This window comes from Rosa rugosa, chromosome 3 (assembly GCF_958449725.1).
Source record: "Rosa rugosa chromosome 3, drRosRugo1.1, whole genome shotgun sequence".
In the NCBI taxonomy this organism is placed as follows: Eukaryota; Viridiplantae; Streptophyta; class Magnoliopsida; order Rosales; family Rosaceae; genus Rosa; species Rosa rugosa.
The window spans coordinates 12,652,321-12,911,363 of NC_084822.1; the positions used below are offsets into that span (position 1 = coordinate 12,652,321).

Genomic DNA, 259,043 nt, shown 5'->3' on the forward strand with positions numbered 1-259,043 from the left:
CTTTCCTAATTAAAAGACAATTAGGGTAGAATCTTTGCTGGAGATGTTTTTGCCGTTGGTACTGCATATATTTGAGAAAGATACACGGCAGAGGGTGGGTATCTAGAGAGGCAAGAATATTGATAGAGTCTTGCATGTTTGCTTGAGTTTGAGTTTTCACAAAGTGTCAATACGCTTGGTCCATGTATAAGTGTTATTGATCATGCTTTCATATGCATAAAACTCTCTTGAGATCAGTAGAGAGACGGTGAAGAAAGAAGAACAAGATTTGAAGATCGTTCAAGTGAAGGAGTTCTAGAAGGAAGACAAACTTTGTATTAGATTTTGTGTGAATCTTATAGCCGAGCTAGTGCTATTCAAAGTTTGTAAAAGAACATATCCTTTTCAATATGATGATCTTTATTTTGGGTTCTCAAGAGTAAGAGCCCCGCAGTGTTTTTAATCTCATACTTGAGGTTTTCACTGCGTAACCAAAATCTGGTGTTCAGTTTGTTATTTTGGTTTCTGCTGCCCAGTAAGGATTGATCAGTGCACTGCAATCCTCGTTTTCCAGAAATCATATTCTGTCCTTATATTTTCATATACCATGCATGTAATATCTGGATATATTTCTCTGTTAGTACTTCCTATATTTCACAGAAAAAAAAAAAAGGAAAAGAAAAAAATTTCTATTAATTTATTCATCTTTAATGTGCATGGCCTGGCAGATATTTAGTTCTGGCTAATATGCTGATGGAGTCCGAGGTTAATCCATTTGATGGTCAAGAAGCAAAGCTGTGAGTTGTGAAAAGACTCATTTTCCTTCAAGTGTCTGTAGTTTTTTTTAATTTTCATTCTGCTGTTCTGACTATTTATGTTCAACAGGTATAAAAATGATCCTGAGATCTTGGCAATGACAAATCTTATAGCAGCATATCAACGAAATGAGATCTTGGAGTTTTCTCAAATTCTTAAGGTGTAGTAATTGTACCGGGTGCCGAGTTGTCCTCTGTTTGTGTGTGAAGTTTCGCTCTTCCTTTCTGCAAGCTTCTCTCAATTTAGTTTCTACTTTTATTTTCTTCAGAGTAATAGGAGGACAATTATGGATGATCCATTCATTCGAAACTATATTGAAGATTTGTTGAAGAATGCCAGAATTCAAATTCTGCTTAGACTAATGCAGCCATACACACGGATCCGAATTCCCTTCATATCAAAGGTGAACCCAGATTTTATACTTTGTACTTGTAGAAATGCAGTGTTGTGCTTGTTTAAATATTAATTACATGTATTCAGTAAAAATAAGTCACACAATAAGGCTATGCCCAATAATGATTATAAGATGCGCTCAATGTATCTCAAATCAATTCCTTTTCATGACGAATACAAAATTTCCCACTCCCTACTTGCACACCTAATATTGAGTTAAAATCTAACAAAACTTTGGACGAATCCTTCCACCACTTGGCCACCTCCATACAAGGTCATCTGCAATACAAAAAAGCATTCACAGAATCAGTAGAGTGCTTGAAGGTATACCAAAATTTGAACTTGCAGGAAATCCAATGAGTAGTGCACCAATGACTTAATTTATAAGTTTCACCCTAGAAATAATGACTTCCAGTTTAGTTTCACTCTATATCAGCTTAAATTTTCCCATCAAACTCAATGCTGCAGCACAACTTAAAAGGGAAAAGAAGAAAGAAATGGCTACTTGCAGTGCTGAAAATGCTTCAACAAATTACAATAATTTTTACCCAAACAACATTCTAAATCATTTTAGTTCTGATGAAGGATGTGGGGAAATGAAATACTGTTACAAAAGAATTTCCTCCACAGAGTGCAAATCAACTATACTATCTAGCAAACCATCACATACAGTTAGAATTTATATCAAGTCCTACTGGCATTATTATACCTACCAAAGCAATGCTAGAAGAATGACTGCACAAAAGCATTACGTAAGTGTGTAATAATTAAGACAAAACACTGATAGTACGACAGAGCTTAAGACACATACAATGACAGAAAACAATTTTCCAGAAACAGGATCAAAGCACAGCTCGGAGGAGTCGGAGCTCATTATCTGCTGTTTCAACAACTCATCTTAGTGATAGTGAAGTTGCCATTCAAATATCCACAATTAATTCCACCCACAATTTCATATCTCGGATTTTGCAAAGTCTAGAGGAGGATGGGCTTGAAATACTGAATGCTTCTTCCTTTGAGTCCTCTGGAGGGAGGGTCTCCTATAATTTATACCTCCAGGTACTCTAGTTTTTGTTTTTTCTACTCTCATTTATTTGTTTATTCAAACTAATAAGTAATCCAGCATTTACATTTTTCATATTTACATTGCCTACAGGTAGATATGTTCTATAGGTTGGAATGTGAGAATTTAAGTGAGAAGCTCATGCCCTTGTATGCATGAGAGAAAGTAATTCCAGAGGACTTTCTGATGAATTAATGTGTTATCACATACCATATTGGTGCTTCGTCTATCCACAATGAAGTGAAACAAGCACTTATGCAGAGAGAAGTTCATCCTCTACAATACCAACCATTAGCCATGGCATGGATTCACTGATTCAGGGAGAGAACTATGACCTATTAAGCTATACTAAGAAGAGGATGAAGTTTAGTAGTAGAGCTTGGAAGTAATGTATTTGTGCATTATGTGAAGTGGAACAATGTAGATAAAGACAACTCATTAGTCTTTCCTCTTTCAAACGTCATAACCCTAATGCTTCATAAAAAGAGTAAGTTAAAAAAAAAAAGGGACAAACATCATAACCCTAAAATCTATTCCTTGTATGACAAGATGGTGAAACAAGTGACAAATTAAAGCCTAATGGGAAAGAAAAACAGAATTCTTACAAACAAAGTTCAAAATTTGAAGAAGCTAGATATACTACTTGGCGACTGGCGATTCTTGTGAATCTCACAGAAGGAGAGGGCTAGAAAAGGGGAGGCAAGAGGCTCTCCATCTCTAGGAAGATTGTGTCCAGGATCTGGTAATCCAATCACTTCTTCTATATGAAACACTATGAGACGACAAAAATGGGCATTGACTTGATGATCAATGAGGACGATATCTAACTTTGCAATGACTTTATATAGAGAATTGTTGATTATATAGAGAATTGATCAACAAGTCAATAACCATTTTTGTCTCATAATGCATCATATCGAAATGAGCAATGTGATCTACATGACACGAAAATTGATCAACTGCGGTGCACATAACCAAGTTTTTAGTGTCATTATCATCAAGCATATCCTCTTTCTTGCCTTCAATCAGTACCAATACCATGCATGACGCAGTCTGTTAACAATGCTGACACTGAATCTAGGATCTTGACATTAGCCTTGGCTAATCTAGAAGTCTCTGGATAGCATTGTAAAGCTTCGCTAGTTTTTCTCACAAGTCCAATGCCGAGTTCCATTGGTTGCTGGTGAAAGTAGCAGCAAATCAGCACTACATATTTGATTTATGCTGACAGTGAATATAATTACAAGCCAAGACCTATATAGTAACACCCATTTAAACTCACATAGTGATATGAATTACTTGATTCTCTATTTGGAATGATAAGGGGTCATTGTTTTCTTCTTTGTTCCAGTTCTGTTGCTGAATTCGATAATTTATCAGGGTGGCATGGTAAGGTTTATGGGCTAACTAGAAGACATTTGCAATACACACTGTAAGGACTACTTTACTTCCCCAAAGTTCCAATCACACATTCCATAGAAGAACAAACAAAAAAGGAGCTTCTTAGGTATAGCCCTATAGCTTATCGGCCCATGTAAACTGAACCGAAAACTCATCAAAACAACACTAATCATCATATTCTTTCCATTCATCCCAGCAAATACGAATAAAGCAATAAACTATAATCATCAAATTCATTCTTCACTTCCTAAACAAAAAGCATACCCATTTAAGCTCAAAAACAACTGTGATGTGAAACTATAACCCAAATTGAGTCAACAGAGGTAACAACAGTAATTGCAATACAGCAATGGTAAAACAGAGTGTGGTAATAAATAAAATTTAACCTGAAATCCTAAGCGACGGTGAGGGATTGTTGCTTGGAGGGCTCGAAGGGCTTGTTATCGATGAAGTCTTCGATGTTGTAAACGACGGTGATGTAGAGAGTACAACTAGGGCACCGAGCGATCTCTTCTCCCAATTTCAGGTCTTCCTTGGTGATCTGGAACAAGTCTCCGCATGGGCACGGGTATGTGTACGCCTGGAGCTCGTCATTCCACTCCATATCTTCGATCTCCACGTCGTCGTACGACATCGTTTAGGCTTCGGCGAGACGGACAGAGTTTGACTGACCTCTCTGAATATATAGCTCGAGTTTTGGACCTTTTGCTAGGTAAAGTATCTTTTTAACTGTTTGGTAATTTCAGTACACGGTTTTAACCGTTTCAGAAAGACAGAAACCTGAAAAAGAAATAGAAATAAAATTTACAAAATGGTCACTCAGCTTTTGAAATTCAAGACTTTAACCTACTCATTTTTGCAAAATAGCATTTTTAGCTCTTAACTATGGTTTTTGTTTTTTTGTACAAGGGAGGCAAATGCCCAACAAAAAATTAAAAAAAGAAAACTGCTCAACCATTGTGGTTGTTATAAACTTGCCAGCTCTAGCAACACCCATGGTATCATCAAACATATCTTCAACTACTAATGAAGGAGGAGAGGTGAAGGCACAAATACAAGTAAGGATATCGGCAACAAAAAAAATGCCTGATATGGAAAGTATCAAATTGGTCCATCAGATACTTGCAGCTCACAAGAATGGTACCAAGAGGGTGCAACTCAATAGCATCTAATTAGAAAAGCTGAACTAAGGGGGGTGTATTGTATTTGGATTTGTGCAGACTTTTTTTAAATGACAGACTTTTTGAAAAGTCCACAGACTCTTTAAAAAGTTGATAGACTGTTATGGATTTCTTAAAACCATTGATTTTAGCAATAGACTTTTATTGATTCATGAAAATCTATATATTTTATTATGAATGACTTCTACAGATTTCCTAAGATGTACAAAATATTAAAAAAAAAACAAACAAACAAACAAACAAAAACAAAAAACAAAAAAAATTAAAACAAATGCAGCTCAAACACAAAACAAAGTAATAACTTGTTGTCTCTTCAATGCTCCAGTATCTTCTAATAGAAATTGGCTCAAATAAATGATTGTTAGTCTGTCTAGCGAGTTTGTTCTTATTCCTAATCTCCCAACAACATAAATATACAATATAGATCACTTGATGTTTATGGTTAATTATTCTCATCAATTTTGTTTTCACCGATTAACATATATTGTAGCAATATTGGTCAATGTCTTGATCTATAATCAATCAATTGAAATTCAATTGTTCAACCTTTTTTTGAACCATAATATAAATTCAAATTAATGAGAATAATTATTTAATAAGATAAAATTTAGTATGGTTCAAGGTCTTAGGGTTAGACCACAATATTTGAGTTTTAGGGTTTCATAAATCATTTTTATTGCTATTAGGGTTCAAAGTACCACAATTGAACAAAAAAAAAAACAAAAATCACATTCAACAACTACAATGAACATGTTGGGTATCAAAAAAGGTTGATATCATAAAAGGGGAAATTCTACAATATGTTAACGTATGACATGCATACAATTGCCTTAAAGTGGTAAAATGAGTCCTCAAAATAGTAATATTAGTCCTCAAAGTAGTAACATGAGTCCTTAAAGTTGTAAATTTTCTTAGCTACCACATGAGTTCTCAAGTGATAAAATGAGTCCTTAAAGTGGTAAAATGAGTTCTCAAAGTAATAAAAAAAGTTGATGTATGAGAAACAATAACATACCATAGCCTTACCCTCATAAAAGATTAGAGAAAAGACAAAAAATTAAGAAAGAGAGATGATGAAGGACAAACTTCTTCGTGCGTGGAGAGAAAAACTTTGATAGACCTTTTTTTTTTTTTTTTTGAAGAGAAAACTTTGATAGACTTTTTGAAATCTTTGGTCTGGAGGCTGGAAAATTATTGGAGTTTGGTATGTATAGTTAACACTACAAAGTCCATGATTATCCATGATTTTCTAATTCCATAAGTATGAATGATATTTTGAATACCTCTGTACTTTTATTCATTTTTAAAAGTCCTAATTGAATACCCCTAGATTTTGGTGGAACTTCATCCTAATTGAATACCTCAAGACTTTCATGGACTGTTAAAAGTCTATATTGAATACACCCAGACTTTTAAATTCCATAGATTTCTTTAAAAGTTCCACTAATTCCATATACAATACACCCCCCTAAACTTGCAAAATCAAATTCAATCTCCAAATAAAAAATTTGGACCATTCATTTGTGCGTGTCATCCTTGCACGTAGGCCATGCTAATATTTCATTATAATTTTATCAAATTTCCCCAAAGGGACAACTTAGACTCTATTTTACAAGTTGGTCATATTATATATTTTTTTCTAATATATAAGCGTTGGCTTTTAACGGCTCAATCACATAACATTTTGTTAAGAAAAATTTTTTGTTTTTGTTTTTTTGGCTAGTACAATCAGCAAGGATGTCTTTCCCATCTCCAAAACCTAACCGTCGGGGCTTTGTTTTTATCCCATGGCGACCGAGGCCGGCCTCCCCTCTAAGTGGACATTTTCTCTCCACACTCTATGGTTTGTCATCAGCCCTTCAAAGTCGTTTCTTTTCGATGAATACTCAACCAAGCCAACCTTCCTGGTGGATTGGATCGATCGATCCAAAACTTTTGAATTCTCAGCGATATCGATGTGAAGGTCTGGCTAGAATTGTGGAGGATGCAATGAAGATGGTGGCGCAGCATATGGTAGCAGAAACAACCACTGATTTGGGTCGGGTCTGATCACCTAGAGCAAGGCTTAAAGCCTTAGAGTTTGGTATACAAGGCTTGCCGTGCAGGCGGTGTTTGAATTTGGGATCAAAACTACAGAGGCGGCAGGGATCCAATCTGCCAACGTGGTGATGGTCTGGTTTGCAAGCGTCGAGGCGAGCGACATAGGGGCATGTCATCTTCGATCGGGGCCACGATACGCTTCTAATTCCCAGAGGAGAAATGTGTGAGTCTTGGCGATCTCGTGTGCAAGAGCACAGCCGGTGGTCGCCTGTAGCTAATGGCAGGCAGTGTGCAAGGGGTGGAGGAGGCATTAGTAGCGACTGGGATAGGTGCAGAAAAGGAGGCGTTTGGATCATTATGGAGACCCAACTCCAATTGGAGGCCCAATCAAACTTGGGTGCCCAAATCAGTTAGGTGGGCCATATTACGTGGGTGGCCCAAATCAACTCTGAAGCTTAGATCAGCTTGGAAGTATTGGGTGTCCAAAATATTTGGGAATCTTTCTTGGATTAGAGCCCATTTGTAGACCAAAATGAGGAGACCTAATTCTCGAGGGTTTCGTATTTGGGAGCCCGGTGGTCTGATCCAACAAACTATGTTTATACCCGACACATATGGTACTAGGGTCGTTTGGAGTATAGGCTTGAGAAAATTTAAGTTTTATTTGAACTTTGCCTATTTACGATGTTTTCTTTTCATAGTGTATAGGCTCGCTTTGAATAAGTGAGTACTAGTTGTCTAATGAGTGGTGCTAGCATACCATGTCCTAGACTTGCCCATGATGGCAAGGGAAGGTATGTATCCGTGCCATTCTAGCTTGATATTGAATGAGAATTGATTGTTGATTAAAACAAAAACAAAAATTGTTAAGAAGAAAATTAAACAAATGATCAAAACCATAAGTGATTAAAATAACACACACACATACATATATTTTCTTTTAACATGAAAGGTGATAGTCTATCGAAAAAAACATAAAAATTGATATGTCATGGCATAATTCTCACTAAAATTGAAAGAGTCAAAAGAAGACTAGCTGCTGATCCTTCTTGCCCTATTTATCATGAACATCCTGAAACTCTTGTTCACATATATAGAGATTGTGCATTTGCTAAGAATGTTTGGAATGGTGTTCTATGCCTGAATACTATGGTAAGGACTATGCAATTAGGATGCATGAATGGTTTGCTACTAACACTCACTGCAATAGATCTTGCTATGATGGACGACTAAAGTGGTGTGGTGTATGTGTTTATACATGCTGGTACATATGGAAATGGCGCAACATGACAATTTTTGATGGTAGCTACTACCCTCCTTTAGTCTCTAGTAAAATCATATTAGATTCGGCTAAAGATTGGAAGTATGCTAATGTTGGTTATGTTATCAATCCTAGCAAAACTATTACATTGGTATCTTGGTCTAAACCTCCTGACCACTCTTTTAAACTTAATGTTGATGGAGCTAGAGGACAAAAGGGACAAATTGGTGCAGGAAGGGTTTTGAGGGATCACAATGGTTCTTAGATCTTTGGCTTTTCTGATAGTCTTGGTAATGGAACTGTTTTACGGGCAAAGGCTTGGGGGCTCTTTTTTTTTTTGAAACGAAGGCTTGCGGGGGCTCTTACTTGGTCTACAATTGGCTAGTAAAAATCATTGCCAGCATCTTATTGCTGAATGTAACTTCGAGGTTTTAGTGAATTTGATCAACAGTGAGGTTAATGACTTGCATCCTCTTAAGTCGGTTTTCTGCAGCTTTTAATTTTTGCAGAGACAGTTCTTGAGTTGTGACATTCAACATGTTTATCGAGAAATAAACTTGGTTGCTGATTTGCTTTCTAAAGATGGTGTTGGTGCTGATCTTGAAGTGCATTTCATGGAGCAACCTCCTCCGCAAATTATCAATGTGTTGCTTGATGATTTGTGTGCAAGTCCTAGATCTAGGACCGTAATTTTTGATCTTTATTTGTTGTTTTTTCGGGCTTTTCGGCCCCATCCATCCAAAAAAAAAAAAAAGGTGATATTTTTAAAAATGAAATATTGAAATGAGTTATGAGGGATTAAGGGTCTTTTATTTATTTATTTATTTATTTTTAGCGTGAGAATGATAAATTTATGATAGTATATATATATACAAAAAATTATTTTGATCTTTGAATTTCGTATTTGCCGGAAAACAAAAGCAAAGCTACTAGAAAGCAGAAGACAAACAGTAAGGCCAGAGAGAGAGAGAGTGATTACAGAGAGAGATTAGAGAGCAGAGCAAAGAAGAAAGAGAATGAGAGATGGTCAAGCAATCAGAGCGTGATGATGCAAGGCCTCCACCACCAACAGCAGCAACTAGCCGCCCTTCTCTCCGTCGCCCTTCCCAAGGACGATTCCTCTTCCCCCTCTAAACCCGACGACGATGACTCCGCTCGAGTCGCCGCCCTCAACTCCCTCCACCGCGCCATTCTCTACCCTCCCAACTCCCTCCTCGTCACTCACTCCGCCTCTTTCCTCGCCCAGGGCTTCTCTCAGCTTCTCTCCGATAAGTAAGTAAACCCCTTCCCCTTCTTCAATTTCACTCTCTCTTAGGGTTTACTCTATATCGTTCATTCTTGCTTTATTTATCTGTTAATCCTAAATTAGTGATGCTGCTGGTGTTTTGGTTACTGTGTTGAAATTGGAACTATGTAGCTTCATACTATACCTCAATTTATATTTAGGATTAGATTTTAAAATGGCTATGCTTTCGATTCGAATCATGCAAAATTCATGTGTTTACGATTGTGAACACATTTGAAAGCTATGTAGTCTAGCCGGAATTATTTTTGTTTATGTTGTTTGTTTGGAAAATTGGATTGTAGATGTTATGGGGTGAGGCAAGAGGCTGCGGTGGCCTACGGTGCTCTTTGTGCTGTGGTTTGTTCAATTCCTATAACTTCAAATGGAAGACAGAACCATGTTATGCTTGGGAGCTTGGTTGACCGCTTCATTGGTTGGGCGCTGCCGTTGCTTAGCAATATCAGCGCCGGAGATGGGACCGCAGAATTGGCATTGGACGGCCTGCGAGAGTTTCTTAACGTTGGGGATGTTGGCGGCATCGAGAGATATGCTTTGTCAATTCTTAAAGCGTGCCAAGTTCTTCTTGAGGATGAGAGAACCTCCTTGAGACTGTTGCACCGCCTTCTCGGTGTTTTGACTTTGATTTCATTGAAGTTTTCTAGATACTTCCAACCTCATTTTCTTGACATTGTTGATCTGCTTCTCGGGTGGGCGTTGGTACCGGACCTTGCCGAATCGGATAGAATAATTATAATGGATAGTTTCTTACAGTTTCAGAATCATTGGGTGGGTAGTTTGCAGTTTTCTCTGGGATTGCTGTCGAAGTTTGTAGGAGACATGGATGTTTTGATTCAGGATGTAAGTCATGGAACCCAACAACAATTCCGAAGGCTGCTCGCATTACTTTCATGCTTTTCAACAGTATTGCAGTCCACTGCTTCTGGGTTGCTGGAAATGAATCTACTTGAACAAATTACTGAACCCCTTAACAGAATTATTCCTCGGTTGTTGGGATGTTTATCTATGGTTGGAAGGAAATTTGGGTGGTTGGAATGGATTGGGGATTCATGGAAGTGTCTGACTCTGCTGGCAGAAATTTTTTGTGAAAGATTTTCCACCTTTTATGCACTTGCAGTTGATATTTTATTTCAAAGTTTGGAAGTGGACAATAGTAACCAAGCAGTGGGAACTGGAAGAATTACCTCCTTCCAAGTTCATGGAGTTTTAAAAACTAATCTCCAATTATTATCTTTGCAGAAGTCTGGGCTTCTCCCAATCTCTGTGCAGAAAATACTGCAATTTGATGCTCCAATCTCTCAGTTGCGTTTGCATCCTAATCACTTGGTAACAGGCAGTTCGGCTGCCACTTATATATTCTTGCTTCAACATGGGAATAATGAAGTTGTTGAACAAGCACTGACTTCATTAACAGAGGAGCTGGAGTTATTAAAAGGGATGCTGGAGAATGCCCTGGGCCATGACGATGGGGTTCTTGCATGTTCTAAAACATATTCAAAACGTGAATTGTTTGCATTGATTAAATTTGATTTGAAGGTTCTTCTGTCATGTGTTTTCTTCAGTGGGGGTAATAGTTATAGTTTAATTGGCCAACCAGACATTGCAACCCTATATCTTATGAGGTCAGAAAAGTTGGTAGAGTTTATTATTGAGAAATTTAATCCTTTTGACTTGCCTATTATGGAATATGTGGATTTGCAAGTCAGTGTTTTGAAGACGTTTGACAGGTTAACAGTAGTTAAATTCTTAAGTACCTGCTCTTTGTCATATCAGAGTAGTGGAAAATCATCCATGGATGTAACCTCTGATAAATTACTTAATAGTGAGTCTTTGACGAATGAACATTCGGTTGTGGTTGTTGAGAATCTGAGAAAGTACAGTCTGTTTTTTGTGAAAGCTCTCCATGTCTCTTCTCCTCTTACAGTTAAAGTAACTGCGCTGGATTGGGTACAAAGATTTTGTGAGAATGTCATTGCTTTTAATGAGAAATCAGACACAGAAACTCGTTTCTATGAAGTGTATGGTAATGATAGAATTATTGGGAACATGCTTTACTCAATTCTGGATGCTGCATCTGATAGGGAACCAAAAGTGAGGTCACATGTTGCAATAGTATTGGAGCTGTTACTACAGGCAAGGCTTGTACATCCTGTTTACTTTTATAGTATGGCTGAAGTGGTGTTGGGTAAACTCGGTGATCCTGATAATGATATAAAAAATGCATTTGTTAGACTGCTTGCTATTGTTGTACCTACTACATTGTATGCATGTGGGCTTCATGATTATGGGACATCTTCTTCATCTAGGGCTGGTGCTGTTCAGGTAGGCAACAGTTCTAACATGCAGTGGAAGCAAGTGTTTTCCTTGAAGCAGCTCCCTCAGCAACTTCACTCACAACAACTGGTGACCATATTGAGTTACATATCCCAAAGATGGAAGGTGCCTCTTTCTTCTTGGATCCAACGGCTTATTCATTGCTGCAGAAGTTCAAAAGACCTTCTTGCACGTCAACTCGAGGAAACAGGAAATGTTGCTACTGGTGTGTGGTTGGACATTAAAGTGGATGATGGTTTTCTTGAAAAACATTGCTCAGTAAATAATCTGGCTGGTGCTTGGTGGGCTGTCCAAGAAGCTGCTAGATATTGTATTTCCACACGGCTTCGGACTAACCTAGGTGGGCCAACCCAGACTTTTGCAGCATTAGAGCGAATGCTTTTGGACGTTGCACACCTATTACAGTATGATAGTGAACAGACTGATGGGAACTTGAGTATGATAGGGTCTTCTGGTGCTCATTTGTTACCAATGAGGTTACTATTCGATTTTGTTGAGGCTCTAAAGAAAAATGTATACAATGCATATGAGGGGTCTGCTGTTTTACCTCCTGCTACTCGGTCAAGTTCCTTATTCTTTCGAGCTAATAAGAAAGTATGTGAGGAGTGGTTCTCTCGTATATGTGAGCCAATGATGAATGCTGGTTTAGCTCTACAATGCCATGATGCTACAATTCACTATTGCGCGCTGCGTTTACAGGAGCTCCGGAATCTTGTGGCTTCAGCTTTAAATGACAAGTCTAGGGTACAAGTAACTGAGCACCTCCATAATATCAAGGGTAGATTGTCTGCAGACATATTGAGGGTTTTACGGCACATGGCATTGGCTCTGTGTAAGACTCATGAATCAGAGGCTTTAGTTGGTCTGGAAAAATGGGTTTCGTTGACGTTCTTTCCCTTTCTTGTAGAGGAAAACCAGTCCAGTAACAGTAGGATGTCTGGACCCATTACATGGGTTACTGGGCTTGTGTATGAGGCAGAAGGTAAATATGAAAAGGCTGCTGCTCACTTTACCCACTTGCTACAGACTGAGGAGTCACTGAGTTCCTTGGGTTCTGATGGTGTACAATTTGTCATTGCACGTATCATTGAGTGTTATACTTCTGTTTGTGATTGGAAATCATTAGAATCCTGGTTACTGGAGTTGCAGACACTTCGTGCCAAGCATGCTGGGAAGAGTTATTGCGGTGCGCTAACGACAACTGGCAATGAAATTAATGCAATTCATGCCTTGGCACAGTATGATGAGGGTGAATATCAGGCAGCATGGGCATGCCTTGGTTTGACACCTAAAAGTAGCAGTGAGCTCGCACTTGATCCCAAATTGGCCTTGCAAAGAAGTGAGCAGATGCTCTTACAGGCAATGCTTTTTCAGAATGGTGAAAAGGAAGATAAGGTGCCACATGAGTTGGAGAAGGCCAGGTCGATGCTGGAGGAAACATTGTCTGTTCTGCCGCTAGATGGGTTAGAAGAGGTGGCCGCACATGCGACTCAGTTGCACTGCATCTTTGCATTTGAGGAATTTTACAAGATTAAAGGTAGCCAAGATAAACCCAGGCAGCGTCAATCTGTGTTAAGTTCATATGTCCAATTTATGCAGCCAGAAATAGGCAGAGTTCATCAAGACTGTGACCCTTGGTTAAAAGTTCTTCGAGTTTATCAAACCATTTCTCCTGTTTCTCCAGCTACTCTAAAGCTCTGTATGAACTTGTTAAGTTTGGCCCGCAAACGAGGAAACTTACTGTTGGCAAATCGTTTAAACAGCTATCTCAAAGATCGCATATCGAGCTGCTCTGGGGAAAGACACCAGGATTTCCTCATCTCGAAACTGCAGTATGAGGGTATCCTGCTAATGCATGCTGAAAACAACTTGGAGGATGCTTTGACCAACCTATGGTCTTTTGTGAGTCCTATCATGATTTCTTCACCATCTATCGAATTTGATGCTGACAATGGTATTCTGAAAGCCAAGGCATGCTTGAAACTCTCAAACTGGCTTAAACAGAAGTACTCAGATTCGAGGCTAGATGGGATTATTGTTAAGATGCGATCAGATTTTGATATGGCCTATTCCTCATCTCCCAGCAAAGGGGGACCCTCATTTGTCGATGAGATTTTAATCTCTAAACCACCCCTAGGTCCTATTGTTGAGGAGTTTGTTGGTACAGCTACAAAGTTGTCTACTCATCTTTGCCCCACTATGGGCAAATCCTGGATTTCTTATGCCTCCTGGTGTTTCAGTCAAGCCAGAGAATCTCTTTTAACCCCACATGAAAATACTCTTTGCTCATGCTCATTTTCTCCTTCTCTTGTTAATGAAGTTCTACCTGAGAGATTCAACCTAACTGAAGGTGAGATCATAAAAGTAAAATCTTTGATTTTACAGCTCTTCCAGAATAAGGATGATGGGGGTTTCACTGCTGAACAGGGAGAGTTGAGCTTTTCTATTGATTCTGCTGCACCAAGAAATGACAACACTGTGATGGCATTGGTTCTGCAAGTAGTGAATATTATTGAAACTGTTTCTAGGGCACCTGGTGTTGAAGACTCAAGTGAAGATTGCCTTTCTGCTGCTCTAGCTTCTCAGTTGAAGATCTGCTTCCTTCATGCCAATATTGGCTTAAATGAAAACGACATAATTTCTGTTGTCAATGATTTAGTAGCTGTGTGGTGGTCTTTGAGGAGGAGGAGAGTGTCCCTCTTTGGCCACGCAGCTCAAGGATTTATACAGTATCTTTCATATTCATCTGCCAAAATTTGCAATAGTGGTTTGGTTGACTCTGGTCCTGAACGTATGAAACAAAAAACTGGCAGCTATACTCTTAGGGCCACATTGTATGTCCTGCATATTCTTCTCAATTATGGAGCTGAGTTGAAAGATATACTTGAACCTGCTCTTTCAACAGTTCCTTTGTCACCGTGGCAGGTAAGCTGCTCTTCCCTAGTTTATTTCCAGCCTGCTAATTAACATGAGGATGATTTGATCTCTCTCTGATTCCAATCGTCACTTCTAGGAGGTCACCCCCCAATTGTTTGCTCGGTTAAGTTCTCATCCTGAGCAAGTGGTACGGAAGCAGTTGGAGGGCTTATTGATGATGCTGGCCAAACAATCTCCTTGGTCCATCGTCTACCCGACATTAGTTGATGTGAATGCTTACGAAGAGAAGCCTTCGGAGGAGCTCCAACACATACTTGGTTGTTTGGTAACGAACTTCCTTTCAAGATTAGTGCGTCAGAATATTTCTAACATAAAATTATCTATGTTTGTATGTATATTATGTGGGTTTTGGTAAGCATTCAAAATCCAAGAGTGTCTTTTGTTAAATAAATATTGAAAGGAAGCAGTCATAAAATTTTATTAACAATACATATGAAGAGAATTTCTCTCACATGGCATGTGGGTCCATGAAAAAGTAAGACATCGAAAACATTGTTTTTAATTAATCAGGTTTTAATTAGTCGACTTTTTGAAAACTCTGATCTTGACACAATACAAAAGAAAAAAAAAAAGAATAAGATTTTTTTTTCAACAAAAAAATTGTTTAAAGAATGGCAATTTGCATGCGCGTAGCTCATTTTCAGGGGCTAGTTCACATTAGATCTGAAATTTTGAGGACAAAGTCATCATTAGGAACAGAAAAGGCACACGATAACTACTGAATAAATAACGACATTGTAATTACTATATTCTAATGCTTCTGTATGCATTAGATGTTCTAGTCATATTATGTATGTTTTTTTTTTTTTTTTGTGTAAAAATTATGTGAGTTATATTTGTAAATCATGTTAATTGTGCGAAACTTTATTCACTCAGATTCCAAATCATCACTTGCTTGAACATGAAATATAAGATGTTTTAAGCATGATCATGTTACATGCAGAGTGAACTATACCCAAGACTGATTCAGGATGTCCAGCTCGTGATAAATGAGCTAGGAAATGTTACTGTTCTTTGGGAGGAGCTATGGCTCAGCACACTCCAAGATCTTCACACAGGTATGTTTGACCTTGCTTATATGAGGCCTTGTTTGCAATATAGTTTTTGGGTGATGTATAAAATTCTGAGAGAAGGTGAAATCTTCTCTTGTCAAGCTTATGTAATTTGTATACGAAGTTATATATCAGTGACTAATATGCAGGCCTTAATCACAAATGAGCTGCCTAGATGCATGTTAGGTTCTGATTCCTCAGTATTTGTCCACTAGACAACACCATTTTTGCACCATATTTAAATTTTTTTTTGGTCTTAATTTGCTTTCAGATGTGACGAGGCGCATAAATGTACTAAAGGAGGAAGCTGCACGAATTGCAGAAAATATCACTCTTAGCCAGAGTGAGAAGAACAAGATAAATGCCGCGAAATACTCAGCCATGATGGCTCCTATTGTTGTGGCCTTAGAACGTCGTCTATCTTCCACATCTCGGAAACCTGAAACACCTCATGAGGTATGGTTCCATGAGGAATATAAAGATCGGTTGAAATCGGCCATCACAGCCTTCAAGACACCTCCAGCATCTGCTACAGCACTTGGAGATGCATGGCGTCCATTTGATATTATTGCTGCCTCCTTGGCATCTTATCAAAGGAAGTCATCAATTTGTTTAAGAGAAGTCGCACCACAATTGGCTCTACTATCATCGTCTGATGTTCCAATGCCTGGTCTTGAAAAGCAAGATACAGTCTCTGAATCTGACAGAGGTCTCAGTGCTAATCTTCAAGGAATTGTTACCATTGCTTCTTTCTCTGAGGACGTGGCTATCATATCAACAAAGACTAAGCCTAAGAAACTTGTTATTCTTGGTTCTGATGGTCAAAAGTACACATATCTTTTGAAGGGAAGGGAAGATCTCCGGCTTGATGCCAGAATCATGCAGCTCTTGCAAGCTATCAACGGTTTTCTGCATTCCTCAGTCGCAACTCATAGTCACTTTCTTGGTATTCGCTATTATTCTGTGACTCCAATTAGTGGCCGGGCTGGTCTTATCCAGTGGGTGGGTAATGTGATTAGTATATACAGTGTCTTTAAGTCTTGGCAAAACCGCACCCAACTAGCGCAGCTCTCAGCAGTAGGTGGTGACAATTCAAAAGGCTCTGTTCCTCCAGCTGTTCCCCGACCTAGTGACATGTTCTATGGTAAAATCATACCAGCACTCAAAGAGAAAGGTATAAGGAGAGTAATTTCACGAAGAGACTGGCCTCATGAGGTGAAGCGTAAAGTTCTCATGGATCTTATGAAGGAGACTCCTAGACAGCTTCTTTATCAAGAACTCTGGTGTGCTAGTGAAGGATTTAAATCCTTTAGCTCGAAACAGAAAAGGTAACTACAAATCCCAAGAAACTGTTCAATGTTTTGTTTAGGTAATAACACCATTGCATTAGTTTATATAGTTAGCAAAGCTTAAGAACCTGCTTTGCATCTATTACATGCATTGTCATAGGAACTTCCAGTTGTTCTTTGAATATGATGCTTTAATGTAGTCTTTTTATACGTTGAACTGTCAAGTCACTGACAAAAAAGTAAGCTTAAGAACCTGCTTCGCATCTATTACATGCATTGTCATAGGAACTTCCAGTTGTTCTTTGAATATGATGCTTTAAAGTATAGTCTTTTTATACGTTGAACTGTTGAGTCACTGACAAAAAAGTGTTGTCCATGGTCTCATCTTCTCTCTCTTAATTCAATTAAATATAATTTTATATAATGGAATCATGAGAGTTATATGATCATTGATGGAGTGCACAATCTTTGAGGAGATCCCTCGCAAGTCATGAGCAGTTCCTTGATAATTTATGTGGATTCTCTAAAATTAGACTTATTTGTAGCTGTGCTCTGCGCTAATTTCCTTGTCGGTTTGCTTGTTTGGGCTTTTAGCCTTCATTTGTCGGGAAAAAGTAAAATTGAACCTCACAATTGGGACCTCACACTGGTCACCAATACATTGTTTACTGAACACTAGGTTTAAGTTATATTTTGTGGTGTTGAATTAGTAATTCAATTTGAAAGGTGAGCTAAGTACCACAAAAGTGTTAATATGTTCTAGTTTCATGATCATCTTCCTTTTTCATTTTGTTTTATTTTAGTAGGTGATGTGATTTTCATTGTGATCTATGGTATAGATCACATTCCATTATTTGTTTAATATTTATTTATCTATTTTTAGGAATTAATGTTGTAAACAAATTAATGTTACTTGTACTTTAAATTGTAGGTTTTCTGGAAGTGTTGCTGCCATGAGCATGGTGGGTCACATTCTTGGCCTTGGGGATAGACACTTGGATAATATCCTCATGGATTTCTGTAGTGGTGATATGGTACATATTGATTACAATGTTTGTTTTGATAAAGGGCAAAGACTAAAAATTCCAGAAATTGTACCCTTCCGCCTTACACAAACCATTGAAGCTGCATTAGGGATGACTGGAATAGAAGGTACCTTTAGGTCAAACTGTGAATCGGTTATTGGTGTTTTGAGGAAGAACAAAGACATACTTTTGATGTTACTAGAAGTGTTTGTTTGGGACCCTCTGGTGGAATGGACACGGGGAGATTTTCATGATGATGCTGCAATTGGCGGTGAAGAAAGGAAGGGCATGGAGTTGGCTGTCAGTCTGAGTTTATTTGCATCTCGTGTGCAGGAAATTCGTGTCCCGTTACAGGTATGTTTTCAGTCTAAGAGTAAAGCTTCTATATGCCTTCGTTATGGTCTTAGTTCTGATAATGTTTGTTGGTTTACCACTATTGTTACAATTACCTGCAATTTGGATAGTTTCTGTTGTACTCATAACACTCCCGTCATATGTGGGTCTATCATCTTTTCACAGCCTATATCAAACAAGGATAAAGCTATGGTATGTTAACATTTCTCATACATCAACTATTTTTACCCCTTTAAGGACTCATGTTACTACTTTGAGGACTAATATTACTATTTTGAGGACTCATATGGTAAACTAAGAAAATTTGCCACTTTAAGGACTCATGTTACCACTTTGAGGACTAATATTACTATATTGAGGACTCATGTGGTAACTAAGAAAATTTACCACTTTAAGGACTCATGTTACTATTTTAAGGACTAATATTACTATTTTGAGGACTCATTTTACCACTTTTAAGGCAATTGTATGCATGTCATACGTTAACACATTGTAGAATTTTCCATCAAACGAAACTTATATTGGGGTCTTGTAATTGTTGGTATTCGAACTTAGGATGTCTCAGCCTGGGATTTGAACTCAGCATTGACTTTTGTTCTTTATTATTATTATTATTATTATTTTTTAACCCTGATCGCTTGGGATTTCAAGATGGCTGGAAACCCATCTTGACCATACCTAGAATTTGAACTTAGTACATTATATTTATATGTGTCCGTGTGTATTTCTTTTATCATATATCTGAAAATGTACTGAAGTTCTAGTCTTTTCTTTCGAATCTATTTCAGAATCGGACAAATTTATCTGTTTTTATTCTCTCTGTCCATAACACCAGTCCTTTGATTAAAGTCCATTTGTATGCATAGATTTGGAACTTCTTTGATTATGTCATTTATGTTTTGCGTCTTTTAATTGTAACCAGGAACATCATGATCTTTTACTGTCTACTCTACCAGCTGTTGAATCTGCTCTTGAGGTATGGTCCTTGATATTTGTCTCTCCTTTTTTTTTTTTTGTGTGTGTGTTTGGGGGGGAGGGGAAAAGAGAGAAAAGGGGGGGGGGGGGGGGGGGGTAATTACTTACTTTCTTTTATATTTTGCTGACTTGTCCTTTTTTTTTTTTTTTTTTTTTTTTCACTTTTGGGAAATGTTTTACCAGAGGTTTGCCAATGTTCTAAACCAATATGAACTCGCGTCTACACTCTTTTATCGAGCTGATCAAGAGAGATCTAACCTAATTCTGCATGAGACAACTGCAAAGTCCATTGTTTCCGACGCAACTAGTAATTCAGAGAAAATCCGTGCCTTGTTTGAAATTCAGGCTCGAGAATTTGCGCAAGCGAAAGCCTTGGTTGCTGAGAAATCTCAAGAGGCAGCAACCTGGATGGAACAACATGGAAGGATCCTTGATGCTTTACGTAGCAATTTACTTCAAGAAATTAATGCCTTCTTAAAGCTTAGTAGTATGCAAGAAAATTTGTCTCTAACATCAGCAGTTCTGGTGGCTGGGGTTCCACTGACCATTGTTCCTGAGCCTACACAAGCACAGTGCTATGATATTGATAGGGAGGTTGCTCAACTAGTATCTGAATTAGATGATGGACTCTCTTCTGCCACAGCCGCTCTTGAAGTATATTCTTTGGCTTTGCAAAGAATTTTGCCACTAAATTACATTACAACAAGTGCAGTTCATGGTTGGTCACAGATTTTGCAGCTGTCTGTTGGTGCTCTTTCCTCCGATATACTCTCTCTTGCTAGAAGACAGGGTTCTGAGCTTATTTCCAAATATGGGGACAATTTTGATTCTATCAAACAGAGACATGATGATCTGTGCCGTAGAGTAGAGAAGTATTCCCTAGAGATAGAGAAGCTGGAAGCAGAGTGTGCTGAGCTAGTGCACTCAATTGGCTCAGAGACTGAATCACAGGCAAAGGACCGACTTTTGTCTGCTTTTATGAAATACATGCAATCTGCTGGTATTGCAAAGAAAGAAGATGCTATTTCCTCCATCCAATTTGGGCAATCAAAATATGATGGGAATGGTACAAAAGATGCTAGATTGCATGGGGAGCTGAATGAGAAAAGGGAGAAAGTCCTATTTGTTTTAAATACAGCTGCCAGTTATCTGTATAATGAGATTAAGCTCAAGGTGCTCAACATATTCAGCGACTCAACTGAAAGAAGAACTACTGCCAATCAGATTAATTATGAATTTGAAACTATTTTCTCTGGATTTGAAGAGCAAGTAGAGAAATGCATACTTTTAGCAGGGTTTGTTAATGAGTTACAGCAATTGATTGGTAGAGATTTTCTTACTGGTGACACAGACAAAGGCCATCCAGGCTATGGTTCTGATAGAAATTGGGCTGCCATTTTTAAAACCATTTTACTTTCCTTCAAAAGCTTAATTGGGCAAATGACTGAAGCTGTTCTTCCAGATGTAATAAGATCTGCAGTTTCACTGAATCCAGAAGTCATGGATGCATTTGGATTGATCTCACAAATTCGGGGTTCAATTGATACGGTACTAGAGCAATTTATTGAGGTAGAGATGGAGAGGGCATCTTTAGTTGAACTGGAACAGAACTACTTTGTTAGGGTTGGCCTCATAACTGAGCAGCAGCTGGCTCTTGAAGAAGCTGCTATGAAAGGTAGGGATCATCTCTCATGGGAAGAGGCGGAGGAGCTTGCCTCCCAAGAAGAAGCCTGTAGGGCGCAGCTAGACCAACTCCATCAAACTTGGAACCAGAGGGATTTGCGCACGACTGCCCTCATAAGAAGAGAAACTGATATAAAGAATGCCCTGACTACTTCTGCGCACCATTTTCAGTCTCTAGTTGGTGTCAAAGATGAAAGAGAGCTGCATGCCTCAAAAAGCAAGGTGCTACTTGCCCTGCTTGTTAAGCCTTTTTCTGAGTTGGAAGCAATTGATAAAGTATTGTCATCAATTGGAGGTTCTTATACTTCGCATTCAAATGAGGTTCCTAATTTAACAGATTTACTGACTTCAGGGTATCCAATATCTGAATACGTTTGGAAGCTTGGAAGCTTATTGCATCTCCATTCTTTCTTTGTTTGGAAAATTGGTGTTATTGATTCGTTTCTTGATTCATGCATGAATGATGTAGCTTCATATATGGATCAGACTTTAGGGTTTGACCAGCTCTTCAATGTTGTTAAGAGAAAGCTTGAAATGCAACTTCAAGAACATCTTCGTAGATACCTGAAAGAACGAGTTGGTCCTAGTTTATTGGCTAGCTTAGATAAAGAAATCGAACGTCTGAAGCAACTGACTGAGGTTACAAAGGAGGTTGCTCTTGATCAAGTGCAAAAAGACGTTGGGGCCCTGGAAAAGGTTCAACTTATGCTCGAGGAATTCTGCAATGCACATGAAACTACCAGAGCAGCAAGGGTAGCTGTATCTGTAATGAAAAGGCAGGTGAATGAACTCAGAGAAGCTCTTTGCAAGACTGGCCTGGAGATTGCTCAGATGGAATGGATGCATGATGCTGCTTTGACTCCTTCATACAGTAGCAGGGTCATGTTTCAGAAATTTCTTGGTGGTGATGATAGCTTACATCCTATTGTCTTGAACCTTAACAGGCCTAATATGCTGGAAAGTTTACAGTCTTCTGTGTCAAAGATAGCCAGGTCTATAGAGTCACTCCAAGCTTGTGAACGAAGTTCCCTTACAGCTGAAGGGCAGCTTGAGAGAGCAATGGGATGGGCCTGTGGTGGCCCAAATTCCAGTGCAACTGGAAATGGTTCAAGCAAGACTTCTGGAATTCCTCCTGAATTTCATGACCATCTCACGAGGCGGCGACAACTACTATGGCAAGGTAGAGAAAAGGCATCGGATATAATAAAAATTTGTATGTCTGTACTGGAGTTTGAGGCATCACGAGATGGCCTTTTCTGGTCTCCGGGAGAGATCTACACGGCCAGGTCTGGTGGTGATTGTAGAACGTGGCAGCAAGCTTACTTGAATGCACTAAAAAGATTGGATATCACTTACCACTCTTTTGCTCGTGAGTTTGTAATATTAAAGTGATTATTTTTGGCACCTATTTGATGTCCATATGAGTTGTGAAAGTATAAACTCTTGTTTCATGTATTAGGCACTGAACAAGAATGGAAGCTTGCACAGAGCACAATGGAAACTGCTTCCAGTGGATTGTCTTCTGCAACCAACGAACTTAATATTGCATCTCTCAAAGCAAAGTCAGCTTCAGGTCATACCTTCTCTTTCATACATGCTAAATATCTTCCACTTACATTAGTAGTAGATATTTCTTATGAAAATAAATGAATACATATTGTTATAATTCTATCATGTTCACAATCGACACACGGACAGACAGACAGGCAGACACAAAACCATCAGTATTATGTATCTATAAATCATCTGATATGCTGGTTTTATACTCGACAGGTGATTTACAGAGCACGGTTCTTGCAATGAGGGATTGTGCATGTGAAGCCAGTGTTGCACTGATGGCATATGCTGGTGTTTCAAATCGTCATTCTACTTTAACTTCTGAATGCGGTTTTATGCTTGAAGAGGTAAAGTTTACAAGTTACATCCTTTGAAGTTTTATTATTAAATATTAATACAACTTAATTGGTATTTGTTCTAATATACGCATCTGGGACAAATATTCTATATGAATATTGTTTCTTTTACCCATGTGGTCTTTGGTTCAAACATCCTCATGGTACCTATCTTGCTATTTGCTAGGGTTTCTTCACTTCCTTGTCTCATAAAGATTTGTAGGGTTTGGCAGGTTGCCTCAATTTCAACCCCTGGTCTGCGAAACGGATTCTGGGATCAAAAAATTAATAAAAATATGAATGTCCTTTCTTTTAGCATATTTATTTGTCCCTAAGACACAGGCGATTAACAGGTTGCTTACTAACTTCATAATATATATAAATGAAACAGCATTGTACATCTCTAGTATGAACCCTTCTATCAATTTAAGTCGTGGTCCTTTGTTTTCTTCTGCGATTATGATTTCTTAAGGGCTGCTATCCAATGTGACTTAATTTCCTTTGTATTTTTATTAACTCTCCCGTTGTGAGGGATGGTTTCTTATATGGCTAATACTTTTACATTCATCAGGTCCTTGCAATAACTGAAGATCTACATGATGTTCACGGTCTAGGAAAGGAGGCTGCTGCAGTTCATCGTTCTCTTGTGGAAGACCTTTCGAAGGTTTCCCTCGTCCCATATTTAATGTTTTAACATCTTAATTATCTATGTTTTTTTTTTTTTTTTGGGTTTTTATTTTTCTTTGGTATTTGCTGATTGTAGTTTTATTTGTTCCTGGTGTTCAGGATGATAAATGTTTCTACATTGTATGATTTACTACTTATGTTGATAACCACCTTTGTTAGTAATTTTCTGTATAATGCACGCACTGATATATTTTTCGTACTTTGTACTTTTGAATGGTACATTAAATTTTCCGTACTTTTGATTAAAAAAGTAATATATTTGTATTATAACCAATTTTTTACTTTTTTTTCTTCCATATTTTACACGTCATCGCACAAATGATATTAAATTAATATTTTAGAATTTAAAATTTGTTGATAAATTAATTGAAAATGCTTTGCGGAACTTTTCAGTGAACTGTTAAATGACATTGTCTGAATAATACACGTATTTTTTCTGTATTATACATATCCCGTAGTTTACTAACTATGATAACCGCTATATAAGCTGTTTGTTTACATCTTGGGCAGGCAAATGCAATTCTTCTTCCACTGGAAACAGTATTGTCCAAAGATGTAGCTGCTATGACTGATGCTATATGTAGGGAAAGAGAGACCAAGATGGAAATATCTCCGATTCATGGACAAGCCATATACCAGTCCTATTCTCTAAAAATCAGGGAGGCTTGCCAGACCTTAGATCCCTTGGTGCCCTCACTTACTTCATCTGTGAAGGGGCTCTATTCTATGTTGACCAGGCTTGCACGAACTGCAAGTCTCCATGCTGGGAATCTTCATAAAGTATAGTCACAGTCTTGTCAGAAATTATATATTGACATCAAGGAGAATAGATTGTTTATCTAAAAACAAACTCTTTTTCTTTTATCTCTTATAGGCTCTTGAAGGACTAGGAGAAAGCCAGGAAGTAGAATCGCCAGTAACTGATGTATCAAGGCCAGATCTTGCTGCTGATGCTACTGGGTTTGATGACAAGGAGAGAGAGAACCTCTCCATGTCAAATGGTGAGAGCACCAAAGATTTTGTTGGCATTGGACTTCCTTTGGAAGATAAAGGATGGTTATCTCCACCAGATAGTATCTGCAGTAGTAGTACAGATTCTGGCATTTCCTTGCCTGAAATGAGTCTTCCAGGTAGCTTCATTGATCAAGAAGATATAAAGCAACAGCTTTTGCACGGACCTAGTAGCAGAGATCAAAATACCACCCCTTACTCTCAAGCTGATAGCCAAGAAATGTTGGATTCTCCGCACAGATCAAAATTTACGGACGCAGATAACGCTCATATTGGTTCGTTCAAGTCAGCACCAAGTGACCTAAATGAATATCCACTGGCTCCAGCATCACCAAGTGATGAACCTGTCAGTGTCTGTCCTGATACTTCACATCCTTCAAATGAGAACAGAGAGGTGGTGTTTGGGGGTAAAGATGAAATATCCTCACTGAACAAGATTATAATTAAGGACGAAACTCGTGATGCTACACATGCTTCTAGTCGAGTGGGCAGGGGTGAGCATGCTTATCCCATTAAATCTTTTACCTGCACCGTGTTTGTTTTTCCTTTTCTCCTTAGTGTGTATATTTGCTGTTTCTATCTAGCCCTTGCTCACCAAAAGTGCCTACCTTGGTTATATTTTCCTCACTTTTTTTTTTTTTTTTTTTTTCATTTTTTTATATATTTGGAATTAAAAACACAATTAAATGGATAATTAAGTAGAAAAGATGATTATGGAGTATTGGATGACAGCGAGTGCTAGACTAGTAAGCGCATTACAAGATTAAAAATATTCGTCAATGAGTTGAGGGGAAGGAAGAGGACAGTAGTTCTTTCTGTTGTCTGGTTGAGGAACCTTCAGCTTCATGATAAGGAGCAAATATAATCCCAATGTTCCAGTGCAATTAGCCATTCAAGGGGTAGAAGGGGAAATAATTTAACAAGGGGTGCAACAGTAGACCACTTTGTTTATGAAGGCTAACTTTCCTTGTCCAGCTCTTCTATGCTTACATTTTGTTCTTCCCTCCATGTAACAAATTGTGGAATACTTGATTTAAATCAAGATTCCATCTCCCAGGACGTGAAATTAGTTGTGAAAACTTTTTGAAATGTAAATTTTACATTAACAGGTGTATGACTTATACAGAGCAAAAGGTATTCCGCTGAGAAAATAGAAAATGAGGATGGGGGAGTGCTAGTTCTCTTGTAATGGGACATGATGAATATAAATTTATTTTTTGGACAAAGAGTAAATATTCTGTGTCAACTTCTAATCTATGAAGATACATAATTGCTCTCAAGTCGCGCTTGCCATACCTTATCTGTGTATATTTTGGTCTTTTTACTAGGTAAAAACCCTTATGCAATGTCAATCTTGAGACGAGTTGAGTTGAAACTAGATGGTCGAGATATATCTGACAACAGGTAACTTCTTCTTCTGGAGATCTTATTATGTTAGATTGGTTGTAATAATTGATATGACTGTGGACCTTTGTGTATTCTCAGAGAAATTAGTATCTCCGAACAAGTGGACTATCTACTTAAGCAAGCCACTAGTGTAGACAATCTTTGCAACATGTATGAAGGTTGGACACCATGGATTTGAACTTGTGAAGCTGCTGCCTTCTATATGTACGAGGCGTATTAATTTAGAATAGGGTTGGTTAATCCGTTTTTGCCTTGCAAAATCAGAGAATTGAGAATGGAGCCTCTTACGCTGGGCAAGGCATTAGTTGCTTCAGCAATCCCATCTCTTTTGGCTTCACATCTCCTGATCATTTGAATGCGCAATAGTGATTATTTCGTAAGAAATTGGCCGTCAATGTCTAATAGCTGCAGTTGTTGGTGATATCTGGTTCATTAAACCTTGCCCTTTCTAGAATGGCCAGCTGTGTCTTTGGTGGAGGATAACTTAAAATTTTTCAAGTGTTATCTCCCTCTAAATTGTGGTACCTTGGGTGAGATTATGCATGTGGCATGAGAAGCTGTCTCGTGTGGAACTCGTGTTATTTGTATTTGGTGGTTGCTAAGCTGTCTTCCCTGCTTTAATGCCCTATAAAGATGGAACAACTTCGCAGACACCATTGTGGCAGACTGGCAGGAGAATGCCATGTGAAGCACTTTGAAGAAGATTTCAGATTTTAGCAGCAAGCTGGCCTGGTGCAACACCGTTGTTCGTCTGTGTCAATTGTCAGTATCACGAGAAGCACTGCTACTCCCAACAAGGAGTCTGTATCACAAATTAGTACCAGTGAGTGATTACTCTTTGTCCTCGTCTACTATGCCTAATTGCCTAGTTGTATTTTCTGGCATTGCTCTTCAGTGTTCAATGGGTAATACATCTTTAGCCAAGTTGTCCCGTTCTTTTTGGCAATTACTGATCTGAGGATGTCTTCCTCATTTTGTAGGCAATCAGCTCACTTTTGCACAGGTTGCATTTGGTTTAGAAGATCTTACCTCACACGCAGGAATATCAAAAGTATCAAACATCCACAATATAGGAAATTCTTAATTTCGTCAACGGCTTGTCGACCAGCTCTTCCTTTTTGGTCTGGGAATCTCTTTGTTTGATACTGGCCGGGGAAGTTCAACATCTTTGCCCTTTTTACTCTGGTATAGTAAGTTAAGAATGTAGCTCTTATTAAAGAGAGATCAATTGCTAAATAAGGTTCTCTGATAAACTAGCCAGATATTGGCATTCAGTCCTACTCTGATATACCCTTTCACAATTAAGTTAATGGTACAAAAACGGATTTCAGCTGCTCCTATGCTACTTAATATATAAACTTTCCATACTAGTGTATTTTTCTCTCCTCCAATATAGATTTACTGTTGTCCCTAATTATCTACAGTAGTTCAAACTGCAAAATAAAAATAGACGAATATAAGAATTTTCGGTCCAATTTATTACTACTGATATTTTAGTCTCAAGTATGTCCTAGGTAAATTGGTAAATCCAATCCAATCCTTTTTATTTTAGTCTTCGACTGGAGGGCAGTGAAGAAGTGAAGTATAACTTTCTTGGTAATGACTAATGGCCACTGTTTTCTATCCATCCATTCTTAAAAATTGGTAACAGCGTAATACCACTAGCTTGCTGTGGTTTTGGACTTTTTAACTTTGGATAAGAATCAAGAAACTAGACACATCACGAAACCGACCAATGTGGCTGCTTGTTTCTATCAAAGCCAACAGTATTTCTTCTTCAAGCGTGCCTGTACTGTGTGCATGCTTCTTATATAATTATCGAGGATAACTACTTCCTATCTTCAAAACAATCCAAGTTTCAGAACAATATCTCACTCTCTAATTTCAGAAGTACTTGAAGTTGAAGATTTCTCTATCTTTGATCTACACTTGTTGAAGATTTCGAGTTATGTCTGCGCTGGTGGATATATGGAGTAATGAGACCAAGGAGCAGAGCCAGAAGGATCAAACCCTTTCGTCAAATGCATCGGCCTCATCAAGCACTGATGTTGGGGTTAACCAAGTGAAAGGAGGGATGAGCTCGTCAACCTTGTTAGCTCCTGTTTTCGGCCGAGTCGTGCGTGCCAACTCACTTTTGACACGCTATTCGTCTGAAGCCTCAGTTTCCATGCTTGTGGAGTGGTTTAGCCCTTGAAGATGTGTAGTTTTGTTTTTTTTTTTTTGTTTTTCCTCTTTATTTTTGCTTCTTATCTCTCTCTTTGCTTAACTTTGAAATCAATAACAGTGCTAAGGTTGTAACAATAAAAGTACATATGATAAGTTTAAGAGCTCATAGAACGTCTCAGTGTAATATTGTCGAATTGTTGACTTGAGCAAAGCAGTCTGAACCATGTAAGTAAGCCAACACTACGGCAGAATCTAACAATCCAATTACGCTAGCTAATTACTGGTATTATACAACTTCACTTGACAGAAAACAAAATATCAAAAGCGTGCAGGATACCTCTGGTACTCTGGTAGACAGGAGAGATCCTCTCCTAACCTCTTCTGTTTAAGATAGGGACCTAAATCACCTAATAGTTTGCAGCCATTCTTGACCAACTAATGTCAACGCTCATATAGTTTGCAGCCATTCACACTGAAGTTTCCTCTGATATATGTGTGTGTGTGTGACTCACAATACCATCCTAAATTTTTCTAATTCAGCCTCCTCACTCAATCCTCAATCAAACAACATGAATCTGAGCAAACCTCAATTCGGAGCCTCTTCCTCTTCCTCTTCCTCCTTGTCTTCTTCTTCCACCCATTTGTTCACACACGATGTCTTTGTGAGCTTCAGAGGTGCGGATACGCGCAACAATTTCACAGGCCATTTGTACCGCAATTTGGTTCAGGAGGGAATTAACACCTTCATTGATAATGACCTTACAAGAGGAGAAGATATATCAAAGGAGCTTCTCGAAGTAATTGAAGGATCAAGGATTTCCATTGTTGTATTTTCTGCCAACTATGCATCTTCAAAGTGGTGCTTGGATGAACTTGTCAAGATCTTTCAATGTAAAGAATCCAAGCACCAAATCGTTTACCCAATATTCTACAAGGTAGATCCGTCGGAAATACGACACCAGAAGGACCAGGTTGGTGATGCAATTGCTCACCTTAGCAAATACAAGGATAACTTAAAGAAGGTGGAAAGTTGGAAGGCAGCTCTTACACAAGCAGCAACTTTGTCTGGGTGGCACATCTTGGATGGAGGGTACGTATGTTCAATCTCAAGCATCTCAACTTTATAATGCAAATTTTAACATTCCACCATTATTTGTTACTTAGTTAACAGATTGCATAATGTTTAATCTTACCCATGCATCAATAGTTTCACTAACTAATGGGCTACAATTAGAGTATAACCTTGAATATGATTTAGTCCGTCATTGATCCATCTCCTAACAAACTGAACATGTAGGAAAGTTTAAACTAAATGTTTCATATGCTTTTACATTTACAGGAATGAAGCGAATGTCATTGATGAAATTGTTAAAGAGATATTAACCAAAATAATGAAATGCACCCCTTTAGATGTGGCAACATATCCTGTTGGAATAGAATCTCGTGTAGAAGACATACTTAAGCACTTAAATGTTGCGGAAGACGATCCTCACATGATAGGGATATGGGGAATTGGTGGAATAGGAAAGACAACACTTGCAAAAGCTGTATACAATTCAATTAGCCATAAGTTTGAACATAGTTGTTTCCTGGTAAATATTAGAGAAGAATCATTTTCACATGGAGGTCTTGTCAAGCTACAAAACCATTTTCTTTCTAAGATTATAGAGAGGAATCCACCTAATGTGACCAATGTTGATGAAGGAATCATTGTGCTGAAGCAAAAACTAAGCAAGAAAAGGGTTCTCTTAGTTCTTGATGATGTGGACCGCTTGGATCAGTTAAGAAAACTTGCTGGAGGGTGTGATTGGTTTGGTCCAAGAAGTAGAATTATAATAACAACAAGAGATAAGAATTGCCTAAGGGCTCATAAAGTCAATTCAATATATGAGGTCAAGGAATTAAATGATGAAGAAGCTTTAGAGCTCTTCAATTTCAATGCCTTCAAAGGAAATATACGTATGGATGATTTCTTTGACCTTGCAACTAGTGTAATACGTTATGCTAAAGGGATTCCGTTAGCTTTGGAAGTTTTGGGATCAGATCTATGTAGTAAAAATAAGGATGAGTGGAAAGATGCATTAGAGTATTACAACAAATATCCTAACCAAGAGATTCAACAAGCTCTCAAAAGAAGTTACAAGGCATTGGAGGATCGGATGAAGGAAGTTTTTCTTCATATTGCATGTTTCTTTAAAGGTTATAAACAAAGCTATGTGATAAATGTCCTACAAAGTTGTGACCTCAATCCTATGTATGGTCTCAAAGTGATCGCAGAAAAGGCCTTAATAAAAATTGAGAAAGACAATAGGATTTGGATGCATGACCTTATAGAAGACATGGGAAAAGAAATTGTTCGACAAGAGTCTCTTGATGAGAAAGGACAACGCAGTAGATTGTGGCTATATGAGGATATTCACGAAGTCCTTGAGGAAAACAAAGTAAGTGATATTTATTTAGCTTTATGATATTTAATACATCTTTGCTTATAGAGAAGTTTTAAATACACACCCCTAATTATTTAATACACACTCCATACTCAATACACCACCCATTTAATTACTCATTCTAATATTCTACTAAATACACAACCCAAAGTACCTAAAATATCCTTAATCTCAAAAATCATAAAATATTCCCATTTAATTATAGAGTCGTGACCACTTACCCGATTTTAGACTAAAAATAAAATAAAATAAAATTAAGATTTATGCAAGCACAACTGCATAAATACTCTATATCTCTCAAATCAAATTTGAATTTCATTCCACCAGATACTGAGAGCCTTGACTTAGTCTCTTGTACATCTCAATTAAGTGTCCAACCAGTGCTTACAAGAAATAGAGAAAGAAAGGGACTAAGATAGTTGAGAATTGCTTCAATCTTCAATGGAGTGGTCGTACAGTGTAGTGGGATTGTTCTGCATATTTTTGTTTTTGTTTTTTTTTTTTTTTTTTTTGTGTCTTTAGGATCGTATAGTCTTTCTCATATATATATATATATATATATATATATATATATATATATATATATATATATATAAAATAAAGAAGGAAGAGATCGAGGAAAGCATATGATCATTTGAGAAGGATGGAGGTCTGCATGCAATATATCAATGATGGTTTGTTTTTATTTATTTTTAAGTTAAAAGAAAAAAAAAAGTTTTTCTAACTTTTAAGGGCAGAATTGGAATTTTAAGGATAAAAAATAAAATGTAGGGTGAACTGAGCATTTGGTAGGGTGGCAATAGCCACACCCTATAAAATAATAGGGATGTGTATTAAGTGATTAAGGATGTGTATTTAAAATTTCTCTTCTACCTCCATGGTGACTTGAACCCATGACTTCGTCATTAGGTAGTGGGTGCTCTAACCACTGAGCTAACACCACTTCTCTTGCTTATAAAATCTTGAAGAATTATGTGAATCTATCTATATTATTATTAAGAGAATAAAGTTTGTTAGTCAAAACAGAAGTTTTTTTTTTACTGATATATCCTTCAAATATTAAAAAAGTTGAAGAAAGTTTAAATATCCAAGGATAAAGTTGTAAATTACAAAGGAAAAAAATTAAGAAAAATATAAAAATAAGCATTATCCATTTGCTCTCCATAATTGTCACCCACTAACTTCAAATATTTCCCATAAGTATTCAACTGTTAAAAATTCATTTCATTATTTTAAAATGCATTTTTTTTTTCAAAATTAAATGTGTGTTTTCCTTCTAGTATTTATTATGAGAAGAACTTGCTTCATTTGACCTAATTGCTATTTCATATTAGGGAACGGATAAAATTAAAGGCATTCTGTTGAGAAGAGATTACTCCGACTACCACTATTCACAAAAGATATGGTTGAACGGCGAAAGCTTCACAAACTTGAAAAATCTTCAAATATTTATAGTCGATGATTGGGAACTTCATGGAAAGAGCTTCCATTATATCCCCGACCAGTTCAAAGTACTTCATGGAGAAAGCGTGGATTATCTCCCCAACCAGTTAAGGGTCCTTGACTGGAAGGGTTGTTTATTACGATCGTTGCCAACGAATTTTAATCCGAGGGCACTCCGTATGCTGCACATGGGTGGGCCCTGCACGACCCCACTAGTGAACGAGGGATTGAAGGTTTCGATCACTTTTTTACACTCACATATTTTGCTGCATTTTAATTACTCATCATTTCAACCTTTTTTTTTTTGCAAATTTGATTTTTGGGTTCTCTTTCTCCCAAACAGAATCTGCGATATTTGAAATCTATCAAATTGTGGGGCTGTCAATCCTGTCACGGTTTAACAAGAATTCTCGACTTGTCTGGATTAACAAGCTTAGAGTGTTTGGAGCTATTTAATTATGATGATTTGGTTGAAGTTCATCCTTCGGTTGGCCGTCTCGATAAGCTCGTCATTTTGAAACTCATCGATTGTAAAAAGCTGCAGATGTTTCAAGAGAGGATCAACATGAAATCTTTGGAAACTCTGGTTCTCTCTGGTTGCCCTAATCTTAAGTTCTTCCCTGAAATTGAGGGAGACATGAAGTCTTTGGCAACTCTGGATCTTAGTGAGACTGCCATCAAAGAGTTACCTTGCTCGGTTGGCAATCTCACTGGCCTTAAATCCTTGTCTCTATCTAACTGTGAAGAACTTACTAATGTACCATCGAGCATTTTCTATGAATTGCAACGTCTGGAGGATCTTGATCTACAGTTCTGCTCTAACCTCGTTACATTTCCAACAAAGTCAGAATCACTTCCTCCTCCACCGGTCTTTTCAACTAACCTCACTTCCAGATTACAAGTTCATCTGAACGGTTGCAACCAGCTTGAAGAAATTTTAGAATTTCCACGAGAAATAGATGGCTTATTTGTGAGTTGGTGTGGGTCATTGGAAAGAATTTCAAACTTGTCAAAAATTTTGGAGGGTAAAGATTCAAAAATGTTCGGTGAGTTGGACTTGACTGGCTGCCGGAAACTCTGCGACAATCTGGCTCGTGGAGTAATATCAGAGGTTGAAGACAAGAAGAGAAAGAAGAGGGCAGAGGCAGACGAATGGATGAGAGAGGCAGATAAATTGACGGCTCTGTTGACTCTTTTTTTCTCTTGTCCGAAATCTGAAGAATTCCATGTAGAATTTCCCTCACGTGCTCCGATTCCAAACTGGTTCACCTGCCGTCAGGATGTGAAGTGGGATGTGAATGGTAAAGTTATAAATAAAGAGCATGAGTTTTGCATTGATATTCCTCAAAACTCCAGTTGGGACAACAAAGGGTTGGCTCTCTGTATTCTATCGCTGTTTGTTAAGGGCACTCATTTTGTTTACATCAATGGAGTAAAGTTTGATGAGAAAGACATGAATGAGGAGTGTGTGTGGGTGCATTATATTCCATTGGTTACAGTAATAAGGTGGTTGAGTGAGTGTGGGATGGCGCCACCTGATATGTTTCGAGTTATGTTTCGATTTGAAGATAAACTAGTTTCAGACACAATGCCTTTGGGGGGAAGCTGGGGAGTTCACCTGATCGAAGATTTGGAAGGAGAAGGTCGATGATAGTCCAGCTGACTTCCGGTAGGTTCATTATCTTTTTCTTTTTGTGTGTTTTGAGTCTTCTTTTATAGCCTACTATCATTCTCAGAATCAAAATCATATTGGAATCATAAACGCACTCTGTTGTCCAGGTATATGCTGATTCTGCTACCACTGAGGATGACATTGACACACCCAAGTTACAAAACACTTACCTAGGAAGAACTACTCCTTTAAAAACATGATGCTCGATCATCATCATACAATGTTAAGGTACTTATTCCCTGTCTTTGAGATAATGGCACATACATATATGTGGTGTATATATATTATATAGTGTTTCTAGTTCTGAACTTGCCATGTGTAGTAGAACTAGTCTTGGTTAAACACTAAAACTTTTCTGAATTCCCTCGACGTACGTACTTCGTTCAGGAGTTCAATTTAGAGGAAATGATCGAGTGAGTCTTTGGAATCAAACCTCTAGAGCTTGATCAATGGAGTTGATAAGATCTTCACCGAGGGTCTGTATGTCGATCTGAATTCCTTGTCTGTTCGAGCACACATTGATCAATATTTCAGAAATAAAAGGAGAGGTACGCAAAATGCCTTACACTTGAACTGATCTTTTGGTTGAAATCACGTTTTAGCTTGGCTTAATTTAGATCTGCTAGTAACATCCAATAAGTGGGCTGCTTAAGTGCTTATAAATTGGTAATTGGACCTACTCTGCACTCTGTTTGTAGCCTTTGATTTTTGATTGTTTCATTTTTTGTAGGTAAAAATCCTTACGAATCTGCTACCAACACGGATTCTGCACCGTACATCTGCATACGAATGTGAGCACACTATTATTCTTTGTTCTACACTGTTATTCTTTATTCTGTTGTAGTGTGTTATAGCAATTCTTTCTTCCACAGTTACTGTAGGTCTTTGATAGTATATATGTTCAGCAAGATTGTCCGGTCCTTTTGGCAATCGTTGATTTTTTCTGTCTACCTCATTGTGTAGGCAATCAGTTTGATTCTACACAGCTCGTGTCTCAGAGCGACCATGATCCTACCTTTGCAGTAGGAATACCAAAGCTACACGACTACTTTAAATACTCAATGTAGCCCAAACCTCCAACACAAATTATCCCAACTGGTGCATGGTTAACATTGACAGGATGTTACAGCTTTTTCTCTGAAAGAATTGGTACATGAGAATTATCATGGACTTCAGCAATTGGATCGAAGGTTTTGCTGTAAGCCTTGCTCTTGATACAATCATGAAAGCTGAAGTCGGGGGTTTATTCAAGGGTCTTCTTATTCCAGCTTCGTTAACTGCAAAGAGCCTATTCTGTTACACTAGCTGGGACATCTCAGTGACTCATGTCTAGCTACAAGGAAGTTGATGAAACAACAGATCACTTACCAAGTTCGATCATCCTTCCCATCTATTTGGAACTTTTGGCTAAAGATGTATAATGGATTTGTAAAGACAGGGGCTATGCAAATGCAGTGCTTGCTTCTTTCGTGGTTAGGTGCCAGATTTCAAAAGAAAGAGAAATGCACCCTATGTAGTTGAATTTGATAGCTTTGTGTGCAACATGAACTTTTTTTTGGTATGGGGAACTGATTCTTTTCCCCTTCTTCCAATTTTTTTTATTGTAGCTATTTTTGTGGTATATGGGGGGAAATGTTGAGAATGCTAGAGATAGATTAAATAAAGTAAACATAGTAGATAGTATCTTGTTGGAAATCCTCTAACTCTTACGACTAAAGTGCTCCACAAAACCCGGAATCGCTTTTGGTTTAGGGTTGCAACTTTTCTTCTTGTCCGGCGGCGTGCTTGGGCGGCGTTGGCTTGCCTCGCTTGCTCGACGCGACTGCCGGACGGGAATTTGAAAACTAGTGGTCCGGCAGTTTCTTGGAGAGGGATTACGGCTCGAGTCCGGCGCTGGCTGTTTTTGGCGACGAGTACCGGAAGACATCTTGGGCTCAGTGGGCGGCGGGGCAACGCGGGTCGAGGGTCGATGAGGCACCTCCTGGTTCTCCATGATCGGCCGCATGGTGGAGGAGTTGGACGGTGGCAGCGACGTCCGGAATCGGGCTGCTCTGGACTGGTTTCGACGTGGTTCGGTCCGGCTTCGACCTGGGTTGAGGCAGCGAGGCTGGGGCTTACGGTGCTGCGGCGAGGCTGGAGTCAGTGGCAGTGGCGAGGGCTGGTGCCGATTGCGGTGGCGGGATCTGGTTTCGGGTGGCCGCAGTCGTCCATTGGAGACTGCAGATGGACGATGGGCTTGGGTCAAGCTTTCATTGTTGGGCCTGAGCTGGGGTCTTCTTCTTGGGCTGTTGGGCTGTGATTTCAGGTTTTTTAACCTTGGTCTAGAACCCTAGGTTTGTACTCTCTACGTTTGTTAGGGAATTACGCACTTTCGTGCCTCTAGCATATCCTCTAGAGTGGTAACGACGGAGGATTCTCGAGCTAAGGTTAGGGCAATGGAAACTCTAGGTTTCCCGGTCCTCTTCTGTGCCTAGTATTTGCTTTCTAGGGTCTAGTGCTATGTAAGTTAGTTTCTCTAATTGTACACCAATTGAGGTCTCTAGGCGATTAGAGTTGTTATAACAAGAAGCTTAGATAGTTTTGGGTTTTGGGCATCTAGCTAGGTACTGGAATAAGTGAGCGCATTTGTCTACAGTGAGGGTCACTTGTCATTTGCTTGGCAGCTTGTGCCATCTAGAACTGTTGGTATGAGACAGCTTGTGATGTATGTGCCTTCTGGCCATGGATAAGTCAATGAAATTATCTATTTCTCTCAAAATCTTGTTGGAAATCCTATTTGGTAATTAGCACCGTCTCTCTAAGCCATTGAAGTTGAAGTTAAAACAGCCAGCTGAAAAGAATTACCACAAGCCGTATTCAGATGCATATATTTGTAATATCATTTGCTTCATGCGGTTTTACAACTTTATTGTGGTTACGGCAATACAAGAAAGAAAGTTCACGAAAACTGACCAATGTGGCTCTGCTTGTTTCTATCAAAAGCTCACAAAGATATACATATCAAGTATTAGTATCGTCACAGACCCTACAAAGTTTCCTGTCTTTCAAAATATCCCACCTCCAAAACTTCAAAATATCCTTCTTCCTAATAATAAAAAAAAAAGAATCCCTTCAAAATATCCCCCAGTCTAATTTCAGAAGCATTTCAGTTTAATTGTTTAAGACATTTTTTTTTTTTTTACTAAGCTAAAATAAGGAAAAGAACAAGAAAGAGAGGCCTCTAGGGGTAGAGGGGAGACCAAAATCAAAACCTCTCATGTGAAACAGATTGGTAAATGGCCAAATGAAAGCCAATGCTAAGAAGGAAATCAAAGTTTCCACAATTTATGCTTCAAAGTTTTTTTTTTTTTGGAGAAATGATAACTTCATTAAGGGACAAGCCCGAGGAACCCAGAAAGAAACCAAAGGCCCCGAAAAATACAGCCTGGAAAGGAAAGGCTCCCTTTCCTCTAAATCACACAAGAGATAGAATCAGAAAGAGGAGCCCAGAAGGCAACGCAAGGAAAAACAGAAAGAGGAACCCAGAAAACACCGAAAGGAAAACACAGCAACAACAAAACCAAGCCAAACAAACAAAAACACATCAGACCAGGCTTCACGCCCTCGGTGGGCACGGGAGCCCGTCGTTCCTCAGGACAAGGGACAAAGAAGGTGGTGGCCTGTCGGCCCATCTGTTAAGACCCACCCTCAACATGGCAAGCGAGGCTGCATTGTGCGCAGCCATATTCGCTTCACGGGGAATCCATTCCCAGGTAACAGCTTCAAAGTACTCACTTCTCTTGTGAATTTCATCAATTATTGGGAAAATTTTCCAGCTCTTGTAATTAGATGCAGAATTAAGTTCAGATATCACAAACTGTGAGTCTGACTGCACTCTCACCCTCTTTAGATTACTCTCTGATGCCAAGATCACTCCCAGCCTGACTGCTTGAGCTTCTGCAATCTCCGCAGATCCGCAAAGCACTCTCTCAGAGGCTCCTCCAATCGAAATGCCCGTCTCATCTCTGATAATCACACCCAGACCACCAATGTTTGGGTGGACCCAGGCCGCATCACAGTTGACCGCCACAAAGCCTGGAGGAGGGGGTATCCAGGTTTGACAAGCATCACGGGTCTCAGAGTTGCTAGGAGTATGAGTAGCAGTGGTGTGCTCCCAGTACTCAAACGCCAGCTTGCTGCCGAACCGGATCACTTGAAAGGGACATGGCACTTTTTGTTGGTAGATCAGTTCGCATCTAGCCCTCCAGATTGCCCAGCAGGTGCAGCTAACTATAGTAAGTAGCCAATTCTTCTCTCTAGCAGTAGCAGTAGTTTTCAGTAATGTTAACAACCAAGTATCAAACTTTGTGATCCTTTGTTTATCAATTCTAATGCCCACTGGCGAGCCAAACCACACTTCCTTAACCCAATTACAGAGCAGCAGTGTATGCTCTATGGTTGAATCATAATTCTAATACAATCGATGAATTGACTTGAAAAAAAAAAATTATACATTGACAAAAGCGTGCATCTCTTAAACATTTGCGAGCTATTTGCTCTATACACTTGCAATAAGAAATGATCGCCAATAGAGAACAATCGGCCAAAGATGAAGCCAATCAGATTGGCAATGTATCAAATTGAACAAACAATCGAATCCTAACAATATTTAGGGGCTTTGACACAAAACCAAAAAAAAAAAAAAAAAAAAAGTGTGCAGAAGAAAAATCTCCCAACATAAAGCTGAAATGTCAATAAAATCTTATGGACAAGAAGTTTTGATTAGTTCTACAGAAAATATCTTGTCAAAAAGTCTGATATTTTTTTCTTAAATGATGGGGACTTCCGTTCATATCAAAATTTAGCTTACAAAATTCAATTCTATATACATTATTTGGACCACACCCACTCTCGATCCATTTCTCATTTCTCGGCATCTTATAGTTTTGCTCTTTACTCAACTTACTATTTGAAAGTGAACTTGATCGGTTAAATATTTGGATGACAATGTTTTCGGTATATTCATGTTTTTAGTATAAATTGTTTTCCAAATAATATTTTACTTTAAAAAGATACCGTCTCTAAAGGAGACGGTAACTAAAAACAGTTTTCAATAAAATAAATGGTCCTCTCAGTAAAGTATATAAGTGCATCTCCAACAGATTTCCTATAATTTCCCTATTATAGGGAAGCAAAAATTAAAATCTCCAAAAAAAATTATGCTCCAACTCCAACAGATTCTCTATTTTACAGATTCCATAATTCTTCCATAAAATTTTACAGATTGCTGTAAATATAGGGAATTCTGTTTTCTCTCTCATCACTATCTCTATTTTAGGGATAATTATAGAGAATCTATTGGAGCAAAACAACTAAATTTTTCCCTATAGGGAAGTTGTTGGAGTTGCTCTAACAATTTGGTGACTAAATCCTCAAAATGGTAAGGGTAATCACATGCATTAGTGCTCACATAGTTACCTATTATTCTCTGATTCCGGACTATCACGAGGCAGTGCCGTGTAATAGTCCGGGCCAATAAAACTGGCTTATTTACATGGAGACCATTGCAATGGTGAAAAAAATATTATATTAAAAGACCAATCAACATCTTTCATTTTATATGTGGACCAATAATATTAGCCTGGACTACGTACATAATAGATGGTGGTACAGGATTATACAATAATCTTCCTACCAAATGCTCAAGAATTTTGTGAGGATGACTGAATGGTACATGATTTACATCCATGTATTATAGAAAATTCCACTTTGACCAAAAAACCTTTACAATTTTATGTAGCAATTTATGTTTAGAAATAATTGAAACCATTGAACAGCAGCAGTAAGGCCGAGTCGTCCACAGTTTGTCCACAATCTAACAAAACAAAGCCAGTCCCCACACGTAAATCAATGACTCGAATATCCCAATTAAATTCATATGCTGTGTGCTACGACCCGCAGATCCAAGAGGCTGCCTATGCGACACACTGATTTTGTTGTATCCTCCTTTAAACCACATGCAGCAGTTGCCGTTGCTGAAAGCAAAACCACTAGCTAGCTAGCAAGAAAAGAAAGCCTCATCATCCCCATCTCTATAAGAACCCATTTGCCTCTTAACTTGCTTTTCCTCATTAAGCGCTTAAGAGTAAGAGAGAGTTACATACCCCGAGAAAGATTCAAAGAGATTAGTATTCTGAGTTATAATGTCTGCAGTGGTGGAGGTATGGGTGAGCGAGCTGGGGAAGCTGAAGGAGAAGGTTGGGGCCAAGAAGCGGTTTCTGTGGTCGTCGAAAAAGGTGAAACACGCTGAAGGAGGAGATGAGGGTACGGTTGATCAGCAACAACAACCAGCTGTAGCTGCTGCAGCTCATGAAGGTGCGGAGATGGAGACTACGGTTAGAAAAGAGAGGAGGAACTCTTCTACGCTTTCTGAGGCCACTGTTTGTATGCTCATGGACCGTTTTGTTCCTTGGTGATATTAGGCTTTTGTGTGTTGTATCTGGTTAATCTAGTCTAGAATATGTACATTTTCTGTGATATTATTTTTGTTTTATGAATCATCAATTTGTCACTTCTCTGGTTCTGAAATTTAGTAGTCGAATTGTTTTAGTAGTATCAAAATAAAGTTCGGTGAAATGGATCGATGCACAAAATTCATCGTGGCCACACCTGCAAACTTTTGTCCATATCAACAAAAACGTATCCTCACCTCGAAAACTAGAACATATCATATGTCCATGAATGGTTGAAAGAAGAAGAGGAAGAGGCTCTTAATTGGGTAGTCATTTTTGCGAAGTAATGATGGGTAACAAATTTAGTTATTATATATGATCACTGGCCAAAAGAAAGACTTGGATGTTATTGGCCTCACCATGATGATGGGAATCTACGAAGAAAGTCCCTGCAATGTTCAGTGTGAATCTATATTCTGTAGTCTAAAATTTTGGGAATAATAAAGATCAAACAACACAAAGGTCAACATATGGGGGCAAATAACAAGTTAACAAGTTCCTTGGAGCTGTTTCTGCAACTGGAAAGATGCTCACGAATCATACCTCTTTCGATCGCTTTTCCCATTTCTTTTTCTTTTTCTTTCTCGTTTGGGATTTGGCTGGATGTGCTAAAGATAATGATTAATCAACCATAACTCGTTAGCACAGTGAGACGTGAACAACAGCGTATCTACAGTGGAAGTGGGCCTAAAACCAAAAAGTCGAAGTAATCAAACATTAGTACTGCAAATGTGTTCATCTCTGGGATTTGCAAAACAGTCGGAATTACTTTTCACGTTCCATTTTCGCTGCATGACACACAAAGTTTAACTTCATATGTACTCTTTCAGATCAGCCCTTTTGAAACAGTGCGATGCAAATGATTTCTTGTGTTAAATCTATCAGCATCCACATAACTTCAGGGTAGTAAAATTGAAAATAGAAAAGAATCTGGCCTCTATATTCTTCTTATATATCTGTATACATTTATGCATATAAACAATTTGCACAACAGTAATTAACGCAAGGCCTCACTTAGAAGCCACATTTTTGCTCAGACATTTAAACTGTAGAACTGGCATCAATGCTAGCCGAAGAGAACTCATTAATTAATCTGGGTACCTCTTCCTCACATCTTAGAATCTCACTAGCATATCTGAGAGCTTCATCTACAGTATCAGGCTCTAATGCAGTAACTTGGGAGACAAACAACTTTCTATCTGTTTGGGTATGAAATAGTCTTTTGAACTTCATTGCAATATACTGAAAGGCTCGATGAGCCAGTGTAGGATTATTACTGTTATTATTACTACTGTTGGGATTATGACTGGTTGCTGGATTGAAGTCATTAAACCATTCGCATCGAGTGAGAGAGACTTGGTCAATCTTTTCTTCGAGCAGATCAAACTTGTTGAGTATCAGAAGGAAGTGTTTCTGATCAAAAGCCGGATGAGTTGCAATACTTTCAAACAGCTGCTTACTTGCCATCATCTTGTTTATGGATACCCCACTAGCATCTTCACAAAACTCATCGTAGTCTGTCAAAGCAACACAAAATATGACCATATCAACATCTTCAAACATCTCCAGCAACTTGCAACTTCCTCCAAGGCTATGCACTCTAATGAGCTGATACCTGTGATGAATAAGTGTACCAAAAATGTCAAAGCATATTTTGATACCCTTCCAAAGGATTCCAAGTAATATTGCAGAAGAGAAAGAGGTAGATGTCCACGCAGATGCATGAGAAAGAGCCCTTTCTATTGCTAAGGAAGCTTCAATACCAAAGAAGAATGCCTCAATATTGCTTTCTTTTTTCTTTTCTTTTTTTTTCTCAGATAAAACTAAGGACTGGGCAATATGAGGCAAAGCACGTCAGCAGTAAATCTCATCAGCAACATTGACCAAGAGGTTTGCCCACTCAATGAACAAAAATAGTTTGCTCAAACATGTATTATAATGCATGAATCAGCAACACTAACCTTTGCGAAGGATTAAGCTGATAGATAGAGTCCAGATCGCTACGTTGAGATGATCTAGTCAATGAAAATTCCATGGTATTAAGGCTGTTGGACGAGGTAATTCCCTCTGCGTACAAGATGTCCATGTCTGAGGGCTCATAATCGGTCCTTGAAATTTCTACAGCCTGTCAGAACCATAGTTAATTCAGTACAAAGAATATTGTATAACGATCACAAGTTATCCACATTCCATTTCCATATATAATGAATGAATATTTTACTATTCTGGGTTCTGGAATGGGTGAAAGAATTACCTGGAATCAGAAACGAAATGAAACACATTCCCATTAAACTGTTTATTAATTGTTAGGAATGAATCTACAGTAGTTTGATTACAGAATATTCTGGTGAAATATATAAATCATATCTTCCTAAGATGTTGGTGTGGTCTGGAATTATTCAATAAAAATAAAAGTCAGTGTAGTTTTGGTATAATTATGAGCTTCTGGTGCGTCAAATAATTGGAAAGTTTGATGCTTAAAGGTCAAAGAGATTAAAGAGGACACAAAAGGAAAAATTAGAGCACAGGCAGATTAGACTTTAGAATGTGAACTGGCTAAAGCTAGAGGAATCACAGAGCGTGATCTCACCCGATTAAGAAAATATGTAGCTTGTCTGGGTAGCATTTCTAATTCATTCCTCCGGTTGTATGTGGCTTGAATAGCTGGATCATTCCACAACTCCTCAACAAACGGTGCATATTCACGAGTAGCCGCAGGAAATATGGCTTCCAAAGTACCTGATATCATATTCTTTAGTAGCCAATCTGCAAAAGATTTCAGTCTCGGGCCAATGGTATACGTTGTTTTACTGTCCAGCTGGCTTGTAATTCCTGTTGTCAACCAAACAATTTCAGACACGACTATTCAGTGAAAATACTGATGGCAATAAAATTATACACATGGTAACAATCTTAAAGCTGTTTAATGTCTTATTTGTAAGCCAAACTCCCAAAAGAGAAATGTAATAATGATCAAATAATGAAAACAAACATCAACTTTACAGGAAATCAATTTGTAACCCACCAGAAGCACTAGGTATCAAAAGGAGCAAGATATGTTATTCCAATACAATATGGTATTGAGCCTTTATAAAAAATCTGGAAAACCATCAATTGAACAGTACTAGCCAAAATAACAATAACAAGAAAAACTTGGTATTCGTTTCAAAAAAGAAAAACTTGGTATTCACAAAGCTAGGGAATCAGTTGACCCTATAAATTCTTATTGCATTTCTTCAACTGGTCAGGCCTAATAATCCCCTATTTTTCAACAGGAAAACAATTATCTAAAAGGATACTTCATATAACGGGAAACAAAAACAAAAAAAGACAAAAAATGAATATCAAAACAAAACAGAAATAATTTGTTTTCAACTAGTATAATGGAGAGAAAGTATGAGACAGATTACTGTGAAACTATGGAGTCGAAGGGTTTAGGAGATCATTGGTCACAGTAAATTGGATGTACAGATTCACAAAGGGTTTAGTAAGAAGTAAGAACTATAAAAATGTGTCCAGTATAAAAAGTGGAAAACTACAGAAAAATCAGACAGCATCATATTCACCATCTTCCGGAACCAAATTTGAATTTTAGACTTGATCGCACATTTGTACCTATCCTGGTCACTGGTCAACGTTTATTTTAAACTTTTGTAAATGACGGATATATAAATGCTAGTTTTTTTTTTTTTTCATTTACCAACAAAATTAAATTTGGTTCGATCTTTGAAAGAAATAAGAGTATAAGGCATATTTAGTGCATAAAATGCTATCCCTATTCCATAATACTGTCATTATTGATTGACGGGCAAAATGACAGATAATGTGAACTCATTGGAGTGAAGAAATAAGGTGGAATCAACTTTATTGTACCTGAAGGACCAGGTTCATCTCGAAGCTCTCCTTTTCTGTTTTCAACCAAACTTTCTTCTTCAAACCATTCACGCCCCTCAAGCAGTATACCAAGATAACTGTACAATCTGCTTTGGATCATGAACTTAATATTTTGGCGCTCATCTTCACAAAAAGGAACATTATACAAAAACTTTGCCTACAATAAGCAGGTACTTTGGGTTAAAAGAGTTCCAGCAACTAACTAAAAATATACAATTTATTGGATTACAAGTAGCACTGTTTTACGTTGAACATTACATAACCACTTAGTGTGGTAGTACCATATTATGAGTATCACACTTTTCTTTCCAATAGTTTGTAGATTGAAATAGAAAAGCGAAAAGTAGAGAAGAGTTTGTTTCTATTACAAACAGGCCTCAGACTGCTTTGTAAAAGAAAAATAATCTGCTCTCTATATCCCTCCGGTAAAAGAAGAACGAATTCATGTTTAGTGTAGTTCTTTGTTCCTCTTATATGCATGCATTAGATAAAAAGTTAGTTTGTGGTATTGTTTGACTTGGTTATCTATGTGCAACTTTTCACTTGATGGTTACTAAAAAAGTTCTGAGCAAAAGCTGACTGCTACTGATACGATGGATTGAGAGAACTACATTGATATTACATAGTACTGCAAAAGAAAAAAAACATGCATACTACGTACATACTACATTGATACATCCACATATAAGCATGTGTGTGTGTTCTTCAACTTCCTACAAGTACATAGATATTGACCATCAATTAGCAACATGTTTCGTGAACACATATAAAGCAATGCCAATACTAGTTTGTAATCAACTTCCAGAGTTGATTTTCTCTCATCTAAGCTTTTCCACCACAAATAAGTGTGTCAATCAAGCTATGCAACAGGAAAAACACGAATTAAGATATGAACTTAACACCATTTAGAGAGGTAATCACGTTCCCTAAACATACACTTTACCTGTTTAAATATAGTGCTTGAGCCAGATTTATGATACCCAACTAAAACAAGTTTGTCGAGCAGTTTCTCTTCAATAAAGTTTCTGTCTTCTTCCGCAGGAGGAGGAATTGTAGGTTCAGAAGGAATTGGTAGAGACAAGATAGTACAAACCAGCTTTATTTTCTGTAAGGAAATACTTCACAGTTAACAGGTGTTTGATGCATAAATTTGACTTCTTAATACAAAAAAATTCATTGCATATATAAATGCATACATACCGTGTCCCATATCTTTCCTTTGACGTTATTCATTCCCTCTTCCTGATAGGATCCATCTGCATTCACCCAGTAGTTGAGTTTTCCTTCACATGGCACTCCTGCCATCTGCATGAATCAAACAAATAACATCAAGGGAATGTAAGTTTTCAAAGCATGTTATACTAATGAAACTTGAACAAGTTGAGTATAATAACCTGCAGCATGAAGACCTCTAACTTGGTGATCACTCGACCGTTTATCATTATTTTTGTGTCCCCATTACTAGCATTTTCCCTTAAATGGCCCCCAACATTCAGCTGGGGGCTTATAACTTGGCAAGGCCTACGCCCAACCTGTTCAATCAAATCAGCACCAATTATCCCATTGTGATCCAAGTTGCAACAATATAGAGGTCTAATAACAACAACATGACACAAGAAATAAAAATCATGAGCTGAGTTCAAATTTTACCTTTCCCCAAAAGCCAGATACATTATCATACCAATAAGATCCTGGTTTTAGATTTTTTGGAGGGTTTCTGCAACCTTGCAATCTAGAGAGCTCTTCTTGTGTAAGAGGCTCGTCGTTCACGAAGACAAGATTGCCTGGCAGTTGATTTGCTTGGCATGATATCTCAGCTTTCATGACCACTTCCACTTGCGCCTTAGTCAGAAGCCGCCAGAGCATCCTAGAAGACTTGCCAATACTCCCTCGCCTCGACTCATCAATCCCAAACCGAATGCAAGTAACACATTTCCTTCCTTCCGGCATTGACCCCATTGCCCTCAGCACACAATCAAAGCAATACTTTGCACCACAAACAATGCACACCTCCTTCTCAGTGAACTTGTTCCCTCTCCCACATCGATAGCACGACCCCTTCTTCCCATTCCTCTCCACCCTCGGCCTCACTTGCAAACTCTCATCCCCATCAGAGGCATTGAACTCCGCTTCCTGCACAACTATGTCATTTGAATCCGGATCGCGAAACGTCACAGTCGATGGCCTTTTCACATGGTGAGGAACAATCTCATCCACACCAGCTTCCTCTCTGCCAGAGAAAACCTCAGAGGAAACACTTCTTGAGCTCAACCCAGAGTCTGTTGATCCCCAATCACCTTCTCCACCATCCTCACCCAACTCCACCTCCCCCTCCAACTTTCCACAACCCAATTCTCCAGAGCTCCCAACTTCACTACACACACCCTTCTCTTCACCTGAATCAAGAACCGCCTTTACTTCATCCCCAAGTTTAGACTCTACTCTGACCTTCCTGCTCTGACTGGACTTCGCAATGGGCTGGATGATCGGCAGCGACAGATTGTGCAACAGCGCCGGTGAAGAAACCGGAGCAGCAGTCGGGATTCGGTGAATGTCAATCGGAAACGCATGTGGGATTTCATAACCCACCGGAGGACCTTGGTACTCCACTGCAAACGAGTATTCCAACTCCGCGCTCAAATCTTCGTAACTCTCGACATCAAAATCAGCACCTTTTGAAGCCAAAGCAGCACTCAGCTTCCTCATAACCGCAGCAGCCATACTGTAGTTGCCAAGCTTTCACCTCAATCCCGAAAACACCGAAAACCTCACAAACCCATGAACCTAAAAAACAGCGGTTCCACAGAACCCAGAAACCAAGACCGAAACTTTCCACAGACCCAACAGAGAGAAAACACACCCAGTTGGTCAGCTTGTCCAAAGCAATGAGACAAAATAGGAGAAACACGAGGCTTGTTTCAAAACGCGGACTGGGGAGAAGACTTGGGGGACTTGCCATTTTCTAACTAGGAATTGCTCTCTGAGAGGGACGAGAAGCTAATTGCGCACTATAAAATCAACGCGGAATGAGTCTTCGGCGCCGGGATGTTATTCTCTGGAAATCGACGTACCGAAGTAATGTATGACTCTGACTCGTTCGTGCCCAAGGGAGCTCTGTTTTGGAGCATTCGAGGGTATTATGGTCATAAGAGGACTATAGAGAGGTGAGGGTTGTTGGTGCTTACATAGAATTGGGTGCAGTGCAGTGTTGCAGTTTGTTTTGTGCATTGAATTTTGGTGGGGTTGACGCTTTGAACTCCGATGGGCTGATATTTTCTCGGTCAAATGGAAATTTGATCGGATGTTTTCAACGACGATGACAAATATTTTTTTTTTTTTATATGGAAGGAAATATAATATTATTCACTCCATTTTTATTGTGATTGCACCAAGCAAAAAAAGGATTTGTTCAGAAAAACAAGTAACTGAAATGCTTATGTCATGTGATTAAATAATTATGAACTCTTTAACTTTTTTTTTGATTGAAAGATGTCAGCCCATTATATTGATTCAGCAAGCAGTATAAAAACGAAACACTACTATGGGGTCGACAGAAAGAATCGTTTCTCAGAGTACCCTGAGACTCCTATTCTAAAACAAGAACAAGAACCCAATATACCCCCAGTACACCCACCTTTTAGAAAGTTCACGCACCATTATTTCTAACAAAGACCAAAAGAACTCCGAAGCAAGGATAAAAAACCCTCAGAGACCATGATCTTTGCGACCTAGCAAAAATTAAATATTTTCCGGACGAGGAGGAGCAGCCTCCTCATCCATTCCTGCTCCCTTATCCAGTGTGTCAATCCCATCAGGAGTTGTTACCTTCGCTACGCGTGCAGTCTCAACCACCTCAGCAGAGTTACTAAGACTCTTCCATTTACGAGATTTTCTCTCCTTCAGGTCTGGTTCCAAAGGTCGAGCAGTTTTTGGCTTATTCTTGCTGCCTCGGGGACGGCCCAATTTCTTCTTCTTTGGAGAGATAATAAGCTGGCCATTCTTATGTTGCAACACCAGAGTTATATTCTCATCCACTTTGAGTGCTGGAGCTGGAAGTGATAATAACCTCTTGCCAGCATTGAGCAAGTCATAACTTGCCCTTCTCTTTGAACCCACTACTGCCAAACTTGACGATCCCAGGTCCAAATCCGACTTCAACAAACCTTTCTTTGCTTTAGTCAAAGTCTGCGCAGGGAGCACCATGGCTTTAGAAACCTCAGGCACTAAGGTTTTCCAATTCTTGAACCATCCGACCCCACCATTCTCAACCATTCCAATTGGTGGACAGATTTCAACTCCAACAATCATGGAGCCATGCACCCCTTCACTTCCATGTGACGCATGGCCTCCCACAATTCCATGCAACATGGAATCTTGGAGCACACCACCTATCCCCGCTTCCTCCTGTTGCAACACGATCTCCATGCCCTTTCCAGTATCATCAGGACTTAGCAACTGCTCCACCATTGGAGCTAAAACCGGTTCCTGATGCATGTCGTCCACTGCCAGAGACAGCCCAGCCATCGCCGCCTCCGGTGGCCCATTCTGCAGTTCTGCTTTCTCTTTCACCAAAAAGCCATCGCATCCCCTCGCATCATGCTCAAAATATCCACAGTCCCTGCAGAAACCCTTAACTTTCTCATAAATGAGGGTGATCTCAGGCTGCACCAAGGGAGAGAACTCAAAAAGCATCCATGTTCGTACCCTCCGACGGATGTCCAACACCAGGCGGATCCGTTGTTCCTCCTCCCTCCGACGGAGGGCCGACTGATCAAATTTGATAACTGGGCCAACAGCAGAGCCAATGAGATTTAGGGCGTTCTTGTTGCGAAGTGCCACCGGCAAACCCTTTACTGCAACCCAGATCTCCATCTCCCACAAGGGAACAGTCTCCACCAAGCCAACCCCATCATATGCACCTAGCAACAACATCGTATTCCTGTAGAACCACGGCCCTCCGTGCAATGCCCTGTTACGATCCGCTTCATGGTTGAATTGAAACATAAACCGATCTCCAGCATCATGGACAGAGAGTCCCGATTTGATGCGCCAGATCGAAGAAATAGTTCCCTTGAAACCGGGGAAACGAGACTTTGGACCAAGCAAGCGTCCAACCATATACCAACGATTGTCCTGCAACGCCTCCGTCCCCGCCGCACCTAGCGACACCCTAGCAGAGTCAGCCGGAGCAGCCAAAGCACCGGTACAAATCTGAGCCATGGAGACCCAGGCAATAGTTTGAGATTTTGGTCGAAGAAAGTTTCTACGAAAACCCTAGTAGAGCGAGCGGCTAGGTCTAAAGTGCTTAGTGCTAGTCCAATTTGATTTAACTCAACCCAAGTTAGTTTTATCCGAAATCATCTTTAGGGGTTCAAAAGACAAGTAATTAACCCGAGAAAAACCTTTTCTTGTGAATTACTGAACAGATTATGAACTCTTTAACTTAGTTTTGTCTTATTCTGAGAAGACTTGTCAATGGACTAAATTCAGGAGGAACCTAAATTCTGATTTGTTTAATAACAAAATTCAACCCAACTCGATCCGATAATCTGTCAGATTGTTAATAGTCAAATCTAAATTTGTATCCGGAAGATTAACAAATATATGATTCATTCATCATTTTTTTTTTGAAAGGAAGTTTCATTGAACAAATCAACGAGTACACTCGTTTAGAATTGCATCCCTAATACAATCGGGAGCATAATCCAACCACATTTGGTTGACACTATTACAAGCTAAACTAGCTAGTTTGTGAGCTACCTGATTTGCTTCGCGTGAAGCAAATTGAACTTGAAATTCCACCTGAGCGCGCAAAAATTCCTTTACATCCTCAATCAGAAACCCATGCATAGAGAGATCTCCTTCCTCTTGGTTCAATGCGGCAGCCAACATAGAGCAATCTGTTTCTGTAGATACCTCTACTAGCAAGCTAGTTTTGCTACTTCACCAAGCATAAGTAACTCTCTCTTAGCGGGCCCACAAGCCATGGTGGGGCCCAACCGAGACATACACCTTGTAGCTCTATGTTCAAACTACGCTACGGTATCCGGAAGTGGCAAATCCGTCGCCGGGAAGCCACCTTCCCAGCCTTGCCAAGTTGCCTCCATAATAGGCCTTTCTAGACTAGTAGTGATTTTAGTCATCCCACATCTAAGAAAATGTAAAGGAGATGGCTTCCTTCACCTATAAAAGGAATGCCTCCTCCTACTTAAACACAATCCCATTACATACTCATGTAATCCTCTTGGGCCGCAAGGCCCAACACACATAGTTAAGCTTTCAAGTGGACGTAATCTTTCGCCTTAGCGGGAGACGAACCACTATACTTCTTGTGTGTGTGTGTGTCTCTCTCTCTCTCTCTCTTTATTTATCGTTAATTAGACTCCTCGGTCACAAACATTAACAGTTTCGAAGATGACCCGGTTATAGTTCAAATCTATAGCCATTTTGATTCATCATATTCATATGTACTTATTATCAAAATAATAAATATATAAAGTATATCTTAATATGCAATAACAAAATTTAACTATAACAAAATTTTCAAATGATTTTACGACAGACTGAGTTATTAACAAATCGGATTAACCTAAATTCATATTTAATATTTTAAGTTAGCAGATTAACAGATCGAATGATCATATCCAAATCCGTTAAACTAATGATAGCAAACCCGAACAGCATAAGGATTAAAACTCAGTCCATTATCAAGTCTAACCATGAATGAATGAGACATAAAAAGGGAAATATAGACCTAACGGATTACTGCAACTAACACTTGCATCAAGCATTGCCTTACCTATGTCCATGTCATGCAAACCGCTAAAACTTAAAAGAAGCGTACCAAACCCATAAAGTAACATTAATAACAATTATAGTCATATTTACACAAACTCACCAAAAATTCTTTAACGAGGCCCGATAAAGTATCATTTCATTATCTCGCACTACTTGCTTTATTTTCAACGGCGAATACATATTGTTGATAAAATCATATACTACAAGATACTATCACACAAATTCCTCTTTTTATTTTTTGTAGAACAATTATCATATGTTAAAAAGAAATAGTAAAAGAGTTGCTTATTATAAACTCCAAATGCATTCAATTTGCACAAACGTCATGGATCTGCTAATTTGCATTATTGCTTGTCTTTATTGATAACCCTTCTTGGTTTTTCCGTAGTAGATTATAACCATGCACCGCGCCGCACGGCTTGACAAGTTTTGTGAAATTTCATGCCCTGTCCGACGGCACGCCCTCGCGGCGTTGTCGTCAGACGGGCCAGAGGGGACCGTTGGTACGTGGCTCGGCCGGTGGAGACGCTGCAGGGGAAGGAAGATTCTGACCAAATTGGCTGGAGGGGCTGACGGGGAAGGGCGACGAAGGGTGAATGGCCGACAAAAGAGGCGGGGGTCGTTTCACCCCAGAGTGGTGCGCAGACTGCTCGTAGGGTGGTTCGAGTGGTTTTTGCCGGATTGGAGGTCACTGGGTGGTGATTACAGTGTGGCGGCGTGGCGGGGATTCACCATGCTCCGATCGGGTCGATTGGATCCGATCTGGGTTGCGCGGTTCGCATCTGTTCTAGAGGTGGGCAGCGTTCCTCACTGGCGCGCCGGAGATGATGGGAGATTTGTGGGACGGCAAGCGTTTTGGGGCGAAGGAGATGGCGGTGGTCTTGCCAGTGGAGGGAAGGTAAGGGTCTTGCCGTCGGGATGGAGGAGTCAAGCCTTCTGCAGCGGTCAAACTTGGCTTGGGCCCAGGACCCATGGTATTTTTATTTTATTTGTTATTTTGTTGTTAGAAATGGCTTCTTGCCGGCAATAAGTCTCTACAATCTTTTGATAGGGCGACGTGGGTTTTGTCCCGGTATGCACACTCAGTGTGCCTTATCTGGCCTAGCGAGGCGGCGAGCTATTTGCTTGATCAAATGGACGCAACCTCCTAGTGGCAGGATGAAATTAAGTGCCGCCGGATTTATTTCCGTGCGGCAACATAGTGGGAAAGCAATGTTATTTGTAATGTTGCTTCGTTGATATAGAGTTATCTTTCTGGTATGTCACTGCTATATCAAAGCAAATAGAGTAGCTATTCGTGCACTCTTTGTTAATCGGTGCTTGTTAGAATACATAGATTTTGTGGAGAGTCCTGGTATTATTTTAGGATGTTCTCTTTATGCTTATTGTAATCTGGGGTTCAGGCTCTACGTCCTCCCCCCTTGTATTCTGCAATTTCATTAATCAAGACTTGAGGGCAGCAGCATCAACCCTATTTCAAATAAATAAATAAATAATAATAATAATAATAAAGAAAGACCCAACTGGACCAACAAAGACAAACATAAATAGGCGACCCCATAAACATAGCTACCTAAGCAACAACCCAACATTGAGTAGAAGGCAGTTGTGAAGATCTACATCACCGTGAAGATCAGCACCGCCACGAAGAGCTAAACTTGGGGAGATATAAAGAGTTCCGAACAAAGTAGACCCAACTTTCTTTGTTTGAGATACAGAAATAAGAACCAAAGATCTCAAACCTTCTCCGCAATGGAGAACAACTTTTGCCAATAAGAAACATACAGAAACCAGAAACAGAGAAAGATAAAGTGAGATCCATAAAGGGATTGAAAAGACAGACACCCAAAGAATGTTCAATCTCTTGATGCACCACCGAACCAGGATACGTGTGCAGTAGCGGGCAAACCCCACTTAGAACAGAGCTCCTAGGAGCAAATATACAAACCATGACAAAAGGATAAAGATAATAGTCGCCAAAAACAGCCACCCAGGGACGATAACCAGTTTGAAGGAAGGAAAAGGATAGATATGGAGAAAAAGAGGTTGTGGTCAAGAGCTTTCAAAACGATAAGAAAAAAGAATAAACATAAAGGGAAAAACGAACAAGAGAAAACTGAGACATGGAACCTCATATCATAGACAAGCTCATGGCAAAATCGCTCATGGGCTTGGGTGGGGAAGAGTGCCACCGACTCTCAATTTGGGGGAGAGAAAACCTGATGCGATGGGTTTGGCGGAAGAGAAATATTCAAAAGCTTCTATTTGAAAAAGGACTCGCACAAATTCCTCTTGAAAATCATTATATTATTATAATGCATCCCTGAATCCCTGATGCATCATGAATTTTCTTCTAGAAACACGAATCATGAAGTCTTGCGTATAATGCAATCAAATTAAAACAACCTACATAATGGGCTTGACAATTGTCATCTTATGCTTGGCAACACCCGTTGACAATCCAAGTCTATAAGACCCTTACAAATATGAGTATGTGACTGCTGACATCCAATCCAAGTCCAAGCTCTATTTTGGGAATTGATTATACGCATTTCTATGTATGTAATTGTATCTAAAATACTAGAAATAAGTTAATTCTCAAGTCAATTATTATGTGATTAATCTATTTTTATTTATTTTGCAGAAAATAAGCGGAGTTGTGGAAATTGAGATAAAATGGCTCAAAATAATAAATTGGAGTATTCCGACAAAAGGACAAAATAGTAGAGCACTGGTCAACCATGGTCAATGAAAATAGTAGATTAATTCATTAATCAAGTGGCTTAATTGCCTAAATTAATTAACCTAACTATTGACAACATGGTTATGGGGGGAGTCATGGGCACACGATGCGTAATGGTACCTAGGCTCTGAATGGACACCCTTTCGCCAAGATACCAGGCAGGACCAGCCGGGCCGTGCAATAAGATTCGACACCTTGTGAAGGGAACTGTGTTTTGGACATATAGTGGCCAATTTTTCTCATCCTTCCCCCAAGGGTGCATGCAAACCTACGGAGTTACATGAAAGGATATAAATAGATGTACCGTATGGTGTAGGCAGTAGCCAATGAAGCATGAAATAAAAAACTTGTGAACCATGCCTCGAGTTTTACAGATAAAATATAAGAACCTGGTCCCATTGAAGCAGCCTTAGTAGTTCCCTCAAGTAAGTTAGTCTCTGACCGCTATTAGTGACATACTCAGATCGAGACCAATTTATTGCAACTGGCCAACTATGAAACGCACGTCCTGGCCGGAGGGAAGCGAATGGGAGAATGTACTCACAAGCCCAAATCTGAAAGGAAAACAAAATGACATATTACAGTCAAGTCGAATGACTGAAAGGAACAGACATAAAGGCAAGTGCTACTAAAATGGAAGGCTGCAGTTGAAACATTCTAATCCTGTGAAAGTACTCGGTATGTTACCTCCCAAGCTCACCAGTACCCACAGAGTCTGTGACACCTGGCCCTGCTGATTGCATCCATATTCCTGTACAGACAGGACAGTCCGGCTCCCCCCCAGTTGTACAATTTAATTTCGGCAATGTTTTTAACACAGGGCTGGTAGTAGAGGTTGAAGGTGTTTGCTTTACTTGCACAGGTAATGTGTGCCCTACATACTTCAGTGCAACTCAAGCTTGGGCTGGCAATTTTTGCAAGCCTTTCTCCGAATAACTCCATCAGTTGGATTCCCCGGGTGTGGGCTTCCATGTCGTACTCCAGTGGACGCCCACATACTTGAACACCTGTAATTGCACTGAAATCATTTGGGATCATCGTCATCTCTCGATGTTGTCGAAATGGAAGGTGTGCGTTGTATCCCACCATCTTTCTACAAGAGCTGTGATAATCCGTCGCTCGCTCCTACACTTGGTTGTAAGAGTGAGGAGGAATTCGCCCAACCCAGTGCTCCTAATCTTCAATTTGACGGAATCAGCCAACCGTAAATACCACCATGCAACTAGACGTGGGTTGCCGCATCCCTTCGAATCTGCAAAGCTTCGCTGGTAACAATAATCGCGAACCGAGGTCAGACTTTTGAAGGTCTGGTCCAATGTATTGGGTTAAGGTAAACCCATGTATGTAGGTACAATCATTTCTCATGCTACCCCCATATATTGGGGGAGAATGAAACATGTAATCGTAAATTAAACGTGGAACTGGCATACGGACACAGGCGTAATTTGGAATTTGAAATATGTAACTAATGAAGCTGAGGTTGTAGTTACCGTATAGGATAAATGGTTATTGACATCGACGTGGACGACCGGGGAAGAAGGATTCCGGTCGGCTAGGTTGTAACATGGGACGGCGGGAATTGGAAAGGCTTCAATCGGGTCATGTCCTGAGACAGCTGATTACGCCACATCGGTCGTCCTGATGTATATAGGTGATGGAGTTGATATATCAGTGTCGTTGGTTGTAGCCCTCCACTTGAAACGGGTGAATGTCATTTCACAAGAATAGGGACAGAAAATTGGTGATACCTGATAGGAAAAGGTCAGGGGAGATTTGTAATAACAGTGGGTGACTGCAGGGGACCTCCAAGCTCACATCGCGTATCGGATAAGCGGACGAGGAGGAAGATAAAACAGGGTACGACGCCGTTTCGCAGTTACATTATAGGATTGCGGTTTGTGTTAGACAAGGTCATACAACTTACTATATGAAACGACATACGACGAAGGAGTAGGTGTTTTACGCGTGCGGGCCCCGCGGGGGGGGGGGGGGGGAGGGGAGTTTGGTTGGGTGTGGAAGGAAGGAAGATATAAATGGATTTGGAGATGCATTTAAGTCAAACGTACAGTTCCCCCTGTGAAATCCATAATTTTCAATTCGGACATTAGGCAACGACTTCCCAACAAACTTCAGTTTGGAGGTGCATATCGGAACTTATGTTCCTGCTGTGGTTACAATTGGTAAGTTGTCGTAGATAAACACATTGCATCAACTATCCGCTATCGTAACAATTACCCCACCATCACCAATAAATGTTGACTCCCGTCATGTATTGTGAGCCCCGGAAAAATTGTCGAGCTAAGTTGAGATCGTTAAGAAAGTAATTTACGATCTCGGTAATTATTAAAGATGCTCGAGATTATTTTTCAAAACTTTCTCTAAAGTGAAATTCTTGGTTTAAGAATGTTATAATAAAGTACACGACACGACGAGTTCGTGGTAATTTTGGGGGAATTTCTGGGACACCGGAAGCATTTATTATGAATTTCCGAAGTTTGAGAAATATGGAAATTCATTTAAATAAAAAGAAATTATCATGGTGCGATCTTGGCCGTTAGTTATACCACCGATTGATCACAGCCGTCGAAATTAAGTTGGAGCAGCCTATAAAGAGGCCTTGGCTCGGTTGGACGACCAGAAGGATCGAGATAGAAGCTCGAAGCTTCTGACCCGAAACGGAGTCGCCGACCCGAGAAAGAAACCCGACAAAAGTGGCGTCGTCCGGCCACCGATCGACGACTGACGACCGCCATCTTCTTCGCCTCGCCGTCGCCAACATCCTCCTATCCTTGGATCGTCCATGCAACGATCGTGAACGGAGAGTCGAAGGAGAGAAGCAGCGCCTGCTCCACCGGTTCTGTGGTGTTTTCCGGTGACTCCGACCACCGATCGACTTGCATGAGGTATGAAAAAAATCCTCTCGTCGTGCTCTACCTGTTGGTGTAACTAGTTTCTGAATTAGGCTGAGTTTAATGATCTGTGTTTTCTGGGTTGGTATCTGACGCCGCCGCAATTGTCGTCGCGGGCAATCGTTCTGGGTTTCTCGATTCATTTCCGGCATCCTTGAGTACGAACTCGCCCCTGGTCGAACTTAATCCATGTTGCTTGTCGAATTTGGAGCTTCGAGGCGGAATTGTTCTTTGTTGCGAATTGCAGAATTCGTGAACTTGGTTTGGATTTTAAGCACCAAGCTGAGTTGATAGAGGTAAATTCAGAAACTTGATATGTGGATTGGTGCTTGATTACTTTGTGATGAGGAAATTAGCCTCGGCCTTGTTTTGGTTAAGGTAGATTGGAAGTCTCACTTTGAAATTTTGAACTTTGATAATTGTTGTGCTAAAAACGCAGAGCTTGTGAATTGAGGAAAAGAAGAGCAAGGAGAGGAATTCTGGTTTACCGTGTTCTTCCATGGAGAAGCTTTTCTACTGAATTGGGGCTTCTGTTATTAAGTAGAGTTTATATCAAGGTGGGTAGGTCCTCTTTGAAGATCTGTGAACCAAACTGTGTGAAATGGGTGATTTGGTTGCACTAGTTTTCTGTACGTTTTGTATTGGTAATGATCAAGTCATGAATATATCCTGCTGGGTGAGACAAATGATTAGAAACTTGAGTTGAGTTCTCACAGGTTTGTGGTAGTTGGACAGTGTGTTAAAGCATGTTGAAATTGATTTATGAAGCTTGGAAAATAGTTTAAGGTAAATAGGTGTCCATAGTAATTTGAGTAGAATTACTATGTGACGAGAACATTAAGTGAATTGAAGTTGAGATGTTAAAGGATTTAGGAGGTGAAGGTAAATGCATAGAAATTGTTTATATAACAATTGCAAGTGATGTGTTCGGTAATTGTCCCAATTAGTGAGTTGGTCGTGATTGGTCAAACCTTGGTCAATCCTGGTCAAACTAGGAAAGTGGTCGGACAATTAAAGTGTCGATTGTTTCCTTAAATCTTAAGGAAAGTTATTAACGATCCTTATGTCGGAACTTAGGACTCCAGTTACCCGAGGAACGGAAGGTTTGCGACTCTCGGAGTACGTGCAGGAAAGCATCGGAATCTAGGTAGGGATTCAGGACTCTCCTCGGTTAGTGATTTTCTTACATTGTTATTAAATGATGCATGTTAGTTGGTATGGTTTGGTTATGTTCAAATGCAATGCATACTAACCAAACCATGTGAGAAATGTGATGGCTTGAGAGCGAAGGGTGGCTCTGACTTCCTTGGGTTCGATCCCCAAAACCTCCGGAGGGTTAGTTACACCGGTCGGACGGTGAGCGATCGCAATGACGACCCGATCCGTGTGTGTAGCTAGGTAGCGGACGCTCTCGCTATGCTTACCTGGTGATAAATTAAATTGAGGTAAGGTCGTGTAGTGGGTCTATGGGACCGGCCATCAGGTAAAACTTGGATTTGGCGCCGTATTTATTTAAGCATCATGCATCAGTTTTCAAGTTGAAAAACAACCTTGTTCGGGAGATGATTTTCATTTGCAATTCGGGAGATGACGGTGTCCCAAGATCGGCTTTGTCGCCAACTGTCGCCACCGTCTCTTGATCAAAGGGATGATCATGGGTCATATCTTGCCCCCCATGCATCTGATCAGTATCCACGTATTTGGCTTGATCAGTGGAGAAATTAGATATTTGTTCAAAGACAATTGTATTGTCAGAAGAACAACCTTGTTGATGACCTTTTCCATGCACAGCCTCTGTGTAAGGCTGTGACTCACCAGTGAGACCCTTAGGTTGATTGCCACCTATAGGCAAGTTAGTCTCAGAAACAACCTCTTCGCGTGCAGATTTTTGACGTTCGAATTCGCCTTGATGCGAATTAGCCAAGGTAGAACCTTCCTCGCGTAAGGTCGTGAACTCAGATGTGATGTTCGCGGCAGGTTGGGCAGTCTGTTTGTCTCTGCTCGAGAAAAGCTTTTGTGACTGCTCTTTAGCTTTCTGAGCATTCTGATTCATTCGCTGCTCCAACTTGCGAATTCGTTGTTCCCTTTTCGCGATCGAAGCTGCCAGATGCTTCCCATAATTTTCACTATGCAGTGTAAGGATGCGAAGCCTCTCATCCAGGCTAGCATCTGGTGGAATGATGAGTGGTTCGAACTCGTCATCAATGTCAATATTGCCAATGGTGGCAACATTGGCCATCTTGTCACTTTAGGAATTTCTTTTGGTAAAGATTTTCCCCTGACATCCCAATGATGGCGAACACAAAAAGACTCTAGTGTTATCCAGATTGTCCCACTGGGCGTGCCAAATGTTTGGCTCCAGTTTTTCTTGAGCTGGTCAACAGTCTCTTTTCTTGCGTGGGCGTGCCAGCACCGTTCGGGTGCGGTCGTCGGGGGTGTCCCTTGACCTGACTTCTATCAAGCGATTGTAGACGAGGAGAGCACCAACCTCGTCGTGGGATTCTTTGTGCCTCGTGGTGAGGACTTTGCTGAAGTTTCTTCTTGTTCACAAGTCGATACTCAATATTGCAGATTGAGCAGAGCAAAATCACCGGGAAGTATAAAGAACTTGCTAAAGCGTGACTTTAGCTTAGCTGGTTTGCGAGGGCGTTACCCTTGCTTGGCTGGTTCCGTAACCGTTGTGGTCGCGGTACTACAGTCGGCTCCTGAGGAGACCTAGGACCGAAGCACTTTGACAGAGGGTTTGGTGGCACTGAAAGTCGGCTTCCGAGAAGACTAGGACTAGGAGTGTGATCACCGATAAGAGAAAGAGAAGGAGAGGAGTTGCTCTTAGAGAGGTTTGCTCTAGAGAGAACTTAGATCATCTTAGAGATGTTTTGATGTATGAATTGGTTTGGTGAATTGTTCTACGTTGTAGCCTCTATTTATAGACTACCAAGCAACACTATTTGGCCTTAAAAACAAATCATAATGGGTTAGGTTTGAGCACTTAAACACTTAATGGAATGTTAGGTTTGAATACTTAAACACTTAATGGAATTTGTTAGGTTTAAGTCATTTTCTGCTCCCTTATCCTTCAATTTTTATCTCTATCAAGCACTTAGTTTTTGACCATGACTTCTTCATAAGAAATGTTCCACTATGAGTGTAGATAACCCTGATAAATTTTCAGAGCTTTTCATATAGTGGTTGGGCCGAAAACGCTGCTGGACCTCTTACAGGTCCAGTTTCCAAGCCTTTCTAGACAAGGAAATTCCTTCAATTTTATCTCCATCAAGCACTCCGTTTTTGACCATGACGTCTTCATAAGAAATGTTCCAGTATGAGTGTAGATCACCCTGATCAATTTTCAGAGCTTTTCATATAGTGGTTGGGCCGAAAACACTGCTGGACCTCTTACAGGTCCAGTTTCCAAGCCTTTCTAGACAAGGAAATTGGACTGATTGTTTGAAGGCCTTCCACTCACTTGTAGCTCTGGCACTCTTCATAAGAAATGATCCTTGGGCTTTCTAGATTTAATCTGGAAGGTTTCAGCTCATTTGAATTTCGTTTGGTCAGGCGGCCGCTCCTTCTGTTTAGCTCGGTTTCTCCTAGCCGAAGTAGGAAAATGTGCTATAGTTGACTTTTCATGCTTCCATAGTAGGCTTTATTTAGCCTCTAAATATATATATATTTCGAACTTGTCGACAATATATAGCTTGAGCCACTGACATTGGCTCAATTTCTCCAATACGTGCCTTGTCAGGCCAAAATGCTCATTTTGGGTCCAAACACAGCGTTCAACTCCTTACATGGACTTATATTCCGCAAGTCATGTCTAATTTTCGCCCTGCCAGTTAACGTCATAAAAGGTAATGAATCGTAATACAACAGTTGTCGCAATACATATTGTACAATGTCGATGTCAGATGACGTCCGTACAGTAATATAACGTCAGTTAATATAATCGTAACATAATGTAAGGTCAGCAAACGTTATATTACAACAAAAGATGAGATTGCCCCCCAACCAGGAAGGGCTGCAACAGAATAACACCGTAAATAGTAATCATTATAACAATGCAAGTGAGCAAGGGCATAATGCGTAAATACAATTAATTCAAGAGATATAATTAACCTATGGAATATGATTAGGTGATCCATACACATATGCATAACCACCCCCATAAGAAAAATGCATTGGACATCTGCTGGTTGGACATCCACTGTTATAATACATACCGGTGGCCATCGGATTACTTGGGTTAAACCCCCACGACTCGTTAATGGATTACTTGGGTTAAACCCCCAAAATCTATTTATCGGTTTCAAACCTTGTCGAGTTAGAGTTCCCATTGAGCAGCGAGGACGAAAGCTCACCCCTACAACAGTATGAATGCAGGTACTGTGCACTGGTGATGGGACAGTAGCGGGCGGAGCTGGGTGTGCGAAAGCTCGGTAAATCATCGTTTGGATTTTATTTTAAATTCTCTTTCTCGAACTTCGTGTTTCGGAGCTTGTTGTTATCTAGCCTCGTGTTAAATTCAGTTGAATTCTCTTTCATTGAAATCCGTACCACGTGTGAGTCCTTATCCAAGTTCTGGACGAACGAAATAGATTTTAGCAATTCAAGTTTTCACCTCAAAAATATTCGTAGCTTCCGCTGTGTTTTCCAAAAAGCTTTTCAAACAAAATGCCTAGCGGTTCTCTAGGATGTAAATCGAGCGTTCGGTTTACGTTTTAGAGACTCGCGGCACTGTGACGTGCTTAAGCTGGTGAGGTGCAGCTTGGGGCGTTGTAAGGATGCGAAGCCTCTCATCCAGGCTAGCATCTGGTGGAATGATGAGTGGTTCGAACTCGTCATCAATGTCAATATTGCCAATGGTGGCAACATTGGCCATCTTGTCACTTTAGGAATTTCTTTTGGTAAAGATTTTCCCCTGACATCCCAATGATGGCGAACACAAAAAGAGTCTAGTGTTATCCAGATTGTCCCACTGGGCGTGCCAAAATGTTTGTTTTGAAGCCCGGTGGTTGAATGTGCTTCAATAGAAAAACTTCTGATGTAGTCCCACTGGGCGTGCCAAAATGTTTGTTTTGAAGCCCGGTGGTTGAATGTGCTTCAATAGAAAAACTTCTGATGTAGTCCCACTGGGCATGCCAAAATGTTTGTTTTGAAGCCCGGTGGTTGAATGTGCTTCAAGAGAAAAGACTCTGATGTTGTCCCACTGGGCGTGCCAAAATGTTTGGTTTTGATTTTGTTGAAGCTGAAAATTGACAAGAAATTAAAAAACAAAGAAAGGAGCTAGCAATACTATGTTTGGCTAACCTCCAGAAGGCCACGGGGGAGGCCATCTATGCTTCACTCCAAGCTCCGATGTATCAAAATTTGTAGGGTAAAAATCCCTCCTGTGAGAGCTTGTAGGAAAAGAACAAAGATACTTCGCGTCGAAGAATTGGAAGCAATTTGGCTCGTAGGAGGAGTAATCTTGCCCCCCAAGTATCTTTGTTGGTTGACGAAGCATGATCTTCATTTGCAATTCGGGAGATGACGGTGTCCCAAGATCGGCTTTGTCGCCAACTGTCGCCATCGTCTCTTGATCAAAGGGATGATCATGGGTCATATCTTGCCCCCCATGCATCTGATCAGTAGCCACGTATTTGGCTTGATCAGTGGAGAAATTAGATATTTGTTCAAAGACAATTGTATTGTCAGAAGAACAACCTTGTTGATGACCTTTTCCATGCACAGCCTCTGTGTAAGGCTGTGACTCACCAGTGAGACCCTTAGGTTGATTGCCACCTATAGGCAAGTTAGTCTCAGAAACAACCTCTTCGCGTGCAGATTTTTGACGTTCGAATTCGCCTTGATGCGAATTAGCCAAGGTAGAACCTTCCTCGCGTAAGGTCGTGAACTCAGATGTGATGTTCGCGGCAGGTTGGGCAGTCTGTTTGTCTCTGCTCGAGAAAAGCTTTTGTGACTGCTCTTTAGCTTTCTGAGCATTCTGATTCATTCGCTGCTCCAACTTGCGAATTCGTTGTTCCCTTTTCGCGATCGAAGCTGCCAGATGCTTCCCATAATTTTCACTATGCAGTGTAAGGATGCGAAGCCTCTCATCCAGGCTAGCATCTGGTGGAATGATGAGTGGTTCGAACTCGTCATCAATGTCAATATTGCCAATGGTGGCAACATTGGCCATCTTGTCACTTTAGGAATTTCTTTTGGTAAAGATTTTCCCCTGACATCCCAATGATGGCGAACACAAAAAGACTCTAGTGTTATCCAGATTGTCCCACTGGGCGTGCCAAATGTTTGGCTCCAGTTTTTCTTGAGCTGGTCAACAGTCTCTTTTCTTGCGTGGGCGTGCCAGCACCGTTCGGGTGCGGTCGTCGGGGGTGTCCCTTGACCTGACTTCTATCAAGCGATTGTAGACGAGGAGAGCACCAACCTCGTCGTGGGATTCTTTGTGCCTCGTGGTGAGGACTTTGCTGAAGTTTCTTCTTGTTCACAAGTCGATACTCAATATTGCAGATTGAGCAGAGCAAAATCACCGGGAAGTATAAAGAACTTGCTAAAGCGTGACTTTAGCTTAGCTGGTTTGCGAGGGCGTTACCCTTGCTTGGCTGGTTCCGTAACCGTTGTGGTCGCGGTACTACAGTCGGCTCCTGAGGAGACCTAGGACCGAAGCACTTTGACAGAGGGTTTGGTGGCACTGAAAGTCGGCTTCCGAGAAGACTAGGACTAGGAGTGTGATCACCGATAAGAGAAAGAGAAGGAGAGGAGTTGCTCTTAGAGAGGTTTGCTCTAGAGAGAACTTAGATCATCTTAGAGATGTTTTGATGTATGAATTGGTTTGGTGAATTGTTCTACGTTGTAGCCTCTATTTATAGACTACCAAGCAACACTATTTGGCCTTAAAAACAAATCATAATGGGTTAGGTTTGAGCACTTAAACACTTAATGGAATGTTAGGTTTGAATACTTAAACACTTAATGGAATTTGTTAGGTTTAAGTCATTTTCTGCTCCCTTATCCTTCAATTTTTATCTCTATCAAGCACTCAGTTTTTGACCATGACTTCTTCATAAGAAATGTTCCACTATGAGTGTAGATAACCCTGATAAATTTTCAGAGCTTTTCATATAGTGGTTGGGCCGAAAACGCTGCTGGACCTCTTACAGGTCCAGTTTCCAAGCCTTTCTAGACAAGGAAATTCCTTCAATTTTATCTCCATCAAGCACTCCGTTTTTGACCATGACGTCTTCATAAGAAATGTTCCAGTATGAGTGTAGATCACCCTGATCAATTTTCAGAGCTTTTCATATAGTGGTTGGGCCGAAAACACTGCTGGACCTCTTACAGGTCCAGTTTCCAAGCCTTTCTAGACAAGGAAATTGGACTGATTGTTTGAAGGCCTTCCACTCACTTGTAGCTCTGGCACTCTTCATAAGAAATGATCCTTGGGCTTTCTAGATTTAATCTGGAAGGTTTCAGCTCATTTGAATTTCGTTTGGTCAGGCGGCCGCTCCTTCTGTTTAGCTCGGTTTCTCCTAGCCGAAGTAGGAAAATGTGCTATAGTTGACTTTTCATGCTTCCATAGTAGGCTTTATTTAGCCTCTAAATATATATATATTTCGAACTTGTCGACAATATATAGCTTGAGCCACTGACATTGGCTCAATTTCTCCAATACGTGCCTTGTCAGGCCAAAATGCTCATTTTGGGTCCAAACACAGCGTTCAACTCCTTACATGGACTTATATTCCGCAAGTCATGTCTAATTTTCGCCCTGCCAGTTAACGTCATAAAAGGTAATGAATCGTAATACAACAGTTGTCGCAATACATATTGTACAATGTCGATGTCAGATGACGTCCGTACAGTAATATAACGTCAGTTAATATAATCGTAACATAATGTAAGGTCAGCAAACGTTATATTACAACAAAAGATGAGATTGCCCCCCAACCAGGAAGGGCTGCAACAGAATAACACCGTAAATAGTAATCATTATAACAATGCAAGTGAGCAAGGGCATAATGCGTTAAATACAATTAATTCAAGAGATATAATTAACCTATGGAATATGATTAGGTGATCCATACACATATGCATAACCACCCCCATAAGAAAAATGCATTGGACATCTGCTGGTTGGACATCCACTGTTATAATACATACCGGTGGCCATCGGATTACTTGGGTTAAACCCCCACGACTCGTTAATGGATGAACTGCAATTTGACCCATCGGATAATAAATATGATCGCGTTTGGAAGGGGCGACATTTCTATTTGATCCATAACAGTGCTCCACATTGTCCTTGTCCTTAACTGCTGCTTCACGGGGAATTCGATGTGGCTTGACGTTGTCGGGTGTCCCGGATTGGCTCTTTTGACAGAGGTGGGCATCGTTAGCGTCATCATGTTCATATGAATGTCATTTTCTACTGTTTTTGGGGCACCTCTGTTTGTTGTGACCGGGTTGGCCGCAGGTGTGGCACCGACGCGGTTTTTTTTACGTGGCCCTGTGCAGTTTCCATGTGTCCGACTCGTTTCTTCCCCTTGTACCTCACAACATTCGGGTCCCTGACAAGGTTTTCATGCCTTCCAGGGACATGTTCCTTGCTACCCGCCGATACCAACAAAGCCTCCAATTTACCTTCCAATTTGTCTAGTTCAACGTTCAGCCAGTCATATGTTTTTGTGTTCTGCGATCCAGTATCTGATAATTTGGACGTCCGATCCATCAAGTGGCCAAACATGGCAGATTGTTCGCCATCTTGTACAGTTGGTGGAGTTAGTAGATGACAATTAATATCACACCTGCCTTATGTGGTCCATCGGTTTACAATGACAGATCCTGGGATCTCATGTTTTAACACGTTAATGACATGGCAACATGGAATGCCATCGTAATCGATCTTCCTACAGGAACATTTTATTGTTCCATCCGCCTCATCGTCGAAGTAGAGAACAGTGTATTTCCAGTCAGGCCTGCTGTGCTTCCACATGGAATACATACGACTCCCGTGACATTCAACGGGTTGCTCTGTAACCAGCCCTTCAACTCTTTCAATCTCTTTGTAACTAGCCCTCCAACTCTTTCAATCTATTTCCATACAAGATAGAATACATTATCTGTATACGTGTTGGCAGCGTGCTTCTCCAACTCCCTCAGCTGCGTCGTTAGCACATGCGTTGAATTGATAGAGTCATAATCCAGCTCCTTCAACCTGTTTCTTAGCCTGCAATGTGCTCTGTAAATGATTGGGACCAACTCTACCAATTTTATTCCTCGCTTCAAGTAATCCTTCACATACCAATTCGTGCCCTCACAACATTGGGTGCTCCTCATTTTTGCAAAAAAGTAGCCTCGGCAATAAGTTTCGGCCCATCTTTCAAGCTTTTTGTACATTGTGGCAAACCAACCAGCATTTGTAGGAGAGTGTTCCTCTATCATGCTAGCCCACCTTGTCTCAAACTGATGAGGGGTTAATTGATCCCACATCAACCTCCGAAACACTTTCGACAGTTTCGGGCATTTAATGTTAGCAGTAACGTTCTTGCCTATGTGCCAAGAACATAAGCGGTGAGGACATCCAGGTAGGACCCTCTCTAATGCAGATCGCATTGCCTGATCACCATCAGTTAGGACTGCTTTTGGTTGTTTTCCATCCATGGATGACAAAAACGTCTCTAACACCCATGTATACAACTCAATAGTCTCGTCCATCAATAAAGCACATCCAAAAACCACGCTGCTGAGGTGGTTGCTACATCCAACAAAGAGAACCAGCGGCTTCTCATAACAATTTGTGTTGTATGTGCTATCAAATAATAACACATCTCCAAAACAACCATAATCAATCAAGGCTGTGGAGTCTCTCCAAAAAAGGTTGCACAATCGATTGTCCTCGTCAACACTAAATCTGCAAAAGAACCTTGGATCCCCATCACATTTGCCATTCAAGTATGCAAGAGCGGCTTCAGTGTCGCCTTCAAACATAATTTCCCTACGTGTGGCATCCAGCTTATTGTACAGATCCTTTGCCCTAAATCCTACATTCACGTAACCCCCTGCTTGGTCCATCATATATTCGTAAGTATGACATGTTGGAACCGAAACCTTTCTAAGGGCCATTACATGGGCCACATGTGAAGGCATACAATTACGACGTGACCGCAACAAATGAGAATATGTGTTTGGTATCAATTTGTGATTGTGTTCTGCTTCGAACCTCGTAACTCTGTATCTCATCATCACGGGACAGTACACGACGCGGAGACGAGCCAGACACCATCTATTTGGTGGTAGGGTGACAATGTTCTCCATCATCCGTCTCTTTCCCTTCCCAGAACAACACCATTGCCTCTCTGAGATGACATCCGTCTTAGTCGACCTTCGCATTACATCCTTCGAGTGAGTGTGCTTTGGTGGTAGGGTGATAATGTTCTCCATCATCCGTCTCTTTCCCTTCCCAGAACAACACCATTGCCTTTCTGAGATGACATCCGTCTTAGTCGACCTTCGCATTACATCCTTCCGAACACTAAACCCAATGGTGTGGGCATAATCGTAATAAAAACTGTCAGCTTCCTCCAGGGTATTGAAAGACTTCCCAACCATGTCTTCATTCTGCAATTAGTCATACGATAATCCATTAAATTGATGTAGTCCTCCACCCTGATCTGAATTAAATTTGCCATCTTCTTGACCCAAAACACTATTATCTCCTGGTTGTTCGTCTTTGTCCATATAAAACTCTCTTTCCTGGGGATATGGGACTAACAATTAGATCAAAATTAGGAAAATGTCGATGCACATTGTGTAAAAAACATTACTGACTCAAAGATATGCCGTTCAATAATCTGACACTAGCCACATATGAACAATAACAGTGACAATGCTGTAGATTCATTGCTTCATTAATTCACTTCAGAATGCTTCTATAAGAAAACGGATTAGGCAATGGTGCATATGCAATTGAAGATACACCGAAGTGGTCAATAATCGAATACCAAATGAAATCGGTTTCGGGCGACCAATCGGACGTACTGACATGGGTATTTCATCAGCGATATAAACATGTGATGTGATAGTGGAGATGATGACATGACTAACGAAACAACAAACAACGCCCAGGTTTACACTTACCAGTGTTCAAAACTTGTGCACCTTCCTTCGATCACAATTGATGGAATGCAAACGCAATGAGTCGGAGTATTAATATCCCTCAGCTTATCGATCCAGATTACCGCCGCCCGTATTCAGCCAGGATACTCTTCTTAGACGACCTTCACATTATAGTGTACTGGCCCGCGGCTTCCGTCTTTCAATCTTGGGCTTCGGACCTATCGGCCTGCGGAATTTGTGTTTGATCACTGTACGCTAGGGTTCTGTCATATAAAATTTGGGGGGTTTAATGGGATTTAACATTGCCAGAATCACGTACACCACAATATAAAATCAATTTGTTGATTGAAAATAAAAATTACAAAATTTGACACCACATTACATCCGACAACTTTATTAACAGTGCAAGCTACTAAGGCGGATTAAAGCAAAATCATCAACTATTCGACAAATTTTCGTTCAGCAGCGTCACTTTCTCTACAATGTCATAGGTAAATTCATATCAGTACCGTAACCTTTCGTTAACTATCGTCAACTGTCCTTTCAATGACTCACTGTCGTGTACATAATTCGTCCCAACATATCAAATGTCACTCAGTCACTCATTCATCCTACTAACGCTTCGTTTATTATAGTTTCATTTCGTCAAGTGTCGTCACTTTCTGTACAATCTAAGCGGCAAAATTCATATCCGTATCGCAAACTTTCGTTCAGTATCGTCAACTATCATAGTATTTAGTCAGCGTCCTCTACATAATTCCTCAGAATATATCAACTATGTAATTCACTACCTCATTCATCCGCTATAGTAACGATTCGTTCATTCTACTTTCTTTTCGTCAAGCTATCATAGGTAAATTAATATCAGTACCGTAACCTTTCGTTAACTGTGGTCAACCGTCGTTGCATTTAGTCACCGCCGTGGACCTAATTCAGCATAATATATCAAGTATGTCATTCGCTTACTCATTCATCTGATATATAGTAACGCTTCGTTTATTCTAGTCAAATTTCGTGAAGCTTCGTAACTTTCTGTACAATCTCATAGCCAAATTTCAGATAGGTAGCGCAAACTTGAGCTGACTTTCGCCGACTATCGTTGCATTTAGTCACAGTCTTGTACATTATCAGTCAGAATATATCAAGTATCTGATTCACTATGTTGACTAATCCAATATAGTTACGATTCGTTGATTGTACTTTATTTTCGTTAAGCATCATCACTTTATCTACAATCCCACAGGTAAATTCATATAAGTACAATAACCTTTCATTGACTCTCGTCAACTGTCGTTTCATTTAGTCATAGCTGGGTACATAATTTGTCCGAATATATCAAGTATGTCATTCAGTCACTGTCATTTGTCGTATTGGTGGTGTACAGATAAGTCAGTCAATTACTGTTGATCGGCAACTGAGATCCGAGGTGCAAAGAATTGGATTTACAAACAAACTTGATCGAATTGGAGCAGATGAATGGAAAGTTCTCAATCCTGTGCCTTATGTGTATCTTTCCAAAACATATTTTCAAATACCTTGTGTATGATTTTAATTTGGTGTATCCAATGAGGTACTTTCTGTTTCAATTACATTATATTTCTAGTCACCAAGTCGTGCATATTTGTCTACAATAACTTCAGGCATACTATTTTTGGAATGTATTTCATGTATTATTGGTATGACTCAGCGGAACCACATGCCAAACATGAACTTCATGATTTGTCAATAGCAATTGCAATGCGGAAGGAAATTTCATGCGACTCAACATCAATTCCAAAAGCAGTTGTAATATATTGGGCCTGAACAGCAGGGCATAATGATAGCTTCAGAATATTATATTATTACAATACCAATTGACTTGCAGACGAGATATATGTAGATTACCTGTGAGATCAAAAAATTGTTAGCCATGTTCGATTTGAATTGAATTAGTACTAGTTTATTAAAAAATGTTGAATTTAACAATATTTATGTAAGTTATTGAATGTATGTTATTGAAAAGCTTGAGAGTTTACTGCAGATGTCACGCCCCGAATTCTGAATTAAGGATTCAAATTCGAAGCATGAACTCAAATACCCTGTTCATACTCTCAGAATTTACTTATTTTTTTTTTCAAAATCAACCACACCTTACACCTCTTAATATTACATAAACCAAATCCTCGAGTTACTTATTACAGCACACTCTCACCAAATCAAATTGTAAAACTCAAATGAGTATAAATCTCCTCACAAAAACAAATGCTGTAAATCCAATACTAATACTCTAAACCGCACGATCACTGCCCTGATTCTCCTGACCTGTGAGATTACCCGCTACACAATTTGAATAGTGTACCGGGAATTGCAACAACACAAAATCCGGTAAGCTTTTGACAGCCCGTATGAGTAAACAAGGAAGAACTGTTGATTTTATTAAATTATAATTCTTATAACTCAAATAAACAATCAACACACTCACAAGGTAATTCCAAAAATCATAGAAACATAAAAGTAAGTATTTTTCGATACTCTCTTTTAAAACTCAACATTTGACAGGCAGGCTAGAACTCTGACTGATCACAACCAACAATTATTGCAACATTAATATGTGAAATGACATTAAAGCAATACATGCTTGATTCTCTTTTTACTCACACCTTCACATATTAATAATATATCACAGATAGATATAATATAAGTACACTTCTCTTTTTAGTGAATTTTCGGATTAACTGGTAACAAATCACAAATCCACGTGTTAGGGTCCGACGTACTATACCCAAAACACGGGAAAACCAGGTTGACTGGTAACAAATCATAAATCCACGTACTAGGGTCCGACATACTATACCCAAAGTACGGGTAAGCCGCAGCATACCAAGGACAATACCAAAGTATGTATACTCAAAGTAAGCAACCTTCCTAAGAGTATAATAGTGCACTATCTGAAGGGACTATGGCCCACAGCTTAACTTCCACATAACACCAAAACACATTTACCAGTAATTCACTTAAGCACGGGGTAGTAGATAACACCCGGCTTCACAATTATACCTCTCAGACATAATCAAATCCACAAAATACAATCTTTCTGAATTATAGATCGTATATATGTATATGTACACCCACATAATGAGACATATTATTTCAAGACAAATCTTTATTTCTTAAAATAATTTTCCACATATTCACAATTGGGCATATAAAATAACTTTCACACCACATGATCAACATTTCATTATTCAACAATTAAATGCGAGATTAATAGCTTGAATAATATCTAATCCATTCTCAATCATTTCAGCACACCAATCACACGTCAACCAATATATATATTCCACGTAAATATATATATACGTAATCATCCGCTCAAGGATGACCACTAATACCAACTATAGTTCAAGCATAAAAACCGTGAAATTCAATTGTATAATAAAATCATTTTACTTACCTATGGACCGTAGTTGATCAAGTCCATATGATTTAAAACAAATATTTATTCCACAAATATTTTCACACAATTGCGACAAAAATAAAGTAATTAAATTTATTCGGTTCGTAATATGAACCACGTGAGGTTTACTCACCTCTAATCCAGCTGCGTCTTCTAAAAAGTCAAATATAACATTATTCCAAACACTCGTCAACTCAAGCCGTCAAGTACCTAATCAAGTACGGTCTTTGCTTAGTAAACGAAACACAAAATAAACTTAAACGACGATCTAAGGGTCAGATTCTTAAAATAAAGGCAATCCAACGGTCAGATCGAAATTAAACGATGATCCAACGGTTAGATCGAATTTATACGATGATCCAACGGTCGGATTGAAATTAAACGATGATCCACCGGTCAGATCCTCACAGATCGCCCTTAGGATCATCCTCCAAAATTATCACGAAGATCCAACGGTCAGCTCTTCCTGAATCGTCCTTATAAACATCTCCACAAAATTTTATGAAAATCCGACGGTCGGATTCTCACGAATGGCACTCCGAAACACTATTTTGCAATTATACGAAGATCCAACGGTCGGATCTTCGCCTGTGACCTCACAAAGTCATCGGAACAATCATACGATCAACATATTAAAATTTGAAGGAAAACCGATGGTCTGATCTTCGCAGATCGTAAACCGAAGATAAAACGTAAGAACGTTAAATAGTAACGTCAAAACGTAAATCCACTATTTATCAACTTTTTCTAAAATAACCTTGTTATATATCAAAACGCTCGTATGGATGCGTAGATCATCGCCTAGATAATGAAAACTCAAAAAAAGGTCCGACGCGCCGCCACACCCGGAGGTCAGACGGCGGTCAACGTGGCGGTCAACGCCGGTCAACAACCTCCGATGGCAAAGTGACCAACTACAAACTGGTTCAAAATGAAGGGTTGATCGACTTTCATACCTGGAGCTAAGCGAGATTCGGTCTAGATCGTCCTAGATCAAGCTTGGAAGTCGGATTAATCCTGTGCGTCCGATCAGATTTCAGATTAAATCAGGGACGTCGAAAAAGTCAAACCTTGATCTAGTGTTCTACACTCAAATTCGTGATGAAAGACTTACATGGGGATGATCAGGGGGAGGAGGAGATCACGAAAATGGGAAGGATCGGTCAAGGGGACGCCGAAAAACTGGAAATCCGCCCGGGTCGGGTTTCGCACTGCTGAAGCTGCTTCGATCCAGCTCTGTGGGCGGCGGAGGGGCAAGGCGACACCGGAGGGCGGCTGGGCGTGGAGCGGCGATCACGGGGAGGGCCGGGTTGTGGCCGGAGGAGGAGCGAAGGCGCCGCTGGGGCCGGGTCGGGTAGAGCGGGTTGGCTGCGTAGGGAGGAGAGAGAACGGAGAGAACGAGGGACCAAACTGCAATTTTGAGAAAATTTCGTCCTTCCGAAAAATTCTCATTTTTCACATATTTATAGAAATTTCCCAAATTTCAAATATTCATAACTTATTCATACGAACTCCGAATATTGCGTTCCACATATGCACGAGATCGTATCAACAAGTTCTACAACTTTTATGAAGGAAGTTTTCCCAAATTCGGTACGTATAAAAAGTCACTTTTTGAGACCCCCTAAATAACGTTCGTTTTCGAAAATAAAATCGTTCGAACTACTTCCACAACTCCTTCAAGCTTCGTACTCGCTCCTAATACAGCGAAATCATTTCTAAAAATCCACAGAACTTAATTTGGATTTTTCGGGGTATTACAGCAGACATGGGCTCTATCTTTTCATTTTATTCTGTCTTTCGATTTTCTCCACGAATTCCTCAATAAATTAATTCACTATTCCTCAAAAAACTAATTCGGTATTGCCGTTCAGTTTCTTCAAGTATATGAACAAATTACATGAAAAGCTTTCTTGGTGGAATTCGATTTACTTTAATTTAGGTGATACAAATTGCGAAATACATGGATTGAAAACTGATGGAGAACAAATATCAGCTTCAAGCTTGCTCTTTTGGTGTGTACAAAATTTTTAACTCTATCGTTGTCATCCACTCATGATATTGTTTCCCATCGAAAAAATTGATTCAATAAAAGGTCCTTCGTAAAGGTGATGAAATGATATGTATATAGACACAACATGACGGAGTGGATAGGTAATTACAAAACATACGTGAAGTTACGTAAGCTGACGTAAATTTCTGAATCATGACGTAAGGCTATGGAGACCGACTACATCCTATGGAATTGATCAAACCCTACATAGTGCTACGAAAGTCACGAAACCTTACATAATGTTGACGGACGTGTACGTAGGCTAACGAAACCTTACGAAACCTTCCCGCAAGCCAAGAACACCCACCCTTCATAGCTCCAAAAAATACTTGACCTTACATACCAACCTTGACGGCTTACCGAATATTGAATCAATTAGGAATTAGATCTACAAAATACTAATAAAAACCTCCCAGCCTACCTCAAATATCTTGACGTCCAATCTACTGAAACAATTGCCAACTCAAAACTGTCCTCGACTCTATTTATATGGGGACACATAGGCCTGGCAACGTGCGGGTATAGTGCGGGTACGGTGCGGGTTCTTAACGGGCCGGGTTTTTAACGGGCCGACCCGGTAAAAACCCGTTAAGTTAACGGGTTTCCCGGGCTAAACCCGGCGGGTTTGCGGGTTATCCGTTAGAACCCGTTAAAACCCGTTAACAGATTTATTTATTTATTTATTTATTTTTTAATTTTTTTTTTTTAATTTTTTTTTTTTTTTTTAATTTATGTTTCCAGATGCAAGTAAAAAATTCAATAAAAAGTATAATTCAAATCTACCTTTTCAAATGAAACAAAAACTTCGATTTGAGTATCCTACAAGGACAGCTACAAGGTGCTCTTATTTCAATTAGCTTCAAACCTTGAAGTCCATACAGCATATTAACAGATCTAGCACATTCTTATAAGACTTTTTGTCAAACTCATCTAATACCATTTCTGAGGTTTGGTAGTCCTCAAGTTCACAGAAAGGAAGCAACCTTGTCTCTCAATCACTGGACAGAAGACTACCATTATCAACTTACAATGTCCAAAACTGTCCAAGCAAGACTCCAACCCTCGGTACATCACTACTGAGTATCTCTCGGATCTGATAATGCTTTCTTGTTCATTTCACACCTCTCACGTACAAGTATCTTCCCTTGGCTGTCACATTCTTATCATATTTGAGGATTCAAGCGGATCCATCACTAAGACACCATGAAGAATGTCAAACAGATGCTTCAAATAACTGTTGCATAGATTTCAAGTAATCACAATTTCTGGATATAAAGTCACAGTTTATAATCACCGATAGTTGGGCAAAAGATACAATCTGCTCATTTCCCAAATTTATTGGTCAACTAATTATCACTTCTTAAGACATTTCCACAATAATAACCAACTCATCACTTAATAACTTTGCATAAGCATAACACCACCCAAACTGTAGCTGAAACCATTCCAACAACAAACCAATATTACCATCAATTCAATAAACTGACCAAACCAATTACAGCAGTTTTAGGGTCACTGAACCCAAACTGATTCAACAGAACACATAGCCATTTACCTTCTTCTATCTCCAACTTGTAATCGATTTATCCCTGCTACCTTCCACCACCATTAATCAATTTTTTTTTTAAAATAACCAACTCAGGTTTACAGTCCACACCCAATATATTGATTGTTCGATAAAGATTTATAAACTTTATCATCAAATGAATCATATTTAGCAATGATCTTCGATCAAATTCACTCAAAGATTCAAACTTTTCAATCACCAAAAAGAGAGTTAGAGTAGAGTAGAGTGAGAGCTCACCAAAAACCCAGAAATCACAACAAAAACCCAGAAATCTATCACAACAAAAACTCCATCATTCAAACCCAGAACACACTCAGATTTCATATTATAAAAAATGCAATACCCAGATACAAAAACTGCAAGGAATCGAAGAAAACCCAAAGCAAAAGACAGATCCAATACCTTGAGAAATTGGGCGCGCAGAGAGAGAGAGAGTTGGGATTTGGGTGACGGAAATGAATGGGAGGCTGCTGTGCTCAGATTCAGCCTGAATCATTCAGGCTTCAGGGTTACGTTCCAGAGAGGAAATGGTCGAAGTGGGTTTGTTTGGAAGTAAACGAGTTCCAATGGGTTCCAGTGGGTTTAGCACGCAAGGCCCGTTAATTTGCGGGCTTTTTGCGTGCGGGCTTTCTTAGCACGAATTTAATAAATGGGCGGGTTAGTGCGGGCTTTAACCGTGCTGGTTTCGGGCGGGTTTGCGGGTCACGGGCTCACATGCCAGGCCTAGGGACACATTTTAATGAAATTACAATTGCACACCTACATACCCAGTACACACTAGTTGGCGGAAAAGCTATAATACCAATCTAATAGAAAAGCCACGAGACCCATACCCTAACCTAAATCATATTTCCTTCACGAACAAATAGAAACCATAAAGACTAAATTATCAAGTGATTTGGAAACTCGATAATTTTGTAACTAGTAGTGGAGAAGCTAGCTTTAATGGAGAAAATCAATTTCCAATGAAAGAATCTTGACAGAACAATTACCTTATTCACCTCATAATTCCAAACAGAGGTTGATGAAACCGCTAATGCACTCAGAACATGAGTGCAATACTTGAATAAGACCATTACCGTGGGTCAAATTAATGGGAAATTAATATAGCATTCTTCACCCATTGATTGTCCAATACATATGGGTGGAAGACATAAAATATAGGGAAAATACTCATTTACCCAATTTTAGCTTAAAATGTGCCCACTTGCCCGACTAAGAGTTTTTAAACCCCATTTACCCAAAACACTCTAAGGGATTATTTCCCCTTTACCCAATTAATTCTTTTTATTAATTTTTGGGACTTTTTTGCCCTCTCCTTCAATCTCTCTACTCTCAGTTTCTCTCTCTCTCTCTCTCTCCCCCTCACCGATTTCTCTCTCCTCCCCCCTCACCGATTTCTCTATCTCTCTCTCTCTCTCTCTCTCTCTCCAGAAGACGTCGGATCTCTCTCTCCCTCCCTCCATCCCTCCGGCAGGTCGCCCACGACGCCTGCTCTAGCCATCGCCGCGCCGAAACTCGTCGTCGTGCTCTCCGCTGCCAGGCTCGACGCCAAGCCGACGGTCCTCGTCGCTGAGAAGCTCGGCGAGGCCGGGGTTGACCTTCTGAAGGAATCGACGACGGACTGAAAATGGCTATCTGCTATTGTGCAGTCATAACCATAAAAGTTGTAACATTAGTGCCCCCCAGTAGACTTTGTATTGGGGGCCAATGATGACTGCTTTATTTATTGACGGACTGAAAACTGCTATTCCAAAGTAAATGTAGTGTTAAATTGCAGTAGTTGATAAATGAAAAAAATTGTGTTGTTTGTGTCAGTCTAGTGGGGGGCAGTAGACAGAATATTGACCCTCATAATGTGGGTTTTTAGACATTATCTGTTGTTTTGAGTGTGAATAACTTGTATAATCTGCGAAACATAGGAAGCGGTGTAATGTTTGATGGTCTATTGGGGGGCAGTAGACACATTAGTGCCACCCAATAATGTCTTTCTTAGGAGACAGTAATTATCTCTTGTTGATTTGTTTGTGATAAAGTGCAATACACTGTGAATCCTTGAAACTGGTGCAAGTTTTAATGGTTTAGTGGGGGGCAGTAGACACATTACTGCCCCCAAATAATGTCTTCATACGAAGTCAGAACCCTTCACTTAACTGGTGCAAGTTTTAATGGTTTAGTGGGGGGCAGTAGACACATTACTGCCCCCAAATAATGTCTTCATACGAAGTCAGAACCCTTCACAAAACTGGGGCAAGTTTTAATGGTTTAGTGGGGGGCAGTAATAATGGTTTAGTGGGGGGCAGTAGACACATTACTGCCCCCAAATAATGTCTTCGTGTTAAGTTTAGGGTTTAGGGGCAGCGTTAGGGGCAGTAGACACATTGCCGATGAACTGCGACGAGGACGTTGGAGTGGCTGGATCGCCGATCAATCGAACGGCGACGAGAACGTTGGATCGCCGACTGGAGCTTCATCGTCGTGTTCAGATTTGGACTGCATCTCCGGCACGGCGATCAGAGAGAGAGAGACAGACCGGAGGTGGAGATCATGGGGAGGAGAGAGAGAGAGAGTGGAGGTGGAGATCGGGGGGAGAGAGAGAGAGTTTGGGAAGGAGAGAGAGACTGATAAGAGATGGATGGGTTTTAATTTAATTAACAGGGGCTAAAATGTCAATAGATGTAAGATTGGGTAAATGGGGTTAAAAAACTCTTGGTGGAGTAAGTGGGCATTTTTTGGGCTAAAAATGGGTAACTGGTCACAGCCCCTAAAATATATGTACTGGTGGTCATAGCATTATTGTTCAGGATGATGCGTGACGAAATGTCACGTGGTTGACAACTTTGTACGATACATGCCGATAACGAACGTAAGGTTACCATAGTGAACGACACGAGACTTCAGTATACGGAAGGATATACGTTAGCTTTTCATTGAACCAGAGTTGTTCATGGTCGGTGCCGGAATATACACACTCCCAGCACAAAATGATACGATTTTTTACTGTAAGTGACGTAAAGTGGCGAATAAGGAATTGAATCTGAATTTTTGGTTCATCACAGCTACGAATCTGTATACAGAAACTAACGATATTTTAGTACAGCCGATTATAGCATACGACAGCCTATTACATCCGATGAATGAACGCTGTTGGCGGACGGCTTGTTGACGAACTACTGGGACCGTTGAACATATTTGTTGGAAATTTGCTATTGCTCTAACAGACTTGCCGCTGTCGTCCACAGTTACGAATATATATACATAAACAAACGATTCTGAACAACACTTCACGACTATATATGAAAGACTACTAGAGTTGATAAATGGAATGATGGATTAACTGATGATGACGTTGGAATTTAATGGGAATGGTGACTAGAGCAACGAAATTTGACAATAGTAAATGTACGGATCTTAATTTACCTCTAACATTGTCCAGAAATTTATGATATTAACGAATTGCGACTACAATGAAGGAAGTGTGGCTATATCATCGCTACTATATCGGATGAATGAGGTCGTGAATGACATACTTCATATATACTGACGAATTATGTACAAGACAGTGACTAAATGCAACGATACTCGACGAGATTGAACGAAAGTTTGCTGTACGTATATGAATTTTGCCTATGAGATTGTACAGAAATTTAAGCTGAAATAGTTAGAAGACGAACCCATAATCAAATTGCCAACCCGTGAGAAAGACATGATACCCAATTTATTAGCACAAGAGAAGATCGAGCCCACAACGCCTGAGAGAGAGACAAATATGATTCATTTCTGGGTATTCACAGTTTTTGTTCTAAGGTACAGATTGAGTATGCAGAAAGAGGAAGAAAAATAGGGAGGTGCAGTTTGAACAATCACCGATTGCTATGGTCAACTTCGTTGTCGGACTGAACCCATTCTTTCGTGCTCCTCAGCAACCACCATCACTCATAATCGATCAAATAGAAGACCAGATATCCGAGACGGAAATCTCCGACGACGCAAGGGCTTGCGATCAGCTGAGGAGTTGTTGGGTTTCTCTACTGTCTAAAGCAAGCACACATTGTCTCTCTCTCTCTCTCTCTCTCTCTCTGTTCTCGCTCTCACGTGTGACCCAACCGGCTACTAAGGGTTGTGGCACTGGCTGGGAAACAATTACGACGTCACGTGCATCCCATGTGATGCACAGTACTAGCGCTGCACCGTGCAGCTATGCACAATAGACAATCCCAATAACTACGCTTCTTTTTTCTTTTTGTTCTGCAAGTTTGCATACTGAAATAGTTATGCCCCATAGGGCAAGACTTTAAACTTCCTTAGAAATCCCATCCTCCTTATTTGACAGAAATTGTGGACCAGAATCATTAACTTACAAGAACTATGAAAGTAAACATAATAGTAAATCACTTCGCTGCACCTTCTAGCTAAGGAAACAACAAAACTTAGATATTTCAGGATTCCTTTTCCTGCTTACCAAACACAACCATGACAAGTAGTCTTCTGCGCTTTTATTTTCCTACTCACTTTTCTTAAGAAATATATTGTCCCATAGACCAAATACTAGTTTGTTATCTTAAAACAATTAGCTTGTTTCTCATAGGTCTGATGGACCCAAATTATTTGTCTAACCGGCCACCAATCTTGATCCTATTGATTTCCATCCTATTGCAGATCAATGTCAGCTTCCCTGGCTTGTTATTGGGGATTATAATAAATTATACTGCAGTGCTGACAAGAATGGAGGGTCTACGGCTGGAAAAATTGGTGGCATGAAAATTACTTGGGTTGACAATTATGGTATGGTAGATGTTGGTTATCAAGGGCCTGATTATACTTGGTCCGATAACAGAATCAAAGAGCACTTGGATAGGGGTTTTTGTAATGATTTATGGAGATTAAAATTCCCTGATGCTTTTCTACAACACTTACCAAAAATGAAGTCGGATCATTGTCCCCTCCTTCTACACTCTAACTCTTGTGTTAATACTACTAATGCTGAAAAACCTTTCAGGTTCCAAACAATGTGGATGAATCATGATCATAGTGACTTTATTACTAATCAATGGAAGGGTTATTCTGGAGGCCTTCAGGAAAAAGTTTCTTTCCTTGCTCAAGATCTGAAGGAGTGGAATTCTAATATCTTTGGCAATATTTTCAAGAAGAAAAGAAGACTCTTAGCCAGGATTGCTGGAATCCAGAAGTGTCTTTGTAGAAGCAATAACTCTTATCTTCTTAACTTGGAGCAAGATCTTATCAAAGAGTATGAATTAATCTGTCAACAGGAAGCAATGTATTGGCAACAGAAGTCTAGAGTTAAATGGCTTCAAGATAGTGACAAAAACACAAAATTTTTTCATATGTCTACCACGCACAGACGAAGGAGAAATAAAATTGAAGGCTTGCTGGATGCTAAGGGCGATCTTTGCCGTAATCTGGAAGATATGAAGGATATTGCTGCAGGTTTCTGTGAGCCCCGGTATGCTTATGGTTATACGAATTACAGTAGCAAGTAAACCTTAGTCGACGATTTTTATTGTGGACGTACAAATGTTGCTTGACTACATTAATTTGGGGCTCGACTAGTTTGATTGTCGGAATTGGGCCTATGGAAAAGATTTGGAACAGCCCAGTCCACTTTGGGTCACTAATGGGTCAACTTGAGGGCAAGACTGATCTCACACGTTAAGACTACAAAATGAAGAGCTTGGTCTGGAATTCGACCAGAGGCTTCTCGCATGCACTCTCTTCCTCTCAAGAACTCTCTCTCTCTCTCTCTCTCTCTCTCTCTCTCTCCCGTGCTTTCTCTCATCTTCTACATCTCTTACGACATCACTCCCTGATCATCATCAAGACGACAAGGCTGCTAGTTAGTTTGGGGTTTGACGCTAATCTTCAGTTCGAGGCTACAGCGGAGATGGAGTTCGGGTCGTTCGGTGATGCACCGTCGACATCGAGTCGACTGGTAGAATCCGACATGCAAGATCGTCGTTCCTCGTCTCTTGTCGTTCTGAGGTAAAAACCCAAGAACCCATCTATTTTGGATTTTGGTTTTAAGAGAAGTTGGGTTCTGATTGTTGTTGATAATTTGGCTGCTGGTGACGACGATGCCGGAATCGATTGCGTATGTTCCCTTGTTCGTGAGCTTTGAGGCAGAAGACCCAGACCTCTTTAAGTTGTAAGTATACGTCTGGGAACCTATCTTGTATTTTTAAGCTTGGATTATTAAAGAAATAAGTTTGATATTGGGTTTTTGAATTTGGCTTTTGGCTTTCGGTGATGACGGGAAACCGGAACTTAATTGGGTTGAGAAGCAATATAAGGATTTTCCATTAAGTCAGAATTGAGAAGGATGCAGAGCGTTGGACGATGAAGGTAACAGAGAAGGAAACAGAAAAGGGTAAGATCCTTTTACGAAAGTGAATGAGTTCAGTACTTTAAAGTTTGGTAATGGTGATTGGTATTTCTATTCGATGAAAACAGAGTAGAGAATGTTCAGTTGCTTGGTCCAACAACGCAGCAGGAAGAAAGAGTTTAAAATAAAGAATTTATAAGGTAAGTGGGAGATCACTTTGGACAGTTATTGTTGGACTTGTTTGTATGTGGCATGGGTATATTTTGGTCTACTGTAAGTATGCAATGATCACTTGATATGGTTTTGATCAATTGGTAATGCGCTGCATCATATTTACAAGAATGACAAAAGTTGCAAACTAGTTTATTTTGAAAGGTGTAATTGATATTCCAATTTGGAAATAATGACAAAAGAGATAAGGTCACGTTTCCATTAAAGGGATGTAGTACCAGATTTGTTCAATTTGGAATTAGTAATTATAAATGTAGAGATTGTTTTCGGTCAGTATATGTGTTGTACTGAGCAGCCCAATTGAAAACAAATGTAAGGTAAGCTTGATTTATAAGCTTGGATAATGGATAAAGACTCCAAATACCAATAACGTAAACAAATTAAGTTGGGTGCCTATATGGTTATACCATGTAGTTATTGGTGAATCATGGAATTTTGAGTAAGCCCGCCCTTAAGTATGATGAACTTGAGAAAAAGGTTGCTTATGGAAATAAAAAATTAACATCGGATTTGTTGGACATATCTCCAGTTACTCGAGATTGTAAGCAGTGGTGGTGTTTGCTGAACATTGTGGAGTAAAGGTTTGAACTCCAGGAATACCATGTAGGGGATTTAGGACTCTCCTCGATTAGTGGCTTTCATATATAACGTATATACAATGGTGATTGCATGGCTATGGTTATTTCCTTATGAATTTAAAGATTTTGATACTTTATTGCCATGCTTGTTTTCAATCGTTTTCGATATTGTGTGATGACTTGAGAGTGAACGGAGCATAGCGACTACCTTGGGTTTCAATCCCCTAAACCTCCGGAGGGGCTGTATGGACGGGATGGTGTCTTACATCCTTTGAGGTGTGGCACCACTTCTAGGTGATACGGCATAAACGGACACTCTCGCTACTTCTTGCCAGTTATGATGTAAATCTTGGTAAGGGTGTAGTTGGCATAGTGACCGATCATCAGGTTTGTGTTTTCTGGGCCCGCAAATGTTTCTGAAACAAAACCTATGCCTTGTGATTTTATATTTATTTTTATCCATGTACGTAGTTTTCACATACTGGCCAGTAAATTAAATAGTTTTCAAACCTAGTCGGGTTGAGTCCTTATTGAGTAGCGAGGACGAAAGCTCACCCTTACAACAGCTTTGGATGCAGGTACTGTGCACCCGAGAGCTGAATCAAGCTGGGTGTGCATAATTGTTCGATGTTAAGTGTCTTTGAAACTTTGTAATCACACGTAAGGTTTCAATTTCATATCCTAGTGTTTGGTACATTTCTTGTATTATTGGAAATCTTGCTCGGAATTGTTTGTCTTGCAATTGCCTTATATATCCTAGTGTTTGGTACATTTCTTGTATTATTGGAAATCTTGCTCGGAATTGTTTGTCTTGCAATTGCCTTATTCTTCGACCATTTACCCACACTGCCAATGAACCATGTTTTGGTTAATCATGAAAATGCCATTTTTGAGTTGTATTTTGACACTATTCTTGCCTTGTGATCTTTAGTTCGACTTCAAAGAAAGATAACTTAGTTTTTAGAATGTTTTACACCTCAAATTATTTCATGCTTTCGATTTTAACTCTGAGTTTCGAATTTCATAAATTATTGTTTGTTTTAACTAAAATACCTCGCGGGTTTTTAGGATGTAAACGAAACCTTCAATTTATGTCTTAAGGACACGCGGTGCTGTGACGTGCCTAAACTGATGAGGTGCAGTTTGGGGCGTTACAGTTTCTTTGAGGACTTGTTTACCTTCAAAATGTCTGCCGATTCAAGGTTTATTATCCCTTACTTGTTCCCTGAGTTGGAGAGTCATGAGTTGCAATGGATGTAAATACTGAAGTTAAGTCTGCTCTGTTTAATATTGGGAGTCTTAAAGCTCCTGGTGTAGATGGCTTCCCTGCCATTTTTTTTATCAAAATCACTGGAATATCTGTGTTGATGAGATTTTGGATTTTGTATCTCAAGCTTTTAACTCTGGGAAAATTCCTATAGGGCTTAACCATACCCTAATTTCTCTTGTGCCTAAGGTTCCTAGTCCAGAAGATATGGCCTTGTTTCACCCCATCAGTCTATGCAACACTCTTTATAAAGTGATATCCAAAGTTCTGGTGGCTAGGATTAGACGGTCGTTGAAACATCTTATAAGTCCTAACCAGGTTAGCTTTGTCCCTGGTAGGCATATTTCAGACAATATCATCATAGCTCAAAAGGTTTTACATAAATATCAGCACTCTTATGGTAAAAAAAAGTTAGGATTAAATTCAGTTTACCCCCCTAAGGTTTGGGGATAATTTCATGTTAGTCCCTGTCCTTTTAATTTAATCAGTTTACCCCCCCCCCCCCCCAACTTTCCAATTTCAATTAGCCGTGTCCAATTTCTACTATTCTGTCCAATTTGGACTGTTAAGTCTGATTTTTTAGGGCTAAAATGGTCATTTCAAGACAAAAAAAAGGATTTTTTATTTATTTTTTTCTGTTTTTATTTTTTTTCATTAAAATTTTTTTTTTCCATCCTTTTTTTTTTATATATATAAATTTTGTCTTCAACCTATACACCACAAGTTATAATAGGTTTATAAAAACAAAAAGATACCCTAGGTGGTTGAAAGTCGCTCGCTGATCTACGATATTTGTGATATATCTCCAATAAAGTAAAGAATTTTAGGAGATATCCCCAATAAAGTGAAGAAATGTCTGTAAAAAACGATTTTACACTTTATCTATAAATATTTGTAAAAAATGATTTTACACAGATATTTCTTCACGATTTTACACTTTATCTGTAAATATCTGTAAAAAATAATTTTACACAGACATTTCTTCACTTTATTGGAGATATATCCTAAAATTCTTCTCTTTATCGGAGATATATCATAAATATCGTAGATCAGCGAGCGACTTTCAACCACCTAGAGTATCTTTTTGTTTTTATAAACCTATTATAACTTGTGGTGTATAGGTTGAAGACAAAATTTATATATATATATATATATATATATTAAAAAAAATGATGGAAAAAAAAAATTTTAAATGAAAAAAAAAACGAAAAAAAGAAAAAAAAATCCTTTTTTTTGTCTTGAAATGACCATTATAGCCCTCAAAAGTCAGACTTAACGGTCCAAATTGGACAGAATAGTAGAAATTGGACACGGTTGATTGAAATTGGAAAGCTTGGGGGGTAAACTGATTAAATTGAAAGGACATGGACTAACATGAAATTACCCCCAAACCTTAGGGGGGTAAACTGAATTTAATCCAAAAAGTTACTTGGCTTGGAAAATAGACCTTTCTAAGGCCTATGATCGTCTGAATTGGAGCTTCATAGCCTCTGTTCTTTTTTAAGCTCGATTTCCTGATAAAGTGGTTAAGCTGGTAATGGATTATGTCTCTTCCACTAGCTTCCAGGTTTGTGTTAATGGTGAATTGTCAAAAAACTTCAAAGCTAGTAGGGGTATCCGGCAAGGTGACCCTTTGTCCCCCTATCTTTTTGTTCTTTGCATGGAAAAATTATCTCACCTAATCACTTCTACTGTGGAAGTTAGACAATCGAAACCAGTTCGAGCATCTGGATCTGGTCCTTTTATCTCGCATTTATTTTTTGCAGATGACTTGATATTATTCTCTGAAGCTTCTTGTGATCAAGCTAGAGTTTTAAAGAAGTGCCTTGATTTGTTCTGTGAGCACTCTGGTCAAGAAGTGAGTTACAATAAATCTGTGGTTTTTTGTTCTCCTAATACTGATAAGATGCTTGCTAAAAATATCAGTGCCATTTGTGGTTCTGCCCTTACTACCAACCTCGGCAAATACTTGGGGATGCCTCTGTTGCACTCGCGAGTCACCAAGCATACTTATGCCTCCATCATCGATAAAGTTCAGGGTCGGTTGGCTGGTTGGAAAGGTAAATTGTTAAATCTTGCGGGTAGAACAACTCTAATTAATTTTGTCATCTCTACCATGCCTGTTTATGCTATGCAGACTGTTAAGATTCCCGCTTCTGTTCGTGATACTATTGACAAAATGAGCAGAGATTTTCTTTGGGGAGATAATGATGGCAGTAGGAAGGTTCACCTTGTTAATTGGGACTTAGTTTGTAAACCAAGGAGATTCGGTGGATTGGGGATTAAACATATTAGACATATGAACCAAGCTATGCTTGCCAAGTTGGGATGGAGGATGTTTCAAAACGATGAAGGATCATGGAGCATGGTCTTACATCAGAAATATGTGAAAGATTTTCCTCTGTTGCACTCTGAAAATGGTTGTTCTTCTAGAAGTTCTAGTACTTGGAGGAGTATAGTTCATGGAATCAGATTATTAAAGGAAGGTTTAGTTTGGAGAATTGGTGATGGGAGTTCAGCCAATTTCTGGAATGACAAGTGGGTTACTGATGGTACACTCCTACGACATAGTCGGACTCGGGCTACTATCAATGATTGTCTTAGAGTCGAAGATTGTTGGAATGATGGTGAGTGGGATATAAATTTCCTTAAAATTCATTTCTGTGATGATATTGTCAATAGAATTGTTAGAATTCCTCCGGGTTTTCAAGGTTGTGGTCCAAACAAAATGATTTGGGGAGGAACAAGTAATGGCCATTTTACTATTAAATCAGCTTACCTCTATTTGGTTAAGGAAGAAAATATCATGGATTTTCCCTGGTTTTTTTCTCTGGAAGTTACCAATACCTCCTAAACTGAAATATTTCTTTTGGTTGGTCTGCCATGGTAAACTCCTCACCAATGTTGAAAGAGTTAAGCGAAGAATTGCTACTGATTGTTATTGTCCTGTTTGCCATGACCAACCTGAGACAATTTTACATTTGCTTAGAGATTGCCCTGCTGTCCAGATGATTTGGAACAGTGTTATATGCTTGGATTCTATTTCCAGGACTATGCAGCTTGATTGGTATGGGTGGTTCTTTGCTAATTCTCAATGCAGGAAAATCTGTTATGGTAATCTTCAATGGTGTTCAATATTTATGTATACATGTTGGCACATATTGAAGTGGAGGATTAAAATGGTGTTTGATAAGGGGTTTCACTATCCTTTTAATCCTGGGAAAGTTGTTATTGATTCTACCAAGGAATGGAAATCTGTTAATACTTTCAAGCCTCAATAGTCCAGTAAAACTTATGTTAGTTTGTCGTGGAAGAAACCTCATGAGCATTACTTTAAATTAAATGTTGATGGTGCTAGAAATCTTAATGGGAAAATTGGTGCTGGTGGTGTCTCGAGAGATTTCACTGGTGCTTGGATTTCTGGGTTTTATGCTAACCTTGGTTGCGGTTCTGTCCTTCAAGCGGAAGCTTGGGGATTACTTTTGGGACTACAAATGGCTCTCTCTCATCATGGCCATCATCTTCTAGTGGAAAGTGATTCTCATGTGTTAGTTTCCCTAGTTTAGCAAGGTGTGGATCATCTGCACCCCTTAAAAACTATTATTGATTGTTGCCAAGCTCTCCAAAGAGAATTGCACAACTATGATCTTAACCATATCTATCGTGAAGTAAATCAGGTTGCCGACATTCTCTCCAAAGCTGGTTTGGATGCAGAGATTGGAGCTCAATTCATGGAGCAACCCCCTCCACAAGTTATTTCTAGCTTGCTTGATGACTTGTGTGAAAGTCCTAGAATTAGGATTATAAATTCTGAGATGTAATTTGTTCTTTACTTTTGTTGGGTCTTTTGGTCCCCATATATCCAAAAAAAAAAAAAAAAAGGCTTACTTTTCTTGGTTTTAGAAAGCCACTTTCACACTTCAAAAAGATATTCTATGATTTCAGACTATGGTACACGTTGTAGTCCAAATTTAATGTTATTAGTTCATTTTTTTGAAAGGCAAGACGAATCTTTATTAATTATAAGCAAACTAGAGCATACAATGTGAGGTTACAAAACCCCTAATCTCTGTAGGTATACAACCATACCAAGAGACATTAACTTGACTATAAAGAGCTAATGACATGTACTTGTTGTTGATTGATTCTCTTAATTTTTTTTTACCCCTGTAATTAGGGCAACAAACGGATTAGGGTTGTACTTATTATTGATTGATTCTCTTTAATTTAAATTTTTTTTTTACCCATGTAATGGTCCTCACTAAATTGGAATTATATTGTTAATTTTTTTTTGAGAAGGAATTATGTTGTGAAATTTTAATTAAAACTCGCAAGCGCACGAATCGTCGTTAGTATAGTGTGCATGTACGAGGTCGTTCCAACTGAGGATTGATAATCAATTTAAATCCTAACCTAATTAATCCAAACACAAAATCACATAAACAATCAAACTAAAGAAGATATGGTTTTAAGGTTTTCGACTAAACAAATAATTTGAAAATTAAAGAAAGAAAGAAAGAAAGAAAGAAATAATGATAAAACTTAGGGTTTCATAATCAACCACTAACAATCCTATTCATGTTTCAATGCAATTAACAGATTCTTTTGTCTCTCTAGATGATAATTCCCGTATCTAAGTCCTTCTCAGGTACTCTAGACCATAGTTTTCCTTAAGTGTATGATGCTCTCCCTCTCGGGTAAAGATCTTATATCCTAACTATGCAGTCTATCCTTCTCAGGTATAAATTTAACATGCAAGACTCATTACGCTTTAGAAAACAAGGGAATCAAGCAAACCATTAGTCTTTCTCAAGTAATAATGTAATTTACCACACTTAATCACAAGAAGCTAATCAAATTATATTGCATCTCTGCTTCAAATTTGTCTTCCAATTACTATATGCAAAGCCCTAAGGTGATCAATCAAAGAACTTAAACATAAAGCATCAATTCAAATAGTGACTAAGAATTCATCATAAAGAAACGATAAATCCATCAATAAAACATCAAAGTACATAAACAATCATGATAGGGCATCATCCTAACCCTAGAAAAAGTTTAACAAAAGATAACTAAATAAAACATAGGAAAAACATAAAAAGAATGGAAGGGGAAAATATGGGGAAGATGGATGAGTCGTCTCTGCTCCTTAGGCGTCTTCAATGTGCTCCCGAGACTCCCCTCTCATGTAAATTCGTGCTCCCTTATATAGGGAAGATTTCTGCTCATCTTTGGCTTCATGTTTCCTTGTAAAACTTGGATTTAGATTCCTTTGTTCATTTGAAATGGGAAAACCTTGAAATATCTCTTGTAGAAGTAGGAATAAGTTCATCATTGAATCCTCATCTGAATTAACTTCCTTAAAACATTAGGATTGATGATCTTGTGCCACGGAACTTGAGTTCTCCACGAATGGTTGTAAATTCCCGAGCAGATTTCCTGTCCGACCTATCTTCACTCAAATAATCATAACTTTCTCCAGAAATATCGAAATCGAGATCCGTAAAATTCTACAGAAAGTTGACATCCGTAGCTTTCCATGCATATAAGGTTCATTGTCTGATTCGATCTGGGTAACTCCCAGTAATTCGAGGAAGTTGGATGTTCTGCACAGACAGATTCTGGGACCTGGGCGTCTTTTAATCCTAGTTAGCTCATTTTAACTTCTTTTCTTCTCTTTATGAGACAAACCTACAAAAACACTATAACAACATAAATGACTCGAAATAAGGAGGACTAAGCATAAATACTAAGATTAAGATGCAAAGAAATATAGGAAAATATGAGCACATCAAATACCCCCACACTTAGACTTTGCTTGTCCTCGAGCAAAACAACAAAAAACTAAGAACACACAAACACAAAACAAAACAAACAAAAACACACTAAGCCTTTCAACATTAGTCTTAGAAATCTCAAACCTTCATGACATCAAGATTAGCACAACAACCAAGAATCAATCCAACATTTATTCGAGAGTTAACAAAAACATATAACTTAACATATAAACATGTAGGACATGGGGGCTACATTGGTGATATTAATCTCAGCATGCTTCAAACAAGTTATGACTCAAATCCTCACCGGTTTACCCTCTTTCTTCTCTCAGATTCACGGCTCATGCAAAAGCATATATTTACTCAAGTTATATGTGAGAGAGATAATATATAAGACAAACAAATAACTCACATATAATAGAAAGAAAAAGTTTTTTCTGAAAATATTTTTTTTTTCATGTATGATCTCATGAAGGATACCAACTACTTGCACAAATGGACCCAAGCCATAGGTTCAACTCTTATAACTCATCTCCACAGATCAAAGACTGCTCTTTTCAAGGATCAAAGAGGTCTTATAATTAAGGTTGTAATGAGGCCAAGGCTTAGGGTTTATAGAAACGAAGGGATAGGAAAATCACAAAGTATCCTAAAAACCTAGTAGAGCTCTTGTTGATGTAGAGAGACAATCTTGAAATTCCACCAAGTAAAAACGTCATAGACTCCTTCAAAGTCTTTATAAAGGGCCAAATGTCATCATTGTTGTGCTTCATTCTAAACATCCTTTGAACACTTTGTGAATTGGACAAAGACCAAATTTTTCTTGAATAGGCATTCACTTCAAAGCAAACTCCAAATCCACAATGAGGGGACTAAAATCCATAAACACTTATCATATTTTTTCTTTTGCCGTCACATATAATTTTTTTCAATTTTTTTTCTTCTTCTCTTCTTTTCACGGCACATAGATACATATATATTTTTTCTATGGACAAGTCTTACCCCCACACTTGAACTTCCTTCTCTTCTCCATCTTCATTCTTGACGCCAAAAACCTCTTGTATGTCTCAAAATTAGCTCTACTAAGTCTTTAGAACATGGGTAAGGATAAAACTATACTAAGGTTTATGGTTTAAAGATTATGAGGGTGATAAAAGAAAATGCTCAATGTAGGCTCAAATGGTTTATCTATGGGGGTGTACACATCTTTGTGCACACAAATAGGGACACAGGCTTATTTGGCAATGGTGATAATTTCCTAGGGTGCCTTTATCCTTTCCAAGGTCCAAGCATATATTGATAAAAGTCTCAACAAGTATAAGAGTGAATTCTAGCATTCTATAGTCCATTAAACTTAATCTATGGCAAGCAATCAATCAAGATGAAAGAATAATGAGATCAACAAAATCATCGCCAAGAAAATAAGATGACATATATTTTTTTTCGTTTAACACTCAACAAAGAAAAGGCAAATAGGCTCAAATATCTCACATAGGTTATGTATGAATCAAAAACTTATCCTAACATGCACTTTTCTGTACCATGTAAGCAACCACATCCACTACACATACATATGACAATCATACATCCGTGTTAACCAAAAAAATAAAGTCAAACATCATCTCAATTTTAAGAAGCCATGATTTCTGAAATATATACTCATCATAGTTGTTGAAAGGCCTAAGACTCAAGAAAACAAAAACAAAAAATAATGACGCACAAATAACAAAGAAAACAATTTTTTATTTATTTAATTTTTCTGATTTTTTATTTAAAAACCCATAAAACTAACAACCTAATAGAAACAAAAATCAAAATCTCTTCCCCCACACTTAAATCTAACATTGTCCTCAATGTTGAAAGAATTAAAGCACGCAATGCACATAAAAGCATGGAAAAGAGATAAGTATAAAAAAAATAATAATAATAAAAACAAGAAAGTAAAGAGAAGAGTTCAGAGCTCCCTGAGATTTATTGAAGACTAGCACAAAGCCGATGTTGAAGTCAAAAAGATTGCAGAAGTCATCAGCAAAATTTTTCGCGCAGATTGAGCACTGTTCGGTATTTCTCAAATATCTTTTAGCTCACAGCTCTGAATGATGATCTGCTTGGTGCGTTGGAAACTAGACTCGTGTAGCTTTCCGGTGATATGCAATAAGGCAATTAAAACTTCCAAAAAGATGTCCAGAATCTACGTCAAAAAGAAGGTACAGAACCTGAAAAGTTAAAAAGAAATTTAATGTTAGCAAATTCAAAACTGAAAGTCACAGAAAATAGAGAAACAAGATAACAACAAAATGGTAATCAAGTTAGAATCAAAATCAATCGTCAATCCCCGGCAACGGCGCCAAAAACTTGTTGTGAAATTTTAATTAAAACTCGCAAGCGCACGAATCGTCGTTAGTATAGTGTGCATGTACGAGGTCGTTCCAACTGAGGATTGATAATCAATTTAAATCCTAACCTAATTAATCCAAACACAAAATCACATAAACAATCAAACTAAAGAAGATATGGTTTTAAGGTTTTCGACTAAACAAATAATTTGAAAATTAAAGAAAGAAAGAAAGAAAGAAATAATGATAAAACTTAGGGTTTCATAATCAACCACTAACAATCCTATTCATGTTTCAATGCAATTAACAGATTCTTTTGTCTCTCTAGATGATAATTCCCGTATCTAAGTCCTTCTCAGGTACTCTAGACCATAGTTTTCCTTAAGTGTATGATGCTCTCCCTCTCGGGTAAAGATCTTATATCCTAACTATGCAGTCTATCCTTCTCAGGTATAAATTTAACATGCAAGACTCATTACGCTTTAGAAAACAAGGGAATCAAGCAAACCATTAGTCTTTCTCAAGTAATAATGTAATTTACCACACTTAATCACAAGAAGCTAATCAAATTATATTGCATCTCTGCTTCAAATTTGTCTTCCAATTACTATATGCAAAGCCCTAAGGTGATCAATCAAAGAACTTAAACATAAAGCATCAATTCAAATAGTGACTAAGAATTCATCATAAAGAAACGATAAATCCATCAATAAAACATCAAAGTACATAAACAATCATGATAGGGCATCATCCTAACCCTAGAAAAAGTTTAACAAAAGATAACTAAATAAAACATAGGAAAAACATAAAAAGAATGGAAGGGGAAAATATGGGGAAGATGGATGAGTCGTCTCTGCTCCTTAGGCGTCTTCAATGTGCTCCCGAGACTCCCCTCTCATGTAAATTCGTGCTCCCTTATATAGGGAAGATTTCTGCTCATCTTTGGCTTCATGTTTCCTTGTAAAACTTGGATTTAGATTCCTTTGTTCATTTGAAATGGGAAAACCTTGAAATATCTCTTGTAGAAGTAGGAATAAGTTCATCATTGAATCCTCATCTGAATTAACTTCCTTAAAACATTAGGATTGATGATCTTGTGCCACGGAACTTGAGTTCTCCACGAATGGTTGTAAATTCCCGAGCAGATTTCCTGTCCGACCTATCTTCACTCAAATAATCATAACTTTCTCCAGAAATATCGAAATCGAGATCCGTAAAATTCTACAGAAAGTTGACATCCGTAGCTTTCCATGCATATAAGGTTCATTGTCTGATTCGATCTGGGTAACTCCCAGTAATTCGAGGAAGTTGGATGTTCTGCACAGACAGATTCTGGGACCTGGGCGTCTTTTAATCCTAGTTAGCTCATTTTAACTTCTTTTCTTCTCTTTATGAGACAAACCTACAAAAACACTATAACAACATAAATGACTCGAAATAAGGAGGACTAAGCATAAATACTAAGATTAAGATGCAAAGAAATATAGGAAAATATGAGCACATCAAATTATATTGTTAACTTGGATCACCACATGACAATACCATGTGATAATCTCAGACAATATAATAATTACTCGCACACTTCACTCTCTCCCATTACTCCATGCCAAAGGAAGAGAGCTCCATTTCACTTTCATTCACACTCTATTCATCTTTTTGTTACATTTTTTTTATTAGATGGAGAATTTAAGTAAAATAAAACATATAAACTTTTATAATTATATGTTCGAAATATAAATTAATAACTATAGCCAATCTAGGAGGAGACATAATAAATATATATGAACTGTGGTGTGTAATTAAATTAAATTCATGATATTGTATTCTCATCTATATACTATTATTAAGAAAAGATGCTTTGTTAGTCAAATTTTTTACTTTTATACCTTCAAAATACTAAATAACTTAACCACGTGGTGTGGTGTGTTGGTTGAACGGCCTAGACTGGAACCCCCAGGTTTAGCGTTCGAATCCCAGCTCCATCTTGGGGCCAGCAGATTTGAGGGACCCTTTGGGTTCGTGCGTCTGCGGTGCAGTGGATTAGTCTGGCTTTCGCCGCAATGTCTGTGCAGGTGTCCTGGCGCTGGGATACCACTGCATGGGTGTGTGAGTTACTAACAGCTAACCCGATCAAAAAAAAAAAATAACTAAATAACTTTATATATCCATTTAATTGTTAAGGATAAAAAAGTCAAATTTTAAATATATTATTTAAAAATTTACATATTATCTTTCAATAGCTTCGCCATTATATATAAGTTGTCTGTAATTGCTCTCTCTCTTCATGTTAGTTGTTGATTGGGCACCTTAGCATTTCGTTTGCATTCCAAGTTTCTCTAGTGTAATATATACTCTTTTTTTTTTTTTTTTTTTTTTTTTTTTTTTTTTTAGGGCAGCGGAAGACTAATCCATTGATAGAAATCATGACGACCTCACTCGGTCAAGCATGAATGGTACAAACACCCCTCATATTACAATGCATGCTCACGAAGAGAATAAATCCAAAAGAAAACCAAAGAAACTAAAGTCTCTACTCCAACAAAGACTAAAATCCTAAAGGAACTGCAGAAAACAAAATACAGAATTTGAAAAAACTCTCTTGGTGTACGTCGCAACAAACAACACAGCCACAGCAACACGCTAGAAACAAAAGTAGGACTAAGAGCAGGACAAAACCACCTCCCAAAAAGCCCAAACTAAACCCAACCAAAGTGAGAGAGAAAAGGGGAACTGGAAAAAAGGCCCAGTTCACCGGATTGCATCCGCAGTCCAGAAAGGCAAGGGCCCAAAGCCCACTGCCGAAACCCTACGTCCCCATCACCCAGGTTAGCCTGGTCTGATCCTTCAGGGAGGCAACCCCCACTCATCACCGCTCCGGCGACCGACCGCGGCTCTCCACCATCAGACCAATCTGGAAGAGACCTCGCCTTGGGCCTAACCTGGAAGACAACCACACCTGTTGTCGAAGGAACCTGAAAGCCCAACCAACACCGCCTTCAAGCACCTCCTCCGGCAACCCGATCAAAACCTTGCCGCTAAGACAATATCCACACACCACCGGCGCCGAATCCTTGTTCCCAAGACCCTTGTTGCGACCACAACGATCAGAGACCACCTCTTACCAATCTACACCCGAGATCCGAACCAGAAAACCTGATCCTCCAGTTCCAAAGCCGTACCACCAAAGCAGAAGCGACCCAAGCAGCAGGTTATCACCCACCCTGCACGACCAGCGAGCACCGATCTTCGTTGTCGCCGCCGCCTACCACGCAACACCAGGGTTTGCAGAGAGAAACCCTAGGGAGCGGCTAAATGACCTAGTATATACTCTCTGTTTTGTAATAAGGTGAGACCATTATTTTGTAATCTTTTAATTAGAGCATATGCGTGTAATACCTGAAGATTGCTTACTTTTTTTTTTTGTGATTGCATGTACTCTCTTTTTCATTTTTTTTTTAAATAATTATTGAAAGTATAGAAGGAGATTCTGAGATGAGAAACCAAATGCAATGTTGAAGGAGAAGTGTAGCAAAGACGAGTCTCTACTCTCTCTACTTGAAGCATAGGAAATAGAAAGTAAAAATAAGGGATTGGCATTTACATTGTTGAAAGACATATATGATTGTATTTCAAATTAAGATGCAAAAACCATGACAAGCATTCAGAACAGTAAACCCAATCATGTTACTGCTTAAAAAGGCAAATGGTTTGGGTCCAAATGATCACTGATGATCCCCTGGTCAGCTACTGACCATAGATCATTTGGTCACTTTAATCGGACGGTTGACAGGTAAGTGATGAAATATTAGATGAGTTCTGTTAAATCGGACGGTAGTTGAGCAAATAATCCCTGGGAACGGGATGAGATAGATAATTGAAGATTATCAAAAAGATATAAAGTTACGGGTTTTTGTCCATTTACCCCATTTCTAGGGATTTTTTCCCACTTACCCCATTAAGTTTTTTTAATTCCCTCTTACCCAATGCACTCTAAGGGAGTCTTCCCTAATACCCCATTAAGATTTTTTTTTTGTTTTTAATTTTTTTAATACCATTTTTGTGAGCCCCGGAAAAATGTATCGAGCTTAATGGAGATCGTACACAAGGTTATTCAACGATCTCGATAAATGTTAAGATGCTCGAGGAAATTTTCAGACATTTTCATAAAGTGAAATCCTCAATTTAGGAGTTGGATAATAAAGTACACCGCATGACGAGTTCGTGGAAATTTTCGGAGAATTATTCGGATACCCGAGCTATTTATCGTGGTTTTCCGAACTTTTGAGATTTTAGGAAGTTAATTCCAGAAAAAAAAAAGAAACACGTGGCGCGATCCCAGCCATTGATTCACCCACCGCTTTATCTTAGCCGTCCATCCTTAATTGGATCAGTCTATATATCTAAGTGTTGCTCTGTTGGGAGATCCAGAAGGATCGAGAGAGAGGAAGAGAACCAGAGTTCTCTAACCCGGACGCCACCGACCCGAGAAGGAAACCAGACCGGAACTTCCACGTCCGGCCACCCCACGTAGGCGCGCTGCCACCCGCGCCTTCGTCTCTGCATCGCCTACCTCCGTTACGTGGGAGATTTTAGGAATTTCTTTACCATGAAATTCCGGTTCACTCCTTCGTAGTGAGAACTGATTGTTGCTAGTGTGTGTTCATATAATTACAACTCTTCACACGGTTTAGGGCCCGACTGGCCACCGGATCCCCCTAATGTATATCGAGGTTGAAAGTTGTAAATTATTGAATACTACTTGTGACAAATAAATGACCCTAGAATTATTCTCTGAAACTTCAACTTGTTGTTAGTCGGAACTATTGTTTGTTTTTCCTTTGAATCCCTTAATCCGAAAATCGTTGTCCCTTATTCGAAAGGTTGACTTATGTTCCGACTTGTCTTTGTAATTGCACTTGTGTTTGCCATTGCCATGTTCAGTGAATTTGGTCTGTTGAAGTTGTGCTTGTTGCTATTAAGGTTGGACTTGGTAATTGATCTTCTTTGGATATCTTGTCGAGTCTAGTTCACTTGATTGCTTCCACAGACTCGATTGTTGTGGTTTGTCTTAAAGTCCTTTCCAGTCCAACTGTTATATGTTTATACATCAGGTTGAATTGGTTTATGGATTCACTCTCAAAATTGTTCATAATCATGTGAATCCTATTCATTGAACTATTGTTGGAAGGACTCGATGTTGCATCTGTCTTGTAATCTTTATCGAGTCCAGTTATCGTTCATCCTTTTATTTGTTCTTTGAATTTGAACAAGTATTGCCACCCAAAGCTCCTCCACAGTGCACAGACTGCGACAAAGATTATGTAGGCCCAGTATGAGGTAAAAGTAAAAATGAAAAGGTACGTGAACGACAAACTTTGGGTCCCTATAAGCATAGTGGATGTTTGGACAACTGTCTTGTGAATTTCTTTTCTTTTAGTTGTCTGAGTGATGTTGATTGTTGCTCTCATGTTAGACTTGAAATGTCATTTGACAACTCTCGAGGAATTTGAATCATTATTCCTAAAAGATCCTGTCGAACGCAACTCGTTGACGCTTCTCGTGCCTCAGAGGTATGAGTCAAGGAAAAGTGGGTCTTCAGCTACTTAATCTACTGAACAACGGAATGAAATTCCTAGCTGGGATATGTCGACTTCGAACTTAGGTAAGAGGGATTTAATTGTGCTTTAGTACTCGCCATTTGACGTTGCTTGTGGAATTTTGGGATTGTAAAATTTGAAAGCATGGGTTTGGCGAGTGGTACTATATAAGGCGTTGCTTTGGGGTAGCCGAGGAAGCTATGCGATTAGAAAATTTATAGGTTTGACTAAGGTCACCCTATGTTATACTTTAAAGTGTGTAGACCTCCTCGGGAATGCTTTAGCAAGTTAATGCGTATTCAGCATGAGCCGGAAGCGTATCATCAGGGAAGAAGGAGAAGAAGTGTGTGTCACTGTGCGACCTCTATGGCGACTTCTTGAATTATGTTCCTTCGACTCACTTGTATGTGCGGCAGAAACTCCGTGTCAATTATGGCTATAGTTGACTCGAGTTTTTGGACGTCGAGATTAGCGTACGTACGAGGAAACAAGGCTACTTTGTTCCGTGGACCAAATGGTTCGACTCAAGGTATCGACAAATTTGGTCGATATCGACGTGTGTTAACTATTGTGTGGTTGAGTTCGTTCGGAGCTCCACCATTTGCCGAAGTCAACAATGGAAGGTCATGAAGTAAGACGTTTTTCTAGGAAGGGCAGATGACTCTCTGGGATTCTGGCCGTCTACAACAATACGTATTACTGGTAAGAATCCTAGAAAGACTGCGAGTATTTCTTCCTTGCTAATAGTTACGTTGACTTGTATTCCCTTGTTTTGGTTGATGGTGTTTTATGATTCTCCAACCTCATTAAAGTTCTGGTTGGTTGAAATCATGATAGTTCAACGTTGAAACTTATCCATTTGAATTGTTTCCAAGGTTTAGAAAAATCTTGTGCTTTGTGGGTTCAGGTTGCAAAAGTATTTCGAAATTGTTTTCAATTCCAACAAACTTCACCCAAAGGTGAGACATTTTAACTCTCAACGTAAATTCCGAAGTCGGAAGTACAATTATGTGGTTTTGTTGTTCTTTCTTCAGAGCTACTTTGAAGCCAAATTTAGTCAACTTCCAAAGCTCCGAAATTTTGAAAATTTTAACATAACAGTGTTTGGCATCTTGGCCAATGATCTGGAAAATTTCATTTCTTTTCGACTGGACATGAAGTCGAGGCAATTTTTCCAAATCTGCTTTACGAGAAAGGAAAACTTGGAAACTCTTCTGCAAGTTGTTTTGGTAAAAATTTTCACTTCCTTTCTCTTCCCTTCTTGGAAGTTTACAGTTGTGGTATTGGAAATCATTTGGAATTTCCTAGAGCTCAAATTCCTTTTCTTAGGAAATTTGCAAAACGAAGTTTTGAGCATTGTTTTCGGTTGCTTATCCATATAAGTCAAGTTCAACGTAAACTGTAGTAAGGGAGGATATTCACTACACTACTAGACGATTGGCAACCGAAGGTCGAGAAAGAGATGTGTGAAGAATGAAGGGCGGAAAGCTTGCGTCATCACCATTAGAAACACGAATTGCGTGTACTTAGCTATTTGGCTTAACAGGGTCTTGACAATGTGTAGACTAGAAAGGTGTTTTGACATCAAGTATGTTATGAGTGTTGTTCATGGTTGTTTAACCATCAGCTCCTCTAATTTTGGCAATGCTTTCGAGATCAACGCTGTGCTATGTGTGGAAGCGTGTGAGCCTTCAGTCTTCAAGAGATAAACCTTTGACGGTGATCCTCGAATTTCGTCGGATAGTGACGGAAGCACTTGTTAATCTCATTTTCAAGATTGATCATCAGTTCGTTGAACTAGTGTCCAAAGATCCGTTGGCACGTGGCTGTTGCAGGTAGGGCAACATGATTCGATGTTGGTAACACGACGCATATCTTCTGCGTGGTTGGAAGGAGTGCTTCGCTTTCGAGTTAGTGGAATGGATGCGTTAGCCGAGATGGCGGTCATAAACGAATACGTAACGAACTCGGGTGCACTACGAGAAAATTCGTCAAGTGTTGTCACATGGAAATTCGTGGAATAACTTTTGGAAATCGGTTGTTAGGTTCCGTCGTGCTTTTCTTGTATAGCTTGACTAGAAAAGACGGATACTCAGCCAGCTTCGCGTATGATTGTCCTTTTGAGGACATATATGTCTTCCACGATGAATCACAAATTCCATGCTAATGACGATCAATGAACTGTTAACACAGAGTGTATTCCATTGGACGTTAATGGTCGCCAGAAGCTACGAGTCGCGGCGACGACGTTGACTTGCTCTCATAGTTGACATATGTTCCGCAATGGGAACATAATTTTACCCATGGATAGTCGTGATTTAACCTACAGGTGGTTGCGTATGTCTCTTGTTCAGTCCAAATTCCCGGATAATTGTGTGCTTGTAATAAGCGGGAATTGGATGGAGATGTGAATCATCTACTAGATGCCGGCTGTGGCAGTATTGTGTTGGGTTAACAGGGTTGGTAGTTACCCAGTTTTATTTGGTATAGACATGAATTGTTTGTGAAAATGCCAAGTATGGTATTGTTATGAGGAGAGTAATGAGATTGTTAATCATTCAGTCCAGTTGTTCTAACAAAAAGTCTTGTGGGTACAGAAAAGTGAAAACTAAACGGGGCGAAGTGTATCCTGTTGGTGATAAATGAGGAACACTTGGTAAAGAGAAATATTAGCTCCGGTGTTGATATGTGTGACTAGAAATAGTCAAGTTGTACCACAAGAAATTAGAAACTAGAAATGTTACGGGTACTGGAGTCCGACATGAAAAGTAAAGTATTATTCACAGTTTGACCAATCATGAAATTTCGAGGACGAAATTTATTTAAGGGGGGTGGAACTGTGAGCCCTGGAAAAATGTATCGAGCTTAATGGAGATCGTACACGAGGTTATTCAACGATCTCGATAAATGTTAAGATGCTCGAGGAAATTTTCAGACATTTTCATAAAGTGAAATCCTCAATTTAGGAGTTGGATAATAAAGTACACCGCACGACGAGTTCGTGGAAATTTTCGGAGAATTATTCGGACACCCGAGCTATTTATCGTGGTTTTCCGAACTTTTGAGATTTTAGGAAGTTAATTCCAGAAAAAAAAAGAAACACGTGGCGCGATCCCAGCCATTGATTCACCCACCGCTTTATCTTAGCCGTCCATCCTTAATTGGATCAGTCTATATATCTAAGTGTTGCTCTGTTGGGAGATCCAGAAGGATCGAGAGAGAGGAAGAGAACTAGAGTTCTCTAACCCGGACGCCACCGACCCGAGAAGGAAACCAGACCGGAACTTCCACGTCCGGCCACCCCACGTCGGCGCGCTGCCACCCGCGCCTTCGTCTCTGCATTGCCTACCTCCCTATACCCTCAGATCGTCCATGCAACGACGGTGGACGGAGCTGCAACGACAGGAAGCCCCGAGCTTCCTCCGGCCACCTGCAACTTCCGGCGACCGACTAAGCTGCATTTGGTATGGAAACCCATCTCCTCGTCCTACTCTACAAGTTTCTGCACTTAGTTTCGAATTAGATTAAGTTTTGATGATTTACGTTTCTGGGTAGCTACGGCCTGGCCGTGTTCTTCGTCTCCGGCGGCCTCTCCGGGCTTCGTTTCTTGCTCGGCTGTACTCACAGGTTTAACAATCGAAGTGCTTTCGGATTGTTGGCGTCACACTCATCAGTTCATCACCCATTCCCGTCTGGGCAGTGAGTTCGTGGAGCTGAGTTGGGTTGATTCAGGTTGATTTCCGGTTTCGAAGGTATAATCTCGATCTAGAATCACGTTTTGTTCCTGTGTTAGTGATCGAAAGCTATGGAACCGAGCTTGGTTTGATATGATGAAATTGAAGACTCTGTTGTCGAATTGGTTATGTTGTTTTGTTGTGGTGTTTTAAGTTGTTGCAAGTAAATCTGGGAATTGGTAATTGAATTGAGATTTTGGACTGAAATTGGCTGCATGTGTTGTTGGTATGGCTGTTGTAAGTGGATTTGTTTGCTAAAGAAAATTTACTGAAAGTTTGGATCAAGTTCTAAACATGGGTGTCCAGAGTAAATTAGATACACCCATATTGAGTCGAAAATATGTTGGAAAAATATTGGGTGTCCATAGTAATTCCGTCGAATTATTACGCGACACAATCGTTAAGTAAAGTCGAACTTATTCGTTGACGAGATTGGAAATTTATTATAATTTTCGTTGTTTGAGCATTATATGAAATGGTAATAAGCAAAGAAAGGAAAATAAGTAAAGGTTCGATAATTTGGGTTAATTATCGAACAAGTCTCGGATGGTCAAACGTTGGTCAAAACGGTCAATCCTGGTCAAACCTTGGTCAACTCCTGGTCCAACCAGGAACAGTTGGTTTAGACGATTTATTAATCGTCAATATTTCGTATAATTGTTCAATAGATTATTAACGGTCGAAATGTCGGAATCTAGGACTCCAGTTACCCGATGAACAGAAGGTGCGACTCTCGGAGTATGTGAGAGAAAGCATCGGAATCCAGGTAGGGATTCAGGACTCTCCTCGGTTAGTGATTTTCTTATATTGTTATTAAATGATGCATGTTAGTTGGTATGGTTTGGTCATGTTCAAATGCAATGCATACTAACCAAACCATGTGAGAAATGTGATGGCTTGAGAGCGAAGGGTGGCTCTGACTTCCTTGGGTTCGATCCCCAAAACCTCCGGAGGGTTAGTTACACCGGTCGGACGGTGAGCGATCGCAATGACGACCCGATCCGTGTGTGTAGCTAGGTAGCGGACGCTCTCGCTACGCTTACCTGGTGATAAATTAAATTGAGGTAAGGTCGTGTAGTGGGTCTATGGGACCGGCCATCAGGTAATGCTTGGATTTGGCGCCGTATTTATTTAAGCATCATGCATCGGTTTTCAAGTTGAAAAACATTAAAGTTTGTCGTTCCTTTAAATATTTGGTTTAAAGCATGTGTTCATACTGGAGCTCCAAACATTTATCTGTTGATTTTCAAACCTAGTCGAGTTAGAGTTCCTGTTGAGCAGCGAGGACGAAAGCTCACCCCTACAACAGTATGAATGCAGGTACTGTGCACTGGTGACGGGACAATAGCGGATGGAGTTGGGTGTGCAGAACAAGTTCGGTAAATTACCGTGTGAACCTTATTCTAAATTCTATTTCTCGAACTTTGTGTTCTGGAACTTGTGGTTATCTAGTCTCGTGTCATCATTTAGTTGAATTCTCTTCAAGTGAAATTCAACCTTGTGTGAGTCTTTATCCAAGTTCTGAACGAGTGAAATAGATTTCAGCAACTCAAGTTTTTCACCTCAAGCATATTTGTAGCTTCCGCTGTGTTTATACAAAAAGTTTTTCAAACAAAATGCCTAGCGGTTCTCTAGGATGTAAATCGAGAGTTCGGTTTATGTTTTAGAGACTCGCGGCACTGTGACGTGCTTAAGCTGGTGAGGTGCAGCTTGGGGCGTTACAATTTTACCCCTCACCCCTTTGTTACTTAGAGAGAGAGAGAAACCATAAGAGACTTCGTCGGAGCCCGTCACCGGCCGCCGGAATCCGGTCACCGGTCGCTGGAATCCGGTCACAGGTCGCCGGAATCCGGTCACCGGTAGCCAGAATCCGATGACCGGATTCCGGCCAACTTTCGCCGGATTCCGGTCACCGGCCACCGCCCATCAGACCTTTCAAAAAACCTCACCGGAAATGTTTATTACCCCAATAGACATCTATTGGCCACCAATAAGGGGTAATAGACCTCTATTGCCCCCCAATAGACGACTATCAGCCATATATTGCCCCTCAATAGACGCCTATTGCCCCCCAATAGGACTTTCAGTCGCCAGAATGAGAATTAATCTCCCTAAATTTAGACAAATAAAACTTTGATTACAGAAAAAAAAAACAAAGAGATTGCATCAATTCAAAACGTCTATTGCCCCCCAATGATATATATTGCAGCTTTGAATTCATCATGAAAAGAGGCATCACAAGAAATTAATTTACCCTACTCATATGTCAATATCAAAATATATATATATATTTTATGAGAAGTCGAAGAAATTCTAGGTTCATTTCAAGTTTCAAAGGACAGATGGGTTGATGTGGAAGGCACACAAAGTCCATCTGGGTGAATCAGTCTCTAAGATCTACAGCTGTCCATTATTTATTAGTCAAATTGCAGGGAAAGAGAGAGAACGAAATCGGAGCAAACCACCAAATCGGAGCTCAACCTCTGTTGGTGATCTGGTTTCCCTTCTCTTATTCTTCTTCGCCGGTTGTAGACCTGCACTGTTAGAGACCCAGGTCAGCGGTTCCCGGCTATCATCGTTGGAGTCGCTGTCGGCGTCGGAGTCGCTGCTGCACGTCGAACTCAGAAACTGGAATCGAAATTTGGGCTGCACGTCGGAGTCGATGTCTGAGTCGAAACCGTGCTGCACGACGACGACGGGATTCCGGTGGCTTAGGATTGAGCCTCGACGACGGCGCTGACAAGAGAGAGAGAGACGGATTTCGGTGGCCTCGGATTGAGCTTCAACGAGGGCGCGATTCCAGTGGCCTCGGGTTGAGCCTCGACGATGGCGTTGACGAGAGAGAGGAGAGAGAGAGAGAGACGGATTCCGGTGGCCTCGGATTGAGCTTCGACGTCGACGACGGCACTTACGAGAGAGAGGAGAGAGAGAACGACGCGGAGGATAGAGGAGAGAGAGAGAGATGAGAGTGAGAGGCTGTAGTTTATTAATTATCTTAAGGACAAAATTGACATTTTATTTGAAATTGGCTGAGTAGGAATAAAAATTTATTACTGGGGTAAGTGGGCTAAGTTTGGTTAATTTTGGTGGTTTGGGTCTTTTGGGTCAAGGACCTAAAGTTAATAATTATCTTCAAAGCAGAATGTGAGGACCCCTTTAGCTGGAGAGTGGCATTGACTAGAAACAGAGTATTTCCGTGAACAACAGGCGACTCTGATTCAATTCCGAAGGAGATCGATGGCGTCAACCTCTTCTCGTCGTCAATGGAAATACGATGTCTTTCTAAGTTTCAGGGGGGAAGATACCCGCCATACTTTTACCAATCATCTGTATTGGGAGCTATGTCGGAAAGGAATTCTCACCTTTATGGATGAGCCAGAGCTTCAGAAAGGGAAATCCATTAGGCCTGAACTTTTAGCTGCAATTGAGGACTCTAGATCCGCGATTGTCATTCTCTCATGGACCTATGCTTCTTCGTCATGGTGCTTGGATGAACTCGTCAAGATTATTCAATGCATGAAAGAGATGGGTCAACAAGTCCTCCCCATCTTCTACCACGGCGTGAATCCTTCTGACGTGCGGCACCAAAGGGGAAGATTTGAGCTCAAATGGGAACCGGAAGTAGAAGTGGAAGTAAGGGAACATGAAGAAGTTTATGGGAAGAATGAGGACAGACTAAATGCATGGAGATCTGCTTTGACTGAGGTCGCCAATCTTTCTGGCTGGGATTTCAAGAATGATTCGTAAGTCTCCTTCCTCCATACTAGTCACACCTTAATATGTTTCCTTGCTAAAGTAGATATAGATATTCAATCCCATCCTTTTGGGAGCAGGATAATCTCTTCTTTTTCAAATCAACTATTTTAAATTGGTTTTGATTTTTCTGATTGAGGGATGGATACGAATGGATAGTAATGAACATCCAGTAAATTTGAGAGACTCAGTGGATTACCATTTTGCATTTACTTAATGTTGCCAAACGCTAATATTGTTTTTGCAGCTTAATGTAACATTGCTTAAGTTTCTAACTCACAATTTCATCTGAATTTTCTCAGAATTGAAACAAGTATGATTGAGGATATTGTTAATCATATACTAAAGAAGTCCGTCTATACATCGTCAAGTGTTCACAAGGGCTTCATAGGATTGGATTCCCCCATTCATGATTTATTAAGCAATTACATATGTCCGCAGCTTGTTGGGGTGCGTTTTATAGGGATCCATGGCATGCGGGGCATAGGTAAGACAACACTTGCTCGAGCTATCCATCATGAAATTTGTCAGGATTTTGACCGAACCTGCTTTCTTTCCAATGTTAGAGAAATGTCTAAAAACAATGGCCTAGTTTCTCTACAAGAAAAACTTCTTTCCAAAATCCTGATGGCAAAAGTTGAAAATACAGAGGATGAATACACAGGAGCTGCTATGATAGAAAGGCGGTTGTGTAGAAAAAAGGTGCTTGTTGTTATTGATGATGTGGATCAGTTGACACAATTAGAGAAATTGGCTGGAAGTCGCAACTGGTTTGGTCCAGGGAGTAGAATTATCATAACCACCACAAATGTTCAGTTGTTAAAGGCACATGATGTTGATGCTACATACAAGGCTAACGGGTTAAAACGTGATGAAGCACTTCAACTTTTGAGTTTGAAGGCTTTTAAGAAATGTCCCCCACCAGAAGATTATTTGCATCTGTGCTACCATATTTTAGGGTATGCTCAGGGGCTTCCGTTGGCTCTCGTGGTTTTAGGTTCTTTTCTGTTTGGTAGAAGTGCTGATGAATGGGCAAGTGCAATAGATAGGCTAAAGAACACACCACATAAACATATTATTGAGGTGCTTCGGATTAGTTTTGATGGACTGGATGAAAAAGACAAAGAAATATTCCTACATATTGCTTGCTTTTACAAGGGGAAGGATAAGGATCGTGTGACACAAATACTAGACTATTGCCTGCTAAACCCTGTCATTGGTTTAAGTGTTCTTGCTGATAGATCTCTCATAACTATCTGCAACAACGAACTGTTGATGCATGATTTGCTACAAGAAACGGGCTGGGAAATTGTTCGTGAACAGTCTCCTAACGAGCCAGGCAAACGTAGTAGATTATGGTCTCATAAAGAGATCAAGGATGTGCTGACAAGAAATATGGTAAGAGTTTGATAATGGAATAAAGATAAGCATATTATTATTTGTGTTCTGCACTTAAACTATTATTATTAATTTTTTCTTTTCCATTATCAGGGAACTGATTCAATCCAAGGCATGGTAATGGAGTCGACTAAATTACAAGTGGATCATTGCAATCCAGAAGCCTTTTCAAATTTGTCTCAACTTAGTCTTCTCCATATTCATAATGTGAACCTTCCCGAAGGCCTCACCTGTCTTTCTAATTCCTTGAGACTCCTCGAATGGACTGGGTGTCCCTTAAGATCTCTCCCAAAAAAATTTAAAGCAGATGAACTTATTGAACTTAACTTGTGCCACAGCAACATTAAACAGCTTTGGAAGGGAACAAAGGTATGGCTATTAGTTATAGTCTGCTTGTTTATCTCTATGAAGCAAATTGTCTGTTCTGTGTGGTGGCTCACTGTTTCAATTTTATGAGCAGAATTTCGACAAGTTGAAGTTCATCAAACTCTGCCATTCTCAAAACATTGTGGAGACCCCAGACCTTGCAGGTGTTCAGAATCTTGAGACTTTAGATCTTGAAGGATGTTCTCATTTGGTAAGAATCCATCAATCCCTTGGATTTCTCAAAAAGCTTGTTGTCCTGAATCTTAAAGACTGCAAAAGTCTCAAGAGTCTGCCAAGTAGAATTGAAATGGAATCTCTGGAAAGATTAATTCTTTCTAACTGCTCAAAAGTTAAGAAGATTCCCGAGTTTGTTGGAAATATGGAACGTTTGTCGGTGCTTTATCTTGATGAGACTGCCATTGAGGAACTGCCTGTTTCAATTGGACGGCTGACTGGCCTTGTGACATTGAATCTAAGCAACTGCAGAAATCTTGTTTGTCTTCCAAGGACCATCAATAAATTGAAGTCTGTTGAAGATCTTAATCTTTCTGGATGCTTGAAACTCGGCAAACATCAAGTAAATGTGGGGGAGATGGACTGTTTTGAGGAAACTGATGTGAATAGTGGGTCTGCAATAGAAATTTCATCTACCCATGACCTCATAAGATATGTGAGACGTTCAATCTTTCATGGACGCAAAGTAGTTTTGGGATCTTTAAAGAAGTTTTTGCCTTCTGCATTGGTGCAAAAAGTGAATACAGAGCCAATGAGTTTCTGCTTGCCTATATCTGGTCTGTGTAATTTAACATATCTGAACCTGAGTAATTGCAGTCTTGGTGAAGGAGCATTTGCCAACGAATTTGGTTACTTTCCCTCTTTGGCGACCTTGAATCTAAGTGGAAACAATTTTGTTCGTGTTCCTTCAGGCATTCGATTGCTTTCTAAGCTTGAGAACTTTAACTTGGAGAATTGCAAGAGACTTCAAGAGTTGTCAGACCTTCCATCAAATAGTAGACTAGATTTAAGGGCAGATGGTTGTACTTCACTGAAATACTTGTTTGATGCATCAAATTTGAACAGATTAAACAAATCGTATTTCAATTTCATCAATTGTTTCAATCTAAATGGCAATCAAGGATGCAATAACGTGGCATTTGAAATGTTGAAGACATTCATGTATCAGGTACTCTCTCTCCAAGTGTGTGAGTGTGTGTGTGTGTTTCTCTGCTCATATACTTGTAGACATTAATCAGCTAACAACCTATCTCTTCTTGCACAGGGAATCTCTAATTACAGGGAAACTTTTCAAATTGTAATTCCTGGAAGTAATATTCATGAGTGGTTCAGCCATCAGAGTGTTGGGTGTTCATTAAGTGTATCTCTACCTGCACATTGGAATAACAGTCGGTTTTTGGGATTTGCTTTGTGTGCTGTTTTTGTACTCCATGAGCACCATCCGGTGGATGAGCTTTATATAGATGAATTCAAGACTTTTAATGCAACACATCATCTTATATGTTGCCTGAAGCACGATGGAAGAGAATATGGCAAACAGCCTGCATTTCGCTTTAGTGAAGAATTTTGCAAGGTTAAGTCAGATCATCTGTGGGTATTCTATGTATCTCGTGATAAATACTTTGGTACAGAGTGGTGGCATAACAGTTGCAGTCAGTTTGAGTTCTTATTTGAAACCAGAGGACCGGGTCTGAAGGTGAAGAAGTGTGGAGTCCGTCTGATATATGAGCAAGATGTGCAAGAGTTGAACCAAACAACCACTCAATCGAGCAGTAGGATGTCTCCTTATGAGGATATATTGATAGCCAGGGAAACCAGTGGCACTGGTAGCAGAACTTGCACCCTTGAAGAATTGTAGGACTGGCAGAAATATAGGTGATCCAGTGATCCACCACTGGCCAATCTGAAAGACCTCAATTAAGGACTCTCTCTCTCTCTCTATATACACACACACACACACACACACACACACACCGCGCCCGTCGGGGGGGTTGTGTGCACTCTCTGTGTGTGATATTTTCTCCCTGAATTTCGCTGCTTTCCTCATTTCCCGTTTCTCTTTCTGATGGCAACTCTCTCTGTACAAGAAAACCGTTGTCGGCGGTGAACAACTACATTGGCGCCGATATTCACGATCAGAGTGGTTCTCTGCATTTCCAGCTTCAGTAGGTAAATTTTCTTTCAATTGCTTCACCATTATAACTTGTATGTAATTGCTTTCTCTTCGTGTTCGTGTTTTCTTTCTCCGTTTACGGCGCGTTAGGGTTTCTCTTGGTACTGATTCCGAGTTTTGCTAATTTAATACACTCTGTCTTCTAATAAGGTGAGACCAGTGGGTGTCTTTTTTTTTTTTTTTGTCCCACTGAAACCGGGGAGGGAATTGAAATCCAAAAAGTTCGATAATTTATGGTTAAAGAGTTTGGATAAGTCTTATGAAGGAAATGTATACCTTGTCCTGTTTCGGATTCTTGAGTTTGTTTTCGAGAGACGGCTCCCCTTCATAATAGGGTGCCTATTTGCTCATTTCAGGCTGCTGTTGTGCAATTTCATCATCGAGTTGAGTACTCATACAATAGTCCTATAATACTCCTTGGATTTCATACATTATCATATTATAGTCATTTTATTCGTATCATTCTGTTTGTAAGGTACATTATCATGTTTCACAATTGAGTTGCTTTGTGATGTTAATCCAACTTGTTTATTGTTTGGGGTAGAAGATAAAGTCATTTGTGGGTGCATTTCAAGTACCGATGAATCCAACTGCACTAACTTCGTGTTGGGTTCCAGTCATGGAGTTCATAACTTAACATATGCCAAAATATATAGAACATTTTGGCAATCTTCCAGAGCTTGTCTACTGGAAGCAATTTAGGTATATTATTATTTCCATTTACCTTACACAGTATTTGGGCATAGTTGATAAACTTCATGGATTATTCACGCATGTAATTGTCTACTGTTTGTAAAAGTAAACTCCCTTTAGTATGGTAGCTTCCAGATAATTTTGGAACTCAGTGTTTATCCTCTTGCCAGATACAATGGTCATGGTGACAGTGAATTCAGATACTCATAATTTCAGTTATAAATTTTTCTAAACAAAATGTTGCACGTATTTTAGAGTGATTCAAGATACAATAAGAATAGAAATTTATGTTTAAGTAATCTTACTGGTTTGCTGTGAACCATAGACACCAAATCTGTTTTCCTGTGATGGTATCTCTGCAATCGATGAACTGACTCATTATGAATTTTATGCTACTCTCTCTTTAGTTCAGTTTTCTAATTGAGGAATTGTTATGTTATATGACTCGTATGTGTAATGTGATGTGTTTATAATTATTTATCGTTCCTTAATTAACACTATGATAATTATTGAAAAATGTCTGCAGCAACACTGCTAGCTAGGGGTAGATCTGTAGCTGGGTTGATATTCATTCTCTCATCAGATTAATCTTGCACCCATGTAAGTTTGTATCACCAATCTCCATGTGAAAAAATCTGTATGCCAAAATAGCACAGTTTAGTCATTTTTTCACGGCTCAAAAACTTTTATTACACCTTGAATCTTCAAGAATATCTTTTACATAGTTGCAAATGAATACTGTAATCCTGGTTACTGAAAGTATTTTATGCAAGTCAAGGAATTAAATTATTTCTTGCTTGTTGCAGTTAAGTTTTTCTTTATTATGGTACTTATTCATTTTTGTTTTAACTTGGACAGCTTGGAAACCTTTGCACTGGGCTGAACATACATATAGAGAAATGGTACATGTTTTTTGTTTAAGTTCTTGTATTAATTCATTTTGAAATTTACTATATTCTTGTGATTGAAGGATATTCTAATAGTAATAAGAAAGTAAAATAAATGACTATTTGTGGAGGTGCGGCAATGACATGCTTAATGACAAGGTAGGTTGAACTATTGGAAGCAAATGAAAAAGGAACGCCGAGTGGGATCAAAGAAACTAGCGGACTGATCACTAAATAGATACAAATAGATGCAAATTCTGACATCCACAGCCCCCTTGGTTCTCTCGCTCCTTTCTCGCGGAGCGGCATACCGGAAAAAAGAAAGAATAAAAAGTCTATTCCTATCAAACCAAGAAAAAATGTTGAACAAACTCCTAGAAGCCATCATCTTGTGAAATTGTAGTGTGTTGGGAATTTTCAAGGTTGATTGAATGTAATGAGAACCAAGACTTTTAGGGTGAAAGCGGGTAGGCAGTGCTTGCAGGGAGATTTCATAATAGGCATTGTTGTGGCCCTTGTTGGCTTTGGTATCTTTTAAATTTAAATTGCCTTTTCTTCTGAATGTGGACTGGAGGTAGCGTTTCTTTGGCTCGTTGGTATAAGGTCTGCCTAGCTATATTTGTTAATCGTATTGCTGGTTCACTCTGGTTATAATGCTTGAGTGAACCCTCATTGGACTAAATTCTTGAGCTTTGTGTATGTAAAAATTGTAGTATTTGCAAGTTCATGTACTTCTTTATTTCTCATTTATGTTTATATATCCTGTTAAGGATGGAAATACATCTCAGATAGATGATGATGATGTTGACTGGGATACTGATGATAAGCTTGAGATTAAAAACTTCATTTTATCTTCTTCAGCTAATCTAGGCTCTGGGGAGGTAAACATTTAATCTGACATACAGATTTATATTCTGTGGAGATTGATGATATGAATCTATTATGTGATAAATTCGTTGGGGCAGATGAAATACTGGCTTGCTTTGTATGTTATCAACTGTGCAAAGTGTTTCTTCACTGGATATTCTTGAAAACTCTGCATTTAATTAACTAGTAAAAATGCATATGGATGATATTCAGGTTTCTTCTGTTTTTTATAGAGATTTGATCATTCCAACATACAGGTTTCTTCTGTTAACCAATTGTTCAGATTCATCTGTCATTTCATGGTAGTATAATGCACATATTTATTGTTTTTGCAAGATGAGTTGGTCCGGTATTCTACTTGAAGAATATAAGTTGTTGATGACTTGCAATAAAAGGAAAGAAGATTTTACATTATTCTGCTTTATTGCTATTATTTTGCAGGCTCTTGAAAGTAGTCCTCCGGAGCAACATTATCTTCCAGAGCTATATTCTCCTCCAGAACAGTGCTCTCCTCAAGAACAGCAACAAATTGGCTCGGATCTCTTTTCTTCAGATTATGATGGGAGCTTTCTAGATGGTTTCCACATAGCTCTGATGATGAGGTAGTTAATGTCTTGAATACTGTAGATGCCGTTGGCCCTTTTTGATAAGAATCTCTATCCTCCACACCACATGATATTATATTGTTTTGCAATATCGGTGGAACGTCCTCATCATTCTATAGGCTAGTACATCAATTAACATGGGATTATTGGTGCATGGCAATGACACTTCACTTGCATGTTACATATGTGGACTTCACAGAAAATTAATCAACTATTTTTGCAGGTAGCCATCGATCCTACATCTGAGGCAGAGATAAAAGTTATGTCCTTGGTTAAAATGGGGTACAATGAATTGGAGGCTTCAATGGCAATAGAAAGATGCGGTATAACTTAATTTCTTTGAGAATTATCATGTACAGATTTATCTCTATGCTTTAATCCTTTTTGACGATTGTGTTGATATCCTGTAAACTGCTATTTACTTGCTTTAGGTATATGCATATCTGTAGCTCCAAACCAAACTCCAGAAGTATAACTAGAACAATTTTATTTAGGGTCTAACACTCTAACTTCATCTTCAATGCATCCAAAAAATATATTGGTTCCTTTCAGGAATCAGGATCACAATCATGTAACTGGAACTGTATAGTAGGAGAATCTCGTGGAACTAGGCTACAATGTTTTTCATAGCATAAAAAGGCCAGTGATTTTGGGGCCACAAAACTCCTTCCTAATATTTTCTGTTGTTTAGTAGGAAATCCAACCAGGTTTACTATTTTATTTGACTTGGACAATAAACCACTTTCTGCTAGTTCAGTCAGTTGGTGATGCCATCCATCCTCAGTCTCTTTTTCAATTCTATATATGTTGTTACTTCTCTTTTTACTTACTCCTGTTTTTTCTCATTCAAACGTTGCAGGTATTGACTCGTCACTTGTTGATTTGACTGATTTCATATCAGCTGCTTAAATTTCAAAGGCAGAAGATGGGCCATCTTCTCCTTGAAGAGATGGTATTGTTTGTCCTTCTTGCTGATATTCAATGTTAATTTCTGGACTAAGAATCAGTTTATCTACACATTCCATGTCTGGTAGATTTTGACTGCTGGTTCAACTTATCTGCGGAGTGAGGATCCTGAGAAGAATAAAAGGAAACTTTGTGAATCTTCATTGCTGAAAAGGAAAAGGATATGGGACATGGAAACCAGATCATAGGGGAAGATGCTGGTAGTACAATTCATCTCCCGAATCCAATGAATGGGTTTGGGTCTCCAGCTGATCTCTGTCAAATCCACAGAAGTCTTCCAGAGGCAGCCCAGGACCTCCTTATTTTTACTATGAGAATGTGGCATTGACTCCTAAAGGAGTTTGGAGCACAATATCCCTCTTTTTGTATGACGTGAAGCCTGAGTTTGTTGATCCGAAGTATTTTTGTACTGCTGCAAGAAAAAGGGGCAACGTTCACAATCTTCCAGTCAAAAACAGATTTCCTCTCGTTCCCTTCCACCACAAACTATATTTATGCATTTTGCATGACATGGAGGTGGTGGCCTACTTGGGATGATCGGACAAAGTTAAATTGCTTACAGACTTGCATTGCTAGTGCAACAATTACTGAGAGGATCATGAAGGCTCTTAAAGACTATGACGAAGATGAAATCCCACCTGAAAGTGTCCGTCGCTACGTTCTTTATGAATGCCGCAAGTGGAATCTTGTTTGGGTAGGAAAGAAAAAGGTGGCCCCACCTGAGCCTGATGAAGTAGAAATGCTTTTGGGTTTCCCAAGGGACCACACAAGGGGAATATGCAGGACAGATGGATATAAGTCACTGGGAAATTCATTCCAGGTTAAATTCTTTCTACTTCCATTTGCATTGAACATGTCTTTCTTCCTTATTGTTCAGTTCATGTAACAAATGATCCTGAATATTTCAGACAGTTCCATTTGCTTTGGTTTTTTGTTCTGTTCACAAGCATGATCTGTATTTCAACTTCTCTATAATTGAACTTTATGCTTCAACCTTTCTATCAGTTGTCCCAGCATTTTGAAATTAAATTTTCTTATGGTTCATTGGCATTTAGATATTCTCTGCTATTAAATTCGCTCATGGGTTCGTTTGCATTTATATTTCCTACAGTTTCACTTTACCACAGTTATATTTGCTTCAGTTTTCACTTTTTGTCTGCTGAAGCATGACAGTTTTGAGTAGATTTGTATATTTTGCTGTTTCTATCTAATGAACTTTGTGTTTGAACAATTTCTATTACAGTAGATTTTCACTTTTATCGCATACTCTTTACTAAAGGCCTGCTCACCTAAGGGACAGTTTTTAAGGAACTGTGAGGGACAAGTGAATCTGACGGCTGAAAATAAATGCACAGTTTTAAGTTATTATAATTTCTGCTTTTATATTTAATACATGTGGTTAAGATGCATTTGTCCCTCACAGTCCCTTAAAATTGTCCCTTAGGTGAGCAAATCTGCTCTTTACTATTACATTTTACTTGGGGTAAAAATTCCAAATGGTACCTGAACTATTACACCGCTACCAAATATAGTACATCCGTTAACTTTTCCGTTAAAGTCGCCGCATGTATTTTTTAAATAAAAACTTCAAATGGTACCCAAACTATTGCAAAATATATGTTTTTGGTATCCATAATTTTTTTTTAGGGGAAATGCTCATTTACCCAATTTTAGCTTAAAATTTGCCCACTTGCTCCACTAACAGTTTTTTAACCCCATTTACCCAAAACACTCTAAGGGATTATTTTCCCTTTACCCAATTAATTCTTTTTATTTATTTTTGGGATTTTTTTGCCCTCTCCTTTCTCACTTAGAGAGAAAAGTCATCCTCCACCTTGCTGTGCTCCGGTGACCAGTGGCTGGCCGCGGACTCCGGTGACTGGTGACCGGAATCCGGCGACCGGTGACCGGAATCTGGAATCCGGCCACCGTACTGTTAACCGGATTCCGGCGTCTGAATTTATTGCCCCCTAATAATACCCAGTAATCATATTATTACCCCCCAATAATCATATTATTGCCCCCCAGTAATCATATTATTGTCTTCTCAGTGAATTGCATAATCTCCCAAAACCAAAATGAATACACTACAGGCACAATTGATCAATTAATATGCATATTATTGCCCCCCAAGAATCATATTATTGCATTGTTGATCAGATAGTAGATCATTGGCCTCCAATACAAAGTCCAATGTCTCTACTGCCCCCAATAGACCACCAAAAATGCACCATTTTGTAGGATTCACAGATAATTTGACTTTAACACACAGAAAACAACAGGTAACTTATCAAAACACCACACTATAGTGATCCCTGTCCCTCATTTCAAAGTTTACTGGGGGCCAATAATGTGTCTACTGCCCCCCCGTAGACCATCAAAATTAAAAAAAAAAAATTCTTCCCGGTGGCCTACCCACCAGATCGTCCTTCGTCTCCACCAGCCCATAAGGAACTGCAGTACCGCCCAGCGAACTGCAGCACCACCTCCCCTTCACCGGAGTCATCTGCAGCACCGATCCCAACCACCTGCATTCCGGCTTTCGATCCAACCTCCTCACCGGAGCCTCCCAGCCTTTGATCTAGAGCCTCTAAGGAACTGCAGCACCGCCTTGCGCAGCCCAACGCCCGCCCATCCCAGCGCCACCCTGCCTGCGCACGCCCAGCACGCTGCCACAGAGAGGGAGAGAGAGAGAGATCAGAGAATGGGGGGTGAGAGAGAAAGAGCAGATCGGGGAATGGGGGATGAGAGAGACAAGGAGATGCACATGTAATTAAATAATTGAGTTAAGGGCAAAACTGTACTTCAATATTAATTTGGGTAGATGGGGTTAAAAAACTCTTAGTGGAGTAAGTGGGCAATTTTGAGTCTAAAATTGGGTAAGTGGTCACAGCCCCTTTTTTTTTACCCCAAATGATACCTCAAGTATTGCCCAAAATCTTTTTTATTGATATAATTTCTAGCTAAAATAAATAGTTAATTTGATGAAATATTAGATTTTTTTAAATTGAAACTTGTATTGATTCAACCTATTTGTAATACTTCTTCCAATGAATGAATATCATATTATGATGAAAAAAAAAAAAATAGTAAATGCACAATACTTGAGGTATCATTTGGGGTAAAAAAAAAAAAAATTTACAGGTACCAAAAAATACATTGTGCAATAGTTTGGGTATCATATGGAGTTTTTTCCAAAAAAGTACATGCCACATAGGTGATTTTAACGAAAAAGTTAACGGAGGTACTATATTTGGTAACGGCACAATAATTCAGGTATCATTTAGAGTAAAAAAAATTCGTAGGTACCAAAAAGTACATTTCACAGTAGTTCAGGTACGATTTGGAGTTTTTACTCTTACTTATGGGTTCCACTTCTTCAGATTGATACAGTGGCTTATCACCTGTCAGTTTTGAAAGATCAATTTCCCAATGGCATCAATGTCCTCTCTCTCTTCTCTGGGATTGGTGGTGTAGAGAGAGCTCTTTATCGGCTTGGTATCCCGATGAAGAATGTTGTGTCAGAGGAGATTTCAGAGGTGAGCAGAAACGTTGTGAGGAGCGGACAAACCAGAGAGGGAACTCGTATCACCTTGCTGATGTGCAAGAGTTGAATGCTGACCGCTTAGAGCATTATATCAGATCCTTTGGCGGGTTTGATCTGGTGATTGGTGGCAGTCCATGTAACAATCTTGCGGGTAGCAACAGACACCATCGGGTCAGTTCTTTTTTTATGACTATTTTCGTATATTGGATTTGGTCAAGGGTATTATGGCAAGATACAATTGAGTTTATGTATAACTCTATATTTTAGATGAATGAACCATTGGATCTCTTTGTTTCTGACTATTGATCTCTGATTCGTTTTTCAAATGATGTCAGAATATGCAGTGATTCTTGTTATCTCTTCATTTTCGATGTGCTTTTTCTTTGTTTTTTTCTTCCAATGGTTTTAGCATGGGACCTTCTAAGCTTATGTAGAATATATGTGTTGAGTCCTGATTCAAAACAGAAACCAACTTGTGCTATGACTTGATGCATAAACTCTCGCAAGCGTACGAATCGTGTCAAGATAGGAAAGTGTTAAGCCGAAAATTAGCGTACCACGGGGATTAGTGGCTAATCCACAATCATTGGTAGTCGGAACTAAAGTCACTAAGTATGCAAAAGAAGAACTAAATAAACAAAAATACCACTCTAAGACACTAGGCCTTAGCAATGCTCGGCTTTGTTATTCACTAAAGCCTAATCAAAACTAAGAGCTTAGTGGTGGATATGCACAAATGAGTGGAAGAGTTCAATGTTTGGGAATTGATTCTAACTTAACAAAAAGTAATGAAATGTAAAGCAATAAAAAATAAAAATGAAATGTAAACAATAAAAATGAGAATGTTGGGTGCTAGGGAAGCTCCTTCACCCAAATCTTATGTGTCGGAAGTTAATCTAATGTATATGTAAATTTCCTACTTTGGCGGTAGTCGTATTTAAGGCGGTTCAAGGCTCAAGGATTGAAATTCCATTTCATTGTATTCCTACTCCGGTTGAAAGGTTGTAGGAACTCACTTGACATGAATTAGATTCGATTCAAGGTCACTAACTCACATCAAGAGGCCTAGAGATTGATGAATTAAACTACTAAGCGACCCGTCCGCGCAATCACGCAACCGGTGTAAATCACCATGCTTATAATTCCTCGAATACGAAATTGAGAGTTTCTAGCTTAGGAATTAGAGGGGGTCAAGCCTCTAACTCCGTCCTGGACATGCTCAAAATACACACTCTAGAGTTGACTAGGCTTCTAAACATGCATTTCAACCCAACAAAAATTGATATAAGCATCCATCATATGAAAATTGCATCATTACATTAAATTAAACATCTTTTATACAAAAATTAGGCTAGGACATACAAACCTAACCCCAACAAGAAAATTACTCACAACCCATAATCATAGACATCAAAATTATAAAATTCAAAGAGAAAAAGAGTATAGAAGTATAGGAGAAAACAAGAATAGTCACAAATAGCTAAAAAGCTAGCATGACTAGCCTTGAATTACAACTCCCACAATTACCAAAGTCTTGAATCTTGTAGAGGTAGAAGCTTTTGATGAATCCTTGAAGCCTTGGATGAGGTAATTACTTAGTTTCTTTTCTGTTGCTGACTTGTCTTTTTCTATTTTATTTTTTTAGACTTTTCGGAAATGTTTTACCAGAGGTTTGCCAATGTTCTAAACCAATATGAACTCGTGTCTACACTCTTTTATCGAGCTGATCTAGGGAGATCTAACCTAATTCTGCATGAGACAACTGCGAAGTCCATTGTTTCCGACGCAACTAGTAATTCAGAGAAAATTCGTGCCTTGTTTGAAATTCAGGCTTGAGACTTTGCGCAAGCGTAGGCCTTGGTTGCTGAAAAATCTCAAGAAGCAGCAACCTGGATGGAACAACATGGAAGGATCCTTGATGCTTTACGTAGCAATTTACTTCAAGAAATTAATGCCTTCTTAAAGCTTAGTAGTATGCAAGAAAATTTGTCTCTAACACCTGCAGTTCTGGTGGCTGGGGTTCCACTGACCATTGTTCCTGAGCCTACACAAGCACAGTGCTATGATATAGATAGGGAGGTTGCTCAACTAGTATCTGAATTAGATGATGGACTCTCTTCTGCCACAGCCGCTCTTGAAGTATATTCTTTGGCTTTGCAAAGAATTTTGCCATTAAATTACATTACGACAAGTGCAGTTCATGGTTGGTCACAGATTTTGCAGCTGCCTGTTGGTGCTCTTTCCTCCGATATACTCTCTCTAGCTTGCTAGAAGACAGGGTTCTGAGCTTATTTCCAAAGTACATGGGGACAATTTTGATTCTATCAAACAGAGTCATGATGATCTGTGCCGTAGAGTAGAGAAGTATTCCGTAGAGATAGAGAAGCTGGAAGAGGAGTGTGCTGAGCTAGTGCACTCTATTGGCTCAGAGACCGAATCACAGGCAAAGGATCGACTTTTGTCTGCTTTTATGAAATACATGCAATCTGCTGGTATTGCAGAGAAAGAAGATGCTATTTCTTCCATCCAATTCGGGCAATCAAAATATGATGGGAATGGTACAAAAGATGCTAGATTGCAAGGGGAGCTGAATGAGAAAAGGGTGAAAGTCCTATTTGTTTTAAATACAGCTGTCGGTTATCTGTATAATGAGGTTAAGCTTAAGGTGCTCAACATATTCAGGGACTCAACTGAAAAAACTTCTGCCAATCAGATTCATTATGAATTTGAAACTATTTTCTCTGGATTTGAAGAGCAAGTAGAGAAGTGCATACTTTTAGCAGGGTATGTTAATGAGTTGCAGCAATTGATTGGTAGAGATGTTCTTACTGGTGACACAGATAAAGGCCATCCAGGCTATGGTTCTGATAGAAATTGGGCTACCATTTTTAAAACCATTTTACTTTCCTTCAAATGCTTAATTGGGCAAATTGTAAAACCATAACTTCATGCTCACAATCATATGCACACAAGCTTGACAACAATCACAACAAGACCAAAACTTACCTTCAGCAATCACAGGCATGGATTCCATCTTCTGCAGCTGCAAAACTCGATCACTAAAATATAGCCTTCTGTTGCTTACCAACCTTGCTTCTCAATGGACAGAACTAATGCAATAATTGTGGTGGCAACAGGGACCAATTCATCCATATATATAGGAGACTTAAACCTCAAGAAGCTTCCCATTAAAGCATTCCTTGTCGGATTAGATTTCCTAGTTAGATTCCTAATGTAACACTTCTTGTAGCCTTTCTTGTAGACTAAGTAATGGATTACTATCCTTAATGAATTGATACACTGCTTCATTAAGTTACTAGTATTGATTTACAGTTTGTATCCATGTTAAACTAGGTTTGACATTTAGCTAATCATCAATTACTTTATGATGATATGTGTTACGTCCATATTTGATCTAACAATCTCTCCCTTGGACTCACACATATCATGCTCGATGATTTGCACCAGAGAACATCAAAACCTACTTAACTTACTGAAGTGCGCGCCAGATGACAAACTCAAATCGAAAATCCATTCCAACATGGTCAGATCACAATTACTTATGCAGAGCACGAAACAGAATACATTTTATCAAAAAATGCAGAGTTTCAAAACCACAAACATAAGCTCCTGCAATCCACATATGTCAAACCAGAAGTGATACAATATATGTTAATGTGTATCAACAAGTAAACATTTATTAGGTCCTACTGTATGTTTCTAAAACCAGAAACTCAAGCAAATTTTCTAAACATTGATGGCTTAAAAATATTGCTTGAACCTTAACATCATGCTATACATGATTTAAGCCATCTGATAGCAAGTATGATATTTTAAACAAAATTGATAATTTTCAGAACATTTTATAAAAGCTGCAGCAATAACCAAAATCTGAAAATACCTCAAGAAATTTTATTGATAATAAAACACTGTCTTTACAACCAAGTTGTGATAGATAAACTGGAAATCCACAACTCAAGGAAATACAAGAACTCAGAAACCTTAGAAATTTAAATTGCTCCAACTGGACTAACTCTCTACTTAACCTAAGCATCTAGATTAGCTAAAACTCCAATGCTTGTTGTATGCTTCTGGAATGCTGCCACTGACAATGACTTGGTGAGGGGATCTGCTAGCTATGAATTAGTGTCAATACTCAAAACAACTATTTCGCCATGTTTTACCCTTTCTCTAACACGGTAATACTTTAAATCAATGTGTTTAGAATTATTTGATCTTTTACTGTTTTTGCTAAAGAAAACTGCAGCCTCATTGTCACAATAAATCACAAGTGTGCCAGCCACAATGTGACTCAATACTTTGGTCTGCATGAGAAAATTCCTAATCCAAAGTCCTTCACACACAGTTTCATATACTGCAATAAATTCAGTTTGCATAGTAGAAATTGAAACAAGAGTTTGCTTCATGGTTTTCCAAGGAATGGCACCTCCTGCAAGCATGAACACATATCCACAAGTTGACTTCTTGGAGTCTGGATAATTCCCTACAAAATCAGAATCTGAAAATCCAACAAGTTTCAGATCCTCCACTTGCCTATACACTAGCATATAACCCTTGGTCCTCTGCATGTACCTCAACACTTTCTTCCCAGCTACCCAATGCTCATGGCCTGGATTGGATTGAAACCTTGATAAAATCCCTACTGCAAAAGACAAGTCTGGCCTAGTGCAGACTTGTGCATACATGAAACTTCCCACAAGTCTGGCATAAGGCTTTGACTTCATATTTTCTTTCTCAACATCACTTTTGGGACTCTGCTTCTTGGTCAGCTTATCTCCTTTGGACATGGGAACTTCTCCTGTTGCACACTTCTCCATACCAAATCTCTTTAAAATTTTGGTAACATAATTCTGTTTAGACAAACCAAGTAGTCTCTGTGCTCTATCTCTTTTAATCTCAATGCCTAGTACATAGGATGCTTCTCCTAAGTACTTCGATCATGTCAAAATTCTTTGACAGAAAGCTCTTGGTGTCTTTAAGCAGTTTAATGTTACTGCTAGCCAAAAGTATATCATCCACATAGAGTACCAGAAAAATAAAATTGTTCCCAACTGTCTTCAAGTAAACACACTCATCAACAAGGTTTTCTGTAAATCCAAAAGTAGAAATCACATAATCAAATTTCTTATACCACTGTTTTAGGCCATAAATTGATTTCCTTAACTTGCACACTAAGTTTTCACTTCCAGCTTGTACAAAACCTTCTAGCTGACTCATATAAATCACTTCATCTAGTTCACCATTCAAAAAGGTTATTTTAACATCCATCTGGTGCAGCTCCATATCAAAATGAGCAACTAAAGCCATGATTATCCTAAACGAGTCTTTTGTAGAAATTGGAGAAAAAGTCTCAGTAAAGTCAATGCCCTCCTTCTGTGTGAAACCTTTGGCAACTAATCTTGCTTTATGTCTCTCTACATTGCCATTTGCATCTCTTTTGGTTTTGAAAACCCATTTACAACCTATAGGCTTCTGGTTGGGATCAGGTTCAACTAATTCCCAAACTGCATTTTGACTCATGGAATTAATTTCTCCTTCCATTGCCATTGATGAGATTTACTACTTTCAATGGCCTGATTAAATGTAGTTGGAACATTGTCCTCTGCACAGTCCATTTCAATTTCTGCTTCTTGCAGATAAACAATGTAGTCACTCTCTTCCCCCCCATAAGTTGGTTTTCTTGCTCTCTGTGATCTTCTAGGCTGAGGATTTTCAAGATTAAGTTGAGCTACGTGAGGATTTTGAGGTTCTTGATTAAGGATTGGTTCAGGTACTTGATCAGTTACTTGACCAGATACAGCTACTTGATCAGTTACTTGACCAGATACAACTACTTGATCAGTTACATCTTGTTCTAAAGGCAATGCTACACTTATATTCTCATCTGACACAATTTCCTCAAAATCTGAGGTTAAATCCTCAAAGTTTGTATTGTGAACTTTTTCACTTAGAAACTTTACTTGATGTGTTTCAAAAATTCTAGGTGAATGATGAGCATAATATAATTTATAGCCTTTAGATTTATCTGGATAACCTATGAAATAGCAACTAACAGTTTTGGCATCAAGTTTATTCAAGCTTGGATTATAAATCCTAGCTTCTGCATGACAACCCCAAACATGACAGTGATGAAGACTAGGTTTCCTGCCACACCAAAGCTCAAAAGCAGTCTTTTCTATAGCTTTGCTAGGTGTCCTGTTGCAAATATAATTTGCAGTTTTTAAAGCCTCACCCCACAGAAATTTTGGCAAACCAGTTGTACACATCATGCATCTAACCATGTTCAAAAGAGTCCTATTCTTTCTCTCTACAACACCATTCTGTTGTGGATTATAGGGTGTTGTGTATTGAGCTTTAATTCCATTTTCTTGCAAAAACAAAGCAAATGGACCCTTTTGTTGGCCAGATTCAGTGTACTTGCCATAGAACTCACCCCCTCTATCTGACCTTACTGTTTTGATTTTCTTTTCTAGTTGATTTTCTACCTCAGACTTAAAGATTTGAAAGGCTTTCAATGCTTGTGCCTTTTCTGAAAGTAGATAAATATAACTGTATCTAGAAAAGTCATCAATGAATGTGATAAAATACACATTCCCACAGATAGTTTGATGCCTAAATGGGCCACATATATCAGTGTGTATGAGTTCTAAAAATTTTGGCTTCTGTATGCAGTTTTCTTTATTGTGTTGGTTATTTTTCCCTTAAAACATTCCACACAGTCTGTTAGATCAGAAAAATCAAGTTCATTTAGGATTTTGTTTTTCACCAAAATTTTCAGTCTCTCTTTTGAAACATGGCCAAGTCTTCTATGCCACAAAAATGCAGACTTTTCATTTAGTTTGGTTCTTTTAACACCTGTTAAAGTGCTATTACTGTTTGTGTTATTTTCAACAAGTGAAATTTCTTGTTGAGCCATTGAACAATTTAACTGTAAATAATCATTCAAAATAACACCAGAACCAATTTGAACAAAATTTTTAGAAATATCAATAACAAGTCTACAACCAGATTTGACTAAAAGAGAAACTGAAACTAAATTCCTTCTCATGGAAGGTACATAAAAAACATTGTCCAAAACTAACAATTTTCCTAATCCTAGATCAAGCTTTAAGGTGTCAATAGCCTTGACTGCCACTCTCATGCCATTGCCCACACACAGGTTCACTTCATCACTTTTTGGGATTCTCCTCCTTATGAATCCATGCAAAGAATTAGTAATATGAATAGGTGAGCCTGAATCTATCCACCAAGACTGTGGTTCAACATTTATAAGATTAATTTCTAAGGAAAAAACTGTATTAGAAAAAATCTTACCCTTTTTGGCTAACCAGTTCTTATAGCCAGTGCAGTCCTTTTTCATGTGTCCTACTCTTTTGCAAAAGTAGCACTTGAACCTAAATGGCCTGTTTTCCTTGGCCACTGCAGCTGTTGAACTATTAGTTATGGCTTTGGTAGGCTTGAACTTATTCTAGAGCTTTTTCTTCTTAGGCTTCTCTATGAGGTTTATGGCTGTAGCAGGTTCTTTTTCTTCCTTAATCCTAGCTTCCTCATCGACACAGATAGATATGAGCTCATCTAGAGTCTAGTTTCCCTTTTGTGAATTGTAACTGGTTCTTAAATGACTAAAACTGTTAGGCAGAGAATGCAGTGCATAATGCACCACCTGCTTATCCCTAACCCCCATCAAGAGCTCCCTGAGTCTGCCATTTATGTTGATCATCTTCATAATATGCTCTCTAACTCCCCCTGAACCCGTGTACTTCAGGTCATGAAATTTCTTAGTTAGCCTAGCTGCTTCTGCTTTCTCACTTTCTTTAAACTTAGCACCTATGAGTTCCAGAAAATCTGATGCTAGCTCAGGCTCTTCTATGCTTCCCCTGACAGTCTTAGACATAGAGGTTCGGATGATGTTCTCAGCCATTCTATTGGATCTATGCCACTTCTTATAAAGATTAGTTTCTTTCTTGGTACTCTTTTCATTCACCTCTGCAGGCTTATCCTCAGTAAAGCAGTAGTCTATGTTCTCATGCATTCCCATATAATTCTCTACAGAGTCTAGCCAAGCTCTATAGTTGGTTCCAGTTAACATCAAGACACTGTTCAAATTCATGTAGGAGTTACCTAAGGAGCAATAATAAAATTCAAGTGAGTTCTCAATTTGTAAAGAAAATAACTTTAAGTTTTCTGTGTTTTATTAAGCTTTAAGCAACCAAAACAAGAACAATCCAATACAAGATCATACAGAAAACTTAATCAATACATACTTACATTCATGTCAGTCCACATATAAAAAAATATTAAGCATCACTTTTGAGCAGAAGCCTAATATCCTGGAGTTCTTTATCAATATGCCATGTTCAATGAAAATAAGTTATCCAAAGAAATGTATCCACATCTTTAGACAGAAGAAAAATTTCTAAGTATCCAGATTTATTTTCATCAAGCATGCATACTGCTGTTTTGTATTCTAAAACCACACTTGACCACTTCTTTGGAAGATAAAACTGAAGCATAGTTTAAAACACAAAACACAAAACACAAAACACAATTTCAGTTTTGTTATACCATATGTTTTCTGCCAACATCAATGAAGGATGCTTTGTGCATCATAATCACTTATGCCAACAGAAAACCACAAAACATTTGAGCTCTTTTACTTTATATTCTATCCAGATTCATCCTTGTAAGAAAATAAGCTCTTGTATCTGTCAATTTTAATAATGTGTAAACAATTTCTGCGAGATTTTTGTTCTTCATACAATTTTACACAATCACAGATACAATACCATATAAGCAATCAATTCAACATGCATATCAAAACATACACATTCAAGCACATACAATTGTTTCGATTCCAAGAAACCACAAAACAAACAAGAAATTGTAAATTTCATCCAGTCACCGTGTACTCTAGCCTAACGCACGCCGGGAATGCAACTAGGGTTCTTGAGCACAATCAAAAACTTAAAATCATGCTATGAATCGAAATCAATTTCTCAGAAAAACCTTGATTTTGCTTTTTCCCCAATTTGCTGCTAAAAACTCACAGCGGAAGCATGAATACGATATCCAGATGCAGCAATAAATTCTCTTGGCGTCTTGATTCACAACAATTGGGGTTTGAATCCCTTCTAGAGATGAAAAACATCTCGAGCATTTCTGAATCCAGTCCCATACCCTCTTCTTGATCGAAACTGACCGTTGCAAAGACAACGGTCCTTTGTTCTTAAAGTTTCGGGTCGGGTTTTGGGCCTGGTTTTCGTGCTTGCTGCGACTTGGGCCAAAAGATGTTAACAGGCAATGGCCTGTTAACCCGTAAAGCAAAAGATTTTTTTTTTTTTTTTGTGTGTGTGTGTTTGGTTTTGCAAAACCCTAAAACGATTTTCATGTCAAGCAAAAAAATGAAATCATATTTGTGAGCCTATGCTCTAATACTAATTGTAAAACCATAACTTCATGCTCACAATCATATGCACACAAGCTTGACAACAATCACAACAAGACCAAAACTTATCTTCAGCAATCACAGGCATGGATTCCATCTTCTGCAGCTGCAAAACTCGATCACTAAAATATAGCCTTATGTTGCTTACCAACCTTGCTTCTCAATGGACAGAACTAATGCAATAATCGTGGTGGCAACAGGGACCAATTCATCCATATACATAGGAGACTTAAACCTCAAGAAGCTTCCCATTAAAGCATTCCTTGTCGGATTAGATTTCCTAGTTAGATTCCTAATGTAACACTTCTTGTAGCCTTTCTTGTAGACTAAGTAATGGATTACTATCCTTAATGAATTGATACACTACTTCATTAAGTTACTAGTATTGATTTACAGTTTGTATCCATGTTAAACTAGGTTTGACATTTAGCTAATCATCAATTACTTTATGATGATATGTGTTAAGTCCATATTTGATCTAACACAAATGACTGAAGTTGTTCTTCCAGATGTAATAAGATCTGCAGTTTCACTGAATCCAGAGGTCATGGATGCATTTGGATTGCTCTCACAAATTCGGGGTTCAATTGACACGGTACTAGAGCAATTTATTGAGGTAGAGATGGAGAGAGCATCTTTAGTTGAACTGGAACAGTACTACTTTGTTAGGGTTGGCCTCATAACTGAGCAGCAGTTGGCTCTTGAAGAAGCTGCTATGAAAGGTAGGGATCATCTCTCATGGGAAGAGGCGGAGGAGCTTGCCTCCCAAGAAGAAGCTTGTAGGGCACAGCTAGACCAACTCCATCAAACTTGGAACCAGAGGGATTACATGTTGCTTTAAAGGTGACAAACAAAACTATGTGATAGATGTCCTACAAAATTGTGACCTCAATCCTGTGTATGGTCTCAAAGTCCTCCAAGAAAAGGCCTTAATAAAAATTGAGAAAGACAATAGGATTTGGATGCACGATCTTCTAGAAGACATAGGAAAAGAAATTATTCGATAAGAGTCGCCTGATGAGATAGGACAACGCAGTAGACTGTGGCTCTATGATGATGTTTGCGAGGTCCTTGAGGAAAACACAGTGAGTGATATTTAAATTATTTAGCTTTATGATATTCAATACATATAAAATTTCAAAGAATTTTAGAATTTAATGCCAATATCTATTGTGAGAAGAAATTGCTTAATTTTGACTTAATTGTTGTTTATTAGGGAACAAATAAAGTTAAAGCCATCGTGTTGAGAGGAGTAACAATTCACCAACTTCACAGAAGACAGGCCTCATCAAAAACCCCGCAGATCAAGTGGGCCGATGGAGGCCCGCCGGCCAGGAGGGCCAAAAGCCAGGCCTGACCCGTCAAAAAGCTCGCCATAGGCCAGCTCGGTGGGTAGAGGGTCGGGTTTGGTTTAGGGGTTTGAAACCCGGTCCGGCCCATAGGCCCAGTCCGCCAAAAACCAGTTAGGCCCAGCCCGTAAAAGCCCGCAAACAAAAAATATTATATAAATAACACAGAAATTCTTGTGCAGAACACCTAACTTCTCTGAATTACTGGGAACTTCTCGGATGGAATTAGAAGCTCTACCCTATATGCATGGAAAGCCCCATGTGTCTAGTTTCTGAGGAATTTTACGGTTTGTGATTCCGACTTTTCTAAAAGGAGTTATGGCAATTTAAGTGAAGGCACTTCAGCTTGAACGAGAATCTGCAACACAGAAACTGTTGTGCAGAACACCTAGCTTCGATGAATTACTGGGAACTGCTCGGATGGAATTAAGAGCTGTACCCTATATACATGGAAAGCCCCATTGTCTAGTTTCTGAGGAATTTTACGGTTTGTGATTCCGACTTTTCTAGAAGGAGTTATGGCAATTTAAGTGAAGGCAGTTCAGCTTGAACGAGAATCTACAACACAGAAACTGTTGTACAGAACACTTAACTTTGCTGAATTACTGGGAACTGCTCGGATGGAGTTAAGAGTTGTACCCTATATGTACGGAAAGCCCCATGTTTCTAGTTTCTGATGAATTTTACGGTTTGAGATTCTGACTTTTCTAGAAGGATTTATAGCAATTTAAGTGAAGACAGTTATGCTTGGACGAGAATCTGCAACATCTTTTACAAGTTCATGTCTAGAACCAAACTTCGCTGAATTACTGGGAACTGCTCGGATAGAATTAGGAGCTGTACCCTATATGCACGGAAAGCCCCATGTGTCTAGTTTCTGAAGAATTTTACGGTTTGCGATTCCGACTTTTCTAGAAGAAGTTATGGCAATTTAAGTGAAGGCAGTTCAGCTTTGACGGGAATCTGCAACATCTTTTACAAGTTTATGTCTAGAAGGCCCAGCACATATATTTGGAAATCTTCAGTGTGCCACATCATCATTATATGTGTGAGATTGTGTGAGTGTGAATTTGTTGTAATTTGGCTTATGGTGAAATTGGACGTTCTCATACTTCTATATAGAATATGTGCATATATATTCTACATGTCATGACTACGGTTGACCGATTAGATCGGATTTGAAAATATGGTGAAATTAGCTAAATTTTTTTACCACACTTATAATTTATTATGATAATTTCATCCAACAGTCGGTTTTTCCATTTCATTTGAATTGATAGAGGTTGCCATTTGGAGTGTATGATATATAAATATAGGTTTATAAGAGTAACTAAGTTTGACCTAGCTGATCGAATTCGAAACGAGAACCAAATTTGCTGGATTTTCTACAACCATCATAAAACATTACAATCTCTCCATCGAGCGGTTGGTTTCTCCGAATTCATTCTCCATTTCATCGTTGTTTTAGAATGAACCTCAACAATTTAAATGCAATGTATAAGTCAATACCTTCAAAAAAAAAAAGAGTCTTTCTAAATGTACCCAGCAAATATCTAAATACACCCAGCACTTAAAATATTATCCTATACTTTCCAACTTTACCCTTGCTTTGATTTACAAACCCAGCAACCAGATCCAATGTGCACCCGTCTGTTTAGTGGCAACACATATTGCACGTTCACCAATAATCACTATTGTCGTAATGCCTTCGCGTTGCATGAGGTTGAGTAGGATGAGATACACATGCCTAACTACAGAGGTTTTCTTGTCTTCTCGATCGGTAGAGCTGGAATGACTCGATCCAACACTATAAGAAATTCATATATCTTATTGTTGATTTCTCTATGAGGTCTTGTGTACGTTCATCCATAACTTCTACATTGAAGTCATTTTCCAGCTATTTTGATCATCCATAACTTCTACATAGAATTGTAGCTAACACATGAGGCTAAGATATCATGCGACTTCTAATTATGACTCAAATGCATACCTTCCCATTTGAAACAAAGTAGACTACATATAGGAAATTAACTTGAGATTTCTACAAATCTGTAGACTACATTCAGGGTATCAAGCTAGAAATCGATTGGCTATGTTGGAACAGTTTATATCACTTTATCAACACATAATCATTCCGGCTCTAAATAGTCTTCCTTTCAATAGGCTCACCATCTACAAACTGATATGGTCCTAATAATATATATTGATCTTTCTTCTATCTAGCACAGCTGCAAGAAGTGTAGTATATTGAAATAAATTGTTGCCATGCTAATTTTTTTTTTTCTGAAATCAAATATCTTCCTGAGATACGTAGATGAACATGCAATGTTAAATCCCGCACATAACATGAACAGTCTTGGTAGTGTTGAACTCTGTAGGAGACTCTCAAGTGCCAAAATCACATAGCATCGGAAGACACCAACATACTGTAGACAATTGATCCTTAACTTGATCTTCTGCAGATACTTTGATTACTTTCAACATTACGAAGTCTTTTTGAATTCCTCTAAGAGTGGTCATGAGCTGCATGTTTTTCGGTATTTGGTAACTTGGTATCATTCAACTCGATCTACAATGATTATAAGCCATGACAATTAATTCAAGAACAGAGTTAAAAGACTCAGCCTGATAGTATTATTGTTGGTACTCCGATGAGGAAGCTAGCTATCATATTGATTGACATGTTCTTCCATATCTGGGGATGTTAATTATTTTCAGAGTAGAGAAACTGACAAGAAAGAATTTTCAAATTGAAGCACTTGACGCGTATGCGCAGAGTTTTCTGATAGTAGTTGCTCATGGCTAGTTTGACTATCAACTAGGTCCATATATTGCAAAACCTCTAGCCTGTTAAATTCACAATTTAGCTACTAGATAGACCAACCTACAACTGAGAATTTTGATCAAAGGTATACAACCCGATGCTCATTCTTTGAGTTATTCTTTGATCAAGGAACACAGTTGGCACCAACTATCAAGTGCATTCCATTCCACATACTAGTGATATTTCAGTTGATGAAGTAAGTATACTTGTGCAGCCATCATCCTCATCCTCATCCTCCTCGGTAATATTACCGGAGCAACAGTCAACGCTGGTGCTACTGCTGCTGCTGGAGCCGGTGAAAGTCTCTGAATCGTGGCCGCCCAACACACTACTGGTAAAGCTGGACGGACTGTTCGAGTCCAAATCGCTGTCATGGTGGTGGTGCTGGTGGTGGATCGATCCCACGTTCTCTTCTTCTCTAGGCCCTATTTCCCTAGGGGCTAGGGCTATTCCGCTCTCGGCGACCTTGAACACCGCCGTGCTGTTCCTCCTTGCACTCCTTGTTCTTCACCACCGCACCTAATTCCCATCAAATCAATCAAAATCAAATTCCAAATACCCCTAAAAACTCTGAAAAATTAACAAAAAGATCCAAAATTTACATGCAATCATATCAACCCTAGAAAAATCAACAGATCGATTCCATACCAGAAGATGACATTTAAGTTTGGATCGAGTATATGTTTGCTGGGTTTGAATGGTGCTTGCAGCTTAGAAGTTTGCTGGGTGTATTTTACTTAAGGGTAAAGTTGGAAAGTATAATTATGCTGGGTGTATTTAGATATTTGCTGGATACATTTAGAAACACCCTTAAAAATGTACACTGCCATCAAAGAGTTACCTAGCTCAGTTGGAAATCTCACTGGCCTTAAATCCTTGTGGCTCGTCTTAAAAAAAAAAAAAAAAAAAAAAAAAAATCCTTGTGGCTATGGGGCTGTGAGAATCTTACAAATGTGCCATCGAGCATTTTCTATGGATTGCAACGTCTGGAGGACCTTAATCTAGCGCACTGCTCTAACCTTGTTACATTTCCAACAAAGTCAGAATCACTTCCTCCTCCACCGGGCTTTTCAACTAACCTGACGAAATTACAAGTTGATCTGAGGTCTTGCGAGCGGCTTGAAGAAATTTCAGAATTTCCACGAGAAATAGATGGCTTATCTGTTCCAGGTTGTGGGTCATTGGAAAGAATTTCAAAGTTGTCAAAAATTGTGGAGGGTAAAGACTCAAAAATGTTCGGTCGGTTGGACTTGACTGACTGTCAGAGACTCTGCTGCAATCTGGCTTGTGGAGTTGGGGCTAAAGTTAACAAGCGACTATTTTATTTGGCCAAAGAATTGATGTGAGAGGCTGAGGAATTGACGGCTCTGTTGACTCTTTTTTTCTCTTGTGCGAAATCTGAAGAATTCCAAGTAAAATTTCCTGCAAGTGCTCCAATTCCAAACTGGTTCACCTGCCGTCAGAATGTGAATTGGGATGTGAATAGTAGAGTGATAACTAAAGAGCATGAGTTTTGCATTGAAATTCCTCAAAACTCCAATTGGGACAACAAAGGGTTGGCTCTCTGTATTCAATCGTATTCTGATGATCGCATTTATCTCACTCATTTTGTTTACATCAATGGAATAAAGTTTGATGAGAAAATATTCGTGTATTCGCATGAAGTGTGGGTGCCTAATCAGAAACGCATTTTGTTGTCCAAGTATATGCTGATTCTGCTGCCACTGAGGATGACATTGACACACCCAAGGTACAAAACACTTACCTCGGAAGAAGTTCATACAATGTTAAGGTACTTATTCCCTGTCTTTGAGATAATGGCACATACATATCATATATTGTTTCTAGTTCTGAACTTGCCATGTGTAGTAGAACTACTCTAGGTTGAACACTAAAACTTTTCTGAATTTCCTCGACTTACTTCGTTCAGGAGTTCGATTTAGAGGAAATGACCGAGTGAGTCTTTGGAATCACACCTCTAGAGCATGATCAATGGAGTTGATCAGACCTGCACCGACGGTCTATATGTCTGAATTCCTTGTCTGTTCCAGAGCAGTAAAGACGCACACATTGATCAATATTCCAGAAATAAAAGGACAGGTGCACAAAAAGCCTTGCACTTGAACTGATCTTTTGGTTGAAATCACGTTTTAGATTGGCTTAATTTAGATCTGCCATTATTGGATGTTACATGGGCTGCTTATAAATTGCTCGAGATTGTGTTGGTAAGTGGACCTACTCTGCACTCATGTTTGTAGCCTTTGATTTTTTATTGTTTCTTTTTTTGTAGGTAAAAATCCTTATGCAATGTCTGTATTTAGTTGAGTTGCGAAGGAATTAGATGCTCCAGATATGGCTGATACAATAGGTAATTGTTTTTTTGTTTTTTTTTTTTGTTTGGTGAATTAACTTATAGTTGCTAATAATGGATTTTATTAACGATGTAACTTTATGTGTATTCAGAGCAATTGGATTATGTACTTCATCAGCAAGCAAGGTTGGACCTATCAAGGATTTCATTCATTTTTGCCATGCCTAGTCAGACACACCTCAAGAGGGTTTTGGTCTCTTTGCAGCTTTGATGGCATAGTGAATCCCGGTCCTCTTCTCCAGTCAATTGACACTATCCCATTCACGAGTGCAGTTGATTCTGTTTCATTAGTTTACTTCCAATGTGAGTGCACAATTGGTCTTTGTTCTGTTGATCTTTAAAGAGTAATACTCGGAGAGAAAAATTTGCGAACTAAAGGCAGCCTTAATTCAGCCAGGTTGTCCAGACCTTCTGGATTCTAATTAGTTCATACTCTTTTCGCTTGTTTTCATTTTCTTTTAGTATATAAAGTAATGTTTGTGAGTTAATTTACCTTTGTTACTGTGAAGTTATTGATGAATAATCAGATTAAGATGAGAGGAAAACAGCTTTTGGGCCTCTTAAGAAGAAGGCAAGACATGTCTCTAGAAAGTTTGAGTTATCCTTGATAAAAAGGTTCTGATGGGTAGAGTAATGTCTGGCCAGATTGAGGAGGACACTGATGCAGAAGAGTTGCAGGCGGGTGGAAGCATTTGACCAAGAGCTTATATCGGAACAACATGGGGATTGACATATATAAGATGCTAAACTTGAGGAAGGAATTTTCTGCTCTACTGTGGTACAGATTTCTGCTTCCATAGAGGCTTTTATTGGAGACAGTTTCGTTGACTATTTCTAAACTTCTTTGTTTGTTTGTTTTGTAGACAGGCTGATCTAATCAGTGGGATGCCATCCTGAGATTTAATTACTTTAGTACTGGGTTCTACTCTGCACTCATCTTTGTAACTTCTGATATTTGACAAGGTGAAAATCAGCAATGTTGCCGTCTTAACGCAAGCTAAGATGAATCTAGAGATCTGGTTGAGACAATAATGAGTCACTGAGTTTAGGTGCCTTCTTCTTCTAGGGGCTACTAGGACAGACAATCTTTGCAATATGTATTTTTAGGTTGGTCTTGTAGACTGCATTGTAAAGAGCTTTCAAGAAGATTTTGGGTTCTTGGTAGCAGCCTTGCATGGTGTATTACATCCTGACTTTTCCAGTCAATTCTCAGCATTACCAGAAGCAGTCTGAAAATCAACATGGATTCATCGTACATCTGCATACCAATGTGAGTACACTATTATTCTTTGTTCTACACTGTTATTGTTTATTCTGTTGCAGTCTGTCATTGCAATTCTTTCTTCCGCAGTTATTGTAGGTCTTTGATATGTTCAGCAAGGTTGTCCAGTCCTTTTGGCAATCGTTGATTTTGGCTGTCTACCTCATTGTGTAGGCAATCACTTTGATTTTGCACAGCTCATGTCTCAGAGAGACCATGATCCTACCTTTGCAGTAGGAATACCAAACCTACACGACTACTGTAAATACTCAATGTAGCCTAAACCTCCAACACAAATTGTCCCAACTGGTGCATGATTAACATTGACAGAATGTTACAGCTGTGTCTGGAAGAATTTGTGCATGAGAATTATCATGGACTTCAGCGATTGGATCGAAGTTTTTGCTGTAAGCCTTGCTCTTGGTACAATCATGAAAGCTGAAGTCTGGGGTTTATTGAAGGGTCTTCTTATTCCAGCTTAGTTAACTGCAAAGATCCTATTTTGTTACACTAGCTGGGACATCTCAGTGACTCATGTCTAGCTACAAGGAAGTTAATGAAACAGCAGATCACTTGCCAAGCTCGATCATCCTTACCCATCGATTTGGAACTTTTGGCTAAAGATGTCTCATGGATTTGTAAAGACTAGGGTTATGCAAATGCAATGCACTTGTTTCTATCGTGGTTAGGTGCCAGACTTCAAAACAAAGAGACATGCACCCTATGTAGTTGAATTTCAAATAGCTTTGTGTGCCACATGAACTTTTTTTGATATGGGAAACTGATTCCTTTCCCTTTCTTCCAATTTTTTTATTGTAGCTATTTTTTGGTATATTTGGGGGAAAATGGGAAATGTTGAGAATGCTAGAGATTGATTAAATAAACAAAGTAGGTAGTTTCTTTTTGGAAATCCTATTTGATAATTAGCACCATCTCACTGAACCTCTGAAGTTAAAGTTAAAACAGCCAGCTGAAAAGAATAACCACAAGCCGTATCAGATGTGTATATTTGTAATACCATTTGCTTCCTGCGGTTTTAGAACTTTCTTGTGCTTCCTGCGATACAAGAAAGTTCACTCTTGAAAACTGACCATTGTGGCTCTGCTTGTTTCTATCAAAAGCTCACAAAGATATACATATCAAGTATTATTATTCTCACAGACCCTACCAAGGTTCCTGTCTTTCTAGATATCCCACCTCCAAAACTTCAAAATATCCTTCTTCCAAAGAAAAAAAAAAGGGAATCCCTTCGAAACATCCTCCTGTCGCTTTTCAGTTTAATTGTTTAAGACTTTTTTTGTTTTTTGTTAAGCTAAAATAAGGAAAAGAACAAGAAAGAGAGGCCTCTAGGGTAGAGGGGAGACCAAAATCAAAACCTCGCATGTGAAAACAGATTGGTAAATGGCCAAATGAAAGCCAATGCTAAGAAGGAAATCAAAGTTTCCACAATCTATGCTGCAATAGTCTACGTGTGCATAAATTAAAGATTCAGCTTCAAAGTTGAATCATAATTCTAATACAATCGCCATTAGTAGTCGAATTGTTTTAGTAGTGTCAAAATAAAGTTCGGTGAAACGGATCGATGCACAAAATTCATCGTGGCCACACCTGCAAACTTTTGTCCATATCAAAAAACGTATCCTCGCCTCGAAAACTAGAACATATCTTATGTCCATGAATGGTTGAAAGAAGAAGAGGAAGAGGCTCTTAATTGGGTAGTCATTCCATTCCATATTTCCATACCAATGAAACACCATGCGAAGTACTGGGGTGGGGGGGGGGGTAAAAAATTTAGCTATTATATATGATCACTGGCCAAAAGAAAGACTTGGATGTTATTCCTCACCATGATGATGGGAATCTACGAAGAAAGTCCCTGCAATGTTCAGTGTGAATCTGTAGTCTAAAATTTTGGGAATAATAAAGATCAAACAACACAAAGGTCAAGAAAGATGCTCACGAATCATACCTCTGTCGATCGCTTTTGCCTTTTTTTTTTCTTTCTCGTTTGGGATTTGGCTGGATGTGCTAAAGAGACTGATTAATCAACCAAAACTCGTTAGCACAGTGAGACGTGAACAACAGCGTATCTACAGTGAAAGTGGGCCTAAAACCAAAAAGTTGAAGTAATCAAACAGTAATACTGCAAATGTGTTCATCTCTGGGATCTGCAGAACAGTAAGAATTACTTTTCACTTTCCATTTTCGCTGCACGACTCGCAAAGTTTAACTTCATATGTACTCTTTCAGATCAGTCCTTTTGGAACAGTCTGCGATGCAAATGAAATTGTGACTTGTTTCTTGTGTTAAATCCATCAGCATCCACATAATTAGGGTAGTAAAATTGAAAATAGAAAAGAATCTGGCCTCTACATTCTTCTTTATATATCTGTATACATGTATGAATATAAACAATTTGCACAACTGTAATGAATGCAAGACCTCGCTTAGAAGCCATTGTTTTGCTCAGACATTTAAGCTGTAGAACTGGCATCACCATCCGAAGAGTACTCCGAAGAGTACTCATTAATTAAACTGGTTACCTCTTCCTCACATCTTAGAATCTCACTAGCATATCTGAGAGCTTCATCCACAGTATCAGGCTCTAATGCAGTAACTAGGGAAACAAACAACTTTCTATCTGTTTGAGTATGAAATAGTCTTTTGAACTTCATTGCAATATACTGAAAGGCTCGGTGAGCCAGTGTAGGGTTATTACTGTTATTATTACTACTGTTGGGATTATGACTGGTTGCTGGATTGAAGTCATTAAACCATTCGCATCGAGTGAGAGGGACTTGGTCAATCTTTTCTTCGAGCAGATCAAGCTTGTTGAGTATCAGAAGGAAGTGTTTCTGATCAAAAGCCGGATGAGTTGCAATGCTTTCAAACAGCTGCTTACTTGCCATCATCTTGTTTATGGATACCCCACTAGCATCTTCACAAAACTCATCGTAGTCTGTCAAAGCAACACAAAATATGACCATATCAACATCTTCAAACATCTCCAGCAACTTGCAACTTCCTCCAAGGCTATGCACTCTAATGAGTTGATACCTGTGATGAATAAGTGTACCAAAAATGTCAAAGCATATTTTGATACCCTTCCAAAGGATTCCAAGTAATATTGCAGAAGAGAAAGAGGTAGATGTCCACGCAGATGCATGAGAAAGAGCCCTTTCTATTGCTAAGGAAGCTTCAATACCAAAGAAGAACGCCTCAATATTGCTTTCTTTTTCTTTTTTTTCCTTTTTTTTTTTCTCAGATAAAACTAAGGACTGGACAATACGAGGCCAGTCCAAAACTTTAAATTAAGACCATATCTTGGTAGACGAAATTTGAAATTGATATCTCCTGGACTTTCAATTAACTTACTGATCAATTAGCATTAACAAAATTATCTTTCCTTTTCTGTGATTTCCTTTTAGTGTGGTAAAGCATATCATTCACTCTTTCACCAACTACTCTGCAAGTATTTTAGAAGTTTCATCCTTGGCCATGTGTATCATTCACTCTTTTACTAACTATTTTGCAAGTACGTTAGGCGTTTTCATCGCTAGCTATGTAGTCTAGATGCGTAATCCCAGAATTCATATATCTAGTGCATAGCAATTTCTATCCATTAGGCAAAGCACGTCAGCAGTAATTTCATTAGCAACATTGACCAAGAGGTTTACCCACTCAATGAACAAAAATAGTTTGCTCAAACATGTATTATAATGCATGAATCAGCAACACTAACCTTTGCAAAGGATTATGCTGATAGAAAGTGTCCAGATTGCTACGTTCAGATGATCTAGTCAATAAAAATTCCATGGTATTAAGGCTGTTGGACGAGGTAATTCCCTCTGCGTACAAGATGTCCATGTCTGAGGGCTCATAATCAGTCCTTGAAATTTCTACAGCCTGTCAGAACCGTAGTTAATTCAGTACAAAGAATATTGTATAACGATCACAAGTTATCCACATTCCGTTTCCATATATAATGAATGAATATTTTACTATTCTTGGTTCTGGAATGGGGGAGAGAATTACCTGGAATCAGAAACGAAATGAAACACATTCCCATTAAACTGTTTATTAATTGTTAGGAATGAATCTAAAGTAGTTTGATTACAGAATATTCTGGTGAAATATATAAATCATATCTTCCTAAGATGTTGGTGTGGTCTGGAATTAATTCAATAAAAATAAAAGTCAGTGTAGCTTTGGTATAATTATGAGCTTCTGGTGCATCAAATAATTGGAAAGTTTGATGCTTAAAGGTCAAAGAGATTAAAAAGGACACAAAAGGAAAAATTAGAGCACAGGCAGATTAGAATGTGAACTGGCTAAAGCTAGAGGAATCACAGAGCGTGATCTCACCCGATTAAGAAAATATGCAGCTGGAATGGGTAGCATTTTTAATTCATTCCTCCGGTTGTATGTGGCTTGAATAGCTGGATGATTCCACAACTCCTCAACAAACGGTGCATATTCACGAGGAGCCGCAGGAAATATGGCTTCCAAAGTACCTGATATCATATTCTTTAGCAGCCAATCTGCAAAAGATTCCAGTCTTGGGCCAATGGTATATGTTGTTTTACTGTCCAGCTGGCTTGTAATTCCTGTTGTCAACCAAACAATTTCAGACACGACTATTTAGTGAAAATACTGATGGCAATAAAATTATACACATGTTAACAATCTTAAAGCTGTTTAATTTCTTATTTGTAAGCCAAACTCCCAAAAGAGAAATGTAATAATGATCAAATAATGAAAACAAACATCAACTTTACAGGAAATCAATTTGTAACCCACAAGAAGCACTAGGTATCAAAAGGAGCAAGATATGTTATTCCAATACAAAATGGTATTGAGCCTTCATAAAAAATCTGGAAAACCATCAATTGAACAGTACTAGCCCAAATAACAATAACAAGAAAAACTTGGTATTCGTTTCAAAAAAGAAAAACTTGGTATTCACAAAGCTAGGGAATCAGTTGACCCTACAAATTCACATTATCCCTAAATTCACTTCTGATTCTTATTGCATTTCTTCAACTGGTCAGGCCTCATAATCCCCTATTTTTCAACAGGGAAACAATTATCTAAAAGGATACTTCATATAACTGGAAAAAAAAAACAAAAAACAAAAACAAAAAACGAATATCAAAACAAAACAGAAATAATTTGTTTTCAACTAGTATAATGGAGAGAAAGTATGAGACAGATTACTGTGAAACTATGGAGTCGAAGGGTTTAGGAGATCATTGGTCACAGTAACTGGATGTACAGATTCACAAAGGGTTTAGTAAGAAGTAAGAACTATAAAAATGTGTCCAGTATAAAAAGTGGAAAACTACAGAAAAATCAGACAGCATCATATTCACCATCTTCCGGAACCAAATTTGAATTTTAGACTTGATTGCACATTTGTACCTATCCTGGTCACTGGTCAACGTTTATTTTACACTTTTGTAAAGACGGATATATAAATGCTAGTTTTTTTTTTTTTTTTCATTTACCAACAAAATTAAATTTGGTTCGATCTTAGAAAGAGAGTACTAAGGCATTTTTGGTGCATGCAATGCTATCCCTATTCCATAATACTATCATTATTGATTGACAGGCAAAATGACAGATAATGTGAACTCATTGGAGTGAAGAAATAAGGTGGAATCAACTTTAGTGTACCTGAAGGACCAGGTTCATCTTGAAGCTCTCCTTTTCTGTTTTCAACCAAACTTTCTTCTTCAAACCATTCACGCCCCTCAAGCAGTATACCAAGATAACTGTACAATCTGCTTTGGATCATGAACTTAATATTTTGGCGCTCATCTCCCGAAAAAGGAACATTATACAAAAACTTTGCCTACAATAAGCAGGTACTTTGGGTTAAAAGAGTTCCAGCAACTAATTAAAAATATACAATTTATTGGATTACAAGTAGCACTGTTTTACGTTGAACATTACATAACCACTTTGTGTGGTAGTACCATATTATAAGTATCACACTTTTCTTTCCAATAGTTTGTAGATTGAAATAGAAAAGCGAAAAGTATTGAAGAGTTTGTTTCTATTACAAATAGGCCTCAGACTGCTTTGTAAAAGAAAAATAATCTGCTCTCTATATCCCTCCAGTAAACGAAGAATGAATTCATGTTTAGTGTAGTTCTTTTTTTTGACGAAAATAGGTCAGCCCTTTCATTAGATTCAGCAAGCAGTACAAAAACGAAACACCAGCAAGCAGTACAAAAACGAAACACCCCTATGGGGTCGACAGAAAGCAATCGTTCCTTAGAACCTCATGAAACCCTATTCTAGAAGAATAAAATCCCAAAAAATCCCGAGTACACCCACCTTTTAGGAAATCCACGCACTATTATTCTAACAAAAACCAAGAAACCTCGAAGCAGACATAAAAGGGGAAACAACTAAAGCTCTGGTTTTTGCGACCCAAACAAAATTTAAATGTTACTATGGGCCCTAGAGCCCCATTCCAGCCAAAAGCAACCCACAGTCCAGTTGGAATCCCAGATAGCCCAACTTGTCAAGCCGTCAATTGCCAGCCCGCATACACCACCACATCTGTGAAGCCCAACCTTAGAGATCCCAAAGCAAGAAGCCCAACCACGATCATCCCAGCAGGAGGACAAGACAGCCCTAAAAGCCTTTTGGGCCCGAAGCCACCCAATCCTAAAGCCCACAGAGAGGCCCACCTCCAAAACCTCCCAGCTGGAGGCCCAATTCAGAAAAACCCTGGCCGCAGCCACTCTTGCATCGCCGCCTCCAGACAACTTGTTGCATCCATCGTCGACGACAACCTCACCTCCGCCGGCGTCCACCTGGGAGAATGAACCCCTACAACAAGACCAAGACGATCCCGCATCCAAATCCCAAGCCCCTAAGCCGCTGCCTATCATCAAAGGATTTCGGCCTAAGAAGATTAGCGCAGTCCTCCTCTCCAGCCACCCCGAAGCCATACGACCGCCACCATGCTCACACCAATCCCAGAACGTCGGCGCAGGAACAGATCCATCACATGTAACACAATTAGAAATAGAACCGCCGAAAGGTCCACCAAAACCAGAGGAGGTGCATGAAACCACCTGTTCCGAACCACCAACCATAGTTATTGTGCAATCCCCACCTCCGTCGGTAGTCTGACGACCACGATCTAAAACCCAGTCGCGCCTATCCAACGCAGACCAAACCAGAAACACGCCGATAGAGCTCGGCCTCAGATCTGCCACCCAAACATCAAAACTAGCACCCCAAACCGCAACCACAGGGAACCCACACCAAGGCGGCGCTCCAAGCAACAAAACAAAAGCAACAATGAGAAAAGAACGCTTAGCCACCAGACTAGCAAGAGCCATGAGCATCAAGATTATGAAGTCTTGAGAAATTTGTCGAAGGTGGAATACCAACGATAAACCCTAGCAGAGCGCTAGGTCTTTCTTTTATTTATTGCTGAAGATTATTAATAAATAAATTACTTGTGTCGAACATTAAAACAACTAAGTATGTTTAGTGTAGTTCTTTGTTCCTCTTATATGCATGCATTAGATAAAAAGTTAGTTTGTGGTATTGTTTGACTTGGTTATCTGTGCGCAACTTTTCACTTGATGGTTACTACAAAAGTTCTAAGCGAAAGCTGACTGCTACTGATACGATGGATTGAGAGAACTACATTGATATTACATAGTACTGCAAACGAAAAAAAGCATGCATACTACGTACATATCTACATATAAGCATGTGTGTTTGTTCTTCAACTTCCTACAAGTACATAGATACTGACCATCAATTAGCAACATGTTTCATTAACACATATAAAGCAATGCCAATACTAGTTTGTAATCAACTTCCAGAGTTGATTTTCTCTATCTAAGCTTTTCCACCACAAATAAGTGTGTCAATCAAGCTATGCAACAGGAAAAACACCAATTAAGATATGAACTTAACACCATTTAGAGATGTAATCATGTTCCCTAAACATATACTTTACCTGTTTAAATATAGTGCTCGAGCCAGATTTATGATACCCAACTAAAACAAGTTTGTCGAGCAGTTTCTCTTCAATAAAGTTTCTGTCTTCTTCCGCAGGAGTATGAATTGGTAAAGACAAGATATTATGAACCAGCTTCATTTTCTGTAAGGAAATACTTCACAGTTAACGGGTGTTTAATGCATAAATTTGACTTGTTAATACAAAAAAAATCATTGCATATATAAATGCATACGTACTGTGTCCCATATCTTTCCTCTGACCCTATTCAATCCCTCTTCCTGATAGGATCCATCTGCACTCACCCAGTAGTTGATTTTGTCTTCACATGGCACTCCTGCCATCTGCATAAATCAAACAAAATAACATCAAGGGAATGTAAGTTTTCAAAGCATGTTATACTAATGAAACTTGAACAAGTTGAGTATAATAACCTGCAGCATGAAGACCTCTAATTTGGTGATCACTCGACCGTTTATCATTATTTTTGTGTCCCCATTACAAGCATTTTGCTTTAAATGGCCCCCAACATCCAGCTGGGGGCTTATAACTTGGCAAGGCCTATGCCCAACCTGCTCAATCAAATCAGCACCAATTATCCCATTGTGATCCATGTTGCAACAATATAGAGGTCTAATAACAACAACATGACACAAGAAAGAAAAAAAATCATGATCTGAGTTCCAATTTTACCTTTCCCCAAAAACCGGATACATTATCATACCAATAATTTCCTGGTTTTAGATTTTTTGGAGGGTTTCTGCAACCTTGCAATCTACCGAGCTCTTCTTGTGTAAGAGGCTCGTCGTTCACGAAAACAAGATTGCATGGCAGTTGATTTGCTTGGCATGATATCTCAGCTTTCATGACCACTTCCACTTGCGCCTTAGTCAGAAGCCGCCCGAGCATCCTAGAAGACTTGCCAATACTCTCTCGCCTCGACTCATCAATCCCAAACCGAATGCAAGTAACACATTTCCTTCCTTCCGGCATTGACCCCATTGCCTTCAGCACACAATCAAAGCAATACTTTGCACCACAAACAATGCACACCTCCTTCTCAGTGAACTTGTTCCCTTTCCCACATCGATAGCACAACCCCTTCTTCCCATTTCTCTCCACCCTCGGCCTCACTTGCAAACTCTCATCCCCATCAGAGGCATTGAACTCCACTTCCTGCACAACTATATCATTCGAATCCGGATCGCGAAAAGTCACAGTCGATGGCCTTTTCACATGGTGAGGAACAATCTCATCCACACCAGCTTCCTCTCTGCCAGAGAAAACCTCAGATGAAACACTTCTTGAGCTCAACCCAGACTCTGTTGATCCCCAATCACCTTCTCCACCATCCTCACCCTCCAACTTTCCACAACCCAATTCTCCAGAGCTCCCAACTTCACTACGCACACCCTTCTCTTCACCTGAATCAAGAACCGCCTTTACTTCATCCCCAAGTTTAGACTCGACTCTGGCCTTCTTGCTCTGACTGGACTTCGCAATGGGTGAAGAAACCGGTGCAGCAGTCGGGATTCGGTGAATGTCAATCGGAAACGCATGTGGGATTTCATAACCCACCGGAGGACCTTGATACTCCAACTCCGCGCTCAAATCCTCGTAACTCTCGACATCAAAATCAGCACCTTTTGAAGCCAAAGCAGCAGCCATACTGTAGTTGCCAAGCTTTCACCTCAATCCCGGAAACACCGAAAACCTCACAAACCCATGAACCAAAAAAACAGCGGTTCCGCAGAACCCAGAAACCAAGACCGAAACTTTCCACAAACCCAACAGAGAGAAGACACACCCAGTTGGTCAGTTTGTCCAAAGCAATGAGACAAAATAGGAGAAATGTGAGGCATGTTTCAAAACGCGGACTGGGGAGAAGACTTGGGGGACTTGCCATTTTCTAAACTAGGAATTGCTTAGAATTTCTGAGAGGGACGAGAAGCTAATTGCGCACTATAAAATCAACGCGGAATGAGTCTTCGGCTCCGGGGCGTTATTCTCTGGAAATCGACGTACCGAAGTAATGTATGACTCTGACTCGTTCGAGTCCCTTGGAGCTCTGTTTTGGAGTATTCGAGGGTATTATGGTCACAAGAGGACTATAGAGAGGTGAGGGTTGTTGGTGCTTACATAGAATTGGGTGCAGTGCAGTGTTGCAGTTTGTTTTGTGCATTGAATTTTGGTGGGGTTGACGCTTTGAACTCCGATGGGCTGATATTTTCTCGGTCAAATGGAAATTTGATCGGATGTTTTCAACGACGATGACAAATTTTTATTTTTTTTTATATGGAAGGAAATATAATATTATTCACTCCATTTTTATTGTGATTGCACCAAGCAAAAAAAGGATTTGTTCAGAAAAACAAGTAACTGAAATGCTTATGTCATGCGATTAAATAAGGGAATTATGAACTCTTTAATTTAGCTTTGTCTTATTCTGAGAAGACTTGTCAATGGACTAAATTTAGAGCAGAGGAACTTAAATCCTGATTTGTTTAATAACAAATAAAATTCAACCCAACTCAATCCGATAATCTGTCAGATTGTTAATAGTCAAATCTAAATTCATATCCGGCATGATTCATTCATTATATTCATATGTTATATTACTTATTATCAAAATAATAAATATAAAAAATATATCTTAATACGCAATAAAAAAAAATTTAACTATTGTTTAAAGAAAACTGAATTGGAAGAGAATTGAGTTGTACTTTCATTGATAATAGGGGCCTCTTTATATAGAGGATTATAAGCATAGAGATAGAGTTGTACATGGAAACATAATCGTACATTGATTGGATATCTCTTAAGATTCTCCGAGAATATCTCTAATATAAACCTTGTTTCAATTAGAGCAAGTAACCTCGAGTTTGGGCCAGACACATATTCTGGATTTACTTGAACACTCCCCCTTGTGTCGCCCAAACGTGGTACTCCTCTCGTTGTCTCATTAAAAACCTTGCCGAGTAACAAAAACCATGTGGGACAAAAATAACATCGGTCGAAGGGGAAAAAGAGCACAACACACCCTTCACGTTTCGAGACCATACATGTAGACATCTCCCCCTGATGACAACGGTCATGGGATCGAGTTCGGATAACTTCCGCAAAAGATGCTACCTATATGTTTCTTGAAAGTAGAATTTAGGCAATGACTTAGTGAGCAAGTCTGCCATATTGTCCTCAGATCGAACCTAGTTCACTTTGATCTTGAGGAGGATTTGTTGTTGCTGATTATACTTGGTGTGGTCGCTTTTGATGTAGCCTTGCCTCAAAACAAGCAGCATTATCCTATATGCTCGTAGGCTCATCTGTGGTAGACTTCAAACCATAATTGTTCGAACATGCGTAGCTATGGATCCAATCCATATACATTCACGAATCACTTCGTGAAGAGCGATAATCTTTGCATTGTTCGAAGATATAGCAACTAGGGTATGTTCTGTAGACCTCCAAGATATCACGGTATTTACCCATGGTGAACATTTAACCAGTTTGGGAATGACTTTTGTATGGGTCAAAGAGAAACCCAACATCAGCAAAACCTTCCAAAACACATGTTGTTTTGGGATGGACATAGAGGATGCAGGCCAGTGTTGGCGGCGTTCCTGGTATGTGATGGGTCCGAATCCATCATCTTTCTGTAGGGATAGAGCATGCCCATATCAGTCGTACATCTCTAGTATCGAAAGATATCTTTTATACCAATCTAATGGCGTCGCGTTGGCGCAAATCTATACCTTAGCTAACAAGTTCACTGCAAATGAGATGTCTGGTCTTGTGCATTGAGCTAAGTACAATAATGCGCCTATTGTACTTAAGTAAGGCACTTCTGCCTCTAGCACATCTTCGTCATCATCCTTTGGACGAAGAGGATCCTTTTTCAAGATCAAGACTACGGACGATCATGGGGGTGCTTGAAGGCTTGACCTTGTTAAAATGCCTAAGCATCTATCAACACGATGCTCAAGTTCCAAACCGAGACATAATCGTGTTCTCCCAAAATCCGTCATCTCAAAATCGGATTTCATGTGTTCAGCAGTTTCCCTTAACTCTTTAAGGGTTTCCAATGAAGATCATGTCCAACATGAACCGCGATAGAATCCAAAACTTGTTATGGAAACGCGCGAGCATATCCCTTCCCAATCAAGTAGTCACTTTAGTGAACGTTTAAATCTTATTGCAAACGTGCTCCGAGGTCTAGAGCCACTTGACTTGGGTAAATGAAGTCCACCATAAACCTTCATGTATATTTCGTATCTAGATCCCCATAGAGATACGTGTTGACCACATTTGTAAGCTGCATGTTCAGTTATTTGGAAACTACCAAACTGACAAGGTAGTGGAATGCAATGACATCCATTACGAAAAAATATGTCTCATCGTAGTCGATTCCAGGGCGTTTTATGAGAAGCCTTGCGCCATAAGGCAAGATTACCATCTCTTTTTTCTCATCACGCTTTCTAACGAAGACCCATTAGTCAATAGGTTTTATGTTAGGAGGTGTTGGCATTACTGGCTCAAAAACCTTCCTCTTCGTTAGAGAATCCAACTTAACCTGGATCGCATCTTTCCATTTAGGCCAAATTTCTCTACGTTGGCATTCATTCATCAACGGAGCGTGGTTCGATATCATCGGACTCAACAAACTCATGCGTAACGAAGTGCGTGACTACATCATCAATTATGATGGAGTTTCTATCCCACGTCTCATGTACACTAGTGTAATTTTCATAGAACTCTATATTCTCAGGAATAGGTTCTAACGTTGAGGCGTCCCCCAACGATAACCATAACCCGGAAGATTCTCATGAGACGGATTTTGAGTCTTGATGATCAAAGGATTGAAATGTACCAAAGTATCATTCGAACTCACGGGCCTCCCACGCATCCTAGCTGGGGCCATGGCCTGTAACGCCAGAGTGTCACTCTCTTTGGCGTTGGCGCCATGCCTACCTCCGTGTAGGGTGGCGCTACGTCCTCTCGTAGGAACGTCCTTCCTTGCAGGCATGTTTGCAGCATATTTGTGTGATCTCGTCACTTTAACGGGGATCGAGATGAGACATAGTGGGGACAGGCCATGACAATTCTTGTCGTTCCTGCTGAACATCCTTGTTCTTATCTCCCCCTAACGATGGGAAGACTGTCTCATCAAAGTAACAACCTGCAAATCTAGCAGTAAGAAGATCTCCTTGCAAGGGTATGAAGTGGCGGACGATTGTTGGAGTCTCAAATCCAACGTAGTTGCCCATTCGTCTGTAAAGACCCATCACAGAGCTCTATGGCGGCGCAATTGGCACGTAAATGGCACACTCAAATATGCGTAAGTACGATTCTTGTACCAAGTCACTAGCTGTAACGCAGAGGTAGATTGAGTGGCGGTGGGTCGTAGACGAATTAGCATAGCTGCATGCGATATTGTATCACCCCAAGCAAATATAAGGAGGTTGGTGCGCATTACCAATAACCTGACGACCATCGTAGTCGTTTCCGCGAGACCATTTGGGTGTGTACATGGGAATATGATGTCCAATATCAGTCTCAATGCAATAACTATCGAAAGTCTTCGATGTAAACTCTCTAGCATCGTCAAGTCCAATTGACGAAATTAGGATGATCAGGGGAGTGAGCCCGTTATCATATGATATTTGCTAGGAGTGTAGCATAAGCAGCATTACAAGTGGACGATGACACAACACGTGACCAGCGTATTTGCGTGTCAACCAACATCATGAGATATTTAAACGCCGCAAGTTGGTTGAATCAGTCCATAGAATCCCCATGGATTCTATGTAAGAACGTAATGAGTATTTTCATATCCTTTGCATAGGACGGTCTCAGTCCTAATTTCCCTAAGGAACGGGCTTTTTAAAACGAGCGAGAGGCTTTAGGAGCAACCAATGAGAATTTTGGTTGGGCCTGAGCGTCTGAAACGCTATTTGAAGCAAGTTGGTGATTGCAGCATCACCTAAGGCGCCATCACCATGATGGACGCCATCCATGGTGTCATGGATAGGGACTGCGCCAGCCCTAGGCTGGTGGTGGATGGAGGCGGTGCCCTAGGCAGCTGTGTCGGTCACACTTAGTCCAGAAATCAACTTTTGATTCATGCTTCGTTTTGCCCGAAAGAAATGATGTCCATGTGAAGTCTTTAGTAGACAGATCATCATATCATGACTAGGATGACCTATCCTGTCGTGACAAAGCCAATATATGTCTAAATCCAAGAGATCTTCTCTTATAACTTCATTGGATTTAATAGCTCGAATAGTGACATAGAGTCCACTAGAGAGACACATAAACTTCTCTAATATGCGTCTTTGTTCGCAATCGTTAGAGGCATTGCAAAGGAACTCATTTCCGTTCTCTACATGCGTTTTCGCATGGAATCCGTTGGCTATTCATAGGTGCGATTGGCCCTAGGAGCGTAGAGAGTTTCTGTGACAGTAATTAAGGTGTCATTTGGCAAGTGGAACTTGGACTATTCCATGTCCTTGAATTAATACCGATGGCCCAGCCATCGTAGTCACAAAGTAATATGCTCATAATCAAAATGGAGTCATAATGAAAAGAACTCGAAATTTTATTCATAAGCCAACGGAGTTGCATCATTGTCTCTTTGACCAAAGAAAATGTAATCCAAAACGCTAGCTAATGCAAAACGATGGTAGTCATCTAACTTCTTTCGGTAATTCCAAAATAAATGTGACCAGGTGAGTAGAGAGATGTCGGTGGAGCAAGGCTCGCTTAAGTACCACTAATCTCAGAACCATTGGCATTTACTACAAAGTATATGGCAATTGCCTATTACATCTCTTGGAAAAATAAAGACTTAAACAGAATTGGCGATCTATTGATCCCAGCCAGATTTGTAGTCTTCAACCCTTCACTCTAGATCATCTTCTTGATATTCTTGTTCCATATAGTGAGCTTCTCTTGCTTCACAATATGCTTTGTAGGCGGTGACAAGTTCTTCACGAGCTCTACAAATGTGTGCCCAATGATCAGACACTCCACATCGAGAACATACATCTCTTTGCTCAAACTCCATTGATTGAGGCGCTTTGAAAGCGTCATTTAGATGGCTCTTAGTGTTGGTGGCGCCACCAACATGGCCAGAGGCGTTGCCTCCCTCTCTCTTTCCACGTTGACGTATTCGGTTCCGTGTTCGCCTATATTGGCGGTTACCTTCCTAAGTAGAGCGATTATATGGACCAGAACGTCCAGAAGTATCCCTAAGGTTAGGGTTTCGCTCTTGGCGCCTTCTCTTAGGGGCGCGACTATAATTGGATTCAGGAATATGCTTTGTTTCCACGGATCTCGAATTATAGTTCTTCACAAGGATGTTGTCATGCCTTTCAGCAACATTTATAGCTCCAATGAGCTCATGAAACCTTGTGATCCGTCCTGCAACAACATTGATTCGATAGTTCTTAGCAACCACCAATGCAGAGACGGGGAAGGTAGAGAGAGTCTTCTCAATCAACATCGCATCTGTGATCTCTTTACGACAGAATTCCATTAAGGATTTAATGCGAAGTGCTTCCGAGTTGTAGTCAAGAACTTACTTGAAATCACAGAAGCGGAGGCTATGCCATCTCACTTCTAGGTCAGGAAGCAGGGAGTCACGGACGTTGCCAAGTGAGACCCACAGCCTTCTGGGGTCTTCTTCATTCATACACTCATACTGGAGCGAATCATCCATATGACGAGTCATTAGGATGATGGCTTTCGCCTTATTTTCCTCTAAGGCTGCTCTATTTGCTTCCAAAGCTTGAGCTTGCTCAACAGTTAGCACGTCCTGGCTAGGCTCGAGAATCGTATCCAGGATTCCATCGGCCTTGAGATGCTGGCGGACATCACGAACCCACCTGTGATATTTAGAGCCAGTTGTTCCCAATGGAGCAAAGTCCAATTTGTTCAGGTTACTCATCCTGAAAGAGAACAAGAAAAAGAGTTAGTTTCGGAGCGGAAAAAGCTACCACGAAAACATATAAAATTTTTGAGCGTAGTCGCTTCCAAGAAATTAGGAATTTCTGAGCGTAATCGATTCCAAGAAATTCAATTCCAAGAGATATTGGATTAGATCGAAAAAATGACGTAAGTGGTCGATCATAAATTCACTACAAACTCTAAGTTTGGAGATCTCAACAAGCTCCAAGCTTGGAGTGAGCACGAACCCCCACCGTTCGGCTTAATTAGGTCTCCCTTATGATGAAGAAAGAAGGGTAGAAGAAGTGAGTTTGCAAGTCCCCGAAAAAGAAGAGAAATTGAATTTAAAAACTCTAAAAAAATGGAAACTTTTAGAAAAAAAATACCTCGAAATAGGCCGCCGGAAAATTTGATCGGAAAAAATCACAGGAAAAAGTGCCCTGAAAAGCCGTAGGAAGGTGGCCGGCGGTCGTTGACCAGCGTTGATTGTTGATCGATGTTGACCAGGAGCTGACCGAGCTGACGTGGCAGTGGGGTCCAGTGCTGACGTGGTAGTGGGTCCCCGAATGCTGACGTGGCGGCTGACTGTTCTGCTGACGTGGCTGTGGGGCTGTGGGTTTGTGTCAGTGGGCTTGGGCTTCTAGGCTTCTTTTCCTTTCCTTTTTTTTCTTTTTTTTTTCTTTCTTCTGCCGGCTTTTCTGTTGGCCGGTTCAACTACTTTGTTACCGGTTTTTGGTATTTTTCTTCCGGTTCCTAGATCCTGGTATGGAAGAGCTGCTGCTGGAAAATTTTGGTAGCAATCGGAGGTCCGGAAGGTGGTGAACCGGTGCAGGGATCCCTTTTTTTCTTCTTGGAGGGCTGGTTCGATACTTCCGGTGGCCGGTTCGGTGGTTTTCCAGCCGGTTCTGGTGGTACCGCCGCCGGTTCTGGAATCCTGGGATTGAGGGTTTCAATATATGGGCGATGGTGCTAGGGTTTGAAGGCTACGAATTTAGGGTTTCAGGGTTAGGGCTTCGTGCTGATAACATGTTTAAGGAAAACTGAATTAGGAGAGAATTGAGTTGTACTTTCATTAATAATAGGGGCCTCTTTATATAGAGGATTACAAGCATAGAGATAGAGTTGTACATGAAAACATAATCGTACATTAATTGGATATCTCCTAAGATTCTCCGAGAATATCTCTAATATAAACCTTATTTCAACTAGAGCAAGTAACATCGAGTTTGGGCCAGACACATATTCTGAATTTACTTGAACAACAATAACAAAATTTTCAAATGATTTTACGACAGATTGAGTCATTAGCAGATTTGATTAACCTAAATTCATATTTAATATTTGGATTAATTACAGTTTACCCCCCTGAGGTTTGGGGGTGTCATCATTTCACCCCCCCCAAACTCTCAATTTCACTTTTTTACCCCCTGAACTTTCCAATTTCAATCAGTCGTGTCCAATTTCTCCTATTTCGTCCAAATTGGACTTTAACTCTGACTTTTAAGGGGTAAAATGGTCATTTCAATACAAAAAAAATAAAACAATAAAAAAAAATAAAAAAAATCGTTTTTTTTTTCTTCTTTTTTTTTTTTTTTTTTTTTTTTTTTTTTTTTTGTCTTCAACCTATACACCACAAGTTATAATAGGTTTATAAAAACAAAAAAAATACTCTAGGTGGTTAAAAGTCGCTCGCTGGTCTACGATATTTGTGATATATCTCCGATAAAGTGAAGAATTTTAGGATATATCTCCAATAAAGTGAAGAAATATCTGTAAAAAATAATTTTACACTTTATCTGTAAATAAATATCTGTAAAAAATGATTTTACACACTCGCTGGTCTACGATATTTGTGATATATCTCTGATAAAGTGAAGAATTTTAGGATATATCCCCAATAAAGTGAAGAAATATCTATAAAAAATAATTTTACACTTTATCTGTAAATAAATATCTGTAAAAAATGATTTTAAACAGATATTTCTTCACTTTATTGGGTATATACAGATATTTACAGATAAAGTGTAAAATCATTTTTTACAGATATTTCTTCACTTTATTGGGGATATATCCTAAAATTCTTCACTTTATTGGAGATATATCACAAATATCGTAGACCAAAAATGATTTTACACAAATATTTCTTCACTTTATTGGGAATATACAGATATTTATTTACAGATAAAGTGTAAAATTATTTTTTACAGATATTTCTTCACTTTATTGGGGATATATCCTAAAATTCTTCACTTTATCGGAGATATATAACAAATATCGTAGACCAGCGAGCGGCTTTTAACCACCTAGAGTATTTTTTTATTTTTATAAACCTATTATAACTTGTGGTGTATAGGTTGAAGACAAAATAAAATTTAAAAAAAAAAAAAAACGAAGAAACATAAAAAAAAAAAAAAAAGGAGGAAGGAGAAGCTGCAGCCCAGAAGCCCAGCCCAGAATCAGCTGTGCAGCCTAGGCCCAGTAGCAGGAAGAAGCCAAGAAGCCCAGAAGCAGAAGGGGTCCAGCCCGAGCCACGTCATCATCCACGCAGGCACACAGTCAGCGTCCCTCAGCCTGCCACTCCAGCACCAGACTGCCACGTCAGCAAACGGCTGCCACGTCAGCACCTCCGGTCAACATCGGTCAACGCCGGTCAACCCTCAGGTCAACCTTTTTCTGGCCGACTTCCGGCGACTTTTTCCGGCCAAATTTTCCGGCGACTTATTTCGAGGTATTTTTTACTAAACGTTCCCGTTTTTTTTAGAGTTTTTAAATTCAATTTCTCTTCTTTTCTCGGGGACTTTCAACCTCCCTTCTTCTACCCCCCTTTCTTCTTCATAGGGGAGACCAAAAGCCGAACTGTGGGGGTTCGTGCTCACTCCAAGCTTGGAGCTTGTAGAGTCCCCCAAACTTAAGAGTTTGTTGAGAAGAAAACGATCGACCACACACATCATTGTTTCGATCTAATCCAACCCCTCTTGGAATCGAATTTCTTGGAAGCGACTACGCTCGGAAACTCCTAATTTCTTGGAAGCGACTACGCTCGGAAATTTTATATGTTTTTGTGGTAGCCTTTCACGCTCCGAAACTAACCCTAATTTCTTGTTCTCTTTCAAGATGAGTAACCTGAACAAATTGGACTTTGCTCCATTAGGAACAACTGGCTCTGAATATCACAGGTGGGTTCGTGATGTCCGCCAGCATCTCAAGGCCGATGGAATCCTGGATACGATTCTCTAGCTTAGCCAGGACGTGCTAACTGTTGAGCAAGCTCAAGCTTTGGAAGCAAATAGAGCAGCCTTAGAGGCAAATAAGGCGAAAGCCATCATCTTAATGACTCGTCATATGGATGATTCGCTCCAGTACGAGTGTATGAATGAAGAAGACCCCAGAAGGCTGTGAGTCTCACTCAAAGAAAGATTTGGCAACGTCCGTGACTCCCTGCTTCCTGACCTAGAAGTGAGATGGCATAGCCTCCGCTTCTATGATTTCAAGTCAGTTCTTGACTATAACTCGGAAGCACTTCGCATTAAATCCTTAATGAAATTCTGTGGTAAAGAGATCACAAATGCGATGTTGATTGAGAAGACTCTCTCTACCTTCCCCGTTTCTGCATTGATGGTTGCTAAGAACTATCGAATCGATATTGCTGCAGGATGGATCACAAGGTTTCATGAGCTCATTGGAACTATGAATATCGCTGAAAAGCATGACAACATCCTTGTGAAGAACTATAATTCGAGATCCGTGGAAATAAGGCATATTCCGGAATCCAATTATAGTCGCGCCCCTAAGAGAAGGCGCCAAGAGCGAAACCCTAACCTTAGGGATACTTCTGGACATTCTGGTCCATATAATCGCTCTACTTGGGAAGGTAACCGCCAATATAGGCGAACATGGAACCGAAGAGGTCAACTTGGAAAGAGAGAGGGAGGCAACGCCCCTGGCCATGTTGGTGGCGCCACCAACACTAAGAGCCATCTAAATGACGCTTTCAAAGCGCCTCAATCAATGGAGTTTGAGCAAAGAGATGTATGTTCTCGATGTGGAGTGTCTGATCATTAGGCACACATTTGTAGAGCTCGTGAAGAAATTGTCACCGCCTACAAAGCATATTGTGAAGCAAGAGAAGCTCACTATGTGGAACAAGAATATCAAGAAGATGATCTAGAGTGAAGGGTTAAAGACTACAAATCCGGCTGGGATCAATAGATCGCCAATTCTGTTTAAGTCTTTATTTTCCAAGAGATGTAGGCAATTGCCATATTATTTTTGTAGTAGATGCCTATGGTTTAGTCTTTCTTCAAAGTAGGCGTACTCAATGTAAATGTGATTTCTAGGAAGGTTTTGAGATAAGTGGTAATTAAGCGAGCTTTGCTCCACCGACATCTCTCTACTCACCCGGTCACATTTGCGTTGGAATTACCGAAAGAAGTTAGACGACTACCATTGTTTTGCATTAGCTAGCATTTGGATTAGATTCTTCTAATAGTTAAGAGACAATGATGTACTCCGTTGGCTTATGAATAAAATTTTGAGTTCTTTTCATTATGACTCCATTTTGATTCATGAGCATGTTACTTTGTGACTACGATGGCTGGGCCAACAAGAATTAATTCAAGGACATGGAATAGCCCAAGTTCCCCTTGCCAAATGGCACCTTGATTACTGTCACGGATACTCTCTACGCTCCTAGGGCAAATCGTACCTATGAATAGCCAACGGATTCCATGCAGAAACGCATGTAGAGAACGGAAATGAGTTCCTTTGCAATACCTCTAATGATTGCGCACAAAGGCGCATCTTAGAGAAGTTTATGTGTCTCTCTAGTGGACTCTATGTCACTATTCGAGCAATTAATCCAATAAAAGTTATGAGAGAAGATCTCTTGGATTTAGACACATATTGGCTTTGTCACGACAGGATAGGTCATCCTAGTCATGATATGATGATCCGTCTACGAAAGACTTCACATGGACATCTTTTCTCTCGAGCGAAATGAAGCATGAATCAAAAGTTGATTCCTGGACTAAGTGTGACCGACGCTGCTGCCTAGGGCACTGCCTCCGTCCACCACCAGCTTAGGGATGGCATAGTCCCTATCCATGACGCCATGGATGGCGTCCATCATGGTGATGGCGCCCCAGGTGATGATGCAATCACCAACTTGCTTCAAAATAGCGTTTCAGACGCTCAGGCCCAACCAAAATTCTCATTGGTTGCTTCTAAAGCCTCTCGCTCGTTTTACAAAGCCCATTCCTTAGGGAAATTAGGACTGAGACCGTCCTATGCAAAGGATATGAAAATACTCATTATGTTCTTACATAGAATCCATAAGGATTCTGTGGACTGATTCAACCAACTTGCGGACGTTTAAATATCTCATGATGATTGGTTGACACGTAAACACGCTGGTCACGTGTTGTGCCATTGTCCACTTGTAATGCTGCTTATGCTACACTCCTAGAAAATATCATATGACAACGGGCTCACTCCCCGGATCATCCTATTCCGTCAATTGGACTTGACGATGCTAGAGAGTTTACATCGAAGACTTTCAATGGTTATTGCAATGGGACTGATGTTGGACATCATATTCCCATGTACACACCCAAATGGTCTCACGGAAACGACTACGATGGTAGTCAAGACATTGGTAATGCGCACCAATCTCCTTATATTCGCTTGGGGTGATGCAATATCGCATGCAGCTATGCTAATTCGTCTACGACCCACTGCCACTCAATCTACCTCTGCGTTACAGCTAGTGACTGGGTACAAATATCGTACTTACGCATATTTGAGTGTGCCATTTATGTGCCAATTGCGCCGCCACAGCGCTCTATAATGGGTCCTTACAGACGAATGAGCAACTCAGTTGAATTTGAGACTCCAACAATCGTCCGCCACTTAATGCCCTTGCATGGCGATCTCCTTACCGCTAGATTTGCAGATGTCACTTTGATGAGACAGTCTTCCCATCGTTAGGGGGAGATAAGAACACGAATGTTCAACAGGAACGATAGGAATTGTCGTAGTCTGTCCCAACTATGTCTCATCTCGATCCCTGTTAAAGTGACGAGATCACACAAATATGCTGCAAACATGCCCGCAAGGATGGAAGTCCCTACGAGAGGACGTAGCGCCACCCTACACAGAGGTAGGCATGGCGCCAATGCCAAAGAGAGTGGTACTCTGGCGTTATAGGCCATGGCCCCAGCTAGGATGCATGGGAGGCCCGTGGGTTTCGAAGGATACTTTGGCACACTCCAATCCTTTGATCATCGACACTCAAAATCCGTCTCATGAGAATCTTCCGGGTTATGGTTATCGTTGGGGGACGCCTCCACGTTAGAACCATATTCCTGAGAATATAGAGCTCTATGAAACTTACACTAGTGTACATGAGACGTGGGATAAAAACTCCATCATAATTGATGATGTAGTCACGCATTTCGTTGCGCATGAGTTTGTTGAGTCCGATGATATCGAACTACGCTCCGTTGATGGATTAATGTCAACGTAGAGAGATTTGGCCTAAATGGAAAGATGCGATCCAGGTTAAGATAGATTCTCTAACGAAGAGGAAGGTTTTCTGAGCCAGTAATGCCAACACCTCCTGACATAAAACCTATTGACTAATGGGTCTTCGTTAGAAAGCGTGATGAGAAAAAGAGATGGCAATCTCGCCTTATGGCGCAAGGCTTCTCACAAAACGCCCTGGAATCGACTACGATGAGACATACTCTCTCGTAAAGGATGTCACTACACTCCACTACCTTGTCAGTTTGGTAGTTTCCAAATAACTGATCATGCAGCTTACAAATGTGGTCACTACGTATCTCTATATGGGGATCTAGATACGGAATGTACATGAAGGTTCATGTTGAACTTCATTTATCCAAGTCAAGTGGCTCTAGACCACGGAGCGCGTTTTACAAAGAGATTGGAACGCTCACTAAGATGACTACTTGATTGGGAAGGGATATGCCCACGCGTTTCCATAACAAGTTTCGGATTCTATCGCGGTTCATGTTGGACATGATCTTCATTAGAAGCCCTTAAAGAGTTAAGGGAAACCGCTGAACACTTGAAATCCGAGTTTGAGATGAAGAATTTTGGGATTTTGGGAGAACACGATTATGTCTCGGTTTGGAACTTGAGCATCGTGTTGATAGATGCTTAGGCATTTTGACAAGGTCAAGCCTTCAAGCACCCCCATGATCGTTCGTAGTCTTGATCCTGAAAAGGATCCTCTTCATCAAAAGGATGATGACGAAGATGTGCTAGAGGTAGAAGTGTCTTACTTGAGTACAATAGGCACATTATTGTACTTAGCTCAATGCACAAGACCGGACATCTCATATGTTGTGAACTTGTTAGCTAGGTATAGCTGTGCGCCAACGCGACGCCATTGGATTGGTGGAAAAAGATATCTTTCAGTACTTGAGATGTACGATTGATATGGGCTTGTTCTATCCCTACAGAGAGATGATGGATTCAGACCCATCACACACCAGGAACGCCGCCAACATTGGCCTGCGTCCACTATCCCCATCCCAAAACGACATGTGTTTTGGAAGGTTTTGCTGATGCTGGGTATCTCTCTGACCCACATAAAGGTCATTCCCAAACTGGTTAAGTGTTCACCATGGGTAAAGACTGCGATATCTTGGAGGTCTACAGAATAGATCCTAGTCGCTATATCTTCGGACCATGCAGAGACTATTGCTCTTCATGAAGAGATTCGTGAATGTATATGGATTGGATCCATAATTACGCATGTTCGAACAATTGTGGTTTGAAGTCTACCATAGATGAGCCTACGAGCATTTAGGATAATGCAGCTTGTTTTGAACAAATGAATCAAGGCTACATCAAAGCGACAACACCAAGCTTAATCAGCAACAACAGACTCTCCTCAAGATCAAAATGAACTAGGTTCGATCTGAGGACAGTGTGGCAGACTTGCTCACTAAGTCATTGCCTAAATTCCACTTTCGAGAAACATGTTGGTAGCATCGTTTACGGAAGTTATCTGAACTCCCATGACCGTAGTCATCAGGGAGAGATGCAGACATCAGGGGGAGATGTCTACATGTATGGTCTCGAAACGTGAAGGGTGTGTTGTGCTCTTTTTCCCCTTCGACCGAGGTTATTTTTGTCCCACTGGGTTTTGGTTACTCGGCAAGGTTTTTAACGAGGCAACGAGAGAAGCACCGCGTTTGGGCAACACAAGGGGGAGTGTTCAAGTAAACCCTAATTTGTGTTTGGCCCAAACTCTAGGTTACTTGACCTAGTGGTAATAGGGTTAAATTAGAAAGATCTAGATTCCTATTCAATGTACGATTACTTTCCTTGTACGATTGAGATTCTATGCATTGTAATTCTCTATATAAAAAGGCCCCTATTATCAATGAGAATACACAGCAAATTCCTCTCAAATTCAGTTTCTCTACAACAAAAACGAATTTTTTTATTTTTTTTTATGTTTTGTCTTGAAATGACCATTTTACCCCTCAAAAGTCAGAGTTAAAGTCCAATTTGGACGGAATAGGAGAAATTGGACACGACTGATTGAAATTGGAAAGTTCAGGGGGTAAAAAAGTGAAATTGAGAGTTTGGGGGGTGAAATGATGACACCCCCAAACCTCAGGGGGGGTAAACTGAAATTAACCCTTAATATTTTAAGTTAGCATATTAACGGATCGAATGATCATATCCAAATCCGTTCAACTAATGATAGCAAACCTGAACAGCATAAGGATTAAAACTCAGTCCATTAAAAAGTCTAACCATGAATGAATGAGACATAAAAAGGGAAATATAGACCTAACGGATTACTACAACTCACACTTGCGTCAAGCATTGCCTTACCTATGTCCCTGTCATGCAAACCGCTAAAACTTAGAAGAATCGTGCCAAACCGATTAAGTAACAGTAATAACAATTATAGTCATATTTACACAAACTCACCAAAAATTCTTTAACGAGGCCCCTTAAAGTATCATTTCTTCATTATCTCGCACTACTTGCTTTATTTTCAACGGCAAATACATATTGTTGATAAAATCATATACTACAAGATACTATCACACAAATTCCTCTTTTTATTTTTTGCAGAACAATTATCATATGTTAAAAAGAAATAGTACGTACAAATTACAAAGGAGGACCCAACTGGACCAACAAAGACAAACATAAATAGGCGACCCCACAAACATAGCTACCTAAGCAACAACCCAGCATTGAGTAGAAGGCAGTTGTGAAGATCTACATCGCTGTGAAAATCAGCACCGCCGCGAAGAGCTAAACTTGGGGAGACAGAAAGAGTTCCGAAAAAAGTACACCCAACTTTCTTTGTTCGAGATACAGAAACAAGAACCAAAGATCTCAAGCCTTCTCCGCAATGGAGAACAACTTTTGCCAGCAAGAAACATACAGAAACCAGAAACAGAGAAAGATAAAGTGAGATCCATAAACGGATTGAAAAGACAGACACCTGAAGAATGTTCAATCTCTTGATGCACCACCGAAACAGGATACGTGTGCAATAGCGGGCAAACCCCACTTAGAACAGAGATCCAAGGAGCAAATATACAAACCATGGCAAAAGGATAAAGTTAATAGTCGCCAAAAACAGCTACCCAGGGACGATAACCGGTTTAAGAGGAAGGAAAAGGATAGATCTACAGAAAAAGAGGTTGCGGTCAAGACTCTCGTCACCAGTAACCATGACCCCATATATGTATATATGAGAGAATCACGACCCCATATATGTATATATGAGATAATCAACGTCAGCCGCATCACGTGGCGGTGCGGCTGACCAATCAGGCATCAGCAAGGGGGTATTTTAGGTATTGCACTTTTAAAAAGCAGGGACAGTTTCAAAAAAGGGAGAAAATTTTCTTTCTTTTTATTGGCTTTCCCTAAAGCCACATGGTAGGGAAACCCCTACCTAAGAATTTCTCTATATACCACCAACCCTATTCATTCTAATTCCTCTATCATCTCTCTAACACACACCGCCGCCACCATTCAATTAACCATTTTCCCCTTCTCTTCTCCTATACCCACGGAAACCACAACCTCACACCCAATCAATTTTCATCATCTTCTCCAAGGATTTGGGTTTAGGTATAGAGAAAGTATAATTCCAAGCTAGTCATGCTCACTCTCTAGTGTTGTTGCGACTAGTATTGGTTTCTCTCTCTTTTCTCAACTCTATACTCTCTTTAATTTATTGTAATTTGATGAATTTTGTTGTGGGTTTGTTGATGGATTGTGAGTAGTCTATTTAAGAAACTAGGGTTTGAGCCCTAGCATGGATTTAATGTAATAAATATGTTTTGATTCAATGGTTTTCAATTTTGTGTTTGACATATGTTCTAATCTATATTATTTGGCTTAGATGCATGATTAGGAGTTTGATTAACTCTTGAATATGTAGATGAGCATGTCTAGAACAAATTAGGGACCTCAATCACTTCTCTAATTTATGGCTAGGACACTAGTTTAGAACATCGTTAGTTACAATACCAATTTCAATTGCCGTATTGGCTAGCTTGGGAACCTTGATTCTAGGACTCTTCGCCTTTTGGTGCAACTAGAGGCCTTAGTAAGGCTCTAGATTGTCCCAATTGAGTTTCTACGGCCCTTGATCCGGAGTAAGAATACCCTTTAAGAAATCTAATGACCCATGAGCCTTGAAAAGTCTTGGGTACAGTTCTTGATGTCATTATGAATTGAATGACCATTGTAGAGACATATTTGTACATTGAATTTGGCTACCTAATTTCCATATCTTGATTAGTTTCTAGTATCTTTATTTTTAGTTACAATTTTAATTTTCAATTGTCAAATTTAGTTTTTTTGCAATCAAACTCAATTTTCACAAATCACTTTCATTGTCCATATCACTTGGTTGTGAGGTTCCGCATTTATTTGTGGTTCTCTTGACCCATTTTTAGGCTTGGTTGTTCCGAGCTGGGAATGTAAATAGCTTGGTGCTATTTTTTAGGTTTATTTGTTAAATTGTTAGTGACTTAGTAATCGGCATAACCAATGATTGGAGTTAGCTTTTCAATCCATGTGGTACGATAATTTCGGGTTCAAATATTTTTCATTTCTTGTATGACCGTGCCCTTATTGTGCGTAAGTTGCATTTAAGCACCAAATCAGGAATGTATATGGCAACTGGAGATGGATGACGATTATTTTTCCTTTCTTTTTTGGACAACATATAACAATGATTTTCGTATATTAAGCTAAACACTGAAACGATGATGGAGAAACTAATGAAGCCAATGGAATATAATCACGGTACAACTTTGTTAATTATACCATAATGACTCATTTATGTGAAAGACTTGTTGTTTGGTGGAGAGCCGTCTATTAAACATTACATGCTAAGTAAGGATTATGGGACTCTTGAATTGACTTCATGCATATATGCATCGGATTGGAACATGTATCATTAGAATTAGATTAGGCATTGTTTGGTTCATGGAAAGGAAATCAATTCCTTAGGAAATTTGATGGAAAGGGAAAACAAACTTCCCACTAACTTTCCTTTTCGTTGTTTGGAAACGTTGGGAAAGAAAGAAGAAAATATATGTTTGTTTCCATTCTAATGTTTGGTTTGTGTAAGGAAAGGAAACAAAACCATATTAATATTCCATTTTTATCCTCATATATAGTTATACAAATCTCATAACTTTTTAAATAAAATTGTCAATAATAATTTTCAACAAGGATATAAATGTACTTATACTCCATAATTAATGCAGGGAAAGTGGAAAGGAAAATGAATCCTTTGGTGCCATTCACTTTCCCCATATTTTCCCTTCTTAAAGGAAAGTTGTTCATTTCCTTGTGCACACCAAACATAGGAAAGGAATAACTTTCCTTTCCCAACCCCTCAATTCCGTGAAACAGACGAGGCCTAAGGGTGCGGTTATTGCCACCATACTATTTTCTTAGTTCACCCTACAAACATTTGAATTATTGAAAGACTATATTACCCAAGTACAAAATGACTAATAAGTACATTGATTTTCTAAAATCCAAATATGTAAGAAAAACTAAATATATAACTAATTAATTAAATACAAAGACTACTTAATTTCTTATTGGATGACGTTAATCTTCATCTATTGCAAAAAAAATAATAATAATAATAATAATATCTTCATCTTCTTCGCCCAAATTTGAATTTATTACTATTTTTTTTCCTCCTCATCGTTAATTCGTTATTCAATTCACAAAACCATTAGTGTTGACTTCATCAAAATCTTGGGAACACCGAAAAAAATTAAAAAATAGAAATAAATCAGATTATGATTTTATTAGGAAACTTTAATAATTTTTTTTTTTTTTTTACAGGTAAAAAATTAAATGAGAGATTTTTGTAAAAAAAATTATTTTTAATTGAATATTCATATAAGGATATTTCTGGAAAGAGAAATTGGTTAGATAAGTAAATTTCATAATTGAAGTTAAAATGTAGGATGTAATGAGCAAGTAGGGTGGCAATAGCCATACCCTTATATTAATTAGTTGTTAAGCTTGTAAATGCTCTACTATTAGGCATTAGAACTATCATATATGTTAATTCAAACCCACTTGATGATGTATTATTAGATTAAATTTTGATAGTTCTATTAAATTTGATATTTGTGTACTTCAGTGGGGGGCTGAGGAGGTTGAAATGGTTGAAGATGAGGTTTTGGAGACCTCAATGGGGGAGGAGGTTGAAGAAGGTGCTACTCTACTACTTGTGATGGCACCTAACTCAACTCTAGCGTGAGTTTATGTCTCCAAGAATACTCACAGTATCTATGCACTTTGAGTTTTTCATCAATGGTAATTTTGGATGCGCTTCGTTGTTTAGTTAAAGAGGTTAACTTGCTTAGGTGACTGTTCTTTTTGACAACCCTACTGAGTTGAGTTGTTATGTATAATTTTGCTAATCTATAAATAAGTTGACATATTTCTCAAAAAAAAAAAAAATATATATATATATATATATGCGCAACTTCTTGGTGTATCAAGATGCTTGTTGAGATCATTTTTGATCATGTCAGGAAGAAAACTTTGTAGAAGACTAGAAGTTTCCCTTGCAAATTTAAGGCATGGTCTTAACAATGTAATTGTTTGGTCAAATTGTCTCCTCAATATTATGTACTATTTGAATCAATTGGGAGGGGTTCTGTTAGAAACTATTCATTGTTATTTTGTTCATAAAAACATTACCCTTAATATCTCTCTCTTAGAAAACAAGATGACTAAATAGGGAATGCAATTACCCAATACTATTTGATCTAATGGTAGTAGTGCTTATTTTATAAGTAGAAGATTCTGAGTTTGACTCACAGATTGGTTGTTGTACATTCTCGATTGTAATATTATCAGTTGTTTACTGACGTTTCTAATAAGTAAAGCAATTAGGGAAGTAATTGGCTTTTATTTTCTTGATTGCGAAACAACAACAACAAAAAAATTGTTAAAATCTATACTATTATTATTTTTTTTTTAAAGGGGTTTGGCTGGAAGGCTCAGCCCCACGCCCTGTTCCATTTATTGAATTAAAAACTTGCATCGGGGGGGGGGGGACATATAACCTGAACCCCGAGCTACATGAGTACTATTACAATAATCCTCATAGAGAACATCCTAAATAATAGCAGGAGTCTCCTCTAACCACACATCATCAATATAAAACAAACTAGCTAGGTGAGCAAGCTTATCTGCAACACCATTAGCTTCACAATAGATATGACGAATCCTAACAGATTGAAAAGAAGACATATAATCCTTACAATCATCTAGAATCCGACTAACCTCCGAGAAATTCTTCTCTCCGATATTAAGTGCAGCAACTAAAATGGCAGAGTCGCTTTCAATCTCAATTTCAGACCAACCCTGGTGAATACCAAGAAGTAAACCAGCTCTACACGCCTCAACTTCCATATTGAGGAATGTGTGTGCATGTAGAAAAGGCCTAGCCAAAGCAGCAATACCCATGCCAACATCATCCCTGACTACTACACCAATGCCTCCACATCCCACATCTGCTCTAAACGCTCTGTCCACATTTATCTTCAATCTCCCACTAGGAGGACACTGCCATTTCATGGGTGCCCTCTTCTTCTTCCCCACAGCCTTTGGATGGTACTTTTGGAACTCAGCAAGGTGACTCACAGCCCACTCAATCAGCATCATCGGTTGGAAGGCATCATTCTTCCAAACCATCTTATTTCTTTCGAACCAGACAGCCCACAGACCCACAAAGAAAAAATCATGCTGATCTACGGACAAGTTGTCCAGCATATCCAACATCCATGAAGAGAGAGTCTTGGCTGGGTGCTCAATGAGGTTTAATTGCAAAGGCCCATACAACCAAAAGCAAAGTAAGGCTGGGCAATCTTTAAATAAATGTGTACCTGATTCACATGCAGCCATGCAGAACGTGCACTTCACATCAGGGAGAGAAACCTTCTTTTGTACTAGATTGCATTTAGTTGGCAAGATTCCCTTAAGCAACTTCCACATGAATAACTTAACTTTTGGGGGAGCAGAAGCAGAAGCACTCCACAACATATGCCAGTAATGCCTCCAAACACCACCCTCCACCATCGACCCAGAGGCACAGTCCCTCACCGTTTGCACCTTATTAAAAATGTAGTAACCACTCTTCACACTATAAATACCTTTCCGAGCGTAATGCCACACCAACCGATCCTCCGAATTCAGAAGACTTAAGGGAATGACCGCAATAGTATCAACTTCATGACCTGTGAAAGTTCTTCTAGGAGCTCCATTACCCACTCTCGGCCACCCTCATCTATAAGATCAGCTACCGTAAAATCCTTTGTCCCTTCCATCAAAGGAGAATACGGTTTTAATGCAAAAGGTAAGGGCACCCACGGATCTAGCCAAACCGAAATACTCCGGCCATCTCCTACTTGAAACCTCAAGCCCTTCTTCAAAACTTCTCTACCAGAGATAATACTCCTCCAAGTATAAGAATCCCCCCCTTTCACCTCCGCTTCCAAAAAAGAACAATGAGGATAGTATTTAGCTTTAAGGAGTCTAGCCACAATAGAATCCGGTTGTTGAATCAATCGCCATCCTTACTTGGCCAAAAGAGCCAAATTAAAGTGATGCATATTTCTAAAGCCCATACCGCCTTCATTCTTCGAAGAACAAAGTTTTTTCCATGAAACCCAATGAATCTTTCTCACCGAATCATCCCCTCCCCACCAAAATCGGGCCATCAAACGGTGCATCTCCTCACACAAATGCTTCGGAAGCTCAAAACAATTCATCACATACGAAGGAATCGCTTGTGCCACCGCTTTAATTAAAATTTCCTTACCAGCCACACTCAGAGTTTTCTCCCTCCAACCTTGTGTACGATTCCGGATTTTCTCATTTAGATAACTGAAAGCTGCTTCCTTAGAATAGCTTAATTCCATCGGCAACCCAAGATATTTGTCATGTTTCTCCACTCTTACAACCCCCAAAGTATCAGCAAGTTCATCTTGTAAAGCCCTATCAACATTTTTGCTAAAGGAAATACAAATTTTCTGATAATTAACCTGTTGACCTGAGGCACATTCATACTCATGCAAAATGTTCTTCAAAGCCACACATTCACCTCTCTCTGCCTTGAAAAAAATGAAAGAATCATCCGCAAAGAAAAGATGACTAATACTAGGAGCACCCACACATATCTCAACGCCATGCAACAAGTCCCTTTGTTCAGCCAATAAAATACAACGTGACAACACTTCTGCACAAAGAAGAAACAAGTATGGGGAAATAGAATCACCTTGTCTCAACCCACATGAAGGGACAATCCGACCTCTTGGCTCACCATTGACAATAAAAGAATAAGTCACCGTGCTAATGCACCTCATGATTCACTGTACCCAAATGCTACTGAATCCCATTATCTTCTCCAAAATTGAAAAATTTGACGAATATAACCCTTTAATATTAAAAAAACTATAGAAATTGAAATAACCAACAAGGACAATAATGTCAATTTAAAAAATAAAAATAAATTAAATTCCTTAAAATAAAATAAAATAAAATAAATAGTAGTTATTGTTGTAGAAAACTGCTTTGATTAAGAAACTACCCACTTCCTTACCCAAAAAAAAAAAAAAAAAACACCCACACACATAGAGTGTGGGCACATGCTAGTATAGATAATCACAAGCAACACGGTCGGATACAATACAAGTTAAAATCTAGCAGTTTTGATGACTCCCACAACTAAACAATCCTAGATTAACCAAACTAATGACCTTTTTAGGAAAGAAGTAATTTCTCCACCTAAAGATATGATTTCTCTTTATTATAAAAATGTGATTCTCAGTTCACATATGACACGACAAAAATCTAGAATAATAAATCAAAGATGCGAAATCCAAGTTTATAAGTCAAATAAAAAAAGATCTTACGTTCCAAACCAACTTTCAGAATTTGAATCAAGTAGTGAGTTCCGCACAAACTCAACTATAAACTTCTTCTAGAATTCTGAATCTGATTTAGAGTGACTATTGGACAAATTCACCAACTAGAAGACCAAGACTATCAGTCTGATAGTCACAAATCTCAACGAACAAAGACCAACCATAAAAGGGTAAATAAACAAAACAACTTCCACGCCACCAAAAACGGCCACAATATCACCATGAAAACACAAAATCTTCAAAGCAACTTAAAAGACCACCAATCACCACAATATCCCTTTGGATTCCACATAGATCCCCACAACAACCACAACAATGGCAATAAAAACACCATTTCTTAAAACCGCCTACAATTCGAGGAGACTACGACCCATAGGCCATAGCGGCGGACAGACAAACGAAAAGCACCTACATGAAAAGGAGAGAAGCCCATATTTACGACATTGGAAAGATTGTCTATTGCAACATTCATGACTTGGATTTCCCCAACATAAAACACTAGTGAAAATGCAATGCCATCTCAAAGGGGTGCTCCTGACAACGACAAAGAGCAGAATGGTGGAATTAGCGTTCAAAATAACACAAAAAAAAGCATCAACATGCAGCAAACCTAATGTTATCTCATCCGCAGCTAGTGCTGCAAATAGGAGAACATCCTTAAAGACCATGATTGGTGTTCACTAATATAAAATTTGCTCAAGGAGATTGGAATTTGACAAAACGGATCCACATATTCGGAGTGACAGATCTACACCTAAAGAGGTTGAAGCCCAACCCAAAATTCAAGTAAAAGCCTACCCATGGAGTCTTTCTCCTAATATTTTTCTTCGTCCAGTCCTCTCTGTAACCTTCAATTCCTCCCTCAATATTTTCTACCTCAAATCCTCAATTCCCTTATTTTCTCAATTTCTCAAATACTCAAACATCGAAATATTCCTGCAAAATAAATATTACATATAATAGCCCACTCAATATTTTAATCTAGATCTGCCAATGTATACGAGTTAGATATATATGATTAGATTCAAAATTGCAAAACAAGAAATTAACACAAAAATGCATGCACAGTACTTCCAAGTTCTGGAGCAAAACTTAAAGATATTTTGTGCATGTAGCGATAAGAAAAATGGTACTTCAATAATTGACGTGAGTTACAATAAAGATTGACCAATGTCTTCGAAGTCGATCGATCTATTCTCTTCCAATTGATCGAGATCTCTCAGATGCTAGCTGAATGTCAAAAGATCTACTACTGCACTACTTTCTTTCGACCAAGATGTCCGGTTGCAAATTAAATAAGATTGAAATCTATCTTCAAGATCTTCCCGTTATGACCTTTCATGTGGTTCATCTAATTGAGCTTCTTATTACCACGTTAGAAGGAAATTATTTCAAGGTGAGAAGTGAGAACTATCTTCTTTTAGTCTACATAAGTGATCTTTGTCTTGTTGGCGTGAGTCATACTTACCTTATTTATGTAGATTTTCTGTAATATTATGTGATCTGTAATATTCTGTAATATATGTAGTATTATTAGATTTACTACTTGCCTTAGGAGTAGTACTTGTCTTATTAGGCACAATTGTAATTTGTATATAATTCCTTCTTGTAAGGTGAATGAAATATCAAAAAAAAGTAATTCAACCAAAATTGTCTCTTGTTTCTTGTTATATTTTGACTTGGTATCAGAGCAGAGATCCGATCCTGGACTCTGACTCATTGTCCTTTGATCCTTGACTCTTGTTCTTTGTGCTTGGATTTGTTCGTTGTCCTTTGATCCTTTCATCACCGTTGCCTTCTTATATTTTCAAGTACTTTGTTGTTTTTTCCTTCCGCTGCATATTCACCATGGTGAAAGCTCCTTCTTCCCCCGTGTTCTCCTCAAGTCTGACTTGTAACTACTGCAAGAATCCAGGCCACATCAAAGCAAACTGTTACAGGTTGGTTGGTTTTCCAGCAGGCTACTGTGATAGGCCACGACCTCAGGACAACAAACCTAAGGGAAAGGCTGCTGGTCGTCTTGTTCAAGACCAAGATTACTATGCGGTGACAAAATCAGATCACACCAACTTGGCTGGTAAGGATACCGCATCCGTAAGTTGCGATGGTAATGGTAAGATTGGAGTTGCTTTAAAAATTTCTGGCTTTACTGGTGGCAATACTTGGATAATTGATTCTGGAGCATCTGACCATACACTATGCCAAAAAATGCTTCAGACGACAGACCATATCTGTCGTCTGATGAAGTAAAAATCTGTTGTCTAAGTGGCTGCCGTCTCTAAGCCATTCAGACGACAGATATTCTCCGTCGTTTATAAGCTACTCAGACGACAGATTCAGTTTAAGTTCTGTCGTCTGAAGTACCTAATATTGAAGAATCGGAGTCTATCTGTCGTCTGAAACACCATACCACTACATATTAATGTTGTTGGAAATTCACTTCATCAACGGATTCAAAAAATAACTGTCGATGTAGTTAATGTAAGATGACGGAGTTTTTGTTGTTTCTGTCGTTTGATTGAACCAATATTAAGCTTAGTTGATGCTTCTGTCGTCTGATTTGAAGAACAATGACAGTTATATGTTGACTGATTTCGTATGCAACAACATTTATACCATGAGTTATGTTGTTTGAGATTTGTTTGGACTACAGATAATTTTGATTCTTGTGGTTAGATTTGGTTTCCAACTACAGTTTTAGTTTTTTTATGTTGTTTGAATGTCACGTAGAGTATAGTCTTACTCAAATTTCTGTTGTCTGAAGTAGTATTCAATCTCATTTTTCTGTTGTTTGTTTGCACTTTCAACCATTGTTTTAGTTATGTTCTGTTGTTTGAAGTTGGTAGAAACAACATATCAACACTTACTTCTGTTGTCTAAAAGCTATTTGAACTCTACTTTTCTGTTGTTTGAACGTGATAGAAACAATATATCAACACCTACTTCTGTTGTCTGAGAGCTATTTGAACTCTACTTTTCTGTTGTTTGAACGTGATAGAAACAACATATCAATCACCTACTTCTGTTGTCTGAGAGCTCTTTGAACTCTACTTTTCTGTTGTTTGAACTTGATAGAAACAACAGATGATCATTTGTTTCTGTTGTTTCTATTTTCTTGATACAACATAAACCCGCATATATCTATTGCCTTTCAACCATTTCAACATCAGTCATTTACAATCATCAAAACCATAAAATTGGACTAAAATCTGCATTGAAAATGATGGCTACGTTTCATTAATTGCATCAACATCATCCAAAATACAATCCATAGTTCCAACTCTAAACCTAGCCAACAGTTACATAATGATCAAGAGAACCAAAAACTCAAATCATCGATCTCGATCATTTACCTAATATTGCACCAAGTCAAAAACCTATAAGGTAAAGAAAGAGTAGCTAGGCAAAGCAACTGCATGCATAATTTAGGTTCATCAACACTTTCCATCAGTTATATATAAATGCACAAAAGCAGTTCCTGGTGCTACTCATCTACCTTAAACAGAACCAAAGTTAGAACTTCATAACATGATTTGCCCATTCAGCTCGAACCACATCAATATCCTTCTGTGTGTAAGCAAGATTTGATTTCCTTTCCCACTGAAACAAGCAAATGCAGCAAGTTATTATGGTGCAAATGCAGCAAGTCCATTATAACTTGGTAGCAAACCTGAAATATGCCTATAATATGAACCTTATCATGTTGCATATGCTTCTCAAAGTTACTTGCAGCAAGTTCAGTACCTTATTATGTTGCATATGCTTCTCAAAGTTACTTGCAGCAAGTCCAGTACCTTATTATGTTGCATTTGCTTCTCAAAGTTACTTGCAGCAAGTCCAGTAAATCAACCTTATTATGCCTATACTGGACTTGCTGCATTTGCTTCTCAAATTTACTGGACATAATAAGGTTCAGTAACTTTCAGTAACTGAAATATGCCTATATGCAGTTGATCATTCTTACCTTGGTAGCAAACTCCAAGTTCTTGTCCTCCACAATTTCTTTCACAGAGCTCGAAGATCAGTAAGTAGGGTTACACAGAGCTCGAAGTTAACAGATCAGTAGCTTCCTCAGAAATTCAGCAAAGCTGTTTTTAATCTCAATATGAAGTTTTAAATTTAAAAGTTGGTTTATTTTGGTAAAAATTACTTTGTGAGAAACCTTGAAGGGTACTTTGATGCAACTTTGGAGTATGGAAACAGAGCATGCAATTGCATCCGATTAACAAAGAAGTAAATTGGGCACTGCAAGCATAAATCACAATATAAAGTAGCCTCTTTTTTTCACTCAATATCGAAAAAGAGAAATTGTGCAATACCAAGTGATCAATGCATTCAAACAATGAAAGTACCGAGTTTAACAAAATCACCAAATGAATTTTCTTTAAGAGAAACATAATCCCAATAGCTTAAAAACATTTTTTCCCCTACTGTTTGGCTCCAATTTTGTTGCAGCTGGTCAACAGTCTCTTTTCTTGCGCGGGCGTGCCAGCACCGTTCGGGTGCGGTCGTCGGGGGTGTCCCTTGACCTGACTTCTATCAAGCGATTGTAGACGAGGAGAGCACCAACCTCGTCGCGGGATTCTTTCTGCCTCGTGGTGAGGACTTTGCTGAAGTTTCTTCTTGTTAACACAATCGATACTCAATATTGCAGATTGAGCAGAGCGAAATCACCGGGAAGTATTGAGATCTTGCTAAAGCGTGACTTTAGCTTGGCTGGGTTGCTAGGGCGTTACCCTTGCTTGGCTGGTTCTGTAACCGTTGTGGTCGCTGCACTACCGTCGGCTCCCGAGGAGACTAGGACCGAAGCACGTTGACAGAGGGTTTGGTGGCACTGAAAGTCGGCTTCTGAGAAGACTAGGACTAGGAGTGAGATCACCGGTAAGAGAAAGAGAAGGAGAGGAGTTGCTCTTAGAGAGGTTTGCTCTAGAGAGAACTTAGATCATCTTAGAGATGTTGTTGTTGAATGTGAATGTGTGTATTAGAATGAGAGGAGAAGGTGTTTATATAGGGAAGAAAAAGAAGAGTGAAATGATGAGTGGAAGAAAAATAATGAAAGTAGATCTAAGTTCACTTGTAAAATATGGAAAAGATAGAGAAAAGATGAAATGAAAGCAAAGCATGAAGGTGCAGCAACATGGAAGTGGTGATGATCTATTAAAGAGATTGTAGAAGAAAAATATATCCAAGGAAAAAGAGAAAAGCATCTAGCTTTCTTCATGTGGGTAGGAAACATGAACATGTGAATATTGAGCTGGTTTTAGGTCAGTTTCTGCCCCTTTATTTCTCCAACAAGACTTCATTATATGCCTTCGACTTCTTCATATGAAATGTTCCACTATGAGTGTAGATCATCCTGACAAATTTTCAGATTTTTATTCCATGTGGTTGGGCCGAAAATGCTGCTGGACCTCTTACAGGTCCAGTTTTCCAGTTTTGCTTCTGTAGAAAATTGGGCTGATTGTTTGAAGGCCTTCCACTCAAAAAAAGCTCTTGCACTCTTCATAAGAAATGGTCCTTGGGCTGTCTAGAATGGATCTGGAAAGTTTAAGCACATTTCGATTTCATTTAGTTAGTCTGCCACCCCTCCTTCCTTGTCTAGCTCGGTTTTTCCTAGCCGAAGTAGGAAAATATGCTAAAGTTGACTTGTCATACTTCCATAGTAGGCTTTATTTAGCCTCTAAATATATATTTCGAGCTTGTCGAAAATATATAGCTTGAGCCACTGATATTGGCTCAATTTCTCCAAGACGTGCCTTGTCAGGCCAAAATGTTCATTTTGGGTCCAAACACCTACCTCAAGCTTATTAGGTGGCTTTTGCAGTATCATGGGCCTCAGCAGCTTGCTCCAATTGATCTCCCCCTTGCTTATGGAACATGTTTGCTGTCAAAGACTTTCTACTATCAATTCTGATATATATAATCAAGAATAAAGAGCGAAAGCAAAAGGTAAGACTCTTAAATTTAATGGTCAAAAGCAACTGGGAAAATTCCATATAGCACTATTTTAGTATATACTGGCACTCCAGAAAAGGGGAGGAAGGGAGGGAGGGAAAGACGAGTAATCATTGGCACTTAAATATCTTAATTGGAAGACCAAATAATAAAAAATAAAAATAAAAATAAAAATCCAACTTATAGTTGAAGAAATTCCCAGTTTAACACAACATATGATTAGTCAAAGTAATACCTCAATTGTGACATCATGATCCATCTCTATAGTTGGTGCTGGGGTATAATCCATAGGTTGGATTTGATTGCAAGGAATCAACTCGGGGTCCCAACAAACAAAGTAAATATCTCCATCAAGATCACTTCCAGAACATTCATTTGGATGAGGCCTAGCCTTATAAATGAGATTTCAATCACTAGTCACGTTTACAACTAATTAATTTTACACAAGTAATTTAAGAAATTCTAATAAATGACGCCTACAGAAAAACCGAGTCCAGCAAATTTGAAAGCCTAAAAATTTGGATAGAGCATGTAAACCATATATAATCATTTGCTCCTAGAAAGGAAAATGGGAGATCTGTTGCATACCAATGGAATGCAGCAGTCAGTACTGATTTATCTTGTGCTAAATAAACAATATCCAAATAGGCAGCATTACATACCTGAACTCAAAATCCCCACTTAGATATAACCACAGCCTCAAAGTGTCTAATTTTTTAACATTAAGTAAGAGAGCAACAGACTATAAAGTAATTGTAATGTATAAGAGGTTAACGTGAGAAAAGAAGCAATATTATTTTAAACAAGGAAACCATTTCATAATGTATCTGCATCAAATATAATTTACCATGGACTGACAGTAGCTGACTCCACATATCAGCTGCTGGAAGAAAAATCAACACCTGCTGTGTGGAGGAATTGCAGTCAACAGATACTTATGAATCAACAACTTCTAAATAACTAATTCCTATATGCAGAAAAACGTAATGATTCTATCTAACATGTAAACTGAGGAACTAACCTCAGCTTCACTAGATCTACCAGCACTATATATCCTCTCAAATAGCTCACCACCAGCTGCATATTCCATGACAATAGCTAAATGACTTGGAGTCAACAAGACCTGCAGCAAAACAAGTATACTTCAAGCATTCATCTCAAGACTGCCTTATATTAGCTCCTTGGTGCTCACTTTGAGTTTGATAATTATCATCTTGGAGTTATCTTTACATAAGATTAGTGTAATATGGTTGTTAAAACACCACAATAACAAGCTGGAACACTCAAACACACCATACATACTCCAAAGTGCCTGTACGCACACAATTAACTCAATACTAGCTGATTACCTCTTTGAACCTGACAATATTTGGATGCCTCAAGGATTTGTGGTTTATGGTTTCCTTCTGAACATTCTCATCAATCTGCAAACCACAAAACCAAAACAAGATTCATATCCATAATCGTAACACAATCCAAGGTCAATACACACTGAACATATCAAACAAATTATATAAATAAAATAAAATAAAATAAAATAAAAAACATTAAGGGGGAAAAAAAGCAATCGAGTATCCTCACCTTGTACTTAGCAACCTCTTCTTTCGCTTCCTTCAAATCACGTAACTGAAATTTGGGGATGAGTTTATAACAAACTACCAATAGATTTCAACAAACAATTAAAGGTACTTTATAACAGAGATGATAACTTCAATAGATCTCTAATCTCATCCTTCAAAGCAACAAATCAATACTCTGATCTTCGACCGGAACTTCACCGCTAACCTCTCTTTGATTCATCTTCTTTGGCTTCAACGACTGATTGAAGTACACCACGGACACCGCCGAGAACGTGTCACCACTGCAACGAACACCAGAATCTAGTGAGAATCGAGAGACGCTTTAATCAAGAACCGTGACAGCAGATCTTGCAAGTTGCAATAAGGATGAGCAATATTTCTTTGTGATCCACATACTTACAGACATGAGGACACAAGCAGAGGTTTGACTGTCTGGGCAATGGGGGTAAAACAGAGAATTGCAAGGAGAGATATCAATACCTAACCTCTACAAATCCATCTGGATGATGTTCTAAAATATACAACACCTACTCAAAGAATCTCAGGAGATATCAAAGTTAACAGACTACCAAGCTTTTTGGGGTGCAGCTGAATTTTGAAGGTCTATAGCTCGAACAAATTGTACGGGCAATGCAATTTATGCAATTGCCACAGTTCTAATGATTAAGTTTGCGTTTGCAGTGAGTAAATGCTGACAGAGAAATGCAACAACTTAATAGTACAAATTCACAGCCACACAATGATATCTACAAATCAAGCTTGTAAAAAGTAATTCATAATAACCCTAACATTTCTTTGCAGTAAAAGCCCTAACATTTCAAAACAAAAGAAAAATTGCAGAAAAAGCACCAACCCATGATTGTTTTCCCCAAACAAGCACCAACCCAGCTTTGCTCCATCCTTTCTCCAAAACTAATACAAAACCATTCACTCAATACGATCAATTTTGAACCTCGATTCATTATTACACTAGAAGAAATCTTCAAGACGTCTTCAAAGTTCAAATGATTACAGAAACCTCTCACTGATCCAAACAACAAAAACCAATTCAAACCCACCTCCCCAAAAACGTCAAAGAACCAAAAGCTCCAATCTTTTACTCAACTGCTTGATACCCAATTCACCCAGCAATTTCATCAAACTCAGTAACTCACCCAGGAAATTCGTCAACCCACACACTGCCGGCAACCCAGCAATTTATTCACCTGATTTGAAATCATTAAATCAATAACCAGCAATTTGGTAATCTGAAATTGCAACCCAACATGATACTTACATAGTTAAGAGAGGAAGAACTGAAGAAGCAGAAGACTAGAACTCAATCTGAAGAATCAGTAGTCTGAACTCTGAAGAAGAAGACTCTGGCTATCAGGCTATGCAGTCGGCCGGAGTCTGGAGGGCTGGAGGTGGAGATCGGAGATCGGAGACCGGGAGACGGGTTTGCTAGTTGCAGGTTGCTGGGCAAGGAACTCGGCGGTGGGGGCTGGGTGGGGCTTGAAAGACCGGAGAGGCAGAGATGCCTCACGCCGAGACGGGTTGGAAGTTCCAAGGAGAGAGAGAAGCTGGATCGGGAGTGTGGAGTTCCGCGGAGCTCCGGCGTCAGAGCCGGAGAAGGAGGATGGGAGCGGAGGCGGAGGATGAGGGTGATGAAGAGGAGGTCGGCTGTCGTGTGGTTAGGGTTGAGAAAGAAACTTTATGTTTTTTTGACTAAGTGTTGAGAAAACTCGGATATAGGCTAGGCATCTGCTGTTTTTTTTTTTTTTTTTTTTTTTTTTTGCAAATAGTTCACATTAAGTTTTAGTACGTTCAACCAAAAAAAAAATTGGTCCCGATAAACTTTTCCCTTTACTCATCTGAATTCTCTAAATTATAACAAACTTGAAAAAGTTGAATTGGTGTTGATTTTGATACCATTTAGACGACATAAATAGTTAAATCTGTTGTCTGAAGACGTTCAAAAAAATCAGACAACAGAAAAAACGTCTTCTGTCGTCTGAGGGGTATGGTATGAAGCATTTTTTGACATAGTGATATGACCTATGATCGTAGTTTCTTTCTTTTTCTCAATCCACCCTCTATTTCCTCTGTTGTCAATGCCAATGGTGATTCTTTTCCTGTTTTAGGAATAGGGTCTGTTCGTCTCACCCCCGGCCTTCTTTGACACTACATGATGTTCTTTATGTCCCTGATCTCTCTCATCATCTTATATCTGTGCCTCAGCTTAATACTCAATCTCGGTGTTCTGTAACATTTTTTCCTTTGTATGTGATTTTTCAGGACCTCCTCACCAGGGAAATAATCGGCAGGGGTTATCTGAGGGGTCGACTATTCCATCTGGATTGCATGTTTGCCGGAATGAAGCCGGAGAAGGCAGCCCAAGCAGCTTTGATTTCGACTGGGGTTACTAATCAAGTTGAAGAATTATGGCTATGGCATCGGAGATTGGGACATCCTTCCTTTAGTGTCATGAAGAAATCTATGCCATCCTTATTTCTGGGCATTGATGAGTCTAAGTTGCATTGTGAGTCATGTGTCTTAGCTAAAAGTCATCGTACTAGTTATCCTTTGAGTACTACTAGGAGTTCTTTTCCTTTTGAGCTTATTCATTCTGATGTCTGGGGACCTTCCCGTGAGTCAACCTTGTCTGGCAAACATTGGTTTGTTTTGTTTATTGATGATTATACCCGTCTTACTTGGGTCGCTTTGTTGAAACACAAATATGAAGTCTTCTATGCTTTCCAAGAATTTTTTGCTCTTGTTCAAAATCAATTTGGAGCCAATATTAAAGTCTTTCGTTCTAATAATGGGGGGGAGTTTGTCAATTCTCAGTTTCACCAATTCTTTCATTCTCATGGGATTATTCATCAAACTACTTGCCCTCAAACCCCTGAACAAAATGGGGTGTCAGAAAGAAAGAATCGTCATGTTCTTGACATAGCTCGGTCTCTTCTATTTAGTGCTCATATGCCTAAGTATCTTTGGGGAGATGCAATTCTTACTGCTTGTCATCTCATCAATAGGCTACCTTCCTCTGTTCTCAATGGTCAAACCCCCTATGCTGCCCTTTCAAATCATGTGTCTGTCCCTTCGTTTTCTAATCTCCCTGCTCGTGTCTTTGGATGTGTTGTGTTTGTCCATGTTCCTAAGAATCAACGGTCCAAACTCGATGCCAGGGCATTAAAGTGTGTATTTGTGGGCTATGGTGTTCATCAGAAGGGCTACAAGTGTTTTCATCCTCCTACACAGAAAGTTTTTGTTACCATGGATGTCACCTTTTATGAGGATGCATGTTATTTTTCTCCCATCAATCCTTCACTTCAGGGGGAGAAACACACTTTTTTGGAAGAGAAGTCTTGTGGGATTAAAATTCAGCCAATTGAAGCCAATGACACTCCTGCAGAAACAGAAAAGGCAATTACTGAATCGTCTACCATTCATCATGCAACTGCCGAACAGAGCGTTGCAAGTTCCGAACCAAAAAATACAATTGTCGAATCGTCTACCCTTCAAGAAGAAGCTCCTAATCACTCAGTCTCTCCCTCTCCATCAGTGGTCTCCCCTGTTCAATCTTCATCTGAGAATGCCAGAGAACACGACGTCCAAAATTTAGCAGTTCAAGAAGGCCAAGCTCCTCCACCCCTCTTAGATACAGATAACCCTTGTCAACCAATCCCTGAGGAGCGTCCCAATCTTGAGGTTAGTGGTGTTTCTTCTAACTCTGATAATTGTGATAGTGTGTATGTTTTGCCTCCTAGGTCCACCCGTGGTAAACCACCTCGTCAATATGAGCCAAGTTTAGATGTTAAGTCTAAGTATGCCATAGCTAACTTTGTATCCACCCACCGGTTATCCAAATCCCATGCTTCTTTTGTGAATCAAATATCCTCTGTATGTGTTCCCAGTAAAGTGCAGGATGCTCTCAAGGATCCTAAATGGTCTCAAGCGATGAATGAAGAGATGGAGGCATTGGAGAAGAATAATACTTGGGAGTTGGTGCCACCTCCACAAGGAAAGAGAGTTGTTGGATGTAGATGGGTGTTTACTATCAAACACAATGCAGATGGTTCAGTGAACAGGTATAAGGCAAGACTTGTTGCAAAGGGATATACTCAAACATATGGCGTGGATTATGAGGAGACCTTTGCTCCAATAGCAAAGATTAATACTGTTCGAGTGTTGATGTCTCTAGCAGCTAATCTAGATTGGCCTTTGCAACAGTTTGATGTAAAGAATGCCTTTCTTCATGGAGAGCTATCTGAAGAAGTCTATATGGATCTACCACCAGGATATGAGGCAAGCACAAGAGGTAGATTTGTGTGTAAGTTAAATAAGTCCTTGTATGGACTCAAACAATCACCACGAGCATGGTTTGGAAGATTCTCTCAAGCTATGTGTCGGTTTGGGTACAAGCAGAGCAACTCTGACCATACATTGTTTCTGAAACGCAGTGAAGGTAAATTAACTGCCTTGATTATTTATGTTGATGATATGATAATTACTGGTGATAATTCAGAGGAGGTTGAAAGATTAAAAGATCTGCTTGCATCAGAGTTTGAGATGAAAGATCTTGGTTCTCTTAAATATTTTTTGGGGATTGAGGTCGCCAGGGGGAGTTCAGGAATTTTCTTGTGCCAGAGAAAATATGTGCTTGATTTGTTGACAGAGACAAGAATGCTAGGGTGTAGACCTGCTGATACTCCTATTGAGCAAAATCATAAACTGGCTGAGTACCCTAATCAAACTCTTACAGAGAAAGCTCGCTATCAAAGATTAGTTGGCAGATTAATTTATCTCTCACATACTCGGCCAGACATTGCATATGCAGTTAGTGTTGTGAGTCAATTCATGCATAATCCAAGTGAAACTCATATGGAAGCTGTGATCCGTATTCTGAGGTATTTAAAGTCTGCGCCTAGAAAAGGCTTGATGTTTTCAAAGCATAATCATCTGGATGTTAGTGGTTATACAGATGCAGATTGGGCAGGTTGTGTTACAGATAGAAAATCCACTTCTGGTTACTTCACTTTTGTAGGTGGTAATCTTGTTACTTGGAGAAGTAAGAAACAAAAGGTTGTGGCAAGGTCAAGTGCTGAAGCAGAGTATAGAGGTATGGCTCATGGAGTTTGTGAATTACTTTGGTTGAGAAATTTACTTCGTGATTTGGGATTTAAACCCAAACGAGCCATGGATTTGTATTGTGATAATAAGGCAGCGGTGGATATTGCTCACAACCCAGTTCAACATGACAGAACTAAGCATGTTGAGGTTGACAGACATTTCGTTAAAGAGAAGCTTGATGCTAAGCTTATCTCTTTTCCGTTTGTCCACTCAGAAGAACAGTTAGCTGATGTTCTCACGAAAGCAGTATCGAGCAAGGCATTTCATGACTCACTTGGCAAGTTGGGCATTCGTGATCTGTATGCGCCAACTTGAGGGGGAGTGTTGGCGTGAGTCATACTTACCTTATTTATGTAGATATTCTGTAATATTATGTGATCTGTAATATTCTGTAATATATGTAGTATTATTAGATTTACTACTTGCCTTAGGAGTAGTACTTGTCTTATTAGGCACAATTGTAATTTGTATATAATTCCTTCTTGTAAGGTGAATGAAATATCAAAAAAAAGTAATTCAGCCAAAATTGTCTCTTGTTTCTTGTTATATTTTGACTTGTCTTTCTATGTAACCATAGATATGATATCATATTTCATTTTGATGAAAAAGCGTACAATTTTTTTTTTTGATCAAGAAGAAACTTCATTAATAATGAACTGGATACAATGAGTTTTGGCATCATCTCATACACAGAAATGGTCACTGGACTTCACACTGGAACTCCAAAATGACTGACTAACGGAGCCAAAAAAACTCCGACTTAACTACAGACTTAACTTGCACTACAATTAAAAGGCCATGACAAGATGCGCAGGCTCAGTGAATCCTTGATACACAACTTTGTCAACACTAACTCGCCACCCAGAGTCCTCCTGACCTGCCTTTGATCAACCAAGTCTACATTAGTCTTGACTTCGAACCCGACCAAAAAGAAATGCTGGACAGTCAGACCTGAGACTAAATTAAACCCAAGACCATGGCCACCTTAATGTCAACACCGTCAATCCACAAATGCTCCAAATCGCCATCACCTCCGACTCGAGATCAGACAGGAACAATCCCACTAGAAAGCCAAGGATGATTGTCTATGCCAGTATGCCACCGCCAGACATTTTCGCCACCACTGCTGACCTAACTTCAGAACAGGAACGACCTCTAGACCACCGAATAGAAGATTGTCTATGCCAAAATTGCAGTGCACCCGACCCAACAGCTAAACTTAAAACAAAACCTTGATAGCAACTTATTGCTGAAAAACAAAACAAAAGAAACCAAATCCTAATTTTAACCTGCAAATAACATAAAAATAACACATTTTGGGACCTGAGCCCAAGCACAGACTCAGGCCCAAACTCCATCTAGCCCCAGCAACAAAGCCCCTACCCAAACACCGCAGGCCGCCACCAGCAGGCCGAGCTTGGCCCAAACCCCCTACTCTGACTGACCACCGACTACCTTGCCCTGCCAGATCCGCCACCCATGACGACCATACCATGTTCATGCCACCACGCCCACAACAAATCCAATCCAGAACGCGCCCAAACCTGCTCAGATCAGACCCCTCCCCAGAGTGGATCCAGAGACCCAACCCGGATCGCGCCACCAACCACCCCAGATTGGACACCACTGAAGGTCCGAAGGAGGATACAATTAGTTAACTCAAATTAAGATAATATGTAGTTACCTTGAGCAGTGTGGTCATGTTATATAGATTAGTGTATCACAAATATTAATTTTCATTGATCGATCTACCAGCTGTCTACTATTATAAAGAGCTGAGATATCACTACATAGAGTTTTCTTAAAAGAACATATTGATACATTAATGAGCGCTCTTAAGTTTTGTGACCGGCTTCCAAACTTACCATTATACTTTCAACTTTCTCCAACCGGCGCGGCCACGAAGGGACGAGTGGGGGCTGTGGCCCTCAGTGAAATTTTATTGATTGAATTTCACATATTAATCCTATACCCTTGTTAGGCCCCCAAACTACATACAAACAGACTGAACAGTCTCAACAGAAAAGAAAAAGGAATCTGCTTCTCCACAATAGAACAAGAAACTTCTGCTATTTACGTTGTTTCAATAGAATGAAATCATTGAATCAATGAAGATTCACCTAGTCTTCCAAAAAAAATGAAGATTCACCTACATCTTAGTCTGCTATTGAGTCTTCAGTTTTCATTTTTCAACTCCAAGTGCGTGTAATGAGGCTTGTTGTTGTTGTCCATGTTAGTTAGCTATTTCCCTTATATTTCCATTTTAGAGGATTTTATGAACTGGGTTCATGAATTCGATCGTAATCCTTTATGTTTTCTTCTTCTTTCCACTAGTACAAGATTTTGTTCACCTATAGAACCGAATGTTGTTTAAGTTTGTTACTTTGCTTTGTTTTTCATGCTGGAAGATTGGATTGCAATTGAGTTTTCTTTAGGGAAAAAAATACAAACAGTACCCAACTTATGGCCCACTATTAATTTCTATACCCAAGTTTCCGAAACTATCACAATGGTACCTGAAATTCCTAACCCGACCCAACATTCATACACGCCGTCCATGACGACGTTAATTCTTGTGTCAGGTGCCATAGTTTAAGGGATATTTTGGTCACTTCATTCACTCAGACTTTTTTTAATATTTTTTTTTCTTCTCTCAATTTTTTTTTTCTTTTCTTCTGGTGATTTCACCAGGCCTCTCGACCTTCCTACTTCACTCCTCCTCTCTTTCTGCGTTGAGCATGGAAGCAATTTTCTCATCTTTAATGGTCTTCCTCATTGAATCTATAGCTTTGGAATCAGGACCTTCTGTGTTCTCAATTGAGGTCGGAATCGGCACCTCCCAAGCCTTACGACTTTGTTTTCTGTTTGTGTTTGGCTTTTAGCCATTCTATCTGTGTGTTTAGATTCAGGTAGGGCTGGAATCAGTTCTATTTTTGGCATTTTTTGTAGGAACCGAAACCAAAACCGATATGTTTTTTCTGGTTCGGTGTGGTCGTTTTGTTTTGCCGGAACCATATTTTTCGGTTCGGTTATAGCTTGCAACCGGTTCCTGTACAGAGCAAGAAAACAGCAAAGCGATCTAGTTTCCTAGCTTCAATTATAGCTTGTAACCAGTTCCTGATCGAGAATGACTACTTGAATTCGACAGAATCTAAGGATTCAAAGCCACGTCCTGAGTTGGGAATCGAAGGAATCAAATTGGGAATTGGGGAAGTGATGAAGATGAACTGGAAATCCCAATTCGGGATGAAACTATGAAATTGAGTTTCAGTCAGTTAATGTGCTGACTGCTGTGTCTGAGAAATTGGGAAAGAATCTGGGGAAGAAACTGGAACTGGAATGGCCGATTGACTTGGGGCCGCGTTTATGAAATCGGGGAAGAACATGTATTGAAGGCCGGGCTAGGTCTTGTTTGATCGAAAGAAAGAAGAAATCATCATCTTTGGGTATTTTTTAATTGTTTTTGGGTAAAAAGGCATGGACTAGTGGGTACTTTTTATTGTTTTTGGGTAAAATGGCATGGTTGGTCGCTTGGTGGTCTGTTGGCTTTGCTTTAATTGTTAAGTATGCTGTCTGCGAGGTAAAAAGTCATGGGCTAGTGGGTACTTTTTTATTGTTTTTGGGTAGAAAGGCATGGGCTGGTTGGTATTTAAAATTGGCATGACCGATTTACCCCTAAAACTACGCCACCTGGCATGTCACTTAACGCCGTCATGGACGACAGGTATGAATATTGAGTCGGGTAAGATATTTGGGGTACCATTGTGATAGTTTCGGAAACTTGGGTATAGAAATTAATAGTGGGCCATAAGTTGGGTACTGTTTGTATTTTTTTCCCTTTCTTTTAAGTGCAAGGAGTGTGAAGTATAACTATGTTTTCCAATTTAATTGCTTGTTTTGTCAGAAAATGTATTAAATGTTTTTGGGGAAATTACTGGTCCCCCCTTTAACTTTTGGTGTGTCAACAGTTCAGTCCTTGTTATTCCAATTTTAACAGATAACTCCCCAAACATTCAAATTTCACACAATTTGATCCAAAATTACCATTTTACCCCTCACTTACTTTTTTCACACACACACACACATATATACATATATCTACATATACATACATACATACATACATACATATATATATATATATATATATATATATATACACACACACACACACACACACATATACATTATATATACACACACACATATGTATAAAATTATACATATATTTATATATCTACATATACATATACATACATATATATATATATATATATATAGATATACACACACACATTAGATATATAAAAGTTGTGAATTTTTTTTATAATATGAAACATAAACATAGTATATAGACTTACCAAATACATAAACACATTAGATATATATATATATATATATATATATATATATATGTGTGTGTGTGTGTGTGTGTGTGTGTATCTGCATATGTATATGTACACACACACATATATACATATAAATATATATAAAAAGAGAGAGAGAAGAATAAAAATATACACACACATATACATACATACATACATACATACATATATACTCACACACACACACACATACATATATATATAAAGAGAGAGAGAAGAATAAAAAATATATATACATACACACACACACATATATATACATATGTATAAAAGAGAGAGAGAGAAGAAAAAACAAAAAAAAATAAGTGAGGGGTAAAATGGTAATTTTGGATCAAATTGTGTGAAATTTGAATGTTTGGGGAGTTATCTGTTAAAATTGGAATAACAGGGACTGAACTGTCGACGCACCAAAAGTTAAAGGGGGGACCAGTAATTTTCCCAATGTTTTTCTATGATGGGATAATTGATTGCAAATGTTTTGTGTGCTGGGAAACATACCAGTATCTTATTATTTGCAAGGAAATGTATTGAATCAAAATATAAGCAAATTAATTAGTTTCATTAATTGGTTTGGCGGTCGTTCTTCTTTAATTGTTTTTTCGTCCCCTCCTATATAAAATTCTGCATCCGCCATTGTATACAAAGTGGTTAATTCTCAACTCTGGTTAACTTTTGGCACCATGCATCTTCAAGTCAAAGGATCTTATTACAAACTTATATGCATGCATCTAGTAATTTTTCTAGACGGGCTTGGCTTTCTCATCAAGAAACTTCATTATGAGTGTGAAATGACATGGGCCGGGGATTGAATACCATTCACTATTATTTTCAATGGACCAAATTAAAGCAAAAGAAATTGACCAATTTGCATGTTGCACTAAAAAAGTCTATTTAGAGAAAACCCAAGAGAGGTCTGAGAGAAAAGTTGAGGTTGTCTTCCCTGTCCGGCGGCGGGCCTTTCGCCGTCGTCGGACGGGCCTTTGTCGATCCCTTGTGGGTCTGGTGAGGCGGGTTTCCTTATTCAACATCTTTGTTCGGATCGGGGAGATCGTGGTAGTTTGTGAGGTGAGGAAGAGAAAGGTCACGGAGGTCAGATTTGGTTGGTTTCTCGCAGTCATGGTCGACAGAGTGGGTTGGGGTCGCAGGTTCACCGTGGTGGTGATGTGGTCGTGGCGGCGCAGCAAGGTTCAGATCGGGCTGTCTCGATCTGGGTTGGGTCTTTTGGATCTGATCTGGGGGAGAGCCTAATTGGTCGAGGCGTTGTTCACCCATGCTGTGTCGGGGATGGGGTGTTGAAGGCAGAGATCCGGCGATTCTGGCAGGGTGGCAAGGGTGAGGCGCAATGGTGAATGCAGGTGAGGCGCAATGGTGGGGTGATATTGGCGGCGGCGTTAGGGGTTAACGAAGCACCGGAATTCTGGGCGGTGGATTGGGCGTGGGTCGGGTTTGTGTTGTTGGGCCCTTGTTGGTGGGCCGCGGTTATTAGTGTTTTAGGGCTTAGCTTTATTTTTTGTTTTGTTTTGTGGGTAATAAGGCACTGCAAGATGTGGCAGAACCAATCATCACTTTGGCCTTCCTGAGGGTCGTTCCTACCTAGTTTAGAGTCAGCACAAAGTCTGCCTGTGGCATAGACGAGCATTAATGGCTTTCTAGGAGGTCTCTCCTGTCAGGAGTTGGGTTGGAAGTGATGGCGCTTTGGAGTAGTGGTGGGATGACGGTGTTGGATTTTCTTAGTCCTAGGTCTGACTGTCCAGAAATCTCTTTGATCGGGTTCGAAGCAACGACGAGTGTTGGCTTGGTCGATCAATTGCTGGCCAGGTGGATTCTGGGTGGGAGTTGGTGTTCTTGGCTGAGTCTGCTCCAACACGTTTTGTTGTTTCTGCCACTATGTCTGGTGCCAGTTTAGTATTTTTTAGTTAAGTTTTTTAGTATGTTTGGAGTCGGGGCTTAGTTTGGCTTCAACAGTGCGTCAGTATATAGACGTCCATTTTGACGTCTAAAGTGGGAAAAGTTTCGGTTGAAGCTTTTATCTCCCATTCTCATTGTAATCTTCGTTTTATTAATGAAGTTCTTATTTGATTAAAAAAAAAAATTGACGTTGATCTAGTTACGATAAAGATTGACCAATGTCTTCAAAGTCGATCTATTCTCTTCCAATTAATTGATCGAGATCTCTTAGATGCTAGCTGAATGTCAAAAGATATACTACGTCCGTTAGGTGCATACTTTATTTAACCAAGATGTCTGGTTGCAAATGAATTAAGATTGAAATGTATCTTCAAGATCTCCCGGTTATGACCTTTCACGTGGTTCATCTAATTGAGCTTCTTATTACAACGTTAGAAGGAAATTATTTCAGGGTGAGAACCATCTTCTTTAGTCTACATAAGTGATCGATCCTTGTTTTTCTGTGTAACCATTGATATCATATGCTTAACTCAAATTAAGATATATAAATGTAGTTTACCTCCATGCAGTATGTCATGTTATATAGATTAGTGTATCACAAACGCTAATTTTCATTGATCGACCAGTCTACTATACTACTATGAAGAGCTGGATTATCATTGCATAGTGTCTTGAAGTAATATATCGATGCATTATGCACCAAATGAGCGCTCTTGAGTTTTAAGATTTCTGACCGGCTTCCAGACTAACCATTATATCTTTGACTTTCTCCAACCGGCCAACCCTTTCTGCAGAATAGATTTGGCTCAAATAATTGCAAGGATATACAAGCTAGTGGTTAATCACTTAATTTTCAACTCTGGTTAACTTTTGGCACCAGGCATCTTCAAGTCAAATGATCTTATTACAAATTTGTATGCATAGATTACTAGATGCTTCTAGACGGGCTTTGCTTTCTCATCAAGAAACTTCATTATGATTTATGAGAGTGAAATGACATGGGCCGGGGATTGAATACCGTTCACTATTATTTTCAATGGTCTACAAAAATACCTTTGGTATTTCAAAGCTTGCCTTATCTGCTCTGTTTCAACCCACGTCATAACTAGATTGATTATCAGGGTTTCACAACATCAACTTTTATCCATGAAATATTTGCAACCCTTGAAAAGCATCAGAATATACAACTTTTTATTGGAATTAAACTCCAAATTCCAAACACAGAAACTATACATACCAAAACTTACACATTCCAACTAATTCAAGGTAATACATTTTTTTTACCCCAAAAAAAAAAAAAAACAAAACAAAAACCGGCCAGTTCCATATTTGTGGCAAGTGCTTCCAAAATGTGGTCCACTTTGCATGTATTTTCTATTGGAATTAAACTCCAAACTCCAAATTCCACACACAGAAACTATACATACCAAAACTTACGCACTCCAACTAACTCTGGGTAATACATTTTTTTTACCCCAAAAAAAAAAATCAAAACAAAAACCAGTTCCATATTTGTGGCAAGTGCATCCAGAATGTGGTCCAATTTGCATGTGCATCATTTTCAAGCACATCATGCAAGCTACAATCACCCTTTGAGGCCAAATTAAACTTCCTGAATTGCCATGTTCGTACTATATACATGGTACCTTTTAGCCTTTATACGAAGGCTCCTCCCAGGACCACCACTCAACGCTGCTCCGGTCGGTGCCCTGCACCTTCGTCTGAAGCTCTTTGGCGTGTTATTGAAGGGACCACCGGACAGACAGAGACATCATCTTCTGCGACAGCGCGTGTTCTCCACGCCTCATCAAAGAGCATCATCATCTTCGATGTACGTACTCCGCAACCTCCCTTGCCGCCCTTTTAGTAGTTAGAATAGTTACTCCTAGAAGAAGCTTGCTTCTCCGACAACATTATTTTCCTCAAGTCCGGTGGTTGCTCCGAAACCCGCCACACCTTCACCGACCTATCCAAGCTCCCACTGTACACAATCCATTTCTGGTCGGTTTTGTCCTCGGCGCGGCTGCGGTCTTCCTCTACGGTCAGGCACTTGACAGGCCCTAAATGGCCCGTCAAGACCGACAGGCACGAGTGGGACCCTCCCGGGCCAACCTCCCTTCTCCACACGCAAATGTTCTTGTCCGCTGAGCCGCTGAACACCAAGTTTCCGGCTGCGGCAAGGCAGAGCACGGCGAGCCTGTGGCCGCGGAGGACCCCACCGTGCGAAAGATGCTTCTCACGTTCCCAGTAGTTGACGTTCCCGTCCGACGAGCCGCAGTAAACGATCGCCGCCGATTGGTTCACCGCCAATGCCGTCACCGCGTTCTCTTGCTTCAGCAATGTCTGCACCAAGAAATGCGTCGAGCCTTTTCCTTGTAGCTCTCTCCTCCACACTTTTACAGTCCCGTCCGCTGAGCCGGTGAACACCAACGAATCAAAACCGACGATCACAGAGTTCACGGCGTCATCGTGAGCCGATACAGATTCCAAGCACTTGGAATCGGCAATTCTCCAAACCTTGAACGTCTTGTCCCATGAACCGGAATATAAGAGCCCTAGTTCTTCGTTCAAGCTCATACACGAGACGGCGTCAAAGTGTCTGATCCTCACCACGTTACGGTGGCGTCTGACCTCCACGTAATTCTTCGGGTTCATAGAGCTCCGGATGAAATCTTTCAACGCCGGCAATGACCCAATCCGTTTGTGAAGGCTCGGCTTTTTCTGAGAAACTTTCCATACACGGATTTTTCCATCTTGGTGACCCGTGAATATCTTCTCTCCGCAAATCACAATGGTTTTCACCAACCCGCTGTTGGATTTGAACCCGGTGAAATCCTTCAAGTTCTTCCAGACCCGGATGTTCTTACTATCCGACCCGGTATACAACAAGTCTCCGCTCACCGCTAGCGAATATATATGCCCTTCTTCTCGCACCAACGACCCAACAAGCCCGCTCTCAGGCAAGCACCTCTCGTCCAACAACGGGTTTAACGGCGACGGCGCTATCCACGGCGACTTGTTGTACGGCGACTCATGGTTCCACGGCGACATGGCGTATGGAGTTGAACCAACGCTGCTGCCCTGCACGTTGTTGTTGTCGTAGAACCCGAGAGTTGTGGCGGGGCTCGCGGACATCGCAGGTGTGTTGTCGTAGTACCCGGGACTGGCGCCGGAGCTGAAGGGGTTGTTGTCGTAATAACCGGGGCTCGTGGCTGAGCTGCGCACGTTGTTGTTGTTGTTGTTGTCGTAGTAACCGGGGCTCACGGCTGAGCTACGTACGCTGTGCTCTTTGCCGCTGTTATTGTGTGTATTTGGGGATGGTATGTTCGGGTCGGACTGCAATAGGGCTCCGAATTTTGGTCTGTGGAATGTGGTACGTTCCGCCACCATAGTTCCACCTCTTTCCTTTCTCATCTAACGACGATTTGGTGTTGAGTGTTGAATGAGCAAAATGAAGGACAGAAATACGAGAATGGAGTTTTGAGAGAAGATTTGATGGTTTACAGAAAAAAAAAAAAAAATTGGTCGAAGACGTTTTTGGAAAATCGAGGAATGATGAAGTATATATAAATAGAAGACAGATGAATAGTGGTGGGTTTGGGTTGGTGACGCGTGGAAATATGAAGCGTGATCGTTTCGAACCGGGAAACCCGGATAGCCGGTAAAGTGTAGCAAAAGATGATTTATGGCTGTAAACTATTTTTGGAATTTTGTTTGCGGCTATTGATCTCCACACGTATTATTATGATGTGAGGATTATAATAATATTTGGGTAAGACGAAGAGGGTTTTGTTTGTGAGGATTACGTGGATTGTTTTCATACTCGGTGGTTTCTTGATTGAGGGTTTTTGACGTATGACCATTGACCTATGAGTTGGTCAAAGTATTTTACGTTTCTAAGAGTTGCACGACGCTGTTTTCATTGTGTTTCATAAGGAAATTATGCTTTTTTCGAGTCTCTGCATATATATGCAAAATGGTTTACATGTATGGATTGAGTTTGCCTAATCGTAATGGCTGTTGGAAGAGTAAGAATTAGTTCCTGTTTGAATTGCACTTGTAGAGATGTGTTTTCTTCCTAACTTTGAAGAATTGCAGTTTTGAGAAGAGTTAGATAAGTCTATGTGGGACGTCCTTAGATATTATGGACTTTTTCAGGTGCAGAAATAATTGAAAAACATTAATTGGTCACCTAATTAACAGCTACGTTTAAGATCTTATGCTTATTATTGGACAATATCGTTTTCCAGTGGACGGAATTTGGAGGGGGATTCAATTTGCTAGAGTTGGTTTAGTCCTATATTTTAGAATGAACTTTTTCCTTTTTCGATTTCCAAACAAAGAAATTGAACTCATTTAGTGCACTTATAGCATATACACTAGGATCGTTGATGTAATCAGCTCATAACTGGTTGTAATGAGCGGAAACTCTTTTAATTCACATCTAATGTCAATTTAAAGTAGCAAATCTTACTTTAAAATTTACTAATTAGTTAGTCTCTTCAATATACTATTAGAAATCACGCATTCAAATTTTATTGCTTAACCACGTGGTGTGGTGTGTTGGTCGAATGACCTAGTCTGGAACCCCCAGGTGGCCAGGTCTAGCATTCGAATCCCAACTTCATCCCGTGGCCAGTAGATTTGAGAGACCCTTTGGGTTCGTGCGTCTGCGGTGCAGTGGATTAGTCTGGCTTTGCCAGGCTTTCGCCGCAATGTCGGTGCAGGTGTCCTGGCGCTGGGATACCACTGCATGGGTGTGTGAGTTACTAACAACTAACCCGATCAAAAAAAAAAAAAAAAAAATTATTGCTTGACACTTTATTATCCGTACTTACACTTTTTGGATATATGAAGAGCCATATTTGTTCTTGTATGATTAGTTTTCAGAATTTGACTTGAACTGCTTCAATCATCAATCATCGTTTGTTATGTGCTTCAATTCAATTATCCTCAAAATATTGACGAATAGTACGTCCAAATTCTTTGCTTCTGAAAGTCATACAGGTAGGTGAACCGTATATTCACGACTTAAAGTTAAATTTGTTTCTAGCTATAGCTATAGCTTCTTTTTTGGACAATATGCATGGTTCCAATCTAGCTATAGTTTCAGAACCCCTTAGAACATCATTTAGGTTTTGGCCTCGCCCTAAACTGTAGCTAGAGCACCGTGGCGAGCCAAAACCGCTCATGCTTAACCTTTTGATCAATGCATGGCCTTAACGTCAAAGACTCGAGGATGACGAGCCGCCACCTGTAGCAAACCTATGGGTGGATGTGATAGAGACTGGAACCGACCAACCGCTAACTGCCACGTAACAGTTATTAGCACACCCAAAACCCTTAAAGCGTGCCTAAAACAAAATAAAAACCGGCCCTTTTTGTCCGTTTGTATAGCACGTCATCGGATATGAGTTAGGTCTGCCACTAGGCCTGATTTTAGGCCGACACGAGTCGTCATGGTGCATAAGCATGACGGATTAAGCAAAATGTCGGCTGGATTTAAGCGATTTGAAAGATTGAAAGCAGGTTCTATCAATGGTTCCTTTCATCATCGATTGATCCAACTTCTATTGACTGAGTTAGTGATAATTGTTGGAGTTTAATTGTCATTTTCGCTCTATATCTCCCTTAAATACTGTCCACTGATTCTTAATGTAATAGTAATTTTTCGTGTAATGTTGATAAAGACATGAAGGAGTTCAATGGTCGTCCCTATAATCGATTAATCGACACAAATTAAAGAAGTTAACAATCAAACCGTAAGCAAGTACTTGTTTTGGTCATGTTGGAAAGTATCAAACTTGACAATGGCCTATGCAATTTACCACTTCATCTTCTTAACTCTTTAGTGTACGTAGAACTTTGTTTGAATGTGCATGTTATTCTGGTTCATTGCAGGATTAAACAGTTATATGTACAAGTTAAATTTGAAACTATAGATACTTAATAAATAAAATATTTATCAATTAAACTTAATATAGTAGTAAGATATTTCTCCTGAACAGAGAATTGTTTTGAGATTTCAAATATATCTAACATATAATCATATCTTTGGAGTCCCAATATTCAGAGTGCATGAAGTTATTTCTAATATGTGCACAGTACAAGCTTTTATAAATTCGCGTTTGAGTATGTATTGAAACTCCGAGTGTTGAAGATGAGGTGTATGAGATCTTTCAAGCTAAATATTATAATTACTTGCTTCCACTAAAGCAACAAAATATTTCTACATCTACACAAAACTATGGGCACGATAAATGAAATTGTTGGGAAGAAAAATATATTGTTAATAATGTAGATTATCCCCCTCAAATTTCTACATCTACAAAGAAATACTATAGTATTCACCAGCCACCACATAATAAGCTGCTGATACAAGCAAAACATACACATCTCGTCACCAAAATCTAAGATCTGTGATTGTATATAATAAACACAAGCCACTGTTGGGTGGGAAAAGAACCGATTTCTACTGATTTTCTTATGTGCATGTATTTCAATGTATTTACAAAGCCACAAAGGTATAGTTAGTAGGTAAGAATTATGTAGAGTTGTTTATAGCTGCCTTTTCTGAATAATTGAACAATAATTTTCCTACATCTATATCTGACTTTTGAGAGCAATCTCCCAACTCCATAAATTTAAGATCATCTGCATTTACGTAAACTGGTAATATAATAATATATTTTAGATCAAATTCAATCAAGAGATCGATTTCTGTTTCTTTGTCATTCTTTAACTTGGTGAAGTTTAATCAAGTCGTTTGCTGTCATTATTTTGGGCGGAAATCCTTCATTATGTGTGCGTAATCTTGTTCCCCCTTTTGAGTGATGGCTTCCACGTACATGTTAATCATGCAAACTCATCATACGATTCAATCTTTAATCATTTTGGACCAAAACATTTATTTATTTATTAGTTCATATAGATAAATATTTACACGAAATTAGTTTCTTACTATAAGACGATTTAGGCGTAAATACACATTTTTCGGATCCCAAAATAAGAGAGATCTATCAGTTTCATCGCAAGTGCTCATCAACTAGCGAGTTCTTTAATTTTTGACAGATTATATTAGCATATATTTTTATATATCAGATTTAAGGAAGGAAAAAGAAGGAAAAAAAAAAAAACGGGCTAAAGTTTCTTCTATATTCTTCCACGTACTTAAGAAGCATTGTGGCCGACCAGCCAATACTTGGAAAACCTGATAAAAGTCCGTACGTGTCAACTATCTAAAAGGGTTCCGGCTTAAAACAACAACTATTTGGAAAAGGTTATGGTAATCGAATCAAATCAAACCTAATTTAATTGGTGGTAGATTATTCTCACTAGATACGCATGCATAATAATTGACACATGGCTCAAGTGCGTGCGCAATCGGAGTTCCTTACTAAGAGTTGTACTGAATTAACTGAGCTCTTGAATGAGTGTTAAGGGCAAAACAACAAACCCTATCATGTAATGTTTTTGTGGTTTGTGGATGACTCTACGCATTATGAAGGTTGCAAGCATAACAACAAGTTTGTTCATAAGACCTAGTCAAATTGATGTTAAAATAGATTAGGAATAACATGCATGTTTGTTTTATGAAATTTGTGGAGTCTGTCCGATAATCACAGACACTAATTAAAGAAAAAAAATCAAGTAAACTAAGAGATTCAGTTAACATTGGGAGTCAAAAGTTTGCAGAATTCAGGCAGCTACCTAGCTGATCTCATCGCAATCTGCAGAATCATTATAAAAAGTACAAAAGCCGAAGTTGTTTACTAATCTAAACAATCAACTAATTAATTCGGGGAATGCCTCCAAATCATCAAGCACGTTTGCAAAACGATGAACAGAATCCTTTCCCTTTATTTTCTAGGTTATCAGATTTAGAGAGCACCAGAATAGAAAATTGAAGGTACAGAACTAGCTGGACAAGAATTGATGATGACAGTTTCTATGCAGATAAATGGTCATCTTTTTGTATAACTGAAACTAGTTTAGTATTTGTAATATTTAACATTAGAATTGATCTTGTTTGCTAGTCATCGAACACGTTCCCAGATCACCAAAACCAAGATATATATAGGGCCCTTCCACTAAGGGGTCTCTTTTTTGGTTAATTTGAGGGATTGATTATTACACCAACTTTTTGATTACCTATCAACATCTCTATATGGTCCAATATGAGTAGATCACTTTTGCAAATTTTTAGTTAAATTGGTTACCATTAAGGTATCGAACTATATTAAATCAATGGACGAATGAAATCTGTCCAACCTGAACCGTTCATATTTTTAATCATAAATCATAGTTATGAACGCCTTCATGGTCACCAATTTGGCTGAAAATTTGCAGAAGTGATCTATTTATATAAACTGAACAATGGAGATTTTGATATATAATATACAAGTTGGTCTAATGATCGATCCCTTAAAATGGTAAAAAAAAAATTCCCTCACTAGAACGGCCCTGTACACACACACACAGAGTCTTTCTATGCTAAGGACCTCCTTAGATTTTAATTTCCTTGAATAGACTCACTTTTTGATCGCATATTCACATCTTAACAGTTTAATTTTTAGGTATATATATGAGTAGATCATCTCTACAAATTTTCAGCCAAATTGATTATTGTTAAGACATTCAAAAATGCGATTTACAATTATGAATACGAACAGTTCAGGTTAAACAGATTCGGCTCATTCATTGATTTAATCTAGTTTGATACCTTAACGATCATCAATTTGGCTCAAAATTTGCAGAAGTGATCTGTACATTAGGACCTCAAAACTGAACGGTCGAAATGTGGATATGAGATCGAAAAGTGAGTCTATTCAAGGAAATCCTTAGATTTTAAAATTTAAGGAGGTCCTTAGCATAGATATATATATATATACAGATCCTATCCAGAGCGAGGTTAGGGTTTAGGGTCATTTTTCGGTCGTATATCTACATCTCAACCGTTCCGTTTTTAGGTACTAATGTATAGATCATCTCTGCAAAATTTCAACCAAATTGATGGTCTTTAAGGTCTCTAACTCGCTTAAACCAATGGACGAACTGAATCTGTCTAACCTGAACCGTACTAGCTTTAAGGCAGTTATCAATACCTTAACAACCATCAATTTGGCTGAAATTTTGTAGAGATGATCTATACATTAGTATCTAAAAACTGAACGGTTGAGATGTAGATATACGATCGAAAAGTGACCCTAAACCTTAACCTCGCTCTGAAATTTCAGAGCGAGGCCTCGCTGTGGATAGGATATATATATATATACACATACAGATTTTATCCAGAGCGGAGCTCCGCTTTGAAATTAACGTGTGAAGTTCTAATTTGGGGTCACTTTTCGGTCACATATCTAGATCTCGACCGTTCAGTTTTTAGGTACTAGTATATAAATCATCTCTGCAAATTTTCAGCCAAATTGATGATCGTTAAGGTATCTAACTCGCTTAAACCAATGGACGGACTGAATCTGTCAACTTGAACTGTACTAGCTTTAAGGCAGTTATCAATTGCTTAACGATCATCATTTTGGCTGAAAATTTGCAGAGATGATCTATACACTAGTATCTAAAAACTGAACGGTCGAGATGTGGATATGCGACCAAAAAGTGACCTAAAACTCGAACTTCACACGTTAATTTCAAAGCGGATAGGATCTGTATAGGATCTATCTATATATATATATATATATATATATATATATATATATATATATATATTACTTGATTTATAGACATATGACACAAAAATGGGGAGCGTGCATGCAGTATTAATTGAACAGTTGAATAATGCTAACAGAATATGGAGAGTGGGGGCGGCGGCGGCGGCGGTGCTATTTCTTAATCGAATACTATAACCAATTTGCAGAGTAGACCCTTAAGCCAAGTATTCTTCTTTTTCTTTTTCTCTGTCTAAAATGAATCTAGTTAAGTCACAACAATGTCTTCGTGGAATTCCCAAAATTCTACACAAGGATGGTATAGGGCGAGGCAAACTCCTAAACCCAATACCAGCAATTATGTCGATGTCCATGACTGCTTGCAAAGACGACATTGGCTTACGATCGTGTGAATGTATATTACTGTGAAACATGCTTTTTTAAAAATCTGATCTCATCGTTTTTCTATAAGAATCAGCACAAATAAGTGCTCAATGAAAGAGCTAAACTCTGCTAAAGAGTGTTTTGTTTTGTGGAATAAGAAGTCTTTGTTTGTAAGTTAGTTATTTGAAAAAGAAGATCACTGATTCAAATCTCACCTTTACATCATAAAAAAGAATGAACGAGGTTGGAGGAAAAAAATTATCGTTTCTACTTGAGAAAAAAAATGAGAAAAAAAGTAGGTCATTCAATAAAACTCAATCTTCAAATGAGTTTCGAATAACAAAATGATTTATTATTCTGTGATCTTACTTGATTAATCCACGAGATTCAGTTGTGCATTTCTATTCTTATGCTCACCTCTTCCGATTGATTTATGCCATATTCTATTATATATGTTAAGACTATTACAGGTTTTTTTTCTACTTCAAAAACAGTAGCAATCATCGTCTTCAAGTGTTAAAAAAGAAAAGAAAAGGATTAACATGTAAGATGTTTCATTCTTTTTACCTGTCTCATATTTGTTATATAAAATTCTGCAAATTGTTCTCACTTCTAAACCTCGTATATATCGTTAATCTCTCGTTTTGATTTTTTTTTTTCGGTATGGTATTGTTGAAAGATGTGACCTCAAATACGTATCAGTTTGCAACAAAAATATTAAATTACTCAAGACACAATATATGTGACTTTGAGATTGCCCTACTTGAAAAGAATTTCTGACTCCGCCCCTATCCGTTATTCTAAATTAAAATTCCAAGCCTAGTATGTGAATAAAAACAACTATTAATCATTGATAAATTAAATGATTTTCATAAGTGCAATTTTTTTTTTTTCAAATAAAAAACTCTTGAAACTTAGTATGCGCCTAGGCAAGAGCACCTATATATAGTTTCCAGGGTTAACCTACAAGATATTAGCATGCATGTCAACAGTAAGATAGACATGGGCATATGAATGGTTCCTATTCTTTGTACAAATATAGCTGCTTGTACCTGCGCTTGTCATTGATAACATGTACCATGCATGCTGCCAACAAAAACATATATACTAGCAATTTAAGCTTTCACGAAGAAAATGTAGTGCATCTCTATGAGCGGTTCAAAGTGCTATAATGGGTATGCAGGTCGATCAATCATTCTCAAAAGTTAGCCATCAATCAATTCAAAGCACAAAATTGAGGAACTACCAAATGCAATTCAGTTACTTGAAATTTTGTTGTATGATGGTTTTCCAGGTCCACCTTTAGTTTAGTTGGCTTGGTCCTGGCTCTTTGTTTGTTCTGTCAAGGGTTCTTCTTCCCCTTGGTTTTATTGATTGAGTGTTTCAAGTTGTCAAAAAAAAAAAAAATGCAATTCAGATAACGAAACTCATGTCGGCTTCAGCTGGATCGATCACATGGACGTATTGTCCAAACATCATTTGATACCGGAGTCTTAGCTATTGGCCAACCCGTACCTTGTCGAAAAAAAATCCCCAATTTGGTTATTTGAGTTTTCAAATGAGTATGATGTTTACCAAAGATCGATCTGAACATTAGTGTACGACCTAATTCTTTCTATACCAATTAATGTCTCCTTAATTATGACTCCGATACAGGGAATTGATTATAGGTAGGCATGGCTTAAATTTGGGGACACATTGTCAAATAGTACGTCCTAGTCCCAATCCTTTTCTTGTCCCCTTCACCATCTGGATTAGCCCTAGAAGCTTAATAAGGGATAACGTCTCTTGATGACTTTCGCAAGATGAGTCGACATACGCAGGAGATATCATATTAGTTGAGATAGGTTGAAAACTTGCATTTCACATCAAACCTGAAGTTTTTTAGAGGTTGAAAATCAAGTCATCCGGTATTAGGGATCCGAAAGTAAACAGTGTAGGGCCTGTTGATACTTGATAATCAATATGAATGACGATCATAGCTTTACGACAATTAGTTCATCAACGTCGCGAAGTCCTCGATCAAGTTGTCAATGCCTACTAGCAGGTATCTTTGTCAATATGTACAATTATTTGAGAGATTAATGAAGGTATACTTTTAAAAGATTAGTCGCAGCTGACAAGAAAATAAAGAACCACAAGAAGATCTAATCTTGAATTTAAGCCATTATTTCCAAGTTTCTTAAGGGTGAAATTCCTCCCTCAATTTTAGAGGGTTTCCAAGTGGCATGGGTATGGCTGTAGGAAGAAATTCCCAACTCAAAGACTTGTGGTTGATTTGTTTCACTTCAATATTGTGGTTTGTATGGAATACTAGAAAGAAAATGAGACATGAGGGCAATGTGAGTGATAGAAGTGAATTGGCATCCACCATTGATTGGTTGGGTTAAGATTAATTCTGATGGAGCTTGGAAGCATGATGAGGGGGTTGGAGGTTATGGAGCTGTGTTTAGGGATCATATGGGACGTTTTTTTGGAGCTTTTGCTTCTATTCTTGATATCCCTAGTTCCATTGTAGCAGAGGTGATGGCTGTGATTAAGGCAATTGAGTTGGCATGGGTTTGTGATTGGAAGCACATATGGCTAGAAGTTGACTCTTATTATTCTGGATTTTATTAAGTCTCATTTGTTGGTCCCCTGGCAACTTCGTATTAGCCGGCTCAAGTGCTTGTATCAGATTTCTCAAATGACTTTTCGTGTATTACATATTTTTTCGTGAAGGTATAGGTAGCTGATGCTTTGGCTAATTATGGTACGACTTCTCCTAATACGGTGTGGTTGGATGCTCCTCCATCTTTTATTTTATCACATTGTCAGAGTGACTAATTGAGTATTCCTCAATTTTTGATCACAATAGCTTGTTTTGTAGGGAGGTTTGGTTTGGTCTCCCTCCTAAGTTGAATAGCTTCTTACTTTTTTAATAAATTCAAATAAGGAAAGACCCCTTATTTGCTTCAGCTAAAATTTAAAAAAAAAATACAATAAGTTTCTTAACGGTTCGGCAATATGGGTTCTCCACTTTTTTCATCATTTTTTTTTTTAATTTTTTTATAAAGAGGATCAAAGGGTTCTCCACTTTTTTCATCATTAATTTCTCCTGGCTTTCGTCATTTTTCCAACCATGTGGATACAAGATACGTATCCTTACAAATTTATGGAAGCTGACTGATTTAACTGTCATTGAATTTATCATGTTACATATCGACCAAATTCAGTCTTACAATTCTACCATGGGACATGGGTGTGGATGCTCTAATAGATTGAACACTCCATAGCCTCCTAAATTTATTTTCTTCAATGAAATAATTTTCAAAAAAAAAAAAAAATGCAGAAGAAGCTGATCTATATCTATATCTATTAATCGAAAACTCTTGATCATTAATTATGAATTTATGACTATTATTTTCCATTTTGTGGTTTAGGCCAACCATTAATCTGAAAACCTAATAAAAAGGCGTTACGTGTCAACTACTTAAAAATGGTTCCGGCCAAAAACAACAACTATTAGAAAGGTTCATGTATACCATCAAACCAAACCTAATATGGGAGTAGATTATCTCTCACTGAGATACGTTGTATAATAATTATTTAATTGACACTTGGCTCAACAAAGTACGTACGTACGTGTGAAGTTGGAGTTCCTACGTTTAGGAGTTGTAGTAATCTGACTAAATTATCGAGTTCTTGAATGACTATGAACCTCTGCTAATCCTAGTCAAATTAAGGTTTAGATAACATACATGGGTGTTCCTTCTGTGAACTTATAATAATCATCATTTCAAGTACTTCAGGGCCTCTCTGAAAATCATAATACATTAATTAAAATGAAGAAAATCTAGTAAACTGCATGAGGTTTGCAGAATTCAGGCAGCTGATTATCGATCAATCTTTCCAAATTAGTGAAATTATTTACGAGAAATTGGTTACACACTAATCTAAACCTTAATCATCTTACTTAATTAGTTTAGGGATTGCCTCCAATTCCTCAAACACGTCTGCAGAACAATGAACAGAATCCATCCCCTCGATTATTTTAGGTTATCAAATTTATACGCAACATAATAGAAAATTGAAGGTGAAGAACCAGCTGGGCAAGGATTGATGATGACTGTTTCTATATTAAACACTGAAAAGGTCATAAAACGGTGATCGTATCTTCTTATATAACTCAAACAAACCTAATCGGTAATACAATTACTACTAGCTAGCTAGCCAGATTTGATATTGTGTGCCAATCATCAAACATGGTCCCCAAATCTGATATTTAACAAGAAGAATCAGAAGAGGGGATCGTGCAGCCATTAGAAAATGCTAAAAGAAATGAGAGTGATTTTCTTAAATCCAATATCATATTCTCTTTCGGAAATTTTCAAACCAGGAAAGATTGTTGCGGCTTCTTGTTTTAATAGTGCGGTTCATAAACGAGACTTTGAGGCCTTAAATAAAAACTTGGCCCAATTCATTTATGGATTTGGTGCTAATGTTTGACTTGGGATTGGGCTCCTTAGGCCTAATTGATATGTTGTTCCTACACTTGGGCCTGTTTGTGTCGATATGGCTGACAACCCAGGATTTGTTTTTTTAATTTTTTTTAATTATACTGCTAATTTGGATGGCGGATTTAGATACCTGTCCTTGTAATTTTTTTTTTTGGAGTGACAACATCATAAGCAATTGTTATCCTTGCCCATAACGTTTAATGCTAGGATCTTAGTGACTGCTAGAAACTGCCAATATGGTGTGAGTTATGGGCTTCCCTTGTCTCACTCTCAAGCAAATCAATCAGCATTTCCTATTTTGCTTCATCTAGCTTTAATCGGCCATACAATTTAATTGTAGCTAATTCTCGCAAAAAAGCCTAACTTGGATTGATTATGTGCCAATGCAAAGAAGTAAATAAATCTTTATCATATAACTTCCTTGCGCCAAAACAAATAGATTCAAACCAGCTCAAGCAATTGAAGAAATGGAAGACGATGTGGTGTTAGCTCAGTGGTTATAGCACCCACTACCTAGGATTCAAGTCCTGGGTTCGAGTCACCATGGGAGTAGGAGTGAAATCTTTTGATCATCCTTAAAGAGAAAGAAAGGAAGATGATGAAGAAATTGCTAAACCCAATCCACCCTAAGAGCAGCATAAGCTTAATGATCTGCCTCAGAATAGAACCCAAAGTGTATCTTTTCCCCTGTTCTCTTCTGTCTCTCTTTTTTCACCCAGCAATTCAACAAATGAGGTGGTGACGTGGTGGAGGAAAGAAAACATTTGGGTGGATAAGTAAATCCTGCAAAAATGTAGGGGCAAAATGGTCAATTGACTAAGGAATTTTACAGTTCATTTCTTCATAGGGCTTTAGAAGAGAAAATTGTTTACCTTTGTAACATCATCGGTTGAGTAGGTGTAGTTACTTAGGTAACACTATAAAAAAGAATTCAATTTGCCACGGCGCAAGGCCGTCGCCAAAAGCCAAATTGCCGTCGCAAAAGACCAACGGCGACGGCTAGGCGACGGCAAAATTGCCGTTGTCGTTGGTGGGGTCGCCATTGCTATTTGCGACGGCAATTACGCCGCCGCATGATTTTTGGCGACGGCATAATGGCGACGCCATCAACAATTTTGCCGTCGCCAAAGGTCATTGGCGACAGCAACATTGCCGTCGCAAAAATGCATATTATTGATTAAAAAAAAACCTGGCATGCAAATTTGCATACCAAGTTTTCTATTTTGAGCAAAAGAAGCCATATAAATCATAATTTCATATGTTTTTTTCACATTATTTCTATACATTTCATACAACTTCACCAATCTTGAAAATACAAAAACATTCAAAAATTAAAATACATAATGCTGATGCTCAGTAGGCTAAGTATCATGACCTACATAATCAGAATTCAAGCGCATAAGTTCAACCGCATTGGTATTCTTCTTTGCTTCATTCATTCATTGATAGCTATGTTCTTCTTTGTGTCTATCTCCTCCTCCACCACTCTTCTTCTCTCTATAGCAATAGGTCCTACACTGTAAAAATTCAGTTCTTGTAAACAAAATAAGTAGATTTAAGACAAGTATTTGAAAATGTGAAACTTGTGATTCAACAAAATCTGCATAGAGAGACTTGAACCAGATTTGATGCCACCACATATAAGGAGAGACTTGAACACATTGACAATATTGCAAATAAAAAACATATAAAACTGCTTCATCTTAGGCCGAAGTGTCATACTAAGACAAAAGGCATATAAAATTAACCAAAATGAAATAGCACTAGAGTTTAAGCCTTTGCAGTTACATTATCTGAATGATACAACTCCAGTCATTCAAACATAAAAACAACCTTTTCTCATTCCTGAGATATGCAAAAGAGGAGATAGGTACTCACTTTAACCATATTTCATGGAACATCATTTACCCAAATTCGGAGAAAAAAGCAGGTAAAAGGTCATGCATTTAGTGTAAATAAGAATCTGACTGCAGAGAATTCAAAAAAGGCCATGACCAAAACAAAAATGCTTCAGTCTCAGATAAGATTGGCTTACTTTTTCAGTTCAGGGGTGTGTCCTTTTGCAACAAATTTGGCTGTTTCATGAGGCTCGTAATTTGAAAGTGGTGGATCTCCTTTAAGCATCTGCTTAAAAGTTGAGAGTGATGCAATTAGATAGGATATAACATTTCGCATCATCATCAGAATGAAAATCATAATGCTTGAGTTGATTTGTTGAATGGCAAGTAATGTCAGTTATGTTGATTTCGCATCACCATATTGGTTGACCTATGAGAACTTCTGTTGTAAATTTGTCATCTGTACAAACACTATTAAAAATGAGAATTAAGATATTAAGATAAATACATTATTGAGTATTACAAATTTACAATCACTACAGCAACTAAAAGTGTCCATTAACCTTTGGTATAAAGTTTTACTCTTGCAAGTGACAGATCTTGGACTCAAATCCATACAAATACTCCAACACTAAAAGAGGTAGAAAGATGTAACGACCAAATCATAAATTATACTCAATCAAGTTGAGAAATTTTATAAATAATCCTTTATCAGCTCAAGTCAAGGGATTCCTTAACAATGTTAGTAAATTTCACCTTTTCAAATTATACTGGTGTTTGGACCAAAAATGAACATTTTGGCCTGACAAGGCGTGTCTTGGAGAAATTGAGCCAATGTCAGTGGCTCAAGCTATATATTGTCGACAAGCTCGAAATATATATTTAGAGGCTAAATAAAGCCTACTATGGAAGTATGACAAGTCAACTTTAGCATATTTTCCTACTTCGGCTAGGAAAAACCGAGCTAGACAAGGAAGGAGGGGTGGCAGACTAACCAAATGAAATCGAAATGTGCTGAAACTTTCCAGATCCATTCTAGACAGCCCAAGGATCATTTCTTATGAAGAGTGCAAGAACTTTTGTTGAGTGGAAGACCTTCAAACAATCAGCCCAATTTTCTACAGAAGCAAAACTGGAAAACTGGACCTGTAAGAGGTCCAGCAGCATTTTCGGCCCAACCACATGGAATAAAAATCTGAAATTTTACCAGGGTGATCTACACTCATAGTGGAACATTTCATATGAAGAAGTCGAAGGAATATAATGAAGTCTTGTTGGAGAAATAATTGAAGGAATAAAGGGACAGAAACTGACCTAAAACCAGCTCAATATTCACATGTTCATGTTTCCTACCCACATGAAGAAAGCTAGATGCTTTTCTTCTTTTCCTTGGATATATTTTTCAAGACAATCTCTTTAATAGATCATCATCACTTCCATGTTGTTGCACCTTCATGCCTTGCTTTCATTTCATCATTTCTCTATCTTTTCCATATTTTACAAATCACTTTCATATTCCACTTTCATTATTTTTCTTCCACTCATCATTTCACTCTTCTTTTTCTTCCCTATATAAACACCTTCTCTTCTCATTCTAAAACACACATTCACAACACAACAACAACATCTCTAAGATGATCTAAGTTCTCTCTAGAGCAAACCTCTCTAAGAGCAACTCCTCTCCCTCTCCTTCTCTTTCTCTTAGCGGTGATCTCACTCCTAGTCCTAGTCTTCTCAGAAGCCGACTTTCAGTGTCACCAAACCCTCTGTCAACGTGCTTCGGTCCTAGTCTCCTCGGGAGCCGACGGTAGTGCCGCGACCACAACGGTTACAGAACCAGCCAAGCAAGGGTAACGCCCTAGCAACCCAGCCAAGCTAAAGTCACGCTTTAGCAAGTTCTCCTCACTTCCCGGTGGTTCTCGCTCTGCTCTATCTACAACATCGAGTATCGATTGTGATTTTCAAGAAGCTCAGCAAAAGTCCTCACCACGAGGCAGAAAGAATCCCCATGACGAGGTTGGTGCTCTCCTCGTCTACAATCGCTTGAAAAGAAGTCAGGTCAAGGGACATCCCCGACGACCGCACCCGAACGGTGCTGGCACGCCCGCGCAGAAAAGAGACTGTTGACCAGCTGCAACAAAATTGGAGCCAAACATTTTGGCACACCCGGTGGGATAAGGTTAGAATTTCTTTTTTTCTCTTGAAGACATTCAACCACCGGGCTTCAAAATAAACATTTTGGCACGCCCAGTGGGACAAGGTCAGAAGTTTTTCTCTTGAAGCACATTCAACCACCGGGCTTCAAGCCAAACATTTTGGCACGCCCAGTGGGACAAGGTTAGAATTTTTTCTGTTGAAGACATTCAACCACCGGGCTTCAAAACAAACATTTTGGCACGCCCAGTGGGACCAGGTTAGAATTTTTTTTTTTCTCTTGAAGACATTCAACCACCGGCCTTCAAAACAAACATTTTGGCACGCCCAGTGGGACTACATCAGAGTCTTTTTGTGTTCACCATCATTGGGATGCCAGAGGAAAATCTTTACCAAAAGAAATTCCTGAAGTCATGGCGACGATAGAAGGCTATGTGCCCATTCCCATTCCGGAGAATGCGAGCATAGAGGAGCGACTTGCTATCTTTCAACAGAACACTGCTTCGTATTATGCGAATTTGAAAAATGTCCTGGCGGCGCAGCAGAAGAGGAGGGATGAACTTTTCCAATCAGCCCAACAAGATTCGTGGCAGACTTGGGAGCAGCTGGCCGACGTGACCCAACCAGCCCAAGAAAACCACCAGCAGTCGATGAATGTCGTTGCGACCCAGCACAAACAGACCACATCTGAGTTCACTACCTTACGCGAGGAAGGTTCCAGCTTGGCTAATTCGCAGCAAGACGAATTGGAATGTCAAAAACCTGCTCGCGAAGAGGTCATTTCTGAGACTAACTTGCCTATAGGTGGCAATCAACCTAAGGGTCTCACTGGTGAGTCACAGCCTTACACAGAGGCTGTGCATGGAGAAGGTCATCAACAAGATTGTTCTTCAGACAAGAAAATTGTCTCTGAACAAATATCTGATGTCTCCACTGATCAAGCCAAATATGTGGCTACTGATCAGATGCATGGGGGGCAAGATATGACCCATGATCATCCCTTTGATCAAGAGAAGTTGGCGACAGTTGGCGACAAAGCCGATCTTGGGACACCGTCATCTCCCAAATTGCAATTGAAGATCATGCCTCGTCAACCAACAAAGATACTTGGGGGGCAAGATTACCCCTCTCTCGAGCCAAATTCCTCCAAATTCTTCAAGGAGAAGTATCTTTGTTCTTTTCCTACAAGCTCTCACAGGAGGGATTTTTACCGTACAAATTTTTATACATCGGAGCTTGGAGTGAAGCATAGATGGCCTCCCCCGTGGCCTTCTGGAGGTTAGCCAAATATAGTGCTGCTAACTTCTTTCTTTGTTTTTAAATTTCCTGTCAATTTTCACTTTTCATTTTTATTTTCGTCATTTGTGAATCATAACGGAATAGGTGAAGTCTCTTTTGTTAATATTGGCCTAAACTCCTTATTGGTGCCTAGTTCAGGTCCCTTAAGGTTAAGGGCGGCTTTTATTAACACTTGTTGAACTGTCTTCATACTTATGACCTTTCTCATCTTAGTAAGTATAGCCTATGTGAAATGGTGTCTAGAAAGGGGACAACGTTCATGACAGGTTCTTGAATCCAGAAGTGCGTGCAAATGGGCCTAAACCACTATGTGGGAGTAGCTCATGCCAAAATGGATTCTGCCTCTCTTGTTCGCCCTCCCCCACCTGGCCATTTCAGTAAGGTTGCCCAAAGGATTTGAAAGAAAATTTGTGTCTAGACGACTATACTTGGGCCGCATGTCTAAACCTTGATTCACAATGTCTTATTAAAATTTTTAAAAAAAAAAAATACAAAAATACAAAAAGAGTTTCAAATTTGTGCGTCGCGGAGGATGCAAAAAAATTGTGTTCTTGCCTAATAGTGGCTGGAACTTGCTAATATACTTAAGAGGCCATTGGTATTGGTCTGGGCACATATACAAGAGGCATTTAATATGCCTAGTATGATATTAGCAGTGGAGGAGGTCAAATCAATATTTTTGCCAATAATGGTGGCGAAAGCTGGGTTGCGAATTGTTGGCAGCGAAGTGGTTTTAATTACATGGCCTCGCAAAGGATGGTTCACGAAGGAAGACTGGCGATTAATATATGTATGCTCACTATGTATAATTAAGAGGGAGAGAGGCTACTGTTCAAGTAATTTTAGTCAAGCCAATACAAGTGGCTTTGGAGCAACGACATTATAAGAGGAGTGCTGATTCAAGACCTCTTCAGTCAAGACGAGGACCTTTGACTTCGAGGTCTGGGGGGCAATGTTTGGACCCAAAATGAACATTTTGGCCTGACAAGGCGTGTCTTGGAGAAATTGAGCAAATGTCAGTGGCTCAAGCTATATATTGTCGACAAGCTCGAAATATATATTTAGAGGCTAAATAAAGCCTACTATGGAAGTATGACAAGTCAACTTTAGCATATTTTCCTACTTCGGCTAGGAAAAACCGAGCTAGACAAGGAAGGAGGGGTGGCAGACTAACCAAATGAAATCGAAATGTGCTGAAACTTTCCAGATCCATTCTAGACAGCCCAAGGATCATTTCTTATGAAGAGTGCAAGAACTTTTGTTGAGTGGAAGGCCTTCAAACAATCAGCCCAATTTTCTACAGAAGCAAAACTGGAAAACTGGACCTGTAAGAGGTCCAGCAGCATTTTCGGCCCAACCACATGGAATAAAAATCTGAAATTTTACCAGGGTGATCTACACTCATAGTGGAACATTTCATATGAAGAAGTCGAAGGAATATAATGAAGTCTTGTTGGAGAAATAATTGAAGGAATAAAGGGACAGAAACTGACCTAAAACCAGCTCAATATTCACATGTTCATGTTTCCTACCCACATGAAGAAAGCTAGATGCTTTTCTTCTTTTCCTTGGATATATTTTTCAAGACAATCTCTTTAATAGATCATCATCACTTCCATGTTGTTGCACCTTCATGCCTTGCTTTCATTTCATCATTTCTCTATCTTTTCCATATTTTACAAATCACTTTCATATTCCACTTTCATTATTTTTCTTCCACTCATCATTTCACTCTTCTTTTTCTTCCCTATATAAACACCTTCTCTTCTCATTCTAAAACACACATTCACAACACAACAACAACATCTCTAAGATGATCTAAGTTCTCTCTAGAGCAAACCTCTCTAAGAGCAACTCCTCTCCCTCTCCTTCTCTTTCTCTTAGCGGTGATCTCACTCCTAGTCCTAGTCTTCTCAGAAGCCGACTTTCAGTGTCACCAAACCCTCTGTCAACGTGCTTCGGTCCTAGTCTCCTCGGGAGCCGACGGTAGTGCCGCGACCACAACGGTTACAGAACCAGCCAAGCAAGGGTAACGCCCTAGCAACCCAGCCAAGCTAAAGTCACGCTTTAGCAAGTTCTCCTCACTTCCCGGTGGTTCTCGCTCTGCTCGATCTACAACATCGAGTATCGATTGTGATTTTCAAGAAGCTCAGCAAAAGTCCTCACCACGAGGCAGAAAGAATCCCCATGACGAGGTTGGTGCTCTCCTCGTCTACAATCGCTTGAAAAGAAGTCAGGTCAAGGGACATCCCCGACGACCGCACCCGAACGGTGCTGGCACGCCCGCGCAGAAAAGAGACTGTTGACCAGCTGCAACAAAATTGGAGCCAAACAACTGGTTCCCATGTAGCATTTATAAATTTGTAGTTGTCATGAAGCATATACTTAAAAGTTATAAGAAACTAACCCTGTTAGATCTCTCATTTGCAGCTGCTTACTTTCTGCCTCTCCACTTTTCTTTTCTTCCAACCTCTCAAAGAACTGGCATAGAACTTGACATTAAGTCATTAACCAAATAAAAAAAACCCTCAACCATTTAATGAACCACAGCAGGAGGAAAAAACAATAACTTCAATAACAATTCATACCTCTTTCCGTCTTGCTGCTCTTTCTTCACCATGATTAAGGCTAAAAGGACAGGAAAGGACAGGACTTGATGGGACCTCGTGGTTTGCTTCCATTTGCAGCAAGAGATTGACTGCCAAACAATCAATTCCATGATGTTATAAAATTGTTGCTAGTTATATAATTGTTGCCAGTTAACTTTATAACAATTATAAGTAGCTGGAACAATGAAAACTTTTCCAGGAAGACGAACAGCTACAAATCTATCTATTTTTATAAAGTTAACACATAAAACGAAGCATGCCAAATTTCTATGATCAAAACATAACAATTCCTTCAACAAAGTCAATATGAAATGTCCAATCCTAGTGAACAATGGATGCACAGAAAGTTGACACAGAATTTGATAAAAATAAAATTGCTTCTGTACAGAAATCCATTATAATCTATGACCAACTTTCAAACCATAAGCAGCCAAATCTCCAAGATAGTTCAAGGTATGCTGAGAAAATCACTTTACACCATGAAAATAGTACATGGGGCAATAATTCCATGAAGATCGATTAAACTCTCCCATGAGTTTTCATGTGGGGGCAATATGTTCTTGTGCAAATTGACCTCCGCTTTCCTTAAATTGCAATGATGCATCAAAATTCAACAAAATGTGAGACTTTTCACACTTTGTTGCACATCCATTTTGAAATATTTGTCAACAGTACAGATCCCTTCACTAAATTAGGTGTGGCAAATAAAGAATTCATTGTACACTAAAGAAATTTCACCTATGTATCAAAAACGTTCAACCTGTTTCACCAGCCAAAAGGTGTTGTGCAGAATTTAATCCACTATTCCTGCTACCTGGAATCCAAAGGCAAGTGCATATATCAGTTAAGTAATCATTAGAAGCTTAAAGATAATCTCTTTCTCTTTATTATGATAAATTAAACATCAATTCCTGTAACCCAAAGCATTTTATATGTAACTATTGAATTCAAAACCTGAATCCATAGATAAATGTACAACAATCTATAAATTAAACAAAATAAAGGCTTCATGCCTCAATATAAGCTAGATGATAAGAATCACTATTTTAAGGAATTAAACAAATAAGGGGGAAAAAAATTCATCAGAATCAGCATTCAGGCCAACTCCCAAATCCCCCATTCTACACAATCAAATCCCCATTTTGCAACCCATTGCCTGTTTCAGCCTCATGGATCTGGGTTTGTACTTCTTTATCGACATGCAGCCACAAATAGCTATGAACCCATAAAAGTAAGCAATACCCAGATTGAATTCGGAAATTTCTCAAAAGCAGAAATTTTGATCAGGCAATGAAAAACTCTTCAAAAGAAAACAACATTACCTGCCCAAAAACAATCTTCCTTCATATATCTATTTGTATATATTGGGAGTTTAGGGGCTTACACTAAACAGTTGATTAAGCGGCATGAGAGAGAATTAGAACTCCAAAGATTCCAACCAAGAATCCTAAACTGAAACCCATCTTAGCTCTGGTCTCCAGCCAGCTAGAGCTCCCCGAAAACCGACTCACCGTCGTCGTTTACGATAAGCGACCCAATTGACTCTTTTGCAGGTAAGGGATCTAGATCTGAACGATACCCCCAAAAGATTTCCCCAATCTGGTTTGCCGATAAGGAAGAGCTTAGACAGAAGTATTGGCGGAAGATGGGATTTGCGATGAGGGAGAGAGAGGGTGGACAAGAGAGACGAAGAGATCGGACTCCGTTTTGAGAGAGTTTTTTTCTCTTTTTGAGCAGAGGGTGATTGTCGTGGTTTTCATACCACGGGAAGAATTGAAGAAACGCGACGGCATGTCTTTTACAGTCGCAAACTCTTAGTATTTTAGTTTTACTACGGCTAACTCTTGCCGAAGTAAACCATTGGGTTTGCCACGCCCAGTGGCGACGGCAGTTGTTACCGTCGCAAATATTTTGCACAATGGCGACCCCTCAGTTTTTGCCGTCGCAAAAGAGAAGGCATTGGCGACGGCAATTGAAGGCCGACGCAAATTGGTGAAGCTAACACAATTCTTTTTTGTAGTGTAATGACCTTCTATCATACGATCCTGATCACATGGTCAGCAACTGACCATGGATTTTTTGGTCACTGACCGTCCGATTGAGATCGGACGGTTGACAGCTCTCATCTTAAATCTCATTACTTAGCTGTCAACCGTCCGATCTCAATCGAACGGTCAGTGACCAGAAAATCCATGGTCAGTTGCTGACCATGTGATCAGGACTGTCTATCATATATATCCTTATTAGGTGGTCGTTATATGTAATTTTCATCTCTGATGAATATAATTGTCGTCATTCATAAGTTGAGCAGTACAAACTTAGTCTTAGAGTCCCACACCGCATAATGCACGGAAAAGAGCTCACCGGCCACTTAAAGCACGGGGCACATTATGTGGTCATTCACATCAAAAAGGGTCGGTTATGTCTGTGAGTCTTTCCAAAGAGGCAAAGATAGAATAATAACATACTTTGCCTAGGTTTCTCATTATTATCGCAGTACTCATCGTGCTCTATGCACTAACCTCAACCAACTATACTTAGCCCACGCCCTTGAGCCATAGCATAAAGACATATTTTAAGGGCACCTACAAGTCTACAACAAGGCTGTTTCTGGGTATCATAATTAGAGTTTCCGATGCGGGAAGTGGAGGCCGGAGGGTTAATTAAGGGAGGGAATAATGGTATAAAAGAAGTTGTAGAGTAGACTAGTCCATAGTCCGCCATTGTATATAAGTATATAACTATATATAAATAATAGTTTTTCTACTAGGTTTTTTTTTTTTGTTTTCTAGTGGCTACTCCACCTATTTTACAAAGCATTTTGCTTGGGGCAATGATGCATTCAATGTGGTTCTAAATCTAGTTTAAGGTTGTGGCATGCCCTAAATAGGAGTATTAAACGCATCATCTTGATCTTCCACATATAATTTTGTCTATTTGCAGCCAATAAGGAGTGTGATATTGTGATCGATCATAAAAGGCAGGTGATTCGATCATGACTGGGGAGATGATCAATGAGTGCATCTGAATTTTAGAGAATTTTTGTTATTCCGGAAGACAAAGTGAATGGAATTTTCCATCTTGTTGTAGTTGTTATTGAAGAAGATGATGATGAAAAACGAGGTAAAAGTCGATGTGAGATGTGCAAAAAGAAAAAATCGGTTTGCTGCAAATTTGCCGTTCGATGTCATAATGCTAATTATTATACAATTCTGAGAAGGGAACAACGCTAGGAATTAAACTCGTATAGGCTTTTTTTGGGCTTTCGACATCGTTTTGGGCCTCAAAACTGCAATTTACTACTTTCCAGCAATAAAGGTTTTTAGTTCAATTTGGATTTAAAATTTGTGGGCTTGTAGGATTGATTGTTAGTCCCCTAGGGTTTCTTTTCTCCTATATAAGCAACCTTAAAAGAGTGATCTTTCATACTTTATCAATCAAATTAAGGCCCCGTTTGGGATTGCTTCACTTTTAAAAAAATCAGCTTTTGTTCAAAATTTTAGATTTTATTGCGTTTGGTAAATAAATAAAAAGCAACTTCAATTGAAAGTTATAGGTCACTGACAACAGATTTTAGAAGCAGGTTGCTTTTAGAAACTGTTGTGGATCAAAACACACTCTGCAGTTGTTTTATGTACTGACAGCACTTTTAAAAATATTATTTACCAAACACAAAACTGTTTTAATTCACAGCTGATTATTCTCACAACACAGCAGCAGCAGCAGTTTTTTTTTTAAAATTACAGCAATCCCAAACTAGCCCTAAGAGTTTTCTCTTGTTCTCTGGTGACTCCAAGTTTATTTGTTCTAGAGTTTATTGCTTGTAAACTCAGTTTACCTTCGACTGCATCAGGCTGGCTTTAGCCGACACACTTTCATCACTACTAATGTTATTCAATCTGTAATTCAGGCTTAGAGTTAAGGATGTGGTAGGTAACTGAACTAGTCAAGGTCTTAAACTAGTGAATTTCGTTGTATTTCAAGTTACCAGCTGGTATTCATCTGCTGGGCAAGTTAATCATGTTTTGAGATGGGATCTCGATCTACTTCCCACATGGCGGGGAAGAAAACACTCAATTCTCTAATCGTTATAAAAGAGAGCCAAGACAAAGATATCAAGCATCTTTGCGCTTGAGGTTCTAACCCATCGAGGCACGTCTATTGCTGGTTGAAAACTATTTCCAAACCCCCTGGGTCTGGGTTAAGCCCAGTGCCCTCGAGAATTTCTGGAATGGCTCCCTTTGGGTAAAAGCCCTCCAAATTGTTAGTCAAATTTTTATCCCTTTAGTATAAAACCGAACTCCATTCAACTTGTTCCATCTCCAATATTGGAACAAGAGGCAGGAAGTGTAAGCAAGTTTGTATCAATGGATGACTTAGCTAAACCCTAAATTGAAACCTGATATGGATTGTTCTCTATTTTCAGTACTCATTCTGCTGCTGCATTGGGTTTTGTTACTCGCAATTGAAAAAATATTAGACAGACTAGTTCCATACTGAATTTATTGTACAGCTGAGCCAGCACAAATTTGCATCCAATTTGTGAGAAATGTTCGGAGTATGGTGACGCTGCAGAACGAGAACTGTTGATTAGGGATATTGTTGGCCCTAATGATGAAATGATAACTTATTGGTAAGAATTCTTGGTTGATTCTCCAGTCCGTACTTGCTTTTAAGATGAATACATATCGGGGATCCACTGATTTTGTGAGATTCATCAGTAATTATTGTGATCTCCACATTGCACTAGCAGGATGCTTGATAATCGATTATCCACTAACGGGTTTTGTTTGTTTGAGAACAATGATAAGGAATTAACAAATTAGAACCGCAAGAAATTAATCGATCATGTGATACACGACTATTTTCTTGGAAGTCGTAATATATATGGACCACCGCCGGATATGTCAATCTTCGGGGCCGGATATCTGTCCCGACTCCTGAGGCTCTGAGCTGATCGAGATAAGATCTGCAGGAGCTACTGCTCTAGGAATAAGCATGGCCTACTTTTACAACTTACATTCCTCCTTTTTTACTCCAACTTTTACGATTCCTATATTTTCTAACACTTCGTGTAGCACACCGATTTGACATTCTTGGGGCAAGACAGATTGTATGAAGCTGTTTGTCAGTTTCTTCATTAATTATCATACCATACTTTCACACAAATGAAACCAAAACTGCGCTTAGAACTGTGTAGGTTTCACATGTATCTCTTCAGTGGACCATCTGAAATTCTATGTGTTTTTCACATTTTAGTAACTGGACAAATATATCAATTGGGTCGTGTGTGGTTCAATTCGATCGGCTGCTCTGATCGATGAGATTGATCGACAATTAGATATGCCAGATGTGAATATGAGGAAAACCTGTGATTGCCATTTTTGGCATATCCACATCAATAATATCACTCATTTTGTCCGGGCTCAAATCGTTTTTCATGTGGAAGGGAGAGACTTCCCGGCTATAGGCTAATGTATGTTTTACGACCTCTCTTCTCTCATGGAGAGATCTTCTTCACCCGCCGATGAATGCTAGCATGGGTGCTTGTGGGGTGGCTTTGGGGATTTTACTATATAAAAGGAATGCGATTTTGGTTCGTAGATAGGATGTATAGGGAAGTGGTCGGTGATCGATATGGCATCCAGATCCAACTCTCTTTTTTTCCCCTCATTATTTGAGCTAATTCTAGAAATTTTTTAACTAAACACTTCATTGTTGAAAATAAAGGTTTTTTTATTCAAAGTTGAAGACAATCAGGTGGAAAAAACTATTGCAAACATGGCCACTTATGTCAAATTAAATTATCAAATACACGTGCTTTCTTCTTCTTTTGAAGGGTTAGGGTTAGGGTTTATTATATGCGTATTATTATTAATCCTCATTATCATCAAAGGACAAACAATCAATTTTTTTTTTTTTTTGAAAGGGGTTTGGAATCCAGCCTAGCTGGGAGGCTCAGCCCCACGCCCGGTTCCATTTATTAAATTAATAGTAGAATTTTGCATCGGGGGGGACATAAAACCTGAACCCCGAGCTACAGTAGAACAGTTGCAATAATCCTCATAGAGAACATCCTGAATGATTGCAGGTGTCTCAGCTAACCATACATCATCAATGAAACCACTACTAGCAAGGTGAGCAAGCCTATCCGCTACACCATTTGCTTCACAGTAAATATGTCGAATTCTAACAGATTGAAAAGCAGTAATATACTCCCTACAATCATCTAAAACTCGACTTACCTCAGAGAAATTCTTCTCTCGACTATTGAGAGCAGAAATCAGGATGGCAGAGTCGCTTTCAACATCTATGTCAGTCCAACCTTGGTGAATACCAAGAAGTAAGCCAGCCCTACACGCCTCAGCTTCCATATTAAGAACCGAGTGTGCATGTAGAAAAGTCCTGGCCAAAGCAGCAATACCCATACCAGCATCATTCCTGACAACTACCCCAATACCTCCACAATCAATTAGATGAAAAGAGATGTGCAAATAATTAAATCCACAACATATACAGAGACTACTATTATGACACGAGTTTATTCTGATCAACTTCATATGGGACACTGGACTCATGAAAATTCATTAGATTAAATTCTTTTCATACAATTGTATGAATCTCGATCAATATATAGTCAATATTGGCACTCAATATATAGTAAAAATTAACAAAACTGCTACATGCGATTTGTTTGTTTTTATGTGATCAACTGGTCATAAGATAGAGTAGAAATTATGAACTTTGGACATTTTGGACATTAAGATGTTCTAAATTAATAAGACACATCTTCCATGCATATGTGTTTGATTCCATTGGATACAATGAAAGATAAATTCTTCATCGTAAATAGTACAAAAAAAAAAAAAAGATAATGTAGATATATGCAGACAAAAATGGTCCAATATCGTATTCATTTTCCTTGAAACATACAGCTCCATTTATTCCATGTGGTTAATTTTCTCTGCCCCAAACCTCCAAACACAAACAAATGACATGTCTATAAATGCACACTTGCAATTTCTTTTGTGGTATCAACTACAAAACCCACATCCCAATTAATCTCTAGATTCTAGATCATCACAAGGTCCTTCAAGCAATGGCTTCATCATCTTCTTCTGATAACAAACCAAACCTTCCTCTGAAAAAAATTCCTGGTGACTATGGCTTGCCCTTGTTTGGCCCTATCAAAGATCGTTACGACTTTTTTTACAACCAAGGCAGAGACGACTTCTTCAAAACCCGAATGGCAAAGTACAAGTCCACAGTTTTCCGAACCAACATGCCTCCCGGTCCCTTCATTGCCTCGAATCCAAAGGTTGTCGTAGTTCTTGACGCCAAAAGCTTTCCTATCCTCTTCGACAATTCGAGAGTAGAAAAACGTAACATATTTGATGGCACTTACATGCCTTCCACTTCCTTCACCGGTGGCTATCGCATTTGCTCTTTTCTCGACCCTTCGGAACCCAAACACACTTCTCTCAAAAACTTCTTCTTGTCTCTACTCTCTGCTCGCCACAACAATGTTATCCCACTTTTCCAAACTCACTTCTCCGACCTCTTTGTCAAGGCCGAAGCTCAACTGGCCAAAGATGACAAATCGGACTTCAACTCACTCAATGACCAAACTTCCTTCAACTTCATCTTTGAGCTGTTCTTCGGTCAAAACCCATCAAGTACACCATTGGGATCCAAAGGCGCAACCCTTGTCACACTCTGGCTCTTACCCCAACTCACTCCTCAGATAACACTGGGATTGCCCAAGTTGCTGAACGTTCTAGAAGATTTATTGCTGCACACGTTTCCCTTTCCCGCCCTTCTCGTCAAACCCGCTTATAACAAGCTCTACAAGGCTTTTTATGAGTCCGCAGCCAAGGCTTTGGAAGAGGCTGAGGGTACTTTTGGGATTTCAAAAGACGAAGCTTGCCACAACCTGATCTTCATGGTGTGCTTCAATGCTTATGGTGGCATGAAGCTCTTATTCCCTATTTTGCTGAAGTGGGTTTGTTTAGCTGGAGAGGATCTCCACGGCAAGCTCCGAGAGGAAATAAGGGCCGCTGTTAAAGATGCTGGAGGTAAGGTTACTCTTGCAGCGTTGGATAAGATGACATTGACCAAGTCGGTGGTTTATGAAGCTCTGAGGATTGATCCTGCGGTCCCGTTCCAGTATGCGAAGGCCAAGGAGGATCTGATAATCAACAGCCACGATGCCAGTTTTCAGATCAAGAAGGGAGAAGTGATCTTCGGATATCAGACCATTGCCACTAGAGATCCAAAGATCTTCGAGAGGCCTGAGGAGTTTGTAGGAGATAGGTTTGTTGGGGATGGAGAGAAGCTATTGAAGTACGTGTGGTGGTCCAACGGCCCGGAGACGGAGAACCCAACGGCCGCGAATAAGATTTGCGCGGGGAAGGACCTGGTTGTGCTGATGAACAGGATACTGTTGGTCGAGTTCTTCCTTCGTTATGACACTTTTACTGCCGATATTGGCACCTTTTTGTTGGGACCAAAAGTGACGTTTAAAACCTTGACCAAGGCTTCATCATGAATCTGATCCTGATTTCTACGTAATAGTACTGTTATTTTCGGATTTGTATCCCAGAAAATGCATGAATAAGCTGGCTAGGGTTTCTGTAATGTTTGCCATCTAGACACACACACACACGTATCTGCATTGTAGTATTGTACTAAAAATAAAGCTGTTTGTCAGCTATGCATAATGATAGCGTCTACCATTTGTTTGATGCATATCATAATAGAGAAGATCATTGTCTACCAGGGAAGTGTGATTAATAAGTGTGATTAATAATTTTGTATTATTATTATCACGATCTGTTTTAAAATTTTAAGATTTATTTTTTTGAAATACTGTTTTCAAGATTTTGTATTAGGGCAATGATGAGCCTCAATCTTAGGTGTCATACCATGTCACCTACATAGATGATGTGTTTGCCAAATCATACCATGTAATTCTTAAGTAAAAATACCATCTTATCATTTCATAATCTAATGGCTCTAAATTAAATTATCGAGAAATTTAGAAATAATGGAATCTAAAATTCCATCAATTCAATTTATTAATGATATTTTCTTACCTCTTCAATTACCAGATTTCATAGGTTAGAATTACAATTTCAATATATTTTCTTTCTATTTTTGTGGATCTAATTTAATTGTTGACTTTTATAATTAACTTGTTAGTGTAAGGTAGCTAACCTTCCAATAATTTTATTGGGTTCTTGACCAAAAGCACCAAAATAACCAAAAATTATCCCACTTACCCCAGCAACAGTTTTTTCTTCCCACCTACACAATTTAACAACAAATGACTATTTTGCCCTAAACACAATTAATAAATTACAGCTTCACCACTCAATATCAATCTCTCTGACTCTCTCTCCTCTCTCCCCTCTCCCCCATCTCTCCCAACTGACCTCCGGCTCTCTCTCCTCTGGCTCCGGCGATCGACCCAGTCCTCTCTCTCCTCTAGCTCCGGCGATCGACCCAGTCCTCTCTCTCCTCTGGCTTCGGCGCTCGACATGACCCTCTCTCTCTCCCCTCCAGCTCTGGTGACGACGCAGCAACTTGGAGATTGGAGGAGTCCGGCTTCGTTTCCGGTTTCATGTGGTGTCGCCTTCCGTCCTCACCGCCCTCAGGGGCATCGCCGCGGACCTCAGCGCCGCCCTCAAAACGATGTCGTCTTACTCCAAAGGCAAAATCTTCGTCCTCATCCACTGCCTCTCCCTCTGCAAATCCCTCAACGAAAACACCGTCACCGTCGCCGTCTCCGGCTGGCTGGCCCTCCTCGACTCCGCCGTCAAGGACCTCCCCGATCTCCTCAAAAAAATCGCCGATCTCTCCAGAGACATGAAGCAAGCTCAATTCAAAGTAAGTGAAGTAATCCAAGCTCTGTAAATCAATTCCTCACTGTTGTTCGAAATTGAACCTCTCAGTATTGAAATTTAGGTCACAGAGAACGAAGAGAGAACTGATTTGGACCAGGCCGATCCCGTCACGGCGAAGCAGACGACCATCATCCACGGAGGACGTCAGCGACATGGAAATGAGTGAATCAGATCGGGTTTCCTCTGGGCTCGAGCTCCCGGAGGACGTCAGCGACATCATCCACGATCTTTGCCTCGCCGGAAGACTACTTCCGGTCTCGGGTCTGCAGTCGGAAAGATGGGAGAAGATGACATGGGTGCCCAGATCATTTTCTGGGTGCCCAATCAGTTTTTTTTTTTTTTTTTTGAATGTCTATTGGGGGGCAATAGATGTTTTAAATTGATGTAATCTCTTTTTTTTTTTCGTTAATTAAAGTTTTATTTGTCTAATTTTAGGAAGATTAATTTTCATTCCGGCAAACGAAAATTCTATTGGGGGCAATAGACGTCTATTGGGGGGCAATACATGGCTGATAGTCGTCTATTGGGGGGCAATACATGGCTGATAGTCGTCTATTGGCCCCCAATAGACGTCTATTGGCCCCCAATAGACGTCTATTGGCCCCCAATAGACGTCTATTAGGGGGCAATAGACGTTTATTGGGGGGCAATAGACGTCTATTGCCCCTCTATTAGGGGGCAATAGATGTCTATTGGGGGCAAAAAAACTTTCCGGTGAGATTTTCAGCAAATTCCGGTGGGCGGCAGCCGGTGACCGGATTCCGGCGAAAGTTGGCCGGAATCCGGCGACCGGTGACCGGAATCCGGCGAAAGTTGGCCGGATTCCGGCGGCCGGTGACCGGATTCCGGCGGCCGGTGACGGGCTCCGGCGAAGTTTCCTATAGTTTCTCTCTCTTCTATTTTCTCTCTCTCTCTCTCTCTCTCTCTCTCTCTCTCTCTCTCTCTCTCTAAGTAAATAAGGGGTGAGGGATAAAATGGTATTAAAAAAAAATTAAAAACAAAAAAAGAATCTTAATGGGGTATTAGGGAAGACTCCCTTAGAGTGTATTGGGTAAGAGAGAATTAAAAAAACTCAATGGGGTTAGTGGGAAAAAAATCCCTAGAAATGGGGTAAATGGACAAAAACCCAATTTTATTTGATTCATTTATTAAAAGAGTTTAATATTACTTCAATTTACCAGATTTCATGGGTCAAAATTACGATATTAATACATTATTTTTTCCATTTTTATGGAACCAATTTTAATTTTTGACTTTTTTTTTTATCAATTTTTTGTTTTTTTTTTTTTTTACTTTTGTGGGTTAGAATTACAATGTTAATATGTATAGTAATACCATATTAATTCTACATCGAATAATTCGTCCAATATATATATATATATATATATATACACAAATCCTATCTAGAGCGGAGCTCCGTTTTGAAATTAACGTGTGAAGTTCGAGTTTTGGGTTACTTTTCGATCGCATATCCACATCTCGACCGTTTAGTTTTTAGGTACTAGTGTATAGATCATCTCTGCAAATTTGCAGCCAAAATGATGATCGTTAAGCATTGATAACTGCCTTAAAGCTAGTACGGTTCAGGTTGATAGATTCAGTCCATCCATTGGTTTAAGCGAGTTAGATACCTTAACGATAATAAATTTGGTTGAAAATTTGCAGAGATGATCTATACACTAGCACCTAAAAACTGAACGGTTGAGATGTGGATATGCGACAGAAAAGTGACCCAAAACTTGAACTTCACACGTTAATTTCAAAGCGGAGCTCCGCTCTGGATAAAATCTGTATATATATATATACAAACATATATATATAAAATTTTGGACGAATTATATATATATAATGAAAAAAAAAACCAAAACAATATATATATATTTTTTTAGAAGAAATTAAAAATAATTTAGAGCCATTAGATTTTGAAATGATAAAATCTTGGTCACATAGATTTTGGAATGATAAGATAGTATTTTTACTCAAGAATATGCCATGTAGATTCGGCAAATAGATGATGTATGTAGGTGACATGACATGACACCTGGATTTGATGCCACAAATCTTAGACCTCATTGAGGCCATAAATCATTTTTCTTTCGTACGTATTACTTTTATGAGTTTATGAATTATGATAACTGTGTATATTGTGATTTTTTTAATTAAATAATTTAGACATGAAAATGGGTCTTCAATCAATAAATAAAAGGACTAAGAGTCAGAGTCAGCCTTGGGGTAGTTCAACTGGTACAGCTGCACAAGGCCTCCGAAACTTGGAGGCCTCCAATCTTATAATTAATTTGATGGAAATGGCTTCTGGTGGTGGGTTCGATTAATTTTGTTTACTTTTTCTTCTTTTTTCTCTCTCCTTTTTTCATCTCTCATTTGGTGAGCATTTAATTTCTTCTTCTTCTTTTCTTTCTTCCCTTTTATCATCTCTCATTTTTTTGCTGTTTATCCTTCTCTAGTTTTTTTTTCTTCTCTTTCCTCTCTCAATTTAAAAAAAAAAAAAACCAAATTAGAGGACGTAGGCCTTATAACAAACAGAAAAAACTGAAACTCAACAACATCAATATTTTATAGTCATTTATTAAGTTATGAAACTTATTTACTTTTTCTGCTGCGCCGAAATTGTCATAATGTTTTGATAGATACACAATTAGTAAGCCTTGTTATAATTTTAGTAAATCTTGTTATAATTTTCGCTCCAGGCCTCCAAAATCTCAGGACTGGCCCTGCTAAGAGTGTATATGTTGGTTACAAAATTAAAAATTTCTTCCTAACTACATGTTTTAATGAAGGACAACTAAATGTGACAATTGCGACAAATTAAATAAACGAAAGTTGCAATTTCATTCTAATACTAGTCTGTGTGCATGCATGGTGTCATTCTAATCAACTACCTACAGATTTATATATTGGTAAATTAAGCAGGTCGTAGCAACTTTATGCTGGCAATTGGGCATACCTTCATAACGTAGCACAGAAAATGAACAGGGAGACGGAAAAAGAAAATGGAGAAGACAGGAGAGTTAGAAGAGAGAATGATGTTTCTGTAATTGCTACATTTTTTGCTGAAGAATTACTAGTGTACAGTTACTACAGATTTTTTTTTTATGTCATTTTGACTAATACCGACGATATTACTACTTAATCTGTCCTTAATTAACATACGTACAGCTTACAGATCCATTCCTAATGGAACCCTTTTCCTCGATCTTCTCGAAGAAGAATAAGAAGAAAGCTTTATGAGATACACAGACGAAATATGCATGCAACGCTTGAAGCCAAGCGAGCATGGCTAGGTCATTGGCTTCTTCTGGTCCACTCATTTCAAGACAGATCAAACTGAATGTAGAAGATGCAGATCGATTTTTGATATGTTTGCATGGTGAGCCCATGATCACGAGGAATATATTCTCTGTTTCACATTTGGTAGAGATCGACGATGGGCATGGCATGTGCATATTTATCATTCATATACAATTGGGAGTTTGGAACGATTCAGTGTGGTTCTCTGGGATGAGATAAGACAGATGATCATATGGGGTCAGCTACGTGATTCACAATCTTGGCAATATACACATCAATTATATCGATCAATTTTGTCTGACTATGCTACCCAGTAGCTAGTAATGATTTTTTTGTTTTTGTTTTGAACAATGGTATTTGAACGGGGAAGGCACCCCAACCGTGCAAGAACATTATGAATCATTCGTGGCTTGCAGGAACCTAATTAATATCTGAATCCAACACTAATTACCACGTGAGAGTCGTTAGACCTTGCTGGCCCAAAATTTTTCAATATTATGCATTCCCACTACTATATATTTTATTATGATATAGATTTATACTTCCCGTTTTGCCCTAAGGCTCTTCATGTTAGTATAGGCTTGATGTATGTTGGCATTCCTAATACAAAATTTAGAATCATAGGTCTAAGCTCGAGTTGTGTCTTAATTCGAATGAAGCTTCTGATAGTTGAAATGGGAATTCAAGGCACTAAATGCTTCAGCTGACTTCGATCCCAATGTACTTCACAAGTAATTGCATATGCATCTCACACATTTTGTGTCTTTATACATACTGGGATTGATGCATGTATAGCAATCCCAGTTAGGTAGAATATGTGAGTTAGTCCATGTTCGTCTCTTTTAATTCGAGGGTCTTTGTGCATTATTGATGTTAGTCATTAAGTCGTAAAAAGATATTTCTTCTACATGATTTGATCAGTTAAGTCTATCTTTTTTATTAGGGATCAAATCATGTTTACTTGTTGAATATCTTTTTAGGAAATGTCCCTTCCTTATAAGGAGTTAATTAGGTTTTGGAGTCTTTATTGTCCAAGATTTTAGGGGGAGTCTGGACACTCTATACAGTAAGAAAATACATTCATTTGATGAGGACCTTTGAGCGAATAAGAATTTGTGCATCCATTGTGTTAAATGTTTTTCATTTATCTGTGAGAAACCTTGTGCTTCATTTTCGAGTCTATGAACTACTTGTTCCATGCTTCAGTAGATCATTGAGTCAAACACATTCATCATTCATTACATTCTTCACATCAAAGTACTCTCAAGGTCAGTTGGAGTCATTGATGTGCAAGCAAGGTTGAAGATCGAGGTCAATACCTGTCAACTAGAGAAGACAGTTCAAAGGTGGTGAAGATTTACGAGGACATGTTCAGACAATCTGCTACGTGTGTCTAGTAAGATAGCCGAGGTCAGCGCTATTCATTGTTTGTAAAGAACTCGTATCTTTCCATTTAGTGAATTGGTTTTCACTAGGGCCTTAGAGAGTTAAGGCCCTGCAGTTGTTTTCCTCATTGAGGTTTTTACTGCGCAAACAATTATGGTCTCTTGGTTGTTGTGTGTTTGTGTTTATCATTCATTTCTACTTACCATCTACACTGCTGTATTGTGGGATTCATATATGTGTTTCAATCCTTAGCGTTGTCTGTTGGGTTTTTTATAATTAAAGAAAAGTTGTGGTTTCTATGGGAACAACCTATTCACCCCCCTCTAGGCGTGTTTGTTTCATCCTAGTATTTTCACTTTGCCACCTCATTCCACCCGTCTTCATCCCTACAATCCCACCTACAACATCTAGAGTCTGAACTTGTGATGGTCCTTTTTGAATTAAATAGCAACTAGGCCAAAATCAACCCAATAATCTGATTAATGGGAGGACTTTGTGTGTGATTTAGATAATGAATAGGGCTTGACAGCATGACGCATGGTGTGGAAGCTAGAAACACATTGCGGTGAGAGAATTTGGGGGGTTTTTGGATTTGGGTTTCTGGGAACCTGGTTTGAAGGAGAGTTTGGGAAAGAGATTGAGAATTGGGTTTATGCTTGAAGGCTTGAAGGCTGCTTGATTGCTGCAAGTGTTTCTAAGTTTTCTGGTTTTTGCTCGATTATGCTAGATGATCTTTACACTGGCAAAGCTCCCCTTTTATAGACTCTATTAGAGAGGCTTTGAAGTTTCAGAACACATGAATTTTTGGTAAAACATGATAGTCGTCTCTAAACACAAATTCTGCCCTAAATTCAGGAAAGAGGATTCTTTCTTGAGAGATGAAAATATGGGAGAATGCAACGATTGCTACAGCAGTTGACACTCTGCAGTGAAGGGAAACAAGGAGCGAGACAGATTAGGTGGGTAAGGGGAGTTGGAATGTGTAAGCTCATCGTTTAAGGATGAAAGACAATACTCTTATCTGGTCATAAGATTTCCCTTTCAAGGATTAATAGTGGGAATCATTCGTACTTAGAGATTTTGGCTAACTCTATGTCTATTGGGTTGCTGCAGGAAGAATGTCAGATATTAGATTGCTGCAAGGAAGAAAGTGAGTTTAGAACAAAGAAGAAGAAAAAGGGAAGTTGGGCTTTTCTAATATGGGCTTTGAGTTTCAAATGAGAGACTGGCCCAATTCTCATGTTCACCATTTCATTCTTGATTGGGAAAAAAATACAAACAGTACCCAACCTATGACCCACTAGTAACTTCAGTACCCAAGTTTTCAAAACTATCACTTTGGTACCCAGGTTATCTAGCCCGACCCAACTTTAGTACCTAAAACACTGTTTGCCGTTACGGTGTTAGCCACCTGGCAAACTTTGAAGGGTATTATGGTCCCTTCACTGTTCGTCTTCTTCTTCCTCACACTCTCTTCGTGACCAAAACCCGGTCACCGTCTGCAGTTCAAAACCGTCCCCGAAGCCGTCGCATCTTCCAGAAAAAGAGAAGTCACAGCGAATCCCACCACCAATCAAGACCCTAACTCCGATCCTCACAGCCTGGGAAACATCAAACAACATCAATCCAAATCTTTGGAATTTCATTTCCCATCTTCATAGTGTGAGTGAGTCTCAGAGAGAGAGAGGCATTGGGAGCTTGGCCGAGAGAACCACAAAGCCGTCGAGAGCTTCACTCGGCAGCGCCTCCAGGTCTGAAAAACCTAGCTGAGATTCACCTCATTCTTATCTGAAAAACCTCTAAGTTGCATAATTCTCAGTATGTAGAGCTGCAATCGCAACAAACACGAAATCTCTTTGCGAAAAGCAAATATCTCAAATCAAATCCTTCATAAAAATGATGAACAAATAAACATTAATTTACACTAACACAACCAAATTAAGCAACAATTCAACACACATTGAATCAAATTACTCAAATTGAAGTTCAATCGAAAGTCAAGCATACCATTTGAATCTTCATCATCATCAGAGAGAGGGAAATCGAGCCAAGTCTCGGGATGCATAGAAACATTTCTCACGAACGCAAGAACCTCCGGCGTCACACCGAGAGCCAGCCCAGCCGCCTCGGCCTCTTCCTCCGATCCAAACTGAAGCAAATTCGAAGCGATCTTAGTGAACTCCAAAACCGCCATATTGCTCGAAAGCTTCGAGATCCCGCTCTTGAACTTTCAGTCGATCTCCGCGAACTCGCTCCGGATTCCGGCGATCACGTCCTCCTCGGAGAGCTCCGGATCGGACGGCTCTCCCTGCTCGGCGGGTTTCGGAGCGGCCGCATTGGGCGGCGGGGCGAGAAACGAGGCGACGCCCCAGAACTGGCGGGACAGGGTTTTGGTGAGCTCTTGAATTTTCGCGGCAGGGGTTGCGGCGGGGGGGGGGGCCCGCTGGAGAGGAGGAGGCGCGGGTCTTGGTCGTTGATAATGGTTAGAGAGAGAGAGAGAGAGCGAAGAAGAGGTAAAAAAAAATATATATATATATAAATAAGGAATTAAATATGAAAAGACAAAATTACCCTTCAATATATGCCACTTGTCAGACGTCGTTACTGAGTTAACGGCTCCAGGTACTAAAGTTGGGTCGGGCTAGATAACCTGGATACCAAAGTGATAGTTTTGAAAACTTGGGTACTGAAGTTACTAGTGGGCCATAGGTTGGGTACTGTTTGTATTTTTTTCCCTTCTTGATTTGAGTCATTGGGTTTTGATTTCGGGCCCAAGACCGAAATCACCAACAACACTAAATCAATAGATGAGCATTATTTATTTCCGTAACCTTCCACACCACACCCACTTCTACAAGCCCCAAGAGCGTAGTTGTGGCTTGGGTCCACATGCGTGCATGACGGTTCGATATGTAATTTTTTGTCGTTCTAAATGTTGTTTGCATTTATATTTCCCTTTTAGAGTTGAAATGTGAGTACAACATGTCTCGTGCTTTTTTGGGTATCAACAGGACTATAACCTACCTACAATCCCACCTCATTATCGGACCTCAAAAAACCAAAAACCCACATTCAATCTCAATCTTGACTCCTAACCTATCGACATATCTCGATCAAAGAGAATGTATGAATTCTACCCTCATAAAAAGAGGAATTCCTATATATATATATATAAAGACACAACTAGAACCTAAGCCCAAACCAATGTACCAAAGCCCAAGCCCAAGCCCAATTGAATAGGCCTCCAACCCATGTCTCTAAGAGAAACCCTAGGCCATTGACCAGCCTCCATTAACCTGTCACCATTTTTGAAGTCGCTCCCATGCCATAGTAGACACCCCCAGCAGCACCGCTGAAGACCACCCCACTGCCGTGTCACGCCCCTGATTTTTAACACAAATAAAAATCGATATATAATCCCATAATTATACATGCGTGAACGTTCAGCCATCAATACCAAATACCTGGAAAACTTTTTCCCTTATACAATATACATATTGATGCCCTAAACCCACCATGTCAATATTGACCCGCCTACAGAGTCATATATTACATAAGCTTACGAATTAAATTGTCAACAACAAAGTAAAACGTAAAAGCTCCTCAGAGTTTACTACATAGCGGAAGTCATAACAATGACAAAGCCAATTAAGTTTGCTTCCCACCAGTTCTGCTGCCAACAAGCTACCTCAGCTTCAGCCCCGATTATCCTACCCTGCAGGATTAACCCCTACACCGTTGGAATGGTGCACCGGGTTGTCACACAACAAACCCGGTAAGCTTTTGCAAGCCCGTATGAGTAACTCAAAACAACTCGCACAAAACTACGGGATAAAAGCCCGCACGTTTCGATCGAGGAAACAACTCACACAAATCACGTTTAAATCAATAAACAAATCACGAGATAAAACCACACGAATCACGAGATAAACTCACACAAATCACGTTTAAATCAATAAACAAATCACGGGATAAACCCACACGAATCACGAGATAAACTCACACAAATCACGTTTCAATCAATAAACAAATCACGGGATAAACCCACACGAATCACGAGATAAACTCACACAAATCACGTTTAAATCAATAAACAAATCACGGGATAAACCCACACGAATCACGAGATAAACTCACACAAATCACGTTTCAATCAAGAAACAAAGCACGGGATAAACCCACATGAATCACGAGATAAACTCACACAAATCATAAGTACGGCGGACAGACTAGAGCTCTAACTGATCGTATCCACTAACCCGGCCAAAGACGTGGATTCCCGATTTTCCCTCCCACAATCACATTTCGTGATCCACGACCCTCAACTCGTAAGTCTATGGATCTACGGTATAAATACCAAAACATTAAAGGAGTCGCACAGGACCCAAAATGTTACACGAATCTAAAATGAAAGATTCCCCTTAATTGATCCCTATCAATTACTCCCGGTACAAGACCCACATTTAAATAAACCACCCGCGAACTAAAATGTTCCACAAAACACAACACTTTTCAAAACAATAGAAATCAACCCTTTCACAAATATTGTTTCACGAAAAGTCACGCCCAAAACAATAAAATGAACGCACTCACAATTATTGTTTCATCACACAAATCCACCTACACATATATATTTCACGTAAATATATATATACGTAGTCATCCGCTCAGGAATGTCTACTAATACCAACTATAGTTTGCAGTTAACTAAATAACTAACAAAACGATATGGTAAGCCCATTCGTAAATGAACATTGTGAGATTACTCACCTCGAAACTCCCGCTGCGTCTTCACACCACTAGACTACTTACAGAATGCACTCTGTCAAGCACCTAAGGAAAGTACAGCCTTGATTCAGTCAATGAAACACAAAGAATAACGTTCGAAACCCTAAATCGAACCAAAATTCCCAAAGTGACGCCAAATGAGGCGAAACCACATCCGAGACCACCCAATGTCTCCGGAATACTTCTACGATCGATATGTCCAAACCACAAGTCGATCGAACGCTCGGATCCTCACGGATCGAATAAATTCACCGATATGAAACGGTTAAAATCATAACAAATCCATACGAACTCCAAAATTTGCATATTATATATCGAAACGCTCGTATCAACGAGTAGAACATATATAATACCAGAAACAGTCCCTTACATGGCCGGAACACCGCCAGAACGCCGCCACAGACGGAGGCGCACCGCCGCTGGCCAAAACTCATTATTTCAAAAAACTCCCAACATCAAAAAGCTTCATCTAAGCATGTTTGTGAATTTTCATAACTAGCTCGAAGTCAGAAAACAAGCATAAAGGGTCGAAAACTACCTCACAAGCTTTGGATTTTTGCTCAAACTGAGTTGAACCGATTTCTACGTAAATCGATCCAAACAAACACCATAGATCGATCCATAAGGTTGCTCTGAGCCCACAACAAGAAGCTTGAAGCCGTGCAGTCGCCGGAGCTAGGTTTTCTGGTCGGGTCCGAAAACATCCAACTGCACCGCCTTCTACCGCCGCCACCACCGAGAATCGGTGCTAGAGGACACCACAGGGACGACCAGACGGAGGAGGCGATCCTATCTGGAAAATTTCTCGGCCGGAGACCGCCGCAGTTCGCCGGAAAATCCGGGTCGGGTCGGCCGGGTCCAGGTCGGGTCAGACGGGTGTCTTCGTTTCTGAAGGAGTCGACCGAGAGAGAAAAGAGAGAGAAAAGAGTTGGCTTCCGGAAAAGGAAACAAATGAAAATAGTAAGTTTCCCACTTTGGAAACTTCTATTTATACTAAAATGGAAATTTCTTCCAATGGCCATAACTTTCTCATACGAACTCCGATTGACGCGTTCCACATGTCCACGAACTCGTATCGACGCGCTCTACAACTTTTGTGAAGGAAGTTTTCGGAGAATCCCAATGAATAAAAAGTCAACCCTTGCACCCCCCCTAAAATGGCGCTTCCCGAATAATTATTCGCCCGAAACACTTCCGCTCCATCCACGAGCCACAAAACCATCCAATAATTACTAATTTAATTCTGGAAAATCCTCGGAAAATAAATACGAATTTCCGGGGCATCACAGGCCGATTGATGATAAAGCCAGATCCGATTCCAATACGTTACTGGTCCAACAAGTAGCAGCAACCACCATCAAGCCTCAGCCGTGTCAGCCAAACCAACAGCCAAGCCTCAACCACATCCGCTAGCCCAGCAACCCGATAACCAACAAATCCGAGATCTGTCCCTGATCTGGTCAGATTGAGACCACATCATGTCGTCGCCCTCACCTTAGGGTTCCACTTTCGAACCCAAGAAGCCTTCACCACCTCCACAGCCAATGAACCCGGCGCCGAACAAGGAAACAAAAATAAAAATGATTTGGAACCAGGTTCCGAGAAAAAGTTGGAGAAGCTAACGACATGGAACCCTACCCTCATCCTTTAGTTGCCCAGAAGATAGCAAACCCCATCTCCTTGGGCCAATATCGAGCCGTCACCGGGAAGCCATAACCCCCACCTCTCTTGAATGCTAATGTTTTTGTCCAAATCCACATTGGTTTAGGACTTTAATTTGTGTAATTACATGAGTAAAAGGGACCTTGAAAATAATTGGACCCTAAACTAAGAAGTGGAAATTGTAGAGAAAAGTAAAACTAAACTTCATTTCAAGCTTGAATGCAAACACTAGGGTATTGACTATATAACTTTACTAATAGCATGAAGTATACATGTCATTCTAGTAGTGGACTAATTCTAATACATTGATGAACCGAAACGATGTCACTTCATTTGACTAGACTAGTTCCAAATATGGGCTAGATAGAGAGATTGACAGCCCAATAGGAAATAGAGATCCTAACATTCCTCCTCCCTCATTCAAAGCTAGTCCTCAAGTATCTAAACATGTACATTTCAAGGGTAGCACGATTCAATGATTCCATACTAAATAGTAAGAAAATTAATTCAATAACTGCAGCTTCTACTGTAGCAAGTAAAAACAAAGTTGAAAGATGTAGTTCTCCACTAGACATTGCTTTGTGAACCATAGTTGTGTTTTCCCTTCATGACCATAGTCATTGCAAGATGGGGATGTAAAACTTATCCCACTAACTCCGTGACCTGAGATAATGCTCAGAATGACATACGTAAATACAAGTTTTGTACATGTTGTGTTGGCATTCCCATACAAAGCACTGAAGAAGCTTACAAAGTTGATCAAAACTGGTCTCAGAGAAACCTTACAGGTAAATGCATCTCATGTGTCTGCATGTATATTGGAATTGCAATCTACGTTGCAATCCCTGAGTCTGTCCTGGTTTTTTGGTCATCCTTTTCGAAAAGTATATTTCTATGATTCAAATATTATTTTGTAAAGATATTTTCCAACTGTTTATTTCATACCATTTAAGTGTATCTGTCCTAATTGATTTAGGATCATATTATTCTAATTGGAAATCTTTTAATAAAAGGTTTTTCCTATTAGGAGTCAGTTAGGGTAAAGTCATTACTTGAGTAGGATTCGTTTTCCTCCATATATTCTGAAACTTTGCGTTCAAGGTGGTGTGACTTTCATGTAAGATTATTGTGCATCTTGCTTGTTTAGATGGAGTCTCATATGCGTCCTTGAAACACTTGTTCCTTGTCAAAGTGTTTCATCATTCATTCAATTGCATGGTTCTCTCGAGATCAGTGGAGAAGTCATTGGTGCAAGAAGAGTGATTATTGAAGAGCGTTCAAGTGAAGAAGGCTGTGAAGTTTCAAGAGAAACATCTCATCTAGTTAGTCTAGTGATTGTAGCCGAGTGTAGTGCTGTTGGCGTGACTCACTCTCCATAATTGTAGAAATCGTAGTATAATTAGGATTGTATAGTTAAGGAGAATATTATCTAGTTAAGGGGAAGAATATTACGGTGTAATTAGTTTCCTATTAGGATTGTGTAGACTTTGTATATGTACTCCATCTTTGGAGAAGATCAATACATCAGAAATTCCCAAACTTCCTCTTTGCCTTTGTTATGTTTGACTTGGTATCAGAGCAGAGATCCATTTGGACTTTGTTCGTTTGTTTCTGCTGCAAATTTGTCTTTGTACTCTTTAAGAATTTGTCCTTTGTCTTCGTCCTTTGTTCATTTTGCTCTAAAACCCTAAAGTTTGCAACACCTTGCCATTAGCCTCTCCTTTCTTAGCCGTGTCAAAGTTTGTTATTTGTGTTACTGTTCGAAGAAGAATGGGAGATTTGCCCCTTAGCTCGCTGGTTAATGGAGGAAACGAGGGTTCTCCTTCCGCCCCTCATGATGTTGTGATTGTTTAAAACATCAACAATCAAAGGAATCAACCAAGTCAGAATTATAACAGGGGACCAGTTTCATTCAACAGTCAGGTGAATTGCAACTATTGGCCACTACAAGAGTCAATGCCCCAAGTTGCTAAGACTCAACTCTAATAACTCTGGTTGGAAAGGGAATAACATTGGTCAGAAAAGCAAGGTGGCAATCCAACTAGTGCAGGTACAAGAACCTGATTTCTATGGTGTGGAGGGCCAAGATCAAACTATGGGTAATGGTTCCCTAGCTCAGGAAAATCGAGGTAAAATTGGTGTTGCTTTAAATGTTTCTGGCTTTACTGGTAGTAATACATGGATAATTGATTCAAGTGCGTCTGATCATATGATCTATGATAAGTCTTTCTTTGTTAAGTTGTCATCCCCATCCATAACACATGTCTCTAATGCCAATGGTGAGTCTTTCCCGGTCTTAGAAATTGGGTCTGTCCAGGTTACACCTTCCATTATTCTTCATAATGTTGTCTTTGTACCATCTTTGTCTCATCATCTTTTATATGTGTCTCAGTTGAATACACAAAACAAATGTTCTGTAACCTTTTATCCTATGTATGTTATCTTTCAGGATCTGTGCACTCGGGTGATAATTGGCAAAGGAGACCTGAGGGAGAGACAGTTTCACTTAGATTGCATGTACGCAGGACAAACACAAGCACCACCAAGTCTGCAAAACCTTGTTGCCCTGACATTAAGTTCTGATTGGTTGAATGAGTTATGGTTATGGCATCGCCGTTTAGGCCATCCATCCTTTAGAGTTATGAAGAAGTCCATGCCCTCTCTGTTTTGGGGAATAAAGGAGTCTAGCTTGCATTGTGAGACTTGTGCTGTAGCTAAGAGTCATAGGTCTAGTTATCCTTCCAGTTTTCATTCTAGTACAATGCCATTTGAATTGATTCGTTTGGATTTATGGGGACCTTCCAAACATTCAACCCTTTTTGGAATGCGTTATTTTGTTTTATTCATTGATGATTTCACAAGATTGACTTGGGTTGTTTTACCTAAATCAAAAGATGCAGTCTTCTCTGCCTTTACAACTTTTCATAATCTTGTCCATACCCAATATGATGCTTGTATTAAAATATTTCGGTCTGATAAGGGGAGGGAGTTTGTTAATCATTCATTTCGTGATTACTTCCAATCTCATGGAATTGTTCACCAAACCACTTGCCCACAAACACCAGAACAGAATGGGGTCTCTGAGCGGAAGAATCGTCATTTGTTAGACATGGGTCGCGCCCTTCTCCTTAGTGCCAATATGCCTAAATACTTATGGGGAGAGGCACTGTTGTGTGCTAGTTCATGCATAATCCTAGTAAGGCTTATATGGAAGCTGTAGTTCGGATCTTAAGGTACTTGAAGTCTGCTCCTGGAAGAGGGTTGGTGTTTTCTAAGCACAGGCATTTGGATGTTTTGGGGTATACAGATGCAAACTGGGCAGGTTGTATAACTGATCGACGGTCCACTTCCGAATACTTTACGTTGTTAGGTGGGAATTTAGTTACTTGGAATAGTAAGAAGCAGAAGGTTGTGGCCCATTCTAGTGTTGAAGCAGAATATAGAGGAATGGCTCGTGAAGTTTGTGAGATGTTGTGGTTAAGGCACTTGTTGAGGGATTTGGGGTTCAAGCAGAAGAAAGCCTTGCTCTTATTCTATGATAACAAAGCTGCAGTTGAAATTGCTCATAATCCTGTCCAACATGATCGCACAAAACATGTGGAGGTTGATAAACACTTCATCAAAGAGAAGCTAGATCAACAAATCATCTCTTTTCCCTTCGTACCTACTGAGGAGTAGCTGGCGGACATTCTTACAAAGGCAGTCTCTAGCAAGGCGTTTTATGACTCACTTGACAAGTTGGGCATCCGTGATCTGTATGCTCCAACTTGAGGGGGAGTGTTGGCGTGAGTCACTCTCCATAATTGTAGGAATTGTAGTATAATTAGGATTGTATAGTTAAAGAGAATATTATGTAGTTAAGGGGGAGAATATCACGGTGTAATTAGTTTCCTATTAGGATTGTGTATACTTTGTATATGTACTTCATCTTTGGAGAAGATCAATATATCAGAAATTCCCAAACTTCCTCTTTGCCTTTATTATGTTTGACTCTATTTGTTTGTAATGAAACTTGTTCTTCACCACTAGTGAACTGGTTGCATCTTTTGGGTTCTTAAGAGTTAGAGCCCCGCAGTGTTTTTAACCTCAATTTGAGGTTTTTACTGGGTAAACAAATCTGTGTTTTGTGTGTGATTTTTGATTATCAGTACAGTAGGGATAGCAACACAGCTATCAATCCCCGATACCCAGAAACACGTTCATCCTAGCATTTTCAACATATCTCCATAACTTTTTGTATACAGCTTGCCAAGTAGACCTGTAAATGGACCGGATTTTGATCCGGACCCGCTCCAGATCCGTGACTATTGGACGGGTTTGGATCGAAAATTTGGATCCGTTGATCCGTTAATGATCCGAATCCTTTAACCCGTTTATTTAACGGATCAAATATGGATTTAGGTCGATCTGATCCGTTAATGATCCGGCTCCTTTTCGTAATAATAAAATATTATTTTTAATTAATATATTATTATTTTTTAAAAATATAAAAGGATTAATTTCAGTTTACCCCCCTAAGGTTTGGGGGTGTCATCATTTCACCTCCCCAACTCTCAATTTCACTTTTTTACCCCCTAAGCTTTCCAATTTTTGTCTTCCGTGCCCAATCTTTGATGTTCCGTCCAAATTGGATGTTAAATCTGAACGTTGAGGGCTAAAATGGTCATTTCAAGACAAAAAAAAACAAAAAAAAAAAAGAAAAAAAACTCCCTCTCTCTCTTCTCTTCTGCAACTCCCTATCTCTCTCTCCTGCAAACCATTTTCATCTCCTAAATAAACCCAAAACAGAGCACCTGCATAAAGCCATAAACCCATCAAACACCCCCCAAAATTCCAACCCCAAATCCCACATGCATTATCAAAATCAACCAAACCCAATTCACCTACCTCTTTCCTGGTCCGACTCCACTCGCCGCCGTGCCAATCCCAATGCTGCCGCAGCTTCCTGAGTTCTTCTCTTTTCTTTCCAGAGAGAGAGAGAGGAATTGATAGTGAAGCTGCTATGGCCGGATTTGCTGGAGATTGGGCTATACTAATCTAGTAGTCAATAACTCACATTACACATAACAAAGGCCAATGAATTGAAGCCTAAAGCATAACTCCAAAATTAAAATTATGGGTTTTGAGGGGCTGACTGAGCCTTCTCACCACCACCAGCAACAGCGGCGCGTGCTTCACGCGCCACCACACCAACCCCCAATTCCAGTCAACCTATCTAGCTCAAAATTATCTCCACAACAAACCCAACAATTTCTATACCTGCAACAACAACCAAATCCAAGCAAAAGTGGTCGGAAATTCAACTCAAAAGTCAAGAAATCCGACGGTACTGTTCACTTTCTCAAACACCTTCAATTCTTCCTCCACCGGCCGTGAGAAGCTGCAAGAGGTTAGGGATGAAGGTTAGCATCGCCCCAGCAACCAAAACCCTAAAGAAATCCGTCCGGAAACTGGAGATCGAAGAAGTCTTCGATTTCTCCTTTTCTGAAAATTCTACTTCAATTCTCTCAAAGCAAAGCTACCCAATTCGAAATTCTTACCTTAGATACAAGAGGAGGAAGAGAAGATCCTTTAATGGCCGGTGATGAGCCTGGCGGTGGTCCGGCGGCGGTGATTTCACCTGAAATTGGGTCCGGGTCCAAAGGGAAGAAAAAAAAGGGGGGCTGGAGGTCAGGTTCAATTTCAAGGAGGTTGATTGTGGGGTGGGGGGTCGAGGGTGAGGAGGCCGTAGGTGGAGGAGGTGAGGGAGACGATGTGGTGGCTCAAGGCAGAGCTGCCGAGCTGGGAGAAGTAGTCGTCGTGGTTGAATAGATTGGAAGAAACGCAGTCAAATATAACGAAAAACAAGAGATAATTTTGACTTAATAACTCAAATATATCATTCACCTTACAAGAATGAATTATATACAAACTACAATTGTGCCTAATAAGACAAGTACTGCTCCTAAGGCAAGTAGTAAACCTAATAATAGTACAGATATTACAGATCATGGAATATTACAGAATATCTACATAAATAAGGTAAGTATGACTCACGCCAACACTCCCCCTCAAGTGGTGCATGCAGATCACGAATGCCCAACTTGTCAAGTGAGTCTTGAAATGCCTTACTCGATACTACCTTCGTGAGAATATCAGCTAACTGTTCTTGTGAGTGGACAAAAGGAAAAGAGATAAGCTTAGCATCGAGCTTCTCTTTAATGAAATGTCTGTCAACCTCAACATGCTTAGTTCTGTCATGTTGAACTGGGTTGTGAGCAATATCCACCGCTGCTTTATTATCACAATACAAATTCATGGCTCGTTTGGGTTTAAATCCCAAATCACGAAGTAAATTTCTCAACCAAAGTAATTCACAAACTCCATGAGCCATACCTCTATACTCTGCTTCAGCACTTGACCTGGCCACAACCTTTTGTTTCATACTTGTCCAAGTAACAAGATTACCACCTACAAAAGTGAAGTAACCAGAAGTGGATTTTCTATCCATAACACAACCTGCCCAGTCTGCATCTGTATAACCACTAATATCCAGATGATTATGCTTTGAAAACATCAAGCCTTTTCCAGGTGCAGACTTTAAATACCTCATAATACGGATCACAGCTTTCATATGAGTTTCACTTGGATTATGCATGAATTGACTCACAACACTAACTGCATATGCAATGTCTGGCCAAGTATGTGAGAGATAGATTAATCTGCCAACTAACCTCTGATAGCGAGCCTTCTCTGTAAGAGTTTGATTAGGGTACTTAGCCAATTTATGATTCTGCTCAATAGGAGTATCAGCAGGTCTACACCCTAGCATTCCTGTCTCTGTCAACAAATCAAGCACATATTTTCTCTGGCACAACAAAATTCCTGAACCCCCCTGGCAACCTCAATGCCCAGAAAATATTTAAGAGAACCAAGATCATTCATCTCAAACTCTGATGCAAGAAGATCTTTTAATCTTTCAACCTCCCCTGAATTATCACCAGTAATTATCATATCATCAACATAAATAATTAAGGCAGTTAATTTACCTTCACAGCGTTTCAGAAACAATGTATGGTTAGAGTTGCTCTGCTTGTACCCAAAACGACCCATAGATTGAGAGAATCTTCCAAACCAAGCTCGTGGTGATTGTTTGAGTCCATACAAGGACTTATTTAACTTACACATAATCTACCTCATGTGCTTGCCTCATATCCTGGTGGTAGATCCATATAGACTTCTTCAGATAGCTCTCCATGTAAAAAGGCATTCTTCACATCAAACTGTTGCAAAGGCCAATCTAGATTAGCTGCTAGAGACATCAACACTCGAACAATATTAATCTTTGCTACTGGAGCAAAGGTCTCCTCATAATCCACGCCATATGTTTGAGTATATCCCTTTGCAACAAGTCTTGCTTTATACCTGTTCACTGAACCATCTGCATTATGTTTGATAGTGTACACCCATCTACATCCAACAACTCTCTTTCCTTGTGGAGGTGGCACCAACTCCCAAGTATTATTCTTCTCCAATGCCTCCATCTCTTCATTCATCGCTTGAGACCATTTGGGATCTTTGAGAGCATCCTGCACTTTACTGGGAACACATCCAGAAGATATTTGATTCACAAAAGAAGCATGGGATTTGGATAACCGATGGGTGGATACAAAGTTAGCTATGGCATACTTAGACTTAACATCTAAACTTGGTTCATATTGAAGAGGTGGTTTACCACAGGTGGACCTAGGAGGCAAAACATACACACTATCACCAATATTAGTGTTAGAAGAAACACCACTAACTTCAAGATTGGGACGCTCCTCAGGGATTGGTTGACTAGCGTTATCTGTATCTAAGAGGGGTGGAAGAGCTTGGCCTTCTTGGAGGGTAGACGATTCGGCAATTGTCTTTTCTGTTTCGGAACTCACAATGCTCTATTCGGCAGTTGCATGGCGAAGGTTAGACGATTCGGCAATTGCCTTTTCTGTTTCGGAACTCGCAATGCTTAGTTCGGCAGTTGTATGGTGAAGGGTAGACGATTCGGCAATTGCCTTTTCTGTTTCGGAACTCGCAATGCTCTGTTCGGCAATTGCCTTTTCTGTTTCTGCAGGAGTGTCGTTGGTTTCAATAGGCTGAATTTTAATCCCACAAGACTTCTCTTCCAAAAAAGTGTGTTTCTTCCCCTGAAGTGAAGGATTGATGGGAGAAAAATAACATGCATCCTCATAAAAGGTGACATCCATGGTAACAAAAACTTTCTGTGTAGGAGGATGAAAACACTTGTAGCCCTTCTGATTAACACCATAGCCCACAAAAACACACTTTAATGCCCTGGCATTGAGTTTGGACAGTTGATTCTTAGGAACATGGACAACCACAACACACCCAAAGACACGAGCAGGGAGATTAGAAAACGAAGGGACATACACATGATGTGAAAGGGCAGCATAGGGGGTTTGACCATTGAGAACAGAGGAAGGTAGCCTATTGATGAGATGACAAGCAGTGAGAATTGCATCTCCCCAAAGATACTTAGGCATATGAGCACTAAATAGAAGAGACCGGGCTATGTCAAGAACATGACGATTCTTTCTTTCTGACACCCCATTTTGTTCAGGGGTTTGAGGGCAAGTAGTTTGATGAATAATCCCATGAGAATGAAAGAATTGGTGAAACTGAGAATTGACAAACTCCCCCCCCCCCCATTATCAGAACGAAAAACTTTAATATTGGCTCCAAATTGAATTTGAACAAGAGAAAAAAATTCTTGGAAAGCAGAGAAGACTTCATATTTGTGTTTCAATAAAGAGACCCAAGTAAGACGGCTATAATCATCAATAAACAAAACAAACCAATGTTTTCCAGACAAGGTTGACTCACGGGAAGGTCCCCATACATCAGAATGAATAAGCTCAAAAGAAAAAGAACTCCTAGTAGTACTCAAAGGATAACTAGTACGATGACTTTTAGCTAAGACACATGACTCACAATGCAACTTAGACTCATCAATGCCCAGAAACAAGGATGGGAGAGATTTCTTCATGACACTAAAGGAAGGATGTCCCAATCTCCGATGCCATAGCCATAATTCTTCAACTTGATTAGTAACCCCAGTCGAAATCAAAGCTGCTTGGACTGCCTTCTCCGGCGAACATGCAGTCTAGATGAAATAGTTGACCCCTCAGATAACCCCTGCCGATTATTTCCCTGGTGAGGAGGTCCTGAAAAATTACATACAACGGAAAAAATGTTACAGAACACCGAGATTGAGTATTAAGCTGAGGCACAGATATAAGATGATGAGAGAGATCAGGGACATACATGCAGAACATCATGTAGTGTCAAAGAAGGGGTGAGACGAACAGACCCTATTCCTAAAACAGGAAAAGAATCACCAATTGCATTGACAACAGAGGAAATAGAGGGTGGATTGAGAAAAAGAAAGAAACTACGATCATAGGTCATATGGTCAGATGCTCCAGAATCAATTATCCAAGTATTGCCACCAGTAAAGCTAGAAATTTTTAAAGCAACTCCAATCTTACCATTACCACCACGACTTACAGATGCGGTATCCTTACCAGCAAAGTTGGTGTGATATGGTTCTGTCACCGCATAGTAATCTTGGTCTTGAATAAGATGAACAGCAGCCTTTCCCTTGGGTTTGTTATCCTGAGGTCGGGGCCTATCAAAGTAGCCTGCTGGAAAACCAACCAACCCGTAACAATTTGCTTTGATGTGGCCTGGATTCTTACAGTAGTTACGAGTCAGACTTGAGGAGAACCCGGGAGGAGGACCTTGAGGAGAGGGACGCAGAGAAGAAGGAGGCCGATTGCCTGAGAGTGATCGATTACTTGAGGGATTGGATGGCTTTGATTGTATTGCAAGGCCTGCAACTTCTGAAGTAACTGCTCTAGTTCCAGCCATCTGGGTCTCATCTTTGCGAATATAAGCAAAGGCTTGATCTTTCACCATGGTGAATACGCAGCGGAAGGAAGAAAAAAAAACAACAAAGTACTTGGAAATATAAGAAGGCAACGGTGATGAAAGGATCAAAGAACAAGGAACAAATCCAAGCACAAAGAACAAGGGTCAAGGATCAAAGAACAATGAGTCAAAGTCCAGGATCGGATCTCTGCTGTGATACCAAGTCAAATATAACGAAAAACAAGAGATAATTTTGACTGAATAACTCAGATATATCATTCACCTTACAAGAAGGAATTATATACAAATTACAATTGTGTCTAATAAGACAAGTACTACTCCTAAGGCAAGTAGTAAACCTAATAATACTACAGATATTACAGAATATTACAGATCATGGAATATTACAGAATATCTACATAAATAAGGTAAGTATGACTCACCCATGTTGGTGTTGCTTGTCTCGAACTCTGAGCTCAAAGTGTGAAGGAGTGAAGAAAGGAGGAAGAGACAAGAGGTTGGGATATAGTACTGTATACGGCGAAAGTTGCAGAGAGAGAGAGAGAGAGAGAGAGAGAGAGAGAGAAGAAAAGTGAAGAAAGGGGGAGTGAGAAGGAAGCGTCCGAAAGTGAAAAAGAGAGGAAGCAAAAAAGAGTTTTTTTTTTTCTTCCTTTTTTTGGTCATAAAATGACTATTTTAGCCCTCATTGGTGGGCCCCATTATCGGATTTAACGTCCAATTTGAACGGAGTATCAGAAATTGGGCACGGAAGACAAAAATTGAAAAGCTTAGGGGGTAAAAAAGTGAAATTGAGAGTCGGGGGGGGGGGGGGTGAAATGATGACACCTCCAAACCTCAGGGGGGTAAACTGAAATTAATCCAATATAAAATATAAAATATGAAGAATTTCTAATACAAATTTTTTGCAACAATCTAAGGGACAGTCCATCACCCAAGATTCCAAGAAGCATTAAGAATTTTGAAAATGTAATTCTACTTTTTGTGATACTCTTCATGTTGTTTTAATATTTTATTAATATCTTATGAGGTATTATGATATAAATGTAATATTACTATTAAAATTTTAAAATATTTGAAATTATAAACGGGTCGGATTAGCGGATCGGGTATCCGTTAATCTGGCGGATACGGATTTGGATCGAGCTATCAATGATCCGCTGGGTTAACGGAGCGGGTTTGGATCAATTTTTTTTTTAAGTAAACGGATTTGGATTTAGATCGATCCGATCCAAATCCGGTCCATTTACAAGTCTATTGCCAAGTAATGAGCAATGCTGTAGTACCTTCTCTCTTGTTGGTTCCAAGGATGAAAAATTCCCATTTATAAGTCTCTTTGATAAACTCATCACATAGACCAAACTCCTTGCAAGACTGATCAAGCTCACCATTTTTAATTGCAATTACTACAATCTTTATTCAAGATATGATGCAAGCGCTGCAATTACATTCTCCTCTCCTTTTCCACCTTATTTAGGAGCAAGGTAGTAGCAAGAAACTCCCTAAGATTACTATGGTCTATATCACCTGTTGACATCAGTGTAATTGATCAACCACCTAACAAAAATTGTAGCCATACATGTTGGTGGTTATTAATGATTGGACATGGTGAATGGAAATTTCTCAGGTGTTGTAGAGGCTGAAAAGTGGGGTAAAAGATGTGATTAGGGATTTGTGGAAGTGAAGTAACGAAATGGGTCATATGAGAATGGATTGGAGAAACGGAGTGAGTATAAATGACCATACTACTCATCTGAATGTGAAATTGAGGAATTGGGTAATTAGTTGTGATGGTGTGGGTACTATTGCAGTGTTCGAATGTGTGGAGTATGCGAACGCGAATAGTGAGAGAAATCAGTGTAGGAGAATAATTGCAGTTCTCGTTGGAACAAAACTTAATTAGGGGTCATCATGGGCCGGGCTAGGGCCGGCCCTATCCTAAATTTTAGGGCTTAGGGTAGGGCCGGGCCTAGTCAAAGTCAACAAAATTTAGGGCCGGGTAGGGTAGGGTAGGGTCGAGGCTTAAATATACTAACCCTTACCCGCCCGAAAAGCCCGAGTCACTAGGGCCAAAAGGGCCGGGTCGGGCCGGCCTTCCAAATAGGGCCGAAATGGGCCTAAAAGGGCTTTAATTTGTTTAACAAAAAGAAATACATTATTCTTTTTTCCTTAAAATGTGGCTCCATGGTCATATATGCAATATAAGACTCATTGTTTTTTGTTGATCATATTTAATATATATATATATATACAGATCCTATCCAGAGCGAGGTCTCGCTTTGAAATTTCGGAGCGAGGTTAGGGTTTAGAGTCATTTTTCGGTCGCATATCCACATCTCGACCGTTCAGTTTTTAGGTACTAACGTATAGATCATCTCTGCAAAATTTCAACCAAATTGATGGTCGTTAAGGCATTGATAATTGCCTTAAGGCTAGTACGGTTCAGGTTGAACAGATTCAGTTCGTCCATTGGTTTAAGCGAGTTAGATACCTTAAAGATCATCAATTTGGCTGAAATTTTGCAGAGATAATCTATACATTATTATCTAAAAACCGAACGGTTGAGATGTGGATATGCGACCGAAAAGTGACCTTAAACCCTAACCTCACTCTGAAATTTCAGAGCGAGGCCTCGCTCTGGATAGGATCTGTATATATATATATATATATATATATTGAAATTAACTTATAAGTTATAACATTTATAAATATTAGTTAATGTGGTTATATTTAATTAACTATCTCTTTAAAACTCTAAATTAATTTTTATTTAACAAAGGAAACAAGAATTAAAGAAAATAAAGCTGAGGAAATCAATTACCAAAAAAAAGATAAGTTCTGATCAAAAAAAAAAAAGAGATAAGTTGTATGCTATAGAAAAAAAAGAAATTTATTTTTAAAATAGAAAAAATAGAAAATTATTAGGGCTTAAACAGGTAGGGCCTAGAGGGCCGGGCCGGGCTTGGCCCTAACGGGCTCAAACGGGTAGGGCCGAAGGGCCGGGTTTCAATTGCATAACCCTTACCCTACCCTATTTGAGAAAGGGTCGGGCCGGCCCGCCCTAATGCAAGGGCCGGGTAGGGCTTCGGCCCTATGGGCCGGGCGGGCTTTGGGCCGAAGGGCCAAATGATGACCCCTAAACCTAATAATACCCGATATTGGGCCATCACACAGACAACTCTTGTGGCCCTTGCCACATCGACCTAATCGATGGGCTCTGAAGCCACATGATACACGACCCTAAAAATGATTTTAAAAAGTAAAATTAAACTTCGTTCATTTCATCTTGACGAATACAGACACTTGGGTTTCGACTATATAGCTCTACTGATAGCTTGCAGTACACGTACTTATCATTCTACTAGTGGACTCATTCTAACACATTGATGAACCAAAACGATGTCACTTCACTTGACTAGACTAGAGCGCGCAACCAGAAATGGGCTGGATAGAGTGATTGACTGCCCAATAGAAAATGGGGATCCTAAGAGCAAGTTCACCCGTTGGGTTACCAGGTCACTCACTATTCACTGCTTTTTAGTGTTAATTTCACCATCTGGGTCACGAGCACAGTGTATTTCGTGCCCTGGGTCACGGCACAATGTATTTCGTAACCCAGTGAATGAAAATATACACTAAAAAGCATTGAATAATATGTGACCCGGTAACCCAATGGGTGAACTTGCTCTAACAGAAAATATGAGTCTTCCCTTACCCATTGTCAAGGCTGCATTAGTCATTTTGTTTGTTTTTTGTTTTTGTTTTGAGGAAGGCTCTAGTTAAATTCGACCTGTTTCTATTTGCACCAGTATTCATGAACTAAATTGGGCTACTCACTGTTTGTCGCCATATACTAGTTTATGGAAAGATGATCAACCCTGGTATTATCTAGAACACTCTTATTAAAATAGAATTTAAAATCAGGTTGATTAAGCTTATAATAGCTAGATTATCCTATCATTAAAAATTGCATGTCTACAGTCTTACTTAATTTTACTTGGAGCCCACTCCCATTAAACTTAACGACGGACCCGAATTCAAGTAATTTATACCTATTTAACCCCCTAAACCAAACAGGCAGTTGCGTATAGCGAATTATAATTCGGTCTTCAACAAGTTTGGTGCTGGGTTTCTTATTTCCTTTTTGTTACTTAATGTTTTTTATTGCCTGTTTGGAGGGGTTGCTTCTTGTTACAGTTTTCACAATTCTCTCTTTCTTGCACGACGCGTAAGTTTGACCGGCATATTATTAAGTCTTTGACGTACTCCACCTACTACTAATTAATTTTAAATTAAATATCTAGACTTTTTCCACCTTTAAATGGATATATTTCCTTTGTCTGATAGGCCGGCCGCAGAATACCTTGAGCTCAGTGATATCCACCCAAAAATCATGCTTAAGTTTTGGTAAGAAATTTAATTCCTTAACTAATAAGTAATCAGAAATTTCTACACAATTGATCTCGATGGGGGTGGGAGTTGGTAGTTATCTAAAGAAGGTGAGTGGTTATGGATGTCTTTTTTTTTTTTTTTTTTTATTTTCTGTTATTTGTAGTTTTACTTGTTTACCATTTCCAATTAATTTGGTTTTCATTGTATTTTAGTATATAAAATGTATTTAAGTTACAAAAATATACATATTTTAGTTGACAAACTCTCTTTTATTAAATATAGTATTTTTTTGAATAGGCTCACGGGGCTAGATAATATATTCATCACAAACCAGAGTAGATCGTTATATAACTTTCCGCTGCCATTTAAGGGCATAGATAGACAAAAAGATAGTGTTAGCATTCACAGTGGTACATAGAAATAGACCTACTCATTATACATTCAGATATGTAGAGGTAGCGGGGATCATTCTTTAGTACTACGCTGGAAGTGCTAGAGATCTAGGTTCCTACGGAACATTATTGTAATTAGACAAACTAAAAACATAGTGTGAGCCCTAGCCCAAATTTGAAGCCCAGCAGCTCAAAGAGAAAGTCCAAAACTCTAGGACCAGCAGGATTGCTGGAGCAAGCCCAAAAACCCCTCTCCCTCACGCGCAGTGGCTGTGTAGTGCCTCCGACGCATCCAACCTCGCTAACCCACGTCCTCGCTGGTCGGAACCCAGCGTCCAACACCTGCCTACATCGCCGCACAACTCTACAGCCACCAAGTTGACTCCGGATCAGCCAGAAACCTCGTCGTCGCATAGCCCCTGAGAACCATACCGCCACGCAGCCATTCGACCCACGCCGCCGCTGCCGCCAGATCTGTAGAACCCACGCTGCCGCTCAAGCCATCCTTGTACAACCCAACCACCCCACATAAAGCCTTCGTTTGATGCTCACCATCCAGTCACCCATCTGCCCCTTGAGCCGAAACCACTCTTTAGACCAAGTCGAGCAAACATAGCTTTCAATACCCGTCCGGCAGCGACTCATTATCGGCCAGGCGCCACCGAACGAGCAGATTTTGCAAAACCCTAGACCAAGAGAATCCGGGTTTTTTGGAGTTCCAGAAGAGAGACGTTGTTACTTGTTTATAGGTATTATTAAATATAGTATAGATACAGTAAAACTCCTATAAATAAATAATATTGGGACTACTAGAAAAAATTATTACTTTAGAAGGCCAGGTTATTACATTATCAATAATTTAATAATTTATTCTATTATCAATAAATGAATATGTATTACTTTAGAGAGAGATTATCAAGATCCAGATGATAGTTGTGCTCTACCAAATGTTTCTTCGAAAGAGGCATTTCACGCAGTAATATCTTTGAATAACTACTCTCTACAAAATGATAAAACATACCAAATTTGGTGCATGCATTGCAGAAAATTAAGGATGAACTTCCATTCGGTTTAGATACAAGAAAAAAGCAAAGAACTATGGAAGGATATTTTGAGAATAGTTAAATTGAGAAAATAGAAATTGTTAAAAGTTCCTTAATATGTATTAAGAATTTTTATATACTATTTCTTTTATGTATTTCATCAATTATTAATATCTTTTGTGATATGATACGTTAACATTTCTCATACATGTCCTATTTAATGTAATATTTACTACTTTGAGGACTCATGTTACCATTTTAAGGACTCATGTGATAACTAGAAAAAAGTCCTTATTAAAGTAAATAAGGTTCTCATTAGGGTAAAATAGGTTACTAGAAAAAATTCCTCATTAAGGTAAATAAGGTCCTCGATCGTTAGAGTAAAGTAGGTTCTCATTTGAGTAATTAAGTCCTAATAGTGGTAATTGTAGTAAGTTTTCATTTGAGTAATTAAGTCATAAAAGTGGTCATTGTATATATGTCATATGTTAACATATTGTAGAATTTCCTAATTTCTTTATGCATCTTATCAATTAGGAAAATGCTTTGGACCCCAAAATTCTATACAAAAAAACCATCACAAATGACATGGCATTGACCACATCAGCCCTAATGAACCTCCAACAATTCAAGTTTCATATTTTATTTTTTTATTTGGAATATATATTTAAATTAGTCTATTCATCTCTAAGATATTAGAAAACAGAAAAAGAAAAATACGGTAAAGTTAATCAATCCAACAAAGCGTGCAAACTCATGTCTTGATAAACCCTAAAAAATCCAATACTCATCCTCCATATATTGCAACCGCCTATCCACCACCCAGTAAATTCTTTGTTCTATTGTTAAAAAAAAAAAAAAGTAAATTCTTTGTTCTCTCTTTTAATTTCTGGAACCAATCTAATGGATTCAAAACAAGTTGGCTAAATTAACTTCTAGCACTAACAAAGATAGAAGATGGCTAAACAAGTTGTATTTGCTGACAAAGATCTGTTCTTTGGGATGATGAAAATCTAGCACTGACAAACATAAGATTATTACAATACAGAGATAATTTTAATCTCTTAATAAGAGTTAACTCACAGTTTTTCATCACAATCCCTTGTGATTATGATTTGCAAAGCCAATTTATGCCTTGTGGTTGCTATATTCATAATCATCTTCTTATTTTTGGATTTTCATACGCAACACCTTCATTTTTTTTATTGAAATCAGAGATGAGTTTTCGTTTCTTGGGTTCCAGATTTTGCACCAAAGAGAGATGAGGATGGTGGTATATGAGAATATCGCGGGTGTTTGAAGATCAATTTTTGGGATTGCAGGGAAACATTATTTTTCTCATTTTTTTCTTAAAAAATATAATATTAGTTAATTACATACATGGTGGAAACTATAAAATGAAAATTAATTGACGTTATTACATGTTGGAGATTACTACGGATGAGGTGGCAAATGCCACATCATTTGAGATAAAAATTTAGTATAATATTTAGGTGTCTCTAGCACTACTCCTAATTTATACGTAAATTAATCTAGAGACAAAAATGGTTTTATATATCATCTTCATTTTTTATTTTTTTAAATTCCACTAGGAAGAATACTAGAATGTTTCATCTTGATTGAAGTATATTAATCGGCTGCTCAACGACCACTCAGACCTAACGCCCTGCACAGACGATTATGTACCTATAAAAACACACTTTGCATATGAGATTATAACACAAAGTCACAAACTACAAAACCCAGAAGCCAATTACACTCGCTCAAAAAAAAAAAAAAAAAAAAAAAGGCCAAGACGAAGACAATTACACAAATTATCAAAAAGTTTGATAATGTCATCTTCATCTTCTTCTGCTGTTCCCAAACCACAACCAAAGCTTCCACTGAAACAAATCCCTGGTGACTATGGCGCACCCTTCTTTGGTGCCATCAAGGATCGCTACGATTTTTTCTACAATCAAGGTCGTGACGAGTTCTTCAAAGCCCGGATCCAAACGTACAACTCCACTGTGTTCCGTACAAACATGCCTCCTGGTCCATTCATTGCTTCAAACCCAAAGGTCGTGACAGTCCTGGATGCCATAAGCTTTCCGATTCTCTTCGACAACTCCAAAGTCGAAAAACGTGACATCTTTGATGGCACTTACATGCCATCAACAGACTTCACCGGTGGCTATCGCATCTGCTCATTTCTTGATCCATCCGAAGCCAAACACACTTCTCTAAAAAACTTCTTCTTGTCTCTACTCTCTGCTAACCACGAGAATGTTATACCACTTTTCCATACCCACTTCACCAACCTATTTGTCAAAGCCGAGGCTCAGTTGGTAAAAGATGGAAAATCAGACTTTAACACACTGAATGACAAAACTTCCTTCGACTTCATCTTTGAGCTGTTTTTTGGGAAAAACCCATCGGACACAACTCTGGGGTCCAAAGGATCAACCTTGGTTACCCTTTGGCTCTTACCCCAACTTTCTCCTCAGCTCACACTAGGGTTGCCCAAGGTGTTCAATGTTTTCGAAGATTTCTTGCTTCACACGTTTCCCTTCCCTGCCCTTTTTGTTAAACCGGCTTATAACAAGGTATACAAGGCCTTTTACCAGTCTGCAGCTAAGGCCTTGGACGAGGCCGAGAGTAATTTCGGGATTTCAAGAGACGAAGCATGCCACAACCTCGTGTTCTTGGTGTGCTTCAATGCTTATGGTGGCATGAAGCTTTTGTCCCCTTCCTTGTTGAAATGGGTCGGATTAGGAGGAGAGGATTTACACGGCAAGCTCCGTGATGAAATCAGGGCAATTGTTAAAGAAGCTGGAGGTAAGATTACTCTTGCAGCTTTGGATAAGATGACACTAACCAAGTCAGTTGTTTATGAGGCCTTGAGGATTGATCCTTCCGTCCCATTCCAATACGGAAAGGCTAAGGAGGATCTAATAATCGAGAGCCATGACGCAGCATTTGAGATAAAAAAGGGAGAAATAATCTTCGGGTACCAGACCATTGCAACTAGGGATGGAAAGATTTTCAAGAACCCCGAGGAGTTTGTAGGTGACAGGTTTGTGGGGGAGGGCGAGAAGCTGCTGAAGTACGTGTGGTGGTCCAACGGCCCCGAGACGGTGAGTCCAGCCGCCGGGGACAAGCAGTGCCCCGGGAAGGATCTCGTGGTGCTCATGAACCGGATAATGTTAGTCGAGTTCTTCCTTCGTTATGACACTTTTACGCTCGACGTCGGAACGTTTTTGTTAGGACCCAAAGTGACGTTCAAGACTTTGACCCCAGCTTCGTCCTGAATTTGAAGCTAGTCATATATATATTTTTTTTTTCTCAACATATATTTACCTTCGAATCTTGTACTCCTTCCTTGGTCAATGTTCTTTCTGCCATTTTTTCATTGTATTGTTGGGTTCGTGTAAATTTTGTGTTGTTTGTTTGTATTGAAGAATTCATTGTAATGTGGAGAATGACAGTAAAGTTTACTAATGAATTTACGTAAGAGTGCACGTATGCATATTAGTTCAGTCTGATATATAGGTCCTTCTAATAAGGGATCCCTAATTTTTGCCAATTTGAGGTACACATTCACAGCCGTTGGATCTATTTTAATGAGCTTAGACGGCAGAGATTAAGTCAAGTGATTTACCCTTTTCTAAGCCTCCAACCCCGAATTCCTAATCTCCCCGATTCTTTCCGGAGAGTATCTCAAGCACCATCTATTTCTTCATGTGGGGTTTCTCTTTGTAGTGAGTATATGATTTCTTGAGGGAAATAGTCCACTCTTGCCTCAGTTTTCAATTGATCAATTGTAGCAATTTCTCAGATCATTCATGGCGGAACGAACTTTAGAGACGATGCATGGATTGAGAGGGATGTACCGTCGCAAGATTCTTCCGGCATCGCGAGTCTTCGGCATATCAATGGAGGCGACGGGGTGCAAAGACTTAATAGGTAATCTAATTTCATGAGGGATTCCGTATGTGCTTGGATTTCTATATAATCAATAGTATCGGGGTTGGATTATTGGAATCTGAATTGGTGATCTTGTTTCGTAGAATCAGGGTCTTCGAACAATGTCCATCTTAATTGTCGACTTAATCTATTAAAATAGTGGTATATAATCAATATAGCCGTGTAATTTGTAAATTAAATTCTGATTATACACCATTAATTGCCTGGGAATTCATTGCTGATGCACTATCACTGATTTTGGTTTTTCAATTTTTATATACATTCAAGTTTATAGACTTTCTTTCAGGTGAGGACTGTAGGTGCTTAATTTGATCTCCAAGCAGCTTTAGACCATTTAGTATATTTTCTTTATTAAATCCCAATCTTTTCTTTGTTTGAAGTAATTTATGTCTATTTTTAGGTTGATCACGAGTAAATGGTGCCATGTTATCTGCAGGCTTTTTTCAAAGATGATCAATTTTTGAGACACCAACTTTAATTGGAGACAAGGAATGGCATATTACATTATTGGCTTATAGACATGATCAATTCCATACGATGGGATACCATGATGGTCTACTCACTCTACTGTTCCAGCAATTTCAGTTTCTTTCATTTACGTTTATGAGTCATTGAGTTTTATCAGTCCCAGATGAAGTTATATATCCCTACATCTGTTTGATTTTACTGACAATGCAATTGCAGGTTCCTTCTCAATCAGTTCTCACTGATGCAAAGTCACAAGTCTAGCATTGATGTTGATTGTATATATAATCTTGTAGATGCCGATTGACTAGTTGTAGATTACAATTTGTTGTAGTCTTGCAGATACTTTTGAGGCATTTTTTTCTTTAGCCAAAATGAGACAATTGTAACAGCTGTACTGTTGTAGCTGCAGATCAATGATCAAAGTTGTTTTCTTAAATGTCAGTGTTATTTTTTTATTTCTTATTCTTGCTTGCTAATTTTCGTAGAGACAGACAATGTGAATTTTAATTCTTGTGCTTATTTCAATTCCATTTGCTATTGATATCTACTGATATGGTAGTATATTAGTAGCAAATGGAATTCCACTAATTGAAATGGAATCAAAGTTGCTTCAAAAGCTTCTTCAAATATAGAAAACTACACAAAATTCCACACATAATTTGGTTCAGAAGAGTTCTACATAATGAAAGACAACAAGGTTGTGTCCGCGTCCAAAACTAGAAAGACACAACATATAGAGATTCAATACAATCATCTTTCCTTCAGGAATAAACATAAATGATGTCTGCTCCACAATAAGACCCATCTAGCTTTCAGCTTCTTTAACATCATCCTCTGGGGTTGATACATCTGATTCTTTGTGATCCTTCCCTTCAACCTCAGTATCATCAACCTTGGAATCTCCTGTCACGTCCTGTAGCTGCAGAAATTAAAATGTTAGATGAGCTATTGCTCAAAATTACAATACTAGTGAGCAATCAATACAACGAATAGGCAACATATGAGAACCTACCCCAAAGTTCCGAAGGCTAGTAGTTACATCATCTTGCTGCTGCTAAAGAGTGGTCTTCAGTTTTTGAAATTTCTAATTTGAGTCAGCAAGTTGATTTAACACATTTTAGATGAAATTTGGAAATTACAAGTGTTGCCAGAGCAACAGTTACAGATCGAAGTTCCTCCACTTCAGTGTTGAGTGATTGCTTGAGTTCGGGAAGTCTTTAATTCCAGAGGCACTGACATCTCATTAGTTTCTTTCTTCATGGGGACTGCTAACATCCCATTAGCTGCCAAAGGCAATCAAATCCAAACAAAACATATATGATTATGAAATATTAACTTCAGAAATATGCGATTACACAGTTTGTCAAAACAAAGTTTGCTTATTCATGTATGAGAGTAAGGATCTTCAGTAGATACTAAAATTTAAAAATGTATAGAAATTCATTAATTCACAAACCATATCAAAACAACCATATAATTGGCAAAGAAAGAATCAGAAAACATTTATGAACCAATTTCAAGTCTTCATTCATCTAATACTCATGAATTCCTATCCCCCAGAAGCAAACCGACAGTCACTAAATTCAACAAAATCAATTTAAGAAATCCAGAAATTAACAAACAATAGAACAGACAGATTTCATGAATCAAACGCATCAAGCTTTCCATAATTAAAATCTAAGGAACAAATTAATGCTGAAACAGATCCACTACCCAAATAATTTTCAAAACAAAAAACAAGCTAAGAAGAATACAAGTATCTGTTCCAATAACAGAGATCCGCCCAGAAAATTTCAGCCAATTCAAAATCAAGGTCAAAATATTAAATCAAACGCAAAAAACCCACTATAATAGAATACCTGTCTGCCAAAGAATTGGGTGTCAAACAAGCTTTAGAAATCTTGTACACGAAATTGAAAAGAAATACCATGAGAGAAGAAGAGTCATTAGTCATACCTGATTGTGGGAAACCATAGACCTTTGTTTAATTGAGCGAGCTCTCACTCCTCTTTCGTGCTCTTCCCTTTTGCGAGCGCCAAGTATGAAGAATCGAGAGAATTCTCGAGCATTGTTGCTCGCCGGAAAGAATGGGAGAGAGTGAGAAACTAACCGACCCGGATTCAGTTTCACGGTAATAGGTGAGAAAAAGTGTGAAAACGCTTGACTTAATTTCAGCCGTCCAAGCTCATTAAAACAGATCCAACGGTTATGAGTGTATCCCTCAAATTGACAAAAAATAGAGATCCCTTATTGGAAGGACCTATATATATATTAGCAGTCCTGATCACCTGGTCAGCAACTGACCAGGGATCATTTGCTCAATCACCGTCCGATTGAAATCGGACGGTTTACAACTCTCTTCTCCTCTCTCATCACTTAGCTGTGAACCGTCCGATTTCAATCGGACGGTGAGTAAGCAAAAATTCCATGGTCAGCAGCTGACCATTGGAACGGGATCGTATATATTAGTGTAGGTACGCAGAAAAATTCACCTACCACCCTTATAATACACACCTTTCATGTGCTGATAGTGATTTGTCTGATAATATATATTATCATCACAAAGTCAATGTAGAGACAAAAATGGTTTTATCATCTTCAACCTCTTTAACCACTATGTGCGAAGAATATATATTAAAATGTTTCATCTTCAATAAAGTTTTCATCTTCGGCTGCTCAACTTCAACGTAGAAAATTATCCGTCAGACCTTACGGCTTACGCCCTCCACGTACGTAAGATTATGTACCTATAAAAACACACTGCATATGAGATTATAACACAAACTACAAAACCCAGAACCAAATTACACTCGCTCAAAAAGAAAGAAGCCAATTACACAAAATCATCGACCAACTCCCAGCGATACTATCAACGTACAATGGCATCTACATCTTCGCCTGCTGTTCCCAAAACACAACCAAAGCTTCCATTGAAACAAATCCCCGGTGACTATGGCACACCCTTCTTTGGTGCCATCAAGGATCGCTACGATTTTTTCTACAACCAAGGTCGCGACCAGTTCTTTAAAGCCCGGATCCAAAAGTACAACTCCACTGTGTTCCGTACAAACATGCCTCCTGGTCCCTTCATTGCTTCAAACCCGAAGGTCGTGACTGTCCTGGATGCCATAAGCTTTCCGATTCTCTTCGACAACTCCAAAGTCGAAAAACGTGACATCTTCGATGGCACTTACATGCCATCTACAGACTTCACCGGTGGCTATCGCATTTGCTCATTTCTTGACCCATCCGAAGCTAAACACACTTCTCTCAAAAACTTCTTCTTGTCTCTACTCTCAGCTAACCACAAGAATGTTATACCACTTTTCCATACCCACTTCACCGACCTATTTGTCAAAGCCGAGGCTCAGTTGTTAAAAGATGGAAAATCAGACTTTAACACACTGAATGACAAAACTTCCTTCGACTTCATCTTTGAGCTGTTTTTTGGGAAAAACCCATCGGACACAACTCTGGGGTCCAAAGGATCAACCTTGGTTACCCTTTGGCTCTTACCCCAACTTTCTCCTCAGCTCACACTAGGGTTGCCCAAGTTGTTCAATGTTTTCGAAGATTTCTTGCTTCACACGTTTCCCTTCCCTGCCCTTTTTGTTAAACCGGCTTATAACAAGGTATACAAGGCCTTTTACCAGTCTGCAGCTAAGGCCTTGGACGAGGCCGAGAGTAATTTCGGGATTTCAAGAGACGAAGCATGCCACAACCTCGTGTTCTTGGTGTGCTTCAATGCTTATGGTGGCATGAAGCTTTTGTTCCCTTCCTTGTTGAAATGGGTTGGATTAGCAGGAGAGGATTTACACGGCAAGCTCCGTGATGAAATCAGGGCAGTTGTTAAAGAAGCTGGAGGTAAGATTACTCTTGCAGCTTTGGATAAGATGACACTAACCAAGTCAGTTGTTTATGAGGCCTTGAGGATTGATCCTTCCGTCCCGTTCCAATACGGAAAGGCTAAGGAGGATCTAATAATCGAGAGCCATGACGCAGCATTTGAGATAAAAAAGGGAGAAATAATCTTCGGGTACCAGACCATTGCAACTAGGGATGGAAAGATTTTCAAGAACCCTGAGGAGTTTGTAGGTGACAGGTTTGTAGGGGAGGGCGAGAAGCTGCTGAAGTACGTGTGGTGGTCCAACGGCCCCGAGACGGTGAGTCCAGCTGCCGGGAACAAGCAGTGCGCCGGGAAGGATCTCGTGGTGCTCATGAACCGGATAATGTTAGTCGAGTTTTTCCTTCGTTATGACACTTTTACGCTCGACGTCGGAACGTTTTTGTTAGGACCGAAAGTGACGTTCAAGACTTTGACGCCAGCTTCATCCTGAACTTGGACCTAGTCAACGACCAATCCTATTTTTCTTTTTCTTCTCAACATATGTATATTTACCTTCGAATCATGTCCTCTTTCTTGGTCAATGTTCTTTCTGCCATTTATTCATTGTATTGTTTTTTGTATAAATTTTGTATTGTTTTTATTGAAGAATTCATTGTAATGTGAAGAATAATTTGCCAGTAATAAAGTTTACTAATGAATTTACTTAAGATTGCATGTATAGTTCAGTGTGTGTGTGTCATATATATATATATATATATATATATATATATATATATATATATATATATTTCTATTTGAATAGAATAAAAACAAAAGATAAATAAGGGGATAATATAAACTAAAGCATAAATGAAAGGAACAAAGGGTTTAGAGTCTTTGCGTACCTTTCATGAGATTTATGTGCACTATGTAATAGTAAGAAGTATAAAAAAAAGAAGTTCTTTGTAGTTTGTATATGTGTTCGAACCACAATTTGTCATATTTCTCTTTATCGAGAAATCGAAGAAGCTATCCAAGGATTTTGCCGACCCTAGCTACTCTATCATATCGTATCGAATTAGCTAAGTAATTCTACCACACCCGTGTGATTTTTGATTTCTCTATATTCAAAAGCTACTGGAAAGGGAAGTTTTACACGTTTTGGCGTTGAATCTTTCATGTTGATTAAATAATTTATGGAACTGATCGATAACGTAATCACCTTCAAACATGATTGCACATTACTAGGTCACTTTATTAGCTCATTGTCCACAAAATTCTAACATCAGCTTAACTATAAATGACACTAATAGTTCTAAGCAAGATTGAGAACTTATTTAAGGGATTCAAACATTACCCATATGGCCATATATATTATGAAAGAATGGGCTTGATAGGCTGATAGTTTGTCAAAGCTTTAATCAAAACACAAGAAAAGACAGAATTTTATTTCCGAAATAATTAACAAAAAAAAAAGAAAGAGAAACTAACAAAAACTTGGAAGAAGTTTCCATTTCAAAACATATGTATCATCACCAACCGACTGAAGGTACCTAGTTGACAAATTATTCCATCAGCACGTAGTGTAAATCATGAAACAGGTTGATTCTGAATTCATGCTCATCTTCCTCTGGGTTCGACATGTATAGTTAGTTTATATGTGGCAGGTCGGAGAGTGAGGGGCACCCTGTGCGGTTGCATGCACCGCTTGTTTTACGAAGATGCCGACTTATTTCCAGTGGCTTCTTGCGCTCCTTGCTTCGTGTCAATGGCGTAGTTCAGGCTTCTATGGCTTCTTTTGCATGCTAATTTGGTACGTGTTCAATCATACCGACAAAAATAAAAATATCAAACATAAACTTAAACAAAACACACAAAAAAGAAAAGAAAAGAAGAAAAAGAAACCAGTACAGTTTCCATAATAAATAGACAGTGCATATCCATCCCATACTCTTAACCAATTAAATATCCCAGTTTGTCAATTCCTACTAATAATTCCCGTATATACCTCAAACTATGTCTTCACAAAAAGAAGATCGAAAACCAGAATCAGAGCTTCCCTTGAGAGAAATCCCCGGGGACGATGGCGTACCCTTCCTTGGGCCCATCAAAGATCGCCTAGACTATTTCTACAACCAAGGCAGAGACAACTTCTTCATCTCCCGAATCCTAAAGCACCAATCCACAGTCTTTAGGACAAACATGCCTCCTGGTCCCCTCATTGCTTCAAACCCCAACGTCGTCGTTCTCCTCGATGCCAAAAGCTTCCCCGTTCTCTTGGACACTTCCAAAGTCGAAAAACGAGACGTATTCACGGGAACTTACATGTCCTCGACCGCCTTCACCGGTGGCTACCGCATTTGCTCTTATCTCGACCCCTCCGAGCCGGACCATGCAGCTCTCAAGTACTGGTTCTTGTCCCAGCTCTCCACTCGCAAAGACAGAGTTATACCACTCTTTCGAAACCACTTGTCCGACCACTTCCTCAAACTCGAGGGCCAATTGTTCAAAAATGGTGAAGCAGACTTCAACAAACTAAACGACCAAATGTCCTTCAATTTCATCTTTGAGCTCTTTTGCGACAGACCACCATCGGACACAACTTTGAGGACCAAGGGTCCAATCTTTGTGTCCCTCTGGCTCTTGCCCCAGCTTTCTCCTCAGATAACACTAGGGTTGCCCAAGTTTCTAAACTTTGTCGAAGATTTCTTGCTGCACACTGTTCCATTTCCTGCTCTTCTTGTCAAACCATTCTACAACAAGCTTTACAATGTCTTTTGGGACTCCGCAACTTCGGCTTTGGACGAGGCCGAGAGGCTTGAGATTCCGAGAGACGAGGCTTGCCACAACCTGGTGTTCTTGGTATGCTTCAATGCTTATGGGGGCATGAAGCTTTTGTTCCCTGCTTTGTTGAAGTGGGTTGGAATAGCAGGACAGTACTTACACCGCCAACTCCGTAATGAAATCAGAACCGCTGTTAAAGAGGCCGGAGGAAAGGTAACCCTATCAGCATTGGAGAAGATGACCTTGACAAAATCGGTGGTTTATGAAGCCCTGAGGATTGAGCCGCCGGTGCCATTCCAGTACGGTAAGGCCAAGAGGGACATGATAGTCCACAGCCATGATGCTGCGTTTGAGATCAAGGAAGGGGAGATGTTGTTTGGTTACCAAACTATAGCAGAAAGGGATCCGAAGATTTTCGAGAATCCTAATGAGTTTGTGGGAGATAGGTTTGTTGGGGAGGGAGAGAAGCTGTTGGAGTACGTGTGGTGGTCCAACGGCCAGGAGACGAAGAGTCCGACGGTGGAGGATAAACAGTGTGCAGGGAAAGATCTGGTTGTGCTCATGAATAGGATTCTGTTGGTAGAGTTCTTCCTTCGTTATGATACTTTCATTGTTGACGTGGGGATATCTTTGTTGGGACCAAAAGTGACGTTCAAAACGTTGATAGAAAATGCAGCATATATTGATTAGTCCTGCGGAAACCGCGCGCTTATGGATCATATCTTCTCAGGGTGCGAATGATTCGTTCACTAGTGCTAAAACTACGAGCCTAGCTCCACTACTCTCCACTTTCGATCTTCTCAACATATCTACATGCATGCCTGTCTATATATGTATATGATATAAATATGTACGTGTGTGTTATCCATTCAACTCCTTCTACTCCTTTTTTTTTTTGTGTGGTTGTTTGTTTAATGTAAAATAAAACTATATAATAAATTGAGATTAATGAAGTGTAAAGCGTATGCTACTTTATTTATTTATTTATTTATTTTGGGACGAAGTATGGTACTTTATTCAACCAAGTGTGTATGGTACCATTTTAACATTTTTAGGTTTACATGAGTCAAAGAATAAAAGGGGCCCACAACCATATATACTAGCAACCAACACACAGCGTGTGCTGCAACATACAGAGACACCCTATGTGTATAATACTTACTAGCCTTCCTGCAAACTTGTTTCTTTTACTATTTTCTGTTTAAACATGCACTTTCGGATCCACGAATGTTCTAAATAACATCTCTTAATTAAGTTAAACCATCAAGACTTTGTAATTAATTGCTTATGTTTTTTTTTAATGTCAAAGTAAACACATGACAACTCTATAAACTTGAATACTTTTTCTTATAGTGTGGAAATCTTGAATGATCACCATGAACGAACATGGAAACCTTGCAACATAAGCTAAAAAGAATCTATTACTAAACTGATATCATTAATCTCTGTAACATGGAAGAAATGCATCAACCTCTATACTCTTGCCAATGGATGACATTTAATGACTCTCACTTCTAGCATGGTTTTCAATTGACATCAACTTTGGTAAACATTTGACCTCCCATGCATATATGTAGATCAGTATCAGTTAGTTTTCAACCCAGCCTTTCATCAACTTCTTTTGCCTTCCCTTCTTCCTTTCATTTTGCTTTTCTTTTGTGTCTTAAGGATTTGGCGTATTAATTGATCACTTCTTCTAGCTAGGTTGATTTTCCAAATTTTAGCTTCCTCTTCTTTGATCAAGTTTTGACCTTAGCTTCCACTGGATATTTATATTCACCATTAGATGCTTCACTTTAGCTGGCTTTCTCGCCGAAAAATGAATCTCAATCATTAGATATCAACAGATTCTGAGTTTGACAAATGTGGTTGGGAAAGTTGTAATACCCCGAAAATTCAAATTAAATTCCGATGACCTTTTGGAAATGATTTCGTGGTCATGGGCACAAGTACGAAGCTTGGAGGAGTTGTGGAATTAGTTCGAACGATTTTATTTTCAAAAACGAACATTATTTAGGGACTCGCGAAAGTTGAATTTTTATACGTTCAAAATTTGGGAAACCTTCATTCATGAAAGTTGTAGAGCTCGGCGATATGATCTCGTGCATATGTGGAACGCAATATTCGGAGTTCGTATGAATTAATTATAATTTTTCGAAAAAGTTTCCAGTTTTGTATAAAGCTTCCATTTTCGGAAATTCCAAAAATATTTTCTTTTTTTTTTCCCATTTTGGAAACTCAGTTCTCTTTTTCTCTCTCTCGAGCCGCGTCGGTCTCTTCCCTTCGCTGGCGTCTATCTTCCTCTTCCGGCCATCTCTGGACGAGAAACCACGTCCAGCAGCTTCGCCTCACTCCTCTGAAGCCATCTGTGGCAGCCTTGCATGGCGGCGCGGCCTGTACAGGCGGCGGGGAGCTCGACCCGGTTTGATGTCGATTTTGAGTCAACGCCGATATCTCGAGTTTCCGCCCACCAATCTTCAAGATTCTTGGCTTGTTGAACTCGCCTCAACCTTCTGATCATCCTCCGAGAAGGATCGCACTTGGGGTGAACGTTTTCACGTTCGTCGGAGCTCGCCTCGATTTAGATCGAAAATCACCTTTTGATCCGTATATCTCGAGTTACAGACCACCTCTTTCGGTGATTCTTGAAGCAGTGAGTTCGCCTTGAGTTGCTGAACGAATCTCCAGAAGGAACCGAAGCGATTTGTTGAAGTTTTTACGTTGATCGGAGCTTCGTCGGTTTCTGGAAAATTTCCGGCCAAACCCAACTGTTCTAGGTAATTTCCGACCACTTCCTTTCGTTTTCAGACTTCATGCTAGTTATGAAAATGGTTAAGCTTGTTGAGATGAAGAAGGGCAGCCCGGCCCCGACACCATTGGCGGTGGTCGGCGGCGGCTCTACCACTAACTCCGGCGGCCATTTCCGGCCACCTCCGGGGATCAAAAATATGGTTTCTATACATTTTTAGATCCTATATTTCAATACGATCATTTCGATATATTATACGCAATTTTTGGATATCGTATGATTAAGTTATGAATTTTTATGTTTCGATCGATTTCGATCGTTCGATTCATGATCTGTGAAGATCGGACCGTCTGATGGACTCTTAGTTTTGATATGATGATCGTATGACTGTCCCAGTGGCTTTGTGTGGTCATGGGCGAAGATCCGACCGTTGGATCTTCGTATAATTGCTAAACAGTGAATAGGGAGGCGATTCGTGAGAATCCGTCCGTTGGATTTTCGTATAAGTTTGTGAAGATGTTAGTAAGGACGATTCAGGAAGATCCGACCGTTGGATCTTCGTAATGATTTTTGGAGGATGATCCTAAAGGCGATCTGTGAGGATCCGACCGTTGGATCATCATTTAATTTCGATCCGACCGTTGGATTGTCGTTTGAGTATGTTTTTGAGTTATTGGCTAAGTGAAGGTCATGTTTGATTAGGTGATTGACGGTCTCCCTTGGGTGAGCGGATTCGGTGTGTATTGTGTTGATTTGAAGACGCAGCGGGAATATCGAGGTGAGTAAATCGCACATGGTTAATTCACGAACCGAAATTCGGTGATTTTATTTAATTGGGAAATTGTGGAAATTGTTTTATGAAAATAAATATTTGTTTTAAATTATATGGACTTGATCGACTACGGTCCATAGGTAAGTAAAATGTATTTAAAGTATAAAAAATGAATTTATCGATCTTTAAATGCATTTGAACTATAGTTGGTATTAGTGGTCATTCCTGTGAGAGTGATTACGTATATATATATTTACGTGAAATATATATTGGATGGTGTGGAATTGATGTGATTTATTTACAATTCCGAGCTTTATTCTTTCAAGAATATAAATCATTGTATATTATTGAGTTGATGTTGATGAAGAGTAATTGAGTAAAGTGATGATTGAGTTGTGTGGAATAATTGATTTATAGAGTCGAGTAAAATTATCACATTGATGATTAAAGCAGTCATTCGTAAGGTGAACCTTGGCCCAGGTGACACACTACGATACAGTTAGAGCTCTAGTCTGTCTGCCATCATACTGCTTGGGGGATAAACGAGTTATCATATGCCCTTGGGTATGACATACTGAATGGGGTGATTAATATAATTAATCATAAGCCTGTAAGTATGATATACTGAATGGGGTGAT

The 259,043-nt window shown here is 39.2% G+C and overlaps 14 protein-coding genes, 4 long non-coding RNA genes, 1 other non-coding gene and 4 pseudogenes across 24 annotated transcripts; 12 read left to right on the forward strand and 11 right to left on the reverse strand.

Annotated features, from left to right (window-relative positions):
• Positions 1 to 6,332: 6,332 nt before the first annotated feature.
• Positions 6,333 to 6,427, reverse strand: LOC133741624 (U6 spliceosomal RNA; annotated as a pseudogene).
• Positions 6,428 to 9,048: 2,621 nt separating this feature from the next.
• On the forward strand, positions 9,049 to 28,424 carry LOC133740112 (uncharacterized). 3 transcript variants are annotated; one of them, XM_062167993.1, is made up of 16 exons: positions 9,049 to 9,406; positions 9,722 to 14,696; positions 14,785 to 14,973; positions 15,652 to 15,766; positions 16,032 to 17,088; positions 17,981 to 18,428; positions 19,351 to 19,404; positions 19,587 to 22,455; positions 22,546 to 22,659; positions 22,860 to 22,990; positions 23,550 to 23,642; positions 24,176 to 24,445; positions 24,540 to 25,170; positions 26,005 to 26,080; positions 26,162 to 26,906; positions 27,064 to 28,424. In XM_062167993.1, exons 1-15 carry the CDS (start codon positions 9,180 to 9,182, stop codon positions 26,259 to 26,261), a joined length of 11,349 nt encoding a protein of 3,782 aa, XP_062023977.1. In that variant the 5' UTR covers positions 9,049 to 9,179; the 3' UTR covers positions 26,262 to 26,906; positions 27,064 to 28,424. The 3 variants fall into 3 exon arrangements, with proteins under 3 accessions (XP_062023977.1, XP_062023978.1, XP_062023979.1); XM_062167994.1 differs by having other exon boundaries at positions 19,587 to 22,266; XM_062167995.1 differs by lacking the exons at positions 24,540 to 25,170; positions 26,005 to 26,080; positions 26,162 to 26,906; positions 27,064 to 28,424 and having other exon boundaries at positions 24,153 to 24,362.
• Positions 28,425 to 28,719: 295 nt separating this feature from the next.
• Positions 28,720 to 134,059, forward strand: LOC133740117 (disease resistance protein RPV1-like). Of its 2 annotated transcripts, XM_062168035.1 has the most exons (11): positions 28,720 to 29,339; positions 29,589 to 30,690; positions 32,031 to 32,372; positions 32,483 to 33,807; positions 131,288 to 131,378; positions 131,517 to 131,686; positions 131,877 to 131,954; positions 132,050 to 132,260; positions 132,603 to 132,735; positions 132,821 to 133,227; positions 133,309 to 134,059. In XM_062168035.1, exons 1-4 carry the CDS (start codon positions 28,741 to 28,743, stop codon positions 33,788 to 33,790), a joined length of 3,351 nt encoding a protein of 1,116 aa, XP_062024019.1. In that variant the 5' UTR covers positions 28,720 to 28,740; the 3' UTR covers positions 33,791 to 33,807; positions 131,288 to 131,378; positions 131,517 to 131,686; positions 131,877 to 131,954; positions 132,050 to 132,260; positions 132,603 to 132,735; positions 132,821 to 133,227; positions 133,309 to 134,059. The 2 variants fall into 2 exon arrangements, with proteins under 2 accessions (XP_062024019.1, XP_062024018.1); XM_062168034.1 differs by lacking the exons at positions 131,288 to 131,378; positions 131,517 to 131,686; positions 131,877 to 131,954; ... (2 more) ...; positions 132,821 to 133,227; positions 133,309 to 134,059 and adding exons at positions 33,919 to 34,039; positions 34,199 to 34,359; positions 34,542 to 34,602; positions 34,775 to 34,852 and having other exon boundaries at positions 28,722 to 29,339; positions 32,483 to 33,808.
• LOC133735815 (uncharacterized) lies at positions 39,754 to 40,361 on the forward strand. Its single transcript, XM_062163240.1, has one exon. The coding sequence runs from the start codon at positions 39,994 to 39,996 to the stop codon at positions 40,264 to 40,266; it is 273 nt and encodes a 90-aa protein (XP_062019224.1). The 5' UTR covers positions 39,754 to 39,993; the 3' UTR covers positions 40,267 to 40,361.
• On the reverse strand, positions 41,222 to 47,282 carry LOC133735813 (extra-large guanine nucleotide-binding protein 1-like). Its single transcript, XM_062163239.1, has 8 exons — positions 45,847 to 47,282; positions 45,591 to 45,728; positions 45,397 to 45,501; positions 45,140 to 45,301; positions 44,176 to 44,353; positions 42,893 to 43,134; positions 42,264 to 42,427; positions 41,222 to 41,917 (listed from the first exon to the last, which is right to left on the reverse strand). The coding sequence occupies exons 1-8, from the start codon at positions 46,915 to 46,917 to the stop codon at positions 41,344 to 41,346; spliced, it is 2,634 nt and encodes an 877-aa protein (XP_062019223.1). The 5' UTR covers positions 46,918 to 47,282; the 3' UTR covers positions 41,222 to 41,343.
• Positions 56,649 to 58,186, forward strand: LOC133740791 (uncharacterized). The gene is made up of 3 exons (XR_009861422.1): positions 56,649 to 56,942; positions 57,086 to 57,203; positions 57,732 to 58,186. It is a non-coding gene; the product is annotated as an uncharacterized LOC133740791 (long non-coding RNA).
• Positions 65,737 to 67,254, reverse strand: LOC133737247 (protein FAR1-RELATED SEQUENCE 5-like). The gene has a single exon (XM_062164849.1). It carries the CDS (start codon positions 67,252 to 67,254, stop codon positions 65,737 to 65,739), a length of 1,518 nt encoding a protein of 505 aa, XP_062020833.1.
• LOC133738052 (TMV resistance protein N-like) lies at positions 103,844 to 108,194 on the forward strand. Of its 2 annotated transcripts, XM_062165494.1 has the most exons (6): positions 104,281 to 104,420; positions 104,733 to 104,917; positions 104,997 to 105,828; positions 105,922 to 106,197; positions 106,289 to 107,377; positions 107,474 to 108,194. In XM_062165494.1, exons 2-6 carry the CDS (start codon positions 104,862 to 104,864, stop codon positions 108,065 to 108,067), a joined length of 2,847 nt encoding a protein of 948 aa, XP_062021478.1. In that variant the 5' UTR covers positions 104,281 to 104,420; positions 104,733 to 104,861; the 3' UTR covers positions 108,068 to 108,194. The 2 variants fall into 2 exon arrangements, with proteins under 2 accessions (XP_062021477.1, XP_062021478.1); XM_062165493.1 differs by having other exon boundaries at positions 103,844 to 104,420; positions 104,733 to 105,828.
• On the forward strand, positions 108,200 to 112,809 carry LOC133738053 (DNA (cytosine-5)-methyltransferase DRM2-like; annotated as a pseudogene).
• Positions 112,384 to 116,246, forward strand: LOC133737249 (DNA (cytosine-5)-methyltransferase DRM2-like; annotated as a pseudogene).
• Positions 134,060 to 135,536: 1,477 nt separating the features above from the next.
• LOC133738777 (extra-large guanine nucleotide-binding protein 1-like) lies at positions 135,537 to 143,326 on the reverse strand. Its single transcript, XM_062166389.1, has 8 exons — positions 141,905 to 143,326; positions 141,646 to 141,783; positions 141,451 to 141,555; positions 141,212 to 141,355; positions 138,895 to 139,072; positions 137,584 to 137,825; positions 136,961 to 137,124; positions 135,537 to 136,275 (listed from the first exon to the last, which is right to left on the reverse strand). The coding sequence occupies exons 1-8, from the start codon at positions 142,877 to 142,879 to the stop codon at positions 135,693 to 135,695; spliced, it is 2,529 nt and encodes an 842-aa protein (XP_062022373.1). The 5' UTR covers positions 142,880 to 143,326; the 3' UTR covers positions 135,537 to 135,692.
• Positions 143,327 to 162,829: 19,503 nt separating this feature from the next.
• Positions 162,830 to 163,792, reverse strand: LOC133737250 (uncharacterized). Its single transcript, XM_062164850.1, has one exon. It carries the CDS (start codon positions 163,790 to 163,792, stop codon positions 162,830 to 162,832), a length of 963 nt encoding a protein of 320 aa, XP_062020834.1.
• A 122-nt stretch (positions 163,793 to 163,914) lies between these two features.
• LOC133737251 (uncharacterized) lies at positions 163,915 to 165,078 on the reverse strand. Its single transcript, XM_062164851.1, has 2 exons — positions 164,343 to 165,078; positions 163,915 to 164,204 (listed from the first exon to the last, which is right to left on the reverse strand). The coding sequence occupies exons 1-2, from the start codon at positions 165,076 to 165,078 to the stop codon at positions 163,915 to 163,917; spliced, it is 1,026 nt and encodes a 341-aa protein (XP_062020835.1).
• A 6,353-nt stretch (positions 165,079 to 171,431) lies between these two features.
• On the reverse strand, positions 171,432 to 173,428 carry LOC133735516 (uncharacterized). Its single transcript, XR_009859076.1, has 5 exons — positions 173,176 to 173,428; positions 172,944 to 173,018; positions 172,616 to 172,717; positions 171,830 to 172,496; positions 171,432 to 171,523 (listed from the first exon to the last, which is right to left on the reverse strand). It is a non-coding gene; the product is annotated as an uncharacterized LOC133735516 (long non-coding RNA).
• Positions 173,429 to 185,887: 12,459 nt separating this feature from the next.
• Positions 185,888 to 188,137, reverse strand: LOC133739192 (protein JINGUBANG-like). The gene has a single exon (XM_062166930.1). The coding sequence runs from the start codon at positions 188,000 to 188,002 to the stop codon at positions 186,452 to 186,454; it is 1,551 nt and encodes a 516-aa protein (XP_062022914.1). The 5' UTR covers positions 188,003 to 188,137; the 3' UTR covers positions 185,888 to 186,451.
• A 12,289-nt stretch (positions 188,138 to 200,426) lies between these two features.
• On the reverse strand, positions 200,427 to 207,611 carry LOC133735912 (uncharacterized). 2 transcript variants are annotated; one of them, XR_009859342.1, is made up of 5 exons: positions 207,529 to 207,611; positions 207,016 to 207,125; positions 206,835 to 206,908; positions 201,172 to 201,260; positions 200,427 to 200,653 (listed from the first exon to the last, which is right to left on the reverse strand). It is a non-coding gene; the product is annotated as an uncharacterized LOC133735912 (long non-coding RNA). The 2 variants fall into 2 exon arrangements; XR_009859343.1 differs by having other exon boundaries at positions 201,172 to 201,434.
• Positions 207,612 to 211,157: 3,546 nt separating this feature from the next.
• Positions 211,158 to 211,290, forward strand: LOC133741610 (U4 spliceosomal RNA). Its single transcript, XR_009862053.1, has one exon. It is a non-coding gene; the product is annotated as a U4 spliceosomal RNA (small nuclear RNA).
• Positions 211,291 to 214,088: 2,798 nt separating this feature from the next.
• LOC133740386 (allene oxide synthase-like) lies at positions 214,089 to 215,904 on the forward strand. Its single transcript, XM_062168337.1, has one exon. The coding sequence runs from the start codon at positions 214,136 to 214,138 to the stop codon at positions 215,582 to 215,584; it is 1,449 nt and encodes a 482-aa protein (XP_062024321.1). The 5' UTR covers positions 214,089 to 214,135; the 3' UTR covers positions 215,585 to 215,904.
• An 18,669-nt stretch (positions 215,905 to 234,573) lies between these two features.
• LOC133737252 (uncharacterized) lies at positions 234,574 to 238,043 on the reverse strand (annotated as a pseudogene).
• A 7,543-nt stretch (positions 238,044 to 245,586) lies between these two features.
• On the forward strand, positions 245,587 to 247,335 carry LOC133735249 (allene oxide synthase 3-like). Its single transcript, XM_062162659.1, has one exon. The coding sequence runs from the start codon at positions 245,673 to 245,675 to the stop codon at positions 247,128 to 247,130; it is 1,458 nt and encodes a 485-aa protein (XP_062018643.1). The 5' UTR covers positions 245,587 to 245,672; the 3' UTR covers positions 247,131 to 247,335.
• A 1,574-nt stretch (positions 247,336 to 248,909) lies between these two features.
• Positions 248,910 to 250,368, reverse strand: LOC133735740 (uncharacterized). Its single transcript, XR_009859250.1, has 3 exons — positions 250,231 to 250,368; positions 249,287 to 249,557; positions 248,910 to 249,193 (listed from the first exon to the last, which is right to left on the reverse strand). It is a non-coding gene; the product is annotated as an uncharacterized LOC133735740 (long non-coding RNA).
• A 705-nt stretch (positions 250,369 to 251,073) lies between these two features.
• On the forward strand, positions 251,074 to 252,770 carry LOC133740193 (allene oxide synthase 3-like). The gene has a single exon (XM_062168114.1). It carries the CDS (start codon positions 251,154 to 251,156, stop codon positions 252,609 to 252,611), a length of 1,458 nt encoding a protein of 485 aa, XP_062024098.1. The 5' UTR covers positions 251,074 to 251,153; the 3' UTR covers positions 252,612 to 252,770.
• Positions 252,771 to 254,116: 1,346 nt separating this feature from the next.
• LOC133737253 (allene oxide synthase-like) lies at positions 254,117 to 255,574 on the forward strand. Its single transcript, XM_062164852.1, has one exon. The coding sequence runs from the start codon at positions 254,117 to 254,119 to the stop codon at positions 255,572 to 255,574; it is 1,458 nt and encodes a 485-aa protein (XP_062020836.1).
• The last annotated feature ends 3,469 nt before the right edge of the window (positions 255,575 to 259,043 follow it).

What these genes read in the sequence shown, in the direction of transcription:
- LOC133735249 (XM_062162659.1), top strand. Translation starts at nt 245,673, where the DNA reads ATGTCATCTTCATCTTCTTCTGCTGTTCCCAAACCACAACCAAAGCTT.
- LOC133740112 (XM_062167993.1), top strand. Translation starts at nt 9,180, where the DNA reads ATGATGCAAGGCCTCCACCACCAACAGCAGCAACTAGCCGCCCTTCTC. An exon ending in CAAAGCAAAGTCAGCTTCAG is followed by an intron (nt 22,660 to 22,859) that starts GTCATACCTTCT and finishes TATACTCGACAG; the next exon opens with GTGATTTACAGAGCACGGTT. An exon ending in TTCTAGTCGAGTGGGCAGGG is followed by an intron (nt 25,171 to 26,004) that starts GTGAGCATGCTT and finishes TCTTTTTACTAG; the next exon opens with GTAAAAACCCTTATGCAATG.
- LOC133737250 (XM_062164850.1), bottom strand. Translation starts at nt 163,792, where the DNA reads ATGGTGGAGGGTGGTGTTTGGAGGCATTACTGGCATATGTTGTGGAGT.
- LOC133738777 (XM_062166389.1), bottom strand. Translation starts at nt 142,879, where the DNA reads ATGGCTGCTGCTTTGGCTTCAAAAGGTGCTGATTTTGATGTCGAGAGT. An exon ending in TATCCGGTTTTTGGGGAAAG is followed by an intron (nt 141,784 to 141,904) that starts GTAAAATTGGAA and finishes TTGATTGAGCAG; the next exon opens with GTTGGGCATAGGCCTTGCCA. An exon ending in CAGCATAATCCTTTGCAAAG is followed by an intron (nt 136,276 to 136,960) that starts GTTAGTGTTGCT and finishes TATTCATCACAG; the next exon opens with GTATCAACTCATTAGAGTGC.
- LOC133738052 (XM_062165493.1), top strand. Translation starts at nt 103,915, where the DNA reads ATGGCGTCAACCTCTTCTCGTCGTCAATGGAAATACGATGTCTTTCTA. An exon ending in ATGTGCTGACAAGAAATATG is followed by an intron (nt 105,829 to 105,921) that starts GTAAGAGTTTGA and finishes TTCCATTATCAG; the next exon opens with GGAACTGATTCAATCCAAGG. An exon ending in TGAAGACATTCATGTATCAG is followed by an intron (nt 107,378 to 107,473) that starts GTACTCTCTCTC and finishes CTTCTTGCACAG; the next exon opens with GGAATCTCTAATTACAGGGA.
- LOC133740117 (XM_062168035.1), top strand. Translation starts at nt 28,741, where the DNA reads ATGTGTGTGTGTGTGACTCACAATACCATCCTAAATTTTTCTAATTCA. An exon ending in TGGCACATCTTGGATGGAGG is followed by an intron (nt 29,340 to 29,588) that starts GTACGTATGTTC and finishes TTACATTTACAG; the next exon opens with GAATGAAGCGAATGTCATTG. An exon ending in TAGTGAACGAGGGATTGAAG is followed by an intron (nt 32,373 to 32,482) that starts GTTTCGATCACT and finishes TCTCCCAAACAG; the next exon opens with AATCTGCGATATTTGAAATC.
- LOC133737247 (XM_062164849.1), bottom strand. Translation starts at nt 67,254, where the DNA reads ATGGTTGGGAAGTCTTTCAATACCCTGGAGGAAGCTGACAGTTTTTAT.
- LOC133735815 (XM_062163240.1), top strand. Translation starts at nt 39,994, where the DNA reads ATGTCTGCAGTGGTGGAGGTATGGGTGAGCGAGCTGGGGAAGCTGAAG.
- LOC133737251 (XM_062164851.1), bottom strand. Translation starts at nt 165,078, where the DNA reads ATGAGGTGCATTAGCACGGTGACTTATTCTTTTATTGTCAATGGTGAG. An exon ending in TTCTTCGAAGAATGAAGGCG is followed by an intron (nt 164,205 to 164,342) that starts GTATGGGCTTTA and finishes CTTTTTTGGAAG; the next exon opens with CGGAGGTGAAAGGGGGGGAT.
- LOC133740386 (XM_062168337.1), top strand. Translation starts at nt 214,136, where the DNA reads ATGGCTTCATCATCTTCTTCTGATAACAAACCAAACCTTCCTCTGAAA.
- LOC133740193 (XM_062168114.1), top strand. Translation starts at nt 251,154, where the DNA reads ATGGCATCTACATCTTCGCCTGCTGTTCCCAAAACACAACCAAAGCTT.
- LOC133735813 (XM_062163239.1), bottom strand. Translation starts at nt 46,917, where the DNA reads ATGGCTGCTGCGGTTATGAGGAAGCTGAGTGCTGCTTTGGCTTCAAAA. An exon ending in TATCTGGCTTTTGGGGAAAG is followed by an intron (nt 45,729 to 45,846) that starts GTAAAATTTGAA and finishes TTGATTGAACAG; the next exon opens with GTTGGGCGTAGGCCTTGCCA. An exon ending in CAGCTTAATCCTTCGCAAAG is followed by an intron (nt 41,918 to 42,263) that starts GTTAGTGTTGCT and finishes TATTCATCACAG; the next exon opens with GTATCAGCTCATTAGAGTGC.
- LOC133739192 (XM_062166930.1), bottom strand. Translation starts at nt 188,002, where the DNA reads ATGAGAAAGGAAAGAGGTGGAACTATGGTGGCGGAACGTACCACATTC.
- LOC133737253 (XM_062164852.1), top strand. Translation starts at nt 254,117, where the DNA reads ATGTCTTCACAAAAAGAAGATCGAAAACCAGAATCAGAGCTTCCCTTG.